The 273,177-nt window shown below is 47.3% G+C and overlaps 2 protein-coding genes across 3 annotated transcripts; one reads left to right on the top strand and one right to left on the bottom strand.

The window, feature by feature from the left end:
* Positions 1-81,136: 81,136 nt before the first annotated feature.
* Positions 81,137-252,381, top strand: polk (polymerase (DNA directed) kappa). Of its 2 annotated transcripts, XM_072516053.1 has the most exons (15): positions 81,137-81,260; positions 90,320-90,522; positions 96,218-96,337; positions 139,899-140,051; positions 159,652-159,783; positions 186,846-186,996; positions 192,046-192,312; positions 200,104-200,228; positions 212,919-213,085; positions 224,118-224,150; positions 226,501-226,597; positions 226,803-226,974; positions 229,954-231,090; positions 244,905-244,956; positions 251,773-252,381. In XM_072516053.1, exons 2-15 carry the CDS (start codon positions 90,331-90,333, stop codon positions 251,855-251,857), a joined length of 2,883 nt encoding a protein of 960 aa, XP_072372154.1. In that variant the 5' UTR covers positions 81,137-81,260; positions 90,320-90,330; the 3' UTR covers positions 251,858-252,381. The 2 variants fall into 2 exon arrangements, with proteins under 2 accessions (XP_072372154.1, XP_072372155.1); XM_072516054.1 differs by lacking the exons at positions 81,137-81,260; positions 90,320-90,522; positions 96,218-96,337 and adding an exon at positions 115,876-115,990.
* Positions 82,523-83,055, bottom strand: LOC140429270 (dolichyl-diphosphooligosaccharide--protein glycosyltransferase subunit DAD1-like). Its single transcript, XM_072516052.1, has one exon. It carries the CDS (start codon positions 83,002-83,004, stop codon positions 82,660-82,662), a length of 345 nt encoding a protein of 114 aa, XP_072372153.1. The 5' UTR covers positions 83,005-83,055; the 3' UTR covers positions 82,523-82,659.
* Positions 252,382-273,177: the final 20,796 nt, after the last annotated feature.

Genomic DNA, 273,177 nt, shown 5'->3' with positions numbered 1-273,177 from the left:
TTGGTTACTTAAGAATTGATTCCTATCAATTTGTGCCTGGAAGACACAAATGGCATAAAAATTGAATTACTTCTGCTTGTTGATTTTGACTCCATATTTCTCAAACCACGGGGGCATAACTCAATTGCTTAGTTTGAGTTCCGGAACTATGGATGAGGCCATTAGGGATTGGTGCAATTAACTAAAAATCATCCAAGATGTCTTGGTCATGTTCTCACCTGTGTGAAGGCCTGCATCCTCTTCATCCCAATTATTGTCAAGCACCACTGCACCTTCCCATGGCCCGGAAACCCTCATGCCATTCTCAAATTTGCAAACAATCCCCGTTGTGATTAGGAAATGCATGTTGCAGTTGAAGAAAGTGACCAGAGTGTGGGATGGAATCAGTATTAATATACAGCCCAAATATAGGGCTGGTTTAGCTCAGTGGGCTAGACAGCTGGTTTGTGATGCAGAACGAGGCCAGCCACGGGTTCAATTCCCGTACCAGCTTACCCGAACAGGTGCCGGAATGTGACGACTAGGGGCTTTTCACAGTAACTTCATACTTGTGACAATAAAAGGTTATTATTATTATTATTAATAATAAAGAAGTTTATGGTGAGAGCCAAAGATGATGGAAGTGTTCTTTTTAAAATAAATTTAGATACCCAATTCATTTTTCTCAATTAAGGGGCAATTTAACATGGTCAATCCACCTACCTTTGGGCTGTGGGGGCAAAACCCATGCAAACACGGGGAGAATGTGCAAACTCTACACAGACAGTGACCCAGAGCCAGGATCGAACCTGGGACCTCGGAGCCGTGAGGCAGCAGTACTAACCACTGCTCCACCGTGCTGCCCTGATGATGGAAGTGTTCCTGCTGAGCTAGGAACTGGGATTATATTGGATGCCATCCTCACCATCCTCCACAGTGACTTCATCCATTTTTGGGGATATTTCCAACTTTGATGTTGTAATTTACGTTTAACAGAAATTTGTATATCTTCTTCCATGACCTCAGAACTTCCCAAAGTGCTTCCCAGTCGATTAAAAATAATTTAAAGCACTGTAATGTAGGAAAATTCAGCAGCCAATTTGTAAAATCTTACAAGCAGCCTTGGGATTAACTTGCAACATAATTTGTTCTCGTGATGTTGATTGATAAATAAAGTAATAGGTTAAGTGACTAATTTGGAGTTGTTGTAGTTGTTCAATGATACTACAGGCTGGTATTGTTACCTTTGAGGTCCTGCTTTTCAATTTAGCTCCCAGCTCTTGAAACCTCCCACCTAGGTTTCTACCTATCAAAGGAGCACCATGAGATTTTCCCTCTCACTTTCCAAATTTCTCCCCAGCCACTTCGAAACATTCCTTACCCGACACTAGGTAGGCATCATTTACAGATGCAGAGGATGCCTCGAATCTTTATTTCATATTAATGTATCGGATGTGAGAGTTGCTGGCTCGGCCAGCGTTTATTAGAAAATAGAACATAGAACAGTACAGCACAGTACAGGCCCTTCGGCCCACGGTGTTGTGCCGACCTTTTATCCAAATCTAAGATCAACCTAACCTGCATCCCTTCAATTTATTGCTGTCCATGTGCCTGTCCAAGAGTCGCTTAAATATCCCTAATGACTCTGACTCCACCACCTCCGCTGGCAGTGCACGCACCCATCACTCTGTGTAAAGAGCCTACCTCTGACATCTCCCCTATACCTTCCTCCAGTCACCTTAAAATTATGTCCCCTCGTGACAGCCATTTCCATCCTGGGGAAACGTCTCTGGCTATCCACTCTATCCATGCCTCTCATCACCTTGTACACCTCTGTCAAGTCACCTCTCTTCCTTCTTCGCTCCAATGAGAAAAGCCCTAGCTCCCTCAACCTTTCTTCACAAGACATGCCATCCAGTCCAGGCAGCATCCTGGTAAATCTCCTCTGTACCCTCTCCAAAGCATCCATTCCTTCCTACAATGAGGCGACCAGAACTGGACACAATATTCCAAGTGTGGTCTAACTAGGGTTTTATAAAGCTGCAGCAAACTCTCGCAGCTCTAGAACTCAATCCCCCTGTGAATGAAAGTTAACACACCATACACCTTTAAAAAAATTTTTTTTTTAAAATTCTCCTCCATTTTCACATTTTCTTCCACATTTACATCCATCAACAATAAACAATAATCAGCAAGATATGTCAGTCCCCATAATAACAACAACGATCCCATCTACCCACCAACCCCCAAACCTCAACCCGCATGTTTACCTAAACAAATGACAAAAATAAATCAGGGATTACCCGTAGTCACCCTTAATCTTACACAGCTCCCACCCCCCACCCCAGGTCTCCAGCTCCTCCCGTCCACTGCCTCTTGTAAAACTCCTCCCCCTACCCTCGGTTCCTTCCCCCCCAACTTTCCACCCCGGCTAGACCACTCGGACCCTGTTCTGCCAGGCTCCGATGGCCGCAGCCCCTCCCCCCACCTCACTCCCGTTCACTGGCTGGCATAAACCGGCCAGCGTGGAGGCCCCCGCCCGGGTCCCTTTCCCCCTTGCCCGGCCCTAGGAAAGCCCAAAGATCCCCTTTTAGCACACAAACCCCGTCTATCCACCTACACCCCAAAGAACTCTCATTTTGAGTGAAAGTCCCATCCCTTCCCTTGTCCAAATATATACCACCTTGGCTCCTTTAATCTCTACACCCGCGCGCAGTGATACAAAAAAGAAGAAAATACAGTCATGAGGTTACATCGGCACATGACCATTCCTCAATTTGTCAGTTCTGCCACAGTCCTTCTGCTTTCGCAAACTCCTCCGCTGCTTCCGCCGTTCCAAAATAAAAGTCCCTGAGCTTGTAAGTCACCCTCAGCTTCGCTGGATATACAATGCCGCACCGCACCTTGCTAATGTACAGTGCCCTCTTCACCCGGTTGAAGGCAGCCCGCCTCCTTGCCAGCTCCACCGTAAAGTACTGGTATACACGGATACCAGATCTAGCCCACTGCACCACCCGCTTCTGCTTGGCCCAGCTCAGGACCTTCTCCTTCACCCTGTACCTACGGAAGCACAGAGTCACTGCCCTTGGCGGCTCACTTGACTTTGGTACAGGCCTCCACAACCGATGAGCCCGATCCAGTTCATATCGGGAGGGGTCCTCCCCCTCCCCCAGTAGTTTTGCCAGCATCACGGCAAAATACTCAGTCGGCTTCGGTCCTTCAACTCCTTCTGGCAGCCCCACAATCCTCAAGTTCTGTCACCTGGATCTATTTTCCAGGTCTTCCATTTTTCCTTGCAGATCCTTGTTAGCATCCATCACCTTCCGCATCTCTTTCCCCATCGAGGCAAGTTGATCACCGTGCTACAATAACGCCTCCTTCACTTCCTTCAGCGCCTCCCCTTGCTCTCGCACCTCCGCCACTGTGCTCGCCACCTCCGTCCTCACCGGGGAAACCGCCTCCTCCACCAGCACACTCAAGACCTCCCTCATCTCCTTCCTCACCGTCTCCATGCATTTCGCAATCTGCGCCAACTGCTTTTCAAATTCCGCAGCCATCACCTTGGTTATTTCTTCAGCCGTAAGCAGTGCGGCCTTCCCTGGTGCTCCAGCCTCCATTTTTCCTGGTGACCCCGCGGTGACCTTTCCACTCCCCGACGGACATCCAGCTGGTTTTTTTTTTCCGGCCGTTTTTTTGCTCACCCTCGACATTTTTCTTTGGGGTTTTTTTCCCTCCTGTGTCTTCTCAGTGCCTCCTCCGTGCATTCTCCCTTCTTCTGCCGCCTCCGCGGACCCTGGGACCGGGCTTAAAGCCCCGAAATTGCCGTTCCCGAGCGGGGGCTCTCCATTGTGCGGCCGCCTCCTGCCCGCCGTCACCGGAAGCCATCATACACCTTCTTAACAACCTTATCAACCTGGGTGGCAACTTTGAGGGATCTATGTACATGGACCCCAAGATCCCTCTGTTCCTCCACACTTCCAAGAACCCTGCCCTTAACAGCATTCAAATTGCTCATGAATTGAGTGGCTTGCTAAGTCATTTCAAAGGGCAACTAAGATTCAACCACTTTGCTGTGGGTCAGGAGTAAGGATGGCAGATGTCCTTCCATATAGGATAATGGTGGGCACCTGCAGCCTGGGGGCCACATGTGGCCCATTTGGATTCTGAGTGCAGCCCACAAGACATTTTGATGATCGTTGTCCATGCGCAGGATTGCACATTCCACTGATTGCCATCTGTGTAGTTTTTTCCCCTACCATTATGACTGAAGTGATACGCGCATAGAGCAAGGGCAAGTGGAATGCTGATTGCCCACAACATTGACTGTGAGAGCCACGCGTTTCCTCTGCATCCAAAATGTAAATATTTCATTTTTATTTACCATTTGATGTTGACGATAATTCTTTTTTTAAAGAAATTTACAGTACCCAATTCTTTTTTTCCAATTAAGGGGCAATTTAGCATGGCCAATCTCCTTACCCTGCACATCTTTTGGGTTGTGGGGTTGACACCCAGGCAGACACGGGGAGAATGTGCAAACTCCACACGGACAGTGACCCGGGGCCGGGATTGAACCCGGGTCCATGGCACCGTGAATAATTCTATTAATATGTAAATGATTAAGGCGGCATGGAGGCGCAGGGGTTAGCACTGCTGTCTCATGGTTCCGTTATGTGAGAAATTCAGGGTTCTGTTGCCAAAGTGTTGAACAACAAGGATTTTAAAGGGCAGGCTAGAAAGGCGGAATGAGCTGAAGTTCTCAAAGGTGGAGAAAGTGTCAGAGGAATCCAGGGAAAGATCAGGTAAGGGCACATCACTACCATGCAGCATGGAGGGCAGGCGGTGGAAAATATAGCCAAGCACGGTGGCTTCGGCAAGGGGCAATGTGTTGTCACCTGTGAGCCTAGCTTCAATCAAAGGCAGAATATCACTGCAATTGCCCACAATAAGATCAAAGATTGTGAGGGCCATGTTCATGAGTGAAAGGACAGTCTGAAGGGAAATGTAGGGGATGGGCAATGATTGACCACTGGCAGAGTCATGGAGATAATGATGGATGAAGTAAGCAGGAAGGGCTCACAAAGGTTATAGCAATCAAAGATAGTGCAGTTGATATTGTTGCATGAAAGGAGGCAGCAACAGGTATCTGAATGGGGCCTTTATAGAATACCAAGAGGTTGCTACGCCCTTATTCAAAGGGCATATAAGCCTGAAACAGTGGTTGAAGGATAGGAAGCTGTATGCGTTGGAAGTGATTAGCAGAGGAAAACATTGGAGCCGAGTGTTTTTTTAATTGTTAATGTGTTTTGAGTGTTTCTGGCAAAACCAGGATTTATTACCTATCGCCGACTGCCCTTGAGAATGTGTGAATCCTTGTGGTATAGATGCAGACTGCTGGGGGCCAGTTTAGCTCAGTTAGCTTGACAGCTGGTTCCTGGTGCAGACCAAGGCCAACAGCCCGGGTTCAATTTCCATACCAGCTGAGGTTATTAATGAAGGCCCCACCTTCTCAACCTTGCCCCTTGCTTGAGGTGTGGTGATCCTCAGGTTAAATCACCACCATTCAGCTCTCCCTCTCAAAATGCAAACAAGCCAATCGTCACCTGGGACTATGGCGACTTAACTAACTATGGGTGTACACACAATGCTGTTAGGATAAATTAAAGGTGCCACATTGACCGGGGGCCGGCGCGGAGAAGAGAAACCTCGCGCATGCGCGGAAATAGGCCAGCCGGTCCGCCAACCACTACGCCGTCCACCTACCCCCTAGAAAGGTGAGAATTCCTCACCTTGGGGGGGGGGGGGGGGGGGGGGCGGTGACGCCGGAGTCATTGGCACCGGTTTTCCCGCTGGCGTGGGGACATCGTGCCATTTTCAGAGAATTCCGCCCATAATGTCAGGTCAGAAATCCAGAAGCATGGACAGGGCAGAAAACCCCCAGAGAGGCTGGGAAAAAGAAAAACGAGATAGAGATAATCGACTTGGTCTTGAACAGCAACCAATATAACCCATGAATGGACACAGAGGGAATTCTGTGTAAGTGTCTGTAGCTGTCGCAAGGATTGAGTAATTTGCCCTGTCCTGCATAGTGGACTTTCCCTCTTATTCCAGGTGCCTAGTATTGGATGGACTTAAATTGTTACATTCAGTACACCCAGTACCTTAATGTTACAATAAAATGTTATTAAATATCATTGACAAACTGTCAAACTACAGGTGCAAAATGTTACTGGATCAAAATTCTCAGCAGAGCACTGGAAAAACAAGGTTGACAAGATGAACAGAAGTTCCCTTCAGCACAAGATTTATCCATGAGATTCAACATTTTGGTGCACCCATGCACAAAGGGAGAGAGTAGAAGGATAGAGGATTGATTATATTCCACTTAGTTGCTGATCTCAGTTGCACCACTGCAACATAGCGTCAGGCTGAAGAGTATCTTTAGCATAGAACTAGGGTAGACCGTGTACTGTTGGTTGCAAAGCTGGCAGGCATGCAGAATTCCATTAGATTGTCTACAAGGTTCTGGTCAGGAGTAACTAGAGCAGGAGCATGATTCTCCCTCCGCAGGGAGATTCCACAGTCTTTATCATTGCCTTCTTTGTCCTATTCTGCACAGCTTAGATTTGGAACTAAGCAGAGCTGTCCAAGTTCATCCGACGAATGATAGCTGCTTACCCAAAGACCTGCTGTTTGGTGAACTGGGCCACTGGGCCACGACCTGCTGGATATCTCTACCTCCACTCCAGGGGCACTTACAAGCAAGATACAAAGTTGGCGGTGTGGTAAAATGGTTAGCGGCGTGTATTTTAGGCCCGATAAAATCGGACACTACAAATTAAGAATTGGACATTTTATTTATTTATTTTTAATTTGGAGTACCCAATTCATTTAATTTCCAATTAAGGGGCAATTTAGTGTGGCCAATCCACCTAGCTTGCACATCTTTTGGGTTGTGGGGGTGAAACCCACGCAAACACAAGAAGAATGTGCAAACTCCACACGGATAGTGACCCGAATCGGGACCTCGGTGCCGTGAGGCCGCAGTGCTAACCCACTGCGCCACCGTGCTGCCCAGAATTCGACATTTTAAATCAAATCACAGTCAGTCACAGGCAGGTCTGATGGGAATTCGAACTTGGCCAAGTTGGAACACACAGAACATCAGACCAGCTGTCAGGACATGTTTGGACCTGCCCTGTGAATCACCCAGCAAGAAATAATTGGCTCTATTCATATGTATCGATATTTTTGGGTTGTCTGGATAGAGCTAGACTTTCTGGTATCTCGATTTCCCGCCATTACCTTATATGGTATCAGGTTACATGCAAACAATGCACCTTGAGATGGATCCTTTGGGCAGATTCCTGGTGCCCTGGCCATCAGTAATTCCATTGGGTGTTGCGACCCCCGTCCCGAAACCTCATTGGCTGAGGGCCAGAGAACTTTCTGGAAAGGTATGGAGAAGAGTATAAAAATCGACCCCCAGGACCCTCCTCAGCGAAGATTCGGCACGGAGGTAATCAAGAAGATTGGACGACTGACCAGAGGCGGAAGGAAGCAGTGTGCGACACCCACCTTCGCAAGCCAGGACTCTGAGGAGATCGAGACTGAGCCCATCGGCTCGAGTAGCATTAAGAATCCTGAGACTGTTACTCGTGGGATAATTTAAGGGTAACTTGTACCGTTTGCTAAGTAAATTGAGTTGAATCAAACACTTGTATTTGTCCTTTGTTCATCTCGCAAAGAAAGACACCTGGGTAAAACGTTTGAGTAATAAACTGGTCAGTGTCTGAGGTTTTGCAGACAGCAGCGGGCCTTTGGAGGCTGGAAGAAACGAGGTGAAACCTCCCCCCCTCCCCCGCCATTGGTTTCAGCACCCTTCCTCTTCTCTTGTGATTTCCCCATTTTTCTCCCCCCACCACCAGGCTGCGCAGTCCTTTGGTTCTTCATCTTTTTTTTTCTTCCCCATCTCGTTGCTGGCCTCAAACAGGTTTTGGAACAGGCCGACGAACTGCCCCCAAGTATCCAGGAAGCCTTCCTCTGACCCTCGGGTGGCGTACTTAATCTTCTCCAGGTGGAGAAATTCCGAAAGGTCAGCGAGCCAGTCAGCAGCTGTGGGTGGTGCTGCCGATCGCCAGCCGAGCAGGATTCTCCGGCGTGCGATTAGGGAAGCGAAAGCGAGGGCGTTGGCCCCCTTCCCCATGTGTAGCTCTGGCTGCTCCGATACCCCGAAGATTGCCACTATTGGGCATGGCTTCACCCTCACCCCCACAACCTTGGACATTGCCTCGGAGAAGGCTGTCCAGAATCCAGCAAGCTTGGGGCAAGGCCAACACATGTGGGTGTGGTTGGCCGGGCCCCTCTGGCACCGCTCACAGTTGTCCTCCACCTCCTGGAAGAACCTGCTCATTCGGGTTCTGGTCAGGTGCGTTCTGTGCACCACTTTGAACTGTATTAGGCTTAGCCTTGCGCAGGAGGCGGTGGAGCACACCCTGCTCAGTGCTTCGCTCCAGATTCCCCATCCTACCTCTGTCCCCAGTTCGTCCTCCCATTTTTGTCTGGTCCCGTCCAGTGGTGTTCGGGCTCTGTCCAGTAGCTGTCCGTATATTTTCCCACATAGTCCCCCCTTCTCGCTGCTTGTGCCTATCAGGTCCTCTAATAGTGTGCTTTCTGGGGGCCCAGGGTCGCCTACTGTCTCTTTGCGGAGGAAGTGCTTTATTTGGAGGGGTCTCCATTCCTGTCCTCTTTTTTTTTACAGAAATATTTTTATTCAAATTTTTACATATTTTCAACAAACAGAAAAAAGAAAAAAAAAAACACATAAATAAACATCTTACAACTACATCACAAATTGGTGGATAGACGCCGGGTCCCGATTGGATCAGCCGCCTACTGGCTCCAGCCAGTAAGGCGGAGTATAAGAGCCCGGGTTCTCCCAGCAGCCGCATTCTGTAACTGTGCTGCAGGGGAACAAGTCTGTGTAATAAAGCCATCGATTGACTCCTTCTCATCTCGTCTCGTGGGTGATTGATTGTGCTACAATTTATTACGCAGACTTTAAAGAACATGGAGCTCCGAATCACTCCGGAGTGTCTGCGAATCAGCCCCCACCCGGCAAACTTAGCGGCCACTTTTAAACACTGGTTAGCGTGTTTTGAAGGATACCTCCGAACGGCCACCTGCGTACCTATAGAAGACCAGAAAATGCTGGTCCTGCATTCCAGGGTGAGCCTGGAAATCTACACTCTCATAGAGGATGCGGACGATTACCAGGCGGCGCTCGCCATGGTGAGAGGACTCTATGTTCGGCCTGTCAACCAGGTTTACGCACTCCACCAGCTCGCGACGAGTTGGCAAATCCGCGGGGAATTGCTGGATGAATTCTACAGTGCGCTGCTAATACTGGCGAGAAATTGCAACTGCCCACCGGTTCCGGCTAATGAAATACGGAGCTACTGATTCGGGATGCTTTCGTGGCAGGTATGCTTTCGTCCCAAATTCACCAGCGATTGCTGGAAAGAGACTCACTAGGCCTCAAGGAGGCACGGGCCCTCACGACCACGTTCGATGTGGCATCGCAGAACACCCGTGCCTACGCTCCCGACCGCGAGGCAGCCCCTTGGGCACCGTGGACCCCCGGCGCGACCGAACCCCTGGCAACCCCCGCTCCCCCGCAGGCCTGTGCTGCCAGAGCACCAGATCACCCGGGTGGGCCCCGCTGCTACTTTTGTGGGCAAGTGAAACACCCCCGACTGCGCTGCCCGGCCCGCTCAGCCCTCTGTAAAGGGTGTGGCAAAAAGGGGCACTTTGTAGCAGTGTGCCAGGCCCGGGGGTTCGCCGCAATCTCCGGGGAAGAACCAGGGCCCCAACCTCAACCCCCCCAACGATCCATGTGCGGCCACAGGGCGCCGCCATCTTGGGTCCCGGACTCCATGCAGGAGGGATGGGCGCCGCCATTTTGTGCTCCTCCAACAACGTGCGATCCATGGGCGGCGCCATCTTGTCCACCCCCGACCGTGTGCGACCCGTGGACGCCGCCATCTTGGCTGACGGCTAAGGACCCCGCGATGGACGGCCCCACGGGGCCTGAAGAAAACGGCCCGATGCAGCAACTATGACTGACTTCTGTGACCCTGGACCAGTCGCGGCCACGGACGCTCCAAACAGCAACAACGACAGTATTCATAAATGGGACTGATCGACTCTGGGAGCACGGAGAGTTTTATACATCCCGATACGGTAAGACGTTGTTCCCCTCCGATCCACCCGAGTAATCAAAAAAAAATTCTGGCGGCAGGGTCCCATTCTGTAAAGATAAAAGGGTTCTGCATCGCGAGTATGAGAGTAAACTTGCTCAGAATATAAAAACAGATAGTAAAAGTTTCTACAAATACATAAAACAAAAAAGAGTGGCTAAGGTAAATATTGGTCCTTTAGAGAATGAGAAGGGAGATTTAATAATGGGAGATGAGGAAATGGCTGAGGAACTGAACAGGTTTTTTGGGTCGGTCTTCACAGTGGAAGACACAAATAACATGCCAGTGACTGATGGAAATGAAGCTATGACAGGTGAGGACCTTGAGATGATTGTTATCACTAAGGAGGTAGTGATGGGCAAGCTAATGGGGCTAAAGGTAGACAAGTCTCCTGGCCCTGATGGGATGCATCCCAGAGTGCTAAAAGAGATGGCTAGGGAAATTGCAAATGCACTAGTGATAATTTACCAAAATTCACTAGACTCTGGGGTGGTCCCGGCGGATTGGAAATTAGCAAACGTGACACCACTGTTTAAAAAAGGAGGTAGGCAGAAAGTGGGTAATTATAGGCCAGTGAGCTTAACTTCGGTAGTAGGGAAGATGCTGGAATCTATCATCAAGGAAGAAATAGCGAGGCATCTGGATGGAAATTGTCCCATTGGACAGACGCAGCATGGGTTCATAAAGGGAAGGTCGTGCCTAACTAATTTAGTGGAATTTTTTGAGGACATTAACAGTGCGGTAGATAACGGGGAGCCAATGGATGTGGTATATCTGGATTTCCAGAAAGCCTTTGACAAGGTGCCACACAAAAGGTTGTTGCATAAGATAAAGATGCATGGCATTAAGGGGAAAGTAGGAGCATGGATAGAGGATTGGTTAATTAATAGAAAGCAAAGAGTGGGGATTAATGGGTGTTTCTCTGGTTGGCAATCAGTAGCTAGTGGTGTCCCTCAGGGATCAGTGTTGGGCCCACAACTGTTCACAATTTACAGAGATGATTTGGAGTTGGGGACCAAGGGCAATGTGTCCAAGTTTGCAGACGACACTAAGATAAGTGGTAAAGCAAAAAGTGCAGAGGATACTGGAAGTCTGCAGAGGGATTTGGACAGGCTAAGTGAATGGGCTAGGGTCTGGCAGATGGAATACAATGTTGACAAATGTGAGGTTATCCATTTTGGTAAGAATAACGGCAAAAGGGATTATTATTTAAATGATAAAATATTAAAACATGCTGCTGTGCAGAGAGACCTGGGTGTGCTCGTGCATGAGTCGCAGAAAGTTGGTTTTCAGGTGCAACAGGTGATTAAGAAGGCAAATGGAATTTTGTCCTTCATTGCTAGAGGATAGAGTTTAAGACTAGGGAGGTTATGCTGCAATTGTATAAGGTGTTAGTGAGGCCACACCTGGAGTATTGTGTTCAGTTTTGGTCTCCTTACTTGAGAAAGGACGTACTGGCACTGGAGGGTGTGCAGAGGAGATTCACTAGGTTAATCCCAGAGCTGAAGGGGTTGGATTACGAGGAGAGGTTGAGTAGACTGGGACTGTACTCGTTGGAATTTAGAAGGATGAGGGGGGATCTTATAGAAACATATAAAATTATGAAAGGAATCGATAGGATAGATGCGGGCAGGTTGTTTCCACTGGCGGGTGAAAGCAGAACTAGGGGGCATAGCCTCAAAATAAGGGGAAGTAGATTTAGGACTGAGTTTAGGAGGAACTCCTTCACCCAAAGGGTTGTGAATCTATGGAATTCCTTGCCCAGTGAAGCAGTAGAGGCTCCTTCATTAAATGTTTTTAAGATAAAGATAGATAGTCTTTTGAAGAATAAATGGATTAAGGGTTATGGTGTTCGGGCCGGAAAGTGGAGCTGAGTCCACAAAAGATCAGCCATGATCTCATTGAATGGCGGAGCAGGCTCGAGGGGCCAGATGGCCTACTCCTGCTCCTAGTTCTTATGTTCTTATGTTCTTATGAACCGCACGGTGCAGAGGAGGGAGTTCAAGAACTACCGGCTTTACGTCCTTCCCCACCTCTGCGCTGCCACACTCCTGGGATGGATTTTCAGTGTAACCTCCAGAGTTTCACGTTTAAATTTGGCGGCCCTACACCCCCACTCACTATCTGCACCCTCTCGACCCTCAAGGTCGATCTGCCTTCCCTGTTCGTGAACCTCACCCCGGATTGCAAACCAGTCGCCACTAGGAGCAGACGGTACAGCGCCCAGGACTGATCTTTTATCCGATCAGAAGTCCAGCGGCTGCTGAGGGAAGGCATAATCCAGGCCAGCAATAGTCCCTGGAGAGCTCAGGTGGTAGTTGTAAAGACCGGGGAGAAGCAGAGGATTGTCGTAGACTGTAGTCAAACCATCAATAGGTACACGCAGCTGGATGTGTACCCTCTCCCCCGCATATCCGACATGGTCAATTGGATTGCACAGTACAAGGTCTTTTCCACGGTGGACCTTAAGTCCGCCTATCACCAGCTCCTCATCCACCCGAGCGACCGCAAATACACTGCTTTTGAAGCAGATGGGCGGCTCTATCACTTTTTAAGGGTTCCATTTGGCGTCACTAATGGGGTCTCGGTCTTCCAACGGGAGATGGACTGAATGGTTGACCGGTACGGTTTGTGGGCCACGTTTCCGTATCTCGATAACGTCTCCATCTGCGGCCACGACCAGCAGGACCACGACGCCAACCTCCGAAAATTCCTCCAGAAGACCGCAAACGCCCTGAATCTCACATACAACAGGGAGAAATGTGTGTTTAGCACCAACCATCTAGCCATCCTTGGCTACATAGTGCGAAACTGAGTTATCGGCCAAGATCCGGAACGCATGCGCCTCCTTATGGAGTTCCCCCTCCCTCACTGCTCCAAGGCCCTGAAACGATGCCTGGGCTTTTTCTCTTATTACGCCCAGTGGGTCCCCAACTACGCGGACAAGGCCCGTCCGCTAATTAGGTCCACTGTCTTTGCCCTGTCGACAGAGTCCCGCCAGGCCTTCAGCCGCATCAAAGCGGATATCGCAAAGGCCACGATGCACGCCATCGACGAGTCCCTCCCCTTCCAAGTCGAGAGCGACACGTCCGACGTAGCTCCGGCGGCCACCCTCAACCAAGCGGGCAGACCTGTGGCCGTTTTCTCACGCACCCTCCATGCCTCAGTAATCCGCCACTCCTCAGTGGAAAAGGAGGCCCAGGCCATAGTGGAAGCTGTGTGACATTGGAGGCATTACCTGGCTGGCAGGAGATTCACTCTCCTCACTGACCAACGGTCGGTTGCCTTCATGTTCGCTAATGCACAGTGGGGCAAGATCAAGAACGACAAGATCTTGCGGTGGAGGATCGAACTCGCCACCTATAACTATGAGATCTTGTATCGTCCCGGGAAGCTAAACGAGCCTCCTGATGCCCTACCCCGTGGCACATGTGCCAACGCACAAGTGGACCGCCTCCGAGCCCTCCACGAGGACCTCTGCCACCCGGGGGTCACTCGGTTCTCAACGCACAATTGGACCGCCTCTGAGCCCTCCACGAGGACCTCTGCCACCCGGGGGTCACTCGGTTCTATCACTTCGTGAAGACCCGCAACCTGCCCTACTCCATCCAAGAGGTCAGAACAGCCAACAGGAACTGCCAAATCTGCGCAGAGTGCAAGCCGCACTTCTACAGGCCAGATAAAGCGCACCTGATAAAGGCTTCCTGTCCCTTTGAACGCCTCAGTTTGGACTTCAAAGGCCCCCTCCCCTCCACCGACCGCAACACGTACTTCCTGAACGTGGTTGACGAGTACTCCCGTTTCCCATTTGCCATCCCCTGCCCCGACATGACCGCGGCCACGGTCCTTAAAGCCCTCTGCACCATCTTTACACTGTTCGGTTTCCCCGCCTACATACATAGCGATAGCGGGTCCTCCTTCATGAGCGACGAACTGCGTCAATTCCTGCTCAGCAAGGGCACTGCCTCGAGCAGGACGACCAGTTACAACCCCCGGGGTAACAGACAGGTAGAGAGGGAGAACGGAACGGTCTGGAAGACCGTCCTACTGGCCCTACGGTCCAGAAATCTCCCAGTCCCCCGCTGGCAGGAAGTCCTCCTGGACGCCCTTCCCTCCATCCGGTCGCTGCTGTGTACCACAACAACTCAAACACCTCACGAACGTCTCCTTGTCTTTCCTCGGAAGTCCTCCTCCGGAACGTCACTCCCGACCTGGCTGGCAGCCCCGGGACCCATCCTGCTCCGAAAACATGTGCAGGTACACAAATCGGACCCATTGGTTGAGAGGGTTCACCTCCTCCACGCGAACCCTCAGTACGCCTACGACAGGACACGGTCTCTCTGCGGGACCTGGTGCCCGCCGGATCTACACAACCCCCCCAACACCAATCACCCCCTCCCTCCCACCGGCGTGCCCCACAGCCGCCCCCTTCCCGGGTGGATCGGTCCTTCCCCCGGCCCCACCTAGGGGTAATGAAGCAGGAAGAGACATCGCTACGCTCCCAGAGACGATGGTGCCCGAGCCAGCGCCTGCATCACCGCCGGGGCTGAGACGATCGGGGAGGACGACCAGGGAACCCATTCGACTCATCGAATCATTATAACAAAGCAAGAAATGCCTCTGTAAATAATTCAGTTGCCCAGTAAAAGCAGCATTGTAAATAGTGCTAGTAGTTTGATATCGGAGCACAGCCGCTGTGTTAGTGGCATCCCAGCTACTGATTCTGTAAACCCCTACCACCATACGGCCGGGTTCTTTTTTAACAAGGGGTGAATGTGGTGGTATGCATTAGGGGTATTACGGTACCCTGTGATGCCGAGAGGCTATTGGTGGATAGACGCCAGGTCCCAAGTTGATCAGCCGCCTACTGGCTCCACCCAGTAAGGTGGAGTATAAGAGCCCGGTTTCTCCCAGCAGCCGCATTCTGTAACTGTGCTGCTGGGGAACAAGTCTGCGTAATAAAGCCATCGATTGACTCCTTCTCATCTCGTCTCGTGAGTGATTGATTGTGCTACACTCCCTGAGGATCCGCATCACCTCCGGCATCCCCCCACTGGGTCCGCCACATACAGTAACAGGTCATTGGCATACAACAAAACCCGATGTTCCTCTCCCCCACCCCCGCCGGACCAGCCCCCTCCAGTTCCTGGACCCGTTTGAGCCATAGCCAAAGGCTCAATTGCCAATGCAAATAGCAAGGGGGATAGGGGGCACCCCTGCCTCGTCCCCCGGTACAGCTGAAAGTATTCCGACCACCTCCGATTCATAGAACATAGAACATAGAAAAATACAGCACAGAACAGGCCCTTCGGCCCACGATGTTGTGCCAAACCTTTGGCCTAGATTAATCATAGATCATCATTGAATTTACAGTGCAGAAGGAGGCCATTCGGCCCATTGAGTCTGCACCAGCTCTTGGAAAGAGCACCCTACCCAAAGTCAACACCTCTACCCAACACTAAGGGCAATTTTGGACTCTAAGGGCAATTTATCATGGCCAATCCACCTAACCTGCACATCTTTGGACTGTGGGAGGAAACCGGAGCACCCGGAGGAAACCCACGCAGACACGGGGAGGATGTGCAGACTCCGCACAGACAGTGACCCAAACCGGAATCGAACCTGGGACCCTGGAGCTGTGAAGCAATTGTGCTATCCACAATGCTGCCGTGCTGCCCTTAAGAACAAATAAATCTACACTATATCATTTTACCGTAATCCATGTACCTATCCAATAGCTGCTTGAAGGTCCCTAATGTTTCCGACTCAACTACTTCCACAGGCAGTGCATTCCATGCCCCCACTACTCTCTGGGTAAAGAACCTACTTCTGACATCCCCCCTATATATTCCACCATTCACCTTAAATTTATGTCCCCTTGTAATGGTTTGTTCCACCCAGGGAAAAAGTCTCTGACTGTCTACTCTATCTATTCCCCTGATCATCTTATAAACCTCTATCAAGTCGCCCCTCATCCTTCTCCGTTCTAATGAGAAAAGGCCTCGCACCCTCAACCTTTCCTCGTAAGACCTACTCTCCATTCCAGGCAACATCCTGGTAAATCTCCTTTGCACCTTTTCCAAAGCTTCCACATCCTTCCTAAAATGAGGCGACCAGAACTGTACACAGTACTCCAAATGTGGCCTTACCAAAGTTTTGTACAGCTGCATCATCACCTCACGGCTCTTAAATTCAATCCCTCTGTTAATGAACGCTAGCACGCCATAGGCCTTCTTCACAGCTCTATCCACTTGAGTGGCAACTTTCAAAGATGTATGAACATAGACCCCAAGATCTCTCGGCTCCTCCACATTGCCAAGGACTCTACCGTCAACCCTGTATTCCGCATTCATATTTGTCCTTCCAAAATGGACAACCTCACACTTTTCAGGGTTAAACTCCATCTGCCACTTCTCAGCCCAGCTCTGCATCCTATCTATGTCTCTTTGCAGCCGACAACAGCCCTCCTCACTATCCACAACTCCACCTATTTTCGTATCGTCTGCAAATTTACTGACCCACCCTTCAACTCCCTTTTCCAAGTTATTAATGAAAATCACAAACAACAGAGGACCCAGAACTGATCCCTGCGGTATGCCACTGGTAACTGGGATCCAGGCTGAATATTTGCCATCCACCACCACTCTCTGACTTCTATCGGTTAGCCAGTTCGTTATCCAACTGGCCAAATTTCCCACTGTCCCATGCCTCCTTACTTTCTGCAGAAGCCTACCATGGGGAACCTTATAAAATGCCTTACTAAAATCCATGTACACTACATCCACTGCTTTACCTTCATCCACATGCTTGGTCACCTCCTCAAAGAATTCAATAAGACTTGTAAGGCAAGACCTACCCCTCACAAATCCATGCTGACTATTCCTAATCAAGCAGTGTCTTTCCAGATGCTCAGAAGTCCTATCCTTCAGTACCCTTTCCATGACTTTGCCTACCACTGAAGTAAGACTAACTGGCCTGTAATTCCCAGGGTTATCCCTCGTCCCTTTTTTGAACAGGGGCACGACATTCGCCACTCTCCAATCCCCTGGTACCACCCCTGTTGACAGTGAGGACGAATAGATCATTGCCAACGGCTCTGCAATTTCATCTCTTGCTTCCCATAGAATCCTTGGATATATCGCGTCAGGCCCGGGGGACTTGTCTATCCTCAAGTTTTTCAAAATGCCCAACACATCTTCCTTCCTAACAAGTATTTCCTCGAGCTTACCAGTCTGTTTCACACTGTCCTCTCCAACAATATGGCCCCTCTCATTTGTAAATACAGAAGAAAAGTACACGTTCAAGACCTCTCCTATCTCTTCCGACTCAATACACAAACTCCCGCTACTGTCCTTGATCGGACCTACCCTCGCTCTAGTCATTCTCATATTTCTCACATATGTGGAAAAGGCCTTGGGGTTTTCCTTGATCCTACCCGCCAAAGATTGTTCATGCCCTCTCTTAGCTCTCCTAATCCCTTTCTTAAGTTCCCTCCTGGCTATCTTGTATCCCTCCAACGCCCTGTCTGAACCTTGTTTCCTCAGCCTTACATAAGTCTCCTTTTTCCTCTTAACAAGACATTCAACCTCTCTTGTCAACCATGGTTCCCTCACTCGACCATCTCTTCCCTGCCTGACAGGGACATACATATCAAGGACATGTAGTACCTGTTCCTTGAACAAGTTCCACATTTAACTTGTGTCCTTCCCTGACAACCTATGTTCCCAACTTATGCACTTCAATTCTTGTCTAACAACATCGTATTTACCCAGAATCCGCAGATTCTTCCTCCTCGACCGATTCTCCATGTCCTCGAACTTCTCCTGCCATTTCTTATGCAGCGCCTCTTGCGCCTCCACCTTCACCGCCAGGCCCAATATCTCATCCTCATTCTCCGAGGCCTTCTGCCGCACCTCCCGGATCGCCGCCCCTTGGGCCTTCTGGGTCTCGACCAGCTTGTCGATCGAAGCCTTCATCGGCTCCAGCAGTTCTGCTTTCAATTCCGTGAAGCAGCGCTTGAGAAACTCCTGCTGCTCTAGCGCCCACTGTGCCCACGCTGCCTGGTCTCCACCCGCCGCCATCTTGGCTTTCCTCCCTCGCACTTTTCGCTGCACCAGAATTACTTTTTTCACCGCTCCACTCCTGGTCCAATCCATAGTGCCAGGGAAATCGTACTGTCCACACTGAGAACCGTCAAACAAATGCCGCTGGGGCCCCTCAAAAGAGCCCAAAAGTCAGTTTCTGGCGGGAGCTGCCGAACGTGCGACTTAGCTCAGCATAGCCACAACCGGAAGTCCCATTCCTGTCCTCTTGATAGTTTCCACTTCCTCGTCAGTTCATCCAGTGTCGCCAGTCTGCGCAGAAGTCCCCGACCGTCAGTGTGCCCCCGTCCCGCCTCCATCTTTTGAAGGTGGTATCTAGCATGGCTGGAGGGAATCTGTGATTGCCGCAGATGGGGGACATAAGGGACATTTTGGTTATCCCGAAGTGCTGTCTCAACTGGGTGCACGTTCTCAGCTTGGCCGCTACCACTGGGCACGTTGTTTACCTTGTTGAGGAGGATGGGAGTGCTGCTGTGGCCAGGGCCCGGAGGGGTGTTCCTTTACAATATGCCTCCTTTATTTGTACCCAATCTATGTCTGGTTCTTGTACCCATCCCCTCACATTTTCTGCCGTTGCTGCCCAGTGGTAGTATTGTAGGTTCGGTAGAGCCAGGCCATCTCTGACTTTCCCTCTTTGCAGTGTCAGTTTGGGAATTTGCGGGTTCTTGCCCCCCCACACAAACACCATGATTAGCCTGCCAATGTTTTGGAAAAAGGCCTTGGGGATGAAGATCGGATGGATCTGAACAGGAAGAGGAACCTTGGCAGTACTTTCATCTTGATCGTCTGCACTCTTCCCGACGGAGGTTGAGGGGCGACCTGATAGAGGTCTACAAAATTATGAGGGGCATAGACAGAGTGGATAGTCAGAGGCTTTTCCCCGGGGCAGAAGGGTCAATTACTAGGCGGCATAGGTTTAAGGTGAGAGGGGCAAGGTTTAGAGTAGATGTACGAGGCAAGTTTTTTACACAGAGGGTAGTGGGTGCCTGGAACTCGCTACCGGAGGAGGTGGTGGAAGCAGGGACGATAGTGACATTTAAAGGGCATCTTGACAAATACATGAATAGGATGGGAATAGAGGGATACGGACCCAGGAAGTGTAGAAGATTGTAGTTCAGTCGGGCAGCATGGGCTTGGAGGGCCGAAGGGCCTGTTCCTGTGCTGTACATTTCTTTGTTCTTTGTTCCCGCCAGGGAGAGTGGGAGTGAGCCCCACCGTTGAAGGGCTTTTCTTACTTCCCCCACCAGGCTGGTCAGGTTCCACTTGTGGACCTGTGTCTATTTGGATCCTCAGGTAACGGAATCTGTTCTGGGCCATTTTGAACAGGAGCCCATTCAGCTCTGTCTCTCCCCCTTTTGGATTCACTGGGAATGTCTCGCTTTTACCCAGGTTAAGTTTGTAGCCCGAGAAGGTTCCAAACTCTTTCAATATTTGCAGTATTGCCTTCAGTCCCTCCTGTGGCTTCGAGACATAGGGGAGCAGGTCATCTGCACAGAGTAAGACTCTGTGCTCTCTGTCTCCTCTCCGGATTCCCTTCCAGCGTTTTGCGTCCCGCAGGGCTATCGCCAGGGGTTCAATCGCTAGCGTGAACAAGAGTGGGGACAGCGGGCAGCCGTGTCTTGTTCCTCTCTGTAGCTGGAAGTATTCAGAGCTGGTGGTGTTAGTTCGGACACTCACTTTGGGAGCGTTGTACAGGAGCCTCACCCAGGCGGTGAATCCCGCTCCTAACCCAAACCGTTCCAGTACCTCGAGGTGGTAGCTTCATTCGACTGTCAAAGGCCTTTTCTGCATCCAGGGAGACGATCATCTCTGGTGTTCTCTCCCCGGGGGGTGGCGGTGGGGGGAGAACACCAGAAATTATCAGAAACAGTGCAGAGTTGACCACCAAAGTGCAAATCAACGTCTCCTGAGATGGAAGGTTGTCAAGTCAAGCAGAATTGAGATAAAACCTGTATTCTCCTATTGTATGTTTCTTGTGTTGCACAAATACTCAGCTCCACATGCAAACACGGGCTTTTGATGAACCGAAACATGATCTTGTGCACAAAGTATCGAGATGTGCTTTGGCTCAACTATCAATCTCTTTTACCATTGCTATGTACCCAGGAAATAGTCTGGGAGAATCCACATTTACACCCGATTTCTCAGCTGCAATATTCAATTTCTCAGCTGCATTTGGAAAACTTTCAAAACAATAATAGTCACAAATCAAAGTAATTTTTATTATCTTGAATCACACTGTGAAACAAGCTTTCATGTGAAAAAGACAACACACAGAGTCGTCTGTTTCCGCTGCATTCACATTATGGGCTAACGAAAAGGAAATTGAGGAAAACCCTGAGTCCCTTCTCTTTCTTTTAATTCAGCCTGGAAGAAAAGAAGACAACACATGTCCCTAATAATTAAGGAAAGCTCACTTACACTTGAAAGTGGAAAACCCATCGATCAGCTTCTCCAAGACCAGACGCAAGCTTTTGAACAATTACATTGTTTTGAGCAGGAAAGGCAGGAAAGCCTGATCATCAGCCTTCCATCTCTTATCTGATTTGATCATATCAGCCTGCTCTGGTTGCTGCAGATTGCTTGCCACAGACATCATCCAATAAACATTGTGTAAGAAAACATTCAGTTCGCATCTCTTCTACAGGCTTGTATATTTTTTTTCAAGTGTGATTACAGACATTATGAAGGTGGTGGTGGGGAGTTTGGGGGAAGGTAACATTACGCTATTTGAATAATTATGATTCAGACAACCTAGACAAACATCTTCCCTCATACAGCAAATTTTGTTACAATGAAATGTAGAGAGATTTTCATCAGCTGGAACGTTTGTTGTTTTTAAGGTATCTTCACACCCATATACTTTTTTTTACCCTGTGGTAGTCACCACTGATGTATATATTGTATGTATAGGATATTGATATAGGTGCTTTACGGTAAGGCCCCTGTACTACAGATATGGGGGTAGATCCCTGCCTGCCGGCTCTGCCCAGTAGACGGAGTATAAATATGTGTGCTCCCAGTACAGCAGCCATTTCATCAGCTGCTGTAGGAGGCCACACATCTCAGTGTAATAAAGCCTCGATTACATCCTACTCTCGTCTTTGTGTAATTGATTGTGCATCATACCCTTTGGGGAATAGTGGGGGAAGTGGTGGAAGGATTTTTAGCCCCTTGAATTGCGCTGAATGCTCCTACCGTGACAAACAAGTCCTGCCGTCTCAAACCTGGAGCTGCTGCTCCAGTGGTAGGGGCGTTTCTACTGCGTTACAAGGCCTCCTGTTATCTGGAACAGTATGGCACATTGAGTCCCCTCAAACTCAACTGTAAGCATTAAGGTTTTTAATGTACACAGGACAGAACAGATTGACTTCAAAAGGCTGGATTTCTGGGGGATCATGGGGCTGGAAGAGATTACAGAGATAGGGAGGAGAAAGACTGTGAATGGGTTAGAAAACAAGGATGAGAATTGAGCAGAATTTTGGATGATCTCAAGTTTATGGAAGGTAGAATGTGGGAGACTGTGGTGATTTGAGGTGATTGTCCCTTTAAGGGCAACACAGCAGAGTAAGGGTCACCTGGCTTGGGGAACTAATTGAGACTTGTTATATTACTTTGTTGCCACAAAGAGCAACGGTATGACCATGCCCACTCTCTGGATTTTTGTAAAACGTGATGAGAAGTTTATTAAGGGCGTTGCTCATACAATCAAGTTGATGATCCGCTCAATGCCTGTGCAAACACTGTTATTATAGGCTTTGAAAAGACCTCAGAAATAGAATCTGAACTCATCACTGTCTCTGGTCTCTGTTCCAAAGTATAGCTCTCCAGGTCTTCTAAAGGTAGAACCTCTTGACAGGTTTCTGTAAACTCACTTCATGCAGCAAATAACTGATTAGCATGATGTTGCAAACTCTTTCATCATCCGTCTGTATGGTGTATGATATTCACATGTCTTCGCTAAGATCATGGTTGGTACCCATTTCTCGTTGGTTGTGTAACTCCTCGGTAACACTCTCCCTCCATGGTTGAATACTCGCATTTTAGAGATTTTCTCTCTCCTAGCAATTTGAGTTTGTTGTTGTCGTTTGACAATCTCTGAAGTATCAGATGGAGTTAACAAATCAAACTGTGTTCATATCATAGAATCATAGAATTTACAGTGCTGAAGGAGGCCATTCGTCCCATCGAGTCTGCACCGGCTCTTGGAAAGAGAACCCTACCTAAGCCTCCACCCTATCCCCATAACCCAGCAACCCCACCCCAACACCAAGGGCAATTTTGGACACTAAGGGCAATTTAGCATGGCCAATCCACCTAACCTGCACATTTTTGGACTGTGGGATGAAACCGAAGCACCCGGAGGAAACCCACGCACACACGGGGAGAACGTGCAGATTCTGCACAGACAGTGACCCAAGCCGGGAATCGAACCTGGGACCCTGGAGCTGTGAAGCAATTGTGCTAACCACTCTGCTACCGTGCTGCCCTTATAGTTGACTCTTAAACAACAGCACTCCTAAACAACAGCATTGCCGGTGAACTTTGCATGGTAGCATGAATAGTGTTCCAAAAGATGTTAGAGATTTGTTTACTCTTCTTCATAATGTCCCCAGGACCTTCGCTACTTTGATAGAATGCTCTAATGATTGCACAAAGGTTCAGCCAATCCATTCGTTTCTAGGTGAAATAGAGCTGGCTTGATGTGGTATATACCGTTCCCTTTCAAGTCGTCCTTAAACTTCTTCGAAGTACAGTAAGAATTCTTACAATACCAGTTTAAAGTCTTACAACACCAGGCTAAAGTCCAACAGGTTTGTTTTGAATCACTAGCTTTCGGAGCACTGCTCCTTCCTCAGGTGAATGAAGAGGTGGGTTCCAGAAACATATGTATAGACAAAGTCAATGATGCAAGACAATACTTTGAATCATAGAATTTACAGTGCAGAAGGAGGCCATTTGGCCCATCAAGTCTGCACTGGCCCTTACAAAGAGCACCCTACTGAAGTCCACATATCTACCCTATCCCCGTAATCCAGTAACCCCCACTTAACATTTTTTGGGGACACTAAGGGCAATTTAGCACGGCCAATCCACCCTAACTGGCACATCTTTGGACTGTGGGAGGAAACCGGAGCATCCGGAGGAAACCCACGCAGACACGGGGAGAATGTGCAGACTCCGCACAGACAGTGATCCAAGCCGGGAATCGAACCTGGGACCCTGGAGCTGTGAAGCAACTATGCTAACCACTATGCTACCATGCTGCCCCAAGTCTTTGCAGGTAATTAAGTCTTTCAGGTCCTTGGATTCATGTTGCATTACATCCCCCCCCCCCCCCCCCCCCCCCCCACCCCCCCAACATCTGGCCTGGGCTTGCGAAATCCTACCAACTGTCCTGGCTTGAGACAATTCACACCTCTATAACCTGTGATTATCCCTCTCTCCAGTTGCTCCGTCTGAGCTGTAAAGACTCTCTTCAATTTGAGAATCTAATCCTGGCCACCAAAAATAACTGCGTGTTAACTCATTCATCCTTACCACACCAAGATGTCCTTCATGCAGTTGGTCAAGGACTCTACTGTGTAAGCACGGAGGAGTAATCACGCGGATTCCCCGTAAAACAACTCCACACTGCACTGTCAACTCAAGTCTTTGTGTGATGTAGAGCTTGAGGTCTGGATTTTTCCTCTGAACGTCTGACAGTGACCTTCCACATCACCTTCCCCATTATTCGATCAGTTCTTGTCTATCTTTGAACTTGAGATGAAGTCACAGGTACACTATCCATAAGTGAGAAACACAAAATATTGACAAAATGTTCTTCTGGCTCAGTGCATTGGAGCGGCTGAGGGACAGATGCAGAACAATTGTGAATTGGCTGGTACAGTCAACAGTTTAGTAAGAAACATATAGAAATAAAAGGGGAAAATAACCCTGCGAAGCACGAGCTGTGGTTTTAAGTTTAAAAAAAAAACCTTAAGTTAAAAAGACAAAGAGTTTCTGCAAAGTCTTTTTAAAAAAGAAAGAGAACACAGAAAACAGTGCTTTAAGTAAAGAAAATGCCCCAAGTGGACTGCAGCAAGGTGTCCCAAGGTGCGGGAAAATCAAGGAGCTGAACCCAACAAGCTCCAGATGTGCCGGGTTGGGGGAGAGCCTGCTGGGATTCTGTGAAAGCAATCACTGCTTAGATTAACTTCAATCAAAAGAATAGAAGGTTCCAACCTTTTGAAAAAGAGAAGCCAAGATAACAAGTTTAAAAACAACAAGCACCCTTGAACCTCGAGCAAGCCAGTTCTCTGAGTGAAATCACCAAACACCTGGCACTAAAAAAAAAATCAAGAAGAAAAAAAGCGAACTCTCCAAAAGGCCGGGGAAAAAGCCTCCAGCTATTCCTGAAAGGACTTTCCTGCACTAAAAGTGAAAATTAAAAAAATTCAAAAAAGAGCAGCTAGGTTTGTGCCCAAATTCCAAAAGTGCAGAAAAAACACAGTGAGAAAGCCAACAGCTGCTGACAGCTAAGTAAAAAAAGGATGACAGTCTTAAAGAAAGGATGACAGTGGACAGCACGCAGCACAGTGGTTAGCACAGTTGCTTCACAGATCCAGGATCCCAGGTTTGATTCCCGGCTTGGGCAACTGTCTGTGCGGAGTCTGCACGTTCTCCCCGTGTCTGCGTGGGTTTCCTCCGGGTGCTCCGGTTCCTCCGACAATCCAAAGATGTGCAGGTTAGGTGGATTGGCCATGTTAAATTGCCCTTAAGTTAGGTGGGGTCACTAGTATACGGGGATAGGGTGGAGGTGAGGGCTTAAGTGGGGTGCTCTTTCCAACAGCCGGTGCAGACCCGAGGGGCAAAATGGGCCAGAATTCTGCACTGTAAATTCTATAATTCTAAAGTGGTAATACCCTTTAAGAGATAATACATTTAAAATGACAATGCACTTAAAGTGGCAAAGACAAGAAGGAACAAATGGCTATGGACAGGAAACTTAAGAAGATCCCAGATAAAGGGCAACTCTCAGAACAGGGGCGAAATTCTCTGGAAACGGCGCGATGTCCGCCGACTGGCGCCCAAATCGGCGCCAATCAGACGGGCATCGCGCCGCCCCAAAGGTGCGGAATACTCTGCATCTTTGGGGGCCGAGCCCCAACATTGAGGGGCCAGGCCAACGCCGGAGGAATTTCCGCCCCGCCAGCTGGCGGAAACGGCCTTTGTTGCCCCGCCAGCTGGCGCGGAAATGACATCTCCGGGCGGCGCATGCGCGGGAGCATCAGTGGCCGCTGACAGTTTCCCACGCATGCGCAGTGGAGGGAGTCTCTTCCACCTCCGCCATGGTGGAGACCGTGGCAGAGGCAGAAGAGAAAGAGTGCCCTCACGGCACAGGCCCACCCGCGGATCAGTGGGCCCCGATCACGGGCCAGGCCACCGTGGGGGCTCCCCCCGGGGCCAGATCGCCCCGCGCCCCCCCCCCCAGGACCCCGGGGCCCGCCCACGCCGCCTTGTCCCGCCGGTAAGGTAGGTGATTTAATTTACGCCGGCGGGACAGGCAATTTATCGGCGGGACTTCGGCCCATTCGGGCCGGAGAATCGAGCGAGGGGGCCCGCCAACTGGCACAGCGCGAGTCCCGCCCCCGCCGAATATCCGGTGCCGGAGACTTCGGCAACCGGCGGGGGGGGATTCACGCCAGCCCCCGGCGATTCTCCGACCCGGCGGGGGGGTCGGAGAATGTCACCCAAGGTCCATAAGCAACAAAGACCTCAAGGAAGATGCAACGGAAGACATCAGAGGAGGCACTGAAGACTTCAAAGAAGAGACAACAAAAACTTCATAAAACAGGCAATGAATAATAATAATCTTTATTGTCACAAGTAGGCTCACATTGCAATGAAGTTACTGTGAACTGCAGTAACATTCCGCCGCCTGTTCGGGTACACAGAGGGAGAATTCAGAATGTCCAAATTACCTAACAGCACGTCTTTCGGGACTTGTGGGAGAAAACCAGTGCACCCAGAGGAAACCCACGCAGACACGGGGAGAACATGCAGACTCTGCACAGACAGTGACCTAGCCGGGTATTGAATCTGGGACCCTGGCGCTGTGAAGTCACAGTGCTCACCAGTGTGCTACAACACCCCAGAAAGAGGGCAATGAAGGACCCTAGAAAGAGGGATTGGATTGGATTAGATTATTGTCACGTGCACCAAGGTACAGTGAAAAGTATTGTTCTGCGTGCAGCTCAGACAGATCATTCCGTACATGAAAAGAAAATTCATAATAGGGCAAACATATAATACACAAATACATAGACATAGGCATCAGATGAAGCATACAGGAGTGTAGTCATACTCAGTAGAGAAGATGTATCTGGGGCTGGTTTAGCACACTGGGCTAAATCGGTGGCTTTTAAAGCAGACCAAAGCAGGCCAGCAGCACGGTTCAATTCCCATACCAGCCTCCCCAAACAGGCGCTGGAATGTGGCGACTAGGGGCTTTTCACAGTAACTTCATTGAAGTCTACTTGTGACAATAAGCGATTTTCATTTCATTTCATGTGTGCAGGGATCAGACCAGTCCAAAATTCCATCAGTCCATAAGAGGATCATTTAAGAGTCTGGTAACAGCGGGGAAGAAGCTGTTTTTGTATCTGTTAGTGCGTGTTCTCAGACTTTTGTATCTCCTGCCCGAGGGAAGAAGTTGGAAGAGTGAGTAAGCTGGGTAAGAGGCGTCTTTGTAATGCTGCTCACTTTCCCAAGGCAGCATGAGGTGTAGACAGAGTCAATGGATGAGAGGCGGGTTCATGCGATGGACTGGGCTATGTTCACCACTCTCTGTAATTTCTTACCGTCTTGGGCCAAGCAGTTGCCATGCCAGGCTGTGATGCAACCAGATAGGATGCTTTCTATGGTGCACCTGTAAAGGTTGGTGAGAGTCAATGTGGACATGCCGAATTTCCTTAGTTTCCTGAGGAAGAATAGGTGCTGTTGTGCTTTCTTGGTTGTGCGTCGACGTGGGTGAACCGGGACAGATTTTTGGTGATGTACACACCTAGGAATTTGAAGCTGTCAACCATCTCCACCTCGGCCCCGTTGATGCAAACAGGGGCGTGTACAGTAATTTGCTTCCTGAAGTCAATGACTAACTCTTTAGTTTAGAGGGGGAAAATAGTCTCCAGAAGGAGAGCAATGAAAGACCCTGTGAGGGCAATGAAACACCACAAAAAGTGGGCAATGAAGGCCCCAGAAGGAGGGCGATGAAATACCCGAGGAGGGGGCAATGAAAGACCTCGCAAGATGGACAATGAGAGAATTGCAGAATGGAAACAACTCAACACATTGTCGGAGACAGACCTGATCAACAGTGAAGCCAAAAAGGGTTTGGCTGCAGTTAAGATAAGTAGAAATGAAGATTCTATTTGAGAAATGCATACGTCCAGTAAGAACATAATGGATTCCCTTTGGAAAAAACACAGGAATTAAAGACTTTAAAAGAAATGAGTAACAATTGAACATAAATGGAATCAGCAAAAGAATTAAAGAGAAGACATTGAAACATAGAACATAGAACATAGAATAGAACATAGAACATAGAACAATACAGCGCAGTACAGGCCCTTCGGCCTACGATGTTGCACCGAAACAAAAGCCATCTAACCTACACTATGCCATTATCATCCATATGTTTATCCAATAAACTTTTAAATGCCCTCAATGTTGGCGAGTTCACTACTGTAGCAGGTAGGGCATTCCACGGCCTCACCACTCTTTGCGTAAAGAACCTACCTCTGACCTCTGTCCTATATCTATTACCCCTCAGTTTAAAGTTATGTCCCCTCGTGCCAGCCATTTCCATCCGCGGGAGAAGGCTCTCACTGTCCACCCTATCCAACCCCCTGATCATTTTGTATGCCTCTATTAAGTCTCCTCTTAACCTTCTTCTCTCCAACGAAAACAACCTCAAGTCCATCAGCCTTTCCTCATAAGATTTTCCCTCCATACCAGGCAACATCCTGGTAAATCGCCTCTGCACCCGCTCCAAAGCCTCCACGTCCTTCCTATAATGCGGTGACCAGAACTGTACGCAATACTCCAAATGCGGCCGTACCAGAGTTCTGTACAGCTGCAACATGACCTCCTGACTCCGGAACTCAATCCCTCCACCAATAAAGGCCAACACTCCATAGGCCTTCTTCACCACCCTATCAACCTGGGTGGCAACTTTCAGGGATCTATGTACATGGACGCCTAGATCCCTCTGCTCATCCACACTTCCAAGAACTTTACCATTAGCCAAATATTCCGCATTCCTGTTATTCCTTCCAAAGTGAATCACCTCACACTTCTCTACATTAAACTCCATTTGCCACCTCTCAGCCCAGCTCTGCAGCTTATCTATATCCCTCTGTAACCTGCTACTTCCTTCCACACTGTCGACAACACCACCGACTTTAGTATCGTCTGCAAATTTACTCACCCACCTTTCTGCGCCTTCCTCTAGGTCATTGATAAAAATGACAAACAGCAACGGCCCCAGAACAGATCCTTGTGGTACTCCACTTGTGACTGAACTCCATTCTGAACATTTCCCATCAACCACCACCCTCTGTCTTCTTTCAGCTAGCCAATTTCTGATCCACATCTCTAAATCACCCTCAATCCCCAGCCTCCGTATTTTTTGCAATAGCCTACCGTGGGGAACCTTATCAAACGCTTTGCTGAAATCCATATACACCACATCAACTGCTCTACCCTCGTCTACCTGTTCAGTCACCTTCTCAAAGAACTCGATAAGGTTTGTCAGGCATGACCTATCCTTCACAAAGCCATGCTGACTATCCCCAATCATATTATTCCTATCTAGATGATTATAAATCTTGTCTCTTATAATCCCCTCCAAGACTTTACCCACTACAGACGTGAGGCTCACCGGTCTAAAGTTGCCGGGGTTGTTTCTGCTCTCCTTTTTGAACAAAGGGACCACATTTGCTATCCTCCAGTCCTCTGGCACTATTCCTGTAGCCAATGATGACATAAAAATCAAAGCCAATGGTCCAGCAATCTCTTCCCTGGCCTCCCAGAGAATCCTGGGATAAATCCCATCAGGTCCCGGGGACTTATCTATTTTCAGCCTGTCCAGAATTGCCAACAACTCTTCCCTACGTACCTCAATGCCATCTAATCTATTTACCTGGAGCTCAGCATTCTCCTCCACAACATTATCTTTTTCCTGAGTGAATACTGACGAAAAATATTCATTTAGTATCTCGCCTATCTCTTCAGACTCTACACACAACTTCCCATCCCTGTCCTTGACTGGTTCTACTCTTTCCCTAGTCATTCGCTTATTCCTGACATACCTATAGAAAGCTTTTGGGTTTTCCTTGATCCTTCCTGCCAAATACTTCTCATGTCCCCTCCTTGCTCGTCTTAGCTCTCTCTTTAGATCCTTCCTCGCTACCTTGTAACTATCCATCGCCCCAACTGAAACTTCACACCTCATCTTCACATAGGCCTCCTTCTTCCTCTTAACAAGAGATTCCACTTCTTTGGTAAACCACGGTTCCCTCGCTCGGCACCTTCCTCCCTGCCTGACCGGTACATACTTATCAAGAACACGCAGTAGCTGATCCTTGAACAAGCTCCACTTATCCAGTGTGTCCAACACTTGCAGCCTACTTCTCCACCTTATCCCCCCAAGTCACGTCTAATGGCATCATAATTTCCCTTCCCCCAGCTATAACTCTTGCCCTGCGGTGTATACTTATCCCTTTCCATCCTTAACGTAAACGTCACCGAATTGTGGTCACTGTCCCCAAAGTGCTCACCTACCTCCAAATCCAACACCTGGCCTGGTTCATTACCCAAAACCAAATCTAATGTGGCCTCGCCTCTTGTTGGCCTGTCAACAAACTGTGTCAGGAAACCCTCCTGCACACACTGTACAAAAAACGACCCATCTAATGTACTCGAACTATATCTTTTCCAGTCAATATTTGGAAAGTTAAAGTCTCCCATAATAACTACCCTGTTACTTTCGCTCTTATCCAGGATCATCCTCGCCATCCTTTCCTCTACATCCCTAGAACTATTTGGAGGCCTATAGAAGACTCCCAACAGTGTGACCTCTCCTTTCATGTTTCTAATCTCAGCCCATACTACCTCGGAAGATGAGTCCCCATCTAGCATCCTCTCCGCCACCGTAATACTGCTCTTGACTAGCAGCGCCACACCTCCCCCTCTTTTGCCTCCTTCTCTGAGCTTACTAAAACACCTAAACCCCGGAACCTGCAACATCCATTCCTGTCCCTGCTCTATCCATGTCTCCGAAATGACCACAAGATGAAATGACTGACAGTTTACAAAATGAAGTTAAGAAGAAGGAGAAATTAATGAGACAATGAAGAACAAGCTGAACTCCATGAAAAAAACAACTAGAAAACAAGAACAAATCCAGTGAAGAATTGAATCAGGAGAATAAGAGCTTGAAGGAGGGAAGCTTGGCAATAAGAAATTAACTGAAGAGGTAAAAACATTGAAATTGACAACAGAATCAGAGAGAGAAAGAAACTGTGATTATGTGCCAGAGCAAGATGCTGAATGGTCACATGAATGGAAAAACACAAGAAACAATATGATAAAATGGTCGACGAAAAAGATGCTGAATTGAAATGCTGGGAAGAGAAGAAATGACCCAAGTATCAGAAACAGAGTACCACGGGTATTCCTTCACACTTGACAGACCAAGATTATGAATGAAGTGTCAAGACATAAGACTTTTTTGTTTGTGATGATATGTACCTGCGTGCATTATATTGTCAGGTACTCAGCAGAGCAAGGGTTTTTTAAAAAGAAAATACAATTAAGGGGCAATTTAGTATGGCCAATCCACCTATCGTGCACATCTTTGGGTTGTGGGGGTGAGACCCATGCAGTCACGGGAGAATGCGCAAACTCCATTGCAGACAGTGACCCGAGGCCGGAATCGAATCCGGGTCCTCGGCGCCGTGAGGCAGCAATGCTAGCCACTGCGCCACTCTGCCACCCTAGAGCACGGGTTAACGGGCGACTGGAGAGTGGCACCATCCACAGAGTAATGTATGGAGTCACATGGTCAGAGAAGAGTCTAGTACAGATCTCGGTAAGCAGCAAGCCTGCATGGAACAGATCCATGCAAGACAATATTTGGAACTGTAAATAGTTAAAGCTGACCAATAAAAATGTTTATGTTTCAACGTACAAGCCTCAAAATCTTATTAATGAACCAACACCACTGCAACAATAAAAAAAACGATATTGGGCATCACGGTGGCACAGAGGTAAGCACTGCTGCCTCATGCTGCTGAGGTCCTAGGTTCGATCCCGGCTCTGGGACACTGTCCGTGTGGAGTTTGCACATTTTCGCCATGTTTGCGTGGGTTTCGCCCCCACAGCCCAAAGATGTCCAGGGTAGGTGGATTGGCCATGCTAAATTGCCCCTTAATTGGAAAAATGAATTGGGTCCTCTAAATTTATTTAAAGAAAACATACTGAATTTGCATATTGCGACATTGGAAATTAAATACAAAAACATGACATGGTGTACAATATGAAACCTCAGTAGTGGATCAAGTTAGATTCCCGGAATTATTGTCTCTAAGACTGGACCTCTGTCGTACCAACGGGACGGATTGTTCACAAACACATGGATCACTTGAGGAGTAGTGACACGCTCCAGCAGTCAGCGTTGCCATCAAGAAATGTTTCCGAACTGTAAGCACTGAAGTACCTGATCAACCTGTTGTAGACATAACTAATCTCTCTGTGGAAGCAAATAGTAATGAACTGCCTGTGCCAGAAGGGTACTTGTTATTGCAGTTCCTGTTAATGTGGATCTCACGCAACAGAATCATGCCATTGTACAAGAAACAGAAAACCCCCTCAAGACTCAATATATAATTGTCCAGCTGATGAGCAATCGGGCAGCCTGACTGGCTGGCAGCTCGCTGCTTTGGGGCCTTGTTGCATGAGAGGGGGAGGGGACGGAAGTCCCGTCACCAGTCAATTAACACTCTTTGGAGGATAAGTGGTTCCAGGGTTGCTGATATCTGCTGACTTTTTTGGTGGTAGGGCAGGAAACCTTGCCATCTGATCGATCCTGCCCATGATATTTGGACTGATAGATGATAGTCTGAGTCCTAAATTGTTCCCGACACAAAGGTGGGAATGATTTCATTCTTATGAATGTCGGTAATCCACTGACACACAGGTAACTTTAAACAATAAATAAAAGACACCATTGACAAACTTCCCCCACTACCCCTACATGTACCACATCTTAAGAACCTCGGGCTACGACCACTGAATTTGCATATTGTGACATTGGAAATTAAATACAAAAAGAGACACAACAGAATTAAAGGAAAAGCAACAAGTGTAATGGAAAAGAAAATGTAGGGAGGAAAAAGGGAGATCTTCTGATATGTGTGAGGGAAACTATAACAGAGATACTAGATATAAAAAGAAGATGGACTCTGAATATGACGAGGAGAGTTGTAAAAAATAGGATAGAAAGTTTTTTAAAAAGTGTACAATGCCACGGTGGTGCGATGGTTAGCCATGCTTCCTCACGGCGCCGTGGACCCAGGTATGATCGGCACCAAGTCACTGTCCATGTGGAGTTTGTACATTCTCTTTGTTTCAGTGTGGGTCCCACCCCTACAACTCGAAGATGTGCAGCGTAGGTGGATTGGCCATTCTAAATTACCCCTTAATTGGAAAAGAAAGTCAACAATGTATGTTTTATACAAATTATATGAGAGCAGAACATAAAATAGGTGTTGATCCAGTGAGTGTTATAACTGTACCTTGTTATAATGATGATTAACTCTCCATGGATCAGTAATCCCAATACAGAAACATCTATTGCAAGTAAACAGCAGCTTTTGGTACAGAATTCAGGTTACTTGCTTTATTGGTTCTGTGTCGCTGAGCCCAATCTTTACGAAGTGCAAATCCACAGATAATTCAACAATTTTCAACACAAACAGAATATTGATCGTCTCCTAAACAAATTCCAGGGACATGTAAATGATCTGAGGAATCTGTTCAGATGCAAGCAGTAACCCATAAAAATAATACTCAAAGTTAAAAGGACAAACCTACTCCCTCCCCGTTACTTATTTGTCACAGAGATAAAATGTTACTTGTAAAAGATAAGCATATTGAATGAGAAAAAACATTTGGCTATTAAGCCTAACAAGTATCAGGATGGCTGAGTGGTCGTGTTCTTACTTTTGAATCAGAATGTTTTGGGTTCAAATCCCACTGCCCTACTTTAAACGTGTGGTAATACCAGGTATTGCGGTACCTGAGAGGTGGATGACCATTGGCTAGACCCAGGAGTCTACCATTGGCTGATGTAGATAGCTCCGCCCTGAGAGGCGGAGTATAAGAACCAATGCCGTCCCAGCAGCCTTCACTTTCTGTATCGAAGCTGCTGGGGAACAGTTCTAGCAGATTAAAACCTATTAGTTATGACTCGCCTTGTCTCGAGAGTAATTGATTGCGCATCAATTTAATCTGCTACAACTTCAGTTGAAAGGATGGATCTCCGTATCAACCCGGAGTGCCTTCAGCTCAGCCCCCACGCGGACAACTCTGCTGCTTTCTTCAAACATTGGCTGGCGTGTTTTAAGGGCTACCTCGACACGGCCGCCGACACCCCCACAGAAAGACAAAAGATGCACTTTCTACGCTCGCGGGTCAGCCCTGGGATCTACCCTCTGATCGAGGAGGCGGAGAATTATGCTGCAGCTATCGAGCTGCTAGAAGGACATTATATCCGCCCTGTGAACCAGGCCTACGCCCGTCACCTGCTGGCGACTAGGAGGCAAAGCCCCGAAGAAACGCTGGAAGACTTCTATCGGTGCTGGTGCTGGGCCGAAATTGTGGCTGCCCGCCAGTTTCGGGGAACGAGCACACGGAACTTTTGATCAGGGATGCTTTCGTGGCAGGTATGACTTCCCCCAATATCCGCCGAAGGCTCCTAGAAATGGACACACTGGGACTTACTGAGGCACGGGCCCTGGCGGGGTCCACAGACGTTGCGTATAACAACACGCTGGCTTTTGCTCTCGGACACGCGGCGACCCCCTGGGCTGCGTGGCACCCCATTGCGGCAGCCCCTCAGACCTTCCCTCTGACCCCGCAAGCCTGCGCAGCGAGACAGCCCGCTACCGCTGCCGGGCAACGCTGTTTCTCCTGCGGGCAGGCGAATCATCCCCGCCCGCACTGCCCGGCCCGCACCGCCACCTGCAAAGGGTGCGGCAAGAAGGGCCACTATGTCGGGGTCTGCCAGGCCCACACCGTGGCCGCGGTCTCCAGCGACTATCGGCAGCCCCCTTTTCAGGCCCCGGCCATCCAGCGCCCACTGCCACCCCCCTATCCTCAGGCCGCGTGCGACCCGCGGCCGTGGCCATTTTGTCCCTCGCTGCCGCCATTTTCTTCATCCCATGACTCCATGAGCGACCCATGGCTGACGCCATCTTGGATGGGCCCCCAGGCCCCCAGCACAGCCGACAACACGCTGCCCGACCAGAACTCTCCTTTACTGCAGCTGGCCTCGGTGACACTGAACCAGAGTCGGCCCCGGACGCTTGCGAAAGCTACAACGACGATCTCCATCAATGGCCACGTGACGTCGTGCTTGATCGACTCTGGGAGCACGGAAAGCTTTGTTCACCCCGACACGGTAAGGCGCTGTTCTCTTGTCACCCATCCCGTAAACCAAAGGATCTCCCTGGCCTCCGGGTCACACGCGGTGGAGATAAAGGGGTTCTGCCTAGCGAACCTCACTGTCCAAGGCAGGGAATTCAACAATTTCCGTCTGTACATCCTGCCGCACCTCTGTGCAGCTACCCTCCTTGGGCTGGATTTCCAGTGCCATCTGCAAAGCCTGACTTTTAAATTTAGCGGCCCTATACCCCCCCTTACTGTCTGCGGCCTCGCGACCCTTAAGGCCGACCCGCCTTCCCTGTTTGCGAACCTCACCCCGGATTGCAAACCCATCGCCACCAGGAGCAGACGGTACAGTGCCCAGGACCGGACCTTTATCAGGTCGGAGGTCTAAAAGCTGCTGAGGGATGGGGTCATCAAAGCGAGCAACAGGCCCTGGAGGACTCAAGTAATGGTGGTAAAGACTGGGGAGAAACATAGGATGGTCATTGACTACAGTCAGACCATCAACAGGTTTACGCAGCTGGATGCGTACCCTCTCCCCCGTATAGCCGACCTGGTGAACAGGATTGCGCAATACAAGGTTTTCTCCACGGTGGATCTCAATTCTGCCGACCACCAGCTAGCCCTCCGCAATGGTGACCACCAGTACACTGCCTTCGAAGCAGATGGGCGGCTCTATCACTTTTTAAGGGTTCCCTTCGGTGTCACGAACGGGGTCTCGGTCTTCCAATGTGAGATGGACCAAATGGTTGACCGGTACGGCTTACGCGCAACGTTCCCGTATCTTGATAACATCACCATCTACGGCCATGACCAGCAGGACCACGACACCAACCTCTGAAAATTTCTCCAGACCGCGAATATCCTTAATCTGACTTACAAGAAGGATAAATGCGTGTTTAGCACCGACCATCTAGCCATTCTAGGCTACATAGTGCGAAATGGAGTCATAGGCCCTGACCCTGAGCGCATGCGCCCCCTTATGGAGTTCCCCCTCCCTCACTGCCCCAAGGCCCTAAAGCGCTGCCTCGGCTTCTTCAGCTATTGTGCACAGTGGGTCCCCAATTACGCAGACAAGGCTCGACCCCTGATCCAGTCCACAACCTTCCCCCTGTCGACGGAGGCCCGCCAGGTCTTCTGCCGCATCAAAGCAGACATTGCAAAAGCCACGATGCGCGCCATCGACCAGTCCCTCCCCTTCCAGGTCGAGAGTGATGCGTCCGACGCAGCTCTGGCGGCCACCCTCAACCAAACGGGCAGGCCCGTGGTTTTCTTCTCCCGCACCCTCCATGCTTCCGAAATCAGCCACTCCTCGGTCGAAAAGGAGGCCCAGGCCATAGTAGAAGCTGTGCGACACTGGAGGCATTACCTGGCTGGCAGGAGATTCACTCTCCTCATGGACCAACGGTCGGTTGCCTTCATGTTCGATAATGCACAGCGGGGCAAGATTAAGAACGACAAGATCTTGCGGTGGAGGATAGAACTCTCCACCTACAATTACGAGATCTTGTACCGTCCGGGGAAGCTGAATGAGCCTCCTGATGCCCTGTCCCGCGGCACCTGTGCCACCACACAAGTGAACCGCCTCCGGTCCCTCCACGAGGACCTCTGCCACCCGGGGGTCACTCGTTTCTTTCATTTTAACAAGACCCGCAACCTGCCCTACTCCATCGAGGAGGTCAGGACAGTCACCAGGGACTGCCAAATCTGCGCGAAGTGCAAACCGCACTTCTACCGCCCAGAGAGGGCGCACCTGATAAAGGCTTCCCGTCCCTTTGAACGCCTCAGAATGGATTTCAAAGGCCCCCTCCCCTCCACCGACTGCTTCTGGTGTTGCTGCGATTGGCGATGTCTGTGACCAGGGTACCAAGGCCAAAAGAGAGCGAGCATATAGCGAACACTTCCTTTATACTTGGGGGCTTTCGCGCTCTTTTGGGCAGTCCTTCGATTTGGGCCTTACTAATTGGGTGATCCGTGATCACTCCTTTCGATTCCTTAGCCAATAAGTGGGCAGGGATCTGGATGACTGGGCGTGTCTCAAGTGGTCATGGACCCTGTTGTTTGCGTTTCCCTTGGACAGGGAGTGGCGCCGAAATGTCTGGGACTGTCCTGGTAGCTGGAGTACCAGTCCTTTGTGTTGGGGAGATGGGCCATCACCTGCTAATCGGCCTGATTAACATGCTAATGGGATGGGGTTTCGATACCGTCTGGACTTTGCTGACAGGAAAAAGGCTCTCACTGTCCACCCTATCCAATCCTCTGATCATCTTGTATGCCTCAATTAAGTCACCTCTTAACCTTCTTCTCTCTAACGAAAACAGCCTCAAGTCCCTCAGCCTTTCCTCATAAGATCTTCCCTCCATACCAGGCAACATTCTGGTAAATCTCCTTTGCACCCTTTCCAATGCTTCCACATCCTTCCTATAATGCGGCGACCAGAATTGCACGCAATACTCCAAATGCGGCCGCACCAGAGTTTTGTACAGCTGCAACATGACCTCATGGCTCCTAAACTCAATCCCTCTACCAATGAAAGCTAACACACCGAACGCCTTCTTAACAACCCTCTCAATCTGGGTGGCAACTTTCAGGGATCTATGTGCATGGACACCGAGATCCCTCTGCTCATCCACACTGCCAAGAATCTTACCATTAGCCCAGTACTCAGTCTTCCTGTTATTCCTTCAAAAATGAATTACCTTACACTTTTCTGCATTAAACTCCATTTACCACCTCTCAGCCCAGCGCCGCAGCTTATCTATGTCCCTCTGTAACTTGTAACATCTTTCCGTACTGTCCACAACTCCACCGACTTTAGTGTCATCTACAAATTTACTCACCCATCCTTCTACGCCCTCCTCCAGGTCATTTATAAAAATGACAAACAGCAGTGGCCCCAAAACAGATCCTTGTGGTACACCACTAGTAACTGGACTCCAGTCTGAACATTTCCCATCAACCACCACCCTTTGGCTTCTTCCAGCTAGCCAATTTCTGATCCAAACTGCTAAATCACCCTGAATCCCAAGCCTCCGTATTTTCTGCAGTAGCCTACCATGGGTTGGCTACTGCAGAAGGGTTGAAGGCAACGCCTTATGCATCCATAAGAGCCCGAGGTCGCAGCGACCAAGAGATCAGAACAGTGTCCCATTTGGGAAGAAGAGATTAGGAAGTACCTAAAGGGGAAAGGATGGCCCCTATGGTCGGAATTTTCCTCCAATGAAGAGACAGGTCCTGGCAGCATAGGACAGACTTGGTGGGACAGCCTGACCGAGGTCCATAAAAAGAGTTTAGCTAATGTTCGTAAGCCGATGGCAATCGTGTCCTGTCTGGCACAACTGCGAGGCACAGAGGAGGTCGTGAGGACGCTCCGCAAGCAGCTTGAGGAGAAGGAGAAAAGTAGAGAGGGAGATTTAAGTGAATGCGAGAAATTAAATGTACAGCTCCGGGAGCAGTTAGCAACGAGGGACAAGGAAATGGATGATGTCAAGAGGGCACATCAATCCTGTCTCGTCCACCTTAGCAGCTTCTAAATCCAATATGATAAGGTCTACCAGGACACACAGCGTGCTGTACTGGTAAGAGAAGGTACAGAGAATCAGGTACAGATCCTAAAGAAACAATGCGATGATTTAAAAGCAGCCCTCGGAGCACTCCACAGTTCCACCACGGAACAGAGGCAGAGTTCAGTGGACCATGCCAAATGCAGGCAGCAAATTGCAAGGTTGCAATCCCTGCTATCAGTTCAAAATGGGTTTAGAGACACCTTTGGGCCACAGCTAGACCAGGAAGACGGCCCCGATTGGCAGGAACTCAGTGAAACGGCCCAACGGTATGTAAGTGAGACCGACAATCAAAATAGAGCCCCCCAGGCCCCGAAAAGAAAAGCACCCGCACCACCGACTGCACAGGCAGCACCCAACCCAATGAACCCCATCACCACGCAGCGCAGAGTGACCATGGAAGGCCAACCTGATTTTGTATACACCACCTCATTATCGATCACCCAGTTACGAGACGCCCGAGAAAAGATGAATACGTTCGACCCCACATCGGACCCACATCACTTTTTCGAGTTAGTAAAACAACAAACCCTGATGTATGGGTTAGGTGAGCCAGAGCAGGTTAAGCTCATAGTTATGTGCTGACACCCCTCAGTTAGTTCAGCCCTTCCCGACCCACGAAATGTTGGAGGAGTTAACTTCCAAGAAATGAAAACGGCCATTTTAGACGGCATAGGCTGTAACAAAGAGATCCGGTAGACGGACTCAACCGGTGCAGGCAGAAAAAGAGAGAGCACCCAACAGTGTTTGCTGGACGCTTTTGGATCCATTTCACTGCTGTATTCGGTGAGTTAGCCCGCACCCATTTATCAGCAGACAATACGGCCAAATGGACCCGTACGTTAGTATCCCATGCCACAGAGGCAGGACAGAAGGCATGCGCCAATTATGACCCCTCAGACCCAACGCACAATGAAGTGTGGGTTCTGAAATGATTGACCAAAGCTTGGGAACAGTCGGTACTGAAAAAGACAGAACATGAGACAGTAGATACCACCATAAACCCAGTAAAGGCACACCAAGACCCCGCATGGGTAAATGAAGGCAGAGGTACAGCGCATCACCCCAAGACACAGGAATGCTACAATTGTGGACAGAAAGAACATTACGCCCAAAAATGTCAAGCCCCCCCCCGAAGCAGCAAAGGAATCAGCACCCAAACGCTCCCCCCAGAAACAATACCCGACCCATTCACAGCCTTAGTGCCCGACCAGATAATTTGGCCTTGAATGGCACTGATTGACGGTGTTCGGTCTCCCCAACTTGGGTCGTGATACCCTTTGGGATAGGTCCGGAACATCGGTCGTTGCAGGCACAGTCCGGGGACACCCCGTAGAGTTCCTTTGGGACACAGGAGGGTCCTGAACCACGTTAAACTCCTCCATCATGTTCCAGAAAGAGATATGGCCCACTACGGATATCATTACCCTTCGTGGCTTCACAGATCACCTCCAGCAGGGACCCATCACAGCCCCTGTGGACGTACAGCTCGGTAATATTAGGACAAAACATTTGGTTGTTTTAGTAGACTTGCCCCAGGCAGATACCTACATTCTAGGTATCGATTTCATGAGTACACACAACACGACCCAGTTAACTGATGCATCTGGAAAATGGTTAGAGCAGCACGAGCCCCCGCCATGCTCACAATAGGAGATTATGCCCATAGAATCAGTTCAGTAGGAGATTACTGGTTCGATCCACAAACCATTACCACAGACAAAGCAGTTAGAGAGGTCTTGAAAAGACATAAGACAGCATTTGCCCAGCACAAGCACGACTGCGGTTAAATCCCAGGTGTTGTAAACATTACAGGTCCCGATCCCAAGCCCCAGAAACAGTACGGCTTCCCCCAGCAAGCCGAGGGAGAGGTAGCCAAGGTAATTCAAAGCTTATTGACGCAAGACGTCATTCGACCCGTTGCATCGATGAATAATGCCCCGAATTGGCCCACAAGAAAACCCGATGGATCATGGCGACTTACCATCGACTAGCGGGAATTGAACAAAGTAACCCCCCTAGCAGCTCCCACCGTTGCCACGAGTCCCAAGACCATGTTGAGACAGGGACTCCTGTAGAATTTTTTTTCCATTTTAGACATCAGTAATGGCTTTTGGTCCATACCACTGGACAAAGCATGCCAGTATAAATTTGCTTTCACTTTCCAAGGACAGCAGTACATGTGGACGTGCCTTCCACAAGGCTTCCACAACTCCCCCTCCATTTTTCACAGACAATTGGCAAACGGATTATCTAAATTTTCCCGCCCTGAATGCCTTGTTCAGTATGTGGACAACTTGCTCCTACAGACTGACACCACGGAAGAGCATATCTCACTTCTTTCTGAATTATTGGAACTCCTTAGAACGATTGGATGCAAAATTAACCCCAAGAAAGCCCAAATTCTTCAGGAAAAGGTCACTTATTTAGGTGCAGTCATCACGCATGGGAAGCGTGAAATAGAACTCAAACAGATTGATTGATAATATTAATAATTAATTAATAAATTTGCCCTTGCCCCAGAACATTACAGTCCTCCAATCATTTTTAGGACTGGTTGGCTATTGTCGGAACCATATCGACAGATTTGCCACAAAGGCAGCCAAACTCTCCGAGTTATTAAAGAAACAGGCACCATGGAAATGGCTTCCACAGCACACGGATGGTGGACGCATTGAAACATGCCCTGAGCACAGCCTCCGTTTTGCAAGCCCCAGATCCCCACTCCCCATACGCGTTAGAGGTAGCGACCACAGATCGCACCCTTTCAGTCGTACTCCTGCAGGGAAGGCACGATCATCTGGGACCCATAGCCTATTCCTCATGAGTCTTAGATCCAGTCGAACAAGGATTTTCAGCCTGCGTGAGGCACCTGTTAGCAGTTTTCTGGGCGGTACAGTACTTCTCATACATAACCGGACTCAACCCAGTAATCATTTTGACCGAGCACACCCCGACACAGCTTTTATTGGACGGCAGATTAAAGGATGGCACAGTAAGCCACATTCGAGCAGTGCGATGGACCCAACACCGACAGGGTCCGACATTACCGTCAAACGGACAAAAACGCACACGTTTCTGGCCGATAATTTGCACTATGCAGGAACCCCACATGAGTGCGAGATCATAGTCCCCAAGCACAGCACAGGCCCCTTTGTTCACAGGTCAGTACCAAGAAAGACAGGTATCGGACCCCAGCCCACAGACAAAGCCCTGAGAATTTATGTAGACGGATCCTCCACAGTCCTTGAGGGAAAAAGAATAACAGGCTGTGGTATTTATGTAGAGGACGCGCAGGGACGCGCTTTAGAAGAGATAGCTTTAAAGTTGCCTGGACACTTAGGTTCGCAGGCAGCCGAGTTAGCAGCCATTGCTTCATAGTCCAGCACCCCGATTCATACCCGACCCCTGCAGTCATATATTCGGACAGTTTGTACGTCTGCAACAGCCTTAGGGAATTCCTACCCCTGTGGGAATCGAGAGGATTTATTTCCGCCGACGGAAAATCTCTACCCTCAGCCCCACTGCTCAAACATATCCTTCATACAGCTAAAGACAGAGAATACGGCATCATCAAAGTAAGAAGTGACCATCGCTCCTCCCCACCCGGTGAAGTGAAAGCTGACGCCCGAGCGAAGGCAGGCTCACGACATGGCCACTTTTGGCAACCCCCCGAGAGTGCCCCAGTACACGCAGTTCAGGTCTCACAGACCAACATCCAAGACTTAGCCCAGGCACAAAAGGAAGACGAGGCATTAAGGGAAACTTTGAAAGGAAACTTCCCAGCTCCCTATGAAAGGTTTAGAAATTCTTTGATGGTCCATTAGGGAATTGTTTTAAAAAATGGAGTTTATGTCGTCCCCACCCAGGACAGGAATGAGATCATTTGCAAGTTCCATGACGGATATGGACACCAAGGGATTGATTCCACCCTTGCCCACCTCAGACCCCTCTGCTGGTGGCCCGAGTTGAAAACCGACGTGTCCCACTACGTCGAAAATTGTTTAATTTGCGCTCAAAACAACCCCGATCGGTATGTGAAAAAAGCCCAGCTACGCCACACCCGCCCTGTAAATGGCCCGTGGACAAACCTCCAATTGGATTATATTGGTCCCCTCCCCCCCTGCAGAAATGGTTACAAGTATGCCATAGTAGTGATAGACACATTTACGAAATGGGTCGAAGCGTTCCCAGTGAGAACAAACACAGCCAAGGCCACTGCAAAGGTCTTAACAGAACAGATTTTTACAAGATGGGAACTCCCCCGTTCTATTGAGTCGGACCAAGGTTCCCACTTTATGGGAAGAGTCATGAAAAATGTTATGACAATATTTGGGGTTAAACAAAAGTTCCACATTGCCTATCACCCGCAGTCCAGCGGCATAGTGGAGCGCATGAATCGTACACCAAAAGCCACCTTTAGGAAAATGTTGCAGCAGCACAATACAACATGGGACACAGTGCTCCCATTCGCACTGATGTTTATCAGGGATCACCCAATTAGTAAGGCACCAGTGGTGAACGTATTGCAGTAACCATTCACCATGTACATAACTGTATCACGCTGTTGCCCATGTGGGCTCCACCTATGGACCACCTCCGGGGCCTCGCTTCCGTCCTGGCTGAAAACACGGGGGCCGTCCTGCTCCGCAAACATGTCAGGAGCCATAAGTCTGACCCCCTGGTCGAGAGGGTCCAGCTCCTACACACCAACTCCCAGTACGCATACATAGAACACCCTGACGGCCGACAGGATACGGTTTCCCTCCGGGACCTGGCACCCACAGGTTCCACCACCACCGCCACCTCAACTTGCCCCGCCCAACCTACGCTGACCAGCGCCCCCGCCCCTACATGGCACCAGCACCCCTCCCGCTCTCCATTCCCCCTTCACCGACCCACAGGAATGAAGCTCCAGAAGACACGCTCCCGGAGTCCACGTCTGTGCCCACACTGGCGACTTCACTACCCATGCCCGCACGGATGAGTTCGACACCCAGGCCAGCTGCGATACCAGACCTTCAGCGATCACAGCGCACGATCCGTGCGTCGGACAGGCTGAACTTATGAACCCTTCACCCCCGCCGGACTTCATTTTTTTAACAGGGGGTGAATGTGGTGAACGTATTGCAGTAACCATTCACCATGTGTATAACTGTATCACGCTGTTGCCAATGTGGGCTCCACCAATGGACCATTGTAAGGTATTACCTGTAATGTATCATGTTGGTGCCTTGTGAGCCCCTGGCTCCACCCCTTGAGGGGAGGTATAAAGAGCAGTAGCCCTGTAGGTGGCTCTCACTAGCAGACCAGTCGCAGGCAGGCATTGTTCTAGTTGATTAAAGCCACAGTTTACTTCTACTCCTGGTTTCGTGTGAATTGATGGTCGCATCAGGCCCAATTCGAAGGACCGCCCAAAAGAGCGCGAAAGCCCCCAAGTATAAAGGAAGAGTTTGCCATATGCTCGCTCTCTTTTGACCTTGGTACCCCGGAAAAGGTCATCGCCAATCGCAGCAACACCAGAAGCAAGTTCGAGTTCAATGCCCACTACCTGACGGATGAGCCCAGCTGAGAAGCAGTTACCCCTTCGAACCCAAGAGATCCAGAATTGAATAGCGGCCACTGTTTTCTGACCTAAACCGGGTGCCTGAAGTTAAGTACAGGTTGTCTTAGTAATAGGTGTAGTTAACTAGTAATGTTTATGTTGCATGATTGATTGTCTGTAAATAAAGTACCCTTGACCTTGAACTAACTAACTGGTGTTTGGCTCTTTGATCGATAGCCGGTTGAAACTTGCGGTGGTATCATTCGATACCTGCCGACTCTAAGCATTCGGACATAGACAATATAGAAAGAAGGTAAATTCACTGATTGCCCTAATTTGGACAGAGCCAAAGTAAAGAACATAGTAAAGAAAAATCGGCAACAACATATGGCGAACTCTTCATTTTATACTCGGGGGGGTTTTCGCGCTCTTTTGGGGGGTCCTTCAATTTGGGCCTTACTAATTGGGTGATCCCTGATCACTCGGTTCGATTCCTTAGCCAATACGTGGGCGGGGATCTGGGTGGCTGGGCGTGTCGCAAGCGGTCATTGACCCCATTGTTTGCGTTTCCCTTGAACAGGGAGTGGCGCGAAATGTCTGGGACTGTCCCGGTTGCTCGAGTACCAGTCCTTTGTTTTGGTGAAGATGGGCCATCAAATGCTAATCGGCCCCATTAAAATGCTAATTGGTCGGAGTTTCGAAACCGTCTGGTCATCTTGCTTAAAAATATGCATTTCATGCTCAGAGCCTGCCTGAGTCTTGGCTTGTCCATTTTACCCGGTAGGCTTTGCGAGTTTCTCTGTACCTAGTTGGAAGTGGCCATCCCAGATGGCTACACTCTCAAATCTCCCAAGTATGTTGGTGACTTCAAAGGCTCAGACACATTTGCAGGATGGAAGGTAGATACATACCCAAAGATTTTTTGTATAGTGAGGTAGCTGGAGGCAGAAGACCGGTCAGATGCCCAGAGTTCTGCCTCGAGAGTGCATGCGAGCGTGACATAAAAGCCCGAAACATTTTTGAACCAAAGAGATATTAGGGAAATGGCCTTTGAGCCAATGTGCACCACCATGACGATCAGTGACCAAAGTGGTTTGATATTCCTTTGATATACAGTAGTTTTGAAACAGGTACCAACATACCAAAACCGAAAACAGCAATCCACAGTGACATCCGATAACCACTTCACCTGCATTAGTTGTGGCAGATACTGCCTCTCACGGATCAGTCTCTCAGCTGTCAACAGAAGTGCACTATATGAACTTACCGTATCCCAAATGGATCAGATTTACTATACATCTGACAGCTTGTGTAGATGGATGCAATGATAATGTTTACATGTTTGCTTGCATAACAACAGTGACTATAGATCAGAAGTAATTAACTGAGCATTGGTGCCACATAAATGTAATTTATTTCCTGAGGAAGGGTTCTGCAAGGGTAAAACTGAGCAAAATTCTAGAATTCTATATTAATCTGCAACCCTGCTCTGTCAACTTCGTGCCTGCTTCTTCAAGAAAAGAAGAAAGAGGGCAGCACAGTGGTGCATTGGTTGGCATTGCTGCCTCACGGCCCCGAGGTCCCAGGTTCGATCCTGGCTCCGGGTCACTGTTCGTGTATGCACGGGTTTTGCCCCCACAACCCAAAGATGTGCAGGGTATGTGGATTGGCCACGCTAAATTGCCCCTTAATTGAGAAAAAATGAATTGGGTACTCTAAATTTATTTTTTTTAAAAGAAAAGAAGAAAGATGGAGAGAGTGGTGCACAAATCTTAAAACATCTCATCCGTCTGACACTTCAAGCTCCACACACCCAGCATATGGCAGAGTCTAGATCACACAATGGAATTATCAGCCACCTCGGAACTCACCAGAGCGGAAGCAAGTTATCTTTGATCCTGAATGGTTGCCTAAAAAGAAGAGGCTTCTCTTATTTAAAACATATTTTTTATTCTCCTCCTTTTCACATTTTCTCCCAAATTTACACCCACCAACAATAAACAATAATCAGCAACAAATATGTCAATCCCCATAACAGTAACAACGCTCCCATCCTCCCACCAACCCCCAAACATTAGCCCGCATGTTTACATAAACAAATGACAAAAAGGAATCAGGGATTACCCTTAGTCACCCTTAATACACACAGCCCCCCTCCCCCAACCCTCCCACCCACCCCCCCCAACTAATGTTCGATGTTATCCAGTTCTTGAAAGTGCATAATGAATAATGCCCATGAATTGTAGAACTCCTCCATCCTTCCCGTCAGTTCAAATTTAACCTTCTCAAAAGTCAAGAATTCCAACAGGTCCCCCCACCACGCCAGGACACAGGGTGGAGAGGCTGCTCTCCATCCCAACAGGATACACCTTTGGGCGATCAACGAGACGAAGGCTACGATATCTGCACCCGTTTCCAACCCTGGCTGGTCCGACACCCCGAATATGGCCTCCCGGGGACCCGGGTCCAGTTTCATGTGCACCACCTTGGAAATTACCCTGAAAACCTCCTTCCATGAACCCTCTAGCTTTGGGCAGTGATGTGTTGGGTGCTCTGGATCCGTGGAACACATACAGGCCACCAACTCTTAAAATAGTGCAACACTATTTTATTAAGTTAGAAACTGTTGAACATACATTCACTGTGGGTTAACACGATGTTAGATTAAACTAAAGACCTATGCCTGTCCGAACCAGTCCATGCACTCAGCACATGGTGAGGACCTGTGCTGTAAGCTGTAAGCTCTGTCCTTGTAGGAGGCTGCATCCCGAATGAGCGGGAACTCTGATGCCCCCTGTCTATATAGTGAGTGTGCTTTAACTGGTGATTGGCTGCGGTGTTGTGTGTGTTGATTGGTCTTGCTGTGTGTCCATCAGTGTGTGTGTATCTGCACCATGATATCTGGTGTATATCATGACAGACAGGACCAAAACATATGAACGTGATTAACGGGGCCACCCCCGCAAAGCTCACACACATCTTCTACTCCTTCAAAGAATTGGCTCATCCTCGCCATCGTGAGGTGTGCTCTGTATACCACCTTCAGCTTTATCAGCCCCAACCTCGCACACGAGGTGGAGGCATTTATTCTCCGGAGCACCTCACACCAGAACCCCTCCTCCATAACCTCCCCCAACTCTTCCTCCCACTTTGCTTTGATCCCTTCCAGTGGTGCCTTCTCCTCTTTCAAAATAGCTCCGTAAACCACTGACACTACCCCCCTTCTCCAGTCCCCGTCGTCAGCACCTCCTCTGGCAATGTGGAGGCCGGCTCCACCAGGAAACTCTGTATCTCCTTTTTAGCAAAATCTCGAACCTGCATGTATCTAAACACTTCCCCCAGCTCCAGCCCATACTTCGCTTCCAGCTCCTTCAGTCCTGCAAACCGACCCCTAAGAAACAAATCTTTTAGTGTCTTAATCCCCCTCTCTTCCCATTTCCGAAAACTTTCATCCCACCTCCCTGGCTCAAATCTGTGGTTCTACCAAATCAGCATTTCCCTTGACCCTGCTCCCAACCCAAAGTGTTGGAGAAACTGCCTCCAAATTTTCAATGAAGCTATTATTACCGGACTCCCTGAGTATTTCCCTGGGGCTATCGGGAGCTGTGCTGTTGCTAGTGCTTTCAGACCCAACCCCCTGCACAAACTCTCCTCCATCCCCCCCCCCACCCCCCCGCTGCCCCCCCCCCGCCCCCCCCCCCCCCACCCCCCCCGCTGCCCCCCCCCCCCCCACTCCCGGGCAACCTGCACCCCCAGACACCTAAAGTGAGTAACAAGAAGCTTCTTGACGATACATTTTTTTTAGCAATGTCCTTATCAAATCTTTGTTCATTCTGTCCCATCTACAAATTGGAATGATAGGGCCCAATGAATTACTATAATAATAATTCAGTTTGTAATATATATAAATTGTATAATATTGAGGGTAATTTGATTAAAACATACTTCAGAAAGGCATATAAATGTGCCAGACAGGTTTTTAGTACACCAGTGCGGCTGGGAGGCAGTGTGACAAAGCAACGTCACTTTTTTGAACTCCAGTGAATTGTTACGAACACTGCTGATGTTACCTGCGAGAGTGTCTCAAAACCTCAAACCTGCGAAAGTGTCTCAAAACCTCAAACCTGTGAAAGTGACTCAAAACTTCAACGGATAACTTGAAACATTGTTTCTTAGTGGTGGAGATGTGTTTTGAATAATGTGAGGAGTACTGTAAAACCCAGTGAGGAACCAGCCTAGTTATGTAAACAATTAATACAGAATATTTATTAAAGTAAAAATGAAAAAATATACAACAAAAGACTAATATATACTGTGATACTTCAGTCAATTGATAACTAAACATACTGTTTTTTCTGAAATTACCTCTTGTTCCCAAAATATACCCATGTTCCCTGAACTCACCGAGACACCCCTTTTGCTACACATCCTCCAATTTTAGTAATTCTATATAGGTCAAATCCAATTAATAGTTACTGCACAATATATACATGAAGGCATTGTGGTAGTCGGTATTAGAGGTATTACGATACCCTGTAATGCTGTAAGACCATTGGTGTAGGAGGTACTGTTTTCATTGGTTAAGCCTGCCTGCTGGTTCCGCCAGTAAGGCGGAGTATAAGAGCCCGTGTCTCCCCAGCAGCTGCCTCTGGGGGAAACATCTAGTGTAATAAAGCCTTCAATTGTCTACAATTTCGCTTCTGGAGTTATTGATCGAGCATCAATTTATTACACTAGATTTTAAAGAATGGAGCTCCGAATGGAGCAGGAGTGTTTGCAACTCAGCCCCCACGCGGCAAACTCAGCGGCAACGTTCAAGCACTGGCTGGCGTGTTTCAATGGATATCTCAGGACGGCCACAATTACACCCACGGAGGACCAGAAAATGCAAGTTCTGCACTCAAGGGTGAGCCCGGAGATCTACCCTCTCATCGAGGACATGGACGATTTCCAGGCCGCAATTAATCTGCTGAAAGGACACTATATTCGCCCTGTAAACCAGGTCTACGCCCGACATCTACTAGCGACGAGGCGGCAAATCCCTGGGGAATCGCTGGAGGAGTTCTACTGTGCGCACCTGGTGTTGGGGAGGAACTGTAACTGTCCGCAAGTTTTGGCCAGCGACCACACAGAACTTTTGATCCGGGACGCATTTGTTGCAAGTATGCTGTCCTCCCAAATCCGCCAGCGATTGCTGGAGAAAGAGACACTAGGCCTCAAGGAGGCACAGGCCCTTGCTAGCTCCCTGGATGTGGCCTCCCGAAACGTCCATGCTTACGTCCCCGACCACGCGGCAGCCCCTTGGGCAGCGTGGAACCCCCCCGCGACCGACTCTGATGCATCCCCATCCCCCCACAAGCTTGTGCTGCAAGACTGCCAGGCAACCCTGGGGGGCCCCGCTGCTATTTTTGCGGGCAAGCCAAGCACCCCCGACAGCGCTCTCGGGCCCGCTCATCCCTCTGCAAAGGATGCGGCAAAAAGGGCCTGCGGTATGCCAGGCCGGGCGGTCACTGCGGTCTCTGGAGGCGAATCGGGATTGCCACCACAACCCTCTCCACGGGCCACGTGCGGCCAGCAGGCCCCGCCATCTTCCTCCTTCAGGGCCACGTGTGGCCTCCGGGCGCAGCCATCTTGTCTCTCGGACACCACATGTGATGGATGGGCGCCACCACCTTGCGCACCCCCAGCCATGTGCGACCAGTGGGCGCCGCCATCTTGTACACCCCCAGCCATGTGCGACCAGTGGGTGCCGCCATCTTGGCTGGACTCTCAGGACCCCGACTCGGATGACCACACACTGCCCGAGGAGAACATCCAACTTCTGCCACAACTAGCCTCGGTGACCCTGGACCAGTCTTGGCCCCGAACACTCTTGACTGCAACGACGACCGTGCTCATTAATGGGCATGAAACATCCTGTCTGATTGACATTGGGAGCTCGGAAAGCTTCATACACCCCAACATGGTAAGGCGCTGTTCTCTCCCCGTTCACCCAGTTAACCAAAAAATCTCCCTGGCCTCCGGGTCTCATTCAGTGGAGATCAAGGGGTTCTGCATAGCGAACCTCACGGTCCAGGGAAGGGAGTTTAAAAATTACCGGCTCTACGTCCTTCCCCACCTCTGCGCTGCCACACTCCTAGGGTTAGATTTTCAATGCAACCTCCAAAGATTAACCTTTAAATTCGGCGGCTCTATACCCCCCCTCACTGTCTGCAACTTCGCAACCCTCAAGGTTGATCCGCCTTCCCTGTTTGCGAACCTCACCCCGGATTGCAAACCCGTCGCCACGGAGCAGACGGTACAGTGCCCAGGACCGGATCTTTATTAGGTCGGAGGTCTAGGGATTACTGAGGGAAGGTGTCATTGAGGCTAGCAACAGTCCCTGGAGAGCTCAAGTAGTGGTTGTAAAGACCGGGGAGAAGAATAGGATGGTCATCGATTATAGCCAGACCATCAACAGATATATGCAGCTGGACGCGTACCCTCTCCCCCGCATATCCGATCTAGTCAACAGGATCGCACAATACAAGGTCTTTTCCACGGTGGATCTAAAGTCCGCCTACCACCAGCTCCCCATCCGCCCTAGCAACCGCAAGCACACTGCTTTCGAAGCAGATGGGCGGCTCTACCACTTCCTATGGGTTCCCTTCGGTGTCACAAATGGAGTCTCGGTCTTCTAACGAGAGATGGACCGAATGGTTGACCGGTACGGTTTGCGGGCCACGTTTCCGTACTTCGATAATGCCACCATCGGTGGCCACGACCAGCAGGACCACGACACCAACCTCTGAAAATTCCTCCATACCGCAAAAATCCTTAATCTCACATATAACAAGGATAAATGCGTATTCAGCACCGGCCATCTAGCCATCCTCAGCTACGTAGTGCATGATGGAGTTATAGGCCCAGACCATGAACGCATGCGCCCCCTCATGGAGTTCCCCCTCCCTCACTACTCCAAGGCCCTGAAACGCTACCCGGGATTTTTCTCTTATTATGCCCAGTGGGTCCCCAACTATGCGGACAAGGCCCGCCCGCTAATCCAATCCACGTTTTTTCCCCTGTCGACAGAGGCCCGCCAGGCCTATAGCCACATCAAAGCAGACATCGCAAAGGCCACGATGCATGCCATCGATGAGTCCTTCCCCTTCCAGGTCAAGAGCAATGCGTCCGACTTAGCTCTGGCGGTCACCCTCAACCAAGCGGGCAGATCTGTGGCCTCACGCATCCTCCACGCCTCAGAAATCTGCCATTCCTCAGTTGAAAAGGAGGCCCAGGCCATAGTAGAAGCTGTGCGGCATTGGAGGCATTACCTGGCCGGCAGGAGATTCACTCTCCTCACTGACCAACGGTCGGTGGTCTTCATGTTCGATAATGCACAGTGGGGCAAGATAAAGAATGACAAGATCTTACGGTGGAGGATCAAACTCTCCACCTACAACTATGAGATCTTATATCGTCCCGGGAAGCTAAACGAGCCTCCTGATGCCCTATCTCGCAGCACGTGTGCCAACGCACAAGTGGACCGCCTCCGAGCCCTCCACGAGGACGTCTGCCACCCAGGGGTCACTTGGTTCTACCATTTCATTAAAACCCGCAACCTGCCCTACTCCATCGAGGAGGTCAGGACAGCCACCAGGAACTGCCAAATCTGCGCGGAGTGCAAGCCGCACTTCTACAGGCCAGAGAAAGCGCGCCTGATAAAGGCTTCCTGTCCCTTTGAATGCCTCAGTATAGACTTCAAAGGGCCCCTCCCCTCCACCGACTGCAACACGTACTTCCTGAACGTGATTGACGAGTACTCCCGGTTCCCATTCGCCATCCCCTGCCACGACGTGACCGCAGCCACCGTCATAAAAGCCCTCCACAGTATCTTTACGCTGTTCGGTTTCCCCGCCTACATACACAGCGATAGGGGGTCCTCCTTTATGAGCGACGTACTGCGTCAATTCCTGCTCAGCAAGGGTATTGCCTCGAGCAGGACGACCAGTTACAACCCCTGGGGAAACGGACAGGTAGAGAGGGAGAACGGAACGGTCTGGAAGACCGTCCTGCTGGCCCTATGGTCCAGGAATCTCCCAGTATCCCACTGGCAGGTGGTCCTCCCAGATGCCCTCCACTCCATCCGGTCGTTGCGCAGGTCAAAGAGACACAGCCTGAGTGAGTGAGACACATCCAGAGTGGGGAATTTGAAACTTGGTAATTTGGTGCAGTGAGGCAATTCGGTGCAGAGTGGGAGAAGGTGCTTTTTCCCTACTGTTTTGTTCTCTCTCTTTCTTCGGGCCTAGTTTCGGGAGCCATTCGAAGGGGGAGGAGTAATCTCTGTGTGAGTACAAAAACCTAATGGTAACTTCCTGTTTTCCACTTTTTTTTTCAAAAGTGCGTCAGAGGGAAGCTGTGATCTGATTGGTTGATAGCAAATCTGCCCCAAATGTAAAAAAAAACACCGCTAAACTCGTAAACTTAAATTAAACGAATTAATTAATTAGAGATGGCTGGTCAGGTGATGTGCTTGAGCTGCTTGATGTGGGAGCTGGCAGATCCCATTGCGAGCTGCAGCGACCACATCTGCAGTAAGTGTTGGCTGCTCGAAGAGCTCCAGCTCAGAGTTGATGAGCTGGAGTCTGAGCTTCAAACACTGAGGCACATCCGGGAGGGGGAGACTTACCTGGACACTGTGTTTCAGGAGGCAGTCATGTGGTAGTACCAGGTATTGCGGTACCTAAGAGGTGGATGACCATTGGTTAGACCCAGGAGTCTACCATTGGCTGTTGTACATAGCTACGCCCTGAGAGGCGGAGTATAAGAACCGGTGCTGTCCCAGCAGCCTTCACTTTCTGTATCGAAGCTGCTGGGGAAGAGTTCTAGCAGATTGAAGCCTTCAGTTATGAATCACTTCGTCTTGAGAGTAATTGATTGCGCATCCATTTAATCTGCTACAACTTCAGTTGGAAGGATGGATCTCCGTATAAAACCGGAGTGCCTCCAGCTCGGCCACCACGCGGACAACTCTGCTGCTATTTTTAAACATTGGCTGGCGTGCTTTAAGGGCTACCTCAACACGGCCGCCAACACCCTCACGGAAGGACAAAAGATGCATCTCCTACGCTCACGAGTCAGCCCTGGGATCTACCCTCTTATCGAGGAGGAGGAGAATTACGCTGCCGTGATCGAGCTGCTAGAAGGACATTATATCCGACCTGTGAACCAGGTCTACGCTCGTCACCTGCTGCCGACTAGGCGGCAATGCCCCGGGGAAATGTTGGAAAACCTCTACCAGGCGCTGCTGGTGCTGGGCCGAAACTGTGGCTGCCCGCCAGTTCCGGGGAATGAGCACACAGAACTTTTGATTAGGGATGCTTTCGTGGCAGGTATGACCTCCCCCGATATCCACCGAAGGCTCCTAGAAAGGGACACTCTGGGACTTACAGAGACATGGGCCCTGGCATGGTCCATGGACGTTGCCTATAAAAACGCGCTTTCCTTTGCACCCGATCGCGCGGCGGCCCCCTGGGCTGCGTGGCACCCCGCGGCGGCAGCCCCTCAGACCTTCCCCCTGACCCAACAAGTCTGCGCGGCGAGACGGCCGCTAACGCCGCCGGACCCCGCTGTTTCTTCTGCGGGCAGGCGAATCATCCCCACCCGCGCTGCCCGGCCCACACCGCCACCTGCAAAGGGTGCGGCAAGAAGGGCCACTATGTGGGGGTCTGCCAGGCCCGCGCCATGGCCGCGGTCTCCAGCGACTATCGGCAAACCCCCCCTTCAGTCCCCGACCGCCTAGCGCTCACCGCCACCCCCCCTCTCCTAAGGCCACGTGCGACCCGCGGGTGTGGCCATTTTGCCCCCGGACACCACGCTGGACGGGTGGGCGCCGCCATTTTGTCCCTCGCCGCCGCCATCTTCTTCATCCCCGGACACCATGTGCAACCCAGGGGTGACGCCATCTTGGATGGGGCCCCAGGCCCCCAGCACAGCTGACAACACGCTGCCCAACCAGAATCCTCAATTACTTCAGCTGGCCTCGGTGACTCTGGACCAGAGTCGGCCCCGGACACTTGCAACTGCTACAACGATGATCTCCATTATTGGCCATGAGACGTCTTGCTTGATTGATTCTGGGAGCACGGAAAGCTTTGTTCACCCCGACACGGTAAGGCGCTGTTCTCTTGTCACCCATCCCGTAAATCAAAGGATCTCCATGGCCTCCGGGTCACACTCGGTGGAGATAAAGGAGTTCTGCCTAGCGAACCTCACTGTCCAAGGCAGGGAATTCAACAATTTCCGTCTGTACGTCCTGCCGCACCTCTGTGCAGCAACCCTCCTTGGGCTGGATTTCCAGTGCCATTTGCAAAGCCTGACCTTTAAATTCGGCGGCCCTATCCCCCCGTTACTGTCTGCGGCCTCGCGACCCTTAAGGTCGACCCACCTTCCCTGTTTGCGAACCTCACCCCGGATTGTAAACCCGTCGCCACCAGGAGCAGACGGTACAGTGCCCAGGACCGGACCTTTATCAGGTCAGAGGTCCAAAGGCTGCTGAGGGAAGGGGTCATCGAAGCGAGCAACAGTCCCTGGAGAGCTCAGGTAGTGGTGGTAAAGACCGGGGAGAAACATAGGATGGTCATTGACTACAGTCAGACCATCAACAGGATCACACAGCTGGATGCGTACCCTCTCCCCCGTATAGCCGACCTGGTGAACAGGATCGCGCAATACAAGGTTTTCTCCACGGTGGATCTCAAGTCTGCCTACCACCAGCTGCCCCTCTGTAATGGTGACCACAACTACACTGCCTTCGAAGCAGATGGGCGGCTCTATCACTTTTTCCGAGTTTCCTTCGGTGTAATGAACGGGGCCTCGGTCTTCCAGCGAGAGATGGACCGAATGGTTGACCGGTACTGCTTACGCGCAACGTTCCCGTATCTGGATAACGTCACCATCTGCGGCCATGACCAGCAGGACCATGACACCAACCTCCGCAAATTTCTCCAGACCGTGATAATCCTTAATTTGACATACAATAAGGATAAATGCGTGTTTAGCACCGACCGTCTAGCCCTTCTAGGCTACGTACTGCGAAGTGGAGTCATAGGCCCCGACCCTGAGCGCATGCGCCCCCTCATGGAGTTCCCCCTCCCTCACTGCCCCAAGGCCCTAAAGCGCTGCCTCGGGTTCTTCAGCTATTATGCACAGTGGGTCCCCAATTACGCAGACAAAGCCCGACCCCTGATCCAGTCCACAACCTTCACCCTGTCGACGGAGGCCTGCCAGGCCTTCAGCCGCATCAAAGCAGACATTGCAAAGGCCACAATGCGCGCTATCGACGAGTCCCTGCCCTTCCAGGTCAAGAGCGATGTGTCCGTCGTAGCTGTGGCGGCCACCCTCAACCTAGCGGGCAGGCCCGTGGCTTTCTTCTCCCGTACCCTCCCTACTTCCGAAATTCGCCACTCCTCAGTCAAAAAAGAAGCACAGGCCATAGTCGAAGCTGTGAGACATTGGTGGCATTACCTGGCCGACAGGAGATTCACTCTCCTCACGGACCAACGGTCGGTTGCCTTCATGTTCGATAATGCACAGCGGGGCAAGATTAAAAACAACAAGATCTTGCGGTGGAGGATAGAACTCTCCACCTTCAACTACGAGATCTTGTACCGTCCGGGGAAGCTGAACGAGCCTCCTGATGCCCTGTCCCGCGGCACTTGTGCCACTGCACAAGTGGACCGCCTCCGAGCCCTCCACGCGGACCTCTGCCACCCGGGGGGCACTCGTTTTTTCCATTTCGTCAAGACCCGCAACCTGCCCTACTCCATCGAGGAGGTCAGGACAGTAACCAGGGACTGCCAAATCTGCACGGAGTGCAAACCGCACTTCTACCGGCCAGAGAGGGCGCACCTGATAACGGCTTCCCGCCTCAGCATGGACTTCAAAGGCCCCCTCCCCTCCACCGACCGCAACACGTCCTTCCTGAACGTGATTGATGAGTACTCCCGGTTCCCATTCACCATCCCCTGCCCAGACATGACCACAACCACTGTCATCAAGGCCCTCCAGGGTATCTTTACACTGTTCGGTTTCCCGGCATTTATTCACAGTGATAGGGGGTCCTCTTTTATGAGCGACGAACTGCGTCAATTCCTGCTCAGCAAGGGCATTGCCTCGAGCAGGACGACCAGTTACAACCCCCGGGGAAACGGGCAGGTAGAGAGGGAGAACGGAACGGTCTGGAAGACCGTTCTACTGGCCATCCGGTCCAGGAATCTCCCGCTCTCCCACTGGCAAGAGGTCCGCCCGTTGGCCCTCCACACCAATCCGGTCACTGCTCTGTACAACCACAAATCAGACGTCTCATGAACGTCTACTTGTTTTCCCCAGGAAGTCCACCTCCGGGACCTCGCTCCCAACCTGGCTAGCGACACCCGGACCCATCCTGCTTCGGAAGCACGTGCGGGCGCACAAGTTGGACCCGTTGGTCGAGAGAGACCACCTGCTGCATGCTAACTCCCAGTACGCCTACGTGGCATTCCCTGACGGCCGGCAAGACGGAACCCCACGCGCACCCGAGCCATTGCCCCCACCCCTGCCTCCCCCACAGCACCTCACTGGAGGGTCAGTACTCCCGCCGCTCCTGCTCAGGCCCGACCACCCACCGACGCCCTCTACAGGCGCCCCAACTCTCTGTCAATCTTTTGCCCCTACAGCGCCGCTTAGGGGTGACGAAGCTGCCAGGGAGGCCGACACCACGCTCTCAACAAAGAACAACAAAGAACAAAGAAATGTACAGCACAGGAACAGGCCCTTCGGCCCTCCAAGCCCGTGCCGACCATACTGCCCGACTAAACTACAATCTTCTACACTTCCTGGGTCCGTATCCTTCTATTCCCATCCTATTCATATATTTGTCAAGATGCCCCTTAAATGTCCCTATCGTCCCTGCCTCCACTACCTCCTCCGGTAGTGAGTTCCAGGCACCCACTACCCTCTGCGTAAAAAACTTGCCTCGTACATCTACTCTAAACTTTGCCCCTCTCACCTTAAACCTATGCCCCCTAGTAATTGACCCCTCTACCCTGGGGAAAAGCCTCTGACTATCCACTCTGTCTATGCCCCTCATAATTTTGTATACCTCTATCAGGTCGCCCCTCAACCTCCTTCGTTCCAGTGAGAACAAACCGAGTTTATTCAATCGCTCCTCATAGCTTATGCCCTCCATACCAGGCAACATTCTGGTAAATCTCTTCTGCACCCTCTCTAAAGCCTCCACATCCTTCTGGTAGTGTGGCGACCAGAATTGAACACTATACTCCAAGTGTGGCCTAACTAAGGTTCTATACAGCTGCAACATGACTTGCCAATTCTTATACTCAATGCCCCGGCCAATGAAGGCAAGCATGCCGTATGCCTTCTTGACTACCTTCTCCACCTGTGTAGCCTCTCGGAGTCACAACCGCTGGGACCCCCGTCAGAATCACCGCCGAAGCCCAGACACTCCAGAAGGACGACCAGGCCGCCCGATCAACTGATTGCTGCACTATGAACACTTTGTACATAACCTCGACATCACGGTACCTCCATACCTGATCATACCATGCTAAAGGCGATTATTAATGCTGGCCACCACCCCGCCGGGCTCTTTTTAACAGGGGGTGAATGTGGTAGTACCAGGTATTGCGGTACGTGAGAGGCTGATGACCATTGGTTAGACCCTGGAGTCTACCATTGGCTGTATTGCATAGCTCCGCCCTGAAGGCAGGGTATAAGAGAAGGTGCCATCCCAGCAGCCTTCACTTTCTGTATCGAAGCTGCTGGGGAAAAGGTTCTAGCAGATTAAAGCCTTCAGTTATCGAATCACTTTGTCTTGAGTGTAATTGATTGCGCATCATAATCGAGAAGGGAACAAGAAAAAAGATGGAAAATTATCGGCCAATTCGCCTAACCTCGGTTGTTGGCAAGATTCTAGAATCCATTGTTAAGGATGAGATTTCTAAATTCTTGGAAGTGCAGGGTCGGATTAGGACAAGTCAGCATGGATTTAGTAAGGGGAGGTCGTGCCTGACAAACCTGTTAGAGTTCTTTGAAGAGACAACAAATAGGTTAGACCAAGGAGAGCCAATGGATGTTATCTATCTTGACTTTCAAAAGGCCTTTGATAAGGTGCCTCACGGGAGACTGCTGAGTAAAATAAGGGCCCATGGTATTCGAGGCAAGGTACTAACATGGATTGACAATTGGCTGTCAGGCAGAAGGCAGAGAGTTGGGATAAAAGGTTCTCTTTTGGAATGGCAACCGGTGATGAGTGGTGTCCCGCAGGGTTCAGTGTTGGGGCCACAGCTGTTCTCTATATATATTAACGATCTAGATGACGGGACTGGTGGCATTCTGGCTAAGTTTGCCGATGATACAAAGATAGGTAGTGGGGCAGGTAGTATTGAGGAGGTGGGGTGGCTGCAGAAAGATTTAGACAGTTTAGGAGAGTGGTCCAAGAAATGGCTGATGAAATTCAACGTGGGCAAGTGCGAGGTCTTGCACTTTGGAAAATAGAATAGAGGCATGGACTATTTTCTAAACGGTGACAAAATTCATAATGCTGAAGTGCAAAGGGACTTGGGAGTCCTAGTCCAGGATTTTCTAAATGTAAACTTGCAGGTTGAGTCCGTAATTAAGAAAGCAAATGCAATGTTGTCATTTATCTCAAGATGCTTGGAATATAAAAGCAGGGATGTACTTCTGAAGCTTTATAAAGCACTAGTTAGGCCCCATTTAGAATACTGTGAGCAATTTTGGGCCCCACACCTCAGGAAGGACATACTGGCACTGGAGCAGGTCCAGCGGAGATTCACACGGATGGTCCCAGGAATGGTAGGCCTACCATACGATGAACGTCTGAGGATCCTGGGATTATATTCATTGGAGTTTAGGAGGTTGAGGGGAGATCTAATAGAAACTTACAAGATAATGAATGGCTTAGATAGGGTGGACGTAGGGAAGTTGTTTCCATTAGCAGGGGAGACTAGGACCCGGGGGCACAGCCTTAGAACAAAAGGGAGTCACTTTAGAACAGAGATGAGGAGAAATTTCTTCAGCCAGAGAGCGGTGGGCCTGTGGAATTCATTGCCACAGAGGGCGGTGGAGGCCGGGACTTTGAGTGTCTTTAAGATAGAAGTTGACAAATTCTTGATTTAAGGGCTATGGAGAGAGAGCGGGTAAATGGAGTTGAAATCAGCCATGATTGAATGGTGGAGTGGACTCGATGAGCCGAATGGCCTTACTTCCGCTCCTATGTCTTATGGTCTTATGGCCACTGTTGTGTACCACGATCAACCAAACACCTCACGAATGTCTCCTAGTCTTCCCTAGGAAGTCCTCCTCCGGGACCTCGCTCCCAACCTGGCTGGCAGCTCCTGGACCCATCCTGCTCCGCAAACATGTGTGGGTGCACAAGTCGGACCCATTGGTCGAGAGGGTCCATCTCCTCCACGCTAACCCTCAGTACGCCTACGTGGCGTACCCCGATGGCCGACAGGATATGGTCTCCCTACGGGACCTGGCGCCCGCTGGATCTCCCACACCCCCCCCCCCCACCACCAATCCCACCCTCCCTCCCACCGGCGCACCCCACAGCCGCCCCTTCCCAGGTGGATCGGTCCTCCCACAGGTCCCGTCTCGGGGTGATGAAGCTGCCGAAGAAGCCGAAGCCACGCTCCCAGAGCCACAGATGCCCGAGCTGGTGCCTGCATCACCGCCGAAACTGCGACGATCACAGAGGACGACCAGGGCCCCCGATCGACTAATTGCTTCATTCTGAACTGTAAATCAATTTTGTAAATAGTTGCGATGTAACGAGACAGTACCTCCATAACCTTAACCTCTACCACTGTGTAATGCAAGGCCACCACCCCCGCCGGACTTTTTTTTTTTGACAGGGGGTGAATGTGGTAGTCGGTATTAGAGGTATTACGGTACCCTGTAATGCTGTAAGACCATTGGTGCAGGAGGTACTGTTTTCATTGGTTAAGCCTGCCTGCTGGTTCCGCCCAGTAAGGCAGAGTATAAGAGCCCGTGTCTCCCCAGCAGCTGCCTTCTGTACCTGCGCTGCTGGGGAAACATCTAGTGTAATAAAGCCTTCAATTGTCTCCAATCTCGCTTCTGGAGTTATTGATCGAGCATCAGGCATGAAACTCCATTTTTTACAGAAGAATATCTGCAACCTATCGTGGCTCTAATTGTTAAATGGAACAGCCCTGTGGCTTGGATCATTGAATCTACAGTGCAGAAGGAGGCCACTCAGTCCATCAAGTCTGCACCGGCCCTTGGAAAGAGCACCCTATTTAAGCCCACACCTCCACCCTATCCCTGAAATCCAGTAACACCCCTCCCCAACCTTTTTTGAAACGAAGGACAATTTAGCATGGCCGATCCACCTAACCTGCACAATTTTGGACTGTGGGAGGAAACCGGAGCTCCCGGAGGAAACCCACGCAGACAGGGGCAGAACATGCAGACTCCGCACAGACACTGACCCAAGCAGAGAACTGAACCTGGGACCCTGGATCTGTGAAGCAACAGTGCTAATCATTGTGTTACTGTGCCACCCATTTGATCCCTTTTACCCATTTTTTCCCGAGGTGTTCGTGCTCAAACCCAGTGAGTTGAGTAAGTGAACTCTCTCCAGGTGGGGTATGTTGAAATCATCGACAAAGAAGCTCAACATTAAAATGGCTCAGGAAGGAAGCCTGTCGTAGAATGCGAAGGAGGGAAGATGGCCGTTGCACCCATTACATTAGACGCATTGGCAGTGTTAATGACACAGGAGCTTGAAAAGTTTGGCAAACAAATGGACAGGCAGTTTGAGCAGCTGCACCAGGAAATTAAGGAATCTTTTAAAGCCTCAATTGAAGAGGCTTTGGGCCCGATCCTTGAATAGTTGTTGCGAACTTCGAACATGGTGAAGGCACAAGGCGAGGCGCTAAAAGGGGTGGAGGACGGCTTGTTGAAGCACGAGGATCGTTTTGTGCCTCGGTGGAGGCAGAATGGCTAATGTCGGCAGAAAGCAATAAAGGCCTGAGACATAAAGTGGAGGACCTCAAGAATATGTCACGCTGATTAAACCTCAGGTTGGTGGGGCTGCCAGAGGGAGCGGAAGACCCGAAGATGACCAATATTTCTCCAACAAGTTTTCTTAGCTGGTGGGAGGGAATGAAGTGTTCCCGCCCTCCGTAATCGGACAGAGCACATCGGACGCTCAGGCAAAAGCCAGGACCAAATGAGCCACCAAGGGCGGTGATAATCTGCTTCCATAATTACCAAAAGAAGGAGAGGCTCTTGGAGCGGGCGAGAAGCATTAAAAATATTGACTGGATGGAAATACGGTTGAATATATTAAGATATTGGGATTGAATTGGCAAAGAGGTATGTAGCCTTCAATAGGCTGAAGGCAGTGTGTTATAATAAGGGCGTGAGGTTTGGAGTAGTGTACCGGGCGCATTTTGGGTTATAATGGATTTGAATTATACGTTTTGACACACCGGAGCAACCGGAGGCCTTCATCCGGGAGAAAACATAGGGACCACTGTGAAGAGGACTATTTTGTGTATCAAGGGGGTGGGGGTGGGGGGGGGGGGGGGGGGGGGGGGGTGTTTGTAAGATTGTAGATATGTTGCTGTTTCTCCCACATTTTCACTTTTGCTCTGTTGGGGAAGCGAGTGGTTGTAAAAGGGGATTGGTATGTGTTCCTATGTTTTTTTTTCTCGTGGAGAGGAGAGAGGTTTGTTGATATTGTTGGGGTTTGAGTATGGTTGGGGGGGGGGGAAGAAGGGATCTATTGGCTGTTGTTTGAGGGGATATGTTAAGGGGACCATGTTTGGGAGCCACTTTGCTAGCGATGGGGAGAGGGGAGCCTAGCAAATGTGAGTGGAGTGGGGGGAGAGGCTGCTGCCTGTTGGACCAGGTTGGGAGGGCACAATAGGTTTAGCTATAGTTATGTCTTTGTGTGGTGGAGGGATGAGGGAGGAAGTGGCACTGGGCAGTCTGTGGGCTTGGAGGAAGGTGGAGGGAACAATTGCATGGGGGGGGGGCAAACTGACAGTGAATAGGGGCTTTTCTTTGTTTCACCCTGTGGTTGGGGCTGGTGGCCATCTTAAGTGGGCCTGGGACCCAGGAATTTGGATATGGATATTGCACTATGGTGCAAATAACTGACCGAGGGGAGAGGGGTGAGAGACTCCCAACAAGGTTGATCACCTGGAATGTACAGAGGGGGCCTGTGAAGAGAGTAAGGGCTTTTTCCCATTTAAAAGGGCTGGAAGCCAATATGGTGTTCCTACAGGAAACGCACCTGCGGGTGTGGGACCAGGTCAGGTTGTGGAAAGCCTACATGAGTCAAACTTTTCACTCAGGCTTTGTAGGTTGAATGCTACGTCATCCTGTACAAAGTTGAGTTTGTTATAGCTAAAGGTGGTGTTTAGGTCGCACCTCACAAGGGCCAGGAGGAGTTGATTTTTGAGGGGATTGAGGATAATTGTGAGCGGTGCTCGAGAGGCCCTGCTCACCATATGCACATGTTCTGGTCCTGTCCCAACAGGTGGGTTTTTGGGGGTCTTTTTTCTGCACTTTATCGGTAATCCTTTCCATTAGTCACTGTATTTGGGGTTTCAAACCAACCAGAGTTGAGGACGGGAGCTGGGGCGGATGTTTTGGCATTTGCATCACTATTGGCTCATTAATGGATACAACTGAGCTGGAGGCAGGTGACGTAACTCACTGTCAAAGCATGGCTGGGTGATTTGATGGAATTCTTGAACCTCAAGAAGATCAAGTTCATGGTAAGGAGATCGATCGATAGGTTCTATCGTAGATGCCGGCCATTTATTTTGCACTTTAAAAATCTGGTCTCTGTTAGCTGTTCGTGGGGGGAATTTGGTGCGGGGGGGGGGGGGTGGGGGTGGGGGGGGGGGGGGAGAGAAGTGAGTGAGGGGGGGATTGTTTTGGGTGGTATTTTTGTTATTGGGGTTCCTGTTACTGTTGCTTTTATTTTTTCTTATATATGTGTGGGTACTGTAAACTTTTTGATATAAAATGTTAAAATTCCAATAAAAGTATTCTTTAAAAAAAATAAAAGGCACATAGTTATTGAGCAGACTTCAAATAAACTTACACAGATGTGATTTTATGCCCTTGTGCTTGTTTTTAATGTTTCTATTATGCTAAAATTCTGTATTGAGGCCTGGAAATTTGATCTTGGGAGGAAAAAAGGTTTAGAGTAATTTCATTGGTGTACTTTTCCTTTTCTTTAATTGGTAGATGCTTTTGATTGGTCATTAAGGGTTGGTTGTTCCCATATATCATTAGGAATTTCCAGTTTGTACTTTTGCAAACCATTTCCTCAATATTCCTTACCTCCTCAGCTCTAACTTGGGTTGAATATTTGGGCCAATCAGCTGCAGATGTGACCCATGCCTGCGGTGTGACACCTGAGGTGTAAGACAAGAGTGCATTCACAGGAACTGTTTTTATCATATTTTATCAGCAGATTCTCTGTGATATTGCTTGTGGTAAGTTGGATGCCATATCTGAAAATAAGGGTAAGAGTGACACGTTACCGATCAAATTACGTGCACCCTTTTTAAGGGGAACAAACAAACAGATCGAAATTCATACATCACACAATAAGGAAATCTTACCAATTAAATCAATCTGCTAATAGCTGTCTTGACTATACACTCTAGTCCTTTTGGTGCTCACCAGTCACAGAAGCCTGAAAGAGAGGCAGCTAGTTGGACCGAACAGTCCTCTCGACCACACCTTCCTGAACCTGTTTCAGCCACTAATTAAAAAGCAGAATATCGCGATGCAGCAAATCTGAAACAAAGAAAAGAAAATGTTGGAAACACTAGTCAGCAGGTCAGGCAACATCTTTGGAGTTAACTGATGAAGGGCCCTTGACCTGAAGTGTTGACTCTGTTTCTCTCTCTCTCTGCAGATGCTGCCTGGCCTGTTGAGTGGTTCCCAGCATTTTCTGCTTTGTTTCTGTAAATTGCCACCTTGATCAGGCCCAGGAGCAGACCCATGAGGAGGACCTCTGACTTGCCCATGCTCAATTGTAAAGGGAACAGACAGGCGTTTTTGCGGCCGCAAAATAAACTCCAGGATGTTATATTGCCTCCCTGCTGCAAGGGTCAGGGATGTCACTGAACATCTGCAGGACATTATGAAGGGGGAGGGAAAACAGACAGAGAACATGGTACATATTGGTGCCAACGATCTCGGTAGAAAAGAGGATGAGGCTCTGCAAGCAAAATTTAGGGAAATAGGAAGTAGATTAAAAAACAGGACCCAGAAGATAATAATCTTGCGATTACATATGGTGCCACGTACTGGTGAGTACAGAAATAGGAGGTTAGTCCAGATGAAACCGAGGCTTGCGAGATGGTACAAGAGGGAAGGCTTCAGATTTCTGGGACATTGGGATTGTGTATGGGTATAGTGGGACCTGTCCAAGGTGGACAGGTTTTATCTGAACTGGAATGGGACTAGTGTCCTTGCAGGGAGGTTTGCTGGTGCTGTTGGGAGGGTATAAACTAACTTAGCAGGTGAGTGGGATCCTGTGAGAAGGGTCATCATGGGGAGATACACAGCCAACATTAGAAAAGATAGTAAATCAGATATAAAGGCATGGAGGTTATGGGCCAGTTAAGTCACAACAGTGTATGGAGAGATTGGATGGTATTTATTTTAATGCAAGGAGTCTGACGAACAAGACAGATGAGTTAAGGGCACAAATTAAAACATGGGGTAATGATATCAATGCTATCACTGAGACATGGTTGAGAGAGGGGCAGGCTTGGCAGCTCAATATTCCAGGATACAGGATCTTCAAGCAAGACGGAAGGAGGTAAAAGAGGAGGTGGTGTCGTAATTTTAATCAGGGAATCAATTACAGCAGTGAGGAGGGACAACATCTTAGAAGGCTCTACAAATGAAACCATATGAGTAGAACTTAAAAACCAAAAAGGAGCAATCACATTGCTGGGAGTGTTCTGTAGACCCGCGAACAGTCCGAGAGAAATATGGGCACATTTCAAAGAAGTGTAAAAGTAACAGGGTAGTGATAGTGGAGGATTTCAATGTCCCCAACATTAACTGGGTGAGCCATAATGTGAAAGATTTAGAGGAAGCAGAATTCTTAAAATGCATCCAGGAGAACTTTTTAAGCCAATACGTAGAAGGTCCTACAAGAGAGGGCACGGTCCTGGACTGAGGCGCGGGAGGAAATAGCAGGGGCGCTGGCAATAATTTTCAATTCCTCTCTGGTCACAGGAGAGGTGCTGGAGGACTGGAGGATAGCCAATGTGATACCATAATTCAAGAAGAAAGGAAGGGAAACTACTGGCCAATCAGTCTAACCTCAAAGGTCGGGAAACAATTGGAAGCAATTCTGAAAGACAGATTAATCTTCATTTGGAGAGGCAGGGATTAATCAAGAACAGTCAGCATGATTTTGTTAGGGGGAGGTCATGTCTGACCAACTTGATTGAATCTTTCAAAGAGGTGACCAGGTGTGTAGATGAGGGCAATGCATTTGATGTTGTCTACTTGGACTTCAGCAAGGCTTTTGATAAGGTCTCACATGGGTGACTGGTAGCAAAGGTAAGAGCCCATGGGATCCAAGGATATTTGGTAAATTGGATCCAGAATTGGTTGAGTGGCAGAAAGCAGAGTTTGATGATTGAGATGTGTTTTTCTGATTGGAAGCCTGTGTCTAGTGGGGTGCCGCAGCGATCAGTGTTGGGGCCCTTGATGTTTGTGGTTCATATAAATGATTTAGCCTTGACTGTAGGAAGGTTGATCAGTAAGTTTGCGGATGATACAAAAATTGGTGGGGTGGTAAGTAGTGAGGAGGGTAGCCTTAGATTACAGAATGATATCGAGAGGCTGGTCAGATAGGCTGATCAGTGGCAAATGGAATTCAATCTAGATAAGTTTGCTGTGATGCACTTGGGCAGGACAAACAAGACAAGGGAATACACGATGAATGGCAGGACCTAGGGAAGCACTGAAGATCAGAGGGACCTTGGTGTGCATGTCCACTGGTCCCTTACGGTAACAGGGCAGGTGGATATAGTGGTTAAGAAGACCTGTGGTATTCTTGCTTTTATTAGAACATAGAACAGTACAGCACAGTACAGGCCCTTCTGCTATCCATGTACCTGTCTAAGAGTCGCTTAAATGTCCCCAATGACTCTGACTCCACCACCTCTGCTGGCAGTGCATTCCACACACCCACCACTCTCTGTGTAAAGAACCTACCTCTGACATCTCCCCTATACCTTCCTCCAATCACCTTAAAATTATGTCCCCTCGTGACAGCCATTTCCACCCTGGCTATCCACTCAATCCATGCCTCTCATCACCTTGTACACCTCTATCAAGTCACCTCTCTGCCTTCTTCGCTCCAGTGAGAAAAGCCCTAGCTCCCTCAACCTTTCTTCATAAGACATGCCCTCCAGTCCAGGCAGCATCCTGGTAAATCTCCTCTGTACCCTCTCCAAAGCTTCCACATCCTTCCTATAATGAGGCGACCAGAACTGGACACAATATTCCAAGTGTGGTCTAACTAGAGTTTTATAAAGCTGCAGCAAAACCTCGCGGCTCTTAAACTCAATCCCCCTGTTAATGAAAGCCAACACACCATACGCCTTCTTAACAACCCTATCAACCTGGGTGGCAACTTTGAGGGATCTATGTACGTGGAACCGAAGATTCCTCTGTTCCTCCACACTTCCAAGAATCTTGCCTTTAACACCGTATTCAGCATTCAAATTCGACCTTCCAAAATGAATCACTTCACATTTATCAAGGTTGAACTCCATCTGCCACTTCTCAGCCCAGCTCTGCATCCTGTCAATGTCCTGTTGTAACCTGCAACAACCCTCAACACTATCTACAACTCCACCAACCTGCGTGACATCGGCAAACTTACTAACCCACCCTTCCACTTCCTCATCCAAGTCATTCATAAAAACCACAAAGAGCAGAGTTCCCAGAACAGATCCTTGCGGGACACCACTGGTCACTGACCTCCAGGCGGAATACTTTCCATCCACTACCACTCGCTGTCTTCTTTCGGCCAGCCAATTCTGTATCCAGACAGCCAAATTTCCCTGTATCCCATGCCCCCTAACTTTCTGAATGAGCATCCCATGGGGAGCCTTATCAAATGTCTGACTGAAATTAGCCGAGACATAGTTAAGAGCAGTGAGGTTATGATGGAACGGTATAAAACATTGATTAGGCCACAGTGAGAGTATTGTGTGCAGTTCTGGAATCCACATTATCGGAGAGATGTGATAGCACTGGAAAAGGTGCAGAGAAGATTTACCAGGATGTTGACTGGGCTGGAGAGTTTTAGTAATGAAAAGAGATTGGATAGACTGAGGTTGTTTTCCTTGGAGCAGAGGAGACTGAGGGGAGACATGATTGAGATGTATAAAATTATGAGGGGAATAGATAGAGTAGACAGGAAGAAACTTTTTCCCTTGGTGGAGAGATCAATGACCAGGGGGCACAGATTTAAGGTAAGAGGCAGGAGGTTTAGAGGGGATGTGAGGAAAAGCAGAGGGTGGTGGGATTCTGGAACTCACTGCCTGAAAGGATAGTGGAGGCAGAGACCTTCATAATATTTAAGAAGTATTTAGATATGTACTTGCGATACCAAGGTATACAAATGCTGGAAAATGGGATTAGAATGGTAAGGTGGTGTTATTTGACCGGCGCAGGCATGGTGGGCTGAAGGGTCTTTTCTGTGCTGCAGACCTCTCTGATTCTTGTGCAGTTTATGACCAAAGATTGGGTCATAAGGGCAGCACGGTAGCACAAGTGGCTAGCACTGTGCCAGCGCCAGAGTCCCAGGTTCGATTCCCCACTGGGTCACTGTCTGTGCGGAGTCTGCACGTTCTCCCTGTGTCTGCGTGGGTTTCCTCCGGGTGCTCCAGTTTCCTCCCACATTCCAAAGACGTGCAGGTTAGTTGGATTGGCCATGATAAATTGCCCTTAGTGAACAAAAAGGTTAGGAGGGGTTATTGGGTTCCGGGGATAGGGTGGAAGTGAGGGCTTAAGTGGGTCGGAACAGACTTGTTGTGCCGAATGGCCTCCTTCTGGGCTGTATGTTCTATGTTCTATGTTCTATTGGGAGCCTGGGTCTGAAGTGCAGCCAGATATTGAGGACCAGCCCCATCAAGTGAAAGAGAGATATTACCTCTTACACCCAATGTACAGAGGAAACAGACTCCTCCAGCTCACAAGTTACAGGCAGCCTGGAAGCCTGTGAATCTATTTAAATACCTATTGCACATGGCTACTGCCAGATCAGCAGTAAAACAGGGACGAACACCACTGCAGGGAACCATTCATTTGGAATTCCCATTTCCACTGGGTGGCCACACGGAATGCCATGCTGCATCTGGATGGAACCTGATGGCAACTGTGAGCATGCGGTGTCCCTGTTCCATGTGTGTACATAGAGTGTGAGAGATTGCAGAATCATGGTTGCAGGTGTCATGATATACAGACACACACATAATGATATACAGACATGCAGCTAGTGGACACAGAGAACAGGACATGACCAATAAGCAGGCAGGACACTCAGGGGTGGGATCTGACTATAAAAGTCACGAGGCACTCACACTCCGCCTCTTTCCACTGATGAACATCTAGAGAGTCAGTCAAGGATGTTGTTACAATCTTACACCTCCACCACGTGGCTAAGAGCTAGTCTGCTTCAGTCAGACAGAGTAATCACACTTAAGTTAGCAGACAGTCGATCTCACAGAGAACTGTGCTAACTGTGCCATGAGTTCAATAAATCTAACTGAACTAACTTTAAGGTCTGGAGTATCTTTTTGATCTGTGCTGCATCCAGTTGCAGCCAGTGTTTACCAGTGTACCTAATACAACATGATACCAAGAGACTACTAATTTAAGGTGGCTTACCTCAGTCCGTTCCGACCAGCAACTATATCCCGGCACCATGGAGAAGTTTCAGGCTCCTCACCAGCTCAGGATCTCCGGCAATCTCAGTGGCTGACATTCAAGCAAATGTTCTGCTGTACATCGCAGCCTCAGACCTCAAGGGTGTGTCTGATGCAAGAAAGAACGCGCTTCTCCTCTCAACAGTGGGTGATCAAGCCATCAAACTCTTCAACTCACCGAAGGCCAGGACAAGACAAAGTTTCAGACCATCCTGGACAAGTTCGATAGTCACTGTGAAGTGGACACCAATGAAATCTTTGAGCGCTACATATTCAAACAACACCCTGAAGGTAAAGATGACTCTTTCAGTGCCTTCTTAACTAACCTCCGCCTGCTAGCGCTGTCCTGCAACTTTGGTGATATTACTGACTCCATGATCAGAGACCAAATCTTGTTTGGAGTTCACTCTGATCCTCTGAGAGAGCAGCTCTTAAAAATCAAGGCTATGACCCTGCCAGTCGTGATTGAAACATGAACAGTGCATGAGCACGCAGAAAATCGGTATGCCCAATACAAATTAGCTGAAAATGAGAAACTTGCCTCCTGCGAGGCAGAGAGTGTGCAGGCCATCTCCTGGATGCAGCGCCTCAGCATTGAAGACAGCGGCCATTTTGTGCGCTTTTCCCGGAGCCCCACACATGTGCGATGCGAACGGGATAACAAAGCGGCCGACACCCACACTGCTCAGGTGCAGACGTCTGCCGACCACACTGCCCATGTGTGACGACGTACACCGCGTCACGACGTCGACGCGTTCCCGAACTGTGGCAACGCCCACTTAAAGGGACACTGCCCTGCAAGTGGCAGGCGATGTTTAAACTGCGGGAAGCCTGGACACTATGCAATCTTGTGCAGGTCTGCACCACCAATCAGAGGCCAGCGCTCCCAATTCCAATGATGGCGCGTCCAGAATGTGCAATGACGAATATTGGATTCTGATCCTGGCAGTACAACGGATCCAGAGGACGAGTGCCTGGAGTCTGCCGACCGAGAGGGCACCATTACCACACGTGAACATGCCACACCTAACTCATTTCGCATTCAGTCCATCCTCGCTGTGAATTCGGAGGACGAATGGCGTGCGGTGATGCAGGTCAGCCGCTGTTCCATCCAGTTCAAGCTGGACACAGGTGCTTCTGCCAACCTTCTCTCACAGGCAGACTTCAAACGCATCAAGAAGCCCCCCAAGGTCCTTCCAGCAGCCTGCCAGCTCCTGGACTATAATGGTAATGCCATCACGGCACTGGGGTCCTGTCATCTACTCATCTCCAACCGGAGCTCCCATGCACGGCGAAGCGTTGAAATTGTCAGGCCGGACAGGGCAGCCTTACTGGGCGCGCATGCCTCCAAAAAGCTAACCCTGGTGCAGCGGGTTTATTCAACGACATCCTCCAACGTGGATCTTCAAGCTGGCATTGACAACAACCTCGCTTAGTATCCAGATGTGTTCGACGGAATGAGCACTTTGCCATATCGTACAAGATCCTACTGTGACCTGATGCCAAGCCAGTGGTCCATGCACCACGCTGGATCCCAGTTCTGCTGCAGGAGCGCCTGAAGGAACAGCTCAAGGAGCTGCAGCAGCAGGGGATCATTTCCGGGGTAACCGAACCGACTGACTGAGTCAGCTCGATGGTGGTGGTTAAAAAACCCTCTGGAGACCTGCGCACCTGCATTGATCCCAAGGATTTCAACCAGAATATAATGCCACTACCCCATCCCGAAGCGGGATGAACTCACCAGTAAGATGGCACCTGCAAGGTTTTTCACAAAGTTAGATGCGTCACATGGATTCTGGCAAATCCAGCTGGATGAGTCCAGCAGGAGGCTATGCATCTTCAACACACCGTTTGGCAGGTCCTGCTATAACCGTATGCCGTTCGGCATCATCTCGGCATCGGAGATATTTCATCGTATCATGAAGCAGATGATGGAGGGCATCGAAGGGGTTTGTGTGTACATGGATGACGTCATCATATGGTCCACGACGCCTGAGGAGCATGTTTCCCGTCTCCAGCAGGTATTCCGCCGTGTCCACGCCAATGGTCTGTAGCTGAACAGGACCAAATGTTGCTTTGGCATGTCGACACTCAAGTTCCTAGGAGACCAGATCTCTCAGCAGGGCGTGTGCCCCGACACAGACAAGGTCAAGGCCATCGCAGCCATGAAGGTCCCGGAAGACAAGAAGGCGGTATTGCGCTTCCTGGGCATGGTCTAGCATGGGGCTGGTTTAGCACAGGGCTAAATCGCTGGCTTTGAAAGCAGACCAAGGCAGGCCAGCAGCACGGTTCAATTCCTGTACCAGCCTCCCCGAACAGGTGCCGGAATGTGGTGACTAGGGGCTTTTCACAGTAACTTCATTTGAAACCTACTTGTGACGATAAGCGAATTTCATTTCATTTCAATTTTCTGGGCAAGTTCATCCCAAACATGGCCTCACAACACCACGGCCCTACGAAACCTAGTGAAGAAGTCCACTGCCTTCAAGTGGAAGGCGGTCCATCAGGCAGAGTGGTTGGAGCTGAAAGCGAAGCTCACCTGTATTGGCATTTTTCGACCCAGACAGGGAAACGAAAATCTCGACAGTTGCGAGCCAGGATGGCATCGGTGCAGTCCTGCTGCAACGTGATGACACCTCATCCTGGGCACCGGTTGCCTTCGCATCAAGGGCAATGATGCCCACCGAACAAAGGTATGCACAAATCGAGAAGGATTGCCTGGGCGTTCTCACTGGCATTCTCAAGTTTCACGACTATGTCTACGGCCTGCCGACATTCACAGTCGAGATGGATCACAGACCCCTGGTCCACATTATCCACAAGGACCTTAATGACATGACTCCTCGGTTGCAGCGCATCCTCCTCAAACTCAGAAGGTACGACTTTGATCTGGTCTACACGCCTGGCAAGGAGCTCATCATTGCTGATACACTGTCCTGCTCCATCACCGTGCCAAGTGAACCACTGAACGTCGTCCGGCAAATTGAGTCACAGGTTGAGTCACAGGTGCAGCTGTGTGCTAGCACCCTCCTGGCATCTGATGAGAAGGTGATTCGTATCTGTGAGGAGACAGCCAAAGACCCCTCTTGCAGCGTGTTATGCAACACCTAGCCAATGGCTGGCAAAAAGGGCACCAAAGAATAAAGAACAAAGAAATGTACAGCACAGGAACAGGCCCTTCGGCCCTCCAAGCCGGTGCTGACCATGCTGCCCGACTAAACTACAATCTTCTACACTTCCTGGGTCCGTATCCCTCTATTCCCATCCTATTCATGTATTTGTCAAGATGCCCCTTAAATGTCACTATCGTCCCTGCTTCCACCACCTCCTCCGGTAGCGAGTTCCAGGCACCCACTACCCTCTGTGTAAAAAACTTGGTCGTACATCTACTCTAAACCTTGCCCCTCTCACCTTAAACCTATGCCCCCTAGTAATTGACCCCTCTGCCCCGGGGAAAAGCCTCTGACTACCCACTCTGTCTATGCCCCTCATAACTTTGTAGACCTCTATCAGGTCGCCCCTCAACCTCCTTCGTTCCAGTGAGAACACACCGAGTTTATTCAACCGCTCCTCATAGCTAACGCCCTCCATACCAGGCAACATTCTGGTAAATCTCTTCTGCACCCTCTCTATAGCCTCCACATCCTTCTGGTAGTGTGGCGACCAGAATTGAACACTATACTCCAAGTGTGGCCTAACTAAGGTTCAATACAGCTGCAATATGACTTGCCAATTCTTATACTCAATGCCCTGGCCAATGAAGGCAAGCATGCCGTATGCCTTCTTGACTACCTTCTCCACCTGTGTTGCCCTTTCAGTGACCTGTGGACCTGTACTCCTAGATCTCTCTGACTTTCAATACTCTTGAGGGTTCTACCATTCACTGTATATTCCCTACCTGTATTAGACCTTCCAAAATGCATTAACTCACATTTGTCCGGATTAAACTCCATCTGCCATCTCTCCGCCCAAGTCTCCAAACAATCTAAATCCTGCTGTATCCTCTGACAGTCCTCATCGCTATCCGCAATTCCACAAACCTTTGTGTTGTCTGCAAACTTACTAATCATACCAGTTACATTTTCCTCCAAATCATTTATATATACTACAAACAGCAAAGGTCCCAGCACTGATCCCTGTGGAACACCACTGGTCACAGCCCTCTAATTAGAAAAGCATCCTTCCATTGCTACTCTCTGCCTTCTATGACCAAGCCAGTTCTGTATCCACCTTGCCAGCTCACCCCTGATCCCGTGTGACTTCACCTTTTGTACTAGTCTACCATGAGGGACCTTGTCAAAGTCCTTACTGAAGTCCATATAGACAACATCCACTGCCCTACCTGCATCAATCATCTTTGTGACCTCCTCGAAAAACTCTATCAAGTTAGTGAGACATGACCTCCCCTTCACAAAACCATGCTGCTTCTCACTAATACGTCCATTTGCTTCCAAATGGGAGTAGATCCTGTCTCGAAGAATTCTCTCCAGTAATTTCCCTACCACTGAAGTAAGGCTCACGGGCCTGTAGTTCCCTTGATTATCCTTGCTACCCTTCTTAAACAGAGGAACAACATTGGCTATTCTCCAGTCCTCCAGGACATCACCTGAAGACAGTGAGGATCCAAGGATTTCTGTTAAGGCCTCAGCAATTTCCTCTCCAGCCTCCTTCAGTATTCTGGGGTAGATCCCATCAGGCCCTGGGGACTTATCTACCTTAATATTTTTTAAGACGCCCAACACCTCATCTTTTTGGATCTCAGTGTGACCCAGGCTATCTACACACCCTTCTCCAGACTCAACATCTACCAATTCCTTCTCTTTGGTGAATACTGATGCAAACTATTCATTTAGTACCTCACCCATTTCCTCTGGCTCCACACATAGATTCCCTTGCCTATCCTTCAGTGGGCCAAATCTTTCCCTCGCTACCCTCTTGCTTTTTGTGTACGTGTAAAAAGCCTTGGGATTCTCCTTAACCCTATTTGCCAATGACTTTTTGTGCCCCCTTCTAGCCCTCCTGACTCCTTGCTTAAGTTCCTTCCTACTTTCCTTATATTCCACACAGACTTTGTCTGTTCCCAGCCTTTTAGCCCTGACAAATGCCTCCTTTTTCTTTTTGATGAGGCCTACAATATCTCTCGTTATCCAAGGTTCCCGAAAATTGCCGTATTTATCCTTCTTCTGCCCCTTCCCTAGTTGGACTGTCTACATATTGTTTTAAGAAGCCCTCCTGGATGCTCCTTACAAACTCTGCCCCGTCTAAGCCCCTGGCACTAAGTGAGCCCCAGTCAATATTGGGGAAGTTGAAGTCTCCCATCACCACAACCCTGTTGTTTTTACTCTTTTCCAAAATCTGTCTACCTATCCCTCAATTTTTCAATGTAAAGGACGACCTGATGGTGGTGGATGGTATCCTTTTCAAACTGGACCGGATTGTAATTCCACACAGTCTCCAGAGCTTGGTGCTCCGTCAAATCCATGAGGGCCATCTGGGTGTGGAAAAGTGCAGACGCAGAGCCAGGCAGGCTGTCTACTAGCCCGGGATCAGCCAGGACATCGCGAACATGGTCCTCAACTGTGCGACCTGTCAACGCTTCCAGCCAGCGTAGAGTAAGGAGACACTTCAGCAGCATGAAATCGAACCCTCTCCATGGTCCAAGGTTGGCACCGACCTCTTTCATGCAAATGGTCATGATTACATGTTAATCATTGATTATTTTTCCAATTATCCTGAAGTTGTGAAGCTCTCAGACCTCACATCTCGGACCGACATGAAGGCCTGTAAGGAGACGTTCTCCAGGCATGGTATCCCACTCACTGTCATGAGTGACAATGGCCCGTGCTTCTGCAGCCATGAATGGTCTCTGTTTGCCCAGTCGTATCAGTTCAAACACGTCACTTCCAGCCCACACTATCCGCAGTCAAACGGAAAAGTTGAGAAAGGGGTGCATGTAGTGAAGCAGCTCATCTGCAAGGCCGCAGATTCTGCATCTGACATTCACATTGCGCTGCTTGCGTACAGGGCGACCCCACTGTCCACTGGCATGTAGCCGACTCCTGATGAACAGGGACCTGTGAACAACACTTCCAGCCATACACATGCCCAAACTGGATCACCTCCCGGTGCTGTAGAAGGTGCAGCAATTCCGAGACCGGCAAAAACAGAGCTACCATGCTCATGCCACCGATTTGCCCGTGTTATCCCCGTCAGACACTGTTCGGGTCAAGATCCCTGATGGAGGCTGGTCAGCTCCAGCTGTCGTTGTTCGACAGGCTGCCCCCCGCTCGTATATTGTGTGTCTGGCTGATGGTTCTGTTGTGCGACGAAACAGATGGGCACTGCGTAAAGTTGCCCGCCCGCAACCACATTCTTCTCTGTTTCCTTCTGTTGTTTTGCCACCTCCTGATACCTTGACTCACGAGGTCACCAGTCAGGCTTCAATCCCGCCCATCAAGGCGCTGTCGTCCCCACCACCACCTCTCCGGCGGTCGACCAGGATCAGACGCAAGCCACAGAGACTGGACTTATTTGTTCTGTTTGCTATGTTATGTGTACATAGAGTGTGAGAGATTGCAGAATCACGGTTGCAGGTGTCATGATATACAGACAAGCAGCTAATGGACACAGAGAACAGGACATGAACAATAAGCAGGCAGGACACTCAGGGGTGGGATCTGACTATAAAAGACACAAGACACTCACACTCTGCCTCTTTTCACTGATGAACATCTAGAGAGTCAGTCAAGGGTGTTGTTACAATCTCACACCCCCACCACGTGGCTAAGAGCTAGTCTGGTTCAGTCAGACTGAGTAACCACACTTAAGTTAGCAGAGAGTTGAACTCACAGAGAACTGTGCTAACTGTGCCATTAGTTCAATAAACCTGACTGAACTAACTTCAAGGTCTGGAGTATGTTTTTGATCTATGCTGCATCCAGTTGCAGCCGGTGTTATACCAGTGTACCTGACACGACAGCAGGGTGGCAAAGACTGGGACCTGAATATTCAAGCATACATGACATTTAGGAAGGACAAGAAGCGAGGACAAGGCGGAGGCGTAACTCTGTTTATTAAGGATGACATTGGTACAATGGAGTGAGATGGCCTTTGTTCTGGAGATCAAGATGTAGAATCGATTTGGGTAGAGATCAGAAGTCACTTGTGGGAGTGGCTTTATAGGTCCCCGAACAGTGACCACGCTGTAGGACGGTGTAGCCATCTGGGATGGCCACTTCCAACTAGGTACAGAGAAACTCGCAAAGACTGGCGGGTAAAATGGACAAGCCAAGACTCAGGCAGGCTCAGAGACTGAAATGCATATTTGTCAGCAAAAAGTCCAGGCGGTATCAAAACTCCGTCCAATTAGCATTTTAATGGGGCCGATTAACATTTGATGGCCCATCTTCACCAAAACACAGGACCGGTACTCAAGCAAACGGGACAGTCCCAGACATCTTGGCGCCACTCCATGTTCAAGGTAAACGCAAACAACGGGGTCAGTGACCGCTTGGGGCACGCCCAGCCATCCAGATCCCCACCCACTTATTTTGCTAAGGAATCGAATGGAGTGATCACCCAATTAGTAAGGCCCAAAAGAGTGCGAAAACCCCCTGATTATAAGAAGAAGATGATGTGGAGATGCCGGCGTTGGACTGGGGTGAGCACAGTACGAAGTCTTACAACACCAGGTTAAAGTCCAACAGGTTTGTTTCGATGTCACTAGCTTTCGGAGCGCTGCTCCTTCCTCAGGTGAAACAGACCTCTGCATTCACCTGAGGAAGGAGCAGCGCTCCGAAAGCTAGTGACATCGAAACAAACCTGTTGGACTTTAACCTGGTGTTGTAAGACTTCGTACTATAAGAAGAAGAGTTCACCATATGTTCGCTCTCTCTTGGCCTTGGTACCCCGCTCATGGTCATCGCCAATCGCAGCAACACCAGAAGCGAGTCCAAGTTCAACGCCCGCTACCAGAGAGATGAGCCCAACTGAGCAGCAGTTACTCCTTCGAACCCGAGAGATACAGAATTGAACAGCAGCCACTGTTTTCTGACCTAAGCCAGGTGCCCGAAGTTAAGTACAAGTTGTCTTAGTTGATAGGTGTAGTTAACTAGTAGTGTTTATGTTGCATGACTTATTGTGTGTAAATAAAGTACCCTTGACCTTGAACTAACTAACTGGTATTTGGCTCTTTGATCGATAGCCGGTTGAAACTTGTGGTGGTATCATTCGATTCCTGGCAACTTTAAGCATTCGGACATAGATAACATAGAAAGAAGGCAAATTCACTGATTGCCATAATTGGAAAAGAGCCCAGAAAAAACTGAGTAGAAAAGAAAGGCAACGCTGGGCATGCGGGAAGAACTAATGGGGGCTTATAAATTGGACGAATCAGGTTGGCAAATAACCTGGATGATGAGTTCATTCAGTGTTTTTGGGACAGATTCTTAGAGCACCACATTCCAGCACCAACCGGAGAGCAGACGATACTAGATCTGGCAATGAGACAGGATTAATTAATGGGTGCCTGCAGCTAACAGTGATAGGATATGATTGAAATTCACATTCAGTTTGAGGAAGAGAGGAGTAGGTCTAAGACTAAAGTTTTAAACTTAAAGGCAATTACAATGGCATGAAGAGAGAGTTGGCTGAAGTGAACTGGAAAATTGGTTTAAGGGATAGGTCAGTTGGGATGCAGCAGCAGACATTTAAAGAGGTATTGAGAATACTCAGAAAAGATACATACCAGTGAGAAAGAAAGAATCTAAGGGAAGGACCCACCATCGATGGCTAACTAAGGAAGTTAAAGATTGTATCAAATTGAAAGAAAAAGCGTATAATTCCACAAAGATGAGTGGTAGGTCAGAAGATTGGATTGGATTGGATTTGTTTATTGTCACGTGTGCCGAGGTACAGTGAACAGTATTGTTCTGCGTGCAGCTCAGACAGATCATTCTGTACATGAAAAGAAAATACATGGAGCAAACATAAAATACACAATGTAAATACACAGACACAGGCATCGGGTGAAGCATACTGGAGTGTGGTACTACTCAGTAGAGAAGATGTGTGAAGAAATCAGATCAGTCCATAAGAGGACCATTTAGGAGTCTGGTAAAAGCGGAGAAGAAGCTGTTTTTGAATTTGTTTTGCATGTGCTCAGACTTTTGTATCTGCTGCCCAATGGAAGAAGTTGGAAGAGTGAGTAAGCTGGGTGGGACGGGTTTTTGATTATGCAGCCCGCTTTCACAAGGCAGCGAGAGGTGTAGACAGAGTCAACGGATGGGAGGTGGGTTTGGGCGAAGTTCATGACTCTGTAGTTTCTTCCGGTCTTGGGCCGAGCAGTTGCCATACCACACTGTGATGCAGCCAGATAGGATGCTTTCTATGGTGCATCTGTAAAAGTTGGTAAGAGTCAATGTGGATATGCCAAATTTCCTTAGTTTCCTGAGAAAGTATAAGCACTGTTGTGCTTTCTTGGCGGTAGTGTCTACGCGGGTGAACTGGGACAGATTGTTGATGATGTGCACACCTAGGAATTTGAAACTGTCAACCATCTCCATCTTGGCACCATAGATGCTGACAGGGGCACGATACTTTGCTTCCTGAAGTCAATGACCAGCTCTTTAGTTTTGCATACATTGAAGGACAGATTGTTGTTGTTACACCACTCCACTAGGCTCTCTACCTCCCTCCTGTATTCTGACCCATCGTTGTTCAAGATCCAACCACTATGATCAATTCGAGCATATGACCATGACGTATGTCAAACTAACCGGCCTATAGTTTCCTGTTTTTGGCCTCCCTTCCTTCTTGAATAGAGGGGTCATATTCGCTACTTTCCAATCTGATGGAACCGTTCCAGAAACAGCTAATTTTGGAAAATTAACACCAATGGCATCTATTACCTCATCAGCCAGTCTTTGTAAGACCCTAGGATGAGGTCCTTCAGGTACCAGAGTCTTGTCAGTTCACAGCTCCATCTGTTTGCTCAGTACTGCATCCCTAGTGATTGTAATTTCACCAAGTTCCTCTGTCCCTTTCACCTCCTGATTTACAGCTATTACTGGAATGTTTTTGTAATCTGTATAGTGAAGACAGAAGCAAAATGTTTGTTAATTTCATCTGCCATTTCCTTATTATCTATTATTACCTCCCCATTGTCACTTGCTAGAGGACTAACACTCACTTTACTTGCTTTCCTCCTTTTTAGGTATCTGTAGACACTCTTACTATCTGTTTTTAGGTTTCTAGCTAGCTTTCTCTCATACTCTAATTTCTTCCTTCTGAAGAACCTTTCAGTCATTCTCTCTGCCATTGTTTATATCCTGACCAATAATCTGACCCACCACTCACAATTGCGCAGTTGTATGCTTTTTCCTTAAGTTTGATATTTTCCTTATCCCACGGATGGTGGGCCCACCCTTTAGAATTTCTCTTTGTAATAGGAATATACTTTATTTTCAAATATTCCCTTAAAAGTCTGTCATGGTTTCTCTATTAATCTATTCTCTACCCTCGTATCCTACAGCTTATCCAGCACATATAATTGTAATTGTGCATACCTGGACCACTCCTCAGCCTTCTGGATTTGTAACCAAACAGCTACACACAATTATAAAGAGCAGGACTTGGCAAGATTGCAATTTCAGAAAAAAGAAAAGGGAACCTGATTGAATACATTGAGTAGAACCCAGGTGAGCACAAAAATTGTTCCAACCAAGTGGGAAATCTGAGAAGCTGGGTATTAGCGACCACTGCTTTGTGTGAACAAGTTGTGATGTCAGGCACAATGACCTGCTGTCTGGGATTGAATATGAGGGTGACTGTCCATTACTGAGCTAGAAAAAAAAAAAGATGGGTTTACAACTTGGGAGCAGGACCTGTGATGACCGTGCAAGCAACAATATATTCTTTCTCATGTGGTTCCAATGGACAATCAGCTTGTTACTATTTTTAAAACTTTTTTCCTCGAATATGCTAGTTGATATCCTGTGGCATTGCTCACAGGGAGCCAAGGCTAATTAGGTCTTCAGGTGAAGTGAGATTAGAGGGTGGCAGCAAATTGGACTCAGGGCATTTTGTATTCTTTTTAAAGTTACACATTTGTCCTGACTTTTACATGTCCACTATTATAAATTCCTATCTTCTGGGCTGCACGATGGCGCAGTCGGTTAGCCCTGCAGCCTCAAGGCGCCAAGGTCCCAGGTTCAATCTTTGCTCTGGGTCTCTATCTGTGTGGAGTTTGCACATTCTCCGTGTTTGTGTGGGTTTTGCCCCCACAACCCAAAGATGTGCAGGCTAGGTGGATTGGCCACGCTAAATTGCCCCTTAATTGGAAAATATTTATTGGGTATACTAAATTTATAAAGAAGATAAATTCCTATCTACGCATTTATAATTGTGACACAGTACTCCACATGGCCTTGTCATACTTTAATTATACCCTCTTGCCGGTCATGGTATTGCAACACTTCAAGTTGGTGGGTTGGGGAAGAGGAGGAGTGGCATAGTTACAGTGTGGCAATTTTTTACATGGCCACATTCCAAATTATTAATGTAGAATGTGTAATGGGAGGAAAAAAACTTGACAAGAAATAAATCACTTGGTTGAAGAATTCAAAAGTACAGATTATGCAAATGTAAGGTTATATAATCAGAATCTATGAAAATCACTTGTCACAAGTAGGCTTCAATGAAGTTACTGTGAAAAGCCCCTAGTCGCCACATTCCAGCACCTGTTTGGGGAGGTTGGTATGAGAATTGAACTGCTGCTGGCCTGCCTTGGTCTGTTGTAAAAGCCAGCGATTTAGCCCAGTGTGCTAAACCAGCCTCTTACAAATGGATCTTTGTACATCAGACTGAAATATAGCAAGTCGAGGGAATAGCCAATTCTGATGGGCTGTTGTGCAAGGCGGGGGAGGGGGGAGGAGACAGATTTTATTAGTACTTCCTGTGCGCTGTGTCCCCGCTGACGTACGTTGCCAGTAAGTGGCGCGTCCGTTGCCAGGAAATGACGAACGCACCGAAGCTGGCGGAGGGATGAAGCTGTTTCATTGCGAATGTTGAGAGCTCGGGTAACGTTTTCTAAATAAAAAAACAACAGACTGTGTTTCGCCCATGAGCTCTTAAAAATGTGTAATGTTCGGGTCGTTTGTGCAGCCTCGCCCAGCCGCCCTGGTCAGAATGCTGCACACATGACAAAAGGACACTTCCCAGTTGGTATTCGGCTGGAAGACGCACTTAGAAATGGTGTCATTTACAGGAAATGCCCTGTAGCCGAATGTGACTCTGATCAGGCGGAGGATCGAGCCCCCGATCTGCTGTGATGTCTGTTCTTGTCAGCTTGGGTCCAGTATGCCTGCTTTGTGGGGACCATGAATTGGATCTGTTCGAATTTGAACTGGTCTTTGGAGCTAGCAAAGAATGGATTAGGGGCTTGTCAAAGCATTGGATTTGTAACTCCTGAGAGAATGGAATAACATTTATTTTAATACCCTGTCGCAGAATTGCTGATTCTGTAGCAGACTTTAGTTTTCAGCCCCTCACCAGCTGCACGCCAAATCCTTTCAGAATACATTGAGGTGGAAGGGGAGGGGAGGCTTTGTCATACATGTATCGAGCAGAAAGTGAGCTACTCATTTCAGGTTAATCAGACCTGACTCATCCTGTAATGGTATTGAGACATATCCGATTTTGCATCTTGACCTGATCCCATGATTTGTTTTGCAGCGTTGTTACATTTTTTAATGCAGCAGTCCTGTGGAGTCCAACCTTGTCTGAAGAAAAAATTATTTTTATATAATACTTCCATAACATTTAGTGAATGCCGTACTTTAAAGTGTTGTTCACTTTGCAAAAGAAGTTGAATTTAACATTTATGTGGGTATAAATGTCTAATCTCCAAAATGTATAAATTGTTTCATAGCATGTTGTGAAGTGCAAGTCTACACGAGTTGCTAGACAATTTGTGCTACTCAGCAGTTAGCCTCATGAAAACAATGGCTTCAGGCTGCATGGTGGTGCAGTGGTTAGCACTGCTACCTATGGTGCTGAGGACCCGGGTTTGATCCCAGCCCCGGGTCACTGTGTGGAGTTTGCACATTCGGCTGTGTCTGCGTGAGTTTCATCCCCACAACCCAAAGATGAAATGGTTCATTAGCAGAGGGATTGAATTTAAGAGTCGTGAGGTGATGATGCAGCTGAACAAAACCTTAGTAAGGCCACATTTGGAGTAGTGTGCGCAGTTCTGGTCGCCTCATTTTAGGAAGGATGTGGAAGCTTTGGAAAAGGTGCAAAGGAGATTTACCAGGATGTTGCCTGGAGTGGAGAGTAGGTCTTTGTAAAAGATGTTTTATTTTTTATACATATATACGGAATGAAACAAAGTGTAAACAAAGTTCAAACAGATCCATCGATGGGGCAATACGAGTTCCAGTTCCCCTCATTATTTCTGCTGCACGACAATGTGTACACTCAACCTATGAAGTTGATCACCACCAGATGAAGAATGGTGCTGGCAAAGAGAAAGTCTGCAAATGCTCGTTCAGGTGAGATGCCAATGAAGTCTCCTTTGTTCTGAGGGTTGATCTGTATTCGCAAGCAAACTGCCAGCACGAAGGCCCCCACACAGGCGATGAATCCGGACAGGAAGGAGTTGAAGGGGAAGGTACCGACCAGCGCGCAGTAGAGAAACTGAGCTATTCCGCTCAGCGCCATGTACAGCAGGTACGAGTCTAGCAGCTTCAGCCGGAGCGGAGTCCCCGCCGCATATTCCTGAGAAAAGCGACCGAGCACCGACAACACCGAACCCCGCATCATTCCAGAGAATCCGAGCCGGGGGAACACAATTACCCGGACACTTAGCCCCACATCAGCCGTGGAGAGTAGGTCTTACGAGGAAAGGTTGAGGTTGCTAGGCCTTTTCTCATTAGAACGGAGAAGGATGAGGGGAGACTTGATGGAGGTTTATAAGATGATCAGGGGAATAAATAGAGTTGACAGTCAGACTTTTTACCCAGGTAGAACAAACTATTACAAGGGGACATAAATTTAAGGTGAATGGTGGAAGATATAGGGGGGATGTCAGAAGTAGGTTCTTTTACCCAGAGAGTAGTGGGGGCATGGAATGCACTGCATGTGGAAGTAGTTGAGTCGGAAACATTGGGGACCTTCAAGCGGCTATTGGATAGGTACATGGATTACGGTAGAATGATGGGGTGCAGATTAATTTGTTCTTAATCTAGGACAAAAGTTCAGCACAACATCCTGGGCCGAAGGGCCTGTTCTGTGCTGTATTTTCTATGTTCTATGTGCAGGTTAGGTGGATTGGCCACGCCAAATTGCTCCTTAATTGGGGAAAAAATGAATTGGGTACTCTAAATTTATTTTTTAAACTATTGAAAATTAAAAAAATAAATAACAACAATGCCTTGCTTTCAACCGCCCCAGGTTTCCTGAACTTCTGCATGTACAGATTAATAACCAGTTTAGCTAATTTCATGAAGTTAGGGTTGAAATCCGATGTTTTAAGTACTTTTTAATTGCATATGTCCAAAGTGGAGGTCGATAGGTTTCTAGGTACGAATGACAAGGAATATGGGGATAGTGCAGGAAGATGGCATTGAGATAGACAATCAGCCATGGTCTAGCATGATCATGGGCTGCATGGTAGCACAGTGGTTAGCACTGTTGCTTCACAGCGCCAGGATCCCAGGTTCGATTCCCGGCTTGGGTCACTTTGCGGAGTCTGCACGTTGTCCCCATGTCTGCGTGGGTTTCTTCCGGGTGCTCCGACTTCCTCCCACAATGTCCTGAAAGATGTGCTGTTAGGTAATTTGGACATTCTGAATTCTCCCTCGGTTTACCCGAACAAGTGACGGATTGTGCCAACTCAGAGCAGTGTTAATGTAAGCCTACTTGTGACAATAAAGATTATTATTATTAAATGGTTAAATTATGTTAAGGCAATGCAACTTCACTAGTCTAAAAAGGCAATGCAACTTCAGTAGTCTAAAAAGAGAACAGTTCATAAGACCATAAGAAGTAGGCCATTTGGCTCCTTGAGCCTGCTCTGCCATTCAATAGGATCATGGCTGATCCGACCTTCCTCACGTCCATTTTCCTGCCCTTTTCTCCAGGTAGTAAATAGTGAGGGATTTCATATATTTCCTTTTGTTCTCTTTTCTTTCTCTTGAGCCAATCTTTCTCCCCCCCTCCCTCCCCTATTTCTGTACCTGATTTGACTAATTCACCCTGTTTACTGCTCCCTGACTCTTCCTCATTCCTTATATCTTGGTAGTTAGAGAGATAATCTGTTGGTCCTGTATTTCACAACATCCTGGATGACTTTTAACCCATTCAGCAACTTATGGGGCAAAAGTTTCGAAGCTGAATCGCGAGGGGAAAAGGTCTGATGCTGTGAGCTGCCCCACTTCAGAAAGATTAGGGCCAGTGTATTCCAATCTCTTTGGAATGTGCGTGTGCTGTCATCCTCGTTGGGCAATTCGAAAAATGTGGGATTATTGATGGCTTTATAACTGTGGTGCTGGTCAAGGGAGTTTCCTTAATCACTAAAATGTATCAATAAATAGTGTTGATAAGCCCACAAGACGGATGGGTTCCACAAACTATTTGATGCAGGAAACTAAATTGAAGGATAGAATGAGGGGTAAGGGAGGAGCAATAATTCAATAAATGGCACTGTACAGAAGCCTCTATCTGAACAAAAATATTTCATACTATATAATATATTGCACCATGAACTGTATCACATTAAACTGGGCAGGAAACCAACCAAGAGCACATTAGTGTAGACGCTTTCCCCAAAAATCAGACACTAGCGAGAGGACAATTTCATTCAAATGTTGTACATTATGATATAATTATTTAATTATAATTCAGAATGTATCTGTTCTCTGGCATTGTTCCTTCATTTTACCATATGTTTGTATTCTCATGAATGAAGGGAGCTGTGGCCCAAGGCCGCAAGAATTTTTAAATCTAATGTTGCAGACATTTTAAGCCCAGAATTCTGCTAATGACACTTCTAGTCCGGATGAGGAGACAGTAAAACTTGTGGAAAGCCACTGGTGTATACAAACATTTATACTTTCAATTTGTCTCACCATGAAGGATTTTGGATTTGGGTTTATTGTCACATGTACCGAGGTACAGTGAAGAGTATTGTTCTGTGTATAGTTCAAACAGATCGTTACATACATGAAAAACATAGGTTAGATACACAATGTAAGTACATAGACATCAACATCAGGTGAAGCAGATGGAGTGTAGTACTACTCAGTAGAGAAGATACGTGGAGAGATTAGTTCAGTTGATGAGAGGGTCATTCAGGTATCAGTGGGGAAGAAGTTGTTTTTGAATCTGTTAGTGTGTGTTCTCAGACTTTTCTATCTCCTACTTGACGGAAGAGAGAATAACCTCGGTGGGAGAGGTCTTTGATTTTGCTGCCCGCTTGCCCAAGGTAGGACTTATCTGAGATGGCTCAAATTCTTCCTTCTGAAGGAAGCCTGGAAACATTAATTAGGTCAAACAAGGATGTGAGTTCTCAGTTTTTGAGTTAGCCAGCTACATTAAAAAGAATTGTGTTTTTCCAGCTTATGCCTGTGTCTCCAGCCATCCCCTTTTCAAAGGGTAGAGAAGCTGCTCCAGGTCTTTGTGAAATATCTAAAAGCAGTTGTCAGTGATTTGTTCTGATGTTTTTTTAAAAAAACGTTCTTTTTCTTTGAGGCGGTACTGAGCATCTGCTTGCTGTCTTTCCTGTGGGTCTGACAAAAGTCACAAGTTTGCCAATCGGGAAAGTGCAGTCATGAACTTTTGGCAGCGGATCGCTGAATTGTGTCTCCCAGGATGATTAAGGTGTCCAAATTATGACTTCCACTTAGTGGTGATCCGGCTCTCAATTCCAGAAAACCTGATTCTATTTGCACTTCACTTACTTTCTGGTTTGTTCAGTTTGAATTCGGAATCTGGAGATTTTCCAAGGGCTGTATATTTAATGATGAAATTCCACAACGTAACGGCAAGATATGGAAGTATCAATGATACAAGATGTATGCAAATTAAGTGAGATGCCGATTTTAAAATCCATATGGCCTTGAGGCTATATGTTCATCGATTATGGTTTATGAAAATAGACAATTCCAAACACCCCTTCTTTATGTGAATTAAATACAATCTGTATTGACACACTCAGGATAACTTACAAACATGCCTTCGGCCATAAGCTGCATTCCCTTTTCTCAGATTTTAAATCATGCCAGTTGGACATAATAGTTGTAATAGGTTTTGATTAAATTATGTGTGTCGTCGTCTCTCCTCCTCCCCCCCCCCCCCCCCCCCCCCCCCAAACCCCACATCCCATTGAATTCTCCTTTGTTAGCCAGTGGACAATGAGCCACACGGTGTGATTAAGATCTCAGCGGATGAAGGAATTCACAGATCTGATCCCAGTTTGTGGCATTTAGTTTCTGGGGAGGAGGAAAATTGGCCTGGGCTCAAATGGGTGGTGGGACAGAGCCACTGGGAAGAAGATCAAGAGAAATAAAAAGCTTCAGTGACATTCTGTTTCTGTGTACTCTGAGCATGGCGGCTTGACCGGCTTCCCCTTTCTCAGGTAATAAACATTCCACAGCAGCCCATTAAGAAACAGTGATTCAATGTGACAATTGCCATTCCTAAACTACGTTAAATGTTACTTGCTTCAAAGTAGATGGATGGTCTTGTTCAGGATGCTCAATCTTTGGAATGAAAATGTATCAATACTGATGAGTGAGCTGCATATTATTACACCATATTGTGGGACCCTGAAAAAAAAGGGAAGCTCTTTTGCACAAATGTAAGAGCTACCGCCCCCCCCCCCCCCACCCCCCATGTACAACCAAGGGAGGACCATTTGAGTTATCCCCATCGTCCATTCCTCCTCCCTTCACTCTCAACAACTGCTCGAAGACTGTGCAGTGTCACAAATCTACCAGGGTGGGATTTGTCCTTTGTGTTATTAATGTTGACATTGATCAATTGGTCCCTGCATTGTGCATGTATCAGTCACTTTCTTCCATCTCTGATGTACAAATAGGTTAAATAGAAGTATGCGAGGTAATCCATGCCTTTACGGCTTTGTTGTAGATTACTTGTAGTCTCTTAATCTGTGGCTGTCTTCAATTCACCAGGCTGGTTAGATACATTCCAGATTGAATGGATGTAAGTGTGTACTATTTGAGGAAAGCTCCATGGTTGACTACATGCTTTATTCCAATATCGTTCATGTTTGGGGCAGCCAGGCTGATGCCCTGGCAACAATATCATTGTATTATTTCCAAGCCATATTCCTCTGGAATATTTTACCAGGATCTTTGCTTTCCAATGGTTTTGATTGTTATTTTCTCATGTGAGAGTACTTTTAAGACGGGGATGTTTAAGCAATGTACCTTTAAGAAAACAGTGATGTGAGAGAGTGGGTGGAGCTGGGCTTTAGTTCAGCCATTTTGCAGTTTAGTTTTGCAGTTTGAAAAAGCAGCTTGTGTGTGTCTGTGTTTTTCCAGAGAGCTGCAGTTTGGAGGAAAAGAGCTTGGGGGTGTCTGTGTTTTGCAGTGAGCTGGATTTGCTGTGACCTCTGCCATGAAAGACTATCTCTGGATCATTTGAGTGATTTAAACTCCTAATAGTAAAGCCTTTAACCTGATGTGATTCTGTTTAAAGGTGTTAAGTCTCTTGGAAGTTTGAAGGAACATTTTGAGGGATTATTTACTGTTGTAATATTTTCGGAATTATCTTTGAAGTAAGGGGTGTTAAGAGATCCAATGTTTATTTAAGATGTTAAGTTGAGTTCATGGAATAAGCATTGTTTTGTGTTTAAAAACCCACGTGTCCATAATTGTAATCCCACACCTAGGGAACAAGCTGTGTGCTAGGAAAAGCGACAAATACATTAAAGGGGGAGGTTGGTTGAACTCCATGATACATTTTGAGGTTCTGAAAGCGCCTCGCCCATAACAATTTTAAATGGATTTATTTGTTAAGAGGTGTTACTGGCAAGGGCAGCATTTATTGCTCATCCCTAATTACCCTTGAAAGGTGGTGGTGAGCCACCTCCCTTAACTGTAGTCCCTGTGGTGTAGGTACACCCACAATGCTGTTAGATGAGGGTTGCAGAATTTTTACCCAGTCATGAGGAAGAAATGACAATATATTTCCCAAGTAAGGATGGTGTGTGGCTTGAAAGTTGCGGTGTACCCCCATGCTCCTACTGCTCTTATCCTTTTAGATATCAGGAGTCCTGAGTTTGGCGTGTTCTGTCGAAAAAGGCTTGCTGAGTTGTTGCAGTGTATCTAATGTATGAGACACTCTACAGCCACAATGCGCTGGACGGTGGTGGGATTGAATGGTTAAGATGTTTAAGAATGGCGGCACGGTAGCGCAGTGGTTAGCACTGCTGCCTCACGGCGCCGAGGTCCCAGGTTCAATCCCGGCCCTGGGTCACAGTCCGTGTGGAGTTTGCACATTCTCCCCGTGTCTGCATGGGTTTCATCCCCACAACCCAAAGATGTACAAGGTTAGGTGGATTGGCCACGCTAAATTGCCCCTTAATTAGAAAAAAAAAATTGGATACTCTAAATCTATTTTAAAAAAAGATGTTTAATAATTGGGGCGGCATGGTGGCACAGTGGTTAGCTGTCTGTGTGGAATTTGCACTTTCTCCCCATGTCTACATGAGTTTTCTCCGGGGTGCTCCGGTTTCCTTCCAAAGATGTGCAGGTTAGGTGGATTGGCCAAGCTAAATTGCCCCTGACTGTGCAGGTTCGGTTGTGCAGGTTAGGTTGTGGGGTTGCAGGGATGAGGGCGAGGAGAGTGGGTCTAGGTGGGATGCTCTGTCGGAGAGTGGATGCAGACTCGGTGGGCCTCGTGGCCTCCCTCTGCACTGCACTGCGGAATTTCAATGATTCTGTGGTGTTGAGGTACCTGTTAAGCTCCTTTGTTCTGAATTGTGACAAGCTTCACTGTGTTTGGAGCCACGCTCATCCAGGCAAGTGAGAGTATTCCAACACACTCTTGACTTTTGACTTGTAGGTAGTGCAGGGGCATTTGTGGAGTTAAATGGTAAATTACTCACCACAGAATATAGAGCCCCTGACCTACCCTTGCAGCCACAGGTGTTTTTGTTGCGGTTCAGCTAAGGTTCTTGTTGATGGTAACCCCCAGCATTTTTATTGTGGGGGATTTGGTGTTAACTCTTTTAAAAAAAAAAAAAAAAAAAAAATTTAGAGTATCCAATTTTTTTTTTTCTAATTAAGGGGCAATTTAACATGGCCAATTCACCTACCCTGTATATCTTTTGGGTTGTGAGGGTGAGTACCATGCAGACATGGGAGAATGTCCAAACTCCACACGGACAGTGACCCAGGGCTGGGATCGAACCTGGGACCTCGGCGCCGCAAGGCAGCAGTGTTAACCACTGGGCCACCATGTCGCCCGAAGAAAAGCTGAATCTCAAGGGAAGGTGTTTAGGTTCACTGCGTTGTAGGTATTTCAGAGAAGATTCACTCGACTGATTTTTGGGATGAAGGGGTTTTCTTACGAGGAAAGGTTAGACAGGTTGGGCCTGTATACGGAGTGGCCAGTTTACAAGCTGTGGTGTTTGAAGGGGCCTGTCTCATGCCCTTCTTCTGACCTAATGATGCTATAGTCCAGTTGGTCTTTCGCCATTCTCAAATAAAATACAAAAAGAATGTATGAGTGGAAAGAATGATCCAGCTCTTAATTGCTCGAGTTGGAGGACAGGGACCAGCTGCTTCTTGGTCCTTGATCACCTATTGTGGAACAATCTTTTCAGTATTATATGCCTGTGAAGGTAAAACCTCTCAAAGAAGTTAACTCTGCATACAATCTCTAAGAAGAGAGATTTGCAGGACAAATCTGGCCTGTAGGCTTGAACATCACTGCGAAAATAATTCCATCAGTCAATGTCTGGCCTAGAAAAAATATCAGAAACATAGTATTTAATTTATAATTGCATTGCAACAAGAAATAAACTTGTTAGAGCTGTATTTAAAAAAATGATTGCTTGCTTCTGTTCCTGAAATCTTCCACACTTATTTTTGTGTTTTCAATTATTTAGGACTGGAATGCATGATAAGAGAAGATAAAGGTAAAATTAGATTAATAAGAGAAATCAACATGGAACACACCGCAAAAGAAACTGCCGATAGCTCTGCTCCCAGTGATGGGATCCTTTCCAGAATGGCTCTCAACGATAACAAAGCTGGAATGGAAGGGGTGGACAAAGAAAAAATTAACAAAATAATTATGGAAGCTTCTAAGGTTAGTTCCAACTGACATTTAGTTCTTACAAAACAAAGTAAGCGTGACATTTTAATGCTTTTTCTGATGCATGTGATAAACCATGTTTGGAGAATTACCACAAACATATGTCTGATAAATTGCTTTTTTTGTTGACTCTAACTTTAGTGATTAAGATTAATAGAGAACAGACTTAGTTGGAAAGACGATGACAGATGACTGGAATGGATTTCCATCTAACTGATATAAAACTGCAGTCAGATCAAAATGCTAAACAAAATTGCATGAGTGCACCATAATAAAACCACCAAATTTTATATCATATCCATCATAATATCATCGATGTCTTCTGCATTCGATCTGTTACCAAAAGTTCGTATTTTCATCATCAAAATCTTGCAGGACTACACCACTAATACATCCTGATTACCACTGAAACCCTTTGACATCTCCAGTTTTCACTTTTCTATTATCCTCCCAGCTGAACCCCCCAAGCCCTTCACATACACATGCCCCAACTTAACCAAACCTCTTCTGCCTGTATCTTATCCCGTGTCAAGTATCAATTACCTGCACCCCCAGTTCTCTCTGCCCTCCATTGCTTTCCATCCCACAAAGCATTGAATTACCTTACAAGGGATCACATTCCCGTTTACCATTCTCTTGTTTATCAAAATATTTACTTTGATATTGTTTGCAAGTTTTTTTTCCATATTCCTGTTGTGCACCTGTTATTATTATGTTTTTGTGTTCCTTTGGATTTTTTATGGCTCCATTACTCTGCTGAATTACCACTTTCCCTGCATTTGTGTAAATATTTTGGTTTAGCTTGATGCTGCGTCTTGTTGACTGGTTGCTTAATGAGACAAGTGGTGTCCCTTTGCCTGTTAATATTATGTACTAGTTTAGTACTGTACTGATATCACTTTGAATAAGTAGCGTAAGAAGGGTGCTCTTTTCAAAGGCTGGTGCAGACTCAATGGGCCGAATGGCCGCCTTCTGCACGTAGATTCTATGAATACTTCCTCCCTATCAGTAGGTTTACTCATTTATAGTTCAGCCCAGTTGATTGTGATAATTGTATTTTGGAGCCCTTCAATGCACCCGAGTGGGTCTTATCTGGTACAAAAAAATTGTGAATCTGTTGTCAAGTGTCTGGCCGTTTGTCTTGCTTCTGAAGTCTTTTTTAATTCTCTATTTGTACCTTTCCGTTATTATTTTCCCTTTTCTTTCTTTGGCATGCGTCCCATTCTCAGTCCAGCAACAGCCTGATATAATTATACTCACTGAATCACTGGGACAATATCCCAGACCTATCCATCACCATTGCTGGGCATGTCGTACTCCACTGACATGTGATACTCAGTTGGGAGTGAGTTGACCTCCAGATCCCATGAAAGCTCATGACATCCAAGCTGTGAAATTGTCTGCTGATTGTAATCTACCGCCTTTCCACAGTAGAACACCACTTGGAAGAAACACTGAAGTTATAGTGGCACAGAATATACTCTGGGTGGGAGATATCAACGCCTGTCACCACGTGGCTTGGCAACACCTCCACTGACCAAGCTGCTGAGGCCTGAATGACAAGTCTTCCAGACTGGACCTGCAACAGCAAGTGAGGGAATCAGCAAGAGGAAAAAACCGTACTTGACATCGTACTTACCAATCTACCTATTGCAAGAAAATATGGTGGCATAGTAGTATTGTCACTGGACTTGTAATCCAGAGGCTCACTGTAATCCGCTAGGGACCTGGGTTTGAATCCCACCATGGCAGGTGGTGAAATTTGAAATCAATAAAAATCTGAAATGCTGCAGTTCATGTGGTATAGGTACAACAACAGTGCTGTTAGGGAGGACGTTACAGGATTTTGACACAACAGCAGTGAAGGAACGGTGATATATTTCCAAGTCAAGATGATGAGTACTTTGGAGGGGAACTTGGAGAGTGGTGTTCCCATGTGTCTGCTGCCCTTGTCCTTCTTGATGGCAGTGGGCATTGGTTTAGAAGGTGCTGTCTAAAGAGCCTTGGTGAGTTCCTGCAGTGCATCTTGTAGGTGGTACACATGGCTGCCACTTTGCTTTGATGGTGGAGGAAGTAAATGTTTGTGGATGGGGTGCCAATCAAGTGGGTGCTTTGCTCTGGATGGTGTGGAGCTTCTTGAGTGTTATTGGATTTGCACTCGTACAGGCCAGTAGTCGGTCACATTCTTGACGTGTGGCTCTTGTTAGAAATTGCCATTGCATGACACTCGTGTGGTGAGAATTTGCCGCTTGTCCACCCAAGCTTTGATATTGTCCATGTCTTGCTGAATTTGGACATGGACTGCTTCACTGTCTGAGGAGTTGTGAATGGAGTTGAACATTCATCAGTGAATATCCCCACTTCTGGCCTTATGGAGAAAGGAAGGTCATTGATGAAGCAGCTGAAGAGGCTGGAAGGTCAAATGCTGCTTTGATGTCAAAGACAGTCACTCTCCTCATCTGGAATTCAGGTTTTTTTTGTCCATTTTTGAACCAAGGCTGAAATGAGACCAGGAGCTGAGTGATCCTGGCAAAACCCAAACTGAGTGTCAGTGAGCAGGATATTCAATGATATGGGTAAGTAGATCAATGAAAGCATTTCAAATTGCCCAACAGAAGGTTAATGTATAGAATCACGGGTTTCAGTTGTTGAAATGCATGAGTGTCAGTTGACAACTGTACATTTTATTTATCCACGTTTATCTCTCCTTTCAGACTTTTTTTGCAGCAAACCTCAAGTGATCTTATTTCGATGATTATCAACAATTTTATTTCCTCAAATCTGTCCTTGTGGACTCTCTTTCCCCACCATTCACTCCCCTTTTCTGTATCAGATAGTATTTTGTAGTCACAGCTCAAATCAGGTAATCTGGTCTCTGCCAATGTCATTGGCAGGAGAGATTTGGAAGTGTCCTCTGTTTCACCTCCATGCTGGAGACTTTAGGCTCACAAAAACACTGTTGGAGAACCTCTTGTTTCTGTTAGAATTATCGCTCTGCTATTTGCATATTTATCCTTTTCACTTCAACTGCAGATCAGTTGAAAGCAGCAATTTCTGTCCAGTAGGACAAATTTGGCAATGTGTATTGGCATCTGAAAGAACAAGTTAGTTAAATAATAACTACCTTTTTGGCAGTAATATTAAAGCATTTCCAATGGAATTGTAAGTGGTAGAGTAATAGTTTATGGTACGGTATCATGGCACAGCACCCTCAACCAAAACAAAATGAAGGCCAGATTGACCGTAGCTTTTGAGTCGGACTTGGGTCATACCTGTAAGATGTGAAAGAACTTGCTGTTTACAATTTTGCGATGATCCCAAGTGCTTCACATTCCGTCAAGTACTTTTGAAGTATAGTTACCATTGGAGAAAGGAGAGGCTGTCCATTTGCACACAGCATGGTTCCATATGCAGCAATTATATGAATTACAAACCTATTAATTTACTCAAGTGCCATGAATGGAATTTGAATTCACAACTTTCTGACTCAGAATTGAGACTGCTGCCACGAAGCCAAGGCTGAAATTTATATCATTTAAACGTTTTATATACTGTGCTTTGGAAACTAAACCTGGATAAAACCAAAAGTCAAATATCATATTTTTTCATTGACTCAGTGAAAGTTATTTAAACATACAGATTCCCTGAAAAATACATCGATCAGAAAAAAGATCATGCGGAAAAGCAACCAGTTGAAACAAAATTATGTAATTCCATTGAATTTTTAAAAAAGTGGTTCCAATTTTCTAAAAGTGTGAAGTTTTTTTTTCTGTAATATGAATCTTGTCACCACATTGAGGTGAATGGCATAGATGCATTTAAGAACAAGCTAGATAAGTATTGGATGCGGAAAGACATGGATGTGTTTGCTGATATGGTTAAATAAAGTCAAGTGAGAGTTTCATGTGGAGCATAAAGACCAGCATAGACAAATTGGGCTGAGTGGTTTGTTTCTCTGCTGTAAATTCAATGTGATATAGTAGACCCATGAAAAATGTTGTGAATTGGTAAATGCCCCATCCTTTCAAGTGAACTCTCTGAAATCAAATCAGCATATTGTTTCCAAAACTAGTGACGCACCTTGTAATTGTAGCAACTTTAGAAGTGCAATGTTTGGATGCAAATGAAATTGTTACTTCTAATATCTTTTGGATGAAATTTAAACTGCGCTTCCATTTGCCATCTCGGGTGATGTAAAAATTCCACGGCACTATCTGACGAAGAGCAATGGGATCTCCTGGCATTAAGGCCAATCTTTTTTTAAATAGGATTACATCAGATTATGACAGGGTTAATCAGCCCAACAAGTCCAGGCTGCTATTTATGCTCCACTGAAGCCACCTCCCAAGATTTTCTCAGCTCAAACTATCATCATAGCCATCTTTTCCCTTCTCCCTCGTCTGTATGTCTAGTTTCCCCTTAAATGCATCAGTGCAATTAACTTCAAATGAATGTGAATATGATGTTGATTTTTTTGTTCATGCTACTCTTTGGATAAAGAAGTTCTTCTGATTTCTTTGTGCCTTTTGAAAGAAATGGTTCTAGATTTCCACCACACTTTGCATGACCAAGTGCTTTCTGACATCATCCCTCAATGGCTCTGCTCTGGTTTTAATCCCCCTTGTTCTGGATTCACCCGCCAGAGAAAATAGTTGCCCTCTACCATATCAAATCCTTTAGTCATCTTAAACATCTGAACTGGGTGACTCTTAACCTTCTATATTCAAGAAAATACAAGCTTCAGCATCTGGCTTCATAATTTCATCCATTTAGCTCATGTAATTCTGGTGAATCTGTGTTGTATCTCCTGCAAGGCTGTTATGTCCTTCTTGAGTTGAAGTGCCCAGAGCTGAACATAGTATTTCATATGCCTTATACAACTGGAGCATTAATTCTACCTGTTTGTATTTCATCTGGTGCCACACTGACGCAGTGGTTAGCACTGCTACCTCACAGTGCCAGGGACCCAGGTTCAATTTTGGCCTTGGGTGACTGCTGAGTAGACTTTGCACTTTCTCCCCATGTCTGTGTGGGTTTCCTCCCAGTGTCCCAGTTTCCTCCCACAGTCCCAACAATGTGCAGGTTAGGTGAATTGGCGACGACAAATTGCACCTTAGTGTCCAAAGATTTGCAAGTTAGGTGGGGTGATGGGGTTGCGGGGATAGTGAGTGGGCCTTGGTAGGGTGCTCTTGCGAAGAGTCGGTGCAGACTCGATGGGCCGAATGGCCTCCTGCACTGTAGGAGTTGTATGGATACTGACAATCCCTGCTTTAGATAACATTTTACTAGCCTTTTAATTACTTTTCGTACCTGTTCACTCGCGTTTCTCTACATGAACCCCTAAAGCCCTCTGCTGCTCTATAGTGCTTAGCAGTCCTAAAGTGTTCTCACACTTTTTGCAATTTAACTTGATCTGCTAGTTTTCTTGAACTTTGTCTGCAGCTGTTTATAGCCTTTATTAATTATTATTTTTGAAATAAGTGCACATTCTTTGAAAACATCAGTGGGTGTTTTCATGCAAGACTGAGCATTTCAGTTTACATAATTTAGCATTAATTGCTCATTGAAGGGAGTAAATTGCAGGTGGTTATTGTCTTAAGAAGGAATGAGTCAGTGACAGTGCATTGGTTGTACTTCAAGTGCCTAATTTCTCCATTCATTGATCCTTGTAATTTAAAAAAAATTCTAGGGATCAAGATTTTATGAAAATGAACGAAAGAAAGAACAACAAGTGAACCAGCGAATTGAGAAAATGTTACAGCAGAAAGCACATATTACAGAGCAACAGCTAACGAAGAAGCAGTACCAGGTAAGAGACAAGGAAAAAATAGCAGGGAGTCTTCATATTTGTACATTTCCCAAGAGGTTCTCATTTTTGTCATTATTTAATTTGTTGACTTGTTCCTCTAATGATTCAGAAAGAGAAATCAAAAGGAAAATAAAGATTTGATTAAGGGAGGAAAAAAGAGACAAAGGAGAAATCTTTGTTTGAATTGACAAGTTTTAAAATAATTTAAAATAATACCAGAAAATGCTGGATTTTGTGTTGTGTGTGTGTGTATCTTTTATGTTGAAACAAATTTTAATTTCAACACTGAATTAACAACAAAGAAAGAGCTTTGCAGTTAACAGTTACAACTGTTCTTTAAAAAAAAAAAATTTAGAATACCCAATTCTTTTTTTTCCCATTTAAGGGTTAATTTAACATGGCCAATTCACCTACCCTGCACATCTTTGGGTTGTGGGGGTGAGACCCATGCAAACACAGGGCAAATGTGCAAACTCAATCCGGACGTGAGGAGTCCTAAGAGCTGTGAGGCAGCAGTACTAACCACTGCCCCACCCTCATAGTTATAACAGTTCTTAAGTAAAAGAAGAAACTACATCCTGAACCTGTCATTGTATTCCAAATAAGCAAACCAATATAGTTCAAATACCATTGATGAATACAGTAAACAACCAGGTTTTTACTTGCTTTTCTCTGTGCTGGATCTTTCAAAAGAGAACCTTTCAGGACTAAAGCTGAAGCAGTTCTGCTCAGATTAAAGTCCTAGGAAGAACTAACTTTTTCATTCAGACCTGGCTCCTCCCCTTAATTACATTACCTGTACCCAAAGCAGAAGGCTTCTTCTGTCTCCTCCCATAAGATGTCCCATGAACTGTTTAGCCAGGGCTAAACACAATGCCCCTCATAAATCATCTATACCCCAGTTGTCCTTTAAGCGTAAACAATATTCCATTAGCTAGCTAGCTGTAAACCAGAAATAGTTCTCAAATTTGTTAGCAGAACACCTCACCTGCAAAATCAATGATTACACTCGCTTTTAGGATCCCTTAATCACAACGTCAGCAGGCATACTGTCTGTATGCATCTTAACCCAGGTTTTAATAACATCACTGCAAAAAAATATAGAATATACAATTTCTTACATTCATCACAGGCCTTGTAAGGTAGAGAAACTTTTAAGGTTTAGAATAAGTAATTTGATTGCAGTTTGAGAGAGGCAGTGAGGAAGAAGGCTCTGCCAGAAGCAGTTGCTTTTCGAAGGCTAAAGTGGGAACATCTCTCTCAGCCTTTCTAGAAGAAAAGCCACGTATAGATAATGTTTAAGAAAACAGATGCCTCAAACCTAAAGACTAGCTAGTTAAGGAGAATAGAGAAATGAAGCAAATTTTCCAAGAAGTCTGGAGTTAACAGAAAAGAGGAAACTGGGAACTGAACAGATTGCTCTTCAGTAAAGTCGCAAGAGTTGAAAAGGCATTGGATTGTGAGACGCTAGAAAGATACCAGCAGTGGAGTCATAGATAATCAGAATTTTTACAGCACGGAAACAGGCCCTTCAGTCCATTATGTTCACATCAGCCATCAAGCACCTATCTACACTAAGACCTGCATGGATCCCAGTTATGCCTGTCCCTTTATGGGGTGTGTGGAACATTCCTTGTTCCAGTCCTCCTCCGGCCCCATCCCACAACTGTTTCGATGACGCTTCATGTTCCCATCTGGACCTGGAAATATTTATTAGTTTTGCTTCCAATTTCCACCCCTCTATTACCTTCACATGGTCCATCTCCAACACTTCTCATCTTTGACCTTTCTATTTCAATTTCTGGGGATAAACTGTCCCCTAATATCCTTTACAAACCACACTGACTCCCACAGCAACCTCGACTACAGCTCTTCACACCCCACCTCCTGTAAGGACTCCATCTCATTCTCCCAGTTCCTTTGCTTCTGTCGCATCTGTTCCTAAAAGGCCACTTTCCAAAACGGTGCTGCTGACATACTTTCATTCTTCCTTACTCGTGGTTTCCCACCCACTGTGGTCGGCAGGGGTCTCAACTGTGTCCGACCCATCTCCTGCACCTCTGCCCTCAGCCCCTCTCCTCCCTCCCAGAACCATGATAGGGTCCCCTTTGTCCTCACTTTGGCCTCCGCATTCAAAGAATCCTCCGCCAGTTCCGTCAGCTCCAGCATGATTCCACCACCAAACACATCTTCCCCTCACTCCACCTGTCAGCATTGCACAGGGACCGTTCCCTCCAGATACCCTGGTCCACTCCTCCATCAGCCCCAACACCTCACCCTCTTCCCAAGGCACCTTCCCATGCAATCAAAGAAGCTGTAACCCCTGCCCCATTACTTCCCACCTGCTCACCACCTAATAATAATAATCTTTACTGTCACAAGTAGACTTACATTAACACTGCAATGAAAAGCCCTTAGTTGCCACATTCCGGCGCCTGCTCGGGTACACAGAGGGAGAATTCAAAATGTCCAAATTACCTAACCGCACGTCTTTGCGGGACTTGTGGGAGGAAACCGGAGCACCCGGGGGAAACCCATGCAGACACAGGGAGAACGTGCAGACTCCGCACAGACAGTGACCCAAGCCGGGAATTGAACCTGGGACCCTGGACCTGTGAAGCAACCACTGTGCTAACCACTGTGCTACCGTGCTGCCCACCTCGGGGCCCCAAACACTCTTTTCAAGTGAGACATCGCTTCACGTGCACCTCCCTCAATCTGGTCCTTTGCCTTTGCTGCTCCAAATGCGGTCTACTCTACAACGGAGAGTCTAAACGCAGACTGGATGACCCCCAGTCCGTTCACGAGCAGTACCCAGACCTTCCTGCCGCTTGCCATTTCATCTCACTATCCTGCTCTCGGGTCCACATGTCTGCCCTTGATCTGCTGCACTGTTCCAGTGAAGCCCAGCACAAACTGGGAGAGTAGCACCTCGTCTTCTGATTAGGCACGTTACAGCCTTTCGCACTTAGCATTGTGTTCAACAACTTCAGACTGTGAACTCTCTCTCCACCTTCACCCCATTTTTGTTTCTATCAATTTATTTTCATTTCTTCCATTGATCTGTTTTCCCTCACCATTGCCGCCGCGCCCCCCCCCCCCCCCCCCCCCCCCCAACTTGGGCCAACTGTTCCCAGTTTCTCTCTGACACACTGCTCACCTTTGTTCTGCCATTCATGCATTCTAATCTCTTTACATGCCACTATCAGCACCCTTCTTAGCCTTAATCTCCTCCATTTATATTCCTTTTGTCTTCTGTCCTCGACATTCTTGTCAATCTCCACCTATTGCTTGGCCCTTATCCAGCCCCACCGCTCCATGACCCCCACTACAGTATAAATCTGACTTTTCCAGTTTTGACAAACAGTCATCCAGACCTGAAACGTTAGCTCCGTTCTCTCTCACAGATGCTGTCAGACCTGCTGAGATTGTCCAGTATTTTCTGTTTTTCCAACTACACTAATCCATTTTCCAGCACTTGGCCCGTAGCCTTGTATGATATGGCATTTCAAGAGTTCATCTAAATACTTTTCAAATGTTGAGTGTTCCCTCATCTACCACTCTCTTTCAGGCAGTGAGTTCCAAATTCCAACTATCCTGGGTGAAAAAGCTTTTCCTCACATCCCCTGTAATCCTCCTGCCCCTTACCGTAAATCTATGCCCCCTGGTTATTGACCACTCCGCTAAGGGGACAGATTCCTTCCTATCCGCCCTATCTAAGCACCTCATATTATTATACACCTCAATCAGGTCCCCCCTCAGCCTTCTCTGCTCCAAGGAAAACAACCCCAGTCTCTTTTGATGGCTGAAACTCTCCAGCGAAGGCTCCGGTTTCCTCCCACAGTCCAAAGTGCAGGTTAGGTGGATTGGCCATGCTACATTGCCCTTGCTGTCCAAAAAGGTTAGGTGGGGCTTCTGGATTACGGGTGTGGGCTTAAGTGGGGTACTATTTCCAAGGACCGGTGCGAACTCGATGGGCCGAATGGCCTCCTTCTGCAATGTAAATTCTATGATTCTATGAATCTTCTCTACACCCTCGCTTGTGCAATCACTTTCTTCCTATAGTGTGGTGACCAGAACTGCACACACTACTCCAGTAGTGCTAAGGTTTCTGAGAAGTTAGTACAGCTTGGGGAAACATTGGGGGACTGAAAAGCAGTGCTGCGTAACCAATAGAAGCCAGGAGCCTTCCCCTCTCTGGATCTACCCGGCCCGCACCTCCTTGCGAGATCCCACTGAAACCCCATATATAACCTGGGTGCCATTTTATTGTGCTGTGTAGCCCCGAGAAACATGTGGCTAAATGCGCTATGGCACTTTTTTCCCATTAAGTTAAATCCCGCCCATTATTTGAATTAAGTGTGGAAATTGGTGGCTGGATCTCAAAATTTGTGTAAAAGTCTTTAAGGCAAAGGAAACCTGAAAGGAGAGGTGTAAAACCTGAAAGCGAAACCTTGAAGCAGAGAAAAAGCATAATTTAAAAGTGTGATTTTTAAAAGTGGAACTTGAAATCAAACAAAGAACAATACAGCACAGGAACCTTCGGCCCTCCAAGCCTGCGCCGATCATGTGTCCTATCTAGACCAACCGCCTGTACCCTTCTATATCCCGTCTGTTCATGTGCCTATCCAGATAAGTCTTAAAGGTCGCTAACTTATCTGCCTCAACCACCTCACTTGGAAGTGCATTCCAGGTCACCACCACCCTCTGTTTAAAAAAAAAAAAAAAAAAAACTTTCCCCGTACATCCCCACTGAACCGGCCCTCCCTCACCTTGAACTTGTGTCCCCTTGTCAATTCTGCCCTGGGAAAAAGTCTCCAACTTTCGCCCTATCTATACCCCTAATAATTTTATAAACTTCTATCAGGTTCTCTGTCTCTCTAGGGAGAACAATCCCAGTTTATTCAATCTCTCCTCATAGCTAATACCCTCCATACCAGGCAACACCAGACGAGCACTTGGGTTTTGCGCGGATCAGCTGCTGGGGGTATTCGCAGTCATCTTCAACCTCTCTTTACAACAATCTGAGGTCCCTATCTGCTTCAAGAAGACGACCATCATCCCTGTACCAAAGAAAAGCCACGCAGCGTGCCTTAATGACTATTGTCCAATGGCTCTGATATCCATCATTATGAAGTGCTTTGAAAGGTTAGTCATGGCACAAATCAACTCCAGCCTCCCGGATTGTCTTGATCCACTACAGTTCACCTACCGCTGCTACAGGTCCACAGCAGACGGCATCTCCCTGGCACTGCACTCAACACTAGAGCACCTAAATAACAAAGACACCTATGTCAGACTCCTATTTATTGACTGCAGCTCAGCCTTCAACACTATTATTCCGACGAAACTCCTCTCCAAACTCTATGGCCTGGGCCTTGGCTCCTCCCTCTGTGACTGGATCCTGAACTTCCTAACCCACAGACCACAATCAGTAAGGATAGGCAACAACACTTCCTCCACGATCATCCTCAACACCGGTGCCCCACAAGGCTGTGTCCTCAGCCCCCTACTGTACTTATACAGCTATGACTGTGGCTAAACTCCCCTCCAACTCGATTCTCAAATTGGCTGATGACACCACCGTAGTGGGTCGGATTTCAAACAATGACGAGACAGAGTACAGGAATGAGATAGAGGATCTGGTGAACTGGTGCGCCAATGATAATCTCTCCCTCAATGTCAACAAAACTAAGGAGATTGTCATCGACTTCAGAAAGCGTAGAGGAGAACATGCCCCTGTCTACATCAATGGGAATGAAGTAGAAAGGGTCGAGAGCTTCAAGTTTTTAGGTGTCCAGATTACCAACAACCTGTCCTGGTTTCCCCGTGCCAACAATATAGTTAAGAAGGCCCATCAATGACTCTACTTTATTAGAAGACTAAGGAAATTTGGCATGTCAGCTACGACTCTCACCAACTTTTACAGATGCACCATTGAAAGCATTCTTTCTGGTTGTATTACAGCTTGGTATAGTTCCTGCTCTTCCCAAGACCGCAGGAAACTACAAAAGGTTGTGAATGTAGCCCAGTCCATCACGCAAACCAGCCTCCCATCCATTGACTCTATCTATAATTCACGCTGCCTCGGAAAGGCAACCAGCATAATTAAGGACCCCACGCACCCCGGACATACTCTCTTCCACCTTCTTCCGTCAGGAAAAAGATACCAAAGTTTGAGGTCACGTACCAACTGACTCAAGAACAGCTTCTTCCCTACTGCCATAAGACTTTTGAATGGACCTACGTCGTATTAAGTTGATCTTTTCTCTACATCCCAGTTGTGACTGTAACATTACATTCTGTAGTCACTCCTTCCTTCACTATGTACGGTATGCATTGTCTGTATAGCATGCAAGAAACAACACTTTTCACTGCATACTAATACATGTGACAATAATAAATCAAATCAAAATCTTTTCTGTACTCTCGCCAAAGCCTCCACGTCCTTCTGGTAGTGTGGTGACCAGAATTGGACACCGTATTCCAAATGTGGCAAAACCAATGTTCTATATAACTAACATAATTTTCGATGCCCCATCCTATGAAGGCAAGCATGCCATATGCTTTCTTTACCACCATTTCCACCTGTGTTGCCACTTTTAAGGATCTGTGAACCTGTCCTGTACACCCAGATCTCTGTGTCTCTATGCTCCTGATGGTTCTGTCATTTATTTTATAGCTCCCACCTGAATTGGATCTACCAAAATACATCACCTCGCATTTGTCCAGGTTAAATTCCATTTGCCATTTCTCTGCCAAATTTTGCAGCCTATCTATATCCTGTTGTATTCTCTGCCAGTCTTCATCAATATCTGCAACTCCTGCAATCTTAGCATCATCCGCAAGCTTGCTAATCAGACCTGCTACGTTTTCTTCCAAGTCATTTATATATGTTACAAAGAGCAGAGGTCCCAGCACTGATCCCTACGGAACACCACTAGTTACAGACCTCCATTCATAAAAACACCCTTCCACTGCTACCCTCTGACTTCTATGGCCAAGCCAGTTCTGAATCCATCCAGCTAGTTCACCACTGACCCCATGTGATTTAATCTTTTGCACCAGCCTGCCATGAGGGACTTTATCAAATGTTTTACTAAAGTCCATGTAGACAGCATCCACAGCCCTTCTTCATCAATCATTTTTGTCACCGTCTCAAAAAACTCAGTTAAATTAGTGAGACACTCGTGTGAACCTCTAGGTTGGGGGAGACAATCCAGGACTGGATAAGAAGGAAGAGAAAGGCTTTTACCAAGTCCAAAGGGAGAAATTCAACTGCGGCCCTGGAGGAATATAGGAAGCGCAAGAGGGAACTTAAAGCAATTAGAAGAGCAAAAAGGGGGCATGAAAAAGGACTTGCGAATAAGATTAGGGTGAACCCCAAGATATTCTATAAATACATTAAGGGGAGGAGGCTAATCAGGGAAAGAGTAGGGTCCATAAGAGACCAAGGGGGCAATCTGCATGTGAAGCTGCAGGACATTTCTAGGGTGTTAAATTATTACTTTTTATCAGTCTTCACTCAGAAGGAGGAGGACTTTGGTACAGAATTCAGGAAATGGGACTGTGAGGACCTTGAGTTAGACACAGGAAGTGAGGAGGTGTTGGAGGTTTTGATGGACTTAAAATAGACAAATCGCCAGGCCTGGATGAATTGCATCCTTGGCTGCTGTGAAGGTGAAGCAGGAAATTGCAGGGGCTCTGATGCAAGTTTCTAATTTCTATCTGGCCGCGGGAGAAGTGTTGAGGACTGGAGAACAGCCAATGTTGTTTCACTTTTAGAGAAGGGTGGCAGGAATAACCAGGGAATTACAGACCTGCGAGTCTTTTGCCAGTGGTACGGAAACTATTGGAGAAAATTCTGAAGGAGAGAATTAATTTCCATTTGGGAAGGCATGCCTTGATTAGGCATAGTCAGCGTGACTTTGGCAGAGGGAGGTCAGTCCCAACAAATTTGTTCAAATTTTTTGATAAAGTGACCGAGTATGTGGATGAAGAAAGTGCAGTTGATGTGGTTTTAAATGGATTGTAGCAAAGACTTTGACAAGGTCCTACGTGGGAGACTGATTGAGAAGGTTGAAGCGCATGGAATTAAAGGAAACTTGTCGAGAGGGTCGTAGGTTACAGGAAGGTAAAGATGGGTTGGTCAGATGGACAATGGTATTTAACCTTGATAAGTGGAGGTGAAGAAGAAACAGGACAAGGGAGTATGTAATAAATGGCAGGACACTAGGATTCTCCGAGGAACAGATGGATCTTGGGGGCCTTGTTCACAGATCCCTGAAGGCGGTAGAGTAGGTGAACAGGGTTGTCAAGGCATATGGGACATTTGCCGTTGTCAGTCGTGACATCGAATATAAGAGGATGGGCGTTATGATGGAGTTAAAACATAGAACATAGAACATTACAGCGCAGTACAGGCCCTTCAGCCCTCAATGTTGCGCCGACCTGTGAAACTACTCTAAAGCCCATCTACACTGTTCCCTTATCATCCATATGTCTATCCAATGACCATTTGAATGTCCTTAGTGTTGGCAAGTCCACTACTGTTGCAGGCAGGGCATTCCACGCCCTTACTACTCTCTGAGTAAAGAACCTACCTCTGACATCTGTCTTGTATCTATCTCCCCTCAATTTAAAGCTCTGTCCCCTCGTGCTAGTTGTACAGAACATTAGTTCGGCCACAGCTAGAGTACTGTGTGTAGTTCTGGTCACCTCACTATAGGAAGGAGATGATTGCACTGGAGGGGGTACATAGGAGATTAACCAGGATGTTTCCTGAGATGGAACATCTCAGCTATAGGGATAGACTGGATAGGCTTGGATTGTTTTCTTTGCAGCAGAGAAGGTTGAGGGGGGATATGATTGCGGTATCGAAGATTGTGAAGGGTTTGGACAGGGTAAGCAGGAAGCAGCTATTCCCCTTGGTTAAGGGGTCAATCACAAGGGGGCATGATTTTAGGGTGAGGGGCAGGAGATTCCAAGGGGATTTGAGAAAGCATTTTTTCACTTGGAGGGTGGTTGGCATCTGGAATGCATTGCCAGGGAAGGTAATTGTTATAACCATTGGCTGGGGACTAATGACAATCCCACAATCCTGTGGGAGTATGAGCTTCCCCAATGAGGGTGGTGGAGAAACCATTAGTAAACTCCATGTATAAATAAAGCTGGCCAGTTTGGAAACAGCAGGAAGGAGTGTGCAGCAAGGGAAGTTGCTGCTGCTGTTATATATATATATATATATATATATATGTGTATGTTATTGTAAATAAATGTTATTACTTTGTATCCTTAAAACTCGTGCTGGATTCTTCGTGGCCCTCACAAAACTGGCGACGAGGGTTAAAGTGAATAGCTGTCTACACTGCTGAAGCCATCTCCCTGGATTTTTGTTGGCTACTGGTTGGAAGTTGTTTTCTATTATACGATGCCTCTGTACGGACGTTTGGATGTTTTTGATGCTGCGCTGGAAAGCTGGAACCAGTATGCACAACGGATGAGTCACTATTTCCGGGCAAACAATATCCCGAAAACGAGCGGCAGGTGGTCATATTGCTCACCGCCTGTGGCCCGCATACGTTTGGGGTGATTGGGAGCCTTGCGTACCCAGCTGCGCCAGACACCAAAACGTTTGATGAACTTGTGAATTTAGTGGGGCAACATTTTAACCCAACCCCGTCCACGATAGTCCAGCGTTACCGGTTTAATACCGCTGAGAGGACCTCAGGTGAATCCCTTGCCGACTTTCTATCCAGGCTACGCAGGATTGCGGAGTACTGTAACTATGGTGAGACCTTGTCATAAATGTTAGGTGACCGTTTGGTTTGCGGCCAATGCGGCCACCCAGAGAAAGTTGTTAGCTGAGCCAACATTGACTTTTCAGCAGGCCATTCAAATAGTATTGTCCCGAGAGAGCGCAGAACGAGGAGTGCAGAAGCTACAGGGAATGGAGGTGCATGCCTTGGGGCGCAACCCCTTCCGTCCGAAAACGTCCCCCCGCACTCCTGCGGTACCTTGGGTGAGGCGACGTCCGGATCGACGCCAGTGGCCGTCGGACATTCCTCCCCGAAGGGAGCCTTCTCCAGAACCAATGGATGAGGAGCCATGTCCGTGTCAGACTTATAGGCGCCGACCCCGTCGCGGACGCCGGTCCTGGAGGCGCCAGAGGCACCGTCGTTCCGACCGAAACTGGGACCAGCCCAGGGGCCGTACCTTCCATGTGGATGAACCTGCGGCGACTACTCCTGAGGATGTGGAAGCGGAGGACGACTGCCTGCAGCTGCATTGTGTGGCAGCTCCCCGTGTGGCCCCCATTAAGGTGACGGTACGGATCAATGTCACCCGCTTGAGATGGAGTTGGACACTGGCGCAGCGGTCTCCGTGATCGCCCAGAGGACATTCGACCGCATCAAGCAGGGTATACAGACCCTTACATTAACCGACTCACAGGCCAGGTTGGCCACCTACACTGGGGAACCACTGGACATTGCAGGAACTACAATGACCCCTGTTGTTTATGGACGCCAGGAGGAGCGTTTCCCACTTATCGTGGTGCGCGGCCATGGGCCCAGCCTGTTGGGTCGGGACTGGTTGCGCCATTTGCGGTTGCAATGGCAGCACATCCTCCAAACAGTTTCTGGAGGGTTGACTGAGGTGCTAGGACGATACCCAGATGTATTCCAGCCCGGTTTGGGGAAAATAAAAGGGGCCGTAGCCCGTATCCAAGTCGTACCAGGAGCCATGCCGCGCTATTTCCGGGCGCGCCCGGTGCCTTACGCCTTGCTCGAGAAGGTAGAAGGGGAGCTCACTCGTTTGGAGAGTTTGGGTATTATCAGGCCCGTCCGTTTTGCTGACTGGGCAGCACCAATTGTACTTGTAATGAAGCCAGATGCCACAGTTCGCTTGTGTGGCGACTATAACCTTACAGTGAATACGGCTTCCCGACTCGACCGATATCCAATGCCTCGCATAGAGGATCTCTACACGAAGCTTGCAGGCGGACTCTCGTTCACAAAATTAGATATGAGTCACGCCTACCTACAGTTGGAGCTGGACCCTGTCTCCCGACCATATGTAACGATTAATACACACCGGGGCCTGTATGAATATACACGGTTGCCCTTTGGAGTATCCTCTGCCTGCGCTATTTTTCAATGTGTTATGGAGGGCATTTTGAGAGGTTCACCGCGTGTCGCTGTCTACTTAGATGCGTTTTTATTAGAGGGACGTCGTAGCAGGAACATTTGGAAAATCTGGAGGCTGTCCTTAGACGCTTTTCGGAGGCTGGAGTCCGTTTACTTCGCACAAAGTGCGTATTTCAGGCAAAGGAAGTAGTCTACCTAGGTTACCGGGTGGACCGCGAATGTTTGCACCCCGTCGCAGAGAAGGTGCGTGCGATTCAACAGGCCCCTGCCCCGACTGGCACTTTGCATTTTCGTTCTTTTCTCGGTCTCGTAAACTATTACGGGAAGTTCCTCCCCAATCTGGCAACTACGCTGGCCCCGTTGCACCTTCTGCGAAAGAAAAATCACACCTGGGTTTGGGGTCAGCAGCAAGAAACCGCTTTCAGGCGGGTAAAGCAACAGTTGTTGTCGTCTGGGTTACTAACCCACTATGATCCTGGGAAGCCTTTGCTCGTCACATGTGATGCATCCCTGTATGGTATTGGGGCCGTCCTGTCCCACAAGATGGAGAACGGGACCGAGCGGCCGATAGCTTTCGCCTCCCGCACATTGACTGCAGCAGAGAAAAAGTACGCGCAAATCGAGAAGGAGGGCCTGGCAGTGGTTTTTGCGATGAAAAGCTTCCACCAGTATGTGTATGGCCGCCATTTCACCTTCGTGACTGATCATAAGCCTCTGCTGGGACTTTTCAGAGAGGATAAGCCAATACCGCCCATTGCTTCCGCACGGATCCAGCGCTGGGCTTTGTTGCTTGCTGCATACGAGTATTCTCTGGAGCACAAACCAGGAACGCAGATAGCGAATGCCGACGCACTGAGCCGATTGCCTTTATTGACCGGCCCCATGTCGACCCCCACGACCGGTGAGGTGGTTGCAACCCTAAATTTTATGGACACCTTGCCTGTCACGGCATCACAGGTCCGTGAATGGACCCAGACGGAGCCAGTCCTGTCAAAGGTTCGGCACATAGTCCTGTTTGCTGGGCAGCATAGACAGCTCCCAGGCGAGTTGCGAGCATTTTCCTGCAAGCTTTCAGAATTCAGCGTGGAAGATGGCATCCTCTTGTGGGGGACGCTTGTGATTGTCCCGGAAAAAGGACAGGAGCTGATACTAACAGACTTGCACAATGGGCATCCAGGCGTGACCAAGATGAAAATGTTGGCCCGGAATTATGTCTGGTGGCCAGGCCTCGACACCGACATTGAGAAGGTGGCCCAAAACTGCTCCATTTGCCAGGAGCATCAGAAGCTTCCGCCGGCCGCGCCCCTACATCACTGGGACTGGCCAGGGCGGCCTTGGGCGCGCTTGCATGCGGATTTCGCAGGCCCTTTTCAAGGTTCCATGTTCCTTCTATTAATCGACGCCCAGTCTAAATGGCTAGAGGTGCATAAGATGCTGGGCACAACGTCCTGCGCAACAATTGAGAAGATGCGTTTGTCTTTTAGTGCGCATGGCCTCCCCGAGGTGCTGGTCACGGATAACGGCACTCCATTCACGAGTGAGGAGTTTGCGAGGTTCATGAAGATGAACGGCATACGCCATATCCGCACTGCCCCTTACCACCCGGCTTCAAATGGGTTGGCAGAGCAGACATTCAAACGAGGCCTAAAGAAGCAGTCTTCCAGATCAATGGACACGAGACTGGCTCGCTTTTTGTTTTCGTATAGGACCACCCCCAATGCGGTGACTGGGGTAGCTCCCGCAGAATTCCTAATGGGCCGGAGACTTTGCCCCCGCCTTAGTATGGTTTTCCCGGACATTGGTGCGAAAGTACGCCGCACAAAAGAACGGCGGGGACAGGGTTTTTCTCGGCATTGGCTGATTCAACAGTTTGTGCCTGGTGACCGTGTTCGTTCGGAATTTTGCTGGTGGTGCCCAGTGGGTTCCTGGCGTAATCTTTCGCCCAACGGGCCCTATAACTTACCAGGTGCAAGCCCAGGGTCCAGCGCAAACATGTAGACCACGTTAGGTCCAGAAGACTATCCCCTCAAAAGATTCCCCGCCCCCTGAGCTCATTGCTACAGAGACCAGAGACAATGGAAGGTAGTCCTCACAATCTTCCTCTGGTGCCTCACTCAAAGCCTGCGCAGGTCGTTACAGAACTGCACGGGAACAGAGACGCATCAGACTCTGACTCTGAGATGGAGACACAGGACGCATCAGAGGGGGAATCCTCGGGCCCATGGGCCATGGATGTACAACCGTTACGCCGTTCATCATGGAAGCGCCCGTCTCCGTCTCGTTAAACGCCGCCTGATCCAGCGCCGCGTGCAAATGGTGTCCGGCCTGCGGCAAAACGAGTCCGACGCCCTCCTTTGCCAGGGTCTTCGGTGGATTCCTTGGACTTTGGGGGGGGAGGGATGTTATAACCTGCCTGCTTACCATTGGCTGGGGACCAATGACAATCCCACAATCCTGTGGGAGTATGAGCTTCCCCAATGAGGGGGGCGGAGAAACCATCAGTAAACTCCAAGTATAAATAAAGCTGGCCAGTTTGGAACCAGCAGGAAGGAGTGTGCAGCAAGGAAGTTGCTGCTGCTGATATATATTATATATGTTATTGTAAATAAATGTTATTACTTTGTATCCTTAAAACTCGAGCTGGATTCTTCGTGGCCCTCACAAAAGTAATGGAGTTTGGAAACTTCACAACCTTCAAAAAGCACTTGAATGAGCACTTGAAACACCATCACATTCAATGATATGGGTCAAATGTTGGCAAGTGGGATTAGCATGAGATTATGGGGAGTTATTGTTCATGCTGACTCATTGGGCCGAAGAGCCTTTTCTGTGCTGTACGACTCTCTGACTCTATGGCAAGGTGGCATATGGAATCCTGGGTTTATAACTATATGCATAGAGTACAAAGGCAAGGGACTTGTGATGAACCATTATAAAAGATTGCTTCGGGGGACTTCCGGTTGCGGCGGTGCGGAGCTAAGCCGCACATTTCGGCGGCTCCCGCTAGAATGGACTAGAATGGAGAATGTGCAGACTCCACACAGACAGTGACCCAAGCTGGGAATCGAACCTGGGACCCTGGAGTTGTGAAGCAACAGTGCTACCCAGTGTGCTACAGTGCAGCCTGTCCAATTCTGGGCACTGCACTTTGGGAATGATGTGAATGCTTTGGAGAGGGTGGAATAAAGATTTATGAGAATTGTTCCAGGACTGAGGGACTTCAGCTGTTTGAATAGATGAGGGAAACTGGGTTTGTTTGAAAAGTTTAGTGGAGATTTGATGGAAGTTTTCACAATTATGAGTGTTCAGACAGAGCAGGTAGACACAAACTTCCCATAGCCGTAAGAGTTGAAAACGAGTGAAAACTGATTTAAGGTGATTGCAAATGGAACCTGAGGCAACAGGAAGAAAAATGTCATGTAGTGAGTGATTAGCAATGTGAGGTCTGAGAATGTGGTGGAGGTGGACTCACCTGAAGAAGGAAAATTGTAGGGCAATGGAGAAAGGGTGAGGAAGCGAAACCACTTGAGTTGTGAAGGCAGAGAACGAGTCAGCACCAACATATTGGGTTGAACCCTTCCCCAGCTACCCCTCCCATTTGTGCTTAATCTCCTCCACCTCCCTTTCCACCTCCATCTCCCCTCTATCCCTCTCCTCATTGAACGTCCTCACTAACCGTGTTCCCAACTCTGCTCCAAACTTCTTATAAACCTCTACTGGGAATTTGTCCGGCCCCAGGGCCTACCCTGCCTCCATTAAAATGAAATGAATGAATGAAAATCGCTTATTGTCACGAGTAGGCTTCAATGAAGTTACTGTGAAAAGCCCCGAGTCGCCACATTCCGGCGCCTGTTTGGGGAGGCTGGTATGGGAATTGAACCGTGCTGCTGGCCTGCCTTGGTCTGCTTTAAAAGCCAGCGATTTAGCCCAGTGAGCTAAACCAGCCTCTGCACTTACACCCATCACTTCCCTCAACCAAGTCAGGGCCCGCAGACCCTGTACTTTCTCCCCCTTTACCTTCGGGAACTTCACCCCAACTCGGAATTGCCGCATCCCCTCCTCCCCAGCCGGAGGCTCCGACTCGCACAGCCTCCTACAGAAGGCCTCGAATGCCCATTGATCTGATACAGATCCGTCATCACTCTATCTCTCTCATCCCTTGTGCCACCGATCTACCTCGCTGCTGCCTACTTCCTCAGCTGGTGGGCCAGCATCCACTCGCCTTTTCCCTGGACTCGTACACTGCCCCTCTGGCAGTCTGCAACTGCCCACTGCCTTCCCTGTGGGCACAAACCCAAACTCTATCTGGAGCCTTTGCCCCTCCTTTAATAACCCCCACTCCGTATCCATTGAATTCCTACAGTGCAGAAGGAGACCATTCGGCTCATCGAGTCTGCACCAACCTTAGGAAAGAGAACTCTACCTAGATCCACACCTCCAGCCCACCCCCGTAACCCAGAAACCCCACCTAACCTTTTTTCAGGGGCGCAAAGGGGCAATTTAGCATAGCCAATTCACCTAACATGGATTCCTGGCGCTGTGAGGCAGCAGTGCTAACCACTGTATCACCGTGCCACTGAGTGTCCCCAATCTACCCTCAGACTCTCCTCTACCAGCATCACCCTTGCCTCACATTCCACCCTCTCCCTATGAGACCGGATAGAAATAAATTCCACCCAAACTACCACCTTAAGTGCCTCCCACAACGTGGCAGCTGTGATCTTCCCCGTATCGTTCAACTCCATTTACCCCAGAGTGGCAGCCCCCACCCAGTCACACACACCCTCATCCGCCAACAGCCCCATGTCCAACCTCCCCGTGAACCACCCGCAAATCTACCCAATGCGGCGCGTGGTCGGAGACTGCGATCGCCAAATTCTCTGAATTGGCCATTCCCGCCAGCAGCGCCTTGTCCATAACAAGGCATGGTAGTACAGTGGTTAGCATGGTTGCTTCACAGGTCCAGCGTCCCAGGTTTGATTCCCGGCTTGGCTCACTGTCTGTGCGGAGTCTGTACGTTCTCCCCCTGTTTGCATGGGTTTCCTCCGGGTGCCCCGGTCTCCTCCCACAGTCGCAAGATGTGCAGGTTAAGTGGATTGGTCATGCTAAATTACCCTTGGGTTAGGTGGGGCTACGGGGATAGGGTGGAGGTGTGGGCTGAAGTGGGGTGCTCTTTCCAAGGGCCGGTGCAGACTCGATGGGCCGAATGGCCTCCTGCACTTTAAATTCTATGATGCTATGAACAAAAATGTCGATCCAGGAGTACACCCACTGCTCATTGGAGAAGTACGAGAACTTCTTCGTCCTTGGCCTCCCAAACCTACACCGGTCCAACCCCCCCATGAACCGCCTTAGCTCTCTCGCCACCGCCAACACCCTCAATGACTTGGGACTCGACCGGTCCAAACTCTGATCTAGGTCCCTATTGAAATCGCCCCCCCATAATCAGCTGATGCATGTCCAGATCCGGGATCTTCCCTAACACCCAGCTCTTAAAGTCTGCGTTGTCTCAATTCGGGGCATAAACATTTACCAGGACAACTGGCATCCCCTCCAGCTTCCAACTGACCATCACATATAATAGCACAGTGGTTAGCACTGTTGATCCACAGCGCCAGGGATCCAGGTTCAATTCCCGGCATGGGTCACTGTTTGCATGGAGTCTGCACGTTCTCCCTGTGTCTGCGTGGGTTTCCTCCAGGCACTCCGGTTTCCACTCACAAGTCCCGAAAGACGCGCTGTTAGGTGATTTGGATATTCTGAATTCTCCCTCAGTGTATCCGAACAGGCGCTGGAGAGTGGCGACTAGAGGCTTTTCACAGTAACTTAATTGCAGTGTTAATGTAAGCCTACTTGTGACAATAAAGATTCTTATTATTATCCTATATATATATATATATACACCCCCCCCCCCCCCCCCCCCCCCCCGGTTCAACCACAAAGCTCCCAACCTCGAAAGCCACTCTCTTATTGACCAGCAACGCCATCTCCCTCTTCTTCATATCCAACCCCAAGTGGAACACCTGCCCCCTCCATCCCTTCCTCACCATTGTCTGATTCCCCAACCATTGTCTGATTCCCCAACTTCAGGTGCGTGTCCTGCAAGAACACACGTTTGCCTTCAGGCTCATCAGATACTCATAAACACTTGACTGTTTAACCGCCCATTCAACCCTCGCACGTTCGACGTGACCGGCCTGGTCAGGGGGCTCCCTGTCCTCCTTCCCTGCCGAAAAGTTATGTCCCTTTGTAAGGCAGCCAGTGTCACGTGCCCCTTCAATCCTTCCCTCAGATGTTTGCTGCCATCTTTCCCTTCCCAACAGCGCCACACCAACCATACCCATGTTAGCAACCCCCCACTTCACTCCTGTTAACTAGCCCACTCAGCTAGCATGGTGGCCCCCACCCAGGACCTCTGCCTTCCCAACAAACAAAGAGAAGCAAAAAGCACATTCACTATCACCGCTCACCCGTCAAAGCCTTTCCCAGCTCACCCACCCAATGTGGCCCATAATTTACAAACAAAACTCCACTCCAAAGTTAAATGTCCTCACACTCCTCCCAGTCCATGCTCCCTCTTACAGACCCTCACCTCCTCAGGCGAGTCAAAACAAAATTCCTGTTTTGATGCGTCACCCACAAGCGGGCAGGGTACATCACCCCAAACTTCACCCCCTTCTTGTATAGGGCAGCCTTTATCCGATTGTACCTGGCCCTCTACTTAGTCAGCTCCCCACCCAGGTCAATGGGCGGCATGGTAGCACTGCTGCCTCACAGCACCAGGGACCTGGGTTCAATTCTGGCCTCGGGTGACTGTCAGTCTGGAGTTTGCACTTTCTCCCGGTGTCTGCATGGGTTTCCTCCTGGTGTTCCGGTTTGCTCCCACAGTCCAAAGGTGTGCAGGTTAGGTGGATTGGCAATGCTAAATTGCCCCTTAGTGTCCACAAGGTTAGGTGGAATTGCTGGGTTCCGGGGATAGGGTGGAGGTGTGGGCCGAGGTAGGCTACTCTGTCCCAGGGTCAGTACAGGCTCGATGGGCCGATTAGCCGCCTTCTGCACTGGAGGGATTATTATTATTATTTTTTAAATTAAAAAAATAAATTTAGAATACCCAATTACTTTTTTTTCCAATTAAGGGCCAATTTAGTGTGGCCAATCCACCTAACCTGCACATCTTTGGGTTGTGTGTGGGAGACCCACGCAAACACGGGGAGAATGTGCCAACTCCACACAGGCAGTGACCCGGGGCCGGGACTGAACCCGGTTCCTCAGCACTGTTGCCGCAGTGCAACCACTGTGCCACCGTGCTGCCCTACTGTCGGGATTATTATATGGTAAATCCACAGCTCACTCCCCTTCCAGGTGCATTTCTTGGTCTGCTTCGTCCATCTCAGGATCTTTCCTTTATCCAGGAACCGATGCAGCCTGACCACCATTGCCCTTGGTGGTTCCCACACATGCGGCGCCTCCTCAGTGACCCATGCGCCCAATCCACCTTGAGGGGCTGGTCAAAGGCCCCCTCCCCCCAGCATGCTTGCCACAAACCTGGCGGCCCCTGCTCCTTCGATGCCTTCAGGCATCCCAACAATCCTCAAATTCTGCCTCCTGGAGCGGTTCCCGAGGTTAACCACTCCTTCCTGCTACCTGCCTGCTTTTTAAATAGTTTTAGGACCATTCATCATGTGCCACTGCCCATTAATTTACAAATGCTGCAAGAGAATTCTCTTCTCATCTCCACCAAATTAAATTGTATTTGCCTTGTGTTTATTGAACTAACCAGTAGGGCTAATTTTGCTTAGTAGAATCATGCAGCATTAAAGGAGGCCATTCAGCCCTTTAAGTCTGTTTTCCTTTTATTGCCTTGTATCATCTGCTTCTAATATTTCTCTTCAAAGATACCCTGGTCTCTGCCTCAACTATTCATTTTGGTCATACACTCCATGCTTCAACAGCCACTGATGTGAGGAAATGGTGCCAAACCTCTGTTCTCTCTTGTATTCCCGCCAAACTCATCTTGTCCACGAGATACGCTTCTTTACTTGACTCTATTCCTATTAAACTGTTCTTATTTTAAAGAAAATTAGAGTATCCGATTCTTTTTTTTTTCCAATTCAGGGGCAATTTAGTGTGGCCAATCCATTTTCCCTGCACATCTTTGGGACGTGGGGGTCAGACCCACGCAGATACGTGGACGATGTGCAAACTGCACATGGACAGTGACCCGGGTCCAGGATTGAACCCGGGTTCTCAACGGCGTTAGACAGCAGTGCTAGCCACTGCGCGCGCGCCCCCCCCCCATTGAACTGTTGACCACCCACTTTTCTCCCTGGCTTTCATGTTAGTAGATGTTTTTAATGGTTTACTCTCCTCAGCTACTGTCCCTCTTTCCTTCAAATCTGCAGCATCCTTCCCCAAACTGATGTTGACCCCTCCAAAGGGCAAACTACCGTCCCATCTCTACCTTCCTTTCCTCTCCAAAGTCTCGTGGAAGTGTTGTCTCCTTTAGGTAACATCCTTTATTTATGCAAAACATATTGGACTGACTATATGCTCATATTTCTGTTTCAAAAAGGTACAGCATTCTGAGTTTTATTTGTTTATACAAGGCAAATCTTATTAATCAAGTTTGCTTGCAACCAATTACCTTTTTCATCAACTTTGCTTCTTTAATACATTAAATCCTACTTTTCACCACTTGCAAGAAATAGAGTAGAAACTCTGCTTAATACAATGGGTCCTATTGTTCCACGTTACTTTTGTTTGAAATATCAATACCCTACACTCTGTTGTCTGCCAGTTAACATTTTCAATGCAAGTTCCAAATTATAGTAATGCACAGTGCTGGATTTCTTTCCTACAGTATGTTTTGATGTGCTATACTTTTCTGAAATGTATTTAATTTTTTTCTGGAGTTATCTGTACAGGATTAAAATAATTTGTCGTCCTTAATTATGTTTCCAAGTATAGTTCATTCAATCATTTTTATAGTGAATTCCCTTTGTTAAGTGAAGTGAGGGTTTTGATTAGTCATACCCTCGTGGCATGCACTAGATCATGGGTTTCACAGTGAAGAATTTTCAGTGGTCATAAGACTAGGAACATCCAAAGGGCATAACATTAGGAAATCATTCACGTGGTAACAATTAACCCTTTTATCTTAATTACAGTCATGGTATCTGAACGCCTGTTGTATAGGTTTGAGGTATTATATGAATAGAGGGTTTAATTCTTTTTCCAACATGATAGAGTTTAAAAATACATTACAGAAAATGCTGGCAATACTCTGAAAGTCAGGCAGCATCTATGGAGTGACAAACAACGTTAAATTCTCAAGTTGATGACCAATCATCAGCACTCTCTCCACAAATGTTGTATGACAGACCTGTTTGGGAAGGTGGGCAGGTGGAGAAGCAGTGTAGACCAAGTATTGCTGAGGGAATGGTGTTGACTGATGCTGCAAGAGATGGAAATGAGAAGATATGTTTGGTGTTGGAATTATGTTGCTGATGAAACAGCAGCATGATCGGTCAAACCTGCAAACTAGTCGGGGAGAAATTGAAGATTTGAGACCTTATCAAAGGTCTGGTGTGAAGGTGAAAAGTGAGAGGGAAATATGGGAAATGAACCGTACGTGGTCAAGGGCACAGTCTGTTACAGTGGAGGGGGAAATCTCGGCTGAGAAAAATAGAGGCAATTTGAGATGGTCTGATGTGGAAGATGGCAGCGTCTGAGCAGATGCAATGACGACAACTGGAGAAAAGGAATGGCATTGTTACAGGAAGCAGGGTGGGAAGAAATGTGGATGGGATTGTAGTAGATATCAGTAAAATAAACGCAAATTACTTTGGAGGCAAATTATTTATATCACAGTTTGTATTATCAGAGATTACCCAGACAGTGTGCTCCTAATTGCAAATTGTATCGTGCCCCTGCACTATTGCTTCTGGCAAAGTGTTTTTATGGAATTTTGTGAACCATGTGACTCTCACTTTTAAGAGTTACAGCATGAATACAAGTTTGGGCTTAACACTGTCAACAAAGTTCATAGAATCATGGAATTTACAGTGCCGAAGGAGGCCATTTGGCCCATCGGGTCTGCACCGGCCCTTGGAATGAACACCCTACTTAAGCCCACACCTCCACCCTATCCCCCTAACCTCACCTAACTTTTTGGATATTAAGGGGCAATATATCATGGCTAATCCACCTAATCCACCGAACCTGCACATCTTTGGACTGTGGGAGGAAACCCGAGTACCCGGAGGAAACTCACGCACACATGGGGAGAAAGTGCAAACTCCACACAGTCCCCCAAAGCCAGAATCAAACCATTGTGGCACCGTGGTGCCATGAGATGTGATGAGTTATCTGATGTCGCTATAATTTTTGTTGTTTTTGTACCTGAGAGAGGTGTATGAGTTTATAGTTCCGTTAGAAAGCTTCTGGAATTTCTGTTGCTGCTGCTTAACTGTCGAGAGCAAGTAATTGTTGGTGGTAGCAAGCAGCTGTCAGTGGTAGTCTTTATCACATTTATAGATATACGAATGGTGTTGAAAAAGTACATTCCAAAATCTATTTCTGATCCTGGCTCCGCGGAATGAAAAGAGACAAATCAAGTACAGTGGAAAATTTGTATTATTTGTATTTATTAAGAAATTGAGGATGATATGTATGAAGGAAGTGCTGTGTTGCAATAAAAGTCGAGTATTTAATCCTTTGACCCTTGGCTGTGCATAGATTGACAAGTTGGATCATGCTACAGACATCACAATGTACAAACACACTGGCCATCAGAAAGCTTCACCAAATTTCTTGAACCAGTAGATGCAACAGTAATAACCCATCCAAACAGCGGCAACTTGTATTTCTAGTGCCTTTCACATAGTAAAACATCCCAAAACACATCACAGGAGCATTATCATAAAGAATTTGATATCCACCCAGAATTTGCGGAGGTAACCAAATGTTTGGTCAGAGGCAGGTTTTGAATAGTGTCTTCAACGAAGAGAGGCTGGGCAATTTAAAGAAGGGATTCAAGACATTTGGGCCTTGTCAGCTAAAGCATAGCTGCCAATGGCAGAGTGATTAAAATCAGAGATGCTCAAGAAGGCAGAATTGGAACAGTCTTGAGAATTTGAGAAGTTGTAGGGCTGAAGGAGAAAACTGATATAGGAATGGGCGAGATTATGGATGGATTTGAAAACAAGAATGAGAGTTTTAAAATGGAGGTGTTGCTTTACTGGGAACCAGTGCAGGTAGCTGAGTGCAGGGATGATGGGGGAAGTGAAAATTAGTGTGAGTTGAAACATGAGCAGCAAATTTTGGATGGCCTCAAGCTTATGGATGGTAGTTCATGTGAGACTACTCTGCAATACATTGAAATAGTAACGGTAACAAAGGCATGGTTGAGGTGGGCCTGAGTCAGGCAATGTAATAAGAACATAAGAACTAGGATCAGGAGTAGGCCACCTGGCCCCTCAAGCCTGCTCCGCCATTCAATCAGATCATGGCTGATAGTTTTTGGACTCAGCTCAACTTTCCGGCCTGAACACCATCACCCTTAATCCCTTTATTGTTCAAAAAACTATCGATCTTTATCTTAAAAACATTTAATGAAGGAGCCTCAACTGCTTCACTGGGCAAGGAATTCCATAGATTCACAACCCTTTGGGTGAAGAAGTTCCTCCTAAGCTCAGTCCTAAATCTACTTCCCCTTATTTTGAGGCTATGCCCCCTAGTTCTGCTTTCACCCGCCAGTGGAAACAACCTGCCCGCATCTATCCTATCTATTCCATTCATAATTTTATATGTTTCTATAAGATCCCCCCGCATCCTTCTAAATTCCAACGAGTACAGCCCCAGTCTACTCAACCTCTCCTTGTAATCCAACCCCTTCAGCTCTGGGATTAACCTAGTGAATCTCCTCTGCACACCCTCCAGTGCCAGTACGTCCTTTCTCAAGTAAGGAGACCAAAACTGAACACAATACTCCAGGTGTGGCCTCACTAACACCTTATACAATTGCAGCATAACCTCCCTAGTCTTAAACTCCATCCCTCTAGCAATGAAGGACAAAATTCCATTTGCCTTCTTAATCACCCGTTGCACCTGTAAACCAACCTTTTGCGACTCATGCACTAGCAAACCCAGGTCTCTCTGCACAGTGGCATGTTTTAATATTTTATCATTTAAATAATAATCCCTTTTGCTATTATTCCTACCAAAATGGATAACCTCACATTTGTCAACATTGTATTCCATAGCCCATTCACTTAATCTATCCAAATCCATCTGTCTCCCTTATATTTAGTTGGAGTAAATTTCCATTCATCCTGAACTAGATATTGGACAAGAAGTATAGTGACAATGGAGGGGTCGAGAGAGATGGTGGTGAGATATAACAGGGTGTCAGTGTGCATGTGGAAAGAGGCCTAAGGGAATGAAGGTGGCCAACAAAGTCAAAATATTTTAGTCTAACCATACATGTTAAGTGAATCATAAGAGATGTCATAAGGGTTTGACTCTGTTGAGTCCTGGAGCTTCTTTGTGATAATTTCTTTAAAGAATGTTCTGTGGAAAAGGGGAGTGGATTGGATTGAATTGCTTATTGTCACGTTTATCGGGGAACAGTGAAAAGTATTGTTCTGCGTACAGTTCAGACAGATCATTCCGTACATGAAAAGAAAATACATAGGACAAACATAAAATACACAATGTAAATACATAGACACAGGCATCGGGTGAAGCATACAGGAGTGTAGTACTACTCAGTAGAGAAGATGTGTGAAGAGATCATATCAGATCATAAGAGGGTCGTTTAGGAGTCTGGTAACAGTGGGGAAGAAGCTGTTTGTGAATCTTGGTGCACGTTCTCACACTTTGGTGCACGTTCTCACACTTTTGTATCTCCTGCCCGATGGAAGAGGTTGGAATGGTGAATAAGCTGGGTGGGAGGGGTCTTTGATTATGCTGTCTGTTTTCCCAAGGCAGCGGAAGTTGTAGATAGAGTCAATGGATGGGAGGCGGTTTGTGTGATGGACTGGACGGTGGTCAGGGCTCTCTGTAGTTTCTTTCGGTCATGGGCTGAGCAGTTGCGATACCAGGCTGTGATGCTGCCAGATAGGATGCTTTCTATGGTGCAACTGTAAAAGTTGGTAAGAGTCAATGTGGACATGCTGAATTTCCTTAGTTTCCTGAGGAAGTTTTGGCGCTGTTGTGCTTTCTTGGTCGTAGCGTCGACATGGGTGGACCAGGACAGATTGTTGGTGATGTGCACACCTAGGAATTTGAACCTGTCGAACGCCTCCACGGCCCCATTGATGCAGACGGGTGTGTACGATACTTTGCTTCCTAAAGTCAATGACCAGCTCTTTAGTTTTGTTGACATTGGGGGGGTGATTGTTGTCATTGCATCACTCCACTAGGTTCTCTATCTCCCTTCTGTATTCTGACTCATCGTTGTTCGAGATCCGACCCACTACAGTCATGTCGTCAGCAAACTTGCAGATGGAGTTGGAGCTGGATTGTGTTCCATTTGGATGAAAAATTCTTTGGCTTTAGACTTGAGGAGTGATGGCTGTGAGGTGCAAGCACTCTGAATTGGTTTAGTTATTCATGATATTTTATTTATCGATACAGAATGTTCGTGTGGGCAGCATGGTAGCATTGTGGATAGCACAATTGCTTCACAGCTCCAGGGTCCCAGGTTCGATTCCAGCTTGGGTCACTGTCTGTGCGGAGTCTGCACATCCTCCCCGTGTGTGCGTGGGTTTCCTCCGGGTGCTCCGGTTTCCTCCCACAGTCCAAAGATGTGCAGGTTAGGTGGATTGGCTATGCTAAATTGCCCTTAGTGTCCAAAATTGCCCATAGTGTTGGGTGAGGTTGCTGGGTTATGGGGATAGGGTGGAGATGTGGACCTTGGGTGGGTTGCTCTTTCCAAGAGTCGGTGCACACTCGATGGGCCGAATGGCCTCCTTCTGCACTGTAAATTCTATGAATAGAACTTGAATATTGCTGAAAAGGGAGACATGTTGCTGAATCTTTTTGTCTTGCACTTGTCATGTCAAATTAAAGAATGCCAAATTTCAAACAAACAATGCAATTTTTTTACCACAGAAGAAAACGGAGCTGATTTGTTGGAAAGTCAAATCTGATTTACTGTGGCATTGTCATGTAGAAAGCAACAGGGAACTGTAGGCGCCTCAAGCTTTGTAATAATTCAGAAGATGCAAGGATTGAACATTTTCCATGTGTGTGCAGAGAATGGGTCCCTGAGTATGAATGGAATTTACTTCCGGAAAGCATCATGTTATGAGCTTGACTGGGTATCTTAAAAGTGTATCTGTTAGCACACTCAGGATTGTTGAGCAAGTGTTGTCCAATTGCAGAATCACATCCAACAGTCAATGTTTTGTTTTGGGTTTCACAATTGCGGGCTGGTTAAGTGCAGTCTGTATTCTGCCCATTACGAACTAGAGGAATATGTCACATGATTTGATCAGCCAGTTGCTGGGATGTATGGCCTGTGTACCTGGTATTGTACTGACACTGAAATTCACATATGATGTTTTTCAGTTGTGTGATCTTTCTGGACATGTGGCAGCATTCTGTTAATGGAAAATTCCACTCACGGAGCTACGACATAGTAACCGTGTGAAGCTGCTTGCTTAACCTGTTTTTCAAATGTTTGAGATACTTGCCTTTCTAGGGTAATTATTTATTTTTTTAATAAATAATTTTTATTAAGGTTTTCATAAAGTATCAATAACAAAATGAAAAAGGAACCCAACAGGGTTAAGTACAAAACACAGTCTAGAAAAGCAACCCTCCATACCCCCCTCCCCACTGTACATAAATAATAAATTAACATTAACACCCCGACTTAACACAACAGGTATATACACCCCCTCAGACCCCCCAGTGTAAATAACAAAAACAAAAATAAAGTAACCTCCCCCCCCCCCCCCCGAGTAGCTGCTGCCGTTGACCAATGTCTACCATTCTGCCAGGAAGTCTAAGAACGGTTGCCACCGTCTAAAGAACCCTTGTACCGACCCTCTCAAGGTGAATTTCACCCTCTCCAACTTAATAAACCCTGCCATATCGTTGATCCAGGATTCCACGCTTGGAGGCCTCACATCCTTCCACTGAAGAAGAATCCTTCGCCGGGCTACCAGGGACGCCCCAAATATTGCGAGCCCCCAGCCCGGTTTGACCCTGGATCCTACCACCCTCGACACCGTCCTCGCTACGCCCTTCCAAAATTCCTCCAGCGCTGGGCATGCCCAGAACATATGAGTGTGATTTGCTGGGCTCCCTGAGCACCTAACACACCTGTCCTCACCTGCAAAAAACCGGCTCATCCTTGTCCCGGTCATGTGTGCTCTGTGCAGCACTTCAAACTGTATGAGGCTGAGCCTCGCGCACGATGAGGATGAGTTCACTCTCTCTCGGGCATCTGCCCATGTCCCTTCCTCAATCTCCTCTCCCAACTCCTCCTCCCACTTACCTTTCACCTCCACCACCGAGGCCTCCTCCTCCTCCTGCATCACCTAGTAAGTTTCCGAGATCTTCCCCACTCCCCCCCCCCCCCCCCCCCCCCGAGAGCACCCTGTCCTGTACTGTGTGTGGCAGCAGCCGCGGGAATTCCACCACCTGCCGCCTGGCAAACGCCCTGACCTGTAAGTACCTGAAGGTGTTCCCCGGGGGGAGCCCGTATTTCTCCTCCAGCTCCTCCAGGCTCGCGAACTTCCCGTCCACAAACAGGTCCCCCAACCTTCGTATCCCTGCCCTGTGCTACCCCGATAACCGTCCATCTGTTCTCCCTGGGACGAACCGGTGGTTCCCCCGTATTGGGGTCCACGCCGAGGCCCCAGCTTCCCCCCCTTGCCGCCTCCACTGCCCCCAGATTTTGAGGGCAGCCGCCACCACCGGGCTCGTGGTATACCTCCTTGGAGGGAACGGCAGCGGCGCCTTTGCCAGCGCCCCCAGACTCTTACCCACACAAGACGCCATCTCCAACCTCTTCCATGCAGCCCCCTCCCCCTCCATCACCCACTTGTGCACCATCGTCGCATTGGCGGCCCAGTAGTACCCTCAGAGGTTGGGCAGCGCCAGCCCCCCCCTATCTCTACTCCGCTCCAGGAACACCCTTCTCGCCCTCGGAGTCCCTCGCGCCCACACAAACCTCATTATACTCCTGTTGACCCGCCTAAAAAAGGTCTTCGGGATAAACACGGGGAGGCACTGGAACAGGAACAAAAACCTTGGGAGCACCGTCATTTTGACTGACGGCACCCTACCCGCCAAGGACAGCGGCAACGCGTCCCACCTCTTAAACTCCTCCTCCATTTGCTCCACCAGCCTTGTGAAATTAAGCCTATGCAGGGCCCCAGAGCTCCTGGCCACCTGGACCCCCAAATACCTGAAGCTCCTCTCCGCCCTTTTTAGTGGGAGCTCGCCAATCCCCCTCTCCTGGTCCCCTGGGTGAACCACAAACAGCTCGCTCTTCCCCATGTTGAGCTTGTACCCCGAGAAATCCCAATTTCCAAAGGATCCTCATTACCTCCGGCATTCCCCCCCCCGGGTCCGCCAGCAAGTCGTCCGCATAGGGCGACACCCTATGCTCCTCACCACCCCGCACCAAGCCCCTCCAGTTCCTCGACTCCCTCAGTGCCATAGCCAGGGGTTCAATCGCCAGTGCGAAGAGCAGGGGGGACAGGGGACACCCCTGCCGCGTCCCTCGATGCAACTAAAAGTACTCGGACCTCCTCCTGTTTGTTGCCACACTTGCCATCGGGACCTCATACAACAGCCAAACCCACCTAACAAACTCCTCCCCAAACCCAAACCTCTTCAGCACCTCCCACAGGTACCCCCACTCTACCCTATCGATGGCTTTCTCAGCATCCATCGGCACTACTGTCTCCGCCTCCCCCTCCCTCGCCGGCATCATGATAACGTTCAAAAGCCTCCGCACATTCGCGTTCAATTGCCTCCCCTTCACGAACCCCGTCTGGTCTTCGTGGATGATCTGCGGCACACAATCCTCAATTCTCATGGCTAAGACCTTCGCCAGGACCTTGGCATCTACATTTAGCAACAATATCGGCCTGTAAGACCCACACTGCAGGGGTCCCGCTTCAGGAACAAGGAGATCAGTGCCCGGGACATCGTCGGGGGCAAAGCCCCCCCCTCCCTTGCCTCAGTGAAGGTCCTAACTAGCAACGGGCCCAACAGGCCCATATATGTTTTATAGAATTCGACCGGGAAACCGTCCGGCCCCGGTGTCTTCCCTGCCTGCATGCTACCTATCCCTTTGGTCAGCTCCTCTTGCCCAATCGGGGCCCCCAATCCCACCACCAGTCCCTCCTCCACCGTCGGAAACCTCAATTGGTCCAGGAAGTGGCCCATCCCTCCGTCCTCCAGTGGGGGCTCGGACCGGTACAATTCCTCATAAAGGTCCCTGAAGACCCCATTGATGCCAACCCCACTCTGCACCACACTCCCTCCCCTGTCCTTAACTCACCCGATCTCCTTAGCTGCGTCCCGCTTCCGAAGCTGATGCACCAGCATCCGGCTTGCCTTTCCCCCATACTCGTAGATCGCCCCCTGGGCCTTCCTCCACTGCACCTCCGACTTCCTGGTGGTCACCAAGTCGAATTCGGCCTGGAGGCTGCGCCTCTTCCTCAACAATCCTTCCTCGGGCACCTCCGCTTAACTCCTGGCTCCCCTCACCATCTCCCCCACCAGCCTCTCCCTCTCCCCCCCCGCCCCCTCCTCTTCTTGTGGGCCCTCATGGAGATCAGCTCCCCCCTAACCACCGCCTTCAGCGCCTCACATACCATCCCCCCTTGGACCTCCCCATTATCGTTGGCCTCCAGGTACCTCTCTATACTTCCTCGGACCCGCTCGCTCACCTCCTCGTCCGCCAACAGCCCCACCTCCAAGCGCCACAACGGGTGCTGGTCCCTCTCGTCCCCCAGCTCTAAGTCCACCCAATGCGGGGCGTGGTACCGAAATGGCTATCGCCGAGTACTCGGTATCCTCTACTCTCTCTATCAGCGCCCTGCTCAAAATTAAAAAGTTGATTCGGGAATAAGCCTTATGGACATGTGAGAAAAATGAAAATTCCCTTGTCCCCGGCCTTGCAAATCTCCAAGGGTCCACCCCTCCCATCTGGTCCATAAACCCCCTCAGTGCCGGATCCAGCACCGTGTTAAAGTCTCCCCCCATTATCAGGCCCCCCACTTCCAAGCCTGGGATCCGACCCAACATGCGCCGCATAAAACCCGCATCGTCCCAATTCGGGGCATACACATTGACCAGTACCACCCTTTCTCCCTGCAGCTTACCACTTACCATTACGTACCTACCGCCATTGTCTGCCACAATGCTCGACGCCTCGAATGACACCTTCTTTCCCACCAAGATCGTCAACCCTCGATTTTTGGCATCCAGCCCCGAATGAAACACCTGACCTACCCACCCTTTCCTCAATCTTACCTGGTCTGCCACCTTCAGGTGTGTCTCCTGGAGCATAACCACATCCGCCTTCAGCCCCTTCAGGTGCGCGAACACGCGGGCCCGCTTGACCGGCCCATTCAGTCCCCTTACATTCCAGGTTATCAGCCGGATCAGGGGGCTACCTGCCCCCCCTTCCCCGCCGACTAGCCATAACCCCTCCTCGGCCAGCCACGTGCCCGCACCCCACGCCCGGCCCGTTCCCCGCGGCGGCAGACCCCCGCCTCGACCCCCCCCCCCCCCCCCCCCCCCCCCCCCCCACTCGCTCCAGCTCCCCCTTGACCATAGCAGCAGCAACTCGATTCGGGACCCCCCCCCACCCTGGCTAGGACCCATCCTAGCTGTTTTACTCTCCGATTGCACCTCCGCAAGTCTGCTGACCCCGGCCACTCCCGCCTCTCCTTCGACTCCTCCCATTGTGGGACACACCCTCCTCTTCCGTTCCCCATCCGCAGGCTCTCCCCCACCTTCCATCCTAAGCGCAGGAAACAACCCTCGCTTTCCCACTCCGGCCCCGCCCCCTCCAGTCTTCAGTGCGGGAAAAAGCCCGTGCTTTCCACCTACCTGGCCCCACCACCTCTGATGCAGCTCCTTTTACAGGCCCAGTCCCCTCAACCCCGACTCGGGCCTCCCCCTCCCCCGCGGGGCCCCATCTCACCGCCGGCCATCCACCCCTGTTCCATTTGCTTACCCCCCTCCAAGAGCCCCCCCGACCAACCCAACCAAAACAGTGCCCAACCCGCCCTAACCACCCTCACCGACCAGAAAGAAGAAAAAGAAAAAAAACACTCAAGAGCAAAGGACCCCCCTCAAAAAATAACCTATTAACCGCAATCCCCAAACGCCCATCCCGACCCTCAATCTGTGTCCAATTCTCGGCCTGAACAAAGGCCCACGCCTCCTCCGGAGACTCAGAATAATGGTGCCGGTCCTTGTAGGTGACCCACAGTCGCGCCGGCTGCAACATGCCAAACATCACCCCCTTCCTGTGCAGCACCGCCTTCGCTTGATTGTACCCAGCCCTCCGCTTCACCACCTCCGCACTCCAGTCCTGGTATATTCGAACCTCCGCGTTTTCCCACCTGCTGCTCCTCTCCTTCTTGGCCCACCTGAGCACACACTCCCGATCAGCGAACCGATGAAACCGCACCAGCACCGCCCGCGGAGGCTCGTTAGCCTTGGGCCTCCTCGCCAGCACTCTATGGGCCCCTTCCAGCTCCAGGGGCCCCTGGAAGGACCCTGCTCCCATCAGCGAGTTCAACATGGTGACCACATAGGCCTCCACGTTTGGCCCCTCCAGCCCCTCTGAGAGGGCCAGAATCCGCAGATTCTTCCGCCTCGACCGATTCTCCATCTCCTCGAACCGCTCCTGCCATTTCTTGTGGAGTGCCTTGTGCGCCTCCACCTTTACCGCCAGGCCTAAGATCTCGTCGTCGTTGTCGGAGATCTTTTGTCGGGCCTCGCGGATCGCCACCCCGTGCCGTCTGTGTCTCCAGCAGCTTATCAATAGAAGTCTTCATTGGCTCAAGCAGGTCCGTTTTAATCTCTCTGAAGCAGCGCTGGATATCCTCCTGTTGCTCCTGCGCCCACTACATCCACGCTGCCTGGTCTCCGTCCGCCACCATTTTGTTCTTCTTCCCTCGTACCTTCTTCGGGTCCACCACCACCTTTTTAGTCGCCCCGCTCCTGGTAAAAGCCATATACTGTCGGCGAACTATTGTACTCTCCTTCCCACAGCGGGAAGCGTCGAAAAAATGCCGTTGGGGGCCCTGAAAAGAGCCCAAAAGTCCGTTTTTTGAGGGAGCTGCCGAATGTGGGACTTAGCTCCGCATAGCCGCAACCGGAAGTCTCTTTCTCGGGTAATTTGAGATTGACTGGGCACTTTTCAGAAGTGGGATGTTCGTTGATTGTTTGCTGAATGTACAACGTTCAGCACCATCCATGACTCCTCAGATACTGAAGCAGGTTGTGCTTGAATTCAGCAAGACCTGTACAATATTCAAGTTTGGGCTGAGGTGTAGCAAGCAATGTTTGTGCCACACAAGTGCCCAAGCAATGACCATCTCCAACAAGAGAAGATCTAACCATCTCCCCTTGACTTGTTCGCATTATATCACTGAATTCCCCACCATCAACATCCGAGAGGTTACCATTGATCAGAGACTTAACTGAACCAGCCACATAAGTTCTGTTGCTACAAAATCAAGTCAGAGGTTCAGAGGTTGGTAATTCGATTAATTCATCTTCTGTCTGCCCAAAGTCAGTCCACTATTTGCAAGTCAGGAGTGTGATGGACTACTTTCCATTTGCTTGGATGATTGCTGCGCTAATAACACTCCAGAACCTTGATGCCATCGGGACAAAGCAGCCTGCTTAATTAGCACCCCATCTTCCGCCTTAAACATTCACCCCCCCCCCCCCCACACACACACACACACACAGCCTGTACAGGAGCAGCAGTGTGTACCATATCCAAGATGCGCTGCAGCAACTCGCCCAGCCTTCTTCGAAAGCTGCTCAAACATGTAGGTGGATTGGCTATGCTAAATTGCCCCTTAATTGGGGGGGAAAAAAATTAAGCAAAACACTCCCCTTCATCTGACATTCATGGAATCACACAGCATAGAGGATGGTACTTGGCCCTTTGTGCCTGTGCTGGCTCACGGAAAGAGCTATCCAATTAATCTCACTCTCACTCGTTTTCCATTTCCCTGCAAATCTTTCCTTTTCACGTATTTATCCAATTCCATTTGAATGTTATTGAATCTGCTGCGATCAGTCTCGGGTTAAATTGCCCCTTCGTCTCCCAAGATGTGCAGGTTTGGTGGGGTTATGAGGCTACAGGGATAGGGCGGGGGAGTGGGCCAAGGTAGGATGCTCTTTCAGAAGGTCAGTGCCGACTCGATGGGCCGAATGGCCTCTTTCCACAGTGTAGGAATTCTGTGGTTTTATGGTTCTGTTCTATGGTTCTATAATACCGGCTACATTTAAAAAAAAAAAATACATTTTCCCCATTTTTCCTTGCTTCTTTTGGCAATTGTCTTAAATCTACCCTTGTTACTGATCCTCCTGCCAGTGGAAACAGTTACCCTCTCCCACATACTCTCTAAAAATCCCTCATAATTTAATTTTTACAAACTCATTATTTCTCCCCTTGTCCATCCCTGCTCTCAAGAGAATGTGTCTAATCTTTTCTAGACTCTTCACGTAATTGTTGTTTCCAGTACCATTTTAACACCGTATGTGGGACCTATAAAAGAGAGAAGTAGAACATATCTTACGAGGAACTTAAGAAGTAGGAGTGGGAGTTGCCCATTCGATCCTTTGAGTCCATTCTGCCATTTAATGAGATCATGGCTGATCTACTTTAATACCATTTCCCTGTACCCATTGATGTTTTAAATATATAGAAATCAATCTCAGACATACTAAATGACTGAGCCTCCACAGCCCTCTGGAGAAGAGAATTAGAAAGATTTGTCACTCTCCGAGTGAAGTAATGGAAGTAATTCCTTCTCATCTCTGCAAAGAGGCCTGCCCCTTATTCTGAAACGGCTCCCTGGTTTTACAATCTCCTCCCACCACTCCGGCATCCATAGGAAACATCCTTCCTGCATCTACCCTTGTAAGAATGTTTTATGTTTGAAAGAGATCACCTCTTCTAAACTCCAGAGAATAGTTCGAGATTTATTTTTAGATTTAGATTTATTGTCATGTGTACCGAGGTACAGTGAAAAATATCGTACAATGTAAATACATAGACATAGACATCTGGTGAAGTATACGGAATATACTGCTCCAAAGGTAGAGAAGATGCACAGGAAGATCAGTTCAGTCCATAAGAGGGCCATTCAGGAGTCTGGTAACAGCAAGGAAGAAACTGTTTTTGATCTGTTGTGCGTATTCTCAAACTTTTGTATTTCCTGCCCAATGGAAATGGTTGGAATAGAGACTGATCCGGGTGGGAGGGATATTTGATTATGCTGCCCGCTTTCCCAAGTCAGCGTAAGGTGTAGACGGGTTTGCATGATGGCCTGGACTTTGTTCACAATTCTCTGCAGTTTCTTGCTGCCTTGGGCTGAGCAGTTGCCATATCAAGCTGTGATGTAGCCAGATAGCATGCTTTCTGTGGTGCATCTATAAAAATTGGTAAGCATAGTTGTGGGCATGCCGAATTTCCTGAGGAAGTATAACGCTGTTGTGCTTTCCTAGTTGTAGCATTGCGTGGTGGACCAGAACAGGTTGTTGGTGATGTGTACACCTAGGAATTTGTGGCAGTTAACCATCTCCACCTTGGCACCATTGATGCAGACAGGGGCTATCCTCACTTTGCCTCCTGAAGTCGGCTCATTAGTTTTGCTGACATTGAGGGAGAGATTGTTGTCATTGCACCAATCCACTAAGTTCTCTGATCTCCCTCCTGTACACTGACTCGTCGCTGTTTGAGATCTGACCCACTATGGTCGTGTCATCAGCAAACCTGTAGATGGAGTTGGAGCTAAATTTTCCCACACCGTCGTGTGTGCATAACTACTTCAAAAAATGTTTTAAGAGTACCCAATTCTTTTTTTTCCAATTAAGGGGCAATTTAGTCTGGCCAATCCACCTACCCTGCACATTTTTGGGTTGTGGGGATGAGACCTGCCCAGATACGGGGAGAATATGCAAAATCCACACAGACAGTGACCCGGGGCCGGGATCGAACCCAGGTCCTCTGCGCTGTGAGGCAGCAGTGCTAACCTCTGTGCCGCGTTGTGTGTGTGATAGGAATGCCTTGTTAATTGCTTGCTGTACCGGCCTGTTAGCTTTCTGTGACTATGAAAAGGACACCCAAGTTCAACACATCCCAGCCTCTCCCTATTTAAGAAATACTCTGCATTTTTCCAACCCAAGTGGATAACCTCATAGTTCTCCACATTGTATTCCATTCGCTTAGCCTCTCCAAATCCTCTTGAAGCGGATCCTCATAATTCTCACTTTCAAATCATTGATATGGATTGTGAATAATTGGGGTCCAAGCATTGATTCCTGCAGTATCCCATTAATCACAGCCTGCCAGCCTGAAAATAACCTATTTATTCCTAATCTTTGTTTTCTGCTCCGTCACTGGTTCTCAACCCATGTCAGCACATTACCCCAATCCCATCTGCTCTAACTTTATTTATTAACCTTTTGGTGGGACCTTGTCAAAAGCTTTCTGAAAATCTGAATATAACACAATATAAATTCCAATGTGGAATGAAAGTAGCCACAGTCCCAGAGGACCATAGGATGTTCTCCCCTTTGAGAGAAAGAGCTGACTGGTGGTGATTTAATCTGAGGGTCACCACACCTCCGATGAGGGACAAGGTTCAGAAGGTGGAGCCTTGATTGTAACCTCAACTGGTACGGGAATTGAACCAGCGCAGTTGGCATCGCTGTGCATCACAAACGAGGCACCCAGCCAACTGAGCTAACCAACCTCCATTTGTAATGTACCTGTAAAGGAAGTAACAAATAAATGAAGAAATTGAGGTGTTAATTACAAGATTGAAGTAAACGTTGAGTGACATTATGCAGCATTTGAATAATTGCCATAAAGCTAGGCATAAAGTGCAGGAATCCTAACAGGAGCTTCAATTGCCAAACACCTGTGAATCTAGAGTGCAAACAAATGATCCCCAAGGATTAACAGTTTAATGAGGTTGATAAACCTTAAAAAAAATGTTTTTGTAGAATGCAATAAAGAATACTAGCCTGTGCAGGGAGCAGAAGAGACTAGGCACATGAAATTAAAAAGCCAACACAGCACACAAAAACATAGGTCACCTATCTTTACAACACAAAGGATTGAGTTCTGAAAATAATTCCCCTTAAAAATGTTGAGATGGAGAGCACGGTTAGCACTGTTGCCTCACTGCACTGATGACCCGGGTTTGGTCCCAGCCCCGGATCACTGTCCGTGTGGAGTTTGCATATTCTCCCCGTGTCTGCATGGGTCTCACCACCACAACCCAAAAAGATGTGCAGGGTAGGTAGATTGGCCTAAATTGTCCCTTAATTGGAAAAAAAGAATTGGTTATTCTAAATTTTAAAACAATGTTGAGACAAAGATACTTCACACTATTCAGAAATTATACTGAATTATAAGTATAATTCTCTTGAAATACATATTTATTTGAATATGCAAATTGATTATTGAGGTGGATATAAAAATTGAATGTAATTTTCAGTAGAAAAGTTATGTTATAACTAGATTTAATCACCATCTCTTCTAGATATAGTATTCATTGCTATAATGTTCTCTAGATTTGATTTTTACAATAAATATTCCTAAGCAAGTATAAAAGAATTGCTGCCTCATATTTATATCCTCATGAGCCCGCATGCAGGTAACAATATCCTATAATTCTTAAATTAGGATTCTGGATGCTGATATTGGTAAACCTAAGAGGATTTTTTCTGCTACAGGTGATATATCTATAGATATATTCTTCTCTGAGATAATTTTCCTGATTTGAAAATTCCTAGGAGTTAGGACATTTAATTTAATGACGCAGTTTCTACCTGGTAAAGCTGACAAAGTTCCATTAATTTGCAATTTATTTTGGTTGTGGTCTTGAGCTAACGATAAATTCAACTGGGTAGGTTTACCTTGCTGAGGGTGGGAGTGAGAAAAGATTCAAGAACAATTAGCCAACCCACATTTCTTTGTGCTCATCTTTTCCTTTTTACATATCTATATGTCCGTTTTTATGTTTCTCGCTAGTTTACTATTATCTTCTACTTTGCTTTTCTTAATTTCTTTAGTAACTCTAAAGCGCAGAAGGAGGACATTTGGCCCATCGTGTCTGTACCGACCCTCTGAAAGAGCATCCTGCCTCGGCCAATTCCCCCGTCCTGTCCCCGTAACCCCACTTAGCCTGCACATCTCTGGAGACGAAGGGGTAATTTTAGCATGGCCAATCCACCTTACCTGCACATCTTTGGACTATTGGAGAGAACCTGAGCACCTGAAGGAAACCCGTGCAGACACGGGGAGAGTGCAAATCCCGCACAGGCAGCCACCCAAGGCTGGAATCAAACCTGGGTCCCTGGAGCTGTGAGGCTGCAATGCTCACCACTGTGCCCTTATATGCAGAATTCTAAAATGCTCTTATTTCTCAGGCTTTCCTTTTTTTTGTGGCAACTTCATACACCACTAACGTTGATCTATTATGTGGCATCAGGAGTTCAGAGTCCAGGAATTACAGCACATAGCAGGCATCAGGCATGCGGCAGCCACAGATGGCCGCATATGTGCAGTTTTTTTTAACAAACAATTTTAATTAGGTATTTTTGGCATTACAAATAGCAACTGTATAAAAACAATGTACAAAGAACAATAAACATAGTGCAAAACACCGACTCCCATCTCTCCAAGACCCGCCTATTTAACCCCCTATTCTACGCTACCTGTCCTCGACACCAAATAATCTACTCATCCGGGCCACTGTCATGTGGGCCCAGTGGACCACCTTGAATTGGATCAAGCTGAGCCTTGCTCATGAAGCGGTCGCGTTGACTCTGCTCAATGCGTCCGCCCATAAGCCATCCTCCATCTCACCCCCAAGCTCCTCCTCCCACTTACGCTTCAGCTCCTCGGTCTGCGTCTCCTCCACCCCCATAAGTTAGTTGTAGATGTCCGAGACGCTCCCCTTTCCCACCAATCCCCTAGACACTGCCCTATCCTGGATCCCCCTTAGTGGCAGGAGTAGGAAGGATGATACCTGCCTGTGCAGGAAGTCCCGCACCTGTAAATATGTGAATTTGTTCCCTCTTGCCAACCCAAACTTCTCCTCCAGTGCCCTCAAGCTAGGGAAGCTCCCTTCCAGGAACAGGTCCCCCATCCTTTCAATTCCCGCCCTTCGCCATACTCGAAACCCCCCATCCAAGCTCCCTGGGGCAAACCAGTGGTTGTCATATATTGGAGACCAAATCCTCAAGGCCGCCACCACCATGGGACTGGTGGAGTATCTCGCCGGTGGTAACGGCAGAGGTGCCGTTATCAATGCCCCCAAGCTGGTGCCCCTACATGAAGCTGCCTCCATCCGCTCCCAAACCGACGCTGCCCCCGCCACCCACTTCCTTATCATAGCAGTGTTGGCCGCCCAGTAATAATTACTGAAATTTGGCAGGTCAAGCCCCCCCTCCCCCCGATTCTTCTTGAACATCAGCTTCTTCACTCGCGGGGACTTAACTGCCAAGACAAAGCCCAGAATGATTTTTAAAAATTAAAAAAAATATATATATATTTTATTAAAGTTTTCAAACAGAATTTTTCCACTTTACAAATCAACATTAAAATAGCACAATAACTGATAAATAACATTTAAATAAAATAGTGAACTAACAAAGTAACAAAAAATAGTGCCCCCCCCCCCCCCCCTGGGCTGCTGCTGCTGGCTATCTATTTTCCCTTAACGTTCTGCGAGTTAGTCCAGGAATGGTTGCCACCGCGTGGAGAACCCTTGAGCCGATTCTCTCAGCGCAAATTTAATTCGTTCTAGTTTTATGAACCCTGCCATATCGTTTATCCAGGCCTCCACGCCGGGGGGCGTTTTGCTTCCTTCCACATGAGTAAGATCCTTCGCCGAGCTACCAGGGACACAAAGGCCAGAATATCGGCCTCTTTCGCCTCCTGCACTCCCGGCTCTTCCGCTACCCCAAATATAGCTAACCCCCAGCCTGGCTTGACCCGGACCTTCAGATCACCTTTGCCACTCCCCTCCGGTACTCATCCAGTGCCGGACACGACCAGAACATGTGTGTGTGGTTCGCCGGGCTTCCCAAGCACCTCCCGCACCTGTCCTCTACTCCGAAGAACCTGCTCAGTCTTGCTCCCGTCATATGTGCTCTGTGTAGAACCTTAAATTGGATCAGGCTAAGCCTGGCACACGAGGAAGAGGAATTTACCCTACTTAGGGCATCAGCCCACAGACCCTCCTCAATATCCTCTCCCAGCTCTTCTTCCCATTTTCCCTTCAGCTCCTCTACCAGCGCCTCCCCCTCGTCTCTCATCTCCTGATATATTTCGGACACTTTGCCCTCCCCGACCCATACCCCAGAAATCACTCTATCTTGGATCCCCTGTGTCGGGAGCAGCGGAAATTCCCTCACCTGTTGCCTCGTAAACGCCCTCACTTGCATGTATCTAAAATTGTTCCCCGGGGGCAACTCATACTTTTCCTCCAGCGCTCCCAGGCTCACAAACGTCCCGCCTATAAATAAATCTCTCATTCTCCTAATTCCTGCCCGTTGCCAGCTCTGGAACCCTCCGTCCATCTTTCCTGGGACAAACCTATGGTTGTTCCTGATCGGGGATCACACCGAGGCACTCGTCACCCCCCTGTGTCGCCTCCACTGCCCCCAGATCCTTAAGGTTGCCACCACCACTGGGTTTGTGGTATACCTTTTCGGGGAGAGCGGCAGCGGCGCCGTCACCAGCGCCTTTAGGCTCGTTCCCTTACAGGACGCCTTCTCCAGCCTCTTCCACGCTGCCCCCTCTCCCTCCCTCATCCACTTACAAACCATCGCCACATTGGCGGCTCAGTAGTAATCATCCAGGTTCGGCAACGCCAGTCCCCCTCTGTCCCTGCTATGCTGCAGGAACCCCCTCCTTACCCTCGGGGTCTTCCCTGCCCACACACAACTCATAATGCTCCTGTCTATTTTCTTGAAAAAGGCCTTCGTGATCAGAATGGGGAGACATTGAAACACGAAAAGAAACCTTGGGAGAACCATCATTTTTACCGCCTGCACTCTGCCCGCCAATGAGAGCGGCAGCATATCCCACCTCTTGAAATCCTCCTCCATCTGTTCCACCAGCCGCGTCAGATTAAGTTTGTGTAGAGTTCCCCAGCTCCTAGCTACCTGGATCCCCAAATATCGGAAGCTCCTTTCCACTCTCCTTAACGGCAGGGCGTCTATTCCTCTTCCCTGGTCCCCAGGGTGTATTACAAAAAGCTCACTCTTCCCCCATATTTAGCCTGTATCCCGAAAAATCTCCAAACTCCCTCAATATCTGCATAACCTCTGTCATCCCCTCTACAGGATCCGCCACATATAGCAGTAGGTCATCTGCGTAGAGTGACACTCGGTGTTCCTCTCCCCCTCTAACCACCCTCCTCCATTTCTTAGAGTCTCTCAACGCTATGGCCAGTGGTTCAATTGCCAACGCGAACAGTAATGGGGACAGGGGACACCCCTGCCTTGTTCCCCTATGTAACCGAAAATACTCCGATCTTTGCCGGTTTGTGACTACACTTGCCACTGGGGCCCCATAGAGGAGTCTGACCCAACTGACAAACCCCTCCCCGAACCCAAACCTCCTCAACACCTCCCATAAATACTCCCACTCTACCCTATCGAATGCCTTCTCCGCATCCATCGCCACCACTATCTCTGCCTCCCCCTCCGCTGGGGGCATCATTATCACCCCCAACAGCCGTCGAACGTTGACATTCAGTTGTCTCTCCTTTACAAACCCTGTCTGGTCTTCATGCACCACCCCTGGGACACAATCCTCAATCTTCGTCGCCAGCACTTTTGCCAGCAGCTTGGCGTCTACATTTAGGAGTGAGATAGGCCTATATGAGCCGCTGAGCCTTTTCCCCATATTCGTATCTTATCCCGTGCCTTCCTCCACTGTGCCTCTGCCTTTCCTGTGGTCAGCAGGTCAAACTCCGTCTGAAGTCTTCGCCTCTCTCTATATAGTCCTTCGTCCGGGGCCTCCGCATATCTTTTATCCACCCTCAAAATCTCCCCCACTAATCTCTCCCTTTCTTTGCCCTCTTGTTTCTCCTTGTGAGCTCTAATAGAGATCAACTCTCCCCTAACCACTGCCTTCAGGGCTTCCCATACTACCCCCACCAGGACCTCACCATCGTCATTGGCCTCCAGGTACCTCTCAATACATCCCCGCACCCTTCCACAGACCCCCTCATCCGCCAATAGTCCCACATCCAGCCGCCAGAGTGGGCGCTGCTCCCTCTCCTCTCCTAATTCCAGATCCACCCAGTGCGGGGCATGGTCTGAAACGGCTATGGCCGAGTACTCAGTTCCTGCCACCTTCGAGATCAGTGCCCTACTCAAAACAAAGAAATCTATCTGAGAGTATACCTTGTGGACCTGGGAGAAAAAGGAGAACTCTTTGGCCAACGGCCTAGCAAATCTCCACGGATCCACTCCCCCCATTTGCTCCATGAACCCCCTAAGCACCTTGGCCGCTGCCGGCCTTCTTCCGGTCCTGGATATAGACCGGTCTAGCCCTGGATCCAGCACAGTATTGAAATCCCCCCCCATTACCAGGCTTCCCACCTCCAGGTCCGGGATACGTCCCAGCATCCGCTTCATAAATCCCGCGTCATCCCAGTTCGGGGCATATACATTTACCAGCATGACCTCCTTTCCCTGCAATCTACCACTCACTATCACGTATCTACCCCTGTTATCCACCACTATATTCCTAGCCTCGAACGACACCCGCTTCCCCACCAATATCGCCACCCCCCTATTTTTCACGTCCAACCCTGAGTGGAACACCTGTCCCACCCATCCTTTCCTTAACCGAACCTGATCCGCCACCTTCAGATGCGCCTCCTGAAGCATGACTACATCCGCCTTCAGTCTTTTTAAGTGCGCGAACACTCGGGCCCTCTTAATCGGCCCATTCAGGCCTCTCACATTCCACGTGATCAGCCGGATTGGGGGGCCACCCCCCCCCTGCCAACTAGCCATCCCCTATTCTAGGCCAGCGCCCTGTCCGGGTCCCGCGCACCCACCCATCCCCCAGGGGGCGCCTTCCCGTCCCGACCACCTCTTCTCTTGCCAGCTCCCCCTTGCTCTCAGCAGCAGCAACCCAGTTAGTGACCCCCCCCCCCCGATAGATCCCCATCTAGCATGGTTACTCCCCCCATGATGCTTCCGAAAGTCAGCTAACTCTGACCCCGGCTTCCCCCGTTCTCTCCTTGACCCCACTGTGCGTGGAACTCTCTTCCTTCCTGCACCTATCTTCCCGCCATCATCTCCATAGCGTGGGAAAAACCCCGCGCTTTCCTATCGGCCCCGCCCCTATGGCGCAGCACCCTCATTCCCCATCCCCCCTCTCAGTCTCTTTTTCCACCGGCGCCCACATTTCTCCTTGTCCCCCCCCATCAAGAGGAGAAAATTTCCCTATCTATCGTTTCAATACTATAAACCTCCCATTCCCCAATTTACACTTCTGTACAACAACCTCGTTGTCTCCCCCCCCAACATCAGTCTCTCAGTTCTAGTCCAGTTTCTCCTCTTGGATGAAGGTCTATGTCTCATCCGCCGTTTTGAAGTAGTAGTGCTTGCCCTAGTGCGTGACCCACAATCGCGCTGGCTGCAGCATCCCAAATTTTATTTTCTACCTGTGAAGCACCGCCTTGGCCCGATTAAAGCTCGCCCTCCTTCTCGCCACCTCTGCGCTCCAGTCCTGATACACTCGTATCACCGCATTCTCCCACCTGCTACTCGTACCTTCTTGGCCCAGCTCAAGACAGCCTCTCTGTCCGTGAAGCGGTGAAATCTCACCACTATCGCCCTTGGTAGTTCTCCAGCCTTTGGTCTTCTCACAAGGACCCGGTGAGCCCCTTCCACCTCCAGGGGGCCCGAGGGAGCCTCAGCTTCCATAAGCGTATGGAGCATCGTGCTCACAAGCCCCAACGTCAGCTCCCTCCATTCCTTCGGGGAGACCTAGAATCCAGAGGTTCTTCCTCCTCGAGCTGTTCTCCAGGGCTTTTGTGTTTTTACCACAAGGCCCTGTATGTCATCCTCGTTTTCGGCTGCCTTTGCCTTCACCCCAGAGCTCTATCGCCTGGGCCTTGTGTTTCTTTCAGCCCATCGATTGCCAATAACATCGGCGCCAGCACCGCCTTCTTTAGTTCCTCCACACACCATCGGAGGAATTCCTGCTGGCCGGGCCCCATGTAATCTGGGCTCCATCTGCCGCCATCTTGCTTCTTCCTTCTCTTCTCTGCCGCTGCTCCAGAGGATCCTTCGCAATCTGGGCACTGCCACTGGTCTTTTCCATACACACCCGGGGGGCACCTTCCTTTGTCACCCCACACTGGGTTTGGTCTGAAAAAATTTCCGTTGGGGCTCCCGAAAAGAGCCCAAAAGTCCGTTAGAACGGGAGCTGCCGAAACGTGCGGCTTAGCAGTGCATCGCTGCAACCGGAAGTCAGCCAGAATGATTTTGTTAACCCTCTTTAAAAAATCAAAGGGTTATCTGGACTTGGAACTTTAGCTCTTTTCTCTCCCTACAGATGCTGCCAGACCTGCTGAGATTGTCCAGCATTTTCTTTTTGGTTTCTGATTTATCCAATGTTGACATTAGCTGGGATCATAACTCCTTTTATTAGTCATGGTTGGAACACTTTCCTTGCTGGTATTTTGTGCATTAAAGGAATGGATTTTTTTTTGTAAACTATGTTGTACTTCTTTAAATGTTCACCATTGCTTGTCTACTGTCATACCTTTAAACATTTTTTTTACAGTATCCAATTCATTTTTTCCAATTAAGGGGCAATTTAGCTTGGCCAATCTACCTACCCTGCACATCTTTGGGTTGTGGGGGCGAAATCCACGCAAACACAGGGCGATACTATCATAACTATTGATGTAGTCTCTCAATCTATCACAGCCAATGTGTCCTTTGTAGTTGTTTAAATTTAAGACCGTTGTCTCTGATTGAACGACATCAGTTTCAAAATTGATGTGATATTCAAGGAGGAAATGGCCTAATTGTAATTCCAGCAACAGGTTTGATCACAGAAAAAAGAAAAAATGCTCATGTGACATGAAATTCTGTTTATAATCGGTGGTTTGACCTTGTTATTGATGATTTAGGTGGAGCGACTTGCAACTGAATTGGAAAAGAGCCGTGACCTTAGTCGTACAATTGTACACATTGATATGGATGCTTTTTATGCTGCTGTGGAAGTGAAAGATGCCCCAGAGCTGAAAGACAAACCAATGGCTGTTGGATCAATGAGTATGCTGGTATGGATTATTATTACATTTTGAAGAATAAATATAAAACTCCGAGGTTCTCTTGGAATCATATTGTATCCACAATTTTTTTGGATTTTAACTGAGCAACTATTTTGTTTGCAAAATATTTTTCCATGTCTGTTGAAAGAAGTGAGAGATTTGTGGACATACTGTTAACAATTAACTTTTTTAGACTTTTTCCAGTGAAGCTTACAAGTATCACAGTTTATTTCTTTGTGAAAAATGTGGGATGCATCTGTACTTAATATAGTGAACATACCACTCCAATAAAATTGGAACAATTGTATTTGGAAAAACTATTAAATTGACAAAAGTAGTTCTTGTGCCATATTCTTAAGCAAAATCAAATTACGGTACATTCTGTAGTTTTGAGGAATGACATTTACAAGAACCAACAACGTGTGCCCAAGTACAAAATATAGTTTTGTTTTAAATGCAATGGATGTATTTCTGTATTTTTCCAGGGAAGAAGGAAATATTGTGACAAATTTGATGAATATACAGCTACATCCTGAGTGCATTAGTGAAGAGAATTCCCTAACACAATTATGTTAACATTGGAGCATTGTTTATCAACAAAATATTCCTGTGCTAGAATTAAAATGACTTTTTGTGCTTTGGCAAGATGAGATTTTATGAAGAACAAACGAGAGAACCAGGTCAAGGTCATCGTGGGAGGGTGAAGAATATTAGTCAAATCTTTTGTTCAAACCGTTTTTATATTATTCCATTGAATATATAGGTGGATTATACTTATACCACCTATAATAATGGAAACGTCTATACTGTTCAAAACAATATAACAAACCGAATTCCAGTACTAAGTGCACCGCAACTGAAAAGACACAGCTCGAAACGGAGCTAAACAAATACCCTTTTCCTGCTAATAGAAGGAAGAAAAACTTCTCATGTCTTTCAAAAACTCAGGACATGTCTAAGGGCACCACAACCAGTGAAATGCTCATCAAGTGTACCATTGTTGTCATGTAGGAAACACAGCAATGAAGTTACACACAGCAAGGTCCCACAAACAGCATTGTGATAATGACCAACAAATCTGTTTATTTGATGTTGGTTGAGGGATAAATAAGTGGCCAGAAAATGTGATAGAACTCATCATCTGCTCTTCAAGTAACACCATGGGGTTCATTATGTCTGCCTGAGTGGGCAGACGGGACCTAAGTTTGAAGTGTCACCCAGAAGACAGCATCACTAACAATGCTCTGGTTTCATCATTGTTTCTGCTGGTGAATTCCATGTCCCAACAAATTCTCTGAATATTTTGCTGTTTATTTTGCTCACACACTGGAGTGTCATTTCAGGCATGATGACTAGAATAACCCTAGTCATACATTATAGTTATTGCCTATGTGGTATTGGGCTTGAATCACAAATATGGGGCTGTGATGGAAGCGACAGGTTCTGTCCACTGAGCCCATTGCAGTGAGATTTGAGTGACCCAGGGCTGGGGTCAAACCCGGGTGCTTGGTGCTGTGAGGCAGCAGTGCTAACCATCGTGCCACCCTGGACTGGTGGGAATTGACAGAAACTAGTTCTTGTTGCACTCTGGCAATGACAAAACATGAGGTAATAATCCACACAACCTACAAGTGCCATTTGTTTTCACGATAGTGTATCAACAATCTTTCTTCCCAAGGACAAATCCAGAATGGAACAAGCTACCAAAGGAAATAGTCACAGACTTGTTACTTGAAAGTTTTCAAGACCAATCATTTGATTATTTCCATTTACAACTTTTTGTTATCAAAACTACCATCTCAGCAGGTCATACCTGGTTTAGTTAGCACTACCCACATAAATGTTGGCAGAATCCGGATATTAGTCTCTGACGCCGGCGTAACTAAAGCAGAAGAAGATTTTTTCTGGTCCTGGTACCAATATGCATCCCTGAACCAAGTACCACTAAAATTGACGATGTGGGTAATTATTCTCCATGTTGATTGTGAGATTCTTCAGAGTGTAAAATTGACTGCTGTTTTAAACTGTGTGAGCATGGTAAAGGGTTTTGCATGAAACTTTAGTTTAAGTGATTTCTACTTTGGCAGTTTTTGACCGATTCCAAAAAAAAAAAAAAAAAAAATGTTTTAATCTTAATGTTTGTTTCCAATTCTTTAAAAATTGTAGAAATTTAGTCTCTCTTTCGGGTTCGTACTGATCATCATGATTGCAAAATTCTAGCTGTTTTCAGAGCCTATGAAATGTTTAGTGTCTTAGGGTGAGATTCTCTGGCCTCTGTACTATGTTTCTCAGCGACTCACTGTTGGCAGGCGAAGGGATCTTCTGGTCCTGCCGCTGTCAATGAGATTTCCCATTGAATCCACCCTGCACTGCCAGGTAACCCGGGGCGTGGTTGCGCCATTGCTGGGACCAGAATGTTCTGCCGACGTAAACTGTGGAAGGTCTCGCCCTTAATTTTTGAACATTTAATTCCTTTTAAATTATTTATCCAGTACTGAAATACATTCAGTATCAATCATTAGAATCTAAAAGGCAGGAGTATAAAAAAGACCGATGGTATAACGGTCGATTCTAATGGGGATGGAAAATCAAGAATGTAGTTTATTGTTTGCTGAATCCCAAGTGCCATATTGGTGGCAATGGGGTAACTTTAATGCCTTATGAATAATAATTGCAATTTAATGTTACATTGGAATAGCCCCTTTCATGCCCTCATGGCGCTCAAAAGCACTTTACAACCATTGAACTGTGGTCTTTGGTGTAATGCAGGTGTTAGGAAAACCATATTGGTAAGGATTAGAAATAAGGTATAGTTTGAAGTGGGTTTAAATTCATGTTCTTGAACCTGAAAGGGTAAAAGTGATAGTTAGGCTCATGCTGGACAATGGTGTTTGCATGTGTGGAGGTTGGTTTCAATTCCAATTGTGATTTTTGGAGAAGGCTACGGTGTGAATAAACCAGCAGTGTTTGCCTAGCAACTGGGCCCTGTAAGGTAGAGAAGTTTTTATGTTTCGTTTCGCTAATTTGATTGCCGTTAGGTAGTTGGGGAGACGACAGCTCTCACAGCTCTGCCAGAAGCAATTGGTTTAGAAGGTTAGAGTGTTAATGTTTCTTTCAGCTTTGCTGGAAGAAACGCCATACCATGCAGTCATGGTTAAGAAGACACGTGCAGAGATCTGAAAAGCAGCCTCTGGAATGTGAATTAAAATAACTATGGAAATCGTGGCTGGATCTTGGAGTTTGTGTGAAAGCAGTTAAGACAAATGGGACCGAAAGGAAGTTGATGCAACATCCTGGACCGGATTTGCTGTTAACAGTGCAACAAAGCATGGGTTAAGAGTCATTTGTAAAACCTGGACTGGATTTCAGAATGTTCAGAAACATTCTTGATCATCATCAGGTGGGATTCTAGGAGCAATCTACAGACACTAACTTGGGTTCAAGAGCGGAGTATGTGGTTTTGACCACAGTATCTTGTGTGCTTAAAGGCAACTTTTTGTGTTAATGAGACTAAAGATGTACTTTGTAATCCATGTTAATCTTTAAATATGTGTGCATTTGTTAAGGTAAAGGGAGAGTAACAGAGTATTATATAATAATTCAAGTTTTCATGTTTAATGTTTTTTTTGTTAAAACTAATTAGCAATCCTGTTAACTCTGTTCCTCCACGTTTTATACAATACGTAAATGTTACGGTCTTTTAAACCAGGGTCCCATTCTGGGATCTTCCCGTCCAGTGATAACATCAACTGGTGTTGTAAAATTAGGAACACAGCAATAATTTGGCAAGTTGGTGGGCTAAATCGCTGGCTTTGAAAGCAGATTAAGGCAGGCCAGCAGCACGGTTCAATTCCCGTAACAGCCTCCCCAAACAGGCGCCGGAATGTGGCGACTAGGGGCTTTTCACAGTAACTTCATTTGAAGCCTACTTGTGACAATAAGCGATTTTCATTTTCATTTTTCATAGTGGGCTAGGAACCTTTCACTTCTGCATCTATATGAAATATTGTTGCAATTGAACCAACATCTTGTTTGTTGTGAATTGAGAAGAAAATTGCATGATTAGTATTAAAATGCAGAGGTTTGCATTGTATGTTCCTTTAGCATTCAAATTGGTTGCGGAAGATCAACAGGAAAAGGCTAGCACAGATGTAAATTGTATGGTGGCATACTGTCTGAACTTTCTGCTGTGTTAGCCATTGTAGGTAGTACTCCCAGCACAGCTATCTAAGACTAGTATAAGATTGGTAGACACAGGAGGTTAAGGGAAGCAGTGAATGACTTTACCATCTCCTGGAAGGAAAGTAATCTGGAAGGCATTGCCAGCACCTTTCAAGACTATCATGGCAGTAAGTTTTTATGCATTCCGTTCTGTCCACTTTGTTTTTCTTGTCACCGAATTCTACAAACTCGATCTCCAAAGTCAGTGACGCTGTTGCTTAATTAATTCTGAAACTTCCCAACTACATACACAAGATAGGTAGTACTGATCTCTATATAGTAAGAAGTCTTAGAACACCAGGTTAAAGTCCAACAGGTTTGTTTCGATGTCACTAGCTTTCGGAGCGCTGCTCCTTCGTCAGGTGAATGAATAGGTATGTTCCAGAAACATGTATATATAGACAGATTCAAAGATGCCGCACAATGCTTGGAATACGAGCATTAGCAGGTGATTAAATCTTTACAGATCCAGAGATGGGGTAACCCCAGGTTAAAGAGGTGTGAATTGTGTCAAGCCAGGACAGTTGGTAGGATTTCGCAGGCCAGATAGTGGGGGATAAATGTAATGCGACATGAATCCCAGGTCCCGGTTGAGGCCGCACTCGTGTGCGGAACTTGGCTATAAGTTTCTGCTCGGTGATTCTGCGTTGTCGCACGTCCTGAAGGCCGCCTTGGAGAACGCTTACCCGGAGATCAGAGGCTGAATGCCCTTGACTGCTGAAGTGTTCCCCGACTGGAAGGGACTTGCGCTCAGGACGCAGCAGACCAGCTGCGGAACACCGCCAAACAGATGAGACAATAATACTATGCCACCTATATGCACACCAAGAACAGGAAGCTTGAGAAACTCTGCATCACCACCAGCAGCAACCAAGCCACCCCCGGTACCACAGTAGAAAACAATACAGGGAAATCTATTGTCAACTTGTCAGACTACACCCTTCAACCAGACGAAATCGAAGTCCTCAGCAGAGGGCTCAATTTCTGCACCACCACCAAAATGGACCCCATCAGTCTCACGGTAGACACGGAGGAATTCATCAGGTAAATGAGGCTCCGGGAATTATTCCACAGACCCCAAGAGGCCAACAGCGAACCCAAGCAGACGACCAATGAAGCGGAACAGCAGACCGAGAGATCTGCGGTGCGGCAACCAAAGAATAAAGAGTAGAATTGGACCCCTCCGGAAGGCCGCTGCCCTAGACTCGACATGTATGCTCAAGCCGTCAGGAGTCGCGTCAATGCCAGATTCATCAGTCGCATTCACAAGACAGCCCCGAACGTCACCCAAGCACAACGCAATGCCACCCGCGCTATCAAGACCAACCGCAGCATCGTCATCAAACCAACAGACAAAGGAGGGGCCACTGTCATACTGAACAGAACGGACTACTGCAAAGAAGTATACCGACAACTGAACAACCAAGAACACTACAGACAGTTACCCGCAGATCCGACCAAGGAACACATCCTCCAACTTAACAGACTGATCAAGACCTTTGATCCAGATCTTCAGGCCACCCTACGTGCTCTCATTCCACGAACTCCCCGCATTGGAGATTTCTACTGCCTCCCGAAAATACACACGTCCAACACACCAGGCCGACCTATCGTTTCAGGCAATGGGACCCTGTGTGAGAACCTCTCTGGCTACATCGAGGGCATCTTGAAACCCATCGTACAAGGTACGCCCAGCTTCACGATGGACTTCCTACAGAAACTCAGCACCCATGGACCAGTTGAACCAGGAACATCCCTCGTCACAATGAACGTCTCGGCACTCTACACCAGCATCCCCCATGACGACGGCATTGCTGCAACAGCCTCAGTACTCAACACCAACAACTGCCAGTCTCCAGATGCAATTCTGCAACTCATCCGCTTCATTCTGGATCACAACGTCTTCACCTTCGACAACAAGTTCTTCATCCAGACGCACAGAACAACCATGGGGACCAAATTCGCACCCCAATACGCCAACATCTTCATGCACAACTTGAACAAGACCTACTCACCGCACAGGACCTTCAACCGACGTTATACACCAGATATATCGATGACATTTTTTTCCTTTGGATCCACGGCGAAGAATCACTGAAACAACTTCACGATGACATCAATAAGTTCCATCCAACCATCAGACTCACCATGGACTACTCTCCAAAATCAGTTGCATTCTTGGACACGTGCGTCTCCATCAAGGATGGTCACCTCAGCACTTTGCTTTACCGCAAACCCACGGATAACCTCACGATGCTCCACTTCTCCAGCTTCCACCTGAAACACATTAAAGAAGCCATCCCCTATGGACAAGCTCTCCGTATACACAGGATCTGCTCAGATGAGGAGGAGCGTAACAGACATCTACAGACGTTGAAAGATGCCCTCGTACGAACGGGATATGGCGCTCGGCTCATCGATCGACAGTTCCAACGCGCCACAGCAAAAAACCGCACCGACCTCCTCAGAAGACAAACATGGGACACAACCGACAGAATACCCTTCGTCGTCCAGTACTTTCCCGGAGCGGAGAAACTACGACATCTTCTTCACCACCTTCAACACGTCATCGATGAAGGTGAACATCTTGCCAAGGTCATCCCCACCCCCCCACTACTTGCCTTCAAACAACCGCGCAGCCTTCAAACAACCGCGCAACCTCAAACAAACCATTGTTTGCAGCAAACTACCCAGCCTTCAGAACAGTGACCACGACACCACACAACCCTGCCATGGCAATCTCTGTAAGACGTGCCAGATCATCGACATGGATACCACCATTACCCGAGAGAACACCACCCACCAGGTACGCGGTACATACTCGTGCGACTCGGCCAACGTTGTCTACCTCATACGCTGCAGGAAAGGATGTCCCGAAGCGTGGTACATTGGCGTGACCATGCAGATGCTGCGACAACGAATGAACGGACATCGCGCGACAATCACCAGGCAGGAATGTTCCCTTCCAGTCGGGGAACACTTCAGCAGTCAAGGGCCTTCGGCCTCTGATCTCCGGGTCAGCATTCTCCAAGGCGGCCTTCAGGACGCGCGACAACGCAGAATCGCCGAGCAGAAACTGTTAGCCAAGTTCCGCACACGAGTGCGGCCTCAACCGGGACCTGGGATTCATGTCTCATTACATTCATCCCCCACTATTCGGCCTGTGAAATCCTACCAACTGTCCTGGCTTGACACAATTCACACCACTTTAACCTGGGGTTACCCCATCTCTGGATCTGTAAAGATTTAATCACCTGCTAATGCTCATATTCCAAGCATTGTCCGACATCTTTGAATCTGTCTATATATATGTTTCTGGAACATATCTCTTCATTCACCTGAGGAAGGAGCAGCGCTCCGAAAGCTAGTGACATTGAAACAAACCTGTTGGACTTTAATCTGGTGTTGTAAGACTTCTTACTGTGCTCACCCCAGTCCAATGCCGGCATCTCCACATCCTGATCTCTATATAGATAGTACTGATCTTTATTTCTCCGCCTTGAAGCTGCCTTCCATCGGTCACAGTCGTCATTTCCATTATGAACTGTCTTCCCTTTCCACAGAGTTACTGTGGAAACCTTTGTGATCTAAAAATATTTTTCTCCATTGTCCCTGTACCCCAGTGTCACCAACCCAACATTAATAACCCATGTGTCCTCCCACTGCCTGATGACAGATACACACAGTTCCTGTAACCTATCTTGCTTAAAACTAGACATCTACTCTTCCATGATCTCATTATCTGGATTTTTAAAAAAGCAATGTTTTAAAATTTCAATAAATTAACCAAATTATCAAATGGATATTTAGTACTGATTCAATACACTAATTTACAGTTTCCACACTTTATATAAAAAAATAAAAAAAATGTACCTAATTATTTTTTTTTTCCAATTAAGGGGCAATTTAGCATGGCCAATCCACCTAACATGCACACCTTTGGGTTGTGGGGTGAATGTGCAAACGCCACACAGTCAGTGAACCGGGGCCGGCATCAAACTGTGTCCTCAGCGTCGTTTGGTTCCCCGCACACGTACATAAAACTGAGACAAAAAATATACTCATTCAATAGTTTGAATAAATCAAACTTTCTATTCATCATAAATCTGTGACGCTCCTAATATACTGTTTATTAAGTAAATATCACACAGGAATTCCACGAGTTAATAAATGAAAATGCCACAAAGAAATAGACAAGGAATGAACGAAGAACAATACAGCACAGGAACAGTCTCTCCAAGCCTGTACCGGTCACGATACCACCCTTGGCCAAAATCCTCGGCACTTCCCAGTGCCATATCCCTCTATAACCATCCTAGCCATGTATTTGTAGAGATGCCTTTTGAACACCGTTAATGTATTTGCTTCCACAACCTCCCTGGCAGCGCGTTCCAGGCACTCACCACCCTTTGTGTAAAAAAAAAAAAAAAAACCCTGCCTCGCACATCCCCTCTAAACTTTGCCCCACGGACCTTAAACCTATGCCCCCTAGTGACTGACCCCTCCACCCTGGAAAAGAGTGCCTGCCCATCCACTATCCGTGCCTCTCAATCTTGTCGACCTCTATCAGGTTGCCCCTCAACCTCCGTCGTTCTAATGAAAACAGTCCGGGTCTATTCAGCCTCTCCGCATAGCGAACATCCTCCAGTCCAGGCAACATCCTGGTAAAACTCCTCTGCACCCTCTCCAAAGCCTCCACATCCTTCTGGTAATGTGGCAACCAGAATTGTGCACAATATTCCAAGTGCGACCTTACCAAGATTCTTTCCAATTGCAGCATGACTTGCCAGTTATTATACTCTATGCCCTATCCAAGGAAGGCAAGCGTTCCATATGCTTTTTTTACTATCTTGTCCACTTGTGTTGCCACTTTCAAAGATCTGTGGACCTGCACACCCAGATCTCTCTGACTGTGTATTCCTAAGAGTTTTGCCATTTACAGTATATTTGCCCTCTATGTTGGACCTACCAAAATACATTACCGCACATTTGTCCGGATTAAACTCCATTTGCCATTTCTTCGCCCAAATCTCCAACCTATCTATGTCCTTTGACAATCCTCAACACTATCTGCCACTCCACCAACCTTGGTGTCATCCGCAAACTTACTAGTCAGACTAGCTACATTTTTCTCCAAATCGTTTATGTACACTACAAATAACACAGGCCCCAGCACCGATCTCTGTGGAACACCTCTAGTCACAACCTTCCGTTCAGAAAAACACCCTTCTCCTGCTACCTTCTGTGACCGAGCAAGTTCTGTATCCATCTTGCCACCTCACCACTTATCGCGTGTGACTTCACCTTTTGTACCAGTCTGCCATGAGGCACTTTGTTAAAGGCTTTACTGAAGTCCATGTAAACAACATCCAACGCCGCCCTCCTCATATCAATCATCTTTGTCACCTCCTCAAAAAACTCGCTCAAGTTAGTGAGGCACAATCTCCCCTTCACAAAACCATGCTGTCCATCACTAACGAGTTCATTTGTTTTCAAATGGGTATAAATCCTGTCCCTGAGAATTCTCTCCAATAATTTACCTCCTACCAACGTGAGGCTCACCGCCTTATAGTTTCCTGGATTATCCCTGCTACCTTTTTAAAAAATATATTTTATTCAAAATTTTTGGCCAACCATAACAGTACATTGTGTATCTTTTACACAGTAATATAACAATATAAATAACAATGGCCAGTTTTTTAAACAAGAAATAAATAATATATAAACATCAAAATTAAAAAACAAAACAAAACTAAATGGCAACTGCCATTGTCCAAAATAAATACTTTCCAAAAATACAATTCAGCAGTCCAGTATACAATTACCTATAACAACAACCTATACATATTATACTTATACACTAACATCCCTGAGAGTCCTTCTGGTTCCTCCTCCTCCTCCTCCTCTCCCCCCCCCCCCCCCCCCCGCCCCGCGGGTTGCTGCTGCTGTCTTCTTCTTTTCCATTCCCTCTATCTTTCTGTGAGGTATTCGACGAACGGTTGCCACCGCCTGGTGAACCCTTGAGCCGATCCCCTTAGGGCGAACTTAATCCGTTCCAGCTTTATAAACCCTGCCATGTCATTTATCCAGGTCTCCACACCCGGGGGCTTGGCTTCCTTCCACATCAACAGTATCCTGCGCCGGGCTACTAGGGACGCAAAGGCCAAAACATCAGCCTCTTTCACCTCCTGCACTCCCGGCTCTTCTGCAACCCCGAATATAGCCAACCCCCAGCTTGGTTCGACCTGGACCCCCACCACCTTCGAAAGCACCTTTGTCACCCCCACCCAAAACCCCTGTAGTGCTGGACATGACCAGAACATGTGGGTGTGATTCGCTGGGCTTCTCGAGCATCTCGCACACCTGTCCTCTACTCCAAAAAATTTACTGAGCCGTGCTCCAGTCATATGCGCCCTGTGTAACACCTTAAATTGTATCAGGCTTAGCCTGGCACACGAGGACGATGAGTTTACCCTACTTAGGGCATCAGCCCACAGCCCCTCCTCAATCTCTCAATCTCCTCCCCCAGCTCTTCTTCCCATTTCCCTTTCAGCTCATCTACCATAATCTCCCCCTCGTCCCTCATTTCCCTATATATGTCTGATACCTTACCGTCCCCCACCCATGTCTTCGAGATCACTCTATCCTGCACCTCCTGCGTCGGGAGCTGCGGGAATTCCCTCACCTGTTGCCTCGCAAAAGCCCTCAGTTGCATATACCGGAATGCATTCCCTTGGGGCAACCCATATTTTTCGGTCAGCGCTCCCAGACTTGCAAACGTCCCATCTACAAACAGATCTCTCAATTGTGTTACTCCTGCTCTTTGCCATGTTCCAAATCCCCCATCCATTCTCCCCGGAGCAAACCTATGGTTATTTCTTATCGGGGACCACACCGAGGCTCCCGTCTTTCCCCTATGCCGTCTCCACTGCCCCCAAATTTTCAGAGTAGCCACCACCACCGGGCTTGTGGTGTATTTCTTCGGTGAGAACGGCAACGGCGCCGTCACCATAGCTTGTAGACTATTCCCCCTGCAGGACGCCCTCTCCAATCTCTTCCACGCCGCTCCCTCCTCTTCTCCCATCCACTTACATACCATTGAGATATTGGCGGCCCAGTAGTACTCACTTAGGCTCGGTAGTGCCAGCCCCCCCTATCCCTACTACGCTGCAAAAATCCCTTCCTCACTCTCTGGGTCTTCCCGGCCCACACAAAACTCATGATACTCTTCTCAATCCTTTTGAAAAAAGCCTTCGTGATCACCACCGGGAGGCACTGAAACACAAAGAGGAATCTCGGGAGGACCACCATTTTAACCGCCTGCACCCTCCCTGCCAGTTACAGGGATACCATGTCCCATCTCTTGAAGTCCTCCTCCATCTGTTCCACCAACCGCGTTAAATTTAACCTATGCAATGTACCCCAATTCTTGGCTATCTGGATCCCCAAGTAGCGAAAGTCCCTTGTTACCTTCCTCAGCGGTAAGTCCTCTATTTCTCTGCTCTGCTCCCCTGGATGCACCACAAACAACTCACTTTTCCCCATGTTCAGTTTATATCCTGAAAATTCTCCAAACTCCCCAAGTATCCGCATTATCTCTGGCATCCCCTCCGCCGGGTCCGCCACATACAACAACAAATCGTCCGCATACAGAGATACCCGGTGTTCTTCTCCTCCCCTGAGTACTCCCTTCCACTTCCTGGAACCCCTCAATGCTATTGCCAGGGGCTCAATCGCCAGTGCAAACAATAATGGGGACAGAGGACATCCCTGCCTCGTCCCTCTATGGAGCCGAAAATATGCAGACCCCCGTCCATTCGTGACCACGCTCGCCATCGGGGCCCTATACAGCAGCTGTACCCATCTAATATACTCATCTCCAAAGCCAAATCTCCTCAACACCTCCCACAAATAATCCCACTCCACTCTATCAAATGCTTTCTCGGCATCCATCGCCACCACTATCTCCGCTTCCCCCTCTGGTGGGGGCATCATCATTACCCCTAGCAGCCTCCGTATATTCGTATTCAGCTGTCTCCCCTTCACAAACCCAGTTTGGTCCTCATGGACCACCCCCGGGACACAATCCTCTATCCTCATTGCCATTACCTTGGCCAGAATCTTAGCGTCTACGTTCAGGAGGGAAATAGGCCTATAGGACCCGCATTGCAGTGGGTCTTTTTCCTTCTTTAGGAGAAGCGATATCGTTGCCTCTGACATAGTCGGGGGCAACTGTCCCCTTTCCCTCGCCTCATTAAAGGTTCTCATCAGTAGCGGGGCGAGCAAGTCCACATATTTCCTGTAAAATTCAACTGGGAATCCATCCGGTCCCGGGGCCTTCCCCGCCTGCATGCTCCTAATTCCTTTCACTACTTCCTCCATTTCGATCTGTGCTCCCAGTCCCACCCTCTCCTGCTCCTCCACCTTAGGAAATTTCAGCTGGTCCAGAAAACACATCATTCTCTCCTTCCCATCCGGGGGCTGAGCTTCATATAATCTTTCATAGAATGCCTCGAACACTCCATTCACTCTCTCCGCTCCCCGCTCCATCTCTCCCTCCTCATCCCTCACTCCCCCTATTTCCCTCGCTGCTCCCCTTTTCCTCAATTGGTGAGCCAGCAACCTGCTCGCCTTCTCCCCATATTCGTACTGTACACCCTGTGCCTTCCTCCACTGTGCCTCTGCAGTACCTGTTGTCAGCAACTCAAATTCTACGTGTAGCCTTTGCCTTTCCATGTACAGTCCCTCCTCCGGTGCCTCCGCATATTGCCTGTCCACCCTCAGAAGTTCTTGCAGCAACCGCTCCCGTTCCCTACTCTCCTGCTTTCCTTTATGTGCCCTGATTGATATCAGCTCCCCTCTAACCACTGCCTGCAGCGCCTCCCAGACCACTCCCACCTGGACCTCCCCATTATCATTGAGTTCCAAGTACTTTTCAATACACCCCCTCACCCTTAGACACCCCCCCCTCATCCGCCATTAGCCCCATGTCCATTCTCCAGGGTGGACGCCGTTCTTTTTCCTCCCCTATCTCCAAGTCCACCCAGTGTGGAGTGTGATCCGAAATAGCTATAGCCGTATACTCCGTCCCCCTCACCTTCGGAATCAACGCCCTTCCCAAAACAAAAAAGTCTATTCGCGAATAAACTTTGTGGACATAGGAGAAAAACGAAAACTCCTTACTCCTAGGTCTGCTAAATCTCCATGGGTCTACTCCTCCCATCTGCTCCATAAAGTCTTTAAGCACCTTGGCTGCTGCCGGCCTCCTTCCAGTCCTGGACCTCGATCTGTCCAGCCCTGGTTCCAGCACCGTGTTAAAATCTCCACCCATTACCAACTTCCCCACCTGTAGGTCCGGGATACGTCCTAACATGCGCCTCATAAAGTTGGCATCATCCCAGTTCGGGGCATATACGTTCACTAAGACCACCGCCTCCCCCTGTAATTTGCCACTCACCATCACGTATCTGCCCCCACTATCCGCCACTATGGTCTTTGCCTCAAACATTACCCGCTTCCCCACTAGTATGGCCACCCCCTTATTTTTCGCATCTCGCCCCGAATGAAACACCTGCCCCACCCATCCTTTGCGTAGTCTAACCTGGTCTATCAGTTTCAAATGCGTCTCCTGTAACATAACCACATCTGCCTTAAGTTTCTTTAGGTGTGCGAGTACCCGTGCCCTCTTTATCGGCCCGTTCAGCCCTCTCACATTCCACGTGATCAGCCGGGTTGGGGGGCTCTTTACCCACCCCCTTGTCGATTAGCCATCTCCTTTTATCCAACTCCTCACCCGGTTCCCACGCAGCTGTGTCCCCCCCAGGCGGTGCCCTCCCGTCCCGCCCACCCCACCCCATACCAGCTCCCCCTTCTCCCCAGCAACAGCAACCCAGTAAATCCCCCCTCCCACCCCCCCCCGCTAGATCCCCCACTAGCGTAGTTACACCCCCCATGTTGCTCCCAGAAGTCAGCAAACTCTGGCCGACCTCGGCTTCCCCCCGTGACCTCGGCTCGCACCGTGCGACGCCCCCTCCTTCCTGCTTCCCTATTCCCGCCATAATTATCATAGCGCAGGAACAAAGCCCGCGCTTCCCTTTTGGCCCCACCCCCAATGGCCAACGCCCCCAGCTCCTCCACCTCCCTTCCTCCCTCCCCCACAACCTGTGGAAGAGAGAAAAGTTATCGGGTCGCAGGATTAACAACATAAAAATCATCTCGCCCCCCTTTTTCCCCCCTCTTCGCCCCCCATATTCGCCCCACCACTTTGTCTCAAACGTTCTTTTTTAATAACCCGCTTATTCCATTTTCTCTTCAACAATAAACGTCCACGCCTCATCCGCCGTTTCAAAGTAGTGGTGCTTCCCTTGATATGTGACCCACAGTCTTGCCGGCTGCAGCATTCCAAATTTAATCTTCTTTTTATGAAGCACCGCCTTGGCCCGATTAAAGCTCACCCTTCTTCTCGCCACCTCCGCACTCCTGTCTTGATATATGCGGATCACCGCGTTCTCCCACCTACTGCTCCGAGTTTTCTTTGCCCATCTGAGGACCATCTCTCTGTCCTTAAAACGGAGGAATCTCACCACTATGGCTCTGGGAATTTCTCCTGCTCTCGGTCCTCGCGCCATCACTCGGTGTGCTCCCTCCACCTCCAATGGACCCGTCGGGGCCTCCGCTCCCATTAACGAGTGCAGCATCGTGCTCACATATGCCCCGACGTCCGCCCCTTCTGCACCTTCAGGAAGACCAAGAATCCTTAAATTCTTCCTCCTCGCATTATTCTCCAGCACCTCCAGCCTTTCCACACATCGTTTATGGTGTGCCTCGTGCATCTCCGTCTTCACCACCAGGCCCTGTATATCGTCCTCGTTCTCGGCAGCCTTTGCCTTCACGACCCGAAGCTCCCGCTCCTGGGTCTTTTGCTCATCTTTTAGCCCTTCAATCGCCTGTAATATCGGGGCCAACAGCTCCTTCTTCATCTCCTTTTTAAGCTCTTCCACGCAGCGTTTCAAAAACTCGTGTTGTTCAGGGCCCCATATTAAACTACCACCTTCCGATGCCATCTTGGTTTTTGCTTGCCTTCCTTGCCGCTGCTCTAAAGGATCCACCGCAATCCGGCCACTTTCCTCTCCTTTTTCCATCCGTATCCAGGGGGGATTCCCTTCTGGTTTATTGCACAGTGCTTTTAGCCGTTAAAATTGCCGTTGGGGCTCTTATTAAGAGCCCAAAAGTCCGTTCCACCGGGAGCTGCCGAAACATGCGACTTAGCTGGTCATCGCCGCACCCGGAAGCCCCCCTGCTACCTTTCTTAAACAGCAGTACCAGATTAGCTATTCTCCAGTCCTCTGGGGCTTCACCTGTAGTCAATACGGAGACAAAGATGTCAGTCAAGGCCCCAGCATTTCCTCCCTTGCTTCTCTCAGTATTCTGGGGTAAATCCCATCAGGCCCAGGAGACTTATCTACCTTACTGTCTTTTAAAACACCCAATAACTCCTCCTCTGTGATGTCAACATGACCCACACTAGGGTGTGCAATATTTTGAGATTGGTTGCAAAAGTATTGAGTTTTGGGTGTCTGATTTTGCCACTGTATGGAAACAAGTCTTTCTTTATCATCACAAATGACACTCTTGGTGACTGTGACAAAATTAAATCATCAATCTCATGCTTCTCTACCCGTTTGCAGATTCGACACTATTGACCGCACCATCACGGTGGTATGGTAGCACAGTGGGGGCGGCACGGTAGCACAGTGGTTAGCATTGTTGCTTCACAGCGCCAGGGAACTAGGTTCGATTCCCGGCTTGGGTCACTGTGTAGAGTCTGCACGTTCTCCCCGTGTGTGCGTGGATTTCCTCCAGGTGCTCCGGTTTCCTTCCACAGTCCAAAGGTGTGCAGGTTAGGTGGATTGGCCATTCTAAATTGCCCTTAATTTCCAAAAAGGTTAGGTGGGGTTACGTGGATAGAGTGGAGCTGTGGGCTTAAGGGTGCTCTTCCAAGGGCCGATGCAGACTCGATGGGCCGAATGGCCTGCTGCACTGTAAATTCTCTGATTCTATGATCATCTTCCAACACCTCTCCACCGCCCTCCAGGCTGGGATTACACGCGACTGGCTTATCTATTCGTAGCCAGGGAATAGTTTGCATCATTACCTCTGCTGTCCTGCAGGGATCTATATTTGGCCTCCTCCTAGTTCTTTTCTCCATTATGTCTTTTGATGAAATAATAAAAAAGCACGGCATCAATATCCAAATGTATGCCAACACATCCAGCCCTACCTCACCACTACAGCTCTCAACCCTCTACTGACGCTAAATTGTCAGACTGCTGTCTAACATCCAGTACTGAATGAACAGAAATTTCCTCCAGTTAAGTGTTTTGAAGTAGAAGTCATTGACTTTGGCCATTGGACAAACTTCTCTTGTGACTGACACCATCCCTCTGACAACTGTCTGAGGCTGACCCTGATTGTTCACAGTCTTGGTGCCATGTTTAACTCCAGGATGAGCTTCTAATTGCATCTGTATATTTCCACCTCCATATTATCCTCCAACTTATTCCTCACCTCAACTCTGCTACTGCTGAAGCCCTCACCCATGCCCTTATTATCTCTGAACCTGACATTCCAGTGCATTCCCGGTCAATCTCCCACGTTCTAATCATTGTAAACTGGAGGCATCTAAATCTCTGCTTTGTATCCTAACTCTCACCAGTCCTGATCACCCATCGCCCCCTGTACTTGATGACCTACACTGGCTCCCAGTTGAGCAATGCTCAAGTTTAAAATTCTCATCCTTATTTCCAAATACCGCCATGACCTTTTCCTTTATTATCTCTGTAATCTCCTTGAGCTCCACAACTATCTAATTCTGGCCTCTGCAGGATTTTAATCTCTGCACCATTTATGGACGTGCCTTCAGCTGCCCAGACCTTAAGCTCTATGATTCACTCCTAAGCCTCTCCTCCTCTCTACCTCGCTTATCCGACGTTCCTCAAGACCTACCTCTTTGATCAAGCTTTTTGTGAATGATTACATTTGAGAAGTACTTGGTTTCTCATGTGGCTTTCGTTAAATATTTTCTTTATAATGCTTTTGTGAAGTGCCTTTGGGTGCATCATTACCGTAAGTGTATATAAATACAAGTAGCTGTGGCAATTCTCTTGCCTCTATGCAAATGGTTGTGGACTTGAGCTCCACTCCAGAGACATGAACGCTGTTTATAATACTTTGAGGCACTGCACTGAGTGTGCCCTTCTGCATGAGATGTTAAACAGAGGTTCCATCTATCCCGTCTCATGTCCCTATTCAAAGAAGAGCCGGGGAATTCTTCTAGTATGATGGTCAGTATTGACTGTTCAACCAACACCACTACCACAGATGGTCTGCTCATTTATTGCATTACTGTTTGCGAGACCTTGCTTTGCATCTATGCGTTGCTGCGTCTCATACATCAACAATAAATACATTTCAGAAGTATTTCATTGGCTGTCAAGTGTTTTGTGACTCCCTGTGGGCCTTAATTGGTTGTGAAGCACTATAGGACAAGCTGAGTTTGTGTAAGGAGCCCAAGAGTGGAAACTGGATGAATCGATGGGGAGGTAAAAGCTCCTTCTTTCTTTAAAAGTGTAGCCTTGGCAGATCTTTCATTAAAAGTTTTGCATCAGGTGGGCTTGAGTCAGGTCAAAAGTATTTAAAAGCCTGCTAAATTCAGATGGATGTAGTGGAAGCCCTTACTTTCTGGCTTTTCCATGCAAAATCTTCTCCACACCCTATTGTGTTTGGTCCTTTCTACCTTACGAAGGAATCCACCAAACATTTTGACTTGTCCAAACCAGAATCTTTTATTGGTAAGATAACAACTGTTAAAGAGCACATTATCATGGAGTCTGCTTATTACTCCTCTGGAATCTGCACCGAGCACTGACCATTCACTTGTATGTCTTCTTATCCTTTCAATCTTCTTCTGGAGAAGGCCGGATGTGTCTCCCTTTATATGGGAGGCATTGGTCACATGACCTTGGTCTAGAGACCGCATGGTGTGTCTGCACCACCACCTGCTCGTTGGAGGCTGCACACCCTCCTCCCTCTGTGATATAGCCCAGAGGCATATCACCACACCCACCTTGTTCATGCTTCCACCCCCCCCCCCCCCCCCCCCCCCCCCCCAAGTTATTATCAAGGACTGTCTCACTGTAGAAAGTTTCTCTACACAAAAGAAACTAATCTTGCCCTCGGAAACACTTTTTAAAACTATTTTGAATGCTCATCTTAGTTTCTCACTCATCCACGTCTAAACTGCTAATAAATAATGTTTTTTGTTTTGTTGTGTTACAAAGATTTCTGGGAAAAATAATACAGAACCTCCCCATCTATTCATCCAGTTCCCACTCTTGGGTTCCTTACACAACCTCAGCATGTCTTAACGTGCTTCACACCAATTAAGTATTTCTGGAATGTAGTCACTATTGTACTAGACTATAGGAAATGGATAGCTAATTTGCACTCAAAAAAAAGTCCCACAAATGCAAGCATCGACTTTCACATTCACTGCTGCTCTTTCCCTCTGACGCTGCTCAGGTGAAGGGAATGGTATTCAGGCTTCCACAAAAGTATCCCACCGGCGAAATGAAGACAACCGGCAAGCGATCCCAGCAATATTTGTAAATATGTGGGTAAAGCTGGGTGCGGCAGGCGCCCCAGGAAGAACCCATCAAAATACTGTAGAAATGAACACATTTGTGTGAAAAATGTAAAACAGTACCAGGACCTCTGTCACAGTTATGGTCCTATGTTTTGTTGTTTCTATTTTGTTACTTGCCGTTACCGTTGTATTGTTTTCTATCTGCAAAGCTCTTGTTTTTTAAATTCCAAATGGCAATAAAAGTATATGTTTTTTAAAATGAAGATCTCCTGGCCATTGCGTATTTGTGCTCTTTGTCCCAGGACTACCAATGAACAATTCCACAAGGATACAAAGAACAATACAGCATAGGAACAGGCCCTTTGGCCCTCCAAGCCTGTACCGGTCATGATACCAACCTTGGCCAAAACCCTCAACGCTTCCTTGTGCCGTATCCCTCTATACCCATCATATCCATGTATTTGTCAAGAAAAGAACAAGATCTGCTGACATTTTGAATATTTTTTAACAAAGATATGGTTTTGGTCTTTCAGATAGAACTGTAATATGCTTGAAAGCAAATTGAATCCAACAGTTCCAAATGTTGTATAATTTAACTTGATTACATGCTGATTATGGAAATATGAACTTTGTTTCAAGAAGATTTTTATGATCATACCTCATCAAGTCATTAGTTTTGTCGATAGGTTTTGTAGTTTTCCTGAGAGTATTTTTTCCCTAATGCAATAACATTTATTCTTTCAGTCAACATCAAATTATCATGCCCGGAAATATGGAGTACGTGCAGCTATGCCAGGGTTTATCGCTAAGAAGCTGTGTCCAAATTTGGTTATCATTCCAGCAAATTTTGATAAGTATCGAGCAGTAAGCAAGGAGGTAAGTCCTCTCTTCTGATCATGACTCCATTTTTTTATTCACTGCTTCTTTGTCCTCTGCTAAATTTTGTTTTCTATTTCCTTTCAGTAATGTTCCTATGATTGATTCCGTGCCATATGCCATTTTCCTATCATTTACTTTCAATAATTTCACTTCGCACTTTGCTTAATATTCTCGTGTGCTGTAGTTGCTCTCAGTTTCTTTTATTCTTTGTGATATTTCTCTATTTGATATTAATTCTTTATTACCTTTCGATGATCCCTTTTTCCACACATGCCTTTTCCAACCAATTCTTAGTTCATTTCATTGCAGCTCCCTTGGATTTGCTTCCTTTGTGGTGCACCTCATAATGCTTTTTAAAAAAAAAAAAAAAAAAATATTTTTATTATCCTCCTTTTCCACATTTTCATCAAGTTTACACCCACCAACAAATACAATGGCAATCCCCTCGCCAACAATCCCTTCATCCCACGCACCCCCAAACCCTCAACATTTTAAATACAAAATACAAAAGAAAAAGAATTAGGAATCCACTTCAACCCACACCTAATCGCCAATAACCTATACATTCCAACCCCCCTGCCTAATGTTCGATGTCATCCAATTCTTGAAAATGCATGATAAACAACACCCATGAGTTGTAGAACCCTTTCATCCTTCCTTTCAGCTTAAACGTCACCTTTTCAAGCGTTAAGAACTCCAGCAGATCCCCCGGCCGTGCCGAGGCACAGGGCGGAGAAGCTGACCTCCACCCCAACAGGACCCACCTTCGGGTGATCAACGAGGCGAAGGCCAAGACATCTACCTCCGCACCCACTTCATTCCCCGGCTGATCTGACACCCCGAATATGGCTTCTAGGGGGCCTGGTTCGAGCCTCACGTGCACCACCTTCAAAATTACCCTGAAGACCTCCTTCCAATACCCCTCCAGTTTTGGACAGGACCAAAACATATGAACGTGATCCCCCCCCCCCCCCCCCCCCCGCACACACACACACACACACACACAGCGTTTACAAACATCCTCCACCCCCTCAAAGAGTCGGTCACCCTCATCCTTGTGAGGTGCATCCTGTACACCATCTTCAACTGTTTCAGCCCCAACCTCGTGCACAAAGTTGAGGCATTCACCCTTTAAGCACCTCACACCACAACCCCATCTCCATACTTCCTCCAACTCTTCCTTCTACTTAGCCTTAATCCCCTCCAGCGATTCTTTATCCTCCCCAGAATCACCCCATCAATAGCCGACATTCTCCCTTCTCCATTCCCCTATCATCAGTACCTCTTCCAACAGTGTTGGGGCCGGCCCTACCGGAAAGCTGTACCTCCTTCCGAGCGAAATCCCAGACCTGTATATATTTAAACATATCCCCCTGCCCCAACCCATATTTCTCCCCCAGCTCCTCCAGCCTCGCAACTCATAATGCTATCCTATTGAAAACTCCCCTCTTTAACCTGTCATCATCCCTACAGTTATAATTCCAGACCAGACCCCAACAGTGGCTGAGATATTGGACAAAACACCAATATTTTAGTTTATTTTGTAAGACTGTGCAGTAAAAGTACTTCGCTTCAGGAGTGATTGCATGAAGAAATATGGGTTTAGCATTTTTAAACAAAACTTTATTGTGATCACAAGATGGAACTCTTTAACATCACATGTGAAAATAGCTTACAATTACGCCTTAAACAATAGTACTCAACACAGTAAATACAATACCCTTAATTACTACCTCAATTAAGCAACAAGACAGAAAAAAAAACATACAGCTCTCAATGCATCCTACATGCAAATGGCACAGAGTGATACTTGCTTTCCAGAACAGATTTGGCTCCTGTTAGAACCTCTGCAGACTGGCTGGATGTCTTTAAAAAAGCTGATTCAACTCAGCTTTCCGCTTGTCCTCATACAAGTATGCACTACTTTAAATACTATTAATCTTTTTTTAACGATCCTACTGTCTGAGTAAAAGACCTGACTTATGGTCTAAAGGGTGAGCTAGACCAGAACTCAAATCAAAAGCTTTCACAAAATGTCTGACTACCTTAGCTCTGCCCAGTTAAGACATCATCTCCCCAAGCTGAAAACAAATTAACTCCCCAGGCTGAAAACTCATCAACTCCCCAGGGTCTCCCCCTAGTCAAACAACAGTGCATTAGCCCAGGCTTTTTACACTGGTCAATTTTACCTCTGGCATCTAAAAGCTTTTTGGTCTTGTAAAACAAGATTATTTTAAAAACATGACTACCGCAGTCAAAGAAACTCTAACCCAGATGTTAACCCTTATATTGCCAAATGTTTGTAATCCGATATATCTACAATCCTGCATTTGTCACACTACCCACTCGACTGCTGTATAATGGCTTCCATTCTGTTAAAAATAAATGTATTATGTCAAGCTCTTCTTGAAGGCATGACATGACAGATAAATTTCAACCAATTCTTAGTTAATTTCAATGTAGATCCTAACCCCCCCCCCGCCTTTTTAACCAGTCATTGTCCTTACCCGCACAAGCCTGCTCCATAATTATCTTAAGCTCTTCTTGAAGGCATAGCAGATAAATTGAGTACTGAGTGTGTTATTAAGTCATTGATAGCAAGAAGAAAGTGAAAGAAACAGTTGGCAAATTGAGGGGTGAGTGGAAGGAGTTCAGTTATAAATTATATATTTTCACCATCCAAGGAGCAAATTTCAACCACAAAGATGAACAGGTAATGCTTTCTGTCATTTCAAATTCAGCTTCACATTTCTAGGTGAGCACTTCATCAAAAATCTGTCCTGGTCCACCCACGTCAAGACTACCACCAAGAAAGCACAACAGCGTGTATACTTCATCAGGAAACGAAGGAAATTCGTCATGTCCACACTGACTCTTACCAACTTTTACAGGTGCACTATAGAAAGCATCCTATCTGGCTGCATCACAGTCTGGTATGGCAACTGCTCGGCCCAAGACCGCAAGAAACTACAGAGAGTCGTGAACACAGCCCAGTCCATCACACAAACCTGCCTCCCATCCATTGACTCTACACCTCCCGCTGCCTTGGGAAAGCGGGCAGGATAATCAAAGACCCCTCCCACCTGGCTTACTCAGTCTTCCAACTTCTTCCATCGGGGAGGAGATACAAAAGTCTGAGAACACGCACAAACAGATTCAAAAACAGCTTCTTCCCCGCTGTTACCAAACTCCTAAACGACCCTCTTATGGACTGACCTGATAAATACTACACTCTTGTATGCTTCACCCGATGCCGGTGTTATGTATTTACATTGTGTACCTTGTGTTGCCCTATTATGTATTTTCTTTTTCTTATCTTTTCAAATGATCTGTTTGAGCTGCTCGCAGAAAAATAAGTTTCGTTGTACCTCAGTACAAGTGACAACAAACAAATCCAATCCAATTTCAATGAGCAGTTCTCCAGTTCAAAGCAATGCCATCTTTTAACCAAAGTTAATGAAGACGAGAAGTCAATTTTAGATGAGGAGGGCTTACATTTTGTGATGAATGTTGCTTTTGGTTAAAAATCAGGGTTCTATGAAATAGGATTAGGTTTCGTTTGAGTGGAAATAATAAAAATAACAGATCTCTCTTTGCTTGACTGAAACTATGAATTAATGCCAAATTTATTATATTTATTCATTCTTGATTTAATTGTTTTCTGTGCTCCAGTGTAAGAAGGAAGTTAGTGTGACTGGTAATTTATACATTTCAGTTTTTTCAACTGTGGTAGCTGATAACACATTATTCAAAAGAGAAGAATTTTTCCTCCTCCCAGAGCCAAAAAACATCTTCAATAAAAAAGGCTGATAACTATGTTATGATCCTTGACTAGGACCCTGAATTTTTTTGGTCGATCCGGTAAGGCACCAATAATGTTTTGTTTAAGGTGGATTCAAGACTCTTGCTCAGAGAATGAAGCCACAAGATTCCATGGGATTTGAACAAACAACAATAAACTTCATCTACCCCTCTTAGAATATTCCCATTTATTGGGTATGTACTCCCTGTAACTGTTCAACCTTCCTAAATGCATGACTTCACATTTTTTGGTGTTAAATTCCATCAGCCACGTTATCGCCACTCCACCAATCCATCTATATCATTTTGGAGATTATAGCTATCCTCTACACTGTCCACCACTCGACCAATCTTTGTGTCGTCTGCAAATTTCCCAATCATGCTCCCCACATTCACTTTTAAATCGTTGACAAACAGTAAGTGTCCCAACACCGAGCCCTGTGGAACACCACTTCAAACAACTTTCCAATTGCAAGGGCAGCCATCAACCATTACCCTTTGTTTCCTGTTTCCTAAGCCACCTTTTATCCAGTTTGCCATATTGCCCTGTATCCCATGAGCTTTCACTTTCTTGACCAATCTGCCATGTGGAACTTTGTCAAACACCTTGTTAAAATCCACATCCAGTGCACTACCTTCATCAACCCTTCTTGTCATTTCCTCAAAGAATTCAATCAAATTTGTGAGGCAAGACCTTCCTTGAACAAATCCATGTTAACTATCCCTGACAAGTCCATGCCTTTCTATGTGACAGTTAATCCTGTCTGAATGAGTTTCATTGCAGTGTTAATGTGAGCCTACTTGTGACAATAAAGATTATTTATTAAGATGTTTACAGCATGGAAACAGGCCCTTTGGGCCAGCTTGTCCATGCCGCCCTGTTTCTATCACTAATCTAGTCCCACTTGCCCGCATTTGCCCCATATCGCTCTATACCCACCCTGCCCATGTAACTGACCTTTTTTAAAGGAAAAAATTGTATCCGCCTCTACCACTGCCTCTGGCAGCCTATTCCAGATGTTCACCACCCTCTGTGAAGAAATGCCCCCCTCTGGTCTCTTTTGTATCTCTCCCCTCTCACCTTAAACCTATGCCCTCTAGTTCTAGACTCCTCTACCTTTGGGACAAGATGTTGACATCTACCATATCTATGCCCCTCATTATTTTATAGACCTCTATAAGTTCACCCCTAAGCCTCCTACGTTCCAGGGAAAAAAAGTCCCAGGCTCTCCTTATAGCTCAGACCATCAAGTCCTGAGACCATCAAGTCCTGTCTCTCAGGATTGATTCTACTAATTTGCCCACCACTGACATAAGACTAACAGGCCTATAATTGTTTGGCATTTCCTTTGATCCCTTTTTAAACAAAGATACCACGTTTGCATTTCACCAGTCCTCCGGTACATCCCCTGTGTTAAGTGAGGATTGGAAAATCATCCTCAGAGCATCTGCTATCTCCTCCCTGACCTCCTTCAGTAGTCTCGGAAACAATCCATCTGGCCCTGGCAACTTAACAACTTTCAAGGGTTTCAATCCTTCGAGGACTTCTTCACTTTATGATTATCCCATCCAGTATCAGTGTTCCACCTGGACTACCACATCTGCATCATCCATTTTCTTTGTCAACACGGAACAAAATATTCATTTAAAACCCTCCCACACCCTCTGCATCCACACACAAGTTCCTTTCTTCATCTCTGCTAGGCCCCACTTTTTCCTTAACTAACCGTGTATTATTAATATATTGGTAAAACACTCTTTAACTTTACTTGCTAATCTTTTTTCATGCTCTCTCTGATTACCATATTTCCTTTTTGACTTCGTCCCTGCACTTTCTATACTAGTCTAAGCTATCTGCAGTGTTTAGTTCTTTATGCTTATGCCTTGCGTACACTTTTTCTGTTTGATTTTCCTCTAGACAACCAGGGGGTCTAGATTTGGCAGTACCACTCGTATTTTTGGAGGAGACATGTCTACTTTGTATATTTAGGACCTCTGCTTTTAGTGCTTTCCAATGGCTTTCCACAGATTTATCCTTTAGCAGTGCTGGTCAGACCACATCAGCCAAGACCCATCTTATTTCTACAAAATTTGCCTCAAGTTTTTACTCCTCCTTTATCTCTGTCCTTTTCCATGGTAATACTGAATCTCACTGAATTGTGGTCACTATCCCCGATCCGGTCGCCGATTGTCACTTCACCCACTTGCCCTTCTTCAGTCCCCAAGACGAGGTTGCATCTCCTCGCGTGGGTTTGTCACTAATTGGTTGAAACCATTTTCCTGGACATACTGCATGAATCTTTCTCCCTCAGTTCGCCTTTCATTGTTTGATTTCAGTTGATATTGGGATAGTTAAACTCTCCGACTATTATTGCCCTCTTGTTCTTACAGGCAGAAATTTGCCTACATATTTGTTCTTCTTAAAAGTTCATAAGATATAGGAGCAGAACGAGGCCATTTGACCCATCAAATCTGCTCCGCCATTCGATCATGGCTGATCTCATCCTGGCCTTAAATTAATCGTCCTGCCTCTTCATAACCCTTCAACCCATTATCAATTTAAAATCTGTCTAACTCCTCAAATTTACTCACTGTCCCAGCATCTACCACACTCTCGGGTGGCGAGTTTCATAGATTCACAACCCTTTGGGAGAAGTAATTTCTTCTCAACTCTGTTATAAATTTTCTACCTCTTATCCTAAAGCTATGACCTCTCGTTCTAAAATCATAGAATTTACAGTGCAGTAGGAGGCCATTTGGGCCATCGAGTCTGCACCGGCCCTTGGAAAGAGCACCCTACCCAAGCCCACCCTATCCCCGTAACCCAGTAACCCCCCCACCTTTTTTTGGACACGAAGGGCAATTTAGCCTGGCCAATCCACCTAACCTGCACATCTTTGGACTGTGGGAGGAAACCGGAGCACCCGGAGGAAACCCACGCAGACACTGGGAGAATGTGCAGACTCCGCACAGACAGTGACCCAAGCCGGGAATCGAACCTGGTACCCTGGAGCTGTGAAACAACTGTGCTCGCTACTGTGCTGCCCACAAAATGTCCCACAAGAGGAAGTATCGGCTCCACGTCTACTGTATTCATACCTTTTATCATCTTGTGTACCTCAAGTTGATCTCCCTCATTCTTCAAACCTCTGGAGAGTATAGGCCTAAACTGTTCAATCTCTCTTCATTCGACAAACTCTTCATCTCTGGAATCAACCTAGTGAAGCTCCTCTGAACCCCCTCCAATGCCAGTACATCTTTCCTCATAATTTGGGGGTCTGTAGTATACTCCCAATACTTTTTATTTCCAATTTCAACCCATAAAGCCTCGTTTGTTGAGCGGTTTAGTATATCATCCCTTCTCACAACTGGAATTCATTCTTTAATTATTAATGCTATTCCCCTACCTTTTAAAAAAAATTTCCCACTCTATCCTGCCTGAAAACTCTGTATCCAGGGATATTGAGCTGCTAATTTTGCCCCTCCTTTAGCCAGGTTTCTGTTATAGCAATGACATCCTGTGCTCTTAACTTGTTCACCTTGTTTGTACTACTCTTTGCTTTGAAGTATAAACAGTTTAACCCCACCATTTTCCCTTGCTGGACACTTTTAAAACTTTGCTTCTCCTGTAATTCCAAGTCTATCACTGCATCTTCTACATTACTAGCTAATGTTTGACCTTCATTTTCCTCATCTGAATTTGACCTATCTGATCCTACTCCTGGAATCCCCTGCCACATTAATTTAAATACTCCCCCACAAAACTAGCAAAAGCCCCCGCAAGGACGTTGGTCCCAGCTCTGCCTGGGTGAAACTTATCCGGTTTGTACAGGTCCTACCGGCCCCAGTGCCTCAAGAATCTGAATCCCTCCCTGCTACACCATTTCTCCAGCCAAGCATTCATCTGATTGTACATAGAACAGTAGAGCACAGTACAGGCCCTTCAGCCCACGATGTTGTGCCGACCATTTATCCTAATCTAAGATCAACCTAACCTACACCTCTTCAATTTACTGCTGTCCATGTACCTGTCTAAGAGTCGCTTAAATGTCCCCAATGACTCTGACTCCACCACCTCTGCTGGCAGTGCATTCCACACACCCACCACTCTGTGTAAAGAACCAACCTCTGACACCTTCCTCCAATCACCTTAAAATTATGTCCCCTCATGACAGCCATTTCCACCCTGGGGAAACGTCTCTGGTTATCCACTCTATCCATGCCTCTCATCACCTTGTACACCTCTATCAAGTCAACTCTCTGCCTTCTTTGCTCCAGTGAGAAAAGCCCTAGCTCCCTCAACCTTTCTTCATAAGACATGCCATCCAGTCCAGGCAGCATCCTGGTAAATATCCTCTACCCTCTCCAAAACATCCACATCCTTCCTATAATGAGGCAACCAGAACTGGACACAATTTTCCAAGTGTGGTCAAACTAGAGTTTTATAAAGCTGCAGCAAAACCTCGCGGCTCTTAAACTCAATCCCCCTGTTAATGAAAGCCAACACACCACACGCCTTCTTAACAACACTATCAACCTGGGTGGCAACTTTGAGGGATCTATGTACGTGGACCCCAAGATTCCTCTGTTCCTCCACACTTCCAAGAATCCTGCCTTTAATCCTGTATTCAGCATTCAAATTCGATCTTCCAAAATGAATCACTTCACATTTATCAAGGTTGAACTCCATCTGCCATTTCTCAGCCCAGCTCTGCATCCTGTCAATGTCCTGTAACCTGCAACAACCCTCAACACTATCTACAACTCCCCCAACCTTTATGTCATTGACAAACTTACTAACCCACCCTTCCACTTCCTCATCCAAGTCATTTATAAAAACCACAAAGAGCAGTGGTCCCAGAACAGATCCTTGTGGGACACCACTGGTCACCGACCTCCAGGCGGAATACTTTCCATGCACTACCACTCACTGTCTTCTTTCGGCCAGCCAATTCTGCATCCAGACAGCCAAATTTCCCTGTATCCCATGCCCCCTAACTTTCTGAATGAGCTACCTTGGGGAACCTTATCAAATGTCTTACTGAAATCTATATACACCACATCCACTGCCCGACCTTCATCAATGTGTCGTCATATCCTCAAAGAATTCAATGAGGCTTGTGAGGCATGACCTGCCCCTCACAAAGCCATTCTGACTATCTTTAATCAAACTATGTTTTTCTAATTAATCATAAATCTTATCTCTCAGAATCCTTTCCAATACTTTGCTCACCACAGACGTAAGACTGATGGGTCTGTAAATCCCAGGGATTTCCCTATTCCCTTTCTTGAACAGGGGAACAACATTCACCTCCCTCAATCATCCGGTACTACTCCAGTGGAGAGTGAGGACGCAAAGATCATCGCCAATGGCGCAGCAATCTCCTCCCTCGCTCCCGTAGTAACCTTGGGTATATCCCGTCAGGCCCAGGGGACTTATCTATCCTGATGCTTTTCAAAATTTCCAGCCCATCCTCCTTCTTAATATCAACCTGTTCGAGTCTATTAACCTGCTTCACACTGTTCTCATGAGCAACAAGGTCCCTCTCTCTGGTGAATACTGAAGCAAGTATTCATTTAGGGCCTCCCCCCATCTCCTCAGACTCTAGGCACATGTTCCCTCCACTCTCCCTGATCGGCCCTACTCTCACTCTGATCATCCTCTTATTTCTCACGTAAGTGTAGAATACCTTGGGGTTTTCCCTAATCCTTCCCGCCAGGGCTTTTTCATGCCCCCTTCTAGCTCTCCTCAGTCCATTTTTGAGTTCCTTCCTGGCTACCTTGTAATCCTCTAGAGCCGAGTCAGATCCTTGCTTCCTCAACCTTACGTAAGCCTCCTTCTTCCTCTTGACTCGAAGCTCCACTTCTCTTGTCAGCCAAGGCTCCTTCACCTTACCATTCCTTCCTCGTCTCAGTGGGACAAAACAATTCAGCACTCAGCAAGTGCTCCTTAAACAACCCCCACATTACTGTTGTGCAGTTCCCCAAGAACAGTTGTTCCCACTTTATGTTCCTCAGCTCCTGTCTAATAGCAGTATAATTTCCCCTCCCCCAATTACATACCTTCCCATACTGTGTGTTCTATCCCTCTCCATGACTATGGTAAATGTTAAGGAGTTGTGGTCACTGTCACCGAAATGCGCTCCCACCGAGACATCTGACACCTGGCCTGGTTCGTTGCTGAGCACCAAGTCAAATATGGCCTCTCCCCTAATCGGCCTATCTACATATTGAGTCAGGAATCCTTCCTGTACACACCTGACAAAATCTGCTCCATCCAAACCATTTGCACTAAGGAGGTTCCAGTCAATATTAGGGAAGTTGAAGTCACCCATGACAACAACTCTTTTACTTCTGCACTTTTCCAATATCTGCCGTCCAATCTGTTCCTCTATCCCTCTGCTGCTATGGGGGGGTCTATAGAAAACTCCCAATAATGTGACTGCTCCTTTCTTGTTTCTAACTTCCACCCATACTGACTCAGTAGACAAACCTTTGTTATGGGCGAGGCGTTTTCAGAACCCCACAATGTATCATGGAGTTCAACCAACCTCTCCCTTTAATGGATTTGTTGCTTTTCCTAGCACACGGCTTTTTCCCTAGGTGTGAAATTACAATTATGGACATGTGGGGTTTTAAACACAAAACACTGTTTATTCCATGAACTCAACTTAACATCTTAAATAAACATTGGATCTCTTAATACCCCTTACTTCAAAGATAACTCAGAAAATATTGCAACAGTAAATTATTCCTTAAAATGTTCCTTCAAACTTCAAACTAAAAGAGACTTAACACCTTTAAACAAAATCATATCAGGTTAAAGGATATATATATTTTCTGTAGAATGGCAAAGATATATTAGCTTGGGTGACTTTAGCTCCAGCACCTTGCTTTCTTCCTGCAGCTCCCTGGAAACACACTGCCACACCCAAGCTGCTTTCTCAAACCTGGCTTTCTCCCTTCAAGCAGATCACAGCAAACCAGAACTTCTCAAGCTGCTGTCTCAAACTGGCTTTCTACTTTTAAACTGCTCTCAGCAAAACCAGCCAGGCACTTTTTAGCTGCTCTCAGCAAAACCAGCCAGGCACTTTTCAAACTGCAAAGCCAAACTGCAAAATGGCTGACCTGACCTCTGCTCCACCCACTCTCTGACATCACTGTTTTCTTAAAGGTACATTGCTTAAACATCCATGTCTTAAAGGTACTCTCACATGACACCTTCATCAACTACCTCCTTTTCTGCAGCTGTGGTGCACTCCCTAATTAACAGTGCCACTCCCCCTCCTCTTTTACCTCCCTCCCTATTCTTCTTAAAACATCTAAACCCTGGAACATCTGACGACCATTCCTGCCCCTGTGAAATCCATGTCTCCGTAATGGCCGCAACATCATAGTGCCAAGTACTGATCCAAGCTTTAAGTTCATCTCCCTTATTCCTGACACTCCTTGCATTGGAACAGACACACTTTAACCCATTCCACTGTGTGCAGCTTTGCCCTATCAACTGTCTATCCTTCCTCACAGACTTGCTGCATACTATTTCTGCCTGTTCAAGAGCTACCCTACCATCTGATCCAAAGCTCTGGTTCCCATCCCCCTGCCAAACTAGTTTAAACCCTCCCGAAGAGCTCTAGCAAACCTCCCACCCATGATATTAGTGCCCCTCCAGTTTAGGTGCAAGCCGTCCTTCATGTACAGGTCCCACCTTCCCCAGAAGATATCCCAATGATCCACATATCAAAGAACAAAGAAATGTACAGCACAGGAACAGGCCCTTCGGCCCTCCAAGCCCGTGCCGACCATACTGCCCGACTAAACTACAATCTTCTACACTTCCTGGGTCCGTATCCTTCTATTCCCATCCTATTCCTATATTTGTCAAGATGCCCCTTGAATGTCCCTATCGTCCCTGCTTCCACTACCTCCTCCGGTAGTGAGTTCCAGGCACCCACTACCCTCTGCGTAAAAAACTTGCCTCGTACATCTACTCTAAACCTTACCCCTCTCACCTTAAACCTATGCCCCCTAGTAATTGACCCCTCTACCCTGGGGAAAAGCCTCTGACTATCCACTCTGTCTATGCCCCTCATAATTTTGTATACCTCTATCAGGTCGCCCCTCAACCTCCTTCGTTCCAGTGAGAACAAACCGAGTTTATTCAATCGCTCCTCATAGCTTATGCCCTCCATACCAGGCAACATTCTGGTAAATCTCTTCTGCACCCTCTCTAAAGCCTCCACATCCTTCTGGTAGTGTGGCGACCAGAATTGAACACTATACTCCAAGTGTGGCCTAACTAAGGTTCTATACAGCTGCAACATGACTTGCCAATTCTTATACTCAATGCCCCGGCCAATGAAGGCAAGCATGCCGTATGCCTTCTTGACTACCTTCTCCACCTGTGTTGCCCCTTTCAATGACCTGTGGACCTGTACTCCTAGATCTCTTTGACTTTCAATACTCTTGAGGGTTCTACCATTCACTGTATATTCCCTACCTGCATTAGCCCTTCCAAAATGCATTACCTCACATTTGTCCGGATTAAACTCCATCTGCCATCTCTCCGCCCAAGTCTCCAGACAATCTAAATCCTGCTGTATCCTCAGACAGTCCTCATCGCTATCCGCAATTCCACCAACCTTTGTGTCGTCTGCAAACTTACTAATCAGACCAGTTCTATCTGAAGCCTTCCCTCCTGCACCAGCCCTGTAGCCACATGTTCAGCTGCACTCGCTCTCTGTTTCTTGCCTCACTTGCACATGGCACCGGTAGCAATCCTGAGATCACTACTTTGCTTGTCCTGCTCTTTAGATTCCAACCTAACTCCCTGAAATCACTTTTTTAGATCCTCATCCCTTTTCTTAGCTATGCAGTTGGTGCCTACGTGCACCACGACTTCTGGTTGCTCCCCCTCCCCCTTAAGAATCCTGTAAACTCTATCCGAGAAATCCCTGGCACCTGGGAGGCAACATACCTTCCGGGCATCTCGCTTGCGACCACATAATCTCCTATCCATTCCCCTAACCATTGAGTCTCCTTTCACTATTGCTTTTCTATTCTCCCCCATCCCTTCTGAGCCACAGGGCCAGACTCAGTGCCAGAGACCTGGCCGCTAGGGCCTTCCCCCAGTAGGTCATCCTCCCCAACAGCATCCAAAACGGTATACTTGTTTTGAAGGGGAACGGCCACGAGGGTTCCCTGCACTGTCTGCCCGTTCGTTTTCCTTCCCCTGACTGTAACCCAGCTACTCTTGTCCTGTCCCTAACGCGGTCTCTGAGGAGCTGGAGTTGGGTGCACTTCCCGCAGGTATAGTCAGCGGGGACACCGGTGGTATCCCTCACCACCCACATCCTACAGGAGGAGCATGCAACTGCCCTCGTCTCCATCCCCTCTGATCTGAATTCACAAAGAGATTTAAAGGGGGAAAAAAAGGAAAGATTAAACACCGTTAGGCTCTTATACTGTTGCTACTCTCCTAAGTGAATCCTCGAAAATTGGTGACTGTGCGAAATGAAAGAATGATAGCTTGCTGCCCCCCGACAAAACAAAACAAACACAAAAAATAAATTTTTTAAAAAAATTAAAAATTAAGAAACCAAAATTAAAATACCCAAAAACAAACAACTCTTACCTTACAGAATGTAGCTGCCCTGTGGACCAACTGGAACTCCGCTCTCCGACTCTCCTCCCAGTCAGCTGCACTCTCTGTAAACTCCTGGCTCCCTTCTCGCTCTTTGAGGAAATTAAATGAAAGGAGCACCTTGCTCCCTCCTCACCTAACTCCCTCAGTCACCAAACTCTCACTATAGCACTCAAATGCACACAAATGCAGCACTCAGTGATCTATCCTCCTATGCCTCCTCTCCCTAGCGCGAGAAACTGGGAGGAATTTTGAGCAGCTGCTGCTTTCCCCTGAGAGACTATCTCCCCCAACAGTATCCGAAGGTTTTCTCTGACAGGGGGATGACCACAGGGGCCCCGCACTGTCTTCCTAAGTCTTTTACTGTTCCTGGTGGTCACCCATTCCCTTTCTGCCTGTGCAATCCTCACCTGCTGTGTGACCACCTTGCTCAACATGCTATTGACGGTTTCCTCAGCATCACCCTGATTGCACAGAGCTATCAAACGGCTCCTGTGATGTTTTGTGAGCCCCAACTACTTGGCACCAATCAACAGCTTTTGCTGCCTGGAGCCTGCTCCCAGCAGCACCTTTTGAGGGTGACGTTTTCCCCAGTTGTAGAGCTCCCCCAACAAACACACACATAATTGAAACCCCAGAACTTTAAGCTCCACCTATCTCCATGGCGCCATACCCTCGCTGGATGCTCTAAATTAATTATTTCTAACTTCCAAAACAAAAACAACTCTCTGTGCTGCATTTCTTGCAAGCAGTGTAGACACCCGATCTTGCGTTCTCCAGTTATGTAAGCCCACCAGCCGTTTTATAACTTGCCATTTTAGCTGTTAACCCCTCAACTCAATGTGGCTCCAACCATTTCTTTTGATAAACAATTTTAATGAGGTATTTTTTGGCATTGCAAACAGTAGAATTGCAGAACGAGAAAACAAAAGGACTGTACAATAAACAAAGTACATAGTGCAATTGCCGTAACCCGTCCCACCCAGATCTGCCTAATTGACCCCCTATACTACATTCCCCTAACCCCCCCACCCTGCTGACGATTAATTCTCCGCAAAGAAGTCAATGAATGGTTGCCAACTCCGGGCGAACCCTAACAACGACCCCCTCAAGGCGAACTTGATTTTCTCCAAGCCCAGGAAACTCGCCATGTCTGACAGCCAGGCTTCCGACTTCAGGGGCTTTGAGTCCCTCCAAGCTAGAAGCATCCGTCTCAGGGCTACCAGGGAAGCAAAGGCCAAAACGTCGGCTCCTTTCTTCCCCTGGACATCCGGGGCTCTGAAACCCCAAAAATCGCCACCTCTGGACCCATTGCCACCCTTATGTTCAATACTCTAGACATGATGTCCTCAAACTCCTGCCAGTATCTCCTAAGTTTTGGACACGCCCAAAACATGTGGACATGGTCTGCCGGTCCTCTCAGACACTTTACACACCTGTCCTCTACGCCGAAGAATCTGCTCATCCGGGACACTGTCATGTGGGCCCGGTAGACGACCTTCAATTGAATCAGGTTGAGTGTGGCACATGTTGCAGTCCCATTAACCCTGCTCAGCGCCTCTGCCCACAGGCCTTCCCTAATATCCTCTCCCAACTCCTCCTCCCATTTATGCCTCAGCTCCTCGGCCTGCGTCTCCTCCGCCCCCATGAGCTCCTTGTAAATATCCGAGACACTTCCCTCCCCCACCCATCCTCTTGACACTACCCTATCTTGGATCCCCTTAGTGGCAAGAGTGGAAAAGATGGCACCTGCCTGCGCAAAAGGTCCCGCACCTGATTATACCAGAATTCATTCCCCCTTGTCAACCCAAACTTGGCCTCCAGCGCCCTCAAGCTAGAGAAGCTCCCTTTCAAGAACAAATCTCCCATTCGCTCAATCCCCGCCCTCCGACATACCAGAAACCCTCCCCGTCCAACCTCCCCGGGGCAAACCAATGGTTGTCACATATCGGGGACCAGACCAATGCTCCCGTTGCTCCCACGTGCCTCCTCCACTGTCCCCAGATCCGGAGGGCCGCCACCACCTATAGGACTGGTGGAGAAGCGCGCCGACGGGAAACGCAGAGGCGCCGTCACCAATGCCCCCTGACTGGTATCCCTACATGAGGCTGCCTCCACCCGCTCCCAAGTCGAACCCCCCCCCCCACTTCCTTATCATGGCTATGTTAGCAGCCCAATAATAGTTGCTGAAATTCGGCAGTGCAAGCCCCCCTTTTCCCCCCCCCCCCGGTTCCGCTCGAGCATCACCCTCTTCACTCGCGGGGACTTGCCCGCCCATATAAAGCCCAGAATGATCTTGCTTACCCTCTTAAAAAAGGAACGTGGAATGAAAATGGGGAGACACTGGAACACGAATAAGAACCTCGGGAGGACCGTCATTTTAACTGTCTGTACTCTCCCAGCTAACGATAGCGGGAGTGCATCCTACCTCCGAAACTCCCCTCGCATTTGATCTACCAGCCGGGACAGGTTCAGCTTGTGCAGTCGACCTCAATCCCGCGCCACTTGTATTCCCAGGTACCTGAAACTGTCCCCAACTAACCGGAACGGCATCTCCCTCAGCTGGTCCCCTTGGCCCCTCTCCTGAACTACAAACATTTCACTTTTTATCATATTCAATTTGTACCCCGAAAACCGGCCAAATTCCCCCAGGGTCGCCATGATTCCGTCCATCCCCACCATCGTGTCCGGAACATACAAGAGCAGGTCATCTGCATACAATGAAACCCTATGCTCCACAGCCCCGAACCACCCCCTTCCAACTCTCTGAAGCCCTCCGAGCAATTGCCACTCTACCCGGTCAAATGCCTTCTTCACGTACATTGCCACCACTACCTCCACCTCCTTTCCCTCTGGGGGCATCAGATCACATTGAGCAATCTTCTTATATTCGCCACCAGTTGCCCTCCGAGCGGCTCTATAGCTAGCGCAAACAGCAGTGGGGAGAGGGGGCACCCTTGTCTCGTCCCGCGGTGCAGTCTAAAATGGTCAGAAGTCATCTTGTTTGTCCTCACACTCTCCTCCGGCGCCTGATATAGCAGCCTGACCCAGTCAATGAAACCCACTCCAAATCCAAACCGTCCCAGCACCTCCCATAAGTAGTTCCACTCTACCCGGTCAAATGCCTTCTTCACGTCCATTGCCACCACTACCTCCACCTCCTTTCCCTCTGGGGGCATCAGATCACATTGAGCAATCTTCTTATATTCGCCACCAGTTGCCTACCTTTAACGAACCCTGTTTGGTCCTCCCTAATAACACTCGGCACACAATCCTCAATCCTAGTGGCCAGAAGCTTTGCCAGCAGTTTGGCATCCACGTTAAGAAGGGAGATTGGCCTATGAGACCCACAAGACTCCGGATTCTTGTCCCGTTTTAAAATCAAGGAGATGGTAGCCTGCGACATCATCTGGGGCAACACCCCTCTGTCCCTTGCCCCATTAAAAACCTTGACCCGCAGCAGCCCCAATATCCTGGAGAACTTTTTATAAAATTCTACCGGGTACCCATCCGGCCCCGGGGCTTTACCTGACTGCAAAGCCTTTAAGTCCTCTAATATCTCCTCAGCTCTGATCGGGGCGCCCAGCCCTTCTACAAGCTCCCTGGTCTCCAACCTTTTAAGTATGATAATATTTAAGCTGCATTTATCCCATTTTCTACAGTTAAATTTTAATCTTCGAAAACTATGAGCCATGAATTTGGTATTTGTAATGACCGACTTCCAAGCTTCTGCTCATGTCATCCTGAACTTGTGGAATTGCCAAGGATTGAGTCATGTTTTGCTTTTTTTGAAATGGTTCTGAAGTTTGACTAGGTTGCCCGTAATTCACCCTATTTATACTTGTGGTGCAACTTGTGGCACATTCTGCAACAATTAACTGTGTGACTAATTACAGTGCATAAATACAGAAATGTTTCTTGTATGGTGCAATAAGGGTATCCTTGTTAGTACAGGGCTGATGTTTTGGACAGTGTGACAGGTTACAAAGAGTTGTTTCTTTGATTCTAACTGATGAATGTTGATAGACAAAAAGCTGTTTATTTCACTGAGCATACCTTTTTATAATGGGGTGATTCATAATCTGGCTTTCATTTTATCACAATTTATTTATTTATTCATTTATTTATTACTTTTTCTGAGTTACAAAGCCAGGGATCAGAGTGTGGGTCAGGGGTGAACCCCTAATCCAGCTCCTCGCCTGCTCCAAAAACCAATTCAAATTAAATCCAATTCATGGTCCCCACGAGAGAGACATACCAGATCTGACCCAAAAGGCTCAATCCACAGTACACTTGATCTTAGCCAAAAGGCTGAGACAGCGAATATCACAATTTATTTTGATGCTAAAGTTCCTATAAACGAAAATTTGATGCTTAATTTAACTTTTGCACCAAATATTTGTTTGGTTGATTAAATCAGTGTGGTGTACTGGAGAATAGCAGCTCAAGTTGAAGTCTGTGCTGAAACAAAGTCCCAGATTTGCAGGAGCAGGACATCCCATTGTGGGCTTCATTAGTTAGACTATTTCCCTCATACTTCAGCTCAAAGGAACAAGGCTCCTTTGTAATAGTAGACAGTTTAGGTAGGACCGATATATGGGGTGGGGGCTACAATGGTGATGGACCATGTTCTATGTTTCATGTGCTGCTAAATTGCATTCAGACCATTTTGTTGTGCTAATGCTACCTAGCTTTACTAGTAAAGAAGTAAAACTTCTTGGATTGCCTGGTAAAGAAGCAACTCTGAAGTATCCAACCACCATTTCTTTAAAAAAAAAAAATTTAGACTAGCCAATTCATTTTTTCCAATTAAGGGGCAATTTATTGTGGCCAATCCACCTACCCTGCACATCTTTTGGGTTGTGGGGGCGGAACCCATGCAAACACGGGGAGAATGTGCAAACTCCACACAGACAGTGACCCGGAGCCGGGATCGAACCTGGGACCTCGGCGCCGTGAGGCAACCGTGCTAACCACTTGCGCCACCGTGCTGCCCTACAACCACCATTTCTGTCGCAATAGCCAAATTTAAAACAAATGCTTAAACTACACTGCGAGACTCGTGCATGAGTGAGCACACTGCTTTGAATCGAGCACTCAGTGTGACATAATCTCACCCAATATGTTGCTGACTTGTACATCTGATTCAGTCAGCGGTTCGTGTTTCTGTGGGTGGAGAAGGGAGGAGTCACAGTCACAGGTTCTTGAATCATTTATAAATTATTGATGCAATGCACACAATGAAATAGCGCAGCTTGTTACTCAGAATGGTAATTTTGGAAATTTGCACGTTAATTTGAAACTCATTAGGCTAGGGATGTCACTGTTTCAATACAAGGTCAAAAGCATTTGTCTGACCTTAAAAGATGGCTAGGATTGCCAACCCTACAAGATTGACGTGGAGTCACAGGACACAGCTCTGTGCAACCCTGGAGAAAATTCATGCGGACATTAAAATAATTTTTTTTTGTAATTTTCTTTGAATATTTCTCATCTCCAGAAATAAAATTTCTGAAAGGGGTCGGTCGGGGGCGTTAAACTGTTTGGCTTGCAGTCAAGCATCACCCATGAGACATAGGAGCAGAATTAGGCCACTCGGCCCATCGAGTCTGCTCTGCCATTCAATCATGGCTGATATTTTCTCATCCCCATTCTCCTGCCTGCTCCCCATAACCCCTGATCAATCAAAAACCGATCTATCTCTGTCTTAAAGACACTCAGTGATTTGGCCTCCATAGCCTTCTGCGGCAAACAGTTCCACAGATTCACCACCCTCTGGCTGAAGAAATTCCTCCTCATCTCTGTTTTAAAGGATCATCCCTTTCGTCTGATATGGTGTCCTCTGGTTCTAGTTTTTCCTACAAGCGGAAACATCCTCTCCACGTCCACTCTATCCAGGCCTGGCAGTATCCTGTAAGTTTCAATAAGATCCCTCCTTCTCCTTCTAAACTCCAACGAGTACAGACCCAGGTTCCTCATACAAGTTCTTCATTCCAGGGATCATTCTTGTGAACCTCCTCGGGACCTTTTCCAAGGCCAGCACATCCTTCCTTAGATACGGGGCCCAAAACTGCTCACAATACTTCAAATGGGGTCTGACCAGGGCCTTATACAGCCTCAGAAGTACCTCCCTGGTCTTGTATTCTAGCCCTCTTGGGGGCTGGAACTCCATTAGGTAATGAGTCCTTTTGCTTTCCAATTGGTCAGAAGCCATGGGAAGTGGTGGCATAATAGGGACTTCAAATATCCATCAGCAAAAGTGGTTGGGTTGCACTATTACTGATCGAGTCCTGAAGGATATGGCTGCTTGACTGGACCTGTAGCAGGTAGTGTGGGAACCAAGAGAAACCTCGTATTTGCCAATCATAGAACATACAATACAGAAGGTGGCCATTCGGCCCATCGAGTCTGCACTGACCCACTTAAGCCCTTACTTCCACCCTATCCCCGTAACCCAATAACCCCACCTAACCTTTTTGCTCACTAAGGGCAATTTAGCATGGCCAGTACACCTAACCTGCACGTTTTTGGACTGTGGGAGGAAACCGGAGCACCTGGAGGAAACCCACGCAGACACCGGGAGGATGTGCAGACTCCGCACAGACAGTGACCCAGCGGGGAATCGAACCTGGGACCCTGGCGCTGTGAAGCCACAGTGCTATCCACTCGTGCTGTCCATGATGCTATCTGAAGGAGTGATCACTGCACAATCCTGTGGAGACAAGGTCCAATAGATCACACAGAGACTACCCTTCATGGTGTTATGTACCGTGGGGTTTTATGAAGCGCCATGGCCAACAGCAGTAGGTTCAATGAAGAGTGCAGGAGGGCATGCCAGGAGCATCATATCGGAAAGTGAGCTACAACACCAGACTCATTTGCATGTCAAACAGCATAAGCAGCAAATGATAAATAGAACTAAGAGATCCCACAATCAACAGATCAGATCTAAGCTCTGCAGTCCCACCACATCCAGCGTGAATGGTGGTGGACAATGAAACAACTCAGTGGAGGTAGAGGCGCAACAAATATCCCATCCTCAATGATGGGGAGCCCAGTGTTAAAAGACGAGGCTGAAGTATTCGCAGTAATCTTCAACCAGTATTGCCGAATGGATGATCTATCTCGGTCTCCTCCAGAGGTCCTCAGCGTTACAGATGCCAGTCTTCAGCCAATTCGATTCACCCCACGTGATATCAAGAAATGGCTGAAGGCACTGGATAATACAAAGGCGGAAAATGAGCTACAACACACGACTCACTTGCATGCCAAACAACATAAGCAGCAAATGATAAATAGAACCAGGAGACAACCAAATGATCAGATTTAAGCTCTGCAGTCCCGCCACATCCAGCATGAAAGATCCTGACAATATTCCAACAATATCCTGAAGGCTTGTGCTCCAGAACTTAGGGCGTCTCTACAAGCTGTTCCAGTACAGCTACAACACTGTTATCTACCCTGCAATAAGGAAAATTGGCCAGGAATGTCCAGTACAAAAAAAGCTGGATAAATCCAAGTCGACCAATTACCACCCTATTAGTCTAATGTCAATCATCAGTAAAGTGATGGTAGGGATCATCAACAGTGCTATCAAACGATACTTACTGAGCAATAACCTGTTCACGGACGCTCAGTTTGGATTCTGCCAGGGTCACTCAGCTCCTGACCTCATTACAGCCTTGGTTCAAACATGGACAAAAGAGCTGAACTCCAGAGGTGAGAATGACTGCCCTTGACATCAAGGCAGCATTTGATCAAGTATGGCATCAAGGAGCCCTAGCTAAACTGGAGTCAATGGGAATCAGGGGGAAAACTCTCCTCTGGTTGGAATTACACCTGGCACAAAGGAAGATGGTTGTGGTTCTTTGAGGTCAGTAATCTCAGCTCCAGGACATCACTGCAGGAGTTCCTCAGGGTCGTGTGCAAGGCCCAATCATCATCAGCTGCTTCATCAATGACCTCCCATCATGAGGTCAGATGTGGGGATGTTTGGCTGATGTTCAGCATTCGGGACTCCTCACACTGAAGCAGTCCATGTCCAAATGGACGATATCTAGGCTTGGGCTGACGAATGGCAAGTTACATTCGTGCCACACGAGTGTTAAGCAACGACCATCTCCAATGAGGGAATCATTGACCAAAAACTGGACTGGACTAGCCATATAAATACTGTGGCTACAAAAGCAGGTCAGCGAGTAACTCGCCTCCTGACTCCCTAATGCTTGTCCACCACCTACAAGGTACAATTTAGGAGTGTGGTGGAATACTTTTCCACTTGCCTGGAGGAGTGCAGCTCCAACAATGCTCCAAGAAGCTTGGCACTATCTCAGACAAAGCAGCCAGCTTGATTGCTACCTCTTCCACAAACATTCAATCCCATCACCACCGATGAACAGTGGCAGCAGTGTGTCCCGTTTACAAGATGCACTGCAGGAACTTACCCAGGCTCCCTTAGGCAGCACCTTCCAAACCTACGACGACTACAATCTAGAAAGTTAAGGGCCGCAGATACCGCATAGGTGAGCTGACAAGATGGATACAGAACTGGCTAGGTCATAAAAGGCAGAGAGTAGCAATGGAAGGGTGCTTTTCTGATTGGAGGGCTGTGACTAGTGGTTCAGTGCTGGGACTTTTGCTGTGCATAGTATATATAAATGATTTGGAGGAAAATGTAACTGGTCTGATTAAGTTTGGTAACGACACAAAGGTTGGTGTAATTGCGGATAGCGATTAGGACTGTCAGAGGATACAGCAGGATTTAGATCGTTTGGAGACTTGGGCGGTGAGATGGCAGATGGAGTTTAATCCGGACAAATGTGAGGTAATGCATTTTGGAAGGTCTAATGCAGGTAGGGAATATACAGTGAATGGTAGAACCCTCAATAGTATTGACAGTCAGAGAGATCTAGGTGTACAGGTCCACAGGTCACTGAAAGGGGCAACACAGGTGGAAAAGGTAGTCAAGAAGGCATGCGGCATACTTGCCTTCATTGGCCGTGGCATTGAGTATAAAAATTGGCACGTCATGTTGCAGCTGTATAGAACCTTAGTTAGGCCACACTTGGAGTATAGTGTTCAATTCTGGTCGCCACACTACCAGTAGGATGTGGAGGCTTTAGAGAGGGTGCAGAAGAGATTTACCAGGATGTTGCCTGGTATGAAGGGCATTAGCTATGAAGAGAGGTTGAATAAACTCGGTTTGTTCTCACTGGAACGAAGGAGGTTAAGGGGCAACCTGATAGAGGTCTACAAAATTATGAGGGGCATAGACAGAGTGGATAGTCAGAGACTTTTTCCCAGGGTAGAGGGGTCAATTACTAGGGGGCATAGGTTTAAGGTGCGAGGGGCAAGGGTTAGAGACGATGTACGAGGTACGTTTTTTACACAGAGGGTAGTGGGAGCCTGGAACTCGCTGCCGGAGGAGGTGGTGGAAGCAGGGACGACAGTGACGTTTAAGGGGCATCTTGACAAATACATGAATAGGGTGGGAATAGAGGGATACGGACCCCGGAAGTGTAGAAGGCTTGGAGGGCCGAAGAGCCTGTTCCTGTGCTGTACTTTTCTTTGTTCTTTGTGAGATCCATGGGAACACCACCACCTGGATGTTCCCCTCCAAGTCACTCACCATGAGACTCGGAAATATCGCTGTTCCTTCACTGTTGTTGACTACAAGAGGCTGGGAATAATGCAACAAGAACTTCCTTACTCCCCAAAGACTGCCCAGGATCTACAAGGCACAAGTCAGGAGGAGTGTGATGGAATACTTTCCACTTGTCTGGATGAGTGCAGCTCCAACACTTCTAAAGAGGTTTGACACCATCCAGGACAAAGCAGCCCGCTTGATTGACACCCCATCCACCTCCTTAAACATTCACTGATTGCACCACCGGCGTATAGTAGCCGCAGTGTGTACTATCTGCAAAATGCGCAGCAGCAACTCGCCAAGGCTCGTTTGGCAGTGTGTTCCAAACCTAGGACCTCTACCACCTAGAAGGACAAGGCTAACAGAAGCATGGATCACCACTACCACCTGCAAGTTTTCCTCCAAGTCACACACAATACTGACTTGGAACTATATCACTGTTTCTTGACCGCAATTGAATCAAAGTCCTGGAACTTTCTTCCTAACATAACTGTGGGTGGACCTACACCACATCCGTGGAATCACTACAGTGCAGAAGAAGGCCATTCAGCCCATCGAGTCTGCACCAGCCTTCCGAAAGAGCACCCTACCTAGTCCCACTCCCCCACTCTATCCCCGTAATCCATTAACCCTACCTAACTTTTGGACACTAATGGACAATTTAGCATGGCCAATCCACCTAATCTGCACATCTTTGGACTGTGGGAAGAAACCGGAGCACCCGGAGGAAACCCACGCAGACACCGGGAGAATTTAAACACACCACACAGTCATCCAAGGCTGGAATCGAACCTGGGTCCCTGGCACGATGAGGCCGCAGTGCTAACCACTGTGCCACCATCCCACCATGAACTGCAATGGCTCAAGAAGACAGCTCACCACCATCTTCTCCAAGTCAGTTAAGGATGGACAATAAATGTTGGCCGAGCCAGCGATACCCTTTAAAAGAATGAATTTTAAAATATTGGCTGGTGACATCTTTGTGAAAGGCTCACTCTTTTTCGATGTAAATCAGTAATTGAGAATGAGGAAATGGCAGAAATATACAAAAGAAGTACTATGCCTCATGGACATTGCTAAAGGCCAGAGGCTATTATTTAAAGGAAGTTGATACTAAAGAAGTTCCTCAAAGTTAACACAAATAATTGGTTCTGATGGTTTATCATAATGAACGTTAGAGAATAAATAATTTGCTTTTAATTTTCCGAAAAGCTAGTCTCAGTATTGGTGAAAATTAAGCTGTCATCAATTGTCATAAAACCTCCCCTCCCTAGCACGGGAAAAAGCCTGCGCTTTCCTGAGCCAGCCCCACCCCCTGTGGCGCAGCTCCTGTTGCGGCCTTATCCCAGTTCCCCCATCCCCGAGTCTTACCTCCCACCAGCACCGACGTCCACATTCCCCACTATCTCATCAAAAGAAAAAAGAACTCTTCCCCCATCCCCATCCATCATCCCACCCGTGAAACATTCTTTACCCATATTTACAACCCTATATACAGTCAACATCTCCCCCACAACCACAGCCCCTCAGTTCAAGTCCAGTTTTTCGGTTTGGATAAAGGTCCAAGCCTCTTCTGGCGTTTCGAAATAGTGGTGTCGGTCCTGATAAATGACGCACAGTCGCGCAGGCTGCAGCATTCCGAATCTCACTCTTTTTTTATGCAGCAACGCCTTGGCCCGGTTGAAGCCCGCTCTCCTCTTTGCCACCTCCGCACTCCAGTCCTGGTAGACTCGGATCACCGCATTCTCCCATCTACTGCTCCGCACCTTCTTGGCCCATCTCAGGACACTCTCTTTGTCCGCGAAGCGATGGAACCTCGCCACTATCGCCCTTGGCGGCTCGCCAGCCTTGGGTTTCCTCGCCAGGACCTGGTGAGCCCCTTCTAGCTCCAGGGGGCTCGGAGAGACCTTCGCCCCCATCAGCGAATGGACTATCGTGCTCACATACGCCCCGGCATCAGCCCCCTCCACTCCTTCGGGGAGACCCAGAATCCGGAGATTCTTCCTCCTCGACCTGTTCTCCAGGACCTCGAGTCTCTCGGCCCACCTCTTGTGCACCGCCTCGTGCGCCTCCATCCTTACCGCCAGGCCCAGGATCTCGTTCTCATTAGTTTTATCCCTCACCTCACGGAGCTCCACCGCCTGGCCTTCTGGGTCTCCTTCAGCCCCTCGATCGCCAACAGCATTGGCGCCAGCACCTCCTTTTTCAGCTCCTCCATGCAGCGCCTGAGGAACTCCTGCTGGTCCGGCCCCCATGCTGCTCGATCTCCATCCTCCGCCATCTTGGTTTTTCCCCCTCGTTTTTGCCGCTGCTCCAAAGCCTCTTTCTCCATCGCTCCACCGCTAATCCCCACCATACGACATAAGGGGGGACCTTACTTCACCTTCCCACACGGGATTCAATCAAAAAATTTCCGTTAGGGCTCCTCCGGAGAGCCCAAAAGTCCATTATAGCGGGTGCTGCCAAAATGTGCGGCTTAGCTCCGCATCGCCGCAACCGGAAGTCGCTGAGTCCAATGTTGACAACCTTCTCTGCAGTGGCAGGAAGCCATTTGATTAAATTGGATTGGATTTGTTTATTGTCACGTGTACTGAGGTACAGTGCAAAGTATTTTTCTGCGAGCAGCTCAAACAATTCATTAAGTACAAGAAAGGAAAATAAAAGAAAAAGAAAATATGTAAGAGAGCAACACAAGATACACAATGTAAATACACAGACACCGGCATTGGGTGAAGCGTATAGCAGTGTAGTATTAATCAGGTCAGTCCATAAGAGGGTCGTTTAGGAGTCTGGTAACAGCAGGGAAGAAGCTGTTTTTGAATCTGTTCGTGCATGTTCTCAGACTTTTGTATCTCCTGCCTGATGGAAGAAGTTGGAAGAGTGAGTAAGCCGGGTGGGATTGTCTTTGATTATGCTGCCCGCTTTCCTCAGGCAGTGGGAGGTGTAGATGGAGTCAATGGATGGGAGGCAAGTTTGTGTGATCGACTGGGCTGTGTTCTACACTCTCTGAAATTTCTTACGGTCTTGGGCCGAGCAGTTGCCATACCAGGCTGTGCTGCAGGAGATAGGATGCTTTCTATGGTGCATCTGTAATAGTTGGTAAGAGTTAATGTGGACATGCCGAATTTCCTTAGTTTCCTGATGAAGTATAGGCGCTGTTGTGCTTTCTTAATAGTAGCGTCGACGTGGGTGGACCAGGACAGATTTTTGTTGATGTGCACCCCTACGAATTTGAAGTTGTTTGAGACAGATAATTAGACAATTAACACCAATCTTGCAGCAACAGTTTCCCCAGCGTTGCACGGGCTCCTTGCTGTGCCTGCACCGTGGTAACTCGGAGGAGGCAGCTGTTCAATGGGAAGTCAGAGCAGTGTGAGAATTCAAGGATGTCCAATCTAACAACATAAAATTCTGAGACTAATGTCTTCTGGTTGCCTGCAGACACAGTGAAGGCTGCTGGCTGCCCTTGCAATGTGCTGAATCGAACTCCCGCCTCTGCTGTTTCTAATTGGATGACAACCCCAGAGGCAGGTATTTAATTTACCTGCTTCCAGAAGTTTGAAAGGGAAGGCGTGCTATTGCTGTGAACAGGGTTGGGATCCGAAAATGCTGCCCACAATGTTGGCTTGAACCATTATCAGAGCCCTGAAATAGGAAGAGGATACAAGAGGAAACATAGTCAGTAAAATGAAACTGTCTGTTACCCAGCAGGGAATGGATTCTTAATTTTCTTGTAAATATTTTTATGAAGGGGAATTCTTTTGTCGGTGAAAATATTCTCCAGGCTATCCTTCTCTTTTAATCTGTAACTAGATGTTTGCCAAATGGAGTGTGGAGTATAAAACTTATGTTGCTTTTTGATGGAAGGATGGAAGAATGCAATATTATGCATTGTAACTGGGATCCAATTTAGTTGCTTATCAGAGTCTTTTAAGTTTTAAACTATTTTCAAAATCTTCCTTGTTACAGGTACAAGAGATACTGGTAGACTATGACCCCAATTTCCTACCAATGAGTCTTGATGAAGCCTACCTGGATTTAACAGAACATTTACACCAACGGCAGAATTGGCCTGAGCACAAAAGAACATACTACTGCCATGGAGAAGGTGTTACAAATGGTACAAAACAAAATACTGTGGATTCTAGAAATCTGAAATAAAAAGAACAAGTGCTGAAAATGTTGAGCAGGTCAGGCAGCACTTTTGGGGAGAAACAGAGTTAATGTTCAGGTAGATGATCTTTCATCAGAATAGAAGATCGCCAAGATGGATCATCCACTTGGCACTTCTGGCTCATGATGAATCGAATCCCAACACGGCAGCTGGTGGAATTTAAATTTAATTAATGAATACAAAACTTGGAATTGAAAGCTGGTCTCCGTAATGGTGACCATGAAACTAATGTATCAGCATCACCTTTTGCATTGATGTGCTGGGCTCCCCATCATTGAGGGTGGGAATATTTATGGAGCCTCCTCCACCTGTTAGTTGTTTAATTGTTCACCACCATTCATGATTGGATGTGGCAGGACTGCAGAGCTTTGACCTGATCTGTTAATGGTGGCATTGCTTGGCTATGGTTCTCACTTACTGCTTCCTCAATTTGTTTGCAAGTGTAAAGTCGCCATAGTCCCAGAAGACTTTTCCCTTTGAGGGGGAGAGCTGACTTGTGATGAGTTATTGAGGATCACCACACCTCGGGCGAGGGGCAAGGTTAAGAAGGCGGGCCTTCATTAAGAACCTCAGCCAGGACAGGGATTTAACTCTGCATCACGAACCAGCTGTTTAGCCAACTGAGCTAAACTGGCCCCTGGTAGTGGTCCTGTATCCTCTATCCTGTGCTGTAGCTTCACCAGATTGCCACCTCATTTTACGATATACCTGATGCTGTTCCTGACGTGCTCTCCTGAACTCTTCATTGAACCGGGGCTGACTCCTTAGCTTGATAGTAATAGTAGAGTTGGGGATATGCCAAGCACTGAGGTTACAGATTGAGGTTGAGTACAATTCTGCTGCTGCTGATGGCTCACAGCACCTCATGGATGTCATGTTTTGAGTTGCTAGATCTGTTCTGAATTTATCTTAATTAAAAGCAAAGGGCTGTGGATGCTGGAAATCTGAAATACCAATAGCAAATGCTGATAAACTCAGCAGGTTTGGCAGCATCTGTGGAGAGCGCAAGAATTAAGACTTCCAATCTAACTGACCCTTCTACAGACCTAAGAAGGCCACTTAGATCCAAAACGTTCCTCTCTTTCTGAGTTTATCTTGAATTAATCTTATTTAACACCAGTGGTAGTGCCACTCAACACAATGGAGGGTGTCCAGACTGTGAAGACGAGACTTCATCTCCACGAGGACTGTGTCGTGGCTGCTCCGAACAATACTCTCAAAGATAGATGCATCAGCAGTGGGTAGATTAGTGAGGGTGAGGTCAAGTAGGTTTTCGCCCTTGGTTCCCTCACCACCTGCCACAGGCCCAGTCTGGAAGATATATCCTTCAGTGCTGCTAAACCAAATACAAACATATTAATCAGGATAAGGAGCAGGAGTAGGCCATCAGCCCCTTGAGTCTGCTCCCCCATGTGATATGATTCTGGCCTCAACTTCACAAGGAATAGACCATGTGGCTGGTCGAGCCTGCTCCTCCACGCAATACTATTATGGCTGATCTTGGGTAGTTTTAGCGGATAGGAGTAGGACCTTGTAGTGCTTTAAGTGGTTCAGCGAGATCTGGCAGATGATGGCTAAACCGGTTGTGCACTAAATCCTTTGAAGTCTGCGTCTCTTGGACATAAGTAAGTGGAGATTTGAGACATAGTGGGAGAACGGTCAGGGTGCAAGAGACTGTTGGTTTTATAGGGAACTAGGATATCAAAAGGTGAGGGTATAATTGAATTAATTAGTCACTGAAATGAAATTTTTCATTTTCATTTTTCATTTTCATTTTCATTTCACTGCAGAAATGTTATGGTGAACAGAGGCTAGATAACTGGGATTTTGAAAATGCAGTTCAAGTGAATTAGGGATGGCAATTTCCAGGGATGGGTGCAGAGGAGGTAGGGTTGGGGGGGGTGGAAGGGGCATGTGGGTGGTGAGTAATACAATTATCTGTGATTGAAATAATGAGAGTAGTGAGACTATGTGAGATGGCAAGGGGGTGCATGTGAACGTTTGTAATAATAGGGTAGTTGTTTTCAGTAGCTAGTGGTGTCCCTCAGGGATCAGTGTTGGGCCCACAACTGTTCACAATTTACATAGATGATTTGGAGTTGGGGACCAAGGGCAATGTGTCCAAGTTTGCAGACGACACTAAGATAAGTGGTAAAGCAAAAAGTGCAGAGGATACTGGAAGTCTGCAGAGGGATTTGGACAGGCTAAGTGAATGGGCTAGGGTCTGGCAGATGGAATACAATGTTGACAAATGTGAGGTTATCCATTTTGGTAGGAATAACAGCAAAAGGGATTATTATTTAAATGATAACATATTAAAACATGCTGCTGTGCAGAGAGACCTGGGTGTGCTCGTGCATGAGTCGCAGAAAGTTGGTTTTCAGGTGCAACAGGTGATTAAGAAGGCAAATGGAATTTTGTCCTTCATTGCTAGAGGGATGGAGTTTAAGACTAGGGAGGTTATGCTGCAATTGTATAAGGTGTTAGTGAGGCCACACCTGGAGTATTGTGTTCAGTTTTGGTCTCCTTACTTGAGAAAGGACGTACTGGCACTGGAGGGTGTGCAGAGGAGATTCACTAGGTTAATCCCAGAGCTGAAGGGGTTGGATTACGAGGAGAGGTTGAGTAGACTGGGACTGTACTCGTTGGAATTTAGAAGGATGAGGGGGGATCTGATGGAAACATATAAGATTATGAAGGGAATCGATAGGATAGATGCGGGCAGGTTGTTTCCACTGGAGGGTGAAAGCAGAACTAGGGGGCATAGCCTCAAAATAAGGGGAAGTAGATTTAGGACTGAGTTTAGGAGGAACTTCTTCACCCAAAGGGTTGTGAATCTATGGAATTCCTTGCCCAGTGAAGCAGTTGAGGCTCCTTCATTAAATGTTTTTCAGATAAAGATAGATAGTTTTTTGAAGAATAAAGGGATTAAGGGTTATGGTGTTCGGGCTGGAAAGTGGAGCTGAGTCCACAAAAGATCAGCCATCATCTCATTGAATGGCGGAGCAGGCTCGAGGGGCCAGATGGCCTACTCCTGCTCCTAGTTCTTATGTTCTTATGTAGTGGGAGACTTTAATTTTCCTCCTATTGACAGGAAATCCCTTCGGGCTAGGGGTCTGGATGGTGAGGAATTTGTTAAGTGTGTTCAGCAAGGTTTTTTGGACCATGTGGAAAGTCTGACTGGAGAGGGGGCTATACTGGACCTAGTACAGGGCACGAATCCGGCCAGGTGATCAAAGTTGCAGTGGGGGAAAATGTGGCGAACAGTGACCACAATTCCGTAAGCTTTTGGATACTCATGGAAAAGGACCAATGTTGTCCGAAGGTTAAGGTGTTAAATTGGGGGAAAGCTAAGTACAACCGATGAGACAGGATTTGGAGGCTGTTTGAGGATAAATCCACATTTGGCATGAGGGAGTCTTTTAAGGAGCAATTGATGGGAGTGCAGGACAGACATGTGCCGATGAAAAGGAAAGGCAGGATTCAGGAACCATGGATGTCCAGCGAAATTGCGAGTCTAGTCAAAAAGAAAAAGGATGCAGACATGAGGTCTAGGCAAGTAAAAACAGATGAAGCACTTGAAGAATGCAGAGAAAATGGAAAAGCTCAAACAGAGTTAGGAGGGTAAAAAAGGGTCATGAAATATCCTTGGCAGACAGGATTAAGGCGAATCCCAAGGCATTTTATACGTATATTAGGAACAAGAGGGTAGCTAGAGAAAGAGTTGGTCCACTCAAGGACAAAGGAGGGAAATTATGCATTGAACTAAAGGAAGTAGGTGAGATCTTTAATGAGTATTTTGCATCGCTATTCACATAGAAGGGACGCGTTGATTGGTGGTGTCTCAGGGCGATCTCTCGGAGAGGGATATGAGTTGGGTGAGAAGCACCATGTGAATGCTCAGGAGTTCACCAGAAGAAAACCATTTGCAACTGTGCCAGTCCCAAGTGAGAAGCCTATGTGTCAAGCTAATGGTAACCCGTCACTGGTTTATGTATCTGTAAAGATATTGCTGGGGTCAAGGAATAGCGGGAATTGTCATCTTGTGTGTATATTGAGACTTTTCCAAACGTTTTGTCTCGTGCAGTATAGTTCACTTGCTTTAATAAATATTTCATTCTTTCTATTAAAGTTCATTAGCAGACTCCTATGAATATGCTCAATAACTTACCTCCATGTTTCAAAAAAAAATGTGATCTATCAAGCCAATTTTTGCAGGCAGCACGGTAGCATTGTGGATAACACAATTGCTTCACAGCTCCAGGGTCCCAGGTTTGATTCCGGCTTCGGTCACTGTCTGTGCGGAGTCTGCACATCCTCCCTGTGTGTGCGTGGGTTTCCTCCGGGTGCTCCGGTTTCCTCTCACAGTCCAAAGATGTGCAGGTTAGGTGGATTGGCCATGATAAATTGCCCTTAGTGTCCAAAATTGCCCTTGGTGTTGGGTGGGGTTACTGGGTTAAGGGGATAGGGTGGAGGTGTTGACCTTGGGTAGGGTGCTCTTTCCAAGAGCCGGTGCAGACTCGCTGGGCCGAATGGCCTCCTTCTGCACTGTAAATTCTATGATCTATGATTTTCATTGTGGGATCTGACTTGCCCAGTATTAACATCAACTGGGAATGTAACGTTGAGTGTAAAAATGGTGGAAATATACAGCAGGACCAAAAAAAGCAGAACAAATAGGTTAATATTTCAAATTCCAATCCAGGATCTGCACCTCAAATATTAACCTAAATTTTCTCTTTCCAGATGCTGGGAAATATGTTATGTTGTTTATTTTCTGCATTTTATGTTTTAAATAAGCAATAAGGGCAAAGTATTACATGACTAACCAGTGACTTATATTTGAACTGATTTATTAAGTGATGGATATAAAGTAAAATAAATTATATGATAACAGAAATTCAAAGAAAATGTCAATATTGTGCAAGAAAATGCAATTTTAAACTACATTCTGAAATCCATATAGATTTATGCTTTTTTAAAATATTGATGCAGTAAAAGAGAACATGGATGATTTAGAGCCATCCTGTGAAGATTTGAAAAACATTTCACCAATACTTTTTGAAGACAGCCCGCCAATATTGTCACAGCAAGGATCAGTCCAGTGTGAAATACAACAGACTGATCTTCATCTGCAAAGCATTGATAAAGAATTACATCAGCAGCAGAAAGAAGCAATTGTGTTTGGCGTAACAGCAGAGGAGGCTGTTAGAGAAATGCGCTTCAGAGTTGAACAGAAGACAAAATTAACAGCCAGTGCAGGTAAAAGATAAATTGCATTTATCATTTCTTTCACTGCAACTGTATCACCTGTCTGTACCTTGGATGTGGAAATAACATAATTAAATGCCACAAAAAATACAACATATTGGAAATGCACAGTTGTGATGTAGGAAATGTAGCAAGCACTCACAGGCAGCAATGTGGACGTGTAAACGAAGAGATATTAAGAAACAGCTAAGCACACTGGATGCAGCCAAATCTCAGCTGTCGTACTGAAGACTTTTGCTCCAGAACTAGTCGCTCCGCTAAACAAGCTGTTCCAGTAGTGTTCCATTTCTGTTTGGGGTGTCAATGATGTAGTGGTGATACTAGAATAGTAATCTAGAGACCAGGCTAATGGTCTGGGCTCATAGATTCAAATCCTACCATGGTAGCTTGTGCAATTTAAATTCAGTTCCTAAATCTGGGGCATGAGTATATATAAATGATTTGGAGGAAAATGTAACTGGTCTGATTAGTAAGTTTGCAGATGACACAAAGGTTGGTGGAATTGCGGATAGCGATGAGGACTGTCAGAGGATACAGCAGGATTTAGATTGTTTGGAGACTTGGGCGGAGAGATGGCAGATGGAGTTTAATCCGGACACGTGAGGTAATGCATTTTGGAAGGTCTAATGCAGGTAGGGAATATACAGTGAATGGTATCAAGAGTATTGACAGTCGGAGAGATCTAGGAGTACAGGTCCACAGGTCACTGAAAGGGGCAACACAGGTGGAAAAGGTAGTCAAGAAGGCATACGGCATGCTTGCCTTCATTGGCCGGGGCATTGAGTATAAGAATTGGCAAGTCATGTTGCAGCTGTATAGAACCTTAGTTAGGCCACACTTGGAGTATAGTGTTCAATTCTGGTCGCCACACTACCAGAAGGATGTGGAGGCTTTAGAGAGGGTGCAGAAGAGATTTACCAGAATGTTGCCTGGTATGGAGGGCATTAGCTATGAGGAGCGGTTGAATAAACTCAGTTTGTTCTCACTGGAACGAAGGAGGTTGAGGGGAGACCTGATAGAGGTATACAAAATTATGAGGGGCATAGACAGAGTGGATAGTCAGAGGCTTTTCCCCAGGGTAGAGGGGTCAATTACTAGGGGGCATAGGTTTAAGGTGAGAGGGGCAAGGTTTAGAGTAGATGTACGAGGCAAGTTTTTTACGCAGAGGGTAGCGGGTGCCTGGAACCCGCTACCGGAGGAGGTGGTGGAAGCAGGGACGATAGTGACATTTAAGGGGCATCTTGACAAATACATAAATCGGATGGGAATAGAGGGATACGGACCCAGGAAGTGTAGAAGATTGTAGTTTAGTCGGACAGCATGGTCGGCACGGGCTTGGAGGGCCGAAGGGCCTGTTCCAGTGCTGTACATTTCTTTGTTCTTTGTATGATCTATTGGAAAGGTTTCTGTGCGGTGAGTTTTACTGGAAGTTTCTCCCCGGAGTGCGGGTTCCCCACTGCTATCTAACCACAAACTTAGAATCGCGTCCTAAGTGTGATAGCGAGCAGGAAATGCCGGCGGGGCCGTCGCAGCTATTAAACGTGAATTGGCCCATTGATGACCTTGATGAGGCACTGTGGAGCATGTCTCAGTCACAGGTGGGCATTGCCGAGGTGCTGCAGAGCATGTCCTGGTCACTGGGGGATGAGTCCTGTTCGCAGGTGGGCATTGCTGGGGCAGTCCAGAGCATGTCCCAGTCATTGAGGGGCTCGCTGAGGGCGCCAACACCATTGGGGAGCCGCAGGGACAGGCGGGGCTCGATCCAGCAACACCCCCCATTCCGAGCTGAATCCCTGGGCCCCCATGGGCACCGACTGGGAGGAGGGGGTGCTGGGTGGTCCCGGAGCCATCCTACGACGGCGGCCACCGGCACCCCAAGAGTTGCACACCCCCTGACAACATGTCTCGCAGTCAGCAGCCGGTACAGTACATCACGGCGGGGCATGTGTCGCTGCCAGATGTGCCGGGGCCCTCTGACTCCAGAGCCCCCAGAGGATGCCCACCAGGGGTATTGAAGGCCACGGGACGTGATAAGCAGCAGACTGCCTCCAGCTCTGATGTGCATCCTCGGGACACACCTAGACGTAGCATTTCAGCTCAGAAGGCTAAGCATGTCAAGGATCACTGAGAACATTGGGGGGTGTAGGTGAGTGGGGTGGCACTATCGGGAGAGTGGAAGACACCTGTGGACACCATTAACGTCTCTTGGCCGTGATCAGTATGTTTCCTGTGGCGTTTTCTTCCGCAGTGTGGGCCGAGCACCGGGGGGTCCTAGGTTGTCGCTCGCTCGCGGGGCTCTGTGCCTGTGCGTGAAGATGGCTGCTCACCTCGGGTCCCTGCAACAGCCCTTCCGCCAGCTTCACATTTAAAAAAAAGTACTAATTGGTGACCACATGCTGTGGAGGCGGTTCGACCTTGAGAGACCGTTAGATGGGAGGGTTGCTCCCTTTAATTGTAAGGAGATTGGGCTTAAGTGGTGATTATTGATTTCTTGCCGTGTTAAGGCGAGATCCTGATTACGCCAACCGGAGTGGACCAATTCGATCACAACCAGATAGGCGCCCAGCGTGGTTCTCTATTCTGGCCCCTCCTGTGATTTAACGGCCTTGTTTTACTCTCGCTTAAGTGCAGCGCGGCCATTAAATCGTGCTTCGTCACTTTTTTGGGCCCTGGTGAATTCTCACCAGGCAAGCTCACACTTAGAATTATTTTCATTACTGGGGAGCTGAATTCACTGGTCAGACTGGCTCCCCCCCGAGATTGGGCCACCATTTTGAAAGGGTGCCCTGATCTCTTAAGCAGGCTTGAGGGTCTCCCACACTTCCCACCCGTGGGCAATGTCACTGCCCACACACATGGGTACTACACCCCCCCCCAGTGATGACACCCCGCTATGGGGTCACTGAGGCCCCCCCCCCTTTCAGGCCTTCCCATGTCGTCCCCTTTCGGCCTACCCGCCCCTTCATACCACCCTCCTTTCATGGGCATGGCCCCCCTCAGGCCCTGACCCTAGGCTCTGGCACCTGGGCACCCTGGCAGTGCTGCCAACTTTGCAGTGCCACCTAGGCAGTGCCATGGTGTCAAGGTGCCAGCCTGGCAGTGCCAAGATGCCGTGTTCCAGAGGGACGGGCGGTCTGCTCTGTCCCTGACCACCCAGGGGCAACTAATGGCCTAGGAAAACCCCTGTGTGGCGCTCCACGTGGTTCACGCTTGTGTGGAGGAGTACTGAACGGCGCCTGACTGGGGTATCCCTGAGGAGGCTGATACATGCCGGGAGCCGGATAGATCCGGGGTCAGTACACCTAAGTGGGTTTTAAACCTACTTGAGCAAGCGAGGCTTTAATCTTTATTGCAATGCCTTGCGAGACGTGGGTGGATCCCGCAAGGCGTGCCGGCTGTCTGAAGCCCGTGGGAGGCCTCTCTTGGGATCGACTGGTTGTGACATACTCCAATTCCAGCGGAACGCAACCGACAGATTGTGCCCTTGGCTAGTCTCAATAATGGTTCTAAAAATCCATCTGACTTTAATGCCCTTCAGGGGAGGATGTCTGCCATCCTCACCCTGTTTTGCGTACATTGACTCTGGACCCACTCTTAACTACCCTCCAAAGTAGCCCAGCAAGCCACTCAGTTCAAGGGAAATTAGGGATGGGCTAACAAATGCTGGCCTTGCAACGCACACTTCCTCGGAAAGAATAAAGAATTTTTTTTTAAACACTGGCATCTACTTGACAAAATGGGAAATTGCCCAGGCATGCCCTGCCCACAAAAAGCAGGATAAATCCAATCTAATTACTGCCCAATACTCTCAATAATCGACCAATGGAAATATCAACAATACTATTGAGCAGCACTTCCTCTACAATATCTTGCTCAATGATGCTGTTTGGGTTCTACCATGATGAGTCAGCTACAAACCTCGTACACCTTTAATCCATGCATAGGCAAAAGTGTTGAATGTATTCCAGAGGTAAAAAATATGTGACTGCCTTTTACATCAAGGCAGCATTTGGCACAACATGACATACAAGTTGACCTATTAAAATTGAAGTCAATATGAATCGATGGTGGCTTTCCACTGGCTGGAGTCATACCTAGCACAAAGAAATATAGCTGTGTTTGTTGGAGCTCCAGGATATTGTTAACAGGATCCACACCAGTTGGTGAAAACAGAACTAACACATAGCCTTTCTGTGCTGAGAGAGTTTATTGACTTAGTTCTGGGTCAACACTCCTCACCCGTCCCAGTATCTCAACCACCCACAATTTATATATTTTCAAATACTCACCACCTGTTTCCCTTAACACTCTAATTAACATCAATGTTGACAGACATCACTGCAGGAATTCCTCAGGGCAGTGTCTTGGTACAGACATCTTCAGCTGCTTCATCAATGGGGAGGCATTAGTGGTATTGTTGCTGGACTTGTAAACCAGAGATCCAGAGTAATGCTCTGGGGACCCCGGTTCAAATCCAGCCACTGCAGATAATGAAATTTGAATTCAATAAAAATCGGAATTAAAAGTCGAATGATGACCATGATTGTCGTAAAACCCCATCTGGTTCACTGAAGTCATTTAGGGAAAGAAATCTGCCATCCTTACCTGTGCCTATTTGTGACCCACAGCAATATGGTTGACTCTTAACTGCCCCCTCAAGGGCAATAAATGCTGGTACAACCTGTGACTCCCATGCCATGAACGAATAATTAAAAAAAAACTTCCCTCTAATATAAAGTTAGAAGTGGGGATGCTTGCTAGTGATTGCTTGTCCCACACAATTATTATGTACGATCTCTACCCCACCCAAAACCATCTGATTTTTAGAGCAGATCTTTTAAAAAAACGTTTTGAAATTTTTTTTAATGACCGGGGCTAAGATGATATGAGAAATTCCACTCTGACCTAACCAGTCTAGAAAATCACTCTGGTCTTGTTAACCCTGTGTAGTGCCTCCCTTTTGCATGAGATGATCTCCACCCCAGAAACAGGTCCAGTTCTCACTTGTAGGAATTCAGCGAATCACAATCCACTGCATGAGCTGGTGGCCTGTTCCACAGGACCACTATTCATAGAATCATAGAATCTACAGTGCGGAAGGAGGCCCACCGAGTCTGCACCGACTCTTGGAAAGAGCCCACACCTCCACCTGATCACCGTAACCCAGCAACCCCACCTAACCTTTTTGGACACTTAAGGGCAATTTTGAATGGCCAGTCTAACTCCTCGGCACATCTTTGGATTGTGGGAGGAAACCGGAGCACCTGGAGGAAACCCACGGAGACACGGGGGGGGGGGGGGGAAAGTGCAAACTCCACACAGTCACCCGAGGCTGGATTTGACCCAGGTCCCTAGAGCTGTGAGACTGCAGTGCTAACCACTGTGCCACCGTGCTGCCCAGGGAAACAGCCACCACCTGATGTATAACCTAGATATGGCATTACCTAACTTATAATTTAAAAAAAAAAAAATTTAGTGTACCCAATTCATTTTTGTTTCCAATTAAGGGCCAATTTAGCATGACCAATCCACCTACCCTGCACAATTTTGGGTTGTGGGGGGAAACCCATGCAAACACGGGGAGAATGTGCAAACTCCACACGGACGGTGTCCCAGAGCCGGGATCGAACCTGGGACCTTGGCGTCGACATAACTTATAATTGGGTTCAGTGGTACCCCCTGATCTATTTAATTGGGCAAAATTAGAACATGATCTATTCCCAGCATCATCATATACACTTTGATGAGGTCACCCGTATACCTTCACTTGGGTATAGAGTCTAACTCTTCTAGCATGTCTTGATAACGAAGATGCTTTGAACAGGGAATTGGTCTATTTACCCTCCTATGCACTCTTTCCCAAGACTCACTATCACCCACTATGTGATGAGACCAAAACAGGACACACTGTTCCAAGTGAAGCCTGATCAAGGTCTTATGTAAGGACAGAATGGTATGCATTGTATTATAATCAATAGCGCACTAAATGCACTCCAACATCCTATTTGCTTTAGCTAGTGTTTGTTTTGAATAGTGTAGATTGTCAATGATGGAGATGTCAGAGTGGGAATGGGAGAGCTACCCAATCTGCATCTGGTCATCAAATTGTAGACAAGACCACCATATCATGAACAAATAATTTTGTTTGGCTTGAAACACGCTCCAAAAATGTGTTTTTAGTCAATAAAGCAATTCTGATTGAAGTTTTACAAGTAACCCTGTTATTCTTGGCTCATTTTGCAGGTTTAAAAACAAAAGGATGAGCTTCACAATGAGTAATCCTGTTTGTGATAAAAATGTCTGTCGTGTTGGGTGTTCCGATACACAAACGAACCAACACGGTTGTAGATGGTACAACTCTGTTTTATTATTCTGTACAATAATAACTATTAACTTCTGGCTGTGGTTCGTACTTCACCAGCTAACCTGTGGACCCAGCCCTAGCACTATCTTAGTGCGGCACTCAGCACATGGTGTATGTCTGAGTGGCGCGCTGTGAGCTCTGTGCTCTGAGCTATCTCCTGGTAGAATGAGCGAGAACTGTGGTATTCCCTGTTTTATAGTGCGTGTGCTCTCACTGGTGATTGGCTGTGATGTGCGTGTGTTGGTCGGTCCATCTACCTGTCCATCAGTGTGTGTGTGTGATTGCACGATGATATGTTAATATGGATATCATGACAATGTCTGTTCATGATTATTCAAAATATGATGCTACCCTTGATGAAGATGATAGCTCACATTTGATTCATAACCTTCAGGTTTTAGTAATTGTGACAGCAATAGCTTGAATTTACTTCACAGAGGTGTAATCAAACAAAATTTAAGAATTTTTCTATCACAAGCTAATTTCTGTCAGGTGACCATCGTATCTGTGTTCCCATCTGCTTTGTGGAATTCCATTCTGCAGCCACTCAGTCTTACATTGTATGTTAGTTTTGTAGGCATTTGGACAATAACAACTTTTAAATCCACAAGAGAGATATGTTGCATTTTTAATATCTTCCCAATGGAATGTTCTAAAAGATTGTTTACATTTTGTTGTTCTGACCAGACAAGCAGGCTATCATCCAGCCTTGCGTAGTCTCACGTATATTTGGCAGATGCGAATAGAGAAAAGGTCACTTGACCTCCCAACTCCATCTTGTTTCAAAGTCAATTGCCCATTTTCCATTCCAATTTTTAAAATAAATTGTCTATTTTTCCAAAAAAGCCAAATTAAAATGCAAGATTTGCAATCCATCTAAAATCTGCATTGTGGCACTTCAATATTTTAAAATATGTTTTTAAAATAATCTTTATTGTCACAAGTAGGCTTACATTAACATTGCAGTGAAGTTACTGTGAAAATCCCCTAGTCGCCACATTCCGCTGCCTGTTCGGGTACACGGAGGGAGAATTCAGAATGTCCAATTCACCTAACAAGCACGCCTTCCAGGACTTGTGTGAGGAAACCGGAGCACCCGGAGGAAACACACGCAGACACTGGGGGAACGTGCAGACTCCGCACAGACAGTGACCCAAGCTGGGAATTGAACCTGAGACCCTGGCGCTGTGAAGCAACAGTGTAGGTATCACTGCATATAATGACATTAGCAATTGTGGCCCTCTCTTGCCCTTCTTGATTGAGGAAGAAACAAAACATATGAGATACAAAAAGTTATTTCTGTGCCGTCAAAATTACATGAATCGAATATACTAAAAAGGATAAATAATTTGTTAAGAGCAGCTCAGTGCAAATATAAATACTGATTTAATTTTTATTGTTTAACTTGATATGTCCAGGAATTGCACCAAACATGATGTTGTCCAAGGTTTGCAGTGACATGAACAAACCAAATGGCCAGTATCGAATTCCAGCAGATAGTATTGCTGTGATGGACTTCATAAAGAACCTGCCTATTAGAAAGGTAATCAGCTGTGTAGATTGAGCTTATTTCATTCACATAGTCACCAGTTGAAGAGACAAGAGAAATCTGAGGGATACTGCCTCTTTAGCACAATTCTATAATTTAAAAAAAATTAATTCATGAGATGTGTGCATTGCTGGTTGGGCCAGCATTTATTGCCCATCCTTAATAGCCCTTGAACTGAGTGGCTTGCTGGGCCATTTAAGAGTAAACCACATTGCTGTGGATCTGGAGCCACACATAGGCCAGAGCAGTTAAGGACGGCAGGTTTTCCTAATTATGCGACTCTTCGATTTTGTTCTTATTTGCACAATTCCTGCTTCGGCACTCACTGTCAGATTCACATTATTATTTTTATTTTTAGAAGTTTGAAACTTGGAAACAGATATTATTTTTTTGGAATAAAAAGCTGCATTACATAGAGCCTTCCCAGAGAAACACCTGAAAGCGATTCATGTAAAATAAATTTATTTGAAGTATAGTGACTGTGGTTAATACATAAAATCAACAGAACAAAGACCTGTTAGAGATGAGTGCAATGTCCTCTTTAAAATGTCACCCGTTTTTCAGTGTGCAGTTCTTTAAACCTTTTTTGTGCAGTGGAGAGCGTGCGTTATTTCTTACAGAACACCTACACGGTCAGGTTGCTTCATCACAGGAAACCCGTGCAGCTTTACATGAACACTGGATGAGAAGCTTTAGTTGAGAGCAGGGATGAGAAAAACTGGGCTCTTTCCACCTGAACCCAGAAGATTAAAAGGAAATTAAATCGAGAAGTTCAAAAGCTATGAATCATGATGTAATTAGGGGAACACTTATTGTTTGTTGAGTCAGTAACTTGAGGGTATGAATTCAAGGTCAACAAACTGATCAATAATAGAAAGATCTATTCATAATAGATTGTTAAAAGACAGGTTGGTTCATTTTCACACTGATGTCCACCAGCTGCAGCATACCTTCCCTGCCATCTTTACTTTGTATTTATTTAACTAATTAGGTTCTATGTTTAGAATATTACTCCGTGATATTCCATAATTATATTATGGAGTTTTAACTAGTTACTCTATAAATTCAACATATTACTTGTATCTCCCCAGTACTGTTTTAAACTAGTGCCCCATTTGGGAAGGTGGGAAAAAAAACGAAAACTCACCAATACACCTAATTAATGCTTTCCGCCTTCAGCTTTTGGTTCTCATTGCTTCTGGCTCCCTCTCTTAGAACATAGAACATAGAACAATACAGCGCAGTACAGGCCCTTCGGCCCACGATGTTGCACCGAAGCAAAAGCCATCTAACCTACACTATGCCATTATCATCCATATGTTTATCCAATAAACTTTTAAATGCCCTCAATGTTGGCGAGTTCACTACTGTAGCAGGTAGGGCATTCCACGGCCTCACTACTCTTTGCGTAAAGAACCTACCTCTGACCTCTGTCCTATATCTATTACCCCTCAGTTTAAAGTTATGTCCCCTCGTGCCAGCCATATCCATCCGCGGGAGAAGGCTCTCACTGTCCACCCTATCCAACCCCCTGATCATTTTGTATGCCTCTATTAAGTCTCCTTTTAACCTTCTTCTCTCCAACGAAAACAACCTCAAGTCCATCAGCCTTTCCTCATAAGATTTTCCCTCCATACCAGGCAACATCCTGGTAAATCTCCTCTGCACCCGCTCCAAAGCCTCCACGTCCTTCCTATAATGCGGTGACCAGAACTGTACGCAATACTCCAAATGCGGCCGTACCAGAGTTCTGTACAGCTGCAACATGACCTCCCGACTCCGGAACTCAATCCCTCTACCAATAAAGGCCAACACTCCATAGGCCTTCTTCACAACCCTATCAACATGGGTGGCAACTTTCAGGGATCTATGTACATGGACACCTAGATCCCTCTGCTTATCCACACTTTCAAGAACTTTACCATTAGCCAAATATTCCGCATTCCTGTTATTCCTTCCAAAGTGAATCACCTCACACTTCTCTACATTAAACTCCATTTGCCACCTCTCAGCCCAGCTCTGCAGCTTATCTATATCCCTCTGTAACCTGCTACATCCTTCCACACTATCGACAACACCGCCGACTTTAGTATCGTCTGCAAATTTACTCACCCACCCTTCTGCGCCTTCCTCTAGGTCATTGATAAAAATGACAAACAGCAACGGCCCCAGAACAGATCCTTGTGGTACTCCACTTGTGACTGTACTCCATTCTGAACATTTCCCATCAACCACCACCCTCTGTCTTCTTTCAGCTAGCCAATTTCTGATCCACATCTCTGAATCACCCTCAATCCCCAGCCTCCGTATTTTTTGCAATAGCCTACCCTGGGGAACCTTATCAAACGCTTTGCTGAAATCCATATACACCACATCAACTGCTCTACCCTTGTCTACCTGTTCAGTCACCTTCTCAAAGAACTCAATAAGGTTTGTGAGGCATGACCTACCCTTCACAAAGCCATGCTGACTATCCCTGATCAGGATAGTCTTGGATGACTCATTTTTGTAGTGGAGCAGGCAGCAACTTCTCCTGAAGTGCACTGAATTCCCTCACTTCACAAATCCCAAGATTTCTGCACTCAATCCACTGTGTGTGTGTGTGCGCATGTGTGAACTACCTCAGATTCCAGTCAGATGAGTCAGTCACCGCTGGCTGGTGAACTAGCTCTAACGAGTTACCTGATTAACTACCCTGCAGGTGCCTCGAGCAAGTAATTTTATTTATCAGTGACTAAGACTGAAAGAAACTGCAATTTACATTTATAGTCAAGTTAAATGCATTCTGGACTCGGTTTTAGCATGCAATCAACCCATAACATTTCCTTACTCGCCAAATTCCCGATTTAAGCACTTGGTCTCACTGCACTCTGTCTTCTGACAACTTTGTGCGACTCTTACTTGACCTCTGTATGAACCTTGTGTATATTTAAAAGCATACAACATACAATTATACAGCACAGTACAGGCCCTTCGGCTCACGATGTGGTGCCAAACTAGTCTGAAACTAAGATCAAATCAACCTACTCCCAATCATTCTAGTGCACTCCATATGCCTATCCAATAACCGCTTGAAAGTTCCTAAAGTGTCCGACTCCACTACCATAGCTGGGAGTGCGTTCCACGCCCCAACCGCTCTCTGAGTAAAGAACCTACCTCTGACATCCCTCCTATATCTTCCACCATGAACCTTATAGTTACGTCCCCTTGTAACCGCTACATCCATCCGAGGAAAAAGTCGCTGAACATCCACTCTTATTTATCCCTCTCATCATTTTGTACACCTCAATTAAGTCACCCCTCATCCTCCTTCGCTCCAATGAGAAAAGCCCTAGCTCCCCCAACCTTTCCTCATAAGACCTATCCTGCAAACCAGGCAGCATCCTGGTAAATCTCCTTTGCACCCTTTCCAATGCTTCCACATCCTTCCTATAATGAGGTGACCAGAACTGCACACAATACTCCAAATGTGATCTAACCAAGGTCTTGTACAGTTGCAGCATGACCTCATGGCTCTTAAACTCAATCCGCCTGTTAATAAATGCTAACACACTATAGGCTTTCTTCACGGCTCTATCCACTTGGGTGGCAATTTTCAGAGATCTATGGACATGAACTCCGAGATCTCTCTGCTCCTCCACATTCTTCAGAACCCTGCCGTTAACCCTGTAATCCGCATTCAAATTTGTCCTACCAAAATGAATCACCTCACACTTATCAGGGTTAAACTCAATCTGCCACTTTTCAGCCCAGCTCTGCATCCTATCAATGTCTCTTTGCAGCCGACAACAGCCCTCCACATTATCCACTACTCCACCAATCTTGATGTCATCAGCAAATTTACTAACCCAACCTTCAACTCCATTGTCCAAGTCATTGATAAAAATCACAAATAGCAGAGAACCCAGCACTGATCCCTGTGGTACACCGCTGGTGACTGGGCTCCAGGATGAAAATTTACCATCTACCACCACCCCTCTGTCTTCTATGTGATAGCCAGTCACTGATCCAAACGGCCAAATTTCCCTCTATGCCATGCCTCCTTACTTTCTGCATGAGCCGACCATGGGGCACCTTATCAAACGCCTTACTAAAATCCATGTATACGACATCAACTGCTCTACCTTCATCTATGTACTTAATTACCTCCTCAAGGAATGCAATCAAACTTGTGAGGCAAGACTTGCCTCTCACAAATCCGTGCTGACTATCTTGGATTAAGCTGTATCTTTCCAAATGATCATAACTCCTATCCCTCAGGACCCTTTCCAATAATATGGATGGATATGGCTGGCACGAGGGGACATAACTTTAAACTGAGGGGTAATAGATATAGGACAGAGGTCAGAGGTAGGTTCTTTACGCAAAGAGTAGTGAGGCCATGGAATGCCCTACCTGCTACAGTAGTGAACTCGCCAACATTGAGGGCATTTAAAAGTTTATTGGATAAACATATGGATGATAATGGCATAGTGTAGGTTAGATGGCTTTTGTTTCGGTGCAACATCGTGGGCCGAAGGGCCTGTACTGCGCTGTATTGTTCTATGTTCTATGTTCTAATATACCTATGACCGAAGTGAGACTAACCGGCCTATAATTCCCAGGGTTATACCTATTCCCTTTCTTGAACAAGGGGACAACATTCACCTCTCTCCAGCCTTTTGGCACTATTCCTGTAGACAGTGAGGACATAAAGATCAAAGCCAAAGGCTCTGCAATCTCATCCCTCGCCTCCCAAAGATTTCTAGGATATATCCCATCAGGCCCAGGGGACTTATCTATCCTCAGGCTTCTCAAAATTTCTAACACATCTTCCTTCCGAATATCTACCTCCTCCAGCCTACCAGCCTATATCTCACTATCCTCCTCAACAGCATGGCCCCTCTCCTTTGTGAACACCAAAGAAAAGTATTCATTTAGGGCCTCTCCTATATCTTCAGACCCCATGCACACGTTCCCACTACTGTCTTTGACCGGCCCTAACATCACCTTGGTCATTTTTTTATTCCTCACAAGTGTAAAAAGCCCTGGGGTTTCCTTGATCCTACCCGCCAAGGACTTCTCATGCCCCCTCCTAGCTCTCCTAAGCCTTTTCTTGAGCTCCTTCCTAGCTATCTTGTATCCCTCAAGTGCCCTAACTGAACCTTGTTTTCTCATCCTTACATAAGTCCCCTTCTTCCTCTTGACAAGACATTCAACCTATTTTGTAAACCATGGTTGCCTCACACGACCATTTCCTCCCTGCCTGACAGGGACAAACATATCAAGGACACGCAGTATTTGCTCCTTGAACAAGCTCCACATCTCAATTGTGCCTATCTCTGACAGTTCCTGATTCCATCTTATGCTCCCCAATTCTTGCCTAATCAGGGCAGCACGGTGGCACAGTGGTTAGCATTGCTGCCTACGGCGCTGAGGACCCGGGTTCGAATCCTGGCTTTGGGTCACTGTCCGTGAGGAGTTTGCACATTCTCCCCGTGTCTGCATGGGTTTCACCCCCACAACCCAAAGATGTGCAGGATAGGTGGATTAGCCATGTTAAATTGCCCCTTAATTGGAAAAGATAATTGGGTACTCTAAATTTATTTTAAAATTTAAAAAATTCTTGCCTAATGCATCGTAATTACCCTTCCCCCAGTTATAAACCTTGCCCTGCCGTATGTTCCTATCCCTCTCCATTGCTATAGTGAAAGTCACCGAATTGTGGTCACTATCTCCAAAGTGCTCTCCCACAACTAAATCTAAGACTTGGCCCGGTTCATTACCCAGTACCAAATCCAATGTGGCCCCGCCTCTTGTCGGTCTATCCACATATTGTGTGAGGAAACCCTCCTGCACACACTGGATAAAAACAGCCCCACCCAAACTATTCAAATTATAGTGGTTCCAATCAATATTTGGAAAGTTAAAGTCACCCATGACAATTACCCTGTGACTACCGCACCTATCCAAAATCTGCATTGCAATCTTTTCCTCCACATCTCTGTTACTGTTTGCGGGCCTATAGAAAACTCCTGACAAAGTGACCGCTCCTTTCCTATTTCTAACTTCAGCCCACACTACCTCAGTAGACAGATCCTCCTCAAACTGCCTTTCTGCAGCCATTATACTATCCTTGATTAACAATGCTACTCCTCCACCTCTTTTACCACCTTCCCATATCTTACTGAAACATCTAAACCCTGGAACCTCCAACATCCATTCCTGCCCCTGTTCTATCCACGTCTCCGTAATGGTCACAACATCATAGTCCCAGGTACCAATCCATGCATCAAGCTCACCAACCTTATTCCTGATGCTCCTCGCATTGAAGTAGACACACTTCAAACCACCTTCATGCCTGCAGGTCCACTCTTGTGACCTTGGTACCTTCCTCAGTACTGCATTACCCTCAACTTCCTGAACTCCAGCAACGCGATCTCCTGGACTACAAATCAGTTTCCCATCCCCCTGCCAAATTAGTTTAAACCCCCCCGAAGAGATGTAGCAAATTTCCCTCCCAGGATATTGGTGCCCCTCTGGTTCAGGTGTAACCCGTCCTGTTTGTACAGGTCCCACCTTCCCCAGAATGTGCTCCAATTATCCAAGTAACTGAAACCCTCCTACCTACACCATCCCTGTAGCCACGTGTTTAACTGCACTCTCTCCCTGTTCCTCACCTCGCTAGCACGTGGCACTGGCAGCAAACCAGAGATGACAACACGGTCTGTCCTTGCTCTCAGCTTCCACCCTAGCTCCCTGAATTCCTATTTTACATCCCCGTCCCTTTTCCTACCTATGTCGTTGGTACCGATGTGTACCACGACTTGTGGCTGCTCCCCCTCCCCCTTAAGGATCCTGAAAACACGATCAGAGACGTTATTATGATTTCTGATCTTAAAGGTCACACACCTACATATTGCATGGTATATTGTTCCTGATCTTCTAAAATATCTCATCCTCTGATTTAATATTAGTAATACCATGAAAGATTAGCTAATAATAAATTAGGAATGACATTTCTGTGTAGAGAGGTGCCAGTAAGGCCTTTGACAAGGTCCCTCATGGTAGACTAGTACAAAAGGTGAAGTCACACGGGATCAGGGGTGAACTGGCAAGGTGGATACAGAACTGGCTAGGCCATAGAAGGCAGAGGGTAGCAATGGAGGGATGCTTTTCTAATTGGAGGGCTGTGACCAGTGGTGTTCCACAGGGATCAGTGCTGGGACCTTTGCTCTTTGTAGTATATATAAATGATTTGGAGGAAAATGTAACTGGTCTGATTAGTAAGTTTGCAGACGACACAAAGGTTGGTGGAATTGCGGATAGCGATGAGGACTGTCTGAGGATACAGCAGGATTTAGATTGTCTGGAGACTTGGGCGGAGAGATGGCAGATGGAGTTTAACCTGGACAAATGTGAGGTAATGCATTTTGGAAGGGCTAATGCAGGTAGGGAATATACAGTGAATGGTAGAACCCTCAAGAGTATTGAAAGTCAAAGAGATCTAGGAGTACAGGTCCACAGATCACTGAAAGGGGCTACACAGGTGGAGAAGGTAGTCAAGAAGGCATACGGCATGCTTGCCTTCATTGGCCGGGGCATTGAGTATAAGAATTGGCAAGTCATGTTGCAGCTGTATAGAACCTTAGTTAGGCCACACTTGGAGTATAGTGTTCAATTCTGGTCGCCACACTACCAGAAGGATGTGGAGGCTTTAGAGAGGGTGCAGAAGAGATTTACCAGAATGTTGCCTGGTATGGAGGGCATAAGCTATGAGGAGCGATTGAATAAACTCGGTTTGTTCTCACTGGAACGAAGGAGGTTGAGGGGCGACCTGATAGAGGTATACAAAATTATGAGGGGCATAGACAGAGTGGATAGTCAGAGGCTTTTCCCCAGGGTAGAGGGGTCAATTACTAGGGGGCATAGGTTTAAGGTGAGAGGGGCAAAGTTTAGAGTAGATGTACGAGGCAAGTTTTTTACGCAGAGGGTAGTGGGTGCCTGGAACTCACTACCGGAGGAGGTAGTGGAGGCAGGGACGATAGGGACATTTAAGGGGCATCTTGACAAATATATGAATAGGATGGGAATAGAAGGATACGGACCCAGGAAGTGTAGAAGATTGTAGTTTAGTCGGGCAGTATGGTCGGCACGGGCTTGGAGGGCCGAAGGGCCTGTTCCTGTGCTGTACATTTCTTTGTTCTTTGTTTGTTGTTCATATTGTAGAATTTCCAGAGGTACAAAACAGTTTTTATACAAGTGGTGTGTATTGGGAGTGGAACCAATACCAGATTTATAAATTCCCTAAGACAGTAATTACAATCTGACCTGAACTCTGTTTATGTGACAACTAGAGTTTGAGGCCTTGTAGAGAGACTGCAATTGCACATGAATTAATGAAAGGAAAAACCAGCTGAATGTACATTTTCTCACGGGTTGCCATTCCATTGTGAGCTCCTGTGGCCACTGGAGGGATGACAAAATTGTGTTGGTCTGCAATGCCCCCTACAGTTTAACAATCTACAATATGTAGAGCAGCCACCCTGACTATGGAATTGTATCTTTCAAGAGGAGAAAAGTATTGAATGAAAGTTGATAGGAAATAGAAGAAAAGCAAACAAAGTAACGATTTAACAACTGATCTAAACAGAAGTTTATGTAAAATAACTGAGGGGAAAAGCTACATCTCCCATTAGTTTAAGGTTGTCCATTCAGTCCTTTGTTCTGCTTTTGTTGATAATTGTTAAGTCTTCTTATTGAAATTCAGGAAGTCATCAGAACTACCTAGCTGTGTATCAATATTTATCAGGTAGTTTCTCATTTGTAACAGACTATAGTTATACATAGAAGAAGCAGGAGGAGGCCATTCGGCCCGACAAGCCTGTTCCACTGTTCATTAAGATCCTGATCATTAAATTCAATACCCTGATCCTGCTTTCTCCCCCCCCCCCCCCCCCCCCAATATCCCTTGATCCCTTTAACCCCAAGTGCTATATCTAATTCCTTCTTGAAATCACACATTTTGGTCTCAACTATTTTCTGTGATAGTGAATTCCATGATTTGACCAGACTGAGTGAAAATATTTCTCCTCACCTCAGTCCTAAAAGGTTTACCCCTTATCCTCAAACTATGATCCCCTACTTCTGGACCCCCCAGCATCAGGACAATTCTTTCTGAAAACACCTTGTCGAATCCTGTTAGAATTTTATATGTTTCTGTGAGATCCTCTCTCACTCTTCTAAACTCCAATAAATATAATCTCAACCGACTTAGTCTGTCCTCAGATGACAGCTGCGCCATCCCATAGTCAGGAAACAGCCTAGTAATCCTTCACTGCACTACCTCCATTGCAAGAACAGCCTTCCTCCGATAAAGACACCAAAACTACACATAATATTCCAGGTGTGGCCTCAGCAGTGGCCTATACAATTGCAGTAAAACATCCCTATTCCTATAATCAAATCCTCTCGCTATGAAGGCCAACATGCCATTTGCCTTCTTTACTGCCTGCTATACCTGCACGCTTACTTTCAGCGACTGATACATAAGGACACACAGGTCTCACTGAGTATCCACCTCTCCCAATTTACACCCATTCAAATAATAATCTGCTGTCCTACTTTTGCTACCAAAGTGGATAACCTCACATATATCCACATTATAGTGCAGCTGACATTCATTTGCCGACTCGCTCAGCCTGTCAAAATCAGGCTGGAGCATCCCCGCATCTTCCAAGCAGCTCACCCTCTGATCCAATTTTGTATCATCTGCAAATTTGGATATAATACATTTAGTTCCCTTGTCCAAATGATTAATATATAATGTGAGCAGTTGGGGTCCTAGCATAGATCCCTCCGGTACCCCACTAGTCACTGCCTGCCAATCAGAAAAAATACCTCTTTATTCCAAATCTTTGCTTCCTGTCTGCTAACCACATTTCTATCCATTTTAAGACACTACTTGTAATCCCACTTTAACTTTACACAGTAATCTGCTACATGAGACCTTGTCGTAAGCCTTCTGAAAGTCTAAATACACCACATCCACCAGTTCTCCCTGGTGTTGCATCTTCAAAGAATTCCAGTAGATTTTTCAAGCATGATTTCTCCTTCATAAATCCATGCTAACTTTGTCTTATTATACCACTGCTTTCCAAATGCTGTGCTATGAAATCCTTCATAATGGACTCCAGCAACTTCCCTACTACCGGCTTAGGCTCACAGGTCTATAGTTCCCTGTTTTTTCTCTACCCCACTTTTTGAATAGCCGGCTCAAATGAGCTACCTCCAATCTGTAGGAACCATTCCAGAGTCCATAGCTACATTTATTGAGATTCAGGATCCTGGTCTCGGAATCAACGCCTCACCATCTACCTTGATAAAGAAATCTACAATGTTATGGCCACTCATCCCCCAAGGGTTCTCTCACAACTAGCTTGTCAACCAATCCTTTCTCATTGCACAATGCCTGTTCCCTTGATGGTTCCTCGATGTATTTGTCCAGAAAACCATCCCATGTGCACTCCAGAAATTTCTCCTACTATAAAACCATAAGATATAGGAGCAGAATTAGGCCACTCGGCCCATCGAGTCTGCTCCACCATTCAATCATGGCTGATATTTTCTCATCCCCATTCTCCTGCTTTCTCCCCATAACCCCTGATCCCCTTATTGATCAAAAACCTATCTATCTCTGTCTTAAAGACATTCAATGATTTGGCCTCCACAGCCTTCTGCGGCAAAGAGTTCCACAGATTCACCACCCTCTGGCTGAAGAAATTCCTCCTCATCTCAGTTTTAAAGTATCGTCCCTTAAGTCTGAGGTGGTGTCCTCTGGTTCTAGTTTTTCCTACAAGTGGAAACATCCTCTCCACGTCCACTCTATCCAGGCCTCGCAGTATCCTGTAAGTTTCAATAAGATCCCCCTCATCCTTCTAAACAAGTACAGACCCAGAGTCCTCAACCGTTCCTCATATGACATTCTTCATTCCAGGGATCATTCTTGTGAACCTCCTCTGGAGGCCAGCACATCCTTCCTTAGATACGGGGCCCAAAACTGCTCACAATACTCCAAATGGGGTCTGAACAGAGCCTTGTACAGCCTCAGAAGTACATCCCTGGTCTTGTATTCTAGCCCTCTTGACATGAATGCGAACATTGCATTTGCCTTCTTAACTGCCGACTGAACCTGCACATTAACCTTAAGAAAATCGTGAACAAGGACTCCCAAGTCCCTTTGTGCTTCTGATTTCCTAAGCATTTCCCATTTAGAAAATAGTCTATGCCTAAATTCCTCCTTCCAAAGTGCACAGCCTCACACTTTTTCACATTGTATTTCATTTGCCACTTCATTGCCCACTCTCCTAGCTTATCCAAATCCTTCTGCAGTCCTCTTGCTTCCTCAATACTACCTGTCCCTCTGCAGATCTTTGTAGCTCATCACATTAGTCACATGTACTGTGACTAATTCGAATCATCCAATCTATATGCAGCTTAAAGTCACCCATAATCACAGATGTTCCTTTATCAAATGCATCTCTGATTTCCTGTCTACTGTTATTCCCAACATTACCATTACTGTTTGGTGCTCTATATACCCTGCCACAAATGCTTTTTGCCCCTTGGTCTTTCTTAGCTTGGCTCATACAAATTCCACATTGTCTTGCTAATATCTTTCCTCAATATTGTATCTGTATCTTTAATCAACAATTCAACTGCACCACCGTAATATTTTTAATGATTTTATTCAGTGTTTTTAGTTCGGAATTTAGGAACATGTGGATGGGTTTTGAGAGAAAGGATTTCATTTTTAAAAATATCTGTAAATTGTATTTACTAAGCCTGAATCAGGGGATTGTATTGTAATTTTATCTTTCATAAACTTGAGCTCATCCACAAATCTGCTGTCTGAATCCTAACTCATAGTAAAATTCACATCCTTGTTTTCAAATAGCCTTGTGCTCTCATCCCTTCCTATAGCTGTGTCCTCTTCCAGTCCTGTGACCCTCCATGATCTCGACATTCCTCCAATTCTGGCCTCTGGAGTATCCTGTGGTAATCACTATATTGTTGGCGGCCATGACTTTGGTTGCCCAGACCCTAATCTGGAATTCCGTTACACAACCTCTCTGCTCCTTTACCTTTCTTTCCTCCTTTAAAATGCCGAAGATCCTTCAAATTTACTTCTTCAACCAAACTTTTGATATCTGTCTTAATATCTCCTTATGTGATTCAAACAAAGAACAAAGAAAAGTACAGCACAGGAACAGGCCCTTCGGCCCTCCAAGCCCGTGCCGACCATGCTGCCCGGCTAAACTACAATCTTCTACACTTCCTGGGTCCGTATCCCTCTATTCCCATCCTATTCATGTATTTGTCAAGATGCCCCTTAAATGTCACTATCGTCCCTGCTTCCACTACCTCCTCCGGTAGTGAGTTCCAGGCACCCACTACCCTCTGTGTAAAAAAACTTGCCTTGTACATCTCTAAACCTTGCCCCTCTCACCTTAAACCTATGCCCCCTAGTAATTGACCCCTCTACCCTGGGGAAAAGCCTCTGACTATCCATTCAGTGTCAGATTTTGTTTGCTAAAGCTTCTTGGGATGTTTTACTGTGTTAAAGGCACTATATAAATGCGGCTTGTTGTTGTGATTTTACATACATATGAATAAGCCTGTTTTGCTTGGTACTTCTATCTATAGGTACCTGGTATAGGAAAAGTAACAGAAAAATTGCTGAATGCATTAGGAATTACCACATGTACCGAACTGTACCAGCAGGGGGCTCTGCTTTCCCTCCTTTTCTCTGAGAGTTCCTGGTATCATTTTTTAGAGATCTCACTTGGTCTGAGTGAGACCCACCTTGAAAGGTAAATTATTGAGTTTTATGCCATGCCTGTTAAAATGTTTATTGTGTTTTATTGAAAAAACTGATTTTCCTGTGCATACGCCTTACAACTCAAAATTTCACAGATCTTGTGAGGAATGAATATAGCAAACAAGTTTACCTAGGAATTATAATACAAAGGAAGTCATTATATTAAAAATATTTTTAACATATTGACATGCACAATAATTTCTACAAATGTTAGTCATCTTCTAGAAGCAAGTTGTATTTATACTTAGTGTGCTATAACTGGCACTGTTTCATTGAAGGAAAATTGGTCACTGAACATTAATAGGAGGTGGATTTGGGAATGTGGTTGAAGGTATAGAATCATTGAATGGTTAAATTCTAGGGGACAATTCTACCCGTTACCATGCCAGCTCTCTGCAACAGCAACTCTGCTCATACCATTTAGCTGGACATTCCCCGTAGCCTAGCAATTCTCTTTCTCTTCAGCTGCTTATCAAATTCCCTTTTGGAAAAAGTCAGTTGTATCTGCCTGCACCCCACTCCCAGGCAATGCATTCCAGATCCTAGTCACTCACTGTGTAAAAAAGGTTCTGCCTCATGTCACCATTGACAGTGCCCCTTTAAGAGTAAACCAGGTCTTGCTTCAGCATGAGTTGAGACCAGGTGATGCTCACTGACTTAAGAAATGGTGTTCCCCCCTTGTTGGGGGATGCTTCTGGACAGGGAGAGGATTCAGAAGGGAAGTTGATACCATTTTCCTGGTTTGGGACACTTAGCGTTGTCAAAGACCAATGCGAGGAAACACCACTAAGCAAGAAGCTTATCGAGACCTTGTATTATGGCTATTGGGTGCATTCGGCAACAAAGCAGACTGCTTTGTATTGCCGCTCAATGTCTTGGGAGTCTGTCATTGCACACGGTTGGGCACTCACCATTAATAAGATAAAGCTCATCACGCCTCCCTGGACAGCACCTTCCAAGCCCATGCCCACAACCATCTAGAAGGGACAAGGCAGCGGACACATGGGAACAGCACCACCTGGCGGTTTCCATGCAAGGTACCCACCATCTGTTCCGTCATTGTCACTGAGTCAAAATCTTGGAATCCCCTCCCTTACAGCACTGTGGGTGTACCTACAGCACATGGACCGCAATGGTTCAAGAAGGCAGCTCACTACCTTTTCAGGGCAATTAGGGATGGGCAATAAATGCTAGCCTTGCGAGTGATGAGTCATATCCCGCAAATGAATAAAAAAAACAGTGACCACCCAGCGCGCGCACAAGTTCAGAAAGGTTATCATATTTGGTGCTGAAATATGTCACGAATATTCTTTTTATAGACAGGTGGCGCAGTGGTTAGCACTGCTGCCTCATGGCACCGAGGACCCAGATTCGATCTTGGTCCCGGGTCATGGTCCGTGTGGTGTTTGCATATCTCCCGTGTCTGCATAGGTCTCACCCCCTCAACCGAAAGATGTGCAGGGTAGGATGTGCAGGCCACGGTAAATTGCCTCTTCATTGGAAAAAAAATAATTGAGTATTCGAAATTTAATTTTAAAAAATTATTTTTATAGACATTAACATTGCAAACAGCAATAACCCGGCTGAAGAGAAGATATGGAGCATTGTTCAGGTGCTTGAACTGAGCTTCATTTATGTCATGATATTCATATAAACATATCATGGTGCAAACACACACACCGATGGACAGATCAACAGACCAATCAACACACACGCAACATCACAGCCAATCACAAGTGAGAGTACACGCACTATAAAACGGGGAACACCACAGTTCCCGCTCATTCCAGCAGGAGATAGCTCAGGGCACAGAGCTCACAGCGTGCCACTCAGGCATATACCATGTGCTGAGTGCCTCTCTAAAATAGTGCAAGGGCTGGGTCCACAGGTTAGCTGGTAAAGTACGAACCACAGCCAGAGGTATACAGTAGATGTTATCAAGAATAATAAAACAGAGTTGTACCATCTACAACCGTGTTGGTTCATTTGTATAGCGGAACACTCAACACGACAATTTACATTAAAATGAAGATGATACACAACTGGAACACAGGCCTGAAACCCCTATCTACATTTGACAGGGAATATTACATTGCTCCATTGACTGCAAGTGTTACCTCATGTTGTCTTTTAAATCTGGTTCACCTGTTCTGTAACGTAGAATAATAAATACCAGCCCACTTGACCCAGAGTCTCAACACAATTGAAATTTAACAAATAATTCTTAGAAAATACCCGAAGTCTGGTCTTTGGCTACCCAATAACTACAGTCCTCAGATTTGTAAATTTCAACACAATTTTATTAATATCAATAACTATAATTAAAAATGTTGCAAATACAACAGGTTAACTATTATCTAATTCCTAACCCACCTAAAAGGATTTTTGTTTTTGAATGTACCTTTCTTATAGCTAGGTCTTCAGTTGGAGGTTATTGCTTTCAGTCTGTAGATTCATCCAGGTCTCTGCAGGTTCAGAAACAGCAGGTAGGCAATATTTCTGGAGAGAGAGAGAGACACACACTCTCACAGCAGCTCTTCTCAGCATCTAGGATCCGACTGTTACTTCCTGCGTCCTCTGAAAACTATCCCACTCAGGGTAGGTCTCAATCACCACCTGTCGCTGGGCAGAATACGGCCTTTGGCCAATTCATTGGCCACCAGCTGTCCCACCAGCCAGCCAATTGAACGGAATCCCTTCGATCTCTTGGGTGCCAAAAGTCTGAGTTCTGCTGTTCAGAGGTTATATTTCCAATAGCACAGAATACTATTTTGCAACTTTTGAGTTCCTCACTTCCTCTGCTCGACTTAAAGATATATGTCCATTAAACATTCATGGATGAAAATGATAACCACAAAATAAGTGGGAAGTAAGGGAATCAACAGGAAAGGCCCTTACACATGGATGGACTGATCAAGTATTTGAGTTTCTACAGTTCGTTATTTCTGCATTTTCATTCAGAACAAGAAATTGTTACAAAATGCAAACAAGTAAAACAAAAAGGAATAACTGCTAGAGATGTGAAAGAAAAGCAAAATAAATACAAGAAATACACAGCAGGGAAAAAAATAAATTTATGGATTGTAAAAAGAAACTATTTGTTATATCTTGCTCAATATGTTGTGTAATGCATTTTTATATTTTACTTAAAGATTTTGAATCACATGAATAACAAAACAGTAGAATTAATTGTAATTTGTTCCAAGTTGTGTGATCTGCAAAGGGATCGAGATAGGTACAACATGCAATTAGGAAGGAAAATGTAAAGTTGGCCTTTATTGCAAAGGGGATGAAGTGTAAAAGCAGGGAAGTCTAGTTCCAACTGTACAGTCCAGAACATTGGTGAGACTACACCTGGAGCATTGCATCTATTGTCACCTCTTATTCAACGAGGGGCATACTTGCATTGGAGGGAGTTCAGAAAAGCTTCACTTGATTGTTTTTTGGGATGAAGGGGTTGACTTATAAAGAAGGATTGAGAAGATTGGGCTTATACTCATTGGTGTATAGAAGAATGAGAGGGGATTTTATTGAAACAAATGACTGAGGGGACTTGACAGGGTAGATGCTGAGAGGATGTTTCCCCTTGTGGGAGAATCTAGAATGAGGGGAGTCTCTGATTTAAAACTGAGTTGAAGAACTAATTTTCTGAATGTTGTCAATCTTTGGAATTCACTAGTCCAGAGACCAAGGCTATTAAACATATTCAAGGCTGCGTTAGATAGATTTGTGATCTACAAGATTATGGGGGACAGGCAGAAAAGTGGATTAAGGCCACAGTCTGATCAACCACCTCATAGAGTGGTGGAGCAGGCTTGAGGGGCCTAATGGTCTAGTAATGCCTCCATTTCTATGTATTAAAACAACATCACAAAATAGACCATGCATGACCTATATATATCCTGCTGAATAATATATCCTGCTGGAGGAGCAATCTGACTAGTAAAAATAGAGTCATTCGGTGAGATAATCGCTCTTGCCCTCTGTCAGCTAATTATTCAAACCGTTAGAAGGGAAATGAGATTGCACTTCTGTGGTTCACCGTTTTGCAAGTTCTCAGTCTCCATGAAGGCATGGATGAGGTGCTGAGCAAAGGACGGTTACTTACTCTTGGAAGATGAAAATTGGAGGACGAGTTACCTCAGGCTGTTAAAGTGTGCAACGTCGTCTTAAGGGTGATTAATGATGGACAATAAGGGTCAGCACGGTGATGCAGTGGTTAACACTGCTGCCTCATGGCGCTGCGGTCCCAGGTTGGATCCCGTCTCTGGGTCACTGTTCGTGTGGAGTTTGCACATTCTCCCCAAGTTTGCATGGGTTTTGCCCCCACAACCCAAAGATGTGCAGGGTAGGTGGATTGGCCACACTAAATTGCCCCTTAATGGGAAAAAATGAATTGGGCACTCTTAAATTTAAAAAAAAATGATGGACTATAAATGCTGGATTTGCCAGCAATGCTCACATACCATGAATAAATAAATAAATAACACTATTCTGTGGTCCTGTAAAGAGCATGTGTTGGATCGGGTGGCATCATGATCTTTCCGATGGGTGAACAAAGATGGTTTTCCTCCTCCTTAATTATCATTATCTTGAAGGCAGGTCTGGGAACAAATCTTCTGCTCTTTATCAGCTGGAAAATGGTGGATGGTGAAAATTAAATAATTTGTTAAACAAAATTTAGGAAAACAACACAAAGCTACCGTGGGTAGGAAACTGTAGTCTGAAGTTACTAATATATAGTAATCAACCTTTCACCTTGTCCTCAAAGAAATTATAATTTCATTGATTATAGAACTCAAACCTGGGCGAGCACGCGGTCAGTTTCAGCCCCCCTCGACCCGGGGTGCAAAATAAATGAATTAACAAATAATTCTTATTATTTGAGATTTTGGCCCTAGACTGCTGCAGTGAGATGCAGACACCAGATGTATAAGTAAAAACGTTAACAAACTAGAAGGTTGAAGTTGAAAAAGGGATTAACAGTTATGAGATTGTTCTTTTCTGCCGACTGAGCTCTTTGTCGCCAGCAATCTCCCAATCATGTATCCAGTCAGAAACTGTAGGTTGTAGAAAGCTCTCTAAACTAACAGGCAGAGGGAGAGAGGAAGATTTAAAGCTGCTTTGTGCCTGGATCTCTTCACCAAAGCACACACACAAAAATGGCACTCTTCACAAGATCTGCCTTCCTTCTGAAACTTTCTGTCTGGCCCTGCCAACCACTGGCCCCAAAAGGAAAAGGCTGCAAATTGTACATTTCCAGATTGGCTGCTTGCCAATTCTATCAAATCATCATCACCGGTACCGCCACATAACCTAAAGGGGATGTCTTGGCTTGGTCCATCACTATATGGGGTGCCAACTCTGCCTAAAATCTGTAGTTTAAACAGAAATCCTAGATGGTGTAGCAACGTTGTAGCAGCTAACCAGAAGACCGGCAGCAGGGCGGGGATAACCAGGAGAACACAGGACAGACAAAAAGGGTTTTACTTTTTTTTAAATTAAATATTTTATTGAAAATTTTTGGTCAACCAACACAGTACATTGTGCATCCTTTACACAATATTATAACAACACAAATAACAATGACCTATTTTATAAACAAAAAATGAATAAATAATAAATAACAAAAATGAAAACTAGCCCTAATTGGCAACTGCCTTGTCACAAGTAACACTCTCCAAAAATATAATTTAACAGTCCAATATATAATTATCTGTAGCAACGACCTATACATACTATACAGTATATATTAACAACCCTGAGAGTCCTTCTGGTTCCCCCCCCCCCCCCCCCCCCCGATCCTGGGCTGCTGCTGCTGCCTTCTTTTTCCCATTCCGTCTATCTTTCTGCGAGGTATTTGACGAACGGTTGCCACCGCCTGGTGAACCCTTGAGCCGACCCCCTTAGGACGAACTTAATCCGCTCTAGCTTTATAAACCCCGCCATGTCATTTATCCAGGTCTCCACCCCCGGGGGCTTGGCTTCTTTCCACATTAGCAATATCCTGCGCCGGGCTACTAGGGTCGCAAAGGCCAAAACATCGGCCTCTCTCGCCTCCTGCACTCCCGGCTCTTGTGCAACCCCAAATATAGCCAACCCCCAGCTTGGTTCGACCCGGACTCCTACTACTTTTGAAAGCACCTTTGTCACCCCCATCCAAAACCCCTGTAGTGCCGGGCATGACCAAAACATATGGGTATGATTCGCTGGGCTTCTCGAGCACCTCGCACACCTATCCTCCACCCCAAAAAATTTACTGAGCCGTGCTCCAGTCATATGTGCCCTGTGTAATACCTTAAACTGAATCAGGCTTAGCCTGGCACACGAGGACGACGAGTTTACCCTGCTTAGGGCATCTGCCCACAGCCCCTCCTCGATCTCCTCCCCCAGCTCTTCTTCCCATTTCCCTTTTAGTTCATCTACCATAGTCTCCCCTTCGTCCCTCATTTCCCTATATATATCTGACACCTTACCATCCCCCACCCATGTCTTTGAGATCACTCTGTCCTGCACCTCTTGTGTCGGGAGCTGCGGGAATTCCCTCACCTGTTGCCTCGCAAAAGCCCTCAGTTGCATATACCTGAATGCATTCCCTTGGGGCAACCCATATTTCTCGGTCAGCGCTCCCAGACTCGCGAACTTCCCATCCACAAACAGATCTTTCAGTTGCGTTATTCCTGCTCTTTGCCACATTCCATATCCCCCATCCATTCCCCCTGGGGCAAACCTATGGTTGTTTCTTATCGGGGACCCCCCCAAGGCTCCAGTCTTTCCCCTATGCCGTCTCCACTGTCCCCAAATCTTCAGTGTAGCCACCACCACCGGGCTTGTGGTGTAGTTCCTCGGTGAGAACGGCAATGGGGCTGTCACCATAGCCTGTAGGCTAGTCCCCCTACAGGACGCCCTCTCTAATCTCTTCCACGCCGCTCCCTCCTCCTCTCCCATCCACTTACTCACCATTGAAATATTAGCGGCCCAATAATGCTCACTTAGGCTCGGTAGTGCCAGCCCCCCCCTATCCCTGCTACGCTGTAAGAATCCCTTCCTCACTCTCGGGGTCTTCCCGGCCCACACAAAACCCATGATGCTCTTTTCAATCCTTTTAAAAAAAGCCTTCGTAATCACCACCGGGAGGCACTGAAACACAAAGAGGAATCTCGGGAGGACCACCATCTTAACTGCCTGCACCCTCCCTGCCATTGACAGGGATACCATATCCCATCTCTTGAAATCCTCCTCCATCTGTTCCACCAACCGCGTTAAATTTAACCTATGCAATGTGCCCCAATTCTTAGCTATCTGGATCCCCAGGTAACGAAAGTCCCTTGTTACCTTCCTCAACGGTAGGTCCTCTATTTCTCTACTCTGCTCCCCTGGATGCACCACAAACAACTCACTTTTCCCCATGTTCAATTTATACCCTGAAAAATCCCCAAACTCCCCAAGTATCCGCATTATTTCTGGCATCCCCTCCGCCGGGTCCGCCACGTATAGTAGCAAATCGTCCGCATACAAAGATACCCGGTGCTCTTCTCCTCCCCTAAGTACTCCCCTCCACTTCTTGGAACCCCTCAACGCTATCGCCAGGGGCTCAATCGCCAGTGCAAACAATAATGGGGACAGAGGGCATCCCTGCCTTGTCCCTCTATGGAGCCGAAAATATGCAGATCCCCGTCCATTCGTGACCACGCTCGCCACTGGGGCCCTATACAACAGCTGCACCCATCTAACATACCCCTCTCCAAAACCAAATCTCCTCAACACCTCCCACAAATAATCCCACTCCACTCTATCAAATGCTTTCTCGGCATCCATCGCCACTACTATCTCCGTTTCTCCCTCTGGTGGGGCCATCATCATTACCCCTAACAACCTCCGTATATTCGTGTTCAGCTGTCTCCCCTTCACAAACCCAGTTTAGTCCTCGTGGACCACCCCCGGGACACATTCCTCTATTCTCATTGCCATTACCTTGGCCAGGACCTTGGCATCTACATTTAGGAGGGAAATAGGTCTATAGGACCCGCATTGTAGCGGGTCCTTTTCCTTCTTTAAGAGAAGCGATATCGTTGCTTCAGACATAGTCGGGGGCAGTTGTCCCCTTTCCTTTGCCTCATTAAAGGTCCTCGTCAGTACCGGGGCGAGCAAGTCCACATATTTTCTATAGAATTCGACTGGGAATCCATCCGGTCCCGGGGACTTTCCCGCCTGCATGCTCCTAATTCCTTTCACCACTTCTTCTACCTCGATCTGTGCTCCCAGTCCCACCCTTTCCTGCTCTTCCACCTTGGGAAATTCCAGCCGATCCAAGAAGCCCATCATTCTCTCCCTCCCATCCGGGGGTTGAGCTTCATATAATTTTTTATAAAATGTCTTGAACACTCCATTCACTCTCTCCGCTCCCCGCTCCATCTCTCCTTCCTCATCCCTCACTCCCCCTATTTCCCTCGCTGCTCCCCTTTTCCTCAATTGGTGTGCCAGCAACCTGCTCGCCTTCTCCCCATATTCGTACTGTACACCCTGTGCCTTCCTCCATTGTGCCTCTGCAGTGCCTGTAGTCAGCAAGTCAAATTCTACATGTAGCCTTTGCCTTTCCCTGTACAGTCCCTCCTCCGGTGCTTCCGCATATTGTCTGTCCACCCTCAAAAGTTCTTGCAGCAACCGCTCCCGTTCCTTACTCTCCTGCTTCCCTTTATGTGCCCTTATTGATATCAGCTCCCCTCTAACCACCGCCTTCAATGCCTCCCAGACCACTCCCACCTGGACCTCCCCATTATCATTGAGTTCCAAGTACTTTTCAATGCACCCCCTCACCCTTAGACACACCCCCTCATCTGCCATTAGTCCCATGTCCATTCTCCAGGGTGGGCGCCCTCCTGTTTCCTACCCTATCTCCAAGTCCACCCAGTGTGGAGCGTGATCCGAAATGGCTATAGCCGTGTACTCCGTTCCCCTCACCTTCGGGATCAATGCCCTACCCAGCACAAAAAAGTCTATTCGCGAGTAGACTTTATGGACATAGGAGAAAAACGAGAACTCCTTACTCCTAGGTCTGCTAAATCTCCACGGGTCTACACCTCCCATCTGCTCCATAAAATCTTTAAGCACCTTGGCTGCTGCCGGCCTCCTTCCAGTCCTGGACTTCGACCTATCCAGCCCTGGTTCCAACACCGTATTAAAATCTCCCCCCATTATCAGCTTTCCCATCTCTAGGTCCGGAATGCGTCCTAGCATCCGCCTCATAAAATTGGCATCATCCCAGTTCGGGGCATATAAGTTTACCAAAACCACCGTCTCCCCCTGTAGTTTGCCACTCACCATCACGTATCTGCCCCCGTTATCCGCCACTATAGTCTTTGCCTCGAACATTACCCGCTTCCCCACTAATATAGCCACCCCCCTGTTTTTCGCATCTAGCCCCGAATGGAACACCTGCCCCACCCATCCTTTGCGTAGCCTAACCTGGTCTATCAGTTTCAGGTGCGTTTCCTGTAACATAACCACATCTGCCTTAAGTTTCTTAAGGTGTGTGAGTACCCGTGCCCTCTTTATCGGCCCGTTCAGCCCTCTCACGTTCCACGTGATCTGCCTAGTTGGGGGGCTTCCTACCCCCCCCCTTGTCGATTAGCCATCACCTTTTTCCAGCTCCCAATGGCCAACGCCCCATCTCCTCCACCTCCCCTCCTCCCCCCATCACCACCTGTGGGAGAGAGAAAAGTTACCGCATCGCAGGATTAGTACATAAAACCCCTCTTTGCCCCCCACATTCGCCCCACCACTTTGTTCGAACGTTCTTTTTAATAACCCGCTCATTCCAGTTTTTCTTCCACAATAAAAGTCCACGCTTCATCCGCCATCTCAAAGTAGTGGTGCCTCTCTCGATATGTGACCCACAGTCTTGCCGGTTGCAGCATTCCAAATTTTATCTTCTTTTTATGAAGCACCGCCTTGGCCCGATTAAAGCTCGCCCTCCTTCTCGCCACCTCCGCACTCCAGTCTTGATAAACGCGGATCACCGCGTTCTCCCATTTACTACACCGAGTTTTCTTCGCCCATCTAAGGACCATTTCTCTATCCTTAAAACGGAGGAATCTCACCACTATGGCTCTGGGAATTTCTCCTGCTCTCGGTCCTTGCGCCATCACTCGGTATGCTCCCTCCACCTCCAACGGACCTGCCGGGGCCTCCGCTCCCATTAACGAGTGCAGCATCGTGCTCACATATGCCCCGACGTCCGCTCCCTCCACACCTTCAGGAAGACCAAGAATCCTCAGGTTGTTCCTCCTTGCGTTGTTTTCCAGTGCCTCCAACCTTTCCACACATCGTTTCTGATGTGCCTCCTGCGTCTCCGTCTTCACCACCAGGCCCTGTATATCGTCCTCATTCTCGGCTGCCTTTGCCTTCACGACCCGAAGCTCCCGCTCCTGGGTCTTTTGTTCCTCCTTTAGCCCTTCGATCGCCTGTAGTATCGGGGCCAACAGCTCTTTCTTCATTTCCTTTTTGATCTCTTCCACACAGCATTTCAAGAACTCTTGTTGTTCAGGGCCCCATGTTAAACTGCCACCTTCCGACGCCATCTTGGTTTTTGCTTGCCTTCCTTGCCGCTGTTCTAAAGGATCCACTGCAATCTGGCCACTTCCCTCTCCTTTTTCCATCCGTATCCAGGGGGGATTCCCTTCTGGTTTACCGCACAGTGTTTTTAGCCGTCAAAATTGCCGTTGGGGCTCCTATCAGGAGCCCAAAAGTCCGTTTCACAGGGAGTTGCCGAAATGTGCGACTCAGCTGGTCATCGCCGCACCCGGAAGTCCCAAAAAGGGTTTTACAACAGTATCTTAACACCTCCGGTAAACACATGAAAGGATAATGAAATTACTTTTTTTACCCTTAAAAGGTGAGATGCACATCAATGTAAAAATACCCCAAATTGAATAGGTAGTCCAATATTGTTTTAAATAATTCCAAATGTTAATTTATACATTTAAGACAAAATAATATTATTGTTAATATTTTGCTTGTTACAGAGATGGTGATCGGAAGAGTATGAGCACAGAAACGTGAGTCTTTTAAAGCCCTTCACAGCTATTTTGCATGTTTGTGTTACTCATAATGTCTCCTGACTTTGGACAACCGAGACTCTTTTCTAAAACCTGATTACATGAAAACCTGGATTGTAGCAACTAATTGTGTTTACATAGTGGCCACAGAACTTCATAGAAAAGAAGCATAAGCTGAGCAGTAATAAAAGGGAAGGTGGCTGAAACTTTGTTTGGTGATGGATTTTACGGATGTTTTTAAAGGCAGGGTGAGAAGTAGCAAGGCATAGAGTTTAGGGAGAGAATCTCAAAGTAGGGTTGAGAAAGGTGAAGTCTTTATTATCAATGGTGGAGGAGAGGAGGAGATGGAATATAAGGTTGGAAGAGATTGAGGCAGTAGGATGAAGTGAGACTATTTAGCAATTTGCAAATGAGGATAAAAATTGTGGATTCAGCGATTTGTTCGAAGAGTCAGTACAGGTGGACAAGGAACTGCTTAATGGGAGGACAGGACACTGTAGGTTAGGATGTGGATGACAGAATTTTAAATGACGTGAGCCACGTACAGATTGGATCTTGGGAAACCAGGAAGAAAAGCCTCAAAGCTGAGGTAATAAAAATAGTGTTTCAGTGGCAGTGCAGTTCAAAGTTGAAAGTGGATAGTTTGAAAAGATAGAATTAAGTGACCTTGGCATTGGTGACAACTTGATGTTTGCAACTCAGCTTAGGGCTAAGCAAGACGTTTGGGTAGTGCACTCTTAGACAGCTGGGTCAGACATAATAATCTTTATCAGTGTCGCAAGTGGGCTTACATTAACATTGCAATGAAGTTATTGTGAAAATCCCCTTGTTGCCACATTCCGGCGCCTGTTCGGGTATGCAGAGGGAGAATCCAGAATGTCCAATTCACCTAACAGCACACCTTTCGGGACTTGTGGGAGGAAACCGGACAAAACCCACTCAGACACGGGGAGAACGTGCAGACTCCACACAGACAGTGACCCAAGCTGGGAATTGAACCCAGGGCCCTGGCGCTACCATGCCGCCCATTGTGAGCAGAATTACAGGGATTTTCATAGGTGCTGGCTTGAATTGCTTATACTTTACCTATATTTGGTTAGAATAAGTTCTGGTTCTTCCAGGACTTGCTATTGGTTAAGTCGCCCGGCATTACAGCGAAATTTGGAGAACAGGTGATGAACAATGGTGGGCGGCTAAATGTCAAGGAGACACTGAGGAGACAGAGGGGTAACGGTCCAGGGTGGACTCAGTATTGGACGGAACAATTTGAACAATCTTGTGGCAGAGATGAGTATCTTTAAGAAGTGGTTGTTGCAGTAGAGGATGAAGGATAAACTTTTGCTTTTTGAGAAATGTATGTAAAATTAGAATTGAAAAGGAGAAAAACTGTCCGAGAGTAAAGGATACCATTAATGACGTTTGACTAGTGCAGAAACCCATCAGCACATGTAACAGTTACAGCAGTAGTGTTTCCATCAATAATTAATGGAATTTTTTAATGTATAGAAGTACAATAGATTTTGTATTACATATTCTACAGAAATGTATAAATTGTATTTTAAGGAAAACTTTAAGAGTCATAATGTAAAGGCAGGGGTCCCAATCTGGGTTGTTTCAGCGGGACCCATACAGGGGTTCCGCAGTTGGTCTGGTGGGATGGGGGAGGGCGGTGGGCAAGTGGGGCCGAGGCCACGGGCCTCGAGAGGAACCGAAGCCGGGCCCAAGAGATGATAAAACTGGGGTCATGGGGATTCGAGGGGAGCCGAAACTGGGGCTGCGGGGGTTTGAGAGGAACTGAAGCTAGAGCCAAGGGTGCCAAGTAGAACTGAAGCTGGGGACGCAGTGGCCTCGAGTAGACCCAAAGCTGGGGCCACGGGGCCTGAGGAGAGTGGAAGGTTGGGCCCGTGGGGGTCCGAGAGGAGGGTGGGTGGGGGTGAGGGTGGCTGTGGTTGAGAGGGTGAGTTTGGCTGTGGGTGTGGGTGAGCGACTGTGTGAGAGTGGGTGCGCCCATTAAAATGATAAAAGAAGGTAAGACTTGGAAGTATTTGTTGAATAACAACAGAACCTTTTAATTAAAATAAATTTAGATAGTTAAGACATGGAAATGTCTTTTGTTTTTTATGTTTGCACCTATTGCGTAATTATAATCATTTTTGTGGTTTAATTCTTCAATATAATAAGAATGTTTCTCAGGAGTTCTTTTAGTGTTCTTGCGAGGTTCAAAGAATTCCAAGGCTGGAAAGATTTGGGAAACCCCTTATAAAGGTATCCACTTTATCAAGGTATCTCCACAGTGTACATTTTAACTTTAGAAACCATATGTGATACAATATTTACTTTTGAACTTTAGAACATTCAGTGAAATCAGTAAAGCAGCGGAGCAGTACAGCTTATGCCGTGATCTTTGTCATGATCTTGAAGAAGATCTCCAAAAGGAAGGACTAAGGGTAGAGTTTTTTCTTTTTGTTGTTCCTTTCTCTTTCTGTTGACCAAAACGTATTTGAAATTTTACCTGGTTAACACAATAATTTAAATGGACGATAACATAATTCATGAAATTAATAACACATAAATCTGTGTTACTTGGGGGCGGGGGGGGGTGCGTTTAAGGAATATTCTGTTCGTAAAAGAGTTTGTCCTTTAAAATTGTAGGGAAAGACGGTAACTTTAAAATTGAAGAATGTAAACTTTGAAGTGAAGACAAGGGCCTGCACAGTTCCAACTCCGGTTTCCAAAGAAGAGGAGATTTTTGCTGTTGCCCATGAATTACTAAAGACTGAGATTAGCAACGTACATCCCCGGCCATTGAGATTGAGACTTATGGGTAATGTATGGTGCGATTTTATAAAAAAAAAAGAAACACAGTAATAAATTAATATTTGTTTAGCTCGGTAATACTCATTGTTAATCTTGACAAGACTGACCTTTTTGTCCACTTTCATGAGATGACAGTAGCAATAAGTCTTTTTTATTGGATACCATACAATTCCATGCATAAGGTATTCCCCTGTAATGAGAAGGTATAAAATATGCAGGAACTTGGTCGTTGGCAGAAAATGGAAGAAAAAAATGTCTAATTTCGACAAGGCTCAATGTTTTGCTGTATTAAGACGTTAAAGGGCCACGGTACGAGTAAAAAGAACAAAATGAAAATACTTATAATCTGTAATAGATACAGAAAATATTGGAAATAAAAAGCAGATTAGCCACTATCCACAAATCGGAAAGACACTTTTGGTGACACACTTCAGAATTCAGAAAGCACAGCCAGAACAAGAAAGGAAAGAGAGAATAACGATGATCACCAGGAGAAAAGAGCTTGTCATTTACCCATTTCTCCTTTACCAGTTGCAAAAACAGCCAAAGTCACATGGTCTGCTCCGTCATTCATCACGATCATGGCTGATCATCCAACTCAATAGCCTAATCCTGCTTTCTCCCCATAGCCTTTGATCCATTCTCCCCAAGTGCTATATCCAGCCGCCTCTTGAATATATTCAAAGTTTTAGCATCAACTACTTCCTGTGGTAATGAATTCCACGGGCTCACCACTCTTTGTGTGAAGAAATGTCTCCTTATCTCTGTCCGAAATGGTTTACCCTGAATCCTCAGACTGTGACCCATGGTTCTGGACACACCCATCATTGGTCACATCTTCCCTTCATCTAACCTGTCCAGTCCTGTTAGAATTTTATAAATCTCTGAGATCCCCCCATATTCTTCTGAACTCCAGCGAGAATAATCCCAACCTAGTCAATCTCTCCTCATATGACAGTCCCACCATCCCTGGAATCAGTCTGGTAAACCTTCACTGAACTCCCTCGAGAGCAAGAACATCCTTCCTCAGAGAAGGAGCCCAAAACTGCACACAACACTCCAAGTGTGGCCTCAGCAAGGCCCTATACAATTGCAGCAACACATCCCTGCTTCGAGACTCGAAACCTCTCGCAATGAAGGCCAACATACCATTAGCCTTCTTCACCACCTGCTGCACCTGCATGCTTACCTTCAGCGAATGGTGCACAAGGACACCCAGGTCCTGCTGCACACTCCCCTCTCCCAATTTACAACCATTCAGGTAATAATCTGCCTTCCTTTTTTTTGCTTCCAAAGTGAATAACCTCACACTTACCCAAATTATACTGCATCTGCCATTGATTTGCCCACTCACCCAACCTGTCCAGATCTTGCTGTAGGATCCCTGCATCCTCGTCACAATTCACCCTCCCATCTAATTTGGTATCATCTGCAAACTTTGAGATGTTACATTTTGTTCCCTCATCCAAATCATTAATATATATTGTGAATAGCTGGGGTCCCAGCCCTAATCCTTGTGGTACCCTACTAGTACTGTCTGCTAATTTGAAAAGGACCCATTAATCCCTACTCTTTGTTTCCTCTCTGCCAACCAGTTTTCTATCCACCTCAATACATTTCCCCCAATCTTATGCGCTTTAATGTTGCTCAATAATCTCTTATGCGGGACTTTGTCAAACGCCTTCTGAAAGTCTAAATATACCACATCGACTGGCTCCCCTTGTCAACTGTACTGGTTACCTCTTCAAAGAATTCCTACAGATTTGTCAAGCATGATTTTCCCTTCATAAATCCATCCTGACTCTGACTGATCCTGCCACTGCTTTCTAAATGTTCCGCTATAAAGGCCTTGATAATAGATTCAAGTATTTTCCCCACTACCGATGTTAGGCTTACTGGTCTATAATTCCCTTCTTGAATATCGGAGTGACGATGGCTACCCTCCAATCTGCAGGGAGAGTTCCAGAGTCTATAGAATTCCGAAAGATGACCACCAATGCATCCACTATTTCCAGAGCCAACTCCTTCAGCATTCTGGGATGCAGATTCTCAGGCCCTGGGGATTTATCCGCCTTCAATCCCATCAATTTTCCCAGCATCATTTCTCTACTAATGTTGATCTTCCTCAGTTCTTCCCTCTCACTAAACCTTTCATTCTCCAACATTTCTGGAGTCTGATTTGTGTCCTCATTTGTGAAGACAGAACCAAAGTATGTATTCAATTGCTCAGCCATTTCTTTGTCCCTTATTATGCATTCCCCTGTTTCTGTCTGTAGGGGGCCTACATTTATCTTTACCAATCTCTTTCTCTTCACATATCTATGGAAACCCTTAGTGTCAGTCTTTACGCTCCCTGCAAGCTTCCTTTTGTACTGTACTTTCCCCTTCTTAATCCCTTTGTCCTTCTTTGCTGAATTCTAAACTGCTCCCAATCCTCAGACCTATTATTTTTCTTGGCCAATCTGTGTGCTTCTTCCTTGTGTTGGATACTATTTCTAATTTCCTTTGAAAGCCATGGATTGGCCCTCTTGCCCCCTTTGCTTTTGTGCCAGACAGGAATGAACAGTTGCTGTAGTTCCCCCATGCGTTCCTTTAATGTTTGCCATTGTCTATCCACTGTCATCCCTTTAAGCAACTCTCCCCAATCTATTAAGGCCAACTCACGCCTCACATCCTCATAGTTCCCTTTATTAAGATTCAGCACCCTCGTCTCCGAATCAACTACTTCACTCTCCATCTTGATAAAAAATTCTATCATGTTATGATCCCTCATCCCCAAGGGGTCTTGTACAGCCAGATTGGCAATGATTCCCTTTTCATTACGCAGTACCCAGTCTAATATGCTTTATAAGTGGCCATTAGTCCTTTTTGAGCCTTTCATGCACACCAGAAGGATATATTATCTGGTAATCATTTTAATTTAGTGACCTGTCACTTTTGTGAAATGAATAAGTTATTACTTCTCCTTTGTGTTTATCCTGCACAGGTGTGCGAGTGTCTGGCTTTGTCCATCAAGATGAGAAAAGATCTCACCAAAAAAGCATTATCAAATTTTTGCACACTGGAAAGTCTGAGAGCACCTCTAAATCTGACAACATAGATGTCAAGGATCAAGAAGAACTTCGAGAAACATTCAAAAGGGACGGTTTCTTCAATAAAAAGTGCAAGCAAAACAATGGGCAGTCCTTTTTCAACCAGGTTCTTGCAAAGAAGCAACAAGAAAGATGCAAATCTGCTGTAACAATCCCAGGAAGCAATGTTGCTGAGGGCAGTGGTCTGACCCGAGAATTAAAGGCTACCAGTAATTCTTCAATATGTTTCAAAAAGCAAGGCATAAACAAGCAAGTTGATGAGTGGCCATGTGTAACCAGGTCTTCTCAAGTTTCCGAGATAGGTGAACCAAATACTTCAACAATAAGCTATATAAGCACAAAGAAATCTGGCTTGGATAATGATTTAGAAAGTAAAATAATAAATCTAAAAAGTGATCAGTTAAATAATGAACAGAAAGGAATGAAATATAAGGAGAGACCTTCAGAAACTTACAGAAATATGACCGGAGGTACTGAAAATAGCAGCTTTGACTGGGAATCTTCAGTAAAAAACAAGGCATGTTGTATTGGGCAATCGGGTGACCAGGCTCACCTGAAGGAGATGCTTAAACATCATATGGCACTTCCTAGCAATGCAGCAAAAACTTTGGAACTCACTAAGGATAAAGATACATTAATAGAGGAAATTTCAGACCACAACAGTTTATTGTACAATAAGTTATCTGATAAATCTACTAATACAACACAGGGAGAGAAGCAATTTGGTCAACAAGAATTGAGTGCTGGCATGTTAGATCTACCCCCATTTACACAACTTGACCCTTTGATACAGCGAACTCATTACATGCAGCAACAGTCAAAACTTACAAGATCATCACAGGAAAGGCATCCCTCTTATTCAGAAGAACCGGCTGGCCTGGTTTGTCCAATTTGCAACATTAAACAAGGAACAACTGATCTGTCATTGTTCAACAGGCATGTTGACATCTGTCTAAATCAAGGCGTTATACAGGAGCTAACTGAAAGACCAGCGCGGCCAACTATGTCTGAATGCTTTTCAAATGGAATAGGTGAGCAATCCTGTTTCCAATAACAACATTTTACTATTGCGTGTTAATCTGCGGTACTTTTAGAGATGTGTTCACTCTTCTGTAGTTACCAATTTATGAATGAGTCTGGTGGCATCCAATAATCAAAGTGGGCCACTAAGGGGAGAGCATGTGAAACACAGCCAACCCAATTTATCTTGAATTGCCACCAACATATTTGTTTATGTTCCAGCAGAGGGCACTAGATAGCAGCCAGGATCGTATGCCCTGACTGTTCTTTCCTCCGAACCTCAGAAGCACTCAGGAGGGCAATTATAATTCCCTTCACCCTGTTAATGAATGAGCTCAGCTCAGATTAGAGATTAAAACTATTGTATTTCTACAGTATGACTCTGTTCCACATCCGGTGGCATGTTTTTACGCATAGTTATTAAACTGAATCAAAGAACAAAGAGAACGAAGAACAAAGGAAAGTACAGCACAGGAACAGGCCCTTCATCCTCCAAGCCTGTGTCGATCATGATGCCCTAACTAAAAACAAAACTTTATGCCCTTACTCGGTCCGTATCCCTCTATTTCCTCCCTCTTCATGTACCCTTCCAGGTGCCTCTTAAATGTTGCTAATGTGCCTGCTTCCACCACATCCTCTGGCAGCGCGTTCCAGGCTCCCACCACTTTGTGTGAAATGCTTACCCCGCAAATCTCCCTTAAACGTTCCCCCTCTCACTTTGTACCTGTGCCCACTTGTAATTGACACTTACACCCTTGGTAAAAGCCTCTAACTAGCCACTCTGTCTATGCCTCTCATAATTTTGTCCACCTCGATCAGGTTTCCCCTCAGCCTCTGTCTTTCCAGTGAAAATAATCTTAGTTTGTTCAGCCTTTCCTCATAGCCAATACCCTCGAGACCAGGAAACATCCCGGTGATCCTTCTTTGCACTCTCTCCAAAGCTTCCACATCCTTCTGACAATTAGTGACCAGAACTGCACTCAATATTCCAAATGCGGGCGAACCAAGGTTTTATATAGCTGCAACATGATTTCCCAACTCTTGTACTCAGTGCCCCAGCTGATGAAGGCAAGCATGCCATATGCCTTCTTAATGACCTTGACCACCTGTGTTGCCACTTTTAGGGGACTGTGGACCTGCACACCCAGATCCCTCTGCATGTTAATGTTCCTAAGGGTTCTGCCATTTACAGTATGATTCAAACCTAGATTTGATCCTCCAAAATGCATCACCTAGTATTTGTCCGGATTAAACTCCATCTGCCATTTCTGTGCCTAAGTCTCCCATCTATCTATATCCTGTTATATCCTCTGACAATCCTCAGCACTATCAGCAACTCTGGAAATCTTTGTGACATCCGCAAACTCACTAATCAGACTGTTCTCCAGATCACTTTGTTAATAAAAATTGGTGGAGGCAGCAGCATATTGGTAATGTCACTGAATTTGTAATCTAGAGGTTCAGGCTAATGCTCTAATGACAGAGATTCAATTCCCACCAAGGCACTGGATCGGATTTAAGCTCTGCAGTCCTGCCACATCCAGTTCGGTTCACACCATATTCTTTTTTTTTAAAGATATATTTTATTCAAGATTTTTTGGCCAAACATAACAGTACATAGTGTTTCCTTTATACATCAATAAAACAATATAAATAACAATGGCCAGTTTTAAACAAATAAATAAATAATATTTGAACAAAATCAAAAACAAAACTAAATGGCAACTGCCTTGTCCACGATAAATACTCTCCAAAAATACAATCCAACAATCCAATATACAATTACATATACCAAATACCTATGCATATACAATAACATCCCTGAGAGTCCTTCTGATTTCCCTCTTCCACCCCCCCCACCCCCCCACCCCCCCCCACGGGTTGCTGCTGCTGTCTTCTTCTTTTCCATTCCCTCTATCTTTCTGTGAGGTATTCGCCGAACGGTTGCCACCGCCTGGTGAACCCTTGAGCCGACCCCCTTAGAACAAACTTAATCCGTTCCAACTTTATAAACCCTGCCATGTCATTTATCCAGGTCTCCACACCCGGGGGCTTGGCTTCCTTCCACATTAACAATATCCTGCGCCGGGCTACTAGGGACGCAAAGGCCAAAACATCAGCCTCTTTCGCCTCCTGCACTCCCGGCTCTTCTGCAACCCCAAATATAGCCAGCCCCCAGCTTGGTTCGACCTGGACCCCCACCACCTTCGAAAGCACCTTTGACACCCCCACCCAAAACCCCTGTAGTGCCGGGCATGACCAGAACATGTGGCTGTGATTCGCTGGGCTTCTCGAGCATCTCGCACACCTATCCTCTACTCCAAAAAATTTACTGAGCCGTGCTCCAGTCATATGCGCCCTGTGTAACACCTTAAATTGTATCAGGCTTAGCCTGGCACACGAGGACGATGAGTTTACCCTACTTAGGGCATCAGCCCACAGCCCCTCCTCAATCTCCTCCCCCAGCTCCTCTTCCCATTTCCCTTTCAGCTCATCTACCATGATCTCCCCCTCGTCCCTCATTTCCCTATATATGTCTGACACCTTACCGTCCCCCACCCATGTCTCTGAGATCACTCTATCCTGCACCTCCTGCATCGGGAGCTGCGGGAATTCCCTCACCTGTTGCCTCGCAAAAGCCCTCAGTTGCATATACCGAAATGCATTCCCTTGGGGCAACCCATATTTTTCCGTCAGCGCTCCCAGACTCGCAAACGTCCCATCTACGAACAGATCACTCAATTGTGTTACCCCTACTCTTTGCCATGCTCCAAATCCACCATCTATTCTCCCCGGAACAAACCTATGGTTATTTCTTATCGGGGACCGCACCGAGGCTCCCGTCTTTCCCCTATGCCGTCTCCACTGCCCCCAAATTTTCAGTGTAGCCACCACCACCGGGCTTGTGGTGTATTTCTTCGGTGAGAACGGCAACGGCGCCGTCACCATAGCTTGTAGGCTAGTCCCCCTGCAGGACGCCCTCTCCAATCTCTTCCACGCCGCTCCCTCCTCTTCTCCCATCCACTTACACACCATTGAGATATTGGCGGCCCAGTAGTACTCACTTAGGCTCAGTAGTGCCAGCCCCCCCCCTATCCCTACTACGCTGCAAAAATCCCCTCCTCACTCTCGGGGTCTTCCCGGCCCACACAAAACTCATAATACTCTTCTCAATTCTTTTAAAATAAGCCTTCGTGACCACCACTGGGAGGCACTGAAACACAAAAAGGAATCTCGGGAGGACCACCATTTTAACCGCCTGCACCCTCCCTGCCAGTGACAGGGACACCATGTCCCATCTCTTAAAGTCCTCCTCCATCTGCTCCACCAACCGCGTTAAATTTAGCCTATGCAATGTACCCCAATTCTTGGCTATCTGGATCCCCAAGTACCGAAAGTCCCTTGTTACCTTCCTCAACGGTAAGTCCTCTATTTCTCTGCTCTGCTCCCCTGGATGCACCACAAACAACTCACTTTTCCCCATGTTCAATTTATACCCTGAAAAAACTCCAAACTCCCCAAGTATCCGCATTATCTCTGGCATCCCCTCCGCCGGGTCACCACATATAACAACAAATCGTCCGCATACAGAGATACCCAGTGTTCTTCTCCTCCCCTGAGTACTCCCCTCCACTTCCTGGAACCCCTCAATGCTATTGCCAGGGGCTCAATCGCCAGTGCAAACAATAATGGGGACAGAGGACATCCCTGTCTCATCCCTCTATGGAGCCGAAAATATTCAGACCCCCGTCCATTCGTGACTACGCTCGCCATCGGGGCCCTATTCAGCAGCTGTACCCATCTAATATACCCATCTCCAAAGCCGAATCTCCTCAGCACCTCCCACAAATAATCCCACTCCACTCTATCAAATGCTTTCTCTGCATCCATCGCCACCACTATCTCCGCTTTCCCCTCTGGTGGGGGCATCATCATTACCCCTAGCAGCCTCCGTATATTCGTATTCAGCTGTCTCCCCTTCACAAACCCAGTTTGGTCCTCATGGACCACGCCCGGGACACAATCCTCTATCCTCATTGCCATTACTTTGGCCAGAATCTTGGCGTCCACGTTCAGGAGGGAAATAGGCCTATAGGACCCGCATTGCAGCGGGTCGTTTTCCTTCTTTAGGAGGAGCGATATCGTTGCCTCTGACATAGTCGGGGGCAGCTGCCCCCTTTCCCTCGCCTCATTAAAGGTTCTCATCAGTAGCGGGGCCAGCAAGTCCACATATTTCCTATAAAATTCAACTGGTCCCGGGGCCTTCCCCGCCTGCATGCTCCTAATTCCTTTCACTACTTCCTCCGTTTCAATCTGTGCTCCCAGTCCCACCCTCTCCTGCTCCTCCACCTTAGGAAATTCCAGCTGGTCCAGAAAACACATCATTCTCTCCTTCCCATCCGGGGGCTGAGCTTCATATAATCTTTCATAGAATGCCTTGAACACTCCATTCACTCTCTCCGCCCCCCGCTCCATCTCTCCCTCCTCATCTCTCACTCCCCCTATCTCCCTCGCTGCTCCCCTTTTCCTCAGTTGGTGGGCCAGCAACCTGCTTGCCTTCTCCCCATATTCGTACTGTACACCCTGTGCCTTCCTCCATTGTGCCTCTGCATTGCCCGTAGTCAGCAAATCAAATTCTACATGTAGCCTTTGCCTTTCCCTGTATAGTCCCTCCTCCGGTGCCTCCGCATATTGCCTGTCCACCCTCAGAAGTTCTTTCAGCAACCGCTCCCGTTCCCTACCCTCCTGCTTTCCTTTATGTGCCCTGATTGATATCAGCTCCCCTCTAACCACTGCCTTCAGCGCCTCCCAGACCACTCCCATCTGGACCTCCCCATTATCATTGAGTTCCAAGTACCTTTCAATACACCCCCTCACCCTTAAGCACACCCCCTCGTCCGCCAATAGCCCCATGTCCATTCTCCAGGGTGGACGCTGTTCTTTTTCCTCCCCTATCTCCAAGTCCACCCAATGTGGAGCGTGATCCGAAATAGCTAGAGCCGTATACTCCGTCCCCGTCACCTTCGGGATCAGCGCCCTTCCCAAAACAAAAAAGTGTATCCGTGAATAAACTTTGTGGACATAGGAGAAAAACGAAAATTCCTTACTCCTAGGTCTACTAAATCTCCAGGGGTCTACTCCTCCTATCTGCTCCATAAAGTCCTTAAGCACCCTAGCTGCTGCCGGCCTCCTTCCGGTCCTGGACCTCGATCTGTCCAGCCCTGGTTCCAGCACCGTGTTAAAATCTCCACCCATTACCAGCTTCCCCGCCTCTAGGTCCGGGATACGTCCTAGCATGCGCCTCATAAAGTTGGCATCATCCCAGTTCGGGGCATATACGTTCACTAAGACCACCGCCTCCCCCTGTAATTTGCCACTCACCATCACGTATCTGCCCCCACTATCCGCCACTATGGTCTTTGCCTCAAACATTACCCGCTTCCCCACTAGTATAGCCACCCCCCTGTTTTTCGCATCTAGCCCCAAATGAAACACCTGCCCCACCCATCCTTTGCGTAGTCTGACCTGGTCTATCAGTTTCAAATGCGTCTCCTGTAGCATAACCACATCTGCCTTAAGTTTCTTTAGGTGTGCGAGTACCCGTGCCCTCTTTATCGGCCCGTTCAGCCCTCTCACATTCCACGTGATCAGCCGGGTTGGGGGGCTCTTTACCCCCCCCCCCCCACCTTGTCGACTAGCCATCCCCTTTTTTTAACCAGCTCCTCACCCGGTTCCCACGTAGCTGTGTCCCCCCCAGGTGGCGCCCCCCGCCCCGCCCACCCCACCCCATACCAGCTCCCCCTTCTCCCCAGCAGCAGCAACCCAGTTAAACCCCCCCACCCCCCGCTAGATCCCCCACTAGCGTAATTGCACCCCCCATGTTGCTCCCGGAAGTCAGCAAACTCTGGCCGACCTCGGCTTCCCCCGTGACCTCGGCTCGCACTGTGCGACGCCCCCTCCTTCCTGCTTCCCTGTTCCCGCCATAATTATCATAGCGCAGGAACAAAGCCCCTGCTTCCCTTTTGGCCCCGCCCCCAATGGCTGATGCCCCCAGCTCCTCCACCTCCCTCCCTCCCTCCCCCACAACAAGGGGAAGAGAGAAAAGTTACCGGGTCGCAGGATTAACAACTTAAAAATCATCTCTCCTCTTCCCCCCCTTTTTCCCCCCTCTTCGCCCCCCATATTCGCCCCACCACTTTGTCTCAAACGTTCTTTTTTTTTATATAACCCACTTATTCCAATTTCTCTTCGACAATAAATGTCCATGCCTCATCCGCCGTTTCAAAGTAGTGGTGTTTCCCTTGATGTGTGACCCACAGTCTTGCCGGCTGCAGCATTCCAAATTTGACCTTCCTTTTATGAAGCACCGCCTTGGCCTGATTGAAGCTCACCCTCCTTCTCGCCACCTCTGCACTCCAATCCTGATAGACACGGATCACCGCGTTCTCCCACCTACTGCTCCGAGTTTTCTTTGCCCATCTGAGGACCATCTCTCTGTCCTTATATCGGAGAAATCTCACCACTATGGCTCGGGGAATTTCTCCAGCCCTCGGTCTTCGCGCCATAACTCGATAGGCTCCCTCCACCTCCAACGGACCCGTCGGGGCCTCCGATCCCATTAACGAGTGCAGCATTGTGCTCACATATGCCCCGACGTCCGCCCCCTCTGCACCCTCGGGAAGACCAAGAATCCTTAAATTCTTCCTCCTCGCATTATTCTCCAGCACCTCCAGCCTTTCCACACACCTTTTATGGTGTGCCTCGTGCATCTCCGTCTTCACCACCAGGCCCTGTATATTGTCCTCGTTCTCGACAGCCTTTGCCTTCACGACCCGAAGCTCCTGCTCCTGGGTCTTTTGCTCATCCTTTAGCCCTTCAATCGCCTGTAATATCGGGGCCTTCTTCATCTCCTTTTTAAGTTCTTCCACGCAGCGCTTCAAGAACTCGTGTTGTTCAGGGCCCCATATTAAACTGCCACCTTCCGACGCCATCTTGGTTTTTGCTTGCCTTCCTTGCCGCTGCTCTAAAGGATCCACCGCAATCCGGCCACTTTCCTCTCCTTTTTCCATCCGTGTCCAGGGGGGGATTCCCTTCTGGTTTACCGCACAGTGCTTTTAGCCGTTAAAATTGCCGTTGGGGCTCTTATTCAGAGCCCAAAAGTCCGTTCCACCGGGAGCTGCCGAAACGTGCGACTTAGCTGGTCATCGCCGCACCCGGAAGTCTTGTTCACACCATATTCAATCAAGCAATGGGCCCTAATAGTATTCCAGCAATAGTACTGAAGATTTGTGTTTCAGAACAAGCTGCATCCCTAGTCAAGCTATTCCAGTACAGAGACAACACTGGAATATACATGGCAATGTGAAAAATTGTTCACGTATGTCTTATCTACAGAAAGCAGGACAAATTTAAATTGGTCAACTATCATCCCATCATCAGCAAAATTACACCATTGACAGTGCTGACAAGCGACACTTAACACAGCAATAATCTGCTCACTGATAACAGTTGGAGCCTGATCTCATTGCAGCCTTGGTCCAAACATAGACAAAAGAGGTGAGGTGAAAATGATTGCCCTTGCCATTAAGGCAGCATTTGACCAAATGTGGCATCAAAAAGCCCTGTAAAATTTGAAGTCAATGGGAATCGGGGAAAACTCTCCACTGGCTGCAGTCATATCTGGCAGAAAGGAAAATGGTTGTTTGAGTCCCAGGATATTGCTGCAAGAGTTCATCAGAATTGAGTCCTAGGCCTAATCGTCTTTAGCTGCTTCATCAACAACCTTCTCTCCATCGTAAAGTCAGAAGTGGGGATGTTCGCTGATGATGGCACAATGTTCAGTACCTTTCACGACTCCTCAGATATTGAGACAGTCTGTCCATATGCAGCAAGACCTGGACAACATTCCGGCCGAGGCTGATATGTGGCATGTAACATTTGTACCACACCAGTGCCCGCAATGGCCATCTCCAGCAAGAAAGAATCTAATCATCTCCTCTTGGCATTCATCAGCATTACAATTGCTGAATCCCCTGTTATCAACGTCCTGAGGGTTACCATTGACCAGAAACGGAATTGTCCCTACACCAGATAGACTGCAGCAGTGTGTACAATGCACTGTAGTAACTCATGAAGGATCCTTCGATAGAACCTTTCGAACCTGTGTCCCGTACCACCAATGAAGGGCAAGGGCAGTAATTGCATGAGAACACCACCACCTGCAATTTCACCTCCAAGCCACATGCTAAAGGTATTCCTTCACTATCACTGGGTCAAAACCCTGGAACTCCCTCCCTAACACATCACTGGGTTTAAAAAATATATATATATTAATTTACGGGATGTGGGTGTCGCTGCTGAAGCCATCCCTGGTTGTCTTTCGGAAGGTGGTGGTGAGTTGTGTTCTGAACTGCCGCAGTCTTTGAAGTGTAGGTACACCCACTGTGCTGTTAGGGAGTGAGTTCCAGGATGTTGCCCCAGCGACAGTTAAGGAACGCCGATATATTTCCAAGTCAGGGTGATCAGTGACTTAGAGAGAATCTCCAGGTGGTGGGGTTCCCAGGTATTTGCTGCTCTTGGCCTTCTCAACGGTAGTGGTTGTGGATTTGGAAGCTGCTGTCTAAGAAACTATGGTGAGTTACTGCAGTGCACTTTGTAGATGGTGCACACTGCTGCCACTGTTCGTCGGTGGTGGAGTGTTTGAATGTTTATGGAAGGAGGAGCAATCAAGCGGGCTGCTTTATTCTGGATGGTGTTGAGCTCCTTGCATGTTGTTGGAAGCTGCTCACATCCAGGCAAGTGAAGAGTATTCCATTGCATTCCTTTTTTAAAAAACATTTAAATACCCAATTCTTCTTTTTTCCAATTAAGGGCCAATTTAGCATGGCCAATTCACCTACCCTGCACATCTTTGGGTTGCGGTGATGAGATCCACCCAAAGTCCACAAGGACAGTGACCTGGGGCGGGATCGAACCCGGGTCCTCAGTGCTGTGAGGCAGCAGTGCTAACCACTGTGCCACCGTGCCGCCCTATTCCATTGCACTCTTGTCTTGTGCCTTGTAGATGGTGGACAGGCATTGAAATGGGGGGGGGGGGGGGGGGGGAAGGAGGTGAGTTACTCACCGTAGGATTCTTAGCTTTTGACCTGCCCTGCCCACTGTATTAATGTGGCTAGTCCAGTTCAAATTCTGGTCAATAGTAACCCCCCAGGCTGTTGATTGTGGGGGATTCAGCAATGGTAATGCCATTGAATGTCAAGATGCAATAGTTCGATCTTCTCTTGTAAGAGATCGTCATTGCCTGGCATTTGTGTGGTGTGAATGTAACTTGCCACTTGTCAGCCCAAGCCTGCATATTGTCCAGGTCTTGCTGCAATTGGAGATGGACTGCTTCAGTATCTGAGGAACCGCGAATGGTGCTGAACAGTGTGGAGTCATCCACAAACATCACCACTTCTGACCTTATCGTAGATCATAGAATCATCCAGTGCAGAAGGAGGCCATTTGGCTCATCGAGTCTGCACCAACCCTTCGAAAGAGCACCCCAACCTCGGCCCATTCCCCTGTCCTATCCCCATAACCCCACTTAACGTTTGACCAGGAAGGGGCAATTTGGCATGGCCAATCCACCTAATCTGCACATCTTTGGACAGTGGGAGGAAACGGGGGCACCCAGAGGAAACCCATGCAGACACATGGAGAACGTGCAAACTCCATACAGTTACCCAAGTTCGGAATTGAACCCGGCTCCCTGACAATGTGAGGCAACAGTGTTAACCACTGTGCCACTATGCTGCCCTTGTGCCACTGTGCCGTCCTATGATGGGTGGGAGGTCATTGGTGAAGCAGCTGTAGTTGATTGGGCATAGGATACTACCCTGAAGAACTCCTGCGGTGAGGTCCTGGAGCTGAGATCACTGACCTCCAGCCAGCAAAACCATCTTTGTGCCAGGTACGATTCCAACCAGCGGAGTTTTCCCCGATTCCCATTGACTCCAGTTTTGCTGGGGCTCTGTGATGCTATACTCGGTCAAATGCTGCCTTGATGTCAAGGAAAGTCACTCTCACCTCTGGTATTCAGCGCTTTTGTCCATGTTTGAACCAAGGCTGTAAAGAGGTCAGGAGTTGAGTGACCTTGGCAGAACCCAAACCGAGCATCTGTGAACAGGTTATTGCTGAGTAAGTGCCGCTTGATAACACGGTTGATGACTCCTTCTACTTTGCTGACAGTAGACTGTTCGGGTGGTAATTGGCTGGATTGGATTTACCCTGTTTCTTGTGTACAGGCCAGAACAGGGCAATGTTCCACATTGCCGGCTACATGCCAGTGTTGCAGCTGTACTGGAACAGTTTGGCTAGTGGTGTGCACCTTCGAGAGCTCAAGTCTTCAGTAGTATTGCTGGGATATTGTCAGGGCTCATAGCCTTTGCAATGTCCAGTGCCTTCAGATGTTTCTTGATATCATGTGGAGTGAATCATATTGGCTGAAGACTGACATCATGTGGAGTGAATCATATTGGCTGAAGACTGTGATATGGGGGAACCCCCAGAGGAGACCGAGATGGATCATCCACTTGGCATTTTTAGCTGAAGATTGTTGCAAATGCTTCAAACTTGTCTTTTGCACAGATGTGTTGGGCTCCTCCATCATTGAAGATGGGATATTTGTGGAGCCTCCTCCAGTGAGTTCAATTGTCCTCCACCATTCACAGCTGGAAGCGGCAGAACTACAGAGCTTAGATCTGATATGTGTGTTGTAGAATCGCTTAGCTCTGTCTATTACTTGCTGTTTATTCTGTTTGGCACACAAGTAGTCCTGTAGCTTTACCAGGTTGACCCCTCATTTTTAGGTATGCCTGGTGTTGCTCCTGACATGCTCTCCTGCACTTGTCATTGAAGCAGGTTGATCCCCTGGCTTGGTAATGGTATAGTGGGGGATATGCTGTGCCATGGTTTCCAGATTGCAGTTGAGTATAGTTCTGTTGCTGCTGATGGTCCACAATGATGTGCAGTGGTCACTTCACCGATACTGTCATGGACAAAGATTTCCAAACTCCACTGGTTGACAGGGCCCTCCACCGTGTCTACCCCATTTCTTGCATTTTTGCCCTCAGCCCTTCCCCTCTATCCCAGAACCACGATAGGGTTACCTTGTCTGTTCTTTCCACCACACTAGCCTCTATATTCAAAGAATCATCCTCTGCCATTTCTGCAACCTACAGCATGATGACACCATCAAATATATCTTCTGCTTCCTGCCCAGTCAGCATTCTGAATGGACTGTTCCCTCTGTGACACACTGCTCCACTCCTCCATCACTCCCAAAACCTTCCCACGTTACCCTCCCATGCAATCACTGACGGTGTAACTCCTGCCCCTTTACCTCCTTCCTTCTCACCGTCCAAGGCTTCAAACACTCCAGGCAAAGCAGAAATTCTTTCAATTTAGTCACTATATTTGCTGCAACAATGTGCTCTCCTCTATATTGGGAAGACCAAACGCAGGCTGGGTGACCACTTTGTGGGACAACTCTGCTCTGTTTGACTGCCATTTCAATTCACTATCTTGCTCTCATGCTCCCATTTTTGTCCTTGGCCTGCTGCAATGCTCCAATGAAGACCAACTTAAACTGGAGGGACAGCACCTCATCTTCTGATTAAGCATCCTTACATTCTTCTGGATTAGATCTTGAGCTCAACAACTTAAGGCCATGAACACTGTGCTCCATTTTGAATGTATTTTGCGAGTGCTAGTCTGTGTCTTATTCGCATGTTTTTACTGACCTTTGTTCTGCTATTAATACCTACCCTGGACCAATGATTTGTTTCTTTATTCTTACCATGATCACTCCCACTGCCATTTGTTCCATGGCACCCTTGTTTCTTTTTAATTTTTCCAATTAAGGGGCAAATTAGTGTGGCCAATCCACCTACCCTGCACATTTTTGGGTTGTGGGGGTGAGACCCACACACACAGATACATGGAGAATGTGCAAACTCCACACGGACAGTGATCCGGGGCTGGGATCGAACCCCGTCCTTGGCGTTGCGAGGCAGCAGTGCTAACCACTGCGCCACTGTGCCGCCTGCCATCTTCGGTTTTTAACCTCCCCACCCTAGAACCTATCCCTGACCTTGCCGTTTGTTCCACCTGCCCCACCCCCTTTACCAGCAAAGAAAATGACATTTCTACCCCTCCAGTTCCAAACAAGTCATATTGCATTCGATACATTAACTCTGTTTCTCTCGCCACGGATGCTGTCAGAACGACTGAGTTCTTCCAGTACTATATGCTTTTATTATTGGAATATTTCATAGCTTAAAGATGCTATATGATGTTTACGACCAGTGCGAAGAAGTGAACTGACTCCCCTCTATTCACTTCATCACAACAAAGATTTAAGTTTATTTTTCAGATGGATATGCTTTTTCTGAATCCAAATGTATTTAACTATTTCTGCAATGAGCAATAAGGAGCCAACCATCTTTGACTTAGAGCAAATTTATTAACCACTAAACCCAAACAAAAAATAATAAAAATATGACGCCTCACGCACATGTATCAGAACTAAGGGAAATTAGAGCCGAAATTAATGAAAAGTTAAAAGAATATGTACTTGGGTGCCATTTGCTTGTAGATTGTTAGACATTGCAACTGATTTGGGTTAGCTGGTTATGTGAATTTGTTTATATGTACATGTTGTAATAATTATGGGATCTCTAATTTGCTGGTAGATTTTGATAATTAACTTTTCAAACCAGGTAAATCATTTTTTTCCAGAAGGGGGAAAGAGCACAGCTTTTCAGCCTGTTTCCTCTGCTGAAAACTTTCTTGACACTCCTTGTGTCACTTGCAACTCTCTGCAGTGGTTGTAACCTGGCCTGTTATACTTCATGCATTTTGTATTTCTAAGGGGTTTTGGATGGGCGTGCCTGTGACAGCCATTGTTTCAACATCCAACCCGCAGCACGGTAGCATTGTGGATAGCACAATTGCTTCACAGCTCCAGGGTCCCAGGTTTGATTCCGGCTTGGGTCACTGTCTGTGTGGAGTCTGCACAACCTCCCCGTGTGTGCGTGGGTTTCCTCCGGGTGCTCCGGTTTCCTCCCACAGTCCAAAGATGTGCAGGTTAGGTGGATTGGCCATGATAAATTGCCCTTAGTGTTCAAAATTGCCCTTGGTGTTGGGTGGGGTTATTGGGTTATGGAGATAGGGTGGAAGTGTGGGCTTGGGTAGGGTGCTCTTTCCAAGAGCCGGTGTAGACTCGATGGGCCGAATGGCCTCCTTCTGCACTGTAAATTCTATGATTCTATCAACCCGTGCCTTTTAATGTCTTCTTGAAGAGTGATGGGTCTGGAGGTTTATTTGTTTTTCACCTTCAGGTTGTAAGGTGGCCTTGTGTTTTTAAGCTTGTCCTATCTCATTTCAAATTACAAAATTTCCAATCAGTTGAAATTTAAAAAATCTTATTTTCAAAAAAAGGGGCTTATCCTTGTGGCAGTAAATACAAGTCATTGTAACAACTTAGGACAACTCATTTGATTGGTTTTGTTTTGCCAATGAAGCTCAAGGAACTTTGGTCTCCTTCCTGGGTGCCTGTTATTCCTGACCTGGAGGTGTATTTGCTAAAGCTGGTTCATAAAGTAACAAAATATTCCCATTCCCAGTCCTGAAACTCTTCAACTGGATAAGCACAAAGGTTTCACTCCTCCAATGCAAACAATTATTGGAAAAAGGTTTTTGTTTGCTAGAATGCTAGTAATTCTTATGAGTTGTTTAATCCATGTGGGAGGAAAGAGATAATATGTTCTCTTTTAATTGATAGGTCTGACAGGATTAGAGAAACCATCTTCCAGTTCAATTGTTCGAACAAAAAGGTGAGATAATCAGGTGGTATTGTATTATAACTGTTATTTACACATTTTGAGTCACATTTTCTGAATTCGGCGGTGTATTAATTAAAAACTGGCTTTGTTTTAACATATTTTTGGCAGTGGGCTAAGTGTATTTTTTGTAGTTTTTTATCCATGTTCTTGTTAGAGGGGGAAATAATACAAAACTATCTTATTTTTGGGATAGTGCAAATACATCTTATATTTGGGATGTTATTTTTTTTTTTGTTTTCTGGTTCTGTATGATTATCTCAAGAGCTTTAGATGTATGTTGGGACAAAGTGATATTTAACACCGTTTGAAATGGATGGGAGAATTGGAGTCCGTGTCGTGTCTGGTGCATAATAGTAAGGAAATGGGGCAGCACGGTGGCACAGTGGTTAGTGCTCACGGCGCCGAGGACGCAGGAGTTTGCACATTCTCCCATGTCTACCTGTGTCTCACCCCCACAACCCGAAAAGATGTGCAAGGTAGATGGATTGGCCACTCTAAATTGCCCCTTAATTGGAAAAAATAATTGGGTACTAGGAATTTATTTAAAAAAAATAAAAATAATAGTATGGAAAGATAGTTGTTTGGTAGTACAGAACTTGAGTATTTCTGAAAAGAAGAAATGCTTATTGAAGCTTTTCAGTTTGCACTCATTAGGGTAGCTTGCAAGATAAACCAACATTAAAATGAACAACAGTTAATACAGCATGAGAAGATTAAGAAGTACGGTCAGTACATTTGCCTGTTGAGAACAGCTAAAGGAGCATGCTGTTTGATATGATCTGCAAGTGATTGGGACATTGGGCCTAAATTCCTGGCACCACACTGGCACTGAAATTAATATACCACGTTACTCATTTGTGTGATAGGCAAAATATCTTTTTGGCTTGGCGGCAGTTTCCTGTTGATGGAGAATACCATTCTTGTTGCTACTACATAGTGTCAGTATGCAATGCCTAGCTTCAAATTTAAGAGACGCCCTACCAGGGTGATCAAAGGTAGACTGGGCACTTTTCAGAGCCAAACGTGACAGCCTTAGGCCCGTTCATGAGTTTGTGTGATATACAGCTCAAAAACATCTGATCAGGGTAGCCATTAACCCACAGGATGGCTATGGTGCTCCCTATTTCAGCATCAAATTTACACAGTGAGCTTTGGGGTGGCACAGTGGTTAGCACTATCTACAATGCTGAGGACCTGGGTTCGATCCCGTCCACTGGTCAATGTCTGTATGGAGTTTGCACATTACCCCCGTGTCTGCGTGGGTTTCACCCCCGCAACCCAAAGATGTGCAGGTTAAGTGAATTGGCCATACTAAATTGCCCCTTAATTGGAAAAAAATTATAATTGGGTATTCTAAATTTATATTTTTTTAAAACTTATAAGTGAGCATTATAATGGGTGGAATTGTAGGAATCCCACCATGTATATTGACCAGTGAAAGTGGATTGCAGTAGACAATGGTAAAGAATCCATTGGCAAATTCTCAACTAGCACGGGCAGCATGGTAGCACAAGTGGCTAGCACTGTGACTTCACAGCGCCAGGGTCCCAGGTTCGATTCCCCGTTGGGTCACTGTCTCTGCGGAGTCTGCACGTTCTCCCCGTGTCTGCATGGGTTTCCTCCGGGTGCTCCGGTTTCCTCCCACAGTCCAAAGACGTGCAGGTTAGGTGGATTGGCCATGATAAATTGCCCATAATGATGAAAAAGGTTAGGAGGGGTTATTGGGTTACGGGGATAGGGTGGAAGTGTGGGCTTAAATGGGTCAGTGCAGACTCGATGAGCCGAATGGCCTCCTTCTGCACTGTATGTTCTATGTTCTAGCACGGTAAGAGAAGTGAGCTTACTTAACTGTTCCATTTCAAAGGTGAATTTGAATGCAGGATGGAGCCCATTAAGATGTGTAAGGAACACAAAGGTAGTAGTAGCACGAGTGGTTCTGTCCACGAAGGGGATGCTGCTGTCAAGCCGAAAAGACACACTCTACCCATCATACAAGTGAATAAATGTGGCATATGAGTTTCAGTGCAAATGTGATGCCAAGTTTGTAGGCAGTACATCCCAAAGACTGATGGGTCATATCAAACAGCACGTCCCTTCAGCTGTTCATAACAGGCAAAGTATTGATCATACCCAACCAGCCCGTGCAAGCAAAACTTAAAACACCGTGGCTAACACTAGATGTAATTCTGTGATTGGACAGCATCTGCTGAACAATCCTGATTGTGCGAAGAATTACACTGAAAGCAAGTTTAGATTATCAGTCAGGCTTGTAGTGTGGCTCACATATGCATGCTAGAAGCCACATATCTTTACACACACAGCCCTCTCCTTTGCAGACAGAAGAAGCATGTTTATACATTGCGCATTTTCCAAATAAATGAAAGCTTGGGGGACAACCATTCCTTGGTTCATTCCCCATTGCAATGTCTTGATCAATCTGAGTCAACCTACCTGGTTTGATTTTGAGCAAAAGCTTGGCAATTAACTGTTGCTTGTTGCATTCTCCATGGCAATACCTCTACCAATCAGAGTTGTATTGCCAAGCAATCAATACTCTCTTCTCATGCAATATGCACTGTTGTTCCTGCTACTAGTTAGTTTATCTTGATAACTGTCCTGATGAGTGCCAGGCAAAAAGCTTTGATAGTTTGGCTGCGATTCTCCCAAAAGATTTCTGTGGAAGCGAGCGGGAACTTCCGCGAGCTTCCTGCGCTCGGCCCAGCGAGGCCGGCAACACTACTCAACGTTAATTGGTCCACTTAACGATGCGTCTCGCCATAAATGAAGGCTCGCCAGGACAGCGATTGCCAGCACCCTCCAGCCCCCCGCTAAGCAAGGTCGAGCAGCACTTAAACATCACGTGCACAACCAACCCCATTCAGTTCGTAGCCATGGCGCTGAGACAACTGGGCCCAAGGTTTGGAGACGCTGACCTTGGGAGACTCCTAGATGCGGTGGAGTCCAGGAGGGATATCCTGTTCCCCGGGTGTCCCAGCGGGTGAGTCACATGGCAGCCAGTGCCGCCTGGGATGAAGTGACAGCGTGACGAGGAGGATTGGGCTCCAGTGCCGCAAGAAGGTCCAATGACCTACACTGGGCAGCACGTGTGAGTTGACATTCCCCCGCTACACCCCCCCATCCCCCCGCGCACGTGCGTGACTAGCCCCCTGCCACCCCATCCTCCCTTCACCCCAACCTTGCAGGGATCGTCGCATGCCGCAGAGGTGAGGATCCACTTGGCCCCATCCAGGTGGACTGTCACACATGAGTTGTTATTGTCATACACACTGACCCATACCTCCCACTGACTACGTGTTCATTTTCCCACAGGTCCCCCAGCCGATGGCACTGGCCCGTCCAGCGTGGCCCCCTCCCCTGCCTGCCATGAGTCCACATCGGATGAGAGCTCTGAGGATGCCACAATCAACGCGTCACAGGTGTCACCCCCACCCTCCACCAGGGCAGATATAGGCACCTTGGTGGGAACGTTAGTGGACAGGCTTCGGTGGCACAATCTGGTGAGCACCACACAGTCTCTGATGCACATCAGGTGGAGGTAGCAACGCCCAGGCGAGACAGCAGTCTGAAGGCTGCTGCATCCCAGGTCGAAGCTGGGTCCCAACCAGATGCTGAACCTCTGGAACAGGTTTACCTGGAGCTGATGGAGGCATTACGAAGCAGCCGGGACATCCAGAGGGAGATGTCAGCGACATTCCATAGCTGATTGGAGGAGTCCCAGAGGTTACGAGCGAGGAGGCAAAGTGGTCAGCACTGCTGTCTCAGCTCCAGGGACCCGGGCTCAATTCCGGCCTTGGGTGACTGTCTGTGTGGAGTTGGCACTTTCTCCCTGTGTCTGCGTGGGTTGCCTCTGGGTGCTCTGGCTTCCTCCCACAGTCTAAAGAAATGCAGGTTAGGTGGATTGGCCATGCTAATTGCCCCTTAGTGTCCAAAAGTTAGGTTGGGTTCGGGGATAGGGTGGAGGCATGGGCTTAGGTAGAGCGCTCTTTCCAAGGGCCGTGCAGGCTCAAAGAGCTGAATGGCCTCCTTCTGCACTGTAGGGATTCTATGATCTATGTCGCCAGCAATGTGTGGCATCGAGGCCAACACTGCTAGGGTGGCGACCACAGTGGAGAGCCTGGTGTACAAGGACGGCAGCATGAGTGAAGGTGTCCAAGACGTTGCGCAGTAGGTGATGGCCATGGCTGAGGTCCTCAGTAGACTGTCCGACTCGATGGGAGACGTGACCAAGTACCAGGCTGACCTTGATGAGGTGCTGTGGGATATGTCCCGCTCTCAGATAGGAATCGCTGAGGTGCTGCGGAGTTTGTCCCAGTCACAGGTGGGCATTGGCGAGTCACTGCAGAGCATGGTTCAATCACTGACCAGAATCGCTCAGGGCGTTGACATCATGGTGCAGACATTGGGGAGCCGCCAGGGTTGGCAGAGCCAGATGATAAGGGGCAGCCGGGGCTCAAACCAGCTGCCCATCCATCCCGAGGTGAACCCCAGGTCCCTCTGGGCACCAACCAGGAGGGGGGCGTTGGATGACAACCCAGACCCAGCCTATGGACTGGTGATGGTGTCCACCAGCTCCCCTGAATTCCACCCCTCTGATGAGACCGCATCTCACAGCCAGCACCTGGAACAGGGTGTCACGGCTAAGCATGTGTCGCCGACAAGTGCGTCGGGGCCTTCCAGCCCCAGAGCCTCTTGAGGATACATGTCTGAGGTGCCGAAGGCCACAGGATGTGGTAAGCAGCTGGCTGCCTCATGCAGCAGTAGAGCAAGGAAGGTCAAGCACATCGAGTATCACTGAGTGGGGTGGGGGACGAAGGTAGTTGGGGCGTAAGGAGTGGAGTGTGTGTTGCGGGGAGAGGGCTTTGGGGGGGAAAGGGAGGGAGATTGGGGATAGTGGGGCGGCACCATCAGGATAGTGGGCAGTGATGTACACTTGTACGAGGAATATTAAAATACCCTCACCACAACCAGTGTGCTCTTTATTCCGCAATGCGGGCCGACCACCAATCCCATGCCCCCCACCACCACCCAACATGTCCTGCTCACACACACCACGGTCATGAGACTGGAGCCCATCCCTTGGATGATCAAATGTTGGCTGTTGTGTCTGTGGTGCTGCCTCCCGCAGTGTTCAAGCACCGAGTCCATGCATCAGTGTGTAATTGGGATGCTAGGCAATGAGCCCTACATGCCACGCCCACCCACGGGATCACTCCCCCCCCCCCCCACCCCCCTCCAACTTCCACCACCCTGCAGGCCCACCCAGCCACGATACCCACAGCCCACCATGGTGGCCAACCTCCAACCGGGGCTGCACCCCTCAGTTGCTCCACCCTACCCAAGCAAAGGGGCAGAGCCCAGTGCCCCTGGGCGCACTGCCTGTAGGCAAAGATGGCTGCTACCCTCCTTGGCTCCCCGCAGCAGCCCATCCTCCAGTCACGTTTTTCAAAAGGTGTACTAATCGGCGCCAGTGTGAGCACTTGCTAGGGAGGCCGCTGAACAATGGGAAGCTCTTAGATGTGGGGTGGCTCCCGTTATTTGTATGGAAATAGGGCTTGTGGTAATAATTGGTTATTGGTTCCTCTCCACGCTACGATGGGATCCCGATTTCACCTACGTAGCAGGCCGGTTCCACCGCAAACGGTTTGGTGCCTGGCTCGGTTTGTGTTTTCCGCCTCGCCCTCTATTCACCAGCCTCATTCAGCTTGAGCGAGAGAGCAACAAAGCCGGAGAATCGCACCCAATGTCTTTTTTTTCAGCAATACTCGAGTAAGGAAGGATTGTTCTTGGTTGCAAGTTTCAGATGAAGAGAAATGTAAATATTCTTACGGAAACTTTTTTTCTATGAATATGATCTAAGACTGTTGGAAAGTAGCCTGAGAAGTGATATGTGGGTCACAGTTGGCTGCAATACCAAAGATGAACTTACTTAATTTCTAAAAGTTAGCAGATGGAGAGACCCTTTTATAAAAATCTGCTAAGTTTATTCTTGGTGTTCCTGCTGATTGAGTGAGACCCATGCATCACAAGTCAAAGACACTCGCACAATATAAAACGTGTTTTCTAATCGCTGGATGATGTGCACGTGTGTTCCGGGGCTTAACTGTCTGTGAAGAAACATCTGATTTCATGATTTATGGCTCACTGAACCTGGGCACGGTTAGAAATTTGCTATACAAAGAAATGTGACAGAAATTAAACCTGGCTGTTGTCTTCTCCTTTACCTCTAACCTCACTAATCCTGATCTGTTGGGTAGGTAATCAGTTTTTATCCTTCCATCACTACCCTCAAACTAAACGTTCAGAAGAAAACATCACCTTTCCATTCCATTCACCCATGTGTAAATCCTAACAAACTGAGGAGTCACCTGAACTTAATTCTTACTGTTTGGTTATTTGCACAAGAATTATTTGGGGCAGCACGGTAGCATTCTGGAAAGCACAATTGCTTCACAGCTCCAGGTCCCAGGTTCGATTCCAGCTTGGGTCACTGTCTGTGCGGAGTCTGCACATCCTCCCCGTGTGTGTGTGGGTTTCCTCCGGGTGCTCCGGTTTCCTCCCACAGTCCAAAGATGTGCAGGTTAGGTGGATTGGCCATGATAAATTGCCCATAGTGTCCAAAATTGCCCTTAGTGTTGGGTGGGGTTATGGGGATAGGGTGGAGATGTTGACCTTGGGTAGGGTGCTCTTTCCAAGAGCCGGTGCAGACTTGATGGGCCAAATGGCCTCCTTCTGCACTGTGAATTCTATGATAATCTATGATTAATTTCTTTCTAAATTTGTTTTCAGGATTGGATCCACAGCCCAGCAGCCAACAACCAAGAAAGCACGATGTTCTGGTTCCAAAAACACCATTGATAGATTTTTAAAATAAATAAGCTAATAAAACAAATTGTTGATTTTATATTACCGAGAACTGATAGTGTTTTAAGGCACAGTGTACAGTACATGCTTTAAAGCACTTTGATTATATATTTAGTATATTCTACTCAACCAGTGATCTTTGCTTTTATCAATTTGTTGAAGAATTGTTCCACAGATATCTAAGCCACTCAATTTAGATGAGTAAGATATAACTATTACAGGCAATATATAATTATTTTTATGGACTAAATTGAAATAAATATGGAATCATGAAATGCACTTTTCTACTAAGTGCAATAGATATTTTGATGTCAAAATCATAATTCGGACACTTTTAAAAATCCTGTAAGGTACAAAAAGAATTTTAGAAGACTTTATTTTATATTAATATATTTTGTTAGCTCATTAAGTTTGTGTAGAAAGATTACTATTCATATCTTTATAATATATTTCTGAAAAGGCACACAACTATAAACAAGTGTTGTGCTATATATATATATATAAAAAAATAAAGTATTTCTTTCAGGTTCTTGATTGATGTGGTGGCATTTGGTTTTGTCCAGTTTCACAAAAATACTTGTGTTAAAAACAAAAAATGGTGGAAATACTTGGCAGGTTAGACAGCATCTGAGGGGAGAAATAGAGTTAACTTTTCAAGTCAGGATGAACTTTCATCAGAACTGGTTTTAAGCTAGTGGGAGCAGGGAGGGGTCAGGAAGCATAAAAGAGGTCTGTGTTAGGGTTGAGGGCAGGGGAGATTAAATAACAAAAGATGTCATGATACAACAGCCAAAGAGAGTGGTAATGGGTATGGTAAAGAAAAAAATGAAGATGAAGATCGCAGAAGGTAGAAATATTGTTTTTATTATTTGCAGCTTTTAACTACATGGCATTCATCCTGGTAAGAATCGCAACGGTATAATTTGAAGAGCATGGGAAGAGAAAAGGAGCAGGTTGCCTTTCAGCTGGGGAATTTGTCAGGTCAGGAGGCTGGATTACAGAAGAGATGTTCATTAAGATTATGGGGCTAAGACAGCAGAACTAAAATGCTAACCTAAAAAACTAAATTTCCCTCCCATTAATCGTGTGTTAATCTTTCCAGTGAATAGTCCACAGATTTTATGCAGGAATATGGGACCCAAGGATAATTTCTTTGGTTTGAAGCTTTTTTTAAAAAATTGAATTTTCTTGTGTGCAACCCGACATTTTATGATGCCACTGTGCATTTTGATTGCAGGAATAGCCTATCAATAGATCAGTGTTTCTTGGCATGACTACACTTACACTTGGAATAACATGGATCTGAGGATTGAGGAAATTAGCTTGGTTTGTGGGGATTAGTTGAAACTGGGAATAAATGGGTGCTTTGCTTTCCAGTTGGGATCGTGATCACTGTGCTAGGGAAGGATCAAAAGTTGGACAGACCTGTTCAAAATGGGGATGATATGTGTTCTCATGAGTAAGCGCAGCAAACCTTTGGAATTATGAGACTAGTTTTAGTCTTTGTAATGTTCCACTCCACAGTTCAGAATAGTTAAATCTGGGAGCACAGCGAGAATATATGGAGGAGGATGCTTTCTGGCCACAGCCACTTCAGCAGTTGTCTGTCACGAAGCATTGGAATTTGCAGGTGATGTTTGGTAAACATGCTTTATGATCTTGAATTGACCTGTGCATTTTGCTATAGGTGATATTATGCCAACAAAAACAGCATAATGAAACACCCCAATACACTTTATCTGTACCAGACATCGTCGGTCTTGTTTTACAGTTCTGTGTCTGCAGATGGTGCTGCAAATTTGGGGCGGCATTCGCAAAGTGTTGACTCCGATGTCGAATTCATGGACATTCACGACAGCAAAACTGGCACCACACCTGGACTGATTCTGCTACTGTTGAGGAGCTAGCACCGGCTCCACGTGGAATACAATCGATTCTAATGAGAAACGGTGCCGGATTTGCCGATTTCACGATTGACAAGCTGCAGCCGCATATACACACTTCACTCCCCACACACCATCTCAGCCAACAAGGTGGCAGCTAGGAGAGCAACCTCAATGTTCGTGGACGCAGAACTTGAGACCCTCTGGGCGCTGTGGAGGAGAGGAGGATGACCCTGTACCCCCCGGCCCGGGAAGGTGGCTGCCAGCTGGCGCTGTTTGCCGTGCATGGGCGCAGGTGGCAGAGGCGGTTAGCACCGTGGGCAAAGTTGTCCCTACCGGCCAGCAGTGCCGCAAAAAAATGCACTGAGTGGCTGAACAGAAGGCCGTGGTTGGCGACCCAGAGGAAAGGGAGGTTGCAGAGGTGGAGTTCAGTTGCAGGCAAGCAAGTGAGACCCTGCTTAGTTGCGGTTCCCCATCACGTGTGTCAATGTCCCCCCTTCTCCCCCCCCCCCCCCCCAAACCTCGTCCCCACACCACTCTCATCCCCACACCATTCTCACCCTCACACTACCCCAACCTCCCCCCCCCCCCCCCCAGTCTAGTCATGCGTCTTGTCTTGTGTCTTGCAGGGCCTGCTGGTGATGAGCAGGTCCATCAGGTGCCCCCCGCCCAGCCAGTGCCACAACCGTAGGCGCCCCCTTGAGTCGAGCAGCTCGGATGGCAGGGACTACATGAGGGATTGTAGGCGAGCATCCAGTACCTGCAGGTGCAGTTGGCGGAGTCTAACTGCGTGCAACAGCAGGAGGTGGTGCACCCAAGCCAACACTGCACGGATGGCGGCCATGATGGGGGCATGGGGCGGGGGGGGGGGGGGCGGAACGGTTTTGGCTATGGATCAGCATGTCCCAGTCCTGGGGCATTCTGTGCGGGGGCTGCTTAAAGCCCAGGGCAGGGTTGCTGTCTCACAGGCCACGATGTGCCAGAGCCACGTGGTCATTGCAACGGCGCTCTTGAGCATGGCCCAGTCACAGCAGGCCATGGCTGCGAACGTAAATGGCATTGCCCAGGCACTGGCCGACGTAGCCCAGAGACAGGTAGCCCAGTCCCAGAGGGAGATGAAGCAGTCACTGGCTGATGTGACACAAACCCAGAAGGTGGTGGCATAGTCCCAGATAGAGACGGTCCACTCCCTGTGCCCCATGGCCATGAGCGTGTGGACCCTGGTCGAGACCAGAGCAGGCCTCCAGGATTGGCAGTGCCAGGTGGCGGGGGAGCCTCAGGGAACCGTGTGATAGAATGGCCAGCTCACATACAGGGATCACCCAGGTGGATGGTGCAAAGTGCTACCGTGGGCATGAATCAGACATTGTCAGACGATGTGGAGCACGAGAGCTCATCGCAGAGCGGGTTGTCGTCATCCTCCACCCCATGGACCAGACCTGCTGTTCCTGCCAACCCAGGGCCCACACCCCGTAGTGTGGCAGGTATGTATCACTGAGGGGGTTACAGGTGGTGGGGTGGCCGGTGGGGAGTGAGTGGGTGGGATGTGGTGTCTGTGCCCCACCCCCCCCCCCACCCCCCCACAACCCAAGTTGGTGAACCTGGAGGCGATCAGAGCATCCTACGCACAAGTTGAGTGGCCTCCTGTGCCCCATAACCTGCCCATCCTCGCCCTCCCTCGCATCCTCCTCATAAGGCGAGGCCTGATGTTCTACCCCCTCCTCCAGCACATCGCCACTCTGCTGCGCGATGTTGTGGAGGACGCAGCAGACCGCCATGATGTGGGCAACCCTCTTGCGTCGTAGTGGAAGTACCTGAACTGCATTTTCAGGAGGCCAAAACACTGCTCGATCACATTCCTGGCTGTTGTAGTGGGTCTCGGCACCGGTCTGTGGCATCATCAGCTATGACTGCAGTGGATAACCCCTGTCACCCAGGAGCCAACCCCCCAGCCGGGGGGGGGGGTATCTCAAACATGTCAGGAATCGTCGAGTGTGCCAGGATAAAGGCATCGGGCACACTGCCCGGGTATCGGCGCAGAAGTGAATGATGCGCAGCTGATGATCACATATCAGCTGCACGTTCATTGAGTGGAACCCCTTTCGGTTGGTGTAGAGCAGCCTGTCATCTGCAGGTGCTTGTAGGGGGACATGCATCCCGTCGATCACCCCCTTGACCCGGGGAATCCCATCGATGGTGGCGAACCCCGCTACCCGGGCATCCTGGTGGGCTCGGTCCATATTGAAATTGAGGCGCCTGGGCATATTGGGCCTCCATGATGACGCAGATGCACCTGTGCACCGAGGTCTGAGAGATTCCGGACAGGTCCCCACTCGGCGCCTGGAAGGATGTGGCATAAAGGTTCAGGCGACCGTCACCTTGACCCCCCATGCTCCTGTGGTGCCAGGTGTGCCATCATCTGGCAGATATGTCGCACTGTCTCTCTGCTCAGACGAAGTCTTCGGCCTGCCCGGTCCACACAAGGCGCTTCCTTGGCACCTCTTCTTCCTTGTCCTGTTGGAGGCTGGCTTTCCATCCTGGGCGGCTGCCACCTGTTCCTCTGCTGCCTGCTCCGCTGATGCACACTTCTCTGCTGCAACCTCCTTCTCCTCAAGAAACTCCAGCTCGTACAACCGCAGGGCATTCCCCAGGCTGCAGCAACTAGCAGGAAGGCTCCCATTGCTGGTTGAATTCCAAATCCATTGTCTGCAGGGGGTGGAAGGCCGACATCATAGAATTTACAGTGCAGAAGGAGGCCATTCGGCCCATCGAGTCTGCACCGGCTCTTTGAAAGAGCACCCTATCCAAGGTCAACACCTCCACCCTATCCCCACAACCCAGCAACCCCACCCAACACTAAGGGCAATTTGGACACTAAGGGCAATTTATCACGGCCAATCCACCTAACCTGCACATCTTTGGACTGTGGGAGGAAACCGGAGCACCCGGAGGAAACCCACGCACACACGGGGAGGATGTGCAGATTCCGCACGTCGGTGACCCAAGCCGGAATCGAACCTGGGACCCTGGAGCTGTGAAGCAATTGTGCTATCCACAATGCTAGCGTGCTGCCCCACATGTTATCATGGTGCATAACCCCGTGCCCAACCGGGTTCAACGGGCTACATGGTGGCCCCAGTTGGCACTGCGGGCTCTACCCCCACTTTTCTCTCTTTCCCCCCCCCCCCCCACACCCCTGGCCTTGTCGGCGGCAGGCACCAGAAGCAGGCAGGCTTCTGGCTCTGGTGCCTGTCCCTGATGCCAGGAGTACTGTCGGCTGGTACTGCCCTTGTCAGGGGTACACTCGGCGGCTCCCGTCCCGCACCCCTGTAGAGGCTACTGTGGGCACTGCCCTGGGTGTGCCCTGGCGGGTGGCGGCCGGGTGGAGGGGATATGGCAGAGGGTGGAGTGTGGGGCTTGGGGGACCTAAACGGCTGGTGTCACTCTGCAGAGCCAGGGACTAAAGTGGGTGCGCAGCAAGATGGCTGACTTGCAGGCTGCGCTATTGGTGGTTTGTGGCTGGATGCCGCCGCAGTCCCGTGGGGGTGTCACTCGGCCTGTTCACCCGTCACCCCCCCCCCCGGGCCCTGGCAGCCCACAGTAGCTCCTCTCTGTGTCCATAAGACACGGGAGCAGTATTAGGCCACTCGGCCCATCGACTCTGCACCGCCATTCAATCATGACTGTAATTTTCTTAGCCCCATTCTCCTGCCTTCTCCCCATAACCCCTGATCCCCTTATTAATCAAGAACCTATCTATCTCTGTCTAAAAGACACTCAGTGATGTGGCCTCCACAGCATTCTGCGGCAAAGAGTTCCACAGATTCCCCACCCTCTGGCTGAAGAAATTCCTCCTCATCTCTGTTTTAAAGGATCATCCCTTTAGTCTGATATGGTGTCCTCTGGTTCTAGTTTTTCCTACAAGTGGAAACATCCTCTCCACATCCACTCTATCCAGGCCTCACAGTATCCTGTAAGTTTCAATAAGATCTCACCTCATCCTTCTAAACTCCGAGTACAGACCCAGTATAACCGTTCCTCATACAAAATGTTCTCCCTTCCAGGGATCATTCTTGTGAACCTCCTCTGGACCCCATCCATCCTTCTTTAGATATGGGGCCCAAAACTGCTCACAATACTCCAAATGGGGTCTGACCAGAGCCTTGTACAGCCTCAGCAGTACATCCCTGGTCTTGTATGCTAGCCCTCTCGACATGAATGCTAACATTGCAGTTGCCGCCTTAACTGCCGACTGAACCTGCACGTTAACCTTAAGAGAATCATGACCAAGATTTCCCAAGCATTTCCCCATTTAGTAAATAGTCTATGCTTAAATTCCTCCTTCCAAAGTGCATAACCTCAACCACAGATTTGAGCCAGGGAGGTGGGATGGAAATTTTCGGAAAAGGGAGAAGGAGATTAAGACACTAAAAGATTTGTTTCTTCGGGGTCAGTTTGCAGGATTGAAGGAGCTGGAAGCGAAGTATGGGCTGTGTTGCCAATTTACACCAGAGACGCCAATAATATTGCTCTTTTTAACTGGATACTGATATGACAGTTATTAGTGATGAAGTTGCTTTTCAGAGTCACCAGGTATCAAATGATACCACCACAAGGTTTTACCGGATATTGATCAAAGACCAAACAACTAGTTAGTTATTTCAAGTTCAATGATAGTTTATTTACACAGCAGAATTACTTTGACATGCAACATAAAACACTTCAAGCTAAATTACACCAACACTATAACAACCTGTACTTAACTTCAGGCACCCGGATTTATGCAGAGGAACAAGGCCTTTGTTCGGATCTTGCGTGGCTGGGTCTGGAGAAGTGACTTCGATTCTGCTGGGCTCATCCGTCTGGTAGCGATCGTTGGTCTTGAACTTGTCTTCTGGTCGTGATGCTACACTTGTTTTTAGGCGTAGGCGGGGCCAAGAGAGACTGAGCACATGGCAGTGTCTCTCTTTATCCTTCTGGGGTTTCGCGCTCTTTTGGCCGGTCCTTATCTTTGGACCCAATAATTCGGGAGGCTTCGATTACTGCCTTCGATTTTGGCCAATAAAGGGGCGGGTGCCTTGATGGCGGGGCATGTCCTGAGCGGTCATTGACCTTGGCGTTTTGGGCTCCCTGAGCAAAGGGATTGTCGCCGATGAGTCTGTTTCTGTATCTGTTACCTGAGTACAGGTCTTTTGTTCTGGGGAAGTGGGCCATTAGAATGCAAAGTAGCTCGGGGTTTCGATAGAGTCTAGTTAACTGAGTTGCCAATATACATAAGCTCTGAGCGTCTGAGTCCCGGGTTGACCATATTTCCCGGGATCCTTTGTAAGTGGCCATCCCAGATGGCTACAACCCATCCTTTTGATCCTGAACGCGAAGCGTGGTGGATCACACTGTTGATCCTCATCCGTCCTTGGTGCGCCGGTTACCCTTGGCCAAGGACAGGTTCTACACTACTCTGTCCTATGTTTTTGGAGCATTTACCTAATTATATCAACACATCTTAAATTCATAAACTCTAAGGGGCCACTATAAAACATTTAATCATTACACATTTAACTTATTTACACAAGGGAACCTCTAACTATCATTACCTAAGCTACTCTCAAGCTGCTGGCAAATATCAAAAAGGAACTTATGTACAATATAAAATTTTAAAGAAATAAACAGCAGCCTCACATCTCTACTTAATCTATTCCAGTCATAGAAGAAGTTCAATCATTTTATTTTGTCACTGAAAAAGGTTTAAAAGGTTTGTTGGATTCCAAGGAAAGTGGCTCGGAGTGTGTATATCAGGGAGCGGGAGGCTCTCCTTCGCCATTTGCGGAGTCTTAAGTGTCTGAACGACACTGCAGAGTATTGCTATTACCAAAAGGGCTTCTCCTGTATAGGAAAGGGTATACCATTTTACAATGTTTTTGCACCATGTGGGGGTATCAGTGTTTATTTTCATGTGAGGTGTGGTGTCCGGGCTAGGCGTCTCATATTGTATGGTCATGTCTGGGGCCAGTGTGGTGTGAGGTACAAAAGCTGTCAACGCGTGCAGTTGTAGGAGTCCAGCGATGATCACAATGGAGGTCTTCAGTCCTGTCTTCATCTTGTCTTTTTGTTCTTCGTATATTCCTGAGGGTGCAGCATCATGTTATTATCGTTGGTTACCATCTTGTTTTGTTTGTCTTTCTCTCTTCAACTTCAATTACCCATTAGAATCGTCACCACGTGTGACTCCCTCATTTTTCTTTTTGAAATAACCATTTTAGAGACAAGACATCCGGAAAAAAAAATGTTGTTTGAGTGCAAGGAATCCCGCAGCTTGTGACCGATGCCGTGAGTGGGCGGACAATTTCTCGTCCAGGGTTCAGAGGTTGTTCACATATAGCAGCAAATGTGTAACAACCATGTGTGTCAAACATGTAAATAGCAGTTAGGGTAGCGACCAAAGAGTCGCAGAAGGTAAAGAGTTGAGTGTCCAGGCTGTGGCAAAAGGCATTCTTTAAACCACACTAAAGAGCAGATAAGGGGAAACAAAGACCTGCCAAGGACAGTAAGGAGTATAAAAAAACCAATCCAGATTTCTTGAAGTGATCGAAGCATGTGGTGTGTGTGGGCTGCGGCAGGGCAAGAATGGGTGGGATTCTCCGTGACGGCTGTTGCTCCATTACCCGAGCTTGGCTGACCGGATGCATTGGGGGTCCTCAGGCAGGGCCGGGATTAGTGCCGTTACTCCCTACCTGGGTGACCGAATGAGCGGAAAGAATTTGTAACATATTGGTCATCGGGCAGTAAATGGCATCAGCAGAGTAACCATGACTATCAAGAAATTTTGTAACTGGCCGACATTAATTAAAACCATGTAGCAATAAGAAAGAAAAAAAGCGTGCAGATTCCATCAGGAAATAGGACACCGTAATTCACATGCGGTTCCTTTTTCTCATCATCTGGACACCTCAGGGTTCCGTATCAAAAAGCGGCGCGAAAGGGTTACCGTAACAGGAGTCTGAGTCATCACCATCTCCCGGTTGCCAAACTCGTGTCTGTTGTTTCTGTGCCGTGGCCACGTGGGCCGTCATGGGATCCGAATAGTCATTCCTTTCTAATCGACAAGAGTTGTCGCGGTGCCAATGGGGGGTTCGTTTGTCATGAGTGGCGGTAGCTGCAATGGGCACATTTCTGTTGTCAGGCGGTGGTGGTTGCTCTGGCTGTGGCAGTGAAAGGGGGTACAGGGGGCCAAACATGTCGTGGTACAGGGGCTGTCGCTGTTGTCCAAATCAAGCTCAAGGTGGAAAGGCGTTCCTGTGGGCGGAGACAAGGTCAGGTCTGTGGGCGTGGATGTGCTGACCTGGCTGGAGGGGGGGGGGGGGGGGAGGGGGGTGCTGGTCGAAGTTCTTGATGGGCGGGCGGAATCGTCTGCCATTGCTAGGGAGACATGGTGGGAGTAGCTACATTGGGTTCCATAAACTTTAAGCTGGTTGACATGGAACCAACCTGTTTTTCCATTGGGGTACATTATTTTGTACACAGAGGGGCTCACTTTATCCGTAATGGAGTAGGGTCCTGCAAATTCAGGGGTGAGAAACGAACTGGGATTATACAGGGAAACCATCACTTGCTGATCGACTGTATACTCTACTGGATGGACCGTTTTATCAAAGCAGGCCTTACTCTGCTTTTTCCTAGCGCCTAGTTGGACAGCTGCAGCGAGCTGGGCTGCTGTAATATTTTCCGTGAGTTGTTAGACTGCTTTTTCGTGGGTGAGGGCGGTGACTGTGGGGCTGGCCAAATCAAGTCCTAATAAATATTCAGTTCCTTCCGGTCATGAGGGTGTGGTGGGTGAATCCTGTGGAACTTGATACTGTGTTCCTAATGAACATGAGGGCGTATGGGAGAACTGTGTCCCATGTGGTGTTATGCTTTGCACCATTTTCCTAATAGTCGCTTTCAGGGTCCGATTCATACGTTCCACAATACCGCTGGATTGGGGGTGATAAGCAATGTGGAATCTTTGTTGTATTCCAAAAATTGTTAGGACATTCTGCATTACTCTGCTGGTGAAATGGGAACCTTGGTCTGATTCAATGCAGCGGGAGAGTCCCCAGCGTGTAAATATCTGCTGTGTTAAGATCTTGGCTGTTGCCTTAATGGGGCTGAGGGTAGGGGTTTACCATCAGCGGATATTAATCCTCTAGATTCCCACAGGGGCAGGAATTCTGTCAATCTATTGCAGACATATAAACTGTCCGAATATAAACCTGCGGGGGTTGGGAAAGAATCTGGGTGCTGCACTACATATGTTATTGCTGCTAATTCGGCTGCTTGTGATCCTAAGTGGTCTGGCAATTCTCAAGATAAAATTCTAAAGTCCTGGAGGGAAATGCTTCCATCCATTTTGTGAAGGTGTCGATTACTATCAACACATATTTAAAACCATTTCTGCATGGGGGAGGGGACCAATGTAATCGAGCTGTAAATTCATCCATGGGCCATTAACAGGTCGGGTGTGTCTTAATTGTCCTATCCTGGAGTACCTTTCAGGATTATTCTGTGCGTAGATTAAATAATTCTCAACATAATGCGTGACGTCTGCTTTTAAATCGGGCCACCAGCACAAAGGTCTTAAGTGGACAATGGTGGTTTCTATCTCCTGGTGTCCGTGTCCATCATGAAACTGGCAAATTCTCTGGTTTCTGTCCTGGGTGGGGACCACATAAATTCCATTCTTTAAAATTATATTGTCCTGTACTGTCAGTGAGTCCTTGAATTTGTCGTAGGGGGCTGGGTAGTTTCCGTCTAAAACTTGCTTAAGAGTGTCGTCTACCTTTTGAGCCTGGGCTAAATCTTCGATATTGGTCTGTGAAACCTGGACTGCGTGTATTGGTTCACTCTCGGGGGTTGCCAAAAGTGACCGTGTCGTGATCCTGACTTGGCTAAGGCGTCTGCCTTTATGTTACCGGGTGGGGAGGAACGATGATGGCTTCTGACTTTGATTATGCCTTATGTGCGGTCTTTTGCTGTATCAAGAATATGTGTCAATAATGGGGCTGAGGGTACGAGTTTACCATCAACGGATATGAATCCTCTAGATTCCCAAAGGGGCAGGAATTCTGTCAAACTATTGCAGACATATAAACTGTCCGAATATACACCTGCGGGGGTCGGGAAAGGATCTGGGTGCTGCACTACATATGTTATTGCTGTTAATTCGGCTGCTTGTGATCCTAAGTGGCCTGGCAATTCTAAAGATATTTCCTCTAATGCGCGTTCCTGCGCATCTTCCACATAAATACCGCATCCTGTTATTCTTTTTCCATTGTCAATGCTGGAGGAACCATCTACAAAAATTTTTTAAGAGTTATCCGTGGTGGAGGGATTCTGTTTCCTGATGCCTGCTCGTGTGGGTAGTGATTTCGGAATAAAGGGTCCTGTGTGGTGTTTGGCTTCAATGATCTGACACTCATGTGGGGTTCCTTCATACTGCAGATTGTTCGCTAAAAATGTGTGGTTCTTTGTCCGTTTAACTGTGATGTCCCTTCCTTGTAACAACAGTGTCCAGCGAGCTGCTCTGATCTGGCTGACTGAACCATCCTTTAACCTACCATCTAACAGTAGCTGCGTTGGGTGTGTGCTCGGTTAAAATCGTTATGGGGTTGAGGCCTGTGATATATGCAAAATACTGCACTGCCCAAAAGACTGCGAGCAAGTGCCATTCGCAGGCTGAAAATCCTTGCTCCACGGGATCCAAAACACGTGAGGCGTAGGCTACGGGTCCTAAACGGTCATGTCTTTCTTGTAGTACATACAAAAATACAGCACAGAACAGGCCCTTCGGCCCACGATGTTGTGCCAAACCTTAGATCATAGAATTTACAGTGTAGAAGGAGGCCAGTCGGCCCATTGAGTCTGCACCGGCTCTTGGAAAGAGCACCCTACCCAAGGTCAACACCTCCACCCAACACTAAGGGCAATTTTGGACACTAAGGGCAATTTATCATGGCCAATCCACCTAACTTGCACATCTTTGGACTGTGGGAGGAAACCGGAGCACCCGGAGGAAACCCACGCACACACGGGGAGGATGTGCAGACTCCGCACAGACAGTGACCCAAGCCGGAATCGAACCTGGGACCCTGGAGCTGTGAAGCAATTGTGCTATCCACAATGCTACCGTGCTGCCCTTAAGAACAAATTAATCTACACTATATCATTCTACCGTAATCCATGTACCTATCCAATAGCTGCTTGAAGGTCCCTAATGTTTCCGACTCAACTACTTCCACAGGCAGTGCATTCCATGCCCCCACTACTCTGGGTAAAGAACCTACCTCTGACATTCCCCCTATATCTTCCACCATTCACCTTAAATTTATATCCCCTTGTAATGGTTTGTTCCACCTGGGGAAAAAGTATCTGACTTTCTACTCTATCTATTCCCCTGATCATCTTATAAACCTCTATCAAGTCGCCCCTCATCCTTCTCCGTTCTAATGAGAAAAGGCCTAGCACCCTCAACCTTTCCTCGTAAGACCTACTCTCCATTCCAGGCAACATCCTGGTAAATCTCCTTTGCACCTTTTCCAAAGCTTTCACATCCTTCCTAAAATGAGGTGACCAGAACTGTACACAGTACTCCAAATGTGGCCTTACCAAAGTTTTGTACAGCTGCATCATCACCTCACGGCTCTTAAATTCAATCCCTCTGTTAATGAACGCTAGCCACCATAGGCCTTCTTCACAGCTCTATCCACTTGAGTGGCAACTTTCAAAGATGTATGAACATAGACCCCAAGATCTCTCTGCTCCTCCACATTGCCAAGGACTCTACCGTTAACCCTGTATTCCGCATTCATATTTGTCCTTCCAAAATGGACAACCTCACACTTTTCAGGGTTAAACTCCATCTGCCACTTCTCAGCCCAGCTCTGCATTCTATCTATGTCTCCTTGCAGCCGACAACAGCCCTCCTCACTATCCACAACTCCACCAATCTTCGTATCGTCTGCAAATTTACTGACCCACCCTTCAACTCCCTCATCCAAGTCATTAATGAAAATCACAAACATCAGAGGACCCAAAACTGATCCCTGCGGTACGCCACTGGTAACTGGGATCCAGGCTGAATATTTTCCATCCACCACCACTCTCTGACCTCTATCGGTTAGCCAGTTCGTTATCCAACTGGCCAAATTTCCCACTATCCCATGCCTCCTTACTTTCTGCGTAAGCCTACCATGGGGAACCTTATCAAATGCCTTACTAAAGTCCATGTACACTACATCCACTGCTTTACCTTCATCCACATGCTTGGTCACCTCCTCAAAGAATTCAATAAGACTTGTAAGGCAAGACCTACCCCTCACAAATCCATGCTGACTATCCCTAATCAAGCAGTGTCTTTCCAGATGCTCAGAAATCCTATCCTTCAGTACCCTTTCCATTACTTTGCCTACCACCGAAGTCAGACTAACTGGCCTGTAATTCCCAGGGTTATCCCTAGTCCCTTTTTTGCACAGGGGCACGACATTCGCCACTCTCCAATTCCCTGGTACCACCCCTGTTGACAGCGAGGACGAAAAGATCATTGCCAACGGCTCTGCCATTTCATCTCTTGCTTCCCATAGAATCCTTGGATATATCCCGTCAGGCCCGGGGGACTTGTCTATCCTCAAGTTTTTCAAAATGCCCAACACAACTTCCTTCCTAACAAGTATTTCCTCGAGCTTACCAGTCTGTTTCACACTGTCCTCTCCAACAATATGGCCCCTCTCATTTGTAAATACAGAAGAAAAGTACTCGTTCAAGACCTCTCCTATCTCTTCAGACTCAATACACAATCTCCCGATCGGACCTACCCTCGCTCTAGTCATTCTCATATTTCTCACATATGTGTAAAAGGCCTTGGGGTTTTCCTTGATCCTACCCGCCAAAGACTGTTCATGCCCTCTCTTAGCTCTCCTAATCCCTTTCTTCAGTTCCCTCCTGGCTATCTTGTATCCCTCCAACGCCCTGTCTGAACCTTCTTTCCTCAGCCTTACATAAGTCTCCTTTTTCCTCTTAACAAGACATTCAACCTCTCTTGTCAACCATGGTTCCCTCACTCGACCATCTCTTCCCTGCCTGACAGGGACATACATATCAAGGACACGTAGTATCTGTTCCTTGAACAAGTTCCACATTTCACTTGTGTCCTTCCCTGACAGCCTATGTTCCCAACTTATGCACTTCAATTCTTGTCTGACAACATCGTATTTCCCCTTCCCCCAATTGTAAACCTTGCCCTGTTGCACGCACCTATCCCTCTCCATTACTAAAGTGAAAGTCACAGAATTGTGGTCACTATCTCCAAAATGCTCCCCCACTAACAAATCTATCACTTGCCCTGGTTCATTACCAAGTACTAAATCCAATATTGCCCCTCCTCTGGTCGGACAATCTACATACTGTTAGAAAAGTTTCCTGGACACACTGCACAAACACCACCCCATCCAAACTATTTGATCTAAAGAGTTTCCACTCAATGTTTGGGAAGTTAAAGTCACCCATGACTACTACCCTGTGACTTCTGCAACTTTCCAAAATCTGTTTCCCAATCTGTTCCTCCACATCTCTGCTACTATTGGGGGGCCTATAGAAAACTCCTAACAAGGTGACTGCTCCTTTCATATTTCTGACTTCAACCCATACTACCTCAGTAGGCAGATCCTCCTCAAACTGCCTTTCTGCAGCTGTTATACTATCTCTAATTAACAATGCCACCCCCCACCTCTTTTACCACCCTCCCTAATCTTATTGAAACATCTATAACCAGGGACCTCCAACAACAATTTCTGCCCCGCTTCTATCCAAGTTTCCGTGATGGCCACCACATCGTAGTCCCAAGTACCGATCCATGCCTTAAGTTCACCCACCTTATTCCTGATGCTTCTTGCGTTGAAGTATACACACTTCAACCCATCTCCGTGCCTGCAAGTACTCTCCTTTGTCAGTGTTCCCTTCCCCACTGCCTCACTACATGCTTTGGCATCCTGAATATCGGCTACCTTAGTTGCTGGACTACAAATCCGGTTCCCATTCCCCTGCCAAATTAGTTTAAACCCTCCCGAAGCGTACTAGAAAACCTCCCTCCCAGGATATTGGTGCCCCTCTGGTTCAGATGCAACCCGTCCTGCTTGTACAGGTCCCACCTTCACCAGAATGCACTCCAATTATCCAAATACCTGAAGCCCTCCCTCCTACACCATTCCTGCAGCCACGTGTTCAGCTGCACTCCCTCCCTATCCCTAGCCTCGCTATCACGTGGCACCGGCAACAAACCAGAGATGACAACTCTGTCTGTCCTGGCTTTGAACTTCCAGCCTAACTCCCTAAACTCGTTCATTACCTCCACACCCCTTTTCCTACCTACGTAGTTGGTACCAATGTGCACCACGACTTCTGGCTGCTCCCTCTCCCCCTTAAGGATCCTGAAGACACGATCCGAGACATCCCTGGCCCTGGCACCCGGGAGCCAACATACCTTCCGGGAGTCTCGCTCGCGACCACAGAATCTCCTATCTATTCCCCTAACCATTGAATCTCCTACTACTATTGCTTTTCTATTCTCCCCCCTTCCCTTCTGAGCCCCAGAGCCAGACTCAGTGCCAGAGACCTGGCCGCTAGGGCCTTCCCCGGTAGGTCATCCCTCCCCAACAGCATCCAAAATGGTATACCTGTTTTGAAGGGGAACGGCCACGAGGGATCCCTGCACTGTCTGTCTGTTCCTTTTCTTTCCCCTGACTGTAACCCAGCTACTCTTGTCCTGTACCTTGGGTGTGGTTACCTCCCTGTAACTCTTCTCTATCACCCCCCTCTGCCTCCCGGATGATCCGAAGTTCATCCAGCTTCAGCTCCAGTTCCCTAACACGGTCTTTGAGGAGCTGGAGTTGGGTGCACTTCCCGCAGATATAGTCAGCGGGGACACCGGTGGTATCCCTCACCACCCACATCCTACAGGAGGAGCATGCAACTGGCCTAGCCTCCATCCCCTCTTACCTTGCAGAATATAGCTGCCCTGTGGACCAACTGGACCTCCGCCCTCCGACTCTGCTCCCAGTCAGCTGCACTCTCTGTAAACTCCTGGCTCTCTTCTTGCTCTTTGCAGAAATGTAGGAAACAAAATGAAAGGAGCACCTTACTCCCTCCTCACCTAACTCCCTCAGTCACCAAACTCTCACTATAGCACTCAAATGCACCAAATTCAGCACTCCCTCAGTCACCAAATTCTCACTATAGCACTCAAATGCACCAAATTCAGCACTCAGTGCAAACAAAGTCTGCACTGTAGGGGATCACTTTTATACTGTGACTCTAGCCTCTGAAAACTGGCCTAATCCAATTAACTAATTAACAAGCTCCAGTTGCAAGTACCTACAAGTAGAACCTTTGTTTAAAGCTGATTGAAAATTCACCTTCTAAACCAAACAGCAACTTTTAAGTTGATTAACTAAATAAAAGAAAGACTAGACTTTAGATAAAAATGAAGCCTTATACTCCCTCAGTCACCAAACTCTCACTATAGCACTCAAATGCACCAAATTCAGCACTCAGTGCAAACAAAAGTAGTACTGCAGAGAGGGTTCGGTCGGTGGTCGCTACTTCTGTGGCATAGGGAGAGTGTGGGTCTGGTACCTGCAAAGCGGGGGCTGTGCCTAGAGCGCATTTTAATTCATCGATGGTGTCCGTGTGCTGAGGAAGCCATGCCCATGGGGCGTTCTTTTTAAGGAATTCTGAAAGTGGGGCTGCTTTTGTGGCAAAACCATCTATATGGTTCCTACAATACCCAACTAATCCTCAGAATGATCGGAGTGCAGTGACATTGTGGGGCAGGAGCAATTTAACTATTGATTCAATCCGTTTCTGTTCGATCTCTCTGTTCCCGTATGTGATAATGGTACCTAAGTAAAGGGTTAGGGTTATCCTTTTCTTTCAGGATCTGGGCTTTTTTCGGGTTGACTCTGCATCCAATTGATTGTAAGAGACCTAGCAATTCGGAAAGAAGCTAAACATGCTCTTCCTTTGTGTTTGTCGGTAGGAGTAAGTCGTCCACATACTGAATAAGGCATTGGGGTCGGGAAAATTTGGAAAGTCCGTTGGCCAATTGTCAGTGAAAAATGGAGGGGGAGTTGTGGAAACCTTGCGGGAGGCATGTCCACGCATACTGCTGTCCTTGAAACGTGATGCAAACTTGTATTGACAGGCCTTATCTCAGGGACTGGACCAAAAGCCATTGCTAAAGTCCAGCACAGTGAAGTACTTAGCATGTACTCCCTGCTTCAGCATGGTTTCGGGACTCGTGATAATGGTGGGGGCTGCTAATAGGGTGACCTTGTTGAGCTCTCAGTAGTCAATCTTCATGAACCATTGGGTTTCTTTACGGGCCAAATTGGGGCATCGTTTGTTGAGGCTACGGCCCGAATTACTCCTTGATCTAGTAAGCAATTGATAACTTTTGCAATCTCACCCTCAGCTTGCTGTGGGAAACCGTATTGCTTCTGGGGCTTGGGATCGGGACCCGTAATTGTGACTGTTCCCAGAATGTTTCCACAATCGTGCTTGTGCTGGGTGAAGGATGCTTTATGTTTTCTTCGGACCTTTCTAATCGTCTTATCTGTACTAATGGCTTGCGGATCAAACCAATAGTCACCTACTGAGCAGATTCTATGTTCGTAGTCTCCTACTGTGAGCATGGCGGGGGCTCTTGCTGTTCTGGTCATTTTCCATACACACTTATTCATGGGGTCAAAGGAAAGGTTGTGTGAGCTCATGAAGTCGATTCCTAAAATGTGCTCTGCTGTTTGCGGCAAGTCCACTAAAACAACGGGGTGCTTGGTGTTTATGTTGCCGATTTGAATATCTACGGGAGCCGTAATGTATCCCTACTGTACATGTCTTGTAAATCCACTAAGAGTGATAATGTCTGTGGTGGGCCATTTGTCGCGCTGAAACATTGTGGAGGAGTTTAAAGTGATGCGGGACCCGCCTGTGTCCAAAAGGAACTCTACTGGGTGTCCCCGGACTGTGCCTGTGACTACTGGTCTGCCTGAGTTGCCCCAGAGTGTGTCGCAGACCCAAGTTGGGGAGTCCGAACACCGTCAATCTGTGCTATTAATCACTGCATTATCTGATTGAGCGCTAATGCTATGTATGGGCCTAAATTGTTCCGAGGTGGGGCGTTCGATTGCTGGTTCCATTGCTGGTTCGGGGGGGGGGGTGTTGCATTCGCGGGCGTAATGTCCCTTTTGTCCACAATTATAGCAACGTCGTGGTGCCTGTGCTCTGGGGTGCTGACCTTCATTTCTACCCTCATTTACCCATGTGGGGTCCTGAGTAGTCCTGACTAGGTTCATATTCACTTCTGTCTTCTGATCTGCCTTTCCATGTAGGGATTGTTCCCAAGCTCTGGAGAGTCTCTTTAAAACCCAAACTTCATTATGTGTGGCGTCTGCTGGGTCGTAATTTACACAGGCTTTTTGGCCTGCTTCTGTGGCGTGGGAGACTAAAGTACAAGCCCATTTAGTTGTGTTGTCGTTATCTAAGTTTGTGCGGTTCAATTCCCCAAATACCGCTTTAAAATGGATCCAAAGGCGATCTGCGTATGCAGTCGGATGCTCTCCCTTCTTTTGTCTACATCGGTTCAAACCTTCTATGGGATCTCCTCTGTTATATCCAGTCGCGTCTAAAATAGCTGCCTTCATCTCCTGGAGGCTTCCTTCTCCTACATTCTGGGGGACTGGTAAAGCTGAGCGAATGGGCAGGTCAAGGCTCATGACTATAAGCTTAAGTTCCTCCAGTTCGTCCAGACCATACATAACTGCTGTCGTACTCTCAAAGAAATTATGCGGGTCTGCTGTGAGTTCAAATGGTTCAATTTTGGCGCAGGCATCTCTCAATTGGGTGATGGTTAGTGGGGTGGTGTAAACGAAATTGGGCTCCTCACGATCCTGTGACGTGTGCTGTGTGGTGACTGGATTCATGAGGGTGTGTGCTGCCTGTGCAGTCGGTGGTGCGGGTGCTTTCCTTTTCGGGGCCTTGGGGGGCTCTATTCTGATTTTCTGTATCCTCCACACATCTATGGGCGGTTTCATTTAGTTCTTGCCAACTGGGGCCATTCTCCTGATCTAAATTTGGTCCAAAGGTATCTCTGAAGCCGTTTTGCACTGAAAGCAGTGACTGCAACTTTGCTATTTGTTGCCGACATTTGGCGTGATCTACAGTACTCTGTCTTTGTTCCGTTGTGGAACTGTGGAGTACTCGTCAAGCTGCCTTCAAATCTGTGCATTGTTTCTTTAGCTGTTCTACCTGCTGTTCTGTCTCTTCTCGTACCAAAATTGCGTGCTGTATATCTTGGTAGGCCTTATCGTACTGGGTCTGAAAGCTGCTAAAGTGAACTATACAAGATTGGTGTGCCCGTTTGACATCTGCCATCTCTTTATCTTTAGCTGCCAACTGTTGCCGGAGTTGCTCATTAATTTTCTCACATTCACTAAAGTTTCCCTCATTCTTCTCCTCTTTCTCAACTAGCTGTCTGCAGAGCATCCTCATGACCTCCTCTGTGCCTCGTAATTGTGCCAAACAGGACACGATTGCCATCAGCTTATGAACTTTCACTGCATTCTTTTTATGTACCTTGGTTAGGTTGTCCCACCAGGTTTGTCCTATACTTCCTGGACCTGACTCTTCATTTGAACAAAACTCGGACCAAAGGGGCCATCCTTTCCCCTTCAAATACTTTCTCAATTCCTCTTCCCATATGGGGCACTGCTCTGCCCTACTGGTCGCTACGACCTCGGGTTCCTGCGGGTTCATTAGGTGTTCCATTGCATTTGCTGCCATTGCTTCGATTATCTCTTTTCCTACTGTTAATTTGGGACAGGGGAAATAAGGCGGCGATTCGAACAGCGGGTATGGCCTCATCTATTTTCCAGTTCACAGTACTCCCGATAGTTTTACGCAACAAAATCTAACGAGTTTACCTTATATCCCTGTTAGTACGCATGCACGTTAATACACACTTCCGAATCTTGGAGATTTGATCGATACAGGCCTTACACTTATGGTTTCTTTCACTTTTCTCAATTGGGTTTCTAATGCAACGTTTTGTGGGTTCTCTCGGAGTGACAAAATCACTTCTAGGTCAAGTCCCGTCAGATGTCGCCAATAATGTTGCCAATTCGCACCGGAAACGCCAATAATGTTGCTCTTTCTAACTGGATACTGATATGACAGTTATTAATGATGATATTGCTTTTCAGAGTCGCCAGGTATCAAATGATACCACCACAAGGTTTTACCTGATATCAATCAAAGACCAAACAACCAGTTAGTTAGTTCAAGTTCAATGATAGTTTATTTACACACAAGAATTACTTCGACATGCAACATAAAACACTACAAGCTAAATTACACCTAACACGACAACAACCTGTACTTAACTTCAGGCACCCGGCTTTATGCAGAGGAACAAGACCTTTGTTCAGATCTTGCGTGGCTGGGTCTGGAGAAGTGACTTCATTTCTGCTGGGCTCAGCCGTCTGGTAGCGATCATTGGTCTTGAACTTGGCTTCTGGTCGTGATGCTACACTTGGTATTAGGCATAGGTCGGGGCCAAGAGAGACCGAGCACCGGGGCGAAGGGAGACTGAGCACATGGCAGTGTCTCTCTTTATCCTTCTGGGGTTTTGCGCTCTTTTAGCTTTGGACCCAATAATTCAGGAGGCTTCGATTACTGCCTTCGATTTTGGCCAATAAAGGGACGGGTGCCTTGATGGAGGGGCATGTCCTGAGCGGTAATTGACCTTGGCATTTTGGGCTCCCTGAGCAAAGGGAGTGGCGCCGAGGAGTCTGTTTCTGTATCTGTTACCTGAGTACAGATCTTTTGTTCTGGGGAAATGGGCCATTAGAATGCAAAGTAGCTGACTTCCGGTGACGGCGGGCGGGAGGCAGCTGCACATTAGAGGGTTTGCTCTCAGGAATGGCATTTTCAGGGTCTAACACCCGGTCCCAGGGGTAACAGAGGCGGCAAAAGCAGGGAGAAGGCACAGTGAAGAAGGATGTCGAGAACAAGTAGAAAAACGGCCGTGAAAAAAACAGCTGAACGTCTGGCGGGGAGTGGAAAGGTCACTGCGGGGATGGCAAGGAAAATGGAGGCTGGGGCACCAACGGAGGCTGCATTGCCCACGGCTGAAGAAATGACTAAGGCGATGGCCGTGGAACTCGAAAGGCAGTTTACAAAACACATGGAGGCGATGAGGAAGGAGATGGGGGCGGTATTGAAAGTGCTAGTGGAGGAAGCGATTGCCCCGATGAGGGCGGCGGTATTGAACGCAGGGGCGGAGGTGCGGGAGCAAGGCGAGGCGCTGAAGGAAGTGGAAGAGACATTATTACAGCACAGTGATCAACTTACCTCGATGGGGAAG

Source organism: Scyliorhinus torazame, chromosome 9, assembly GCF_047496885.1.
Source record: "Scyliorhinus torazame isolate Kashiwa2021f chromosome 9, sScyTor2.1, whole genome shotgun sequence".
NCBI classification, from domain to species: domain Eukaryota; kingdom Metazoa; phylum Chordata; class Chondrichthyes; order Carcharhiniformes; family Scyliorhinidae; genus Scyliorhinus; species Scyliorhinus torazame.
This window is presented reverse-complemented; position numbering and strand designations above follow the sequence as displayed.

What these genes read in the sequence shown, in the direction of transcription:
- LOC140429270 (XM_072516052.1), bottom strand. Translation starts at nt 83,004, where the DNA reads ATGATGCGGGGTTCGGTGTTGTCGGTGCTCGGTCGCTTTTCTCAGGAA.
- polk (XM_072516053.1), top strand. Translation starts at nt 90,331, where the DNA reads ATGATAAGAGAAGATAAAGGTAAAATTAGATTAATAAGAGAAATCAAC. An exon ending in AAAATTAACAGCCAGTGCAG is followed by an intron (nt 192,313 to 200,103) that starts GTAAAAGATAAA and finishes TGATATGTCCAG; the next exon opens with GAATTGCACCAAACATGATG. An exon ending in TCAATTGTTCGAACAAAAAG is followed by an intron (nt 244,957 to 251,772) that starts GTGAGATAATCA and finishes ATTTGTTTTCAG; the next exon opens with GATTGGATCCACAGCCCAGC.